The sequence below is a fragment of the Microcaecilia unicolor genome, chromosome 7, assembly GCF_901765095.1.
Source record: "Microcaecilia unicolor chromosome 7, aMicUni1.1, whole genome shotgun sequence".
Lineage (NCBI taxonomy): Eukaryota > Metazoa > Chordata > Amphibia > Gymnophiona > Siphonopidae > Microcaecilia > Microcaecilia unicolor.
Genome location: NC_044037.1, coordinates 268,573,939 through 268,789,718, shown reverse-complemented (window position 1 = coordinate 268,789,718; position 215,780 = coordinate 268,573,939). Strand labels below are relative to the sequence as shown.

Genomic DNA, 215,780 nt, shown 5'->3' with positions numbered 1-215,780 from the left:
TTGTGTGATCTTGCTGCTCAATTTTAGGTCCCCTGGAAAAACATGACTAAGGTATAATATGGTTTAATCCATAAATTAAAATCTCTGATTGATTTTAATTTATGGATTAAACCATATTTGACCTTAGTTATGGTATATTGGTAGATTATTTTTTTCGCTGTGTGTCCTTTTGTATCGGGAAGCACCAATAAAGGTGCTTTGTAAAAAGACACAGTTGACTGGTCTTGTTTTTGGAGTGGAATGGAAAACAATGTGTGTTTTAGTAAGCCAGGCATGAGAGCAGCTACCTCTTCCTACCCACCAGGACCCACCCTTTTCACAAACGTAGCTCTCATTTACTGGCCCCAAACTCCACTTATACAACTGAAGATAACACATAACACATTTTCAATCAATCATAACATTGTGACTGTGACAGATTAAATTTGTCCCCAAATACTGGGAACTGCAAAATGCAGAATCATGTAAAAATTGACTTGATCCCTATACTCCCTTAGAAATACTTTAGGAAGCTAAGGGAGTACTACTACTACTTACTACTACTTAACATTTCTATAGCGCTACTAGGGTTACGCAGCGCTGTACAAGTTAAAACATGGGGAAGGACAGTCCCTGCTCAAGAGTGCTTACAATCTAAAGGTATAGGTATCAAGTCAATTTTTACATGATTCTGCATTGTTTTCCTTTCCACTCCAAAAACAAGACCAGTCAACTGTGTCTTTTTACAAAGCACCTTTATTGGTGCTTCCCGATACAAAAGGACACACAGCGAAAAAAATAATCTCAGCACAAAGGATAAAAAGTTCAGAGTCAAACCGATAAAAGCAGGATCAGTTTAAATATCACAGCCTTTTATACATTAGACCTTCTCTGTGGCAGGATTTTCTTTTCTTTATTAAATTTGGACAAATTCCTTTTTCTACACAAAGGGGCCCTTTTTACTAAGCTGTACTAAAAAGTAGCCTACAGTATCCCCTTATGCTGAATGTTTTTCCCATGTGAGTGACTGTGAGATCCTGTGAAATGTGCTGGCACAGTTTGCAGCTTGGTATATTGCAGGGACGTGTGCCACCTAATTTGAAACACAAATTAGTGAACAGCAAGCTCCCAATACAAGCTCAAAAAGAAGAGGATGGCACACATCCCTGCAATATACCAAGCTAATGTGGTAAAAATGGCCATGCACTAATGGCAACATTTGTGCATGGTCATTAATGCAAAAAATAGAAAAAAGACACGGAGGAATAGCCTAGTGGTTAGTGCAGTGGACTTTGATCCTGGGAAACTGAGTTTGATTCCCACTACAGCTCCTTGGGACTCTGGGCAAGTCACTTAACCCTCCATTGCCCCTGGTACAAAATAAGTACCTGAATATATGTAAACTGCTTTGAATGTAGTTGCAAAAAGCTCAGAAAGGTAGTAAACCAAGTCCCATTTCCCTTTCCCTATTTGAGATTCTACATGGAATGTTAATGTTGCTATTCCACTAACCTGTTTCCCCCAAAATAAGACATCCCCTGAAAATAAGACCTAGTAGAGGTTTTGCTGAATTGCTAAATATAAGGCCTCCCCCAAAGTAAGACCTAGCAAAGTTTTGTTTGGCCCCGATGGGACATGGACACAAAAACCTTAATTTTTTTCTCTGCAACCCAAAGACGAAATAACATTAAAGAAACAAGACTGAGGTGGAAAATCTATTGTCCAGCAGACTCCTACCATCCTCCCTTTACACTATTGTGAAGATCAACTACCGGTAAGTGAGCCCGGAAAGAAAAGAAACATCCCCCTTGCAGAAATAATAAAAGAAAAGAAAATGAGTAACTGAGCCCTTTCGGCGCTGCTCCATCGCCCAAGGGCTAAGTCAGACTAGAAGGATGGAAAGTGTTGCGAATGTACAGGAGGAGCGCATAAAGCGCCACCAACGGGGAACGGAGCTACCGTAGAATTTTTTCTTTTAACGTTTGTAATACCGTAGGGATGATCCTGCACCCTAAGCCCTCTCACAACCTCCCGAGACCCCCAGCCAGAGCAGCCCGGCCCCACATTCCATTACCTTCCCTAGTGCATACCCCTCCTCCATTCCCAGCCTGGCCAGGGCGGCTCTGCTCCGCTCGAGTCCTGCAGTCACTGTGGGCAGATAGGCAAGCCACGGCCTACTCCTGCAGGATACCGCCCCCCACTTCAATACTGTTCCCGACCACCATAGTCCCCCAACTACTCCCGAATAAGACATCCCCTGAAATAAGACCTAGTGCATCTTTGGGAACAAAAATTAATATAAGACACTGTCTTATTTTCGGGGAATCACGGTAGCAACATTCCCAGTAGAAGCCTGCCCTTGCAGATCAGCAACGAAGCTGCGCAGGCTTCTGCTTCTGTGAGTCTGACATCCTTAACGTACGTGCAGGACGTCAGACTCACAGAAACAGAAGCCTGCGCAGCCGCGTTGCTGATCTGCAAGGGCAGGCTTCTACTGGGAATGTCACTAGTGGAGGAGTAGCCTAGTGTTTAGTGCAGTGGACTTTGATCCTGGGGAACTGAGCTCAATTCCCACTGCAGCTCCTTGTGACTCTGGGCAAGTCACTTAACCCTCCATTGCCCCTGGTACAAAATAAGTACCTGAATATATGTAAACTGCTTTGAATGTAATTGCAAAAACCTCAGAAAGGCAGTATACCAAGACCCATTTCCCCTTTATTGCTGTTGTTAAAATGGCCTTAGTGTTGTGGGAAGGACCTGTATAAGGGCATGCGAAAGGCGATTTTTACAGCAGCTTAGTTAAAAGACCCCTTAATTATGTGTTATATATTTTATACTGTATTTATGTAGCTTATGGAGTTCAGGCATTCCTGCAGAAAGATGTGACCCAAACTGAAATTAATGTAGATAGTTACAGTATAAATATTGCTTATTAGACAGTAAAACCAATATTAAGGAATACAAATTATTACACTATATGGAACAGCTTTAGTCTCTAGTCATCTGGCTTCTTACCTTTATAAGTTGCTAAGAAAACTTAAATATCTTTCTACCGCTGTTCTGGACAAGGTATGGCAGGAAGAGTTACATTGTGAGACCATTTCTGTTCAAAAGTTGTTAGGCATCTCTTTCAGCTAATACAACTCAAGCTCTTCATTTCAGTCCAAGTTGGGCAATGTGGACTCCTCTTAGCTTATTCAGAGTCAAGTCGAATGATGCAAAATTATGCTGCTTTTGTCATAATGAGAGTCAAGCCGAATGATGCAAAATGATGCTGCTTTTGTCATAATGACACTGGCTAACTGTTTCATTTACTTTTTTATCGTATAGCACATATCCTTTCCAGACTAAAGCTTATTTTGTCTCCCAGTAATCAAAAATTATTAGAATTGCTTCTCGGGCAGTTCAAATAATTCTGGCTAACCAGAAGTCTTCAGATCACAGAGATTTTTTGCACTGGTGGAATAAGGTACTGTATATTTGATCTGTAATATAAAATGGCCATTGCTGAAAAGCATAATATCCACCTCCATCTCAAGGAATGGAGAACTGTGGATAAGTTCATCACGCTCATATACAAAAATAAAATCACAATGTCACTAAATAGTGCTCCAGAAGCAAAACATCAACACACAGGGGGAGGAGGCGGTGGGAAGCACATCAATGATGGCAGCGTAGGAATTTAGCTACCACGAACTATCTGAACTATCAAGTCAATCACCAAAATTCAAACCTACAACCACTTATTGTTATAGCGATTAAGATAGTCCATCATGTCAACTGAAGAAAGTGGTAAGCATCACAAACCAGAACTGAATTCACCTCTAAAATCATCTTCTGGCAAAGCGGACGAGAATCCCACTCAAGAGACACTTGAAGAATTCAGGGGACCTTTTACTAAGCTGTGGTAAAAGGGGGCCTGTGTAAGCATCAACGCATGTTTTTGACGCATTCTGAGACCCCCTTTTAGTGCAGCGGGTAAAAAGCTGTCTCTTACAGGGGGGAGCACTTACCGCCACCCATTGAGGTGGCAGTAAGGGCTCCTGTGCTAACCCGGTGGTAACTGGGCAGCACACGGCACGGCCTGATTACCACTGGGTAAACACCGACGCTAGAAAAATAAAAAATATTTTTGTAGCGCTGGAAATGGTGCATGCTGGGGGTAGCCCAGCGGTAGTTCCTGTTTGGCACACGGTAATCCCGCAGTGGGCTTACTGCCACTTAGAAAAAGAGCCCTTGAAAGCTTTAAAATTCGTATGTGCAAGACTAAAGAAGATATTGCAGAAATAAAAGAGGAATTAGCAGCATTAATAGTGGAGATTCCCCAATTTAAAACACGTACAGACACATTGGAAACTAAAGTGCTTGTCTCCAAGGAGAATATAAAAGGCCTCCAATACCAAAAGAAGCATGTGGCACAGTTTGAAGAAGATTTGGAGGACGCAATCAAGCCCACAGAAACAACTTCAGGATCCTTGGACTGCCTGAAGGTAGAGAAAGCCAAGACATAATCAAATTTCTGGAATCTTTCATACCTTCTTTCTTGGTTTTGGAATTTTCTAAGGAATTTGAAACAGAACACACCAGGGGCGTAGCCAGACAACAGATGTTGGGTGGGCCTAGGCAAGAAGTGGGTGGCACCAAGTGTTCTCCACACCACCACCAAAAAAAAAAATATCTAAGCTGGCAGGAAAACACTTCTTTCCACCTTGGCAGTCTGCAGAAGGCATGCGCTGAAAACTGAGCATGTACAGGTTCCGGTATCGTTGAGAGTAGCGTTTTTGTTACCATTAGGCGGAAGTCTTCAGCTGATGGAGCTTTGGATCCCCACCAGCTACCGCTAAATGTGTGCTACTGTTGGGTGGGCCTGAGCCCTTAATGGGTGGGCCCTGGCCCACCCAGGCCCACCTGTGGCTACGCCACTGGAACACACACACAGAATTCCCGTCAAACATCTACCAAATGAAAAGTATCCAAGGCCTATTGTTTTAAAGCTTCTTAGATACACGCAAGTAATAGAAATAATGCAAAGAGCAAGGCTTCAAGCACCTATAAAATATGAGGGTAATACTCTCCTGTTTGTTCCCGATCTTAATAATAGCGTTGCTCGCCTTCGCAAACAAAGACCCAGACTTAAAGCTGTTAATGCATACTTTGGCATTTTCTATCCCACCCATATGAGGGCCACGCTTCATAGTCAAACAAAGGCGTCATCCCCCATTAATTTAGTGGCCCTAGGTCAGTGGCTGCAGAGTTATCCTGATCAGTGAGCGGACGAATTGTTGTGGTCGGAGTTTTCTGAGGGATTTCTTATTCCATTTCAAGGCCCGCATTTAGTTCATGGTTCTAGCAATGCTCCTTCGATAGGTCAGCACCGGTCTGTCATGTATCAGAAGCTAAAGAAGGAATTCGATCTTATGCTTCGGGGCACCTGTAAATACCATCCATTTTTGTCAATACAGATGTAGATTCCTGTATTGTAAGCCTTCCCAGACCACTTCCTTTTCCCAGCCTACCTTCACTCCCTTGCCATCTGTACATACTTTGCTTCCCCCCATGTGAATGGCCCCCTGTTCTAAATGTCAAAAATCTGGGCATCTCAAGACAATGAAATGTTGCCATTTATATGTGGGAATACTTCTAAAATAAGGGCCTATAGCAACTGACTCAGTCTTATCCATTTGTAGCAAATCATCAGGATTTCATGATGCATATTTGCCTCATATTTCTGAAGGAATTTAACTGCAGTCCTGCTGGTAATAATCCACAACCTATCTTTCAAATCTACCACAGTACCTGAGGGCTAGTAGATAGTCAATGGAATGGTAATTTCTTAAAAGGGTTCCTTGGTGATCCAGTGAACTATATGTGAGTGGAGGAGTGGCCTAGTGGTTAGAGTGCCAGTCTTGGAATCCAGAGGTGGCCAGTTCAAATCCCACTGCTGCTCCTTGTGATCTTGGGCAAGTCACTTAACCCTCCATTGCCTCAGGTACAAACTTAGATTGTGAACCCTCCTGAGACAGAGAAATATCCAGTGTACCTGAATGTAACTCACCTTGAGCTACTACTGAAAAAGGTGTGAGCAAAATCTAAATAAATAGAAGTGAGCCTAATGTCAATGCAGAAATAAATGGTGGAAGCTATTGTGTAAGAACAAATTTTAAAAATGCAGGTATTTTCATCACTCAGGTCAAGCAAAATATGCCCTCAAGCATGGGACTCACAACCTCCTCCTTCTCCTGTGCTCATAGCTATAGTCCCCAGTTTAATATCTTCCCCCTCCCTGATACATAGCTGGAAAGCATGTTGTTGTTGCAAATGGTGCAATTTGACACCTCTGTCCTAATGACTGGCTTCTCCTCCCCATTAGTTCCTTTTATAAGTTGGCAAGAGGTTTGCTGGAATTACAGTTATGTGCTTTGAATGTGGTTATTGTTCCTTGATCTATGAGTAAGTTCCTTGCTTCTATATTTTCAGGGAAGCAGTCGACCCACACAGTGGCGTAGCCAGACAGCCAGTTTTGGGTGGGCCTGAGCCCAAAGTGGGTGGGCACAAAATTTTCTCTGCTCCGCCCTCCCTCCCTCCACTATACCCACCATTTCTCCCTCCTCTCCACTCCTATGCCTACCATTTCTCCCCCTCTCCACCTATCCCCTCTGTATGCAGCATGTGTCCCTCCCCTCCACCTCATACACAGCCAAGACTTCTCCCTTCCTCACCCCTCCACCCCTTTGCTGCATCTCCCTCACCCACCAACCAAGCCTCATCTTTCCATCTTCCCTCCCCCCTGTGCAGCATCTTTCTTTCCATCTTCCCTTCCCCCTGTGCAGCTGCTGTGTCCCCCCGTCTTCCCTCCCCCATGTGACATCTTCCCCCCCCCCCCCCGTGCAGCTGCAGCATCTCACCCTCCTTGCAGGCCCGCCCAGCAGCAAAGTTCCTGACGGCGATTCCAGTCGCAGCGATTCCCACACGCTGCCTGCCGGCTGCCACTCAACAATCTCCTCTCACTACTAAGCGCTAACCCGGAAGTCTCTCCTGCAGAGGAGAGACTTCTGGGTTAGCGCTTAGTAGCGCGAGGAGATTGAGCGGCAGCCGGCACTGGCAGGCAGCGTGTGGGAATCGCTGCGACTGGAATCGCCATCACTCAGGAACTTTGCTGCTGGGCGGGCCTGACCCGAACTTGGGTGGGCCCAGGCCCACCCGGGCCCGCCCGTGGCTACGCCCACAGATCCCTTAGACTGACTGAGTGGTTGGGGGCACTATCTATGAGGAACAATACCTTACTGATGTGGCTATTCCTGCGTAACAGGATTCAATTTTAGGACAAAAATATGTTATGAACTACTCCTGAAAATTGCTCATAGTCACCCAGACCTTCCTGTTTGATGATTTGGCTTTCCACAGTTATGACCATCTGATTTTCTGAGTGATATACTTCAAGTGGGGCTTTAGTTTAATATCTCCAGCAGCACAGGCTCATAGGAGAAGTGTTAAGCTATCCTTGGCAGTTTTAAACCCCAGAAACAGAATTTTCTTCCTTGCCAATAAAGGATCTGTCTGGTATCTGTAGGCTGCGTTGTCATAATTTCCAAGGTAATGCATTTTCAATGATAAAGGGGATGGGATGACTTCTCTATGAGGAAAGGCTAAAGCGGCTAGGGCACTTCAGCTTGGAGAAAAGACAGCTGAGGGGAGATATGATAGAGGCAGTGGTGTGCTGGAGCGGGCTCTCACGGGCTCGCAAGAGCCGTTTGTTACGTTTTTAAGCATTTTGGGAGCCGGTTGTTAAAGTAGGCCTCCCCATGGCTATTCTAACAACTGACTCCCAAAATGTAGGCTTGGGGCCCCCTCCTGAATTCTCTTTTACTTTGCTGGCAGTGATGCTGGCCCCACCAGCCAAGTAAATAGACTGCTGCTGCTCCCTGCTCCTTGTTTCTGACTCTAAGCATCAGGCTGGGACTTTTCATGCAAGAGCAAGAAGGTTCCATCATGCTGCTGAGAGCCAGAAACAAGCAGCAGAGAATGGTGGCAGTCCATTTATTGGCTGGTGGGGCTCAGCAAAGGTATGCCTAGCGTGCCTGCACAAGGGAGGGGAGAGAGAGGCATGTATCTCCCCCCCCCCCCCCCCCAAGTTTCAGGGCCAGTTATGGCCGGAGAGAGAGCCCGTTGTTAAAATTTTACCAGCACACCCCTGGATAGAGGTCTATAAAATAATGAGTGGAGTGGAACAGGTAGACATGAATCGCTTGCTTACTCTTTCCAAAAATACTAGAACCAGGGGGCACACAATGAAGCTACTAAGTAGTAAATTTAAAACAGTTTGGAGAAAATATTTTTTCACACAACGTGTAATTAAACTCTGGAATTCGTTGTCGGAGAATGTAGTAAAAACAGTTAGCTTAGCGGGGTTTAAAAAAGGTTTGGATGACTTCCTAAAGGAAATGTCTATAGACCATTATTAAAATGGACTTGGGGAAAATCCACTGCTTATTTCTAGAATAAGCAGCATAAAATGTATTGTACTGTTTTGGGATCTTGTCGGGTACTTGTGACCTAGATTGGTCACTGTTAGAAACAGGATGCTGGGCTTGATGGACCTTCGGTCTGTCCCAGTATGGCAATACTTATGTACTTATGTTGTTCCGTCCCCCAAATATTGTTGTGTATGCTTTGTCTATACCTTCTTTTGTTTTTCTTATTTCCCACGTGGTGAGGCATATCTGCCGAAACTGACTATTCTGTCCTTGGAGCTGAAAGCCTGGTTCTGTAGCAGTGTTTGTATTCCAGTCTTTCCATTATAAGGACAGAAAACATCAGTACTGAAATGCACCACAAAGGCCACTTGTAATAGTTTTTAATGACTCTAAACCATAGCATACTTTCTACGTTCATGCACAACAGGAAGCTCTACACAAAGATCTCGGTAGTACGGGACGCGCATCAGGACAAATTCTCTTTTAGAGATTATCTACGTTCCTTGTTCCAATAAATAAATTACTTTATATTGAAACTGTGTTAAGCAAGTTTCTATAAAATGAAAGATTGCTGTATAATGAAACATTTTAAGCTTGTCCTGCTCCAGATTACAGTATATGTTAGCTGCTCATTTCTTTATGCCTGAGCCTCTTTGTCACTTTGCAAAAAAAAAAAAAAAAAAAAAAGTAATTCAGGTGATATTGACCCCTAAGGAAAAGGTTAGAGAAACTTAATTGAGCAAACTCAGGCCATTATGTCAGCATGATTTAATGGCAAGATGCAAAAATGACTCCCCCTGCTTCTTGCTCCACACTGCCTGCTTAGCATATTTTCTGATACACTTATTCACCTCAGATCCCTAGAAATAAATGAAGAAAATCCCAGCATCTGCATACACATAAAAATATGTTTATTATAGTCAGAAAACAGAAATGGTAATGCTTTAAAAAGCTGCAGGTTATAAGAAATGATGTCATAATCTCACAGTCTTGGCGTGGAGAGTAGCCAGGGTTCAAATCCTGCTTCTCTCACAGATGGTCCTTGTGACCTTGGGCAAGTTGCTTAACCTTCCTTTGCCTCAGGAGCAAACTTAGGGACAAAGTTATCAACATGGACTACCTTTAAGCCGTTTATTTTTCTGTTAACCTCAGTTATTAGTAACTAGGGCTCATTGCATAAAATGGGACCTGTGTTAAAATAGCATGAGTTAGTGGTAAATTAACATGTCTTAATGGTAATTCATGTCGATAACTATGCACCACAGACTATAACCTCTCTGGGGATAGGGAAGTACCTGAATGTAGCTTGCCTTAAAACTATCACTGAAAAGGTATAAACTAAAATTGAAATACCACCTTCCACATAGATTAGCATGATTGAATGCTAATTACCGAAGACTTATCTTGTAAGCCGCTCACAGCTATGGGCTGAACTAAACCTGGAGCATGCACGACTCCTGGCATTGAATACCAGAGTATATGTGCTTACCCAGAAGTTAATTGGGCACCGGCTGATATTCAAACCAGTGCCCAGTAAACTCAGGGGCCCTTTTACTAAGCTGCGGTAAAAAGGACCCTGCTCTTACCTAATGGCCATGGGGGGGAGCATGTACTGCCACCCACTGAGGTGGCGGTAAGGGCTCCTGCGCTAACCTGGCAGTTAGTGTCAGGTAACCCTCTGTGGAAATATTTTTTAAATAATGCCACATGCTGGGGGTGGAACTACCACCAGTGCCCACACTGGGCCAGCAGTAGCTCCAGACTGGTGTGCAATAAGTCCACAGTGGACTTATCGCCGCTTAGTAAAAGGGCTCCTCAGCGCATAAAGTTAGGACAGCCTTTTTGCTGTCCTGACTTTATGCACTTACTTAGCCAGTTAGTGGACTGAATATCGCCACTAACCAGATATGTTGTGGCTCCAGCCAAACTCCGCCCCTAGACCATCCCTAACCTAGCCTGCTAGGGAATGGCCAGTTAGTGGAGATATACAGCGGCACTTCCCGGTTAAATACTTCTGTCTGCAGTGGTCTGGCTCAGCAGGGTTTAATTTAACAAGAGCCTCACCTGCCCCTTTGAATATCAGGCACGTGGTTCTTATCACTATATCACTTACCCTGCATCCCAAGCAGTTAGAACAACAGGAGAAGTAGTGAGACAACAAAGAAGGCAGGATTCGATGAATGCACAAGAAGCTTTTAATTCATTCATAAAATCCAAATCAAGGAAGAAATGTGTAGAGGTGACTCGACATGGCCGTGTTTCGGCATATATGCCTGCGTCAGGAGTCCTTCTTTACAAACAGCAAAACAATTTCATAAGTGTATGTGCAGAAAAATCAGAAACAAACATCGACCAAGGGAGCGGCACGAACATGAAGCACTTGAATGGCGTCACTCTTGAGAGCTAGAAATGAGAGACACCATTTGAGTGCTTCATGTTCATGCCGCTCCCTTGGTCGATGTTTGTTTCTGCTTTTTCTGCACATACACTTATGAAATTGTTTTGCTGTTTGTAAAGAAGGACTCCTGATGCAGGCACATATGCCGAAACACGGCCATGTCAAGTCACCTCTACACATTTCTTCCTTGATTTGGATTTTATGAATGAATTAAAAGCTTCTTGTGCATTCATCGAATCCTGTCTTTTTTTTTTTTACATTTGTACCCCGCGCTTTCCCACTCATGGCAGGCTCAATGCGGCTTACATGGGGCAATGGAGGGTTAAGTGACTTGCCCAGAGTCCCACTAGCAACATTCCATGTAGAAGTCGGCCCTTGCAGATCACCAATGTGGCCGCGCAGGCTTCTGCTTCTGTGAGTCTGACGTCCTGCACGTACGTGCAGGACGTCAGACTCACAGAAACAGAAGCCTGCGCAGCCTTCTACATGGAATGTTGCTAGTGGAATAGCAACATTCCATGTAGAATCTCCAATAGTAGCAACATTCCATGTAGAATCTCCAATAGTATCTATTTTATTTTTGTTACATTTGCTCCCTGCGCTTTCCCACTCATGGCAGGCTCAATGCGGCTTACATGGGGCAATGGAGGGTTAAGTGACTTGCCCAGAGTCACAAGGAGCTGCCTGTGCCTGAAGCGGGAATCAAACTCAGTTCCTCAGTTCCCCAGGACCAAAGTCCACCACCCTAACCACTAAGGCCACTCCTCCACCTCTTCTTTGTTGTCCCGCTACTTCGCCTGTTGCTGTTGCGTAACCGTGATGCTTGGACCTCCTTCCGTTGTTTTGCTTGATCCCAAGCAGTTATGCCATAATGTAGTGGGTTCTGCCTTCATTCATCCTACTCCTAAAACCACCCTGCCTCCTTCCGCAACACATCCACCAGATACCATAGCTGATATGGTATCTTCTACGGTTAAAAGGTGCTGTTCTTGTACTGAACAGCAATGCATGTCACTATTTATGGAGGTAACAATGCCGTATACAAATAAACTGACGTATCTGGAGGCCAGAGAGAGGCTATTTCCACTCCCACTTGTTGCTCCTTGCCTAACGTTTTCAATTACTATGAAGCACCTGATATCTCTCAGCTGTGTCAAGGCAGCATAAAAAGTCATGGTTCCCTTAAAGGCTGCTAGAATGCCACCTTAAAACTGGTGTTGGACACAATAACATGTAAATCGCCTTCCTGGTGCTCCATTATGGAGCTCAAATACATCATGAATAATGTTATTCAATTATTAAAGCTGTTATCCACTATATCAGATCTCAGGCGATTCAGTGAGGGCTCTGTTATTAACATCTATCTACTTACATCTGATATACTGCCTTTCCCTGCACACGCTAAGGCAATGTAAGCTTAAAATAGCATCTCATATATTTTTCATAAACATAAAGAACATAAAAATTCAAGAGAAAAAATAAATTTTGCAAATGCTAAATGAAAGCGTATACTCTTATGGAAGCTCATTTATAATAAGGTTTCACTATATGACATGTTTGTTTTCTGTTTTGCTACTGCAGATGGATATCAGACCTTATGGTGCAATGCTTTGAGGGTTCTCTTACCTTGCAGTACTGAAAAGAAAGAAGCACCTCTGCACGTGGACATGTTAATGACCTATAAACTACCCTAAAAACAAAACTCCTATCACCATATATTCAATACAAACCACCACCACCACTACCACCACCCTCCCCTCCATGTCCAGAAACTCACCCCAAACACCACCTGCCCCTTTTCATCCCCCCCTCTCCTCTGAGTTCCAGGCCCCCCCTCTCCTCCGAGTGCCAGTCCCCCCCCCCCTCTCCTCTGAGTGCCAGTCCCAACCGCAGTCCGTCCTTGCCTTCCTGCCGCCCAGAATTTAAAACTCATCTCACCTCGGTCCTGGCAGCAGTGAAAGGCGAGCAGGCTGGTCTTCAGCCTTCCCTTCTCTCTCAGCTCTGGTCCCGTCCTCATTTCCTGTTTCCGCAAACGCGGGACCAAAGCTGAGAGAGAAGGGAAGGCTGAACATGAGCCTGCTCACCTTTCACTGCTGCCACCTGCCGGGACTGAGGTAAGATGAGTTTTAAGTTCTGGGTGGCAGGAAGGCGACGCGGGTTAAAATATTGGGGGTGCTCGCACAGCCACAACACTCATGGAGTCGGCGCCTATGACACACCTAATAAGCATGCATTAGAACATTCAACTAACATAGATCAGGGGCGTAGCTACGGGTGGGCCTTGGTGGGCCCAGGCCCACCCAATCTCGACCCAGGCCCACCCAGTCTTTTGCGACCTTCTCCAAGACGATGACAGTCTTCTTCTTGCCCGCAGCGGCGAGCGGGCGGGCGTAAAAACAGCAGCAAGCAGCCAGGCTCGACTACGTCCTTCGCTTCCTGCTCTCTCTCTCTGCGCCCCGCCCGCCCGAAAGGAAATGACATCAGAGGAAGGCGGGGCGCAGAGAGAGGGCGGCAGGAAGCGAAGGATGGAGTCGAGTTAAGGTTCTCTGTGCCTCCCGGAGGGAAGGGGAAGGGACAGGAGATAGACGGTGTTGGCGCTGGTGGCGGGTCTCCTCCTGATCTGCTCTCGGAGTCAGAGCAGATGATCAGGAGAGGGGGTCCCGCGGCAGTCAGAGAAGAGAATGGAGCCACAGCAAAGTGAAGGATGGAGTCGAGGTAAGGTTCTCTGTGCCTCTCCGCCGTGCTTTTCTTAGAGCGGTAGGATGAGGGAAGGGGAAGGGACAGGAGATAGACGCTCGTCGCTTGACGGTGTTGGCGCTGGTGGTGGGTCTCCTCCTGATCTGCTCTCGGAGTCAGAGCAGATGATCAGGAGAGGGGGTCCCGCGGCCATCAGCGAAGAGGATGGAGCCAGAGCGAACTATGAGCTGCTGCAACCAGTTCACGTCGTGCTTTATTATTTTTATTTAATCTCACTTAGTGCGTGCCCACCCATATTAGCTCTGGGCCCACCCAAAATCTCAGGTCTGGCTACGCCACTGACATAGATATGATGCTAATGATTTTCTACAATACAGCTTACCATATAGCTGAGGGACGAAGAGCAGATATATGATAGGAACAAGATGCATGGTACAGAGACAGTTGGGATAATTTGATGGTTAGCTGAACTCAAGGCAAGTCCTTTGTATTATTAATATTATCTAATTTTACATTTAAAAATAAACTTTCACAGCAGCAAACCTCAAAAATATTATTAAAACCTTCTTTTTTTCCATTAAAATTTACCTTATCTAACAGCCAGGAACACAATCAATATGGCTCTTCTCACCCCTTCCTGCTTCCCTGAAATCCTCTGAGAATTCTCAGTATTATAATAGGTTTCAGGCAAGAGTAACAGATACCAATGTCCTCAGGGCAAACTAAAAACACCATCAATATGACCCCCATATGCCCTTTCTGTTTCTTTGAATTCCTCTGATAACTCTAGTGTCAAGGTTCTAAATATTTGCTTCACTACCTGGTAACATCCATACTGGAGTACTTTAGAGTCAAAAATGGCCGGTATGAAAGTAGAAATGCTTCTAAAGTTGACTCACTAAAAAGATATTTCAGATCTCAAAGAAAGGAAGTATTCAGGTCAATATTCAAATACTTATCCAGATAAAAGCATTTGCTATCCAGAGAAGTGCTACTACCGGGATATTTGCCAGATAATGCCTCTAAAGATTTTTACAGACCACCTTAGTACTATGCAGATAGGGGTAAATTCAAGAAATGGCACCGAAATTTAGATACAGAGACAAGGGAGTAGCATTATCAACAGGACTCTTCCAAGTGAGACCAAGGAGACAAGAGATGAAAAAATAGATCTTTAATGGTAGATAAGACTCAACATGGCACCGTGTTTTGGCAAACAACGCCTGCCTCAGGAGTCTACGGATTAAAATAAAACACGTAATAATAAATACATACAATTGTGTAAAATAAAATCAAACATGTAATCATAAATACAGACTATTTTTTCATCTCTTGTCTCCTTGGTCTCACTTGGAAGTGTTCTGTTGATCACGCTACTCCCTTGTCTCTGCATTCCTCCTCATAGCGGATCCAGTTTCTCCACTTCTGTTGCTGTCCTTTGACTGAAATTTAGATGCCCGAATGAGGTGCAGTAAGTATAAATTTTATAGCAGCAGTTCTGCATAGAACTGCTTTATCGAATACTAGCATAAGACCACATTTTCACGCCTCACTTTTGGTGAAAGCATTTATGCCAGCTCAAAGACCAGTTAGGTGTCAAACCATTCTATTTATTTATTTAGATTTTGCTCACACCTTTTTCAGTAGTAGCCAGTGGCGTAGCTACATGGGGCCTGAGGGGGCCTGGGCCCCCGTAGATTTCCTCCTGGACCCCCCTCCCAACGACCCTCTCGACCCCCCCTCCCGCGAACCCTCCCCCGCTGTCGTCTACCTTTGGTTTTGCTGGCGGGGGACCCCAATCCCCACCAGCCGATGTCCTCTTCGTCCTGCAGTCAAAAAAGTCTTCGTTCTGTTGCATACTGATGTCCTGCACGTTGTATGTGCAGGATGTCAGACTCAGAGAACAGAAGGAAGCTCCATTTTCTCAGTGCACCTGCAAAAAAAGGCCTTTTTTGGGGGTCCAAAAATGGACGGGCGGCAAAATAAAAACCGGCACATGTCAATTTTGGCCCTGAGACCTTATCGCCACCCATTGACTTAGCGGTAAGGTCTCACGCGTTAACCAAGCAGTAATCATCAGTGCGCGTACAATGCTGATTACCAGGAAAATTTCCGGTGCGCCTACTGGACGCACTCAAAAAATGAAATTACTGCCTGGGCCTCGTGGCAGCCGGGCGGTAGTTCAGAATTGGTGCATGTTGGGCACATGTAGGTGCCTAAGTGGATTGTCAGCAGGTCTCCCTTCCACTCTTCAGCCTGGGTTGACCCTGCTTAGGGGATATACTTCAACACCGGCTTCTATCTCTTTAGACACCGGTCAACACCTGTTCTCCTTTCTCCCCCAGCCAGGACCTTCTGGATTCACTGTTCCTTTGACTTGTACTTCAGTGATCACCCAATAAACTGACAGGGACGCCAACATCCTATATAATAAAACGCACCTCCAACATTCTGAAACTGACTGCATGGCTGAGGCATTCCTGCTCTCTGTATCCATCTCCTGAATTGACATCACGTACTTCCGGGTTCGTCACAAGCAGAAGTGACCAACCACACTACTACTACTACTACTTAACATTTCTAGAGCGCTACTAGGGTTACGCAGCGCTGTACAAATCAACAAAGAAGGACGGTCCCTGCTCAAAGGAGCTTACAATCTAAAAGACGAAATGTCAAGTTGGTGCAGTCTAGATTTCTTGAGTAGAGGTGTGGTGGTTAGGTGCCGAAGGCAACATTGAAGAGATGGGCTTTGAGCAATGATTTGAAAATGGGCAGGGAGGGGGCCTGGCGTATGTGCTCACACGAGGTTTCTCGGCTTCAGAATGTTGGAGGTGCATTCTATTAAATAGGATTGGTCAGTTCCTTGAAGCACAGTCAGAGCTCAACGTCCTGCACAGTAACGCTCAGACACCAGAGAGAGGGGGGGGGCCTGACACCAGAGAGAGGGAGGGGGGGCCTGACACCAGAGGGGGGGGAGGTATCTCTGTCACACACACACTCTCTCACACACTCTCCCTCTCTCTCTCACAGTCAATGTCTTTCTCTCTCTCTCACTCTCACACACACTATGTCTCACACTGTATCACATTCACTCTCTATGTGTCACACAGTCACTCACACACTCTCTTGGTCTCATACACTCAGTCTCACAGAGAGTCTGTGTCTCACACACACTCTCTCTCTCGCACACACTGTATCTGTGTGAAACACACTCTCTCTCTCTCTCTCACTGTGTCTCACATACGCACGTGCATACACTCTCATTCTCACACACTCGCACCCAGACTCACTCTCTCTCTCACACACACACACACACTCGCACATTCACTCTCTCTCTCACACACAGTCACTCTCACATACACTCTCTCAAACATACACACTCTGAGGAAAACCGTGCTAGCACCCATTTCATTTGTGTCAGAAACAGGCCTTTTTTACTAGTTCTTATAATAAAGGTTTCTTATTTATTTATACCAGTTCATTTGTAGCAACTTCAACAGCACAGCATACTGCATTATCTCAGGTTCAGTGACATTTGTTCCCATTCACAATGTCACACAGGGTTATATCCACTAGCTTGCTGCTTATAGCTCAGTCCTTTAACATCACTTTCTCTTTTCAGGTAGCCATTAATTATCGTGTTAATCACCAGTTTCTTACAACACACGGTATTTAACTTCCCATATTCTTAACCTTTTGAGTTACCTGCTGCCACAGGTTTCTTCCCAGCTGCATCAATTCTGTCTTTCCAATTCTAGACAGTTTAGTAGAGGAGTGTGGTAGCCGTGTTAGTCCACTCTTAAGGTTATCAGTAGAAATCAAACAAAATAAAACATGGAAAAGAAAATAAGATGATACCTTTTTTTATTGGACATAACTTAATACATTTCTTGATTAGCTTTTGAAGGTTGCCCTTCAGAATGATTGAATATTTTAACACCCAACAGAAAGGACTTAACAAGGATCTGGGGTTCCTAGCCCATTATAAACCATAAAGCTGTATGTCTCTGTTGATCACCCCACCCCTCAATTATCCACACCCATCCTGTTAGAATATCAATGATATGCTTTGATGTCCCCATGCATACCTCTTACCCACCCCCTTCCTCCCACCCTGTCAGACTGTCATAGAATGCTTGAATGTTTTCACTTATATACACTGTCAGCTAGCACATTTGCATATTTCCGATCTGACGAAGAAGGGCAACCTTCGAAAGCTAATCAAGAAATGTATTAAGTTATGTCCAATAAAAAAAAGGTATCATCTTATTTTCTTTTCCATGTTTTATTTTGTTTGATTTCTATTGATAACCTAGACAGTTTAGGAAATACAGCAGCCAGGAAACCTCTCACCTTGGTACCAGCAGTTTGCGTGAATGCAGCCACCTCCATACTCTCCTCCCCACTCTCCTCTATAGCCTCCTTTTTATCCCATTCCATTTCTTCTTCCTCCTCCCAGGGTTCCCCCAGCTGCTCCTCATCTCCCTGATTAGAAGCCATCTCCCAATCCTGCCCCTCCCCCTTCACTTCCTGTGAGTCCTGTATTGGGTCAGGTGCATTGTGGGCCTGGGGGTTCCTGGACTTATTCCTTATTCCAATAAATCTCTTGGCCATCGGAGGGCGCACTCCTCCTCTATAAGAGATTTGTGAATGCCTCTTTATCTCCCTCCGGGAGAATTTGAAAATGCCCAAATCCTTCTTTTATACTGAACAAGCAGCACTTCCTTTCCAGTGAATTCTTAGGCAATAGTCTATTTACAGTACCTTTTTCCCATGCAAAAGGCATTGAGGTCAGATTTTGGAGTGAACTGAAGTTTGCATTGTACTTTGAACTTGAACAGAGGTAAGTCGTAGTATGTTTGCCATTCAGCCCACCCTCAGATTGGTTAGTGTACAATGGGGTGGTTGTGGGTGGATGATCAGAGGAACTAAAATCAAACTCAGTTGTTCAGTTATATAAAACAGTAAACCTCTTGGTCTTCATGTCTGAAGAGGCATCTTATCATTGGAACAGACATTCCAGTGCCATTTTCGGAGATGAAAATTGATATTCACAGTCACATTTTGCCTAAGGACTGGCCTAATCTAAAAGAGGTAATATAAGCTCAGATTTCTGATACGAACACACTGTACTCATGAATCAAATGCTTGAACTTTCCATGTTTACTATTTAGAATGATTTCATGGTTCTGCTCAATTATCATTAATAGACAATTGAAATGCTTTTGGCATTCACAAAATTATAGATATTAACTGTAAAGTACAGCAGGTACTATAGTATTGGTATCAAACAATTCTTGTAATATTGTTGGACTGGGATCTGTGTAAAACATGATAGTATTTCAGTATCAAAAAGCATTAATTTTGATTTTATGTAAACAGAGAAATAACGGTCGGCTTATCTATAGGGTGCTTTTTCTAAGCTATGGTAAAAAAAAAAGTGGCCTTAGTGAGCCCTTTCATGAATTTTTCCCGTGCACTGAGGACATTTTTACCACAACCAGAAAGGGCTAGATTCTATATAGTGCACCTGAAAAATCCACGTGAAAAAGAAATACACCTAGGCAGATTCTCTAAAGTATGCCTAGTTTTAATAGAATCAGCTTAAAGTTCTGCACAGTTTATAGAATATGCTGAGTGGCTCTCCATGCGACCAAATTTAGTTGCACCCATTTATGCAATGTTTTACTGGCGTAAATCCTGGCACCAAAATTAAGTACAGAGCAGGCGCATTCTGTAATAATGCGCATAGATTGTAGAAAAGCCCATGCCCTGCTCATGGCCACACCTCCTTTTCAGCTATGTGACATTAGAATTTAGGTGCACCACGGTGCAGAATACACTTAGAGCTCCTTTTCCAAAGCGTAAGTGCGCTAAATGCTAGAGACGCTATATTCCTATGGGCGTCTCTAGCATTTAGCGCATGTGCTAAAAACACTACTGTGCCTTTGTAAAAGACCCCCCTTAGCGAGTTATGTATGTAAATCTCAATTAATGCCAATTAGTGCTGATAATTGCTTGTTAACATCCAATTAACAGCACTGATTAGCTTGTTAACTAATTAAGTTATGTGCATTGTTATGGAATATGCTTTGATTTCTGCATGGAAATCTTGGCGTGATATATAGAATCTGGAGAAAATAGCTGATTTTTTTTTATTTTTTGTATTAATAGCCATGCACTGATGTTGCCATTTGCATGCAGCCATTTAAAAAATTTTCCATATGAGCATGTACCGTAACCCATTGTATAGGCGGTAAAGGCTCATGTGGTATTCCTGCACTAATCAGTTAGCACGTAGTAATGTAGCTGCACTAACGGGACATTTTACTAAGCTACGGGAAAAAGGGCCATGCGGTAGCAGCGGGGACCATTTTTCCCACACGCCAGGTCTCTTTTTTCTGCAGCCCATAAAAGCCGAAAAAACATGACCACACGGTGAGCTAACTCTTACCCAGTGGTGTACCGAGGGCGGGGCGGTGGGGGCGGTCCGCCCTGGGTGCACGCCACTGGAGGGGTGCAAAAAGCAGCCGTGCGGCTGTTGGCTCCACTGGTTCCCTATATATATATATATAGTTCCAGAGCAGTCTCATTTCCTTGTAAAATATTATCCTGTAGAATTTTTTAAAATAATTCTTTTGTCTCTTGCATCCCATAAATGGGACATTACAAAAAAATGGGAATGGTTCTTCAATTGAGTTTAGAGCCTTAGGACTTATGGTAGAATTAATGAGTAGCTGCTGTACAATCTGTGTCTTATGAACCTGCCTCTGCTGTTTAAATATTAATGATAGAAAAAGGTGACCTTCACCCTAGTGCTGCGTCATGGAAGCTGGATCAATACGCTGTACCTTTCAGCTAACAAATTGAAATTTAACAGAACTCAATCGAATGGCTCATTGCTTACCTCTGATTTTTCACCAAACACACAGGCTTTTATTGTTGCTGTCACAAAATATCAATGCAGTGAAATGAGATTGTAACGAAGCCCAGGGTGGGATACAGTGCACAAGTTATGCCAGTGCCAATCTGAATTATTACAATGGTGGGGCATGAGAGAGTTCCACTCCCTTGCCCTGCTTTTCCTCAACACTTGTTCTGATAGGGTAAGGCAGCAGGAATGTGTTTTAAAAAGACATGACAAAAAAAAAACTAGAAATGTGAAAGCATGTTCTGTTTTCCATCTAAAACAGCACAAAAACCTCCAAACCATCAATTATGTTATTTTAGTGTGTGTAAAACCTTTCAGCATGTGATAAGCTATTTCAGCAAATGTTACATGCAAAATGAAGTACATGTGTGGTAAAAATATAAAATGTGTTGCTATGAAACAAATTATATAAATGGAATACTGAAAAGATAATAAATGACAGAGCAAAATCTTTTCTAGATTAACCCTAGTAAGCAGGTGTAGGACTTACCAGGGGGAAGAACATAGCCTGGGGTTATTTTATTTTGTTACATTTGTACCCCTCGCTTTCCCACTCATGGCAGGCTCAATGCGGCTTACATGAGGCAATGGAGGGTTAAGTGACTTGCCCAGATCACAAGGAACTGTCTGTGCCTGAAGTGGGAATCGAACTCAGTTCCTTATTCAGGGCATGAGGCCCTTTTCACATCTTGGCTGAGGGTGGTATGCAGGGACAATAGGGGGTGGATGAAATCTGCCCTGCTAACCAACACACAGCGAAAGGGTCGGTGAGCATAGGGGATTTCTACATGGAGTTAGCATGAAAGCATAGTTATTGGGGGTTACTATACATAACACCAGGGCTTTTTTTGAGGGGGTACTTGGGGGTACTGGGTAACGACACCTTTTCAATTGTCTAACAAAATTGACCCATGGATCTCAAGTTTTAATGAAAGAGCTCAGGCTCTACACACCAATTCTGCCTTGTCACAGATTCTGTAACTGGTTAAAGGGGGTCTGGCTATTTATTTATTTAGATTTTGCTCACACCTTTTTCAGTAGTAGCTCAAGGTGAGTTACATGCAGGTACCCTGGATATTTCTCTGTCCCAGGAGGGCTCACAATCTAAGTTTGTACCTGAGGCAATGGAGGGTTAAGTGACTTGCCCAAGATCATAAAGAGCAGCAGTGGGACTTGAACTGGCCACCTCTGGATTGCAAGACCAATGCTTTAACCACTAGGCCACTCCTCCATTCCAGTGATTACCCCACCCCTGAAGGGTGGCTTGGCATTTGAGTACCGGCACCTTTTTTGCTAGAAAAAAAGCACTGCATAATACTATCATGGCCATTTTGGTGTGCGAAACATCAAGGTGTCCATTTACTACGCTGCAATAAGCACTAATGCAGCTAAAAATGGCAAACTGCGGGGCACGCTGAGATGTCCTGCAGAAACTTTTGAATGTGTGTGTACAAACCGCATTCTAAAATATTTTAAAAATATTTTCACATAGGGGCGTGTCTGGGGTGGATAGTGGACTAATCAGTTATCGCAGCTACATTGCCGCGTGCTAACTGAACAGCGCATGATTAGCATGTAAGCCCTTACCGCCTTCAAAATAGGTGACGGTAAAGGCTCATGCTCTAATCTTTTTTAATGGCCATATGCTAATGGGAAAGTAAGTGTGTGGCCATTAATACAAAAAAATAGGAAATGTGGCCATTGTACTGCTTTGGTAAAAATGGCCTTAGCCTGTGGGAAAGACCCACAAAGGGGCATGCTAAGCAGCGGTTAGTCCACCACAGGCTTACCATGCGCCAAACACAAACTACCACCGGGCTACCGCAGCAGCCCAGCGGTAGTTCCCAGCCCCAGCATGTGCCATTTCCAGCACCATAAAAATATTTTCTATTTTGTATCGCCGGTATTTACCTGGCAGTAATCGGGCAGTGCTGTGAGCTGCCCGGTTACCGCCAGCTTAGCACAGGAGCCCTTAACCACCACTTCAATGAGTGACAGTAAGTGCTCTCCCCTAAAATGACTGCGTGGTAAGTGGTTCACTTACCGCACAGCCTTTTCAAAAAAAGAGGCAGCATTTTACCCGCTGTGGTATAAGAGGGCTTCAGCACGCGTCAAAAACACGCACCGATGCTAGCTCAGGCACCCTTTTACCGCCACTTAGTAAATGGGACCTATTGGTAAGAAGGCCCCTAGGGGAGTAATTTAGTAAAAGATTTTTCCATGTGTAAAGGCTGTTATACATACAGAAAGGGTCTCTGATATAATTACCCCTCCCCCCCCCCAGTATGCATATACATGTGCTGCTCTTAGGCTTTACCGGGGGGGGGCACAATTTAGATGGAGAAGGGATGGAGTGGTTGCAGTGTGCTCACATATTTAGAATACCTTCATACATTTAGGCCTGTTCTTGAGCAGGTGCTGGTCCCAGGACCCTATTTTATAAAAGCAAGTAAGTGCTTAGGATAAGGTCCCCGTGGAGTCCCCATGAAATTCTATTTCCTTTATAAGGGCATATTTTACTGAAGGAAGGAGTTGGAATGGTCCATTTGTCAAAACACCTCTTTAAGAGGTTGCCAGAATGATTTTTGCTTTAAACAATATAGAGATCCCTAGAGATTTCTAGAAAACAAGCAAAAATGCCCGTTTCGGAACAAACAGGTCCTAGGAAGGCTATCGTCAAAGCGTTTTCTCGTCTCTCTCCCCTGCCCTCCCCTCCATGTCCAGCGATTCTCCACTCCCCTCCCCTCCATGTCTAGCGATTCACCCCTCCCCTCCCCTCTATGTCCAGTGATTCTCCCCTCCCCTCCTCTGCCCTCCCATCCCATCTCATCCATGTCCAGCGATTCTCCCCTCCCCTCCATACCTGAGGTCGCAGCGGCGGCAGGCTCAGCTCGGCTCAGGTCACCTTCAGCCTTCCCTTGCCTTCCCTCTCAGTGTCCCGCCCTCGCGGAAAGATGAAATGATGTCAGAGGAGGGCGGAACACTGAGAGGGAAGGGAATGCTGGAGGCGAGCTGACGTAAGCTCATTTGCATACGGTTACAAACCTAGACAGCCAGTCATCCAGTGACGCAGATGGACAAATTATTATATAGAGAGATGGAATCAATTTGGATACATAAAGGGCCAGATTCTATATATGGTGCCTAAAAAATCTCCACCCATAGCCATGCCTCTTTTGAACCTCACATATTAGAATTTAGGCACAGTTCATTACAGAATATGCTTAGCGAGTTATGCACATAAATTCTAATTATTGCCAATTAGTGCTCATTATTGTTTAAGTGCTGTTATCAATGCTGATTAGCTTGTTAAGCCAATTATGTTATGTGCATTGTTATAGAATAAGCTTGATATATAGAATCCAGGGGAAAATGTTTAGAACTTCAAGGTTCTTGAAATGTTTAGCTATTTTGTTTTACAATTTAAATAAAACCTTGAACCTTCTTACCTGGAGGCTTTTCTGTTAGACTAGCCGTTAAGCCCGTTAAAACGGGCGCGTTTTGGAATGTTTTTTTTCCCCAAGGCCCCCCTCCCGTTGCAGCTGCAAGGCCCCCTGCCATCCTCCTTCCCTGCCAGCTCCAAGGCCCCCTCTGTCCCTCCCTACCAGCTCCAAGACTCCAGTCCTCCCCCCTTCCCAGCTGCAAGGCCCCCTGCCCGCCCTCCCTCCCTCCCAGTTCCAAGGCCCCAGGCCCTCCCCCCCCCACCTCCCAAGGCCCCCTGCCCTCCCTCCCAGTTCCAAGGCCCCCTGCCCCCCCCCCCGTGCCTTCTTCCCAGCCAGCTGGAAGGCCCCCTTCAGTCCAGCCCTCCCAGCTCCAAGGCCCCCCCTCCTTCTGAGACCTCCCATGTCCCCTCCCCCCCAAGGTAGCCGCTACTGCCCCCGCCCCCCCTTCACCCGGCCCGGGCCCTCTCTTCGTTATTCAACTTACAGCAGTGCCAAAACAGCAGCAAGCAGCAGCTCCCATTGGCCTTCCTTCACTGCCTGTGCCTCGCCCTCGTGTGACGTCACGTTGGCGAGGGCGGGGCACAGGCAGGGAAGGAAGGCCGACGGGAGCTGAAGCTGAGCTGCTTGCTGCTGTTTCGGCGCTGCTGTAAGTTGAATAACGAAGAGAGGGCCCGGGCCGGGTGAAGGGGGGGTGGTGGCGACTCCGGGGGGGGAGGCGGTAGCGGCTACCTTGGGGGGGGAGCGGTAGCGACGTCAGCGGTTCCCTCCCTCCCCTTCCGCGTAGTTTCCCTCTCTGTCCCGCCCCTCCCCCCGTCATCACATCTTGACGCGGGGGCGGGACAGAGAGGGAAGTCTCTACTGCGCATTTGCAGGTGAGTCGGTCACTTGCCATTTATAGGTTTGATAAGCAAGTAGTTGAGCATTGGATGATATAAGTTAACTTTATGTATTGGGTTTGGTTTTTCCTTTTTAAAATAATGGTGCTGCAATTGATTTGAATTTTTTTTTTGTGCCTGAATCATGTGTGAGATAGCAATCCTTCATAATGTGGTATATAGATTTTTATCTGATTTCTTAAGGAAATGGAATGGGATTTATATACCACCTTTCTGTGGTTTTTCCAACTACATTCAAAGTGGTTTACATATTATATACAGGTACTTATTTGTCCCTGGGACAATGGAGGGTTAAGTGACTTGCCCAGAGTCACAAGGAGCTGCAGTGGAAATTAAACCCAGTTCCCCAGGATCAGAGTCCGCTGCACTAACCACTAGGCTACTCCTCCACTTCATGAAGATATATGAAGCCTTCCTAAAGATATCAAACAAAAATCTTTATATCACATTTATTTCTTTAAATTACCACTTTTATTGTAAAAGTTATAATTTAAAATTAAGATAAGGGGTTTCTTAACTAATACAATTATTTTATGGAAAAACAGTATTAACAGTCTTTAATATGAACTTCTTCCACTTAACAAGCATCGTACTTAAATATGATTTTTTTTCTCCCACAGAGATATGGTTATGGGGGATGGGTCCAGCTGCAGCACCATTCAAAGGTTTGCAATTTCTAATTCTCTCAGGCATTTGCTACTTACCAGTCATCTGTCTTTTAGGAAGGATACTGCTGATAAGATTAATGATCAACTTCTGATATATGCTCCATTAAGAAACATCACCATACACTATAATGATACTGGGCTTAACAAATGCTTCACCTTCATTTGTTTTGTAGTTCTGTTACAGGATTATTATATTAAGCAGTGTAAAGGGCTATAATTAGTGTGTAACACTAACTGCTTTCAGAAAACAAATATAATCATAAGTACATAAGTATTGCCATACTGGGACAGACCGAAGGTCCATCAAGCCCAGCATCCTGTTTCCAACAGTGGCCAATTCAGGTCACAAGTACCTGGCAAAATCCCAAAACAGTACAATACATTTTATGCTGCTTATTCTAGAAATAAGCAGTGAAATTTCTCCAAGTCCATTTTAATAATGGTCTATGGACTTTTCCTTTAGGAAGCCAGCCAAATCTTTTTTTAAACCCCGCTAAGCTAACCGCTACTTAAGGGAAACACTTACTGACACTCATTTTGTAGGCGTCAAAGGCTCCTGCATTATCCATGTGCTAACCATTTAGCATGCGATAATGCAGATTCGCTAACTGGTTAGTGCAGGAACGCCCACTCTTGGTCCCTGACATGCCCCTTCCAAAAAATACAAAAAATTACTTAGCACATGGTTAGTTCATGCACATTCAAAAACTACCATGTGCAGCTGTAGCATGTTCTGCAGTATTCCATTTTTTGCTGTGTTAGGTGCGTTTTAGGGCCTAACACAGCTTAGTAGAAGGGTTCACTGCAGCTATTTGTGAACTTACTTAGTGTTATTGTGCTAATTCCATCTTGTTGGTACTATCATCTTTTGCCAATGATAGCGGGCATGGGAGCAAGCTCTGCCCCTACAATGACATCAAACACCCTCTGAGATTGAACAGGAACCACAGGAACCCTTTCTTTAACTGGTTTCCTGGCTCACTGTAGCTATTTGTGAACTTACTTAGCGTTATTCTGCTAATTCCATCTTGTTGGTACTGTCATCTCTTGCCAACATTAGTGGGCATGGAAGCAAGATCTACCCCTACAGTGAAGTCAGACACCCTCCGAGATTGAAGAGAAACCGCAGGAACCCTTTCCTGAACTGATTTCCTGGCTCACTGCAGCTACTTGCAAACTTACTTAACGTTATTCTGCTAATTCCATCTTGTTGGTACTGTCATCTCTTGCCAACATTAGTGGGCATGGAAGCAAGATCTACCCCTACAGTGAAGTCAGACACCCTCCGAGATTGAAGAGAAACCGCAGGAACCCTTTCCTGAACTGATTTCCTGGCTCACTGCAGCTACTTGCAAACTTACTTAACGTTATTCTGCTAATTCCATCTTGTTGGTACTGTCATCTCTTGCCAATGATATTAGGTGTGGGAGCAAGCTCTACCTCTACAGCTACGTCAGACGCCCTCCTTATTTAAGTGGCAATATTCACCTTTAAATCGTTACAGCGTCACGAAATACTTATCTGGTCTCATGATCCCCTACTGTCCTGACTGGCCTGTCCGCTCTATTAATGCCCACCACCTCATTTTGCCTAACTCCAAATCAACCCATCTGCAATCTACGAGGCGCTGTGCTTTTTATTTCCTGTTGCCCTGTACTTGGAATAGCGTTCCCTTGACCCTCCGTGGTAATCTGTCTTACAAGAGTTTTAAATCAGACCTCAAAACCTGGCTGTTCAATCAAGCCTACGACGCCCCTGGCTGATGCCTTGGTCCATTTGACATAAATCCTCCTACCACCACTGTTGTTCCCTTCCCTTCCCCTACCTGATTCTTTACCCTGTGTAATTCCCTTTTCTGCTTACCTTACTTTGTGTGATTGAGCCTGTCTTGTCAATATATTGGAGTTCATTTCTTTTCTGTATATTGGTCTGTACACTGCCTAGTTCTTTTTTGTCAGGTTCGAGCAGTAGAGTAAGTTCTCAACTATAAACTATAATCGACAAGTTGCCTAAGGGGCAAGTGGAAGGCACGCTTCTTTGCGCAGTGACTTTTGGTTTTATGAATTTTAAGGATCCTACGTTTACAGTGCTTGTCACTTCCCAGGTAGGATTGATATTAATGTTCTTTATTAGTGATGAGCGTTTAAATATTTGGCAATTCATTTTATATCTGTTTTTATCTTTCGAATGAGTCTAAGTTCTATAGGGAGAGTTATTAGCATTTCTGATAACTTGCGTTTTTCTTTAAGCAAATTTGTGCTTAAAGAGTAGAGGAGTGGCCTAGTGGTTAGGGTGGTGGACTTTGGTCCTGAGGAACTGAGTTCAATTCCCACTTCAGGCACAGGCAGCTCCTTGTGACTCTGGGCAAGTCACTTAACCCTCCATTGCCCCTTGTAAGCCACATTGAGCCTGCCATGAGTGGGAAAGCGCAGGGTACAAATGTAACAAAAATAAATACCTCCTTTAAGAATGGCATGATGGGGCCTTTCTATTATTTTGTTCTTATTTATGGTAAAAGAAAGAAACGTACATACCCCATGCCTATAGATCTATATCTATTCTCTCTAAAAGCTGCTTGCTCTAAGGCTGTTAGCTTTCTCCCCAGCAGAGACACTAGTCACACCCAGGAAGTTTGAAACTGTTTGTGGGGGATGGGAGGAAATAGCAATGTTTGATGGAACAGAGAGAAATCTGATGGCAGATAAGCTATTAAATGTAATGCTGAGAACAACAGATACCAATGCTGAAAACCCACCTTTTCACTGCTGCCTTTAGCTCCTAGCCACAATTGCCCTCCCCTTGTCCCTTCCTTCCTTCCTTCTCACCCATTACTTCCCTCACCCGTAACTGTCTTGTCTGTCCGTATTATTTAGATTGTAAGCTCTTTTGAGCAGGGACTGTCTCTTTGTGTCATGTGTTCAGCGCTGCGTGCGTCTGGTAGCGCTATACAAATGCTAATAATAATAATATTCCAGCTGATCAATGGCAAAGTAATGGCAAACTCTAGCCATAATTCTTATCTATTGGACAGTAATGTTTGTATGAGGAAAGAAATTTCAGTGCATATTTCTACTAGAAAGCATTGTTATAATTACAATTGTTCAAATACTTCTTGTTCTCATAAGTGAACTAATCTTATTAGAATACCTATCACAACTAATGCTGAGGTTTCCAGGACTCTTAGCCCTTGTGCATACATAAATGTCCGTTCTGTGCTTAACAAAACCAAAATATTACATGACTTATGATTTTCTGTTTCTAACTGAAACATAGGTTTCTCTAATGGGTGACCCTAGGTTGAAAAATCTTTGGGGCCCTTTTACTAAAGCATGGCAACCCAGAACTACCGATGCCAGTGGTAGTTCCACCCCCAGCATACAGCATTTCCGGCACTGCCGGAATTTTTGTAAAATTAATAAAACAGGGGGTTACTCAGTGGCACTGCCTGGTTACTGCTGGGTTAACAAGCGAGCCCTTAACACCACCTCAGTGGTTGGTGGTAAGTGCTCCCTCTGAAATGGCTATGCGGCAAGTGTGAACTTACTACATGGCCATTTCTTTTTTGGCCTTTTTACCCACTGCGGTAAAAGGGTCCCTAGCGTGCGGCAAAAACAGCCATGCTGCTAGTGCAGGGCCCCTTTTACCACAGCTTAGTAAAAGGACCCTTTTGCCTACTAGGCTATAAGGTTACACATGCTCCAAGAGTTAGCAAAACATGGTGGTGGATGGAGGGAGGGGGGACGCTGGAACTGGGAATGAGGGGGGATGGACGACGACCCTGGAACTCGGAGGCAGGGAACAAACTTCCGGTGGGTGAATATTATATGCAACCTTCCCTTCCCTCTGAGGGCGGGGCAGTGAGAGCGAGTGCGATTGCCTGTGGTTGGTCCCTTCTCCTTCTGACGTCGCGTTTGTTTCCCTGGCAACTATACAGAGTTCCCTCGAGGGCGGGACGGTTACGAACCCTACAAACACTACACGGCTTCACTGCCACGCTGCCACGGAGTCAGCTTCAGAACATTGGAGGTGCGAATTATTATATTAGATATGGAGAAAAGATCCATCTATTACTAATAAAGTGGCATGGCGAGAACAGATACATATTTATAAATCCTCTTTAACAGCTAAGAAATGACCCTATTATTCTAAACTGGTAGGAACTGAATGGTTGGATATTAAAAAGCTTTTCCTCTAGACTTTCCATCAGATATGGTAGTGAGTGCCTGGGATCTGTGATTAATACCAATAGATCATCTGCAAATGCCGCTGTCTTGAAGTGGTGCTTCCGTATTGTCACTCCTCGAATATCTACATTATTTTTTATCTCTCTCAGTAGGGGATCCAGAGATAGAAAAAATAATAATGGGGACAATGGACATCCCTGCCTCGTACCTCTCCTAATTTGAAACCATTCCGACCATAACCCATTCGCAAAAATCTGTGCCTTGGAATCTGCATATAAGGCTCTTACCGCCTTTAGGAAATTATCAGTTATACCATAAACCTTCAACACTCCGAATAAGAAACTCCAATCCACTCTATCAAACGCTTTTTCAGCGTCGAAGCTTATTAACAAGGTCGGGGTCTGTTGTGTTCGTACCTGTTCCAATGCCGCCCATATTTGTCGCATATTTTTCGCTATTACCCTACCGCATGTGAACCCTACCTGCGAATCCTGGAGCAAGGAGGGTAAGACTTTGGCAAATCGATTTGCCAGTATCTTGGCCAAAAAGTTTAGCTCTGCGTTCAATAGTGAGATTGGCCTATACGAATCCGGCCGATCCGTTGGTTTACCAGGCTTGGGTAAAACACTGATTTGTGCTCTATTAAGATGTAAGGGCATCTGCTTCTGTTGTATGGTTACATTAAACACTGCCGTAAGTAATGGACTTATTTCAGTGTAATATTAAAAGTTATAAAAATTGATGCCTGTTAGTTAGCAATTATTGCACAACCGCATTGAGATCTGATGTTTGATCTGTGCAGAGTTTGTATGAAAACGTTTATTGTGTTGCAGCATCAATAAAAAAATGTTTACAACTAAAAAAAAAAGCTTTTCTTACTTATTGGAGAATTTAACTAATTTAGATTCTACTATAAATACTCCAAATTGTAAAGGGTCATCAGTTATAGAGTTGATTTTTTTATTTTGAGGATAAGATTCAATAGATTAGAAGTCAACTGCCTGTTTGTATTAATTGGTCTCCTGGGTTTTATATATACAGGTGCAGGGTATACATGCCAATAGAGAGATCAATAATCTCAAATTTCTAGTCTACTACATCAAGGCTGTTAGTGAAATTTGCAAAATCTTTCTATTTAGACAGTTGCCCACCTTGTCTATTTAAAACCCCTTCTTCACAATTTTTGAGTTTATTAACTGATTGGGTGAATTTTCATCTGCAGGAAAGGTTATTCCCACCTATAGGAAATGAAATAGTTCTTACTCCCATCTCAAAGAATCCCAAGGCTAGCCTTGCTGAGGTTAAAAATTATAGGCCTGTAGCCTCCATTCCCTTATTTATTAAGGTGATGGAGAGACATGTCTCAGAGTCCTGACGTGTTATATTGACCATCATGAGCTGCTTCACTATACTCAACCTGGATTTACGAGAAACTATAGCATGGAGACAGTGGTTGGTATGCTAGTAGCACATGGTAAACAAGCTAAGCAGGGGCCAATGTGCTGTTGCCTTACAATTCAATTTGCCTAGCGCATTTGACTTGGTTCAACCGCGATTTAATGACTTTGAATAACTTTGTGACATCAGCAAATTTAATTACCTCACTAGTTGGTTGACTGGAAGATCTTAACTTCTATTTGTTATCACCGTGAAATACAAGCCAGAGCTCTTTCTTGGTTCCAAGGTTTTTTTTGACAAGAACATTTAGGATTAAGAAAGATGGAGTGCTGTCTAAAGAATGAGAAGATATTAGTTGAGTCCCTCAAGGATCACAACTTTCCCCACTATTGTTTAATGTGTTGATGAGATCTTTGGATGTGTTACTAGATAAATTCCAATTTGTACACCACATTTATGCAGATGATGTCACCGTCTTTCTTTCATGTTCTTCTACTCAATCTGAAATGTTGTCTCATATAAAATTATGTCTCTCTATAATTGATTCTTGGGTTAACAACCATAGGATGAAATTAAATAAAGAAAAAAACAAAATGTCTTTGGTTAGGCTCAGATCAAGATGAAGATTTACATCTTAGTTTAAAATTGGCAGAAATGAATTTGTATTAGATCTGCATTCTAAAATTTTAGGAGTTGAATTAGATAACTTACTTACAATGCAGCCATATCTCACCATGATTTTGAGAAAAACTTACGATACTCTAAGGAAACTTTGAGCTATTAAGAAATTTTTTGAACCTGATACTTTCGGATTGTTGGTACAATCGCTAGTGCTGGTCAGATTTGCTTACTGTAACTTAGCCCTAACTAATTACTCTATGAAATTATTAGATCGATTGCAAGTAATGCAAAATATGGCAGTTAGATTCACCTATGACCTAACACGTTACGATACAGTGAAAGAATATTATCTGAAATTGCATTTGCTGCCAATTAAAGAATGTATTAAATTTAAAGTATGTATGATGATCTTTAAGATTTTGTCAAGTGCAGCTCTTTCATATATGATGGATCTAGTAGCCCTCCTTCACAGATCCCAGATATGAAATCCATTTCTTTTACGATTTCCAACTGCTGCTGGTTTAAAATCAGTTAGACATTTCTTTGCTTCATTTTCCTATCAGATGGCCTCTTTTTGGAACTCACTACCTCTAGTGTTGTGATGTTGTTCACAATATGCTATGTTTAGAAAGAACCTGAAAACATTTTTGTTTCCGCGAATCAAGTCTTAATTATGGTACTTTCTGGTTCTAGGTTTTATTTGCTTGAAATTGTAATTCCCAGAGGATTGATCTGGGGGGGGGGGGGGGGGGGTTGGCTTTGTAACCCTCCTTGAACTGATGGGCTATAAGATGTGTTATAACATAATATAACATAACATCAACCTATGTTATCATATGTTTTATCTATACTACATATACTGTAAAGGACAAATGATTTACAATTACAATATCTATAAACAACAATTCAAAACTGGAGGTTAAAATAGAAAATGAGGCCTACATTACTCAGTTTTATAGTGTATTGGAGCACAGAAAAAGGTTTCCATGGAAACAGTATGCATCCTTTGTGTAAAATATAAATGAGAAAACTCCAAAGAACAAGAAAGTAAGACTTTGGTTAGGTAACATTATTTTTTTATGACTAATAAAATGCCCAACTGTCCCTTGAATTAGAATGAATGAAAAGATAGTGTATAATTGTCAGTTGGAAGACAAGCAAGGGTTACAGAAGACTGACTGATGATGCGAGGTTGCCACCTCCCTCGACTCCCACTGCCATTGATTAGCGAGGATCCACACTTTCTCTTCTCACCATCTTACAGCTCTCAGTGGTCTCCCTCCCATACACACAAACACATACTGTCTTATAGTCTCTCCTCCTCTTCCCCCCTCCCCCACAGGTCTGAATCAAACAATTCAAAGCAGCGGCATGCAAATGTAAACAAATTTAAAGCTTTTATATCACTTTCTTGTTTAACCAGCATATTAGAAGAGAAATATCTGATTTGGCTGCAAGAAAGAAATCATTAGACCTAGAGGGAGTAGAAACAAATATGCTGCAGTGCACTGAGCTCACATGGTATAACTAGGCCAGATTCAGAGCAGTAATTCAGCAAGTGTACTGCCCTGACTCATAAATAAAAAATTATAAATGACTTCTTCGGCGCCTGCGTAATTTATTCTAATTGTGCAATATCAGAAAATGACAATGGATGACCTTGAAGTAATTTAACATTTTCTTTGAAATTGTGTAACTGTGAAAGCTGCATGCCTCATACTGGTTTATAAGGGAGGAGGGGGGGGGGAGAGGGGGGAGGGAGAGGGGAGGGGGGATTCTTGTTGGGGGGTGGGGGGAAGAAACAGGAAAGTATCACGGAGGTCAATGGGTTGTGAGCGGTGTTGTTACTGTGTGCTTTTACTGTACTGAGGTTGTTTTTGTTGCCTGTACCTGACTCCATGAGACAATAAACATAATATTAAAAAAAAAAGAGTCCATAGTCAACAAGATACTACTGCACTCTGCATTTTTCTCAAGCATTGTTTACTTACACCATTCTCTTTCTGTGCTCTTATGAGCTGCATGCAAAACACAAAACTCAGGTTTAACACAGAGTCATATTCCCAGTCAAACAGTTCACTTACCTTAGATGAACATACAGTAATGCATAGTAACATAGTAACATAGTAGATGACGGCAGAAAAAGACCTGCACGGTCCATCCAGTCTGCCCAACAAGATAAACTCACATGTGCTACTTTTTGTGTATACCTTACCTTGATTCGTACCTGTCCTTTTCAGGGCACAGACAGTATAAATCTGCCCAGCACTGTCCCCGCCTCCCAACCACCAGTCAAGCCTCCCACCACCGGCTCTGGCACAGACCATATAAGTCTGCCCAGCACCATCTCCACCTCCCGCCACCGGCTCTGCCACCCAATCTCGGCTAAGCTCCTTAGGATCCATTCCTTCTGAACAGGAATTCCTTTATATTTATCCCAAGCATGTTTCATTCTGTAATCTGACTAGAATATTTCTTACTATAATTTGTCTTGGATTATACCACTATAAAGGCTTCTAATTTTGTGTAACATTTGATATATTTTTATTTCATTGTCAATATAATAGATTAGGGATTGTCAAACTTTTCATCCAAGTGACACACTGAGGGCCTGGAACAATTGGAGAAGAGAGGGAGCAAATGGGCATAAGTACATAAGTACTGCCATACTGAAAAAGACCAAGGGTCCATCAAGCCCAGCATCCTGTTTCCAACAGTGGCCAATCCAGGTCACAAATACCTGGCAAGATCCCAAAAAAGTACAAAATATTTTATACTGCTTATCCCAGAAATAGTGGATTTTCCCCAAGTCCATTTAATAATGGTCTTTGGACTTTTCCTTTAGGAAGCCGTCCAAACCTTTTTTAATCTCTGCTAAGCTAACCACCTTTACCACATTCTCTGGCAACGAATTCCAGAGTTTAGTTACACGTTAAGAAACATTTTCCCCAATTCTTTTTAAATTTACTACATTGTAGCTTCATCGTATGCCCCCTAGTTCTAGTATTTTTAGAAAGCGTGAACAAACGCTTCACATCTACCCGTTCAACTCCACTCATTATTTTATAGATCTCTATCATATCTCCCCTCAGCTGCCTTTTCTCCAAGCTGAAGAGCCCTAGCCACTTTAGCCTTTCCTCATAGGGAAGTCGTCCCATCCCCTTTATCATTTTCATCGCCCTTCTCTGCTCCTTTTCTAATTCCACTATATCATTTTTGAGATGCAGCGACCAGAATTGAACACAATATTTGAGGTGTGGTCGCACCATGGACCGATACAAAGGCATTATAACATCTTCATTTTTGTTTTCCATTTCTTTCCTAATAATACCTAACATTCTATTTGCTTTCTTAGCCACAGCAGCACACTGAGCAGAAGGTTTCAACGTATCATCAACGACGACATCTAGAGCCCTTTCTTGGTCCGTGACTCCTAACGTGGAACCTTGCATGACGTAGCTATAATTCGGGTTCCTCTTTCTCACATGCATCACTTTGCACTTGCTCACATTAAACGTAATCTGCCATTTAGACACCCAGTCTCCAAGTCTCATAAGGTCCTCTTGTAATTTTTCACAATCCTCCCACGATTTAATGACTTTGAATAACTTTGCGTCATCAGCAAATTTAATTACCTCACTAGTTACTCCCATCTCTAGGTCATTTATACATATGTTAAAAAGCAGCGGTCCCAGCACAGAGCCCTGGGGAACCCCACTAACTACCCTTCTCCATTGAGAATACTGACCATTTAACCCTACTCTCTGTTTTCTATCTTTTAACCAGTTTTTAATCCACAATAGAACACTACCTCCTATCCCATGACTCTCCAATTTCCTCTGGAGTCTCTCATGAGGTACTTTGTCAAACGCCTTCTGAAAATCCAGATACACAATATCAACCGGCTCACCTTTATCCACATGTTTGTTCACTCCTTCAAAGAAATGTAGTAGATTGGTGAGGCAAGATTTCCCTTCACTAAATCCATGTTGTCTTTGTCTCATTAATCCATGCTTTTGAATATGCTCTGTAATTTTGTTCTTAATAATAGTCTCTACCATTTTGCCCGGCACTGACGTCAGACTAACCAGTCTATAATTTCCCGGATCTCCTCTGGAACCTTTTTTAAAAATCGGCGTTATATTAGCCACCCTTCAATCTTCCGGTACCACACTTGATTTTAAGGATAAATTACATATTACTAACAATAGCTCCGCAAGCTCGTTTTTTAGTTCTATCAGTACTCTGGAATGAATACCATCCGGTCCAGGAGATTTGCTACTCTTCAGTTTGTAGAACTGCCCCATTACATCCTCCAGGTTTACAGAGAATTCATTACGTTTCTCCGGCTCGTCAACTTCGAATACCATTTCCGGCACCGGTATCCCACCCAGATCTTCCGAAGATCCACGCTGAGGAGTGGAAATTTGAGAGGAGCCTGGTGGCGAGATCACTTATAGCCCGTGGATGTTACTTCCAAGTGGAAGGAACTTGAGGTTACCAAAATGGGTCTGGAATTACCTTGCCTCCACAGGCCAAGTGAAAATCTCCTGCCGTCAGTAGTATGCCTATCTTTGCAGTGGATGAAAGGGCTATTTCTCTACGCTTGTCAAATTCACAGGTTTTTTTTTTTAAGTGGAGGCCACTTTGAAAAACACGACCAAGTCCATCACCAAAGACAGTGGCCTGCACCCTGGGTAAGGAGGGAGTCCTCATCCAATGGCACAGCTGGCCTGGGAATTTCCCCTTCGATAATGCAGTTGGCCCAGATGCTCAGGCACATTCAAAGTGGCTTGTGTAACTAAAGCAAAGCCTACCATTTCCCTACACCTGTCTCTCCTACTCACACACACACTCTCTCTTCCTGTTCTTGAGCTCATACACCCACACACTGTTCTCTCTCTCTCTGACATTGCCTTCTGACAAATTTTCAAAAGGGCATTCTTTTAACAATCTCATATATTTTGCCCTTTTCATGCTTCATCCAAATTGGAGAGTGGAGATATTAATTTAAGATTATTGAGGGAGGAATAAAAACACTTTTTAGATGAACACTATCCCTTTGGTTTAAACAATTAAGTTTGAAGAAAAAAATTATAATATATTCTTGAGGTTATATAAGTAGTAAGACAGAGAAGGAGTGATCCTGTTATGTGATGCCATGATATAACTAATACTTTGTATTATTGTCTTTTATATATTTGGTTTATGCTTTCACATATCTGCTCTTCAGGTAGATTGTGGGGTTTTTTCTCTCTCCTCCACCTTCCCTCTCCCCTTCTCTCCTCCATCCTTTCTTTCCCCTTCCTCCTTCCTTCTTCTCCCTCCCTTCACCCTCTCCCTTTCCATTCCGTCTTCCACCCATTCTCCTCCTCCCCTTTTTCCCCTTCCTCTATTTCTTTTTCTCCCCTCCCCTAGGAACGCAGAATATCTTTTTGGTTAGGAGGGCCACACAAATCAATTCCTAGCCCACACCAAAGTTCTGTAATTGATGGTGTGTTGGGCAACATATTGGTAGAGCTTTGAAGCCTGTGACCACCCCATTCCACTTCCTAGGCCTTACTCTTTCCCCATCTCCCTTCCTCTCCCCCTCCTTCTCATCTTCTAACCACCATTTATTTCACCTCACCCCTCTCCCATCCTCCTTTCCCCTTTCCCCAATACCTTCCCCTTCTCCTCCCCTCTTCTCCTCTTCCCCTTCATCCTTCCCCCTTCTTCCTTTGGTCCTTTTTTAGTTTTCAGTGTAGCATTCATAATTTTTGGTAAAATTTTACTTTTTCTCCATTTCCTTTATTTTGGTTATGTGTTTTCTTTAATTATATACTTATTTATTTATATATTATAAGCAGTTGCTTGGCAGAATTATACTTTTATAGGGTTTTATCTAATTGGAAGTATAATTTGGACCTAATTAAAGTCTGGTATTTTTCTCCTTTTTAGGGCTATTATTAGAGTTTATTTATTTATTTATTTATTTATTTATTTATTTGTTGCATTTGTATCACACATTTTCCCACCTATTTGCGGGCTCAGTGTGGCTTACAATAAGACTTGAATAATAGAAATACATTTGTTACAAATAAGTTATGGATTACATTGAACAGAGTTGTGCGAGGCATTCGAATATCGTTGGTAGTATAACAATGGGACAAAACATAGAAACATTAGAAGGAAACAATGGGAAAAAAGGGCATTATTAGGCGTTATTAGGCGCCTAGACATATAGTGAACATAGTTCCGTGGACGAATGTATGGATGACTGGATAAAGGGATGATGGAACAGATGCGGATGTGTGTTGCATTGTGGACAATGAGTGGTCTCTATGTGTTTTGGCTCTTTCCATAAGTTTGTTCGAACAGGTGTGTCTTCAGTAGTTTACGGAAGGAGGCTTGTTCGTTGATCATTCTTAGGTTGCGTGGTAATGTATTCCAAGATTTCGTGCTCTTGTAGGAAAAGGTTGACGCGTGTATCGTCTTGTACTTCAAGCCCCTGCAGGTTGGGTAATGAAGGTTGAGGTGAGTTCGGGATGATCTTTTGGCGTTTCTAGGTGGTAGGTTTATTAAATCAGACATGTACGCTGGGGCTTCACCGTAAATGATCTTATGGACTAGTGTGCAAGTTTTAAAAGTAACGCGGTCCTTGAGTGGAAGCCAATGTAGTTTCTCTCGTAGTGGTTTTGCCCTTTCATATTTCGGTTTTCCGAAGATGAGCCTGGCTGCTGTGTTCTGGGCTGTTTGAAGTTTCCTTAGTATTTGCTCTTTGCAGCCAGCGTATAATGAGTTGCAGTAATCCAAGTGGCTAAGGACGAGGGATTGCACTAGGCTGCGGAAGACGAATCTTGGGAAGAATGGTCTAATTCTTTTCAATTTCCACATCCTGAAGAACATCTTCTTGGTTATGTTGTTTGCGTGAGTTTCGAGTGTTAGGTGGCGGTCGATGGTCACTCCAAGGATTTTTAGTGTTTCTGAGATTGGAAGTTTTAGGTTTGGTGTGTTTATCACGTTGAATTCTGTTGTGTTGTATTGGGAGGTGAGTATCAGGCATTGAGTTTTTTCTGCGTTCAGTTTCAGGCGGAACGCATCTGCCCATGTGTTCATGATGTGTAGACTTTTATTGATTTCGCTGGAGATTTCTTTGATGTCTTGTTTGAATGGGATGTATATTGTCACATCATCGGCGTATATGTACGGGTTGAGGTTATGGTTTGATAGGAGTTTTGCTAAAGGGATCATCATTAGGTTGAATATAGTTGGAGAGAGAGGTGATCCCTGTGGGACTCCACATTCAGGTGTCCATGCCTTGGACGTGGTTGAGTTTGATGTGGCTTGATACGAGCGCAGGGTTAGGAACCCCTTGAACCAATTCAAGACATTTCCTCCGATGCCAAAGTATTCAAGTATGTGTATTAGGATTTCATGATCAACCATGTCGAAGGCGCTGGACATGTCGAATTGTAAGAGGAGTATATTGTTGCCGGTTGCAATTCTTTGTTTGAATCTGGTCATTAGGGTGACTAATACTGTTTCTGTGCTGTGATTCGAACGGAATCCTGATTGGGCATCATGCAGTATTGAATGTTTGTCTAGATAGTTTGTGAGCTGTTTGGTTACCATACCTTCGGTTAGCTTGGTTATTAGTGGTATGGATGCAATTGGCCTGTAGTTGGTTATTTTGTTTGTGTTTTTCTTTGTGTCTTTGGGAATTGGTGTGAGTAGGATTTTTCCTTTTTCTTTTGGGAAGAGTCCATTTTGTAGCATGTAGTTTATGTGATTTGTTAGGTTTGTTATGAATTGTTGAGGAGCAGTTTGCATGAGGCTATTTGGACATATGTCAAGTTTGCAGTTGGATTTGGCATATCTTTTGAGAGTTTTAGAGATGAGTTCTTCTGGTAATAGTTCAAATTCGGTCCAGGTTCTGTCTGCTGGGTGTGTTCCTTCTTCTGGATCTAGACAGTCTAGGAGAGTGGTGTATTCTGTAGTGCTGGCGGGTATTTTTTGTCGTAGTTGTACAATCTTCTCCTTGAAGTATTTTGCAAGGTTGTCAACGCTTGGTGTATCTTTGCCGTTGGTTGTAACAGGTGTGGTGTCTAACAGTTTGTTCACGAGGTTGAAGAGTTTATGTGTGTCTTTGTAGTTTGGTCCTATTAATGTTTTATAGTGTAGTCTTTTTGTCTGTTTGATGGTGTATTTGTATTTTCTCCGAAGTTGTTTCCAGTCGTTTAGTGTTTGTTCATCTCTCTTTTTATTCCAGGCTCGTTCAAGTCTCCTGACTTGTGTTTTCAGTTTTTTCAGCTCTTCGTTGAACCATGGATTTGCATTTTTCCTGTGTGATGTTCTGGTTTGGACTGGGGCGATTTTGTCTAATGTTGTTGTGCTTATATCGTCCCATTCTTGGAGGAATTGGATGGTGCCAGCGTTTGCAGTCCATTCACTCTGGTAGATCTGTTGCCAGAATGTTGTGGGGTCTATTTTTCCCCTTGTTGTGTAGGTTGTTCGCTCATGTTTGTTGATTGTGTTTGGTTGTGTTTTTTGCCAGTAAAGTGTGACATTTGCTTTATGGTGGTCTGACCATAGTGTGGGTGTCCATCTTGTGTTGGTGAGTGTGATAGCTGAGTTCGGTTCGAGTCTATTTGTTATGATATCTAGTGTGTGTCCTTTTTCGTGTGTTGGTTGTAAGTCGGGTGTTTGCAGATCCCAGAGTTGTAGGAATTCTTTGAATTCTCGTGTGCTTGGTAGGGTGTCATCTTCTAGGTGTAAGTTGATGTCTCCTAGTATGAGGATGTTTGAGGTTGATACGCAGGTATTCGAGATGAAATCCATGAGTTGTGTTTGGGCGTCTTGCCATTTTCCTGGTTGCCTGTAGAATAGGATTGTGTTAAGGTGTCCTATTAGACTTGGATGGTTGATTCTTGTCGATGCAATTTCAAGTTGTGGTGAGGTAGATTCGCCTGTGATTGTGATGGTGAAGTCAGGTTTGTATATTAAAGCTATTCCGCCTCCTCTTTTTTCTCCATTTCTTGTCCAGTGCGTGATTTTGTATTCTGGTGGGCACGTTAGTAGGATTATGGTTTTCTTTTTAATACCCACTTGCTTCTATAGATGTGTTTTTCCCCTGTCCTTTATATTATCTTTTACTGGATTACTTTTTTACTGGGATATTTTTCCGACAGGCACTCATTTGAGTTTTCTGTGATTACAGCCACACCATTGTTAATAAATAATATGCAATCTATCATTGAAAACCTATACTTCTATGATTGTGAGTCAACTTATTTATATTTTGCTGACACCGTTTCAGTAGTACTCAAGGTACTTCCCTGTTAGGCTCACAATCTAAGTTGATAGCTGAGGCAATGGAGAGTTAAGTGAAATCTAATCACCACTAAGTTTGTTTAGTTCCATTCTTTCCACAAGGATTCCTTTGTGTTTATCCTATGCATTTTTTAATTCCGTTACCATTTTCATCTCCACCATCTCCTGCGGGAAGACATTCCAAGTATATATCACCTTCTCTGTGACAAAGTATTTCCTGACATTATTCCTGAGTTGGCGGCTCCCTTACAACCTAAATTCATGTCCTTTAGTTCTACCACCTTCCCATCTCTGGTAAAGGTTTGTTTATATATTAATACCTTTCAAATATTTGAATGTCTGTATCATATCACTCTTGTCTCTCCTTTCCTCCAGGGTATACATCTTCATGTCATTAAGTCTCTCTTCATACATCTTGTGGCGCAAACCCCATACCATTTTCATTGCTTTTCTGTGAACCGCCTCAAGTCTTTTTACGTCTTCAACAAGATATGGCCTCCAAAACTGAACACAATATTCCAAGTGGGGTTTCACCAACAACTTGTACAGGGGCATCAACACCTCCTTTCTTCTACTGGTTGTGCCCCTCTCTATGCAGCCTAGCATCCTTCTGGCTGTGGCAGGGCCACCGAGAGGAGGGGCAAGGGGGGAAAGATTCCCTGGCTTAGCCTCCAAAGGGGGCCCAGCGCCAGCAGACACTGCTCCCTTGGTCTGTCTCTCTCCTGTTCCTGTATGTCGGGTCCCAGGTGATTGCATTAACGTGATAACCCAGATCCTGGCACACAGGAGCAGGAGAGTGACAGACCGAGGAAGCAGCAAAGGCAGGAAGGTAAGGGGGAAGGGGGACAGCAGCCCAAGTGGAGGGAGCGGCAGCAGCCTGAGTGGGGGAGGCGGAGACCTGGAGGCAGCAGAGGTCTGACTGAGGGGCGGCAGCGGTGGCCCAAATGGAGGGGGCAGTGGTGGCCCAAGTGGGGGGGGGGCAGCGGTAGCCTGAGTGGGGGCCAGTGGTGGTGACGGTCCTGCCCCGGCTCTGTCTCTCTGTGGCCCTGGTCTGTGGGCACCGCGTTGTCACATTTATCTATAACTAGGTGGTTTACAAAAGAACATTCACATTATTTATATCACAGAACATAAAACAAAACAGATCATAATAACAATTGTCTTCAAAATTGTTTCATCACCTTAAGATCCGTAGACACCATCACCCCAAGGTCCCTCTCCTGAACTGTGCTTATCAATATCTCACCTCTCCTTTCATTCCAAGCTTATAGATATCTTTGATCAGATCCTTGTCCAGCTTCTCCATTTGTGCCGGAGGACTGTAGATAACACCCATATAGATACAGGTTCCATCTTCTCTTTCCAGGATGATCCATATTGCTTCTTCTTTTTCCCAGATTCCCTGCATTTCAGCTGCTCTGATATTGCTTTTCACATACAGTGCCACTCCTCTGCCTCTTCGGCAATAATACTTGTATATTGATACTGAAGTTACAGAGAATCCCAAACAAAAATTCAGAGAGGCTGATGTATATACAGAAGCAAACTACAAAACAGTAACTACAACAGAAATATCATCCACTTCATTGTACATATAACCTAACTCTGGTTTTTTTATGAGCAAAATTGTCCATCACGAAGAATCTTTCCCTTCGCAAGCACCCCTATATTCCATAAATGGGAAGCTTTTTTCTCTGTTCTACCTTTTTTTATGGATGTACAGTGCAGAAAAACCTAGCCAAGGAAAAAGTAAGATAATTGGGAGAGCGATGCCTATCTGTCACAGACAATAGAGACATCCTTAGTCTCAAATATTTAATGATCTGAGATGCAAGAAAAGCATCTCACACACAGACCAGTCATGGGTATCTCATTCATTCTGTGTAATTTGACAACTTTGTTCAAGGATACAGTGGGAGCAGTGCCTCATTATCCAATTTTTTTTGCTGCTGCAGTTCTCACAGCTCGAGCTTTTCTAGTTCTTCCTTTAATCTATCATCTTTAGTTCCAACTTTTTTTATCATTTTAAAAAGCATTCCAAAATAGACATTAAAAAAGGATAAGGTTAGGCAGCATCAGCACACCATAAACAAAATATAGAAAGTAAATAAAGAAATAAATTACTGCCTCCAGTTACAAGCCTACATAACGAGAGGAATCAAGAAACCAAAGAGAAGAAAAAAAGTCACCAAATATTCTAAAAGTACAAAACTCCTTACTAATCAAATTGTATTAACAATTAGACCCATCCCACACTTTCTATGTTTATGCTTGTGCATGCACTCCATTGCCTGCATTGTTTGACCCAACAGAGTGGAGGAGTGGCCTAGTGGTTAGAGTGTTGATCTTGCAATCCAGAGATGGCTGGTTCAAATCCCACTACTGCTCCTTGTGATCTTGGGCAAGTCACTTAACCCTCCATTGCCTCAGGTACAAGCTTAGATTGTGAGCCCTCCTGGGACAGAGAAATATCCAGTGTACCTGAATGTAACTCACCTTGAGCTACTACTGAAAAAGGTGTGAGCAAAATCTAAATAAATGCATGCATAAGTATTGCCATGCTGGGACAGAGAGAAGGTCCATCAAGCCCAGCATCCTGTTTCCAACAGTGGCCAATCCAGGTCACAAGTACTTGGCAAGATCCAAAACAGTATAATACATTTCATGTTGTTTATACTAGAAATAAGCAGTGGATTTTCCCCAAGTCATTTTAATAATGGCCTATGGACTTTTCTTTTAAGAAATTATCCAAAACCTTTTTAAACCCGCTAAATTAACTGCTTTTACTACATTTTATGGCAACAAATTCCAGAGTTTAATTACACGTTGAGTGAAGAAATATTTTCTACGACTCATTTTAAATTTACTACTTTGTAGCTTCATTGCTTGCCCACTAGTCCTAGTATTTTTGGAAATATTAAACCAGCGATTCACATATACCCATTCCATTCCACTCATTACTTTATAGATCTCTATCATAGTTCCCTTCAGCCATCTCTTCTCCAAGCTGAAGAGCCCTAGCCGCTTTAGCCTTTTCTCATAGGGAAGTTGTCCCATCCCCTTTATTATTTTCGTCGCCCTTCTCTGTACCTTTTCTAATTCCATTGCTCTAAAAAATATGGGCCAATTTTCCCTAGCGTCAGAAATGTCACACGCCAGGGCTGGAACTATTGCTGGTGCCTGCGTTGGGCTGGCAGTAGCTCCAGATTAGCTTGCCATTAGCCCACATTGGGCTTACCGCTGCTTTGTAAAAGGGCCCCTATATTCCTAATAGCTAGAAAAGATTTTTGATATGCTAAAAGTAGTCCTATAGAAATGAATGGGAGTTGCGTGACTGAGGTAGTGCTCCAACTCAGATATATTCCAGTTGCATCTGAAGACTATCAAGAATGACTATCTACCTTCACATACCTCTGCACAAAATCATGGAATAAACTACCGAATGCTAAAAAAACAACGCATGACTTGACAACTTTCCGGAAGTTATTGAAGACGCACCTGTTCGAAGAGACTTACAATAAAAATCCTCTTTAATGACTTGATTCCATTCTACATCTAAACCAACTAATACTGATCCCTTCTAATTTGATTATGTTAATCACATTGTCACTATTGGTCATTATATCTTACCTGTTTTATTTTGTGTTATGTAAATAATTCTACTGACCTATCTACCTAATTTCTTGCACAGTAATATGTTAAATTAGACCATATCTCTTTCTCTGTTTATGATTATACCTTTTGAAACATAGTGTAAGCCACATTGAGCCTGCAAATAGGTGGGAAAATGTGGGGTACAAATGCAGCAAATAAATAAAAATATGCATATATTTTGCTGAATCAGTGTTTGTAGACAAGTCTGTGTGTACAATGGAGGGCACAATCTGATTATTTGTGATAGCTCTCCTAAGTTGCAACCATTAATCCTCTCGACCCAATTTATTTTGACTAATTTGAGCCTACAGTGAAAGTCATGCTGACTTTTGACTACAGCCTTTATTTCTTAGGGCGAGGCAAAGATGATGATTGATGACAAGGTGTTCCGAATTATCCAAGAGAACTGTTGGGATCCAGAAGTGCGGATTAAAGAGATGAATCAGACAGGTAAAGTCTATTATTTACAAGGGAGAAAATCAAAGGAAAGCTGCGCTGCTTTTTAACGACAGCATCCTGTGACATGACATGGTTTGCCACGGGTCTAAATTACGGGTGCCAGTGTAATAGATAATATGCACAATTAAAGCATTTTTGCCATGGAAGAATTGCAATATCAGGTTGTCCTCTTTGATCATCACAGCAGCATCAGCTTTATCTTATTTTATTTTATTCATTGCATTTGTATCCCACATTTTCCCACCTCTTTGCAGGCTCAATGTGGCTTACAATACATCATGAGAAAATATACATATTAGTATTACAGAAGAATCTTCGGTAGCCTGATAATGATAAAACATGGTAGTAGTTTAAGAAGCAAATATTATAAGACAGTTCCGGACATATGTATAGGAGTTCACATTTGTAGATCTTTGTGATATGCCTTGTTAAAGAGATGGGTCTTCAGTAGTTTACGGAAGTTAGTTCGTTCAAGGATCGTTTTTAAGTTGCGCGGCAGCGCGTTCCAGAATTGTGTGCTCATGTAGGAAAAGGTTGACGCATGCGTTAGTTTGTATTTTAGACCCTCTCAAGCAGTGGTGAGAGATTTGATACTAACCACTGGACAGCTTTTATCTTCTTAGTCCCCATACTTTGGAACAAGCTGTCACCTGAGCCCAGAGCAGAGATCATTGGCCCTGGGTTTAAAGCTGCTTTGAAAACCTCGCTATTCTCTCAGGAATTCTTCACTATGTTGAGTCACAGAGGGTGCGATCTGTCCTTAAGGGAGGTTGTCGCAAATGCCCATTGGCCACCGTTAGAAACAGTATACTGCGCTTGATAGACCTTTGGTCTGTCCCAGTATGGCAACACTTATGTTCTTAATGGTTAGGGATCAGCTCCCCTTCACCGTTCTCTCCCTTCTTTATGTTCTCAGCATTTATTTAAGGGGTCCTTTGAGAAAGCCGTGCTGAAAAATGGCTTGCCTTTTGAGGCGTGCGCCGATCCATTTTTTTAGCGCGCCTGTAAAAAAGGCCTCTTTTTTTTTTGCTGAAAATGGACGTGTGGCAAAATGAAAATTGGCGCGCGTCCATTTTGGGTCTGAGTCCTTACCACCAGCCATTGGCCTAGTGGTAAAGACTCACGTGGTAACTGGGCGGTAATGGCCTATGCACGCCAAATGCCACTTGGCGCGTGTCCGTTACATGTGCCCGAAAAGAAAATATATTGTTCAGACGCGTGTATCGGACGCATGCCAAAAATGAAATTACCGCAAGAGCCACGCGGTAGTTGGGCGGTAACTCCATTTTGGCACATGGGCGTGCATAGACGCTTACGCGGTTTAGTAAATGGACCCCTCAGTGAAGTATTATATTTATTGTGTTATTCTCATGGTGTTTTCTGACCCTGTGGCCTTTCTTTGTCCTTAGTATGTCTGTGTTTCCTTCTCTTTACATTGAACTACTTGTAAATCTCTTTACTGTTAATGATTTGTACTTAATCAAAATCTGTCAAACCTTAAATCATATGCCAGTTTCAGTTTTTCTTTCTCTAAAGGAAGAGGGCAAATATCTTTGTTCAATGGACAGTCCTTATTTTGGTTCTGTAGCTGTCAAAATTGTAAAATTAACATCTGTATTTGACTGTGTTTAGGGGTAAATCATATCAAAGAAAATAGCCTCCCGTAACAACATTATCCCATTTATAATTCATATGTCATTTAACTTAAGTGAATATGTTACAGAAAATTATTCAGATTAGTTTGTTATTTTGTGAATGGTTTAAATCTCCCAGGAGGACAAAAAAAAATTGAGAAGTAAAAACTTGTGCTAAAAAAAGAAAAGCTTCTGGATTTTTTCCTGAACCTCTGGTCCTTGATTGTTTCTAAGCTGAGGTAAACAACGTTACATAGCTTCTTTGAGTAGGTTAAAATAAAGAGAACTTGCAGTACAATGGCTGCTTGCAGCCAGCCAGTGATAAATGGAAAGGCTCACCCTTTAAGGGGAGCCGATTACAACCGGGCTGAAGGCTCAGGAAGAACCTGGGGTGGGGGGGGGGGAGAGGGAGGGAGGAGTGGGAGTGGATAGGAAGGATAAGAGATTGAAGGGTGATGGGAAAAGGGGCGGGTAGGGAGGAGGGGTAAAGAAGGGCTGTGAAGGGAGACACAGCGCCATTTGGATTTCAGCAAGCAGAGGGAGCAGTGTGGGGCAGCCAGCCCTTTCAGTCTGGGCCGGCATCTCAAAGGCAATTTGGGGCGCCGGCAGGAAAGCGAATTTGTAGACAATTCAACAATGGACATTGCGCATGGCACCCCTGTAAATTCAGGCATGTCTGTGCAGTGTGTGGGGGGGGACATTCAGCAGGGCAATGTCGGCAGCAAAGGGACAGGAAGCAGCAGCCAGGGTACTCGACTATGCCGTCGGGATACACTGGTCAGTAGTTGGGGTCAGCTGGCGCCTTCGCCAATTAAGTTAGAGCGTATGCAGGTATGGCTGGCACGTTACTATGATAGGGTAAGTGCGGAGGCCATCACCTCCGGTTTTACTTTGGGTTATGTTATTCCTTATCAGGGCCCTTTATTGCATTCTACACATTACCCCAGAAATGCGGTCTCAATACATGCGCATCATCAGATTGCAGCTGAGAAAATTCAGAAGGAGTTGCTTAAGGGTAGAATAGCTGGGCCGTTTCGTGAGCCACCTTTTGAAGCCATGATAGTTTCGCCAATTGGGATTGTTCCAAAAAAGGAGCCCGGGAAGTTTCGATTAATACATAATCTTTCTTATCCCGTGGGGCAGTCGGTTAATGATTTTATCGATCCTATAACTTGTTCGGTGCACTATGCTTCTGTGGATAAGGCGATAGAAGTAATCAGGGGTCATGGGAGTCAGGCTTCTTTAGCGAAGGCTGACGTGGAGTCGGCTTTTCGCTTGTTACCGGTGCATCCAGATTCTTTTCCGCTGCTGGGGTTCCGTTTCAATGAGCACTTTTACTTTGATAAATGTGTCCCGATGGGCTGCTCTATTTCCTGTGCCTTTTTTGAGCAATTTAGTTCCTTTGTACATTGGGTGGTTGAGCAGGTCACTTCAGTAGGGGCGGTAGTCCATTATTTGGATGATTTCTTGTTAGTGGGTAAGGATGCGGGCGACTGCGCGGTTTTGTTGAGCACTTTCAAGCGAGTGGCGGCTCATTTTGGGATACCGTTGGCTGAGGATAAGACTGTTGGGCCTGTGAATGTGATAACGTTCCTAGGTATAGAGTTGGATGTGCCGGCCCAGTGTTCTCGTCTGCCAGCGGAAAAAATTACACGCTTGCTGGAGGCAGTGCGGGCGATGCAACAAGTTAAAAAAGCTACTCTTAAACAATTTCAGGAGCTCTTAGGTTTGTTATGTTTTGCTACCAGGGTAATGCCAATGGGTCGCATTTTCGCCAGAAAGCTGGCTTTAGCGACAAGGGGGGTACTGAAAGCTCACTATCATATTCGAGTGACACAAAGTATTAGGCAGGATCTAGAGGTCTGGGGTGTATTCTTAGAGCAGTTTAATGGTAGAACTTTTTGGCACGACCTTCCGCAGCCCGCAGATGCATTGGAACTGTTTACAGATGCGGCAGGGGGTGAAGGTTTTGGTATATATTTTCAAGGAGCGTGGTGTGCTGAAAAGTGGCCGGAGGCATGGATTCAGGCAGGGATTGTACGGGATATAACCTTTTTGGAGTTATTCCCCATATTGGTGGCTTTACATATTTGGGGGTCGGGTTTGGCAAATAAAGCTATTGTCTTTAATTCAGATAATATGGCAGTAGTAGAGAGTTTGAACAGATTATCTGCCAATACAGTGCCAGTTATTAATTTGATAAGAGCGATAGTGTTGCAGTGTCTGCGTTGGAATATATCCTTAAAGGCGAAGCATATTCCTGGGAAGCATAATATTATAGCGGATGCTCTTTCTCGCTTTAAGTTTGCAGATTTCAGATCCAAGGCTCCCATGGCAGACAACAGGCCGACAACAGTGCCAGACATCGTTTGGACTTATGGCCCCGTGAAGTGTGGGAGTTAGCTCTTCAGGCATTGTCGCCGGCAACAAGGAAGAAGTATATCTCAGCTTTTCTGTTTTATATGCAGCACATGATGGAGTCTGGTAATGGAGGGTTGTTCACCACGGACGCATTAGTGGGCTTTATATCAGCGGCTCGAAGGGAGGGTCGCAGTAGGGCGCAGGTGGCCATTACAATTGCTAGTATCAATTTTTTCTCCAAATTATTTGGCTGGGAGAATCCCACCAAGGCTTTTGTAGTGTCAAGGATGATGAAAGGGTGGCACAGGGTAGTGGGTTCCTCAGTGGATAAGCGTCAGCCTATTTTACATGGTGATCTGGGTGCCTTGTTTGCAGTTATGGATGAGGTGTGTGATTCGCCATTTGAGGTACGGCTATTCCGCTGTGCCTTCGCATTGGCTTTTCATGGGGCCCTTAGGGTGAGTGAGTTGGTGGCCCAGTCTAAGTCTGCGGGGGCTGACAAGGGTTTGTTAATGCGGGATGTGACTATTACACAGACGGGGATTGATTTACTCATACGAAGCTCAAAAACTGACCAGTTGGCTAGAGGTACACACATGTGGATTACACCACACTCACCGGAAACTACATGTCCTTTATATAATCTGCAGCAGTACCTGCAGATTAGACCAATGGGGGGTGTCTGGCTGCTGCTTCATGCTAATGCGTCCCCATTGACTCGATTTCAATTCATCAAAGTATTGCAGTTGTGTGTTACTCGGGCGGGCTTGGAATCTGCGACATTTAGTTCGCACTCATTCAGGATTGGGGCGGCGACTTCGGCTGCTCTGCATGGGGTTCCATGTGAACAAATTAAACGGTTAGGCCGGTGGGGATCGAATGCGTACAAAAGATACATTCGGCCTCCACGTTAGTACCCCTGTTAGGGTTAGCCCTGTTAGGGTGGGTGGTTCTTTACTTGGGTTGGCTTTCCTGTTGTTGCCATAGTTGATAATATGTTAATTGCATGTGACTTGCCATATTTGATAATATGTTAATTGCATGTGACTTGCAGGTGACGTGGTGGAACAGTACCAGATATGGATCTGTGGTCACTCTTATGTGCATTGGGCACATAAGAGGGCAGCTGTACGGCCTGATGGGGTGAATTTGGGCTTTCCGAGGGGGAAGGTGGCTGTACGATGGTTGGGTAAGAGAGGGATGCTGTGGGCTCAATTGTTGCCAACCATAAAGTGGGAGTTGATGACTTCCAGTGCGCCACAGTTTCTCATCCTGCATTTAGGGGGCAATGATTTAGCGGGGATGAACAGTGTGCTATTAGTGAAAACAATACAGAATGATTTATTAAATTTGGCATGTTTGCTGCCCCGGACCAGACTCGTCTGGTCGGATATTATTCCACGACGAGTTTGGAGGGGCGAGAGGTCGCATACAGCGATCGATGGCACACGCAAAAAAATTAATAGGTGGATGGGTAAATTTATGGGGTCAGTTAAAGGGCAAGTGATTGTGCATGAGTTCCTTAAAGAATCTTGTGCGGGTTTATATAGATCGGATGGGGTCCACCTGTCTGATGTGGGCCTGGATATATTCAACTTTGATTTACATAATTTTATTGAAGCCATTACGCTGGTGGTAGGTCGCAGCCAGGGTTTGGGGGGAGCCCGCGGCGAACGAGGAGTCGTTGCCGTGGGCTGTGGCATAAGCTATGGAACTTAGGTAACATTAGCGACGAGTACACAGCACCTCAGCGGATAATATGGCAAAGTGAGTTACTATGTATATGTTAATGACCTGTTGAAAGTTACAATACTGAGCGAAATGTTATGCCTGCATGCGGGCAGGATTACAGAACAAGATGGACACGGCTAGTCTCCTGGCTTGGACGGCCAGGGGGCCAATAGCTTTGGTGAAAGTGGTAAATGCATCCTTGTACGGGATGCATTTAATTGGACAGCGTGCTATAGCAGACAGCACTGAGGAGGAACAGAGTGCTTGGACGGCACAGCCTGTAGTAATATAAGCAAGAAGGGCTGTGTACTCGGAGGGAGATGTTTATCAATGATGTTTATCAATGATGTTTACCAATGATTGTTTATGTGAAGGTTTACGGTAAATAAATTGTTGCGGACCTGGCTGCGGCCTAAATAAATCCACATTCGTTAAAGAAATTGGCTTCTGGTGTGGTGTTTGGATAGAAGGGGGTGACTGAGTGAATGCCGAATGCCTGTGTTGATGGAAAGGCTCACCCTTTAAGGGGAGCCGATTACAACCGGGCTGAAGGCTCAGGAAGAACCTGGGGTGGGGGGGGGGGGGAGAGGGAGGGAGGAGTGGGAGTGGATAGGAAGGATAAGAGATTGAAGGGTGATGGGAAAAGGGGCGGGTAGGGAGGAGGGGTGAAGAAGGGCTGTGAAGGGAGACACAGCGCCATTTGGATTTCAGCAAGCAGAGGGAGCAGTGTTGACCCGCCCTCCCGCCCATGAGGTACGGGGGAAGGGTCGTTGTCGCAGCAAGGCATAAGCTATGGAACTTAGGTAACATTAGCGACGAGTACACAGCACCTCAGCGGATAATATGGCAAAGTGAGTTACTATGTATATGTTAATGACCTGTTGAAAGTTACAATACTGAGCGAAATGTTATGCCTGCATGCGGGCAGGATTACAGAACAAGATGGACACGGCTAGTCTCCTGGCTTGGACGGCCAGGGGGCCAATAGCTTTGGTGAAAGTGGTAAATGCATCCTTGTACGGGATGCATTTAATTGGACAGCGTGCTATAGCAGACAGCACTGAGGAGGAACAGGGTGCTTGGACGGCACAGCCTGTAGTAATATAAGCAAGAAGGGCTGTGTACTCGGAGGGAGATGTTTATCAATGATGTTTATCAATGATGTTTACCAATGATTGTTTATGTGAAGGTTTACGGTAAATAAATTGTTGCGGACCTGGCTGCGGCCTAAATAAATCCACATTCGTTAAAGAAATTGGCTTCTGGTGTGGTGTTTGGATAGAAGGGGGTGACTGAGTGAATGCCGAATGCCCGTGTTGTAAATCTCTTGGGAAAGCCAGACCCTTCTGTGACAGCATAACGCAATATATTTAACTGTGAATGTTGTAGTGCAGTGTTAGAGCTGTAGCATCAGCTAGCAAAATAATGTTTTATCATGCATGCAGCTATGTTTGTGTGTATCGAGTCAGCAGCTAAAGCTATGGACCTACGCAATTCAAGAATGGTAGTGCCTGCCATGGCAGTCTCCTAGGTAGGCCATCCTCAAAGCACGATGAAGCTCAGTAAGGGTTGCTGATTGTGTCTGTGAGTCCAGTGTATTTAATGAGCTGCTCTTTGGTCACAGACCATAGCCCAGAAGAAAACTCCCATAGGGTGACCACACTGAGGGCAAGATGCATCAACCAAACGTAAAAGAACCTAAAACGTAAAAGAACTTACCGAATTTGAAAAAACGAAGAATGCACTAAAAAAACACCTCAGAAATGTTTGGTGCGGTATTCAAAAGTCGGATGCATGAAAGTTTCGCTAATCTGGTGCAATCCCCCGTAGCACAGTAGGAAACGCATGCGCACAGATTCATTCGGAAAGCACATGGTATCGGCGTGGCTAATGTGCGCATGTGACCTCATAGGCGTGCGTCCAATGATGTACTGCTATGCTCAGTAGCTCCACCCCACCCTCTAGAAAACACCTTTTTTGTACACGCACATAACGAGCGTCCCTATTGGCAGTATAAAGAAAAATGACGAACACTGCTGGCCAGTACACAAATGGTCATTAGTGAAATGTTTTAACACGCACATACAAATGTCACTATACTGCCAATACTTACGGATCTGGGGTATGAGCAACACTTATTAAAGAGCCGTTGCACTATTTTCCACCCACTGTCCATCCTCAGGATGTCGCGTTTTTTCCCTGGACGGGGGAAAAGGCGTTTTTCATTTATGGTGAACAGATGCGCCAGCCACAGCACATCCATATCCGAGAAGTTTGGTTTTCTTCCCCATGCAGCCATTTGTTCGACGTGTGTCATTAGTAGTAGTAGTAGTTGTAGTAGTGTGCACACTGACGTACCAACACATATATAGCACGTCAAAACATTGCACGCACTACATAAACGTGTTATGACGTGCTTTATGACAGCCGGGCAGCCCCAACGAGAGGAACAGACCTCTCGTTAGCTTTCCCGTTGTTTTCCAGCATTAGGGCAAGCGGTAAACTTTGATGCATCTCATTTCAATAGAGTTTCTCCACAATTTGCTCATCTGAATTCCGTTTTCGTTTGCTGCTACCGTCGTCGGAAATTGGGCTTTAATGCATGCCAGGGTAGGAAAACTTCGTTAAAGGCTCGTTAAAGCCTCGTTTAGTTTAGTCAGTGGCGTAGGAAGGGGGGGGCGGTGGGGCGGTCCGCCCCGGGTGCACGCGCTGGGGGGGGTGTCGGCTCGCTGGTTCCCTGCTCTTTCTGCCCCAGAACAGGTTACTTCCTGTTCCGGGGCAGAGAAAGCAGGGAAGCAGCAGAGCCGACGCAGCTCCCAGTGACGTGCACTGGGGGCGGATCGGCCCTCCCGCCTGCCCCCCGCTGAAAGGTAGGGTGCATTTTGGGGGGGGGCTCCGGAGAGGGGGGCGCCGTGCCCTGCACCCGGGGGGTGCGCATCGGTGACCCGCCCCGGGTATCAGGCACCCTCACTACGGCACTGAGTTTAGTGCACCTTGCCCTGAATGAACTAAATCCTTGAAGAGTTATGATAAAGCAAAGTAGTAGTAGTATTTTTTAATAAATATCTTAACTAACTTTGGGGCCTTTTTGCTAAAGGGTGTTAAGCCCTTAACATAGACACATACATTACCGCAGACACACGTTAAAGGGTTTTGCAGTATTTTGCCTGTTTGTGTGCACTAGCCTATGTGTTACCGATCTTTCAAAAATATTTGAGGGGTGTGTCATAGGCAGAGAGTGGGCATTCTTGTGTTATGATTAGTGTGCTGCACTAACTGGATAATGCTGAGTTAACGTGGGAGTACTTAGCACCACGTAAATAGGAGGGGTTAAGTGCTCCCATGTTAACTTTTGCAGGTACTGCACGATGATGGGAACATTAGCACATAACCTGCAAATTAAAAAGACTTTTAAAAAGTGACACATTAAATCTGGGTTTAGCGTGTGGGAAAGTCCCGTTTTAAAATGTGTTAAGCCCACATTTTACTGCATTTTAGAAAAAGGTCCCCTTTGTTTTTTTCCAAAGCTGTTAACTCCCAGTGGGTTCTGAAAAATCTTTATTATAAAAAAAAATAATAATAAAAAGAAAAATAAAAATAAAGAGAACTAGGGCCCTGTTTACTAAGCCGCTCTAAGGGCACGCTAACGTTTTTAGCACACTAAATGCTAAAGACACCCATGGGAACTTATGGGCAACTCTAGCATTTAATGCAAGCTGAAAACGCAAGCGCACCTTAATAAACAGGGCCCCTAGTGAAAAAACAGCTTTTTTAAAAATTTGGTGGTTTGCTTTAAAAATTCATTCTAAGAACTTTCTCTAGAATGGTTGGGAACAGGCTTGTTTCAGATAAAGGATTTTTATGGTCAATGGAACAAATTTCAACTAATGAGAGCTTTTCTAGATAAGAGAACATATGAGGTCACCTAATTTTTGGACTATAAAAGTTTTTAGATAATAGAATATGGCCAAAGCCTTTGAATGTTTTTTTTCAGATGAGTGTTTTTGGGAAAAGGAACTTCAGATGTACAGTGCTCTATTACATTTTTTGTTTTCTTTGACACAGGAGTAACAGTTCAAGCACTTTCTACCGTTCCTGTAATGTTTAGTTACTGGGTAAGTTAAAAGCATGCCTAGTTTATAGTTATTCATGTTAGGTTTAAATAGTTACATAAGCTTTATTTACATATTGTCCCTTGTAGGTAAGCTCTGTACGTTCTATAAGAATTTTAATATTAGCCATTGCTACCACTATGTAGGTAAAATAGAGGGGCATAATCGAACGGCGCCGGCCAAATCGATGGCCAGCCATCTTCGGGGCCAGCGCCGTAAGCGGGCGGAGCCAAGCGTATTTTCAAAATACACTTGGCGCGGCCAAATCGCTCACCAGGTTTAGAGAAGGATCGCCGGGATTATATGAGATGGCCGGCTTTGTCTTTCAGCCATAATGGAAACCGGGCCCAGCCATCTCAAACCCGGCTAAATGCAAGGCATTTGGGCATGGGAGGAGCCAGCATTTGTAGTGCACTTGCCCCCCTCACATGCCAGGATACCAACCGGGCACCCTAGGGGGCACTTAAACAAATTAAAAACAAAAACAAAAATAGCTTCCAGGTGCATAGCACCCTTACCTTGTGTGCTGTGCCCCCCAAATCCCCTCCCCAAAACCCACTCGCCACAACTCTACACCATTACCATAGCCCAAAGGGGTGAAGCGAGGCACCTACATGTGGGTACAGTGGGTTTTGGGGGTTTTGGAGGGCTCTACATTAACCACCATAAGTGAAACAGGTAGGCGGGGTGGGCCTGGCTCCACCTGCCTGAAGTGCACTGCACCCACTAAAAACTGCTCCAGGGACCTACATACTGCTGTCAAGGAGCTGGGTATGACATTTCAGGCTGGCATACAGGCTGGCAAAAAAAGGTTTAGGTTTTTTGTGGGGGGGTGGGGGGGGTGGGAGGGGGTTGGTGACCACTGGGGAGTAAGGGGAGGTGATCCCTGCTTCCCTCCAGTGGTCATCTGGTCAGTTGGGGCACTTTTTCCAAACTTGGTCCTAAAAATAAATGGGCCAAGTCCGGCCGGCGAAATGCTCGTTTGAGCCGGCCTCTTTTTTCCATTATAAGGCGAAGCCGGCCATCTCGTACCCACGCACCCGCCCCGCGCCTCATCCCACCTTCACTACCCTACCAACACGCCACCTTGAAGGTTGGCCGACACCGTGATGAAACAGCAGTTGAAGCCGGCCAAAATCGGCTTTCGATATTACCGATTTGGCCGGGATCAGGAGATCACCGGCGATCTCCCGATTTGTGTCAGAAGATCGCCGGCGATCCCTTTCGAAAATGAGCCTGATAAACTGCAACCCTTAAGAGCACTAGCACAAGCACAAATGATGCACAAGGCAGCTTACAGCATTTAATATTTCTGTTTCAGAAATAGAAGGTATAAGGGAAGGGTTCCTATAAAACTAGCTCTCTGGACCATGAGTGAGCCAGATACTAGTGCATCTATTTTATTAGTTCTAATATAGTTTGTGGTGTGCACCCGATGTGCACTGCTAGCCACATTATAGTATATTCATAGTAATGAGCTGCTTTACATACATTTGCATGTTTTGCATTTCATTGTTATGTAACAATTTAAGTCATTGCAGGATACATAATGTGATTTGCAGTGATAGGGCCAAAAATTCACAGTACAATAACCCCAGCTTTTTGCTAGGGGAATGCTTATGGACCAGCACAACAGGGTCCCCCCCCCCCCAGCTTACCGCCCACCCTTCACCCAGCTCCAGACACCCTCAAGCTGAAGTGCAACCCCCCCGAAAGGACCAATCTCCCCAAACTCCCCCTATCCTCCACTATGCCCTAGACCACCTATAGGGGTTACCTTCTTAGCCATTGGTGGGCCAAGGGGCCTTTGGGCAGGAGCAATGCTCAGACAGTTCTGCCCAGTCTAGCACTGTCTGCAAAATAGCACCCCTAGCAGTAGTTTCACATGACTACCACTAGGGTGTCATGTTTCCTTATACTTGATCAGTACATAAATATTAGCACCCACTTTATAGAATTACCACATAAAGGTACTTCAATCTTCTTGGTTTAAATACAACTGTGGTGTTCAATCAAACAAGACTTCAATGCACAGAGGGGCCAATGCACAAAACTAATGCCAGCACTAAGGTGTGGTTAGCACCTGATTTGCGCTCACATTGGAGCATGGGGGTTTATACACTAAACATTGACACAGATTGTATTGAAATGCATTTAAATGGATGCAGAGAAGGTTGGTTAGTCTTTCCCAATACTTAGAAGGCAGCACTGCAATGCCCAAAGCAAATGATGGTCTATAATGAAGAAACCTTACTGCCAGCTCAGAGGCAGGTTAGAGGAGTTTGGAGAGAGAATTTCTTGTCAATTTCTCTCTTTAAACTGCTGGTTCTGGAAGCAAAAGGACACTTGTGCAGCTTCTAAGCACTAATACTGAGAAAAAAACATGTGTGCAGGTCCAAGCAAAACCGAATGTGAAAGCACACATCGGCTTCTGTTTTTCTGTGCTTAAATATGAGCCTTTCAAAATTTTAGTACAAACAATTTTTGAAGAGTTCATATTTAAAAGCGCAGAAGAATAAGGGTGATGTGTGCTTGCACTTCAAGTTTTTTCTGGACATGCACGTAAGAGCCACGCTTACCATGAAACATTTGTGTGCATGCAGTTGACACATTCCTCAAATTGTTTTCGGTTTAACAGCACAAATTATCTGGGCATAAAATTTAAATGTAATTTGCTTTGAGCATTGGTTAGCAGTTGTCCTACACTGTTGTTGCGCTATAGGGGTTTGCATTGTGGTCTTTAGCACCTGGGCTTTGAGCATCAGCCTCACAGAGTCTTGCCAACATAAAATAAGGGCTTCTTTTACTAAGCAGCAGTAAGCCCAATGTGGGTTTACCACTCGCTATACAGGAAGTACTGCCAGGCTACTGAAGCAGCCCAGCAGTACTTCCCACCCCTATTGCGCCGTCATTTCTGGTACTACAAAAATGTATTTATTTTTGTAGCACCGGAGTGTACCTGGTGGTAATCGGGCAGTGCCACGTGCTGTGTGGTTACTGGCAGGTTAACGCGGTAGCATATGGCGGTAAGGGCCCCCCCCAAAATGGCCATGCGGCAAGTGCTTTACTTACCACACGGCCAATTCCTGTAGGAAAGCAAGACTTCCCTTTTACCAGCTGAGGTAAAAGGGGGCCTCGGCGTTCGTGTAAAACACACGCCAACGCCAGCACCGGCCCCCTTTTGCTGCAGTTTGGTAAAAGGGGCCTTAAATGTTCCCTTCTTGCTTTTATTGGATTAACAATTTGTCTGTTCCAACTTCTTGTACATACCCTTGAGAAAGCTCTTCTCTATATTTGTACCATCTTTTGGTCTACCTTAATAACACAGTTGAACGATAGAGTTATTTGTGAGGACTTGCCCTGCCAAGAGATCACCGGTAAATGTTGATCATTTTAGAATAAGATAATTCCTCAGCTTAGCCACTGTGATGGGCCAGTACTCTCCTTCCTCATATACAGTAATAAGGGTAGGTGAGATTTATGTTAATATATTTCATTTCTTATACTATTCTGTTTTTTATTTTTAAAAATGTGTGTCCCTTTTGCTAAGCCCTTAGTTTTGAGATTATATATGCAAATTTATCAATGTCATAGAAAAGTGAGAGGCAACAATAATATATTCCATCTAAATGTATTTTTAGGCAAAACCTCAGGATACTCTGGACCTGTGCCATATTTTAAACAATGACCTGGCATCTACAGTACAGCGGAACAGTAAAAGGTTTATAGGTCTGGGTACATTGCCTATGCAGGCCCCTGACCTGGCTGTTCAAGAATTGTATCGTTGCGTGAAAGAGCTAGGTTTTCCTGGGGTACAGATAGGATCGCATATTAATGATTGGGACTTGAATTCTCCAGAAATCTATCCTTTCTATAAAGTAAGTAACCATTTTGCTCTTTTATTGAACTACTACAGTATATCTTATTCGATCTCAAAAAGAAACGTTTTGAGCCTTTTTCCATAAAGCTTGTTTTAATAGGTTTTTGCATTAACCCCCCCTCAATTTGGCCCTAATGTACTAACACGTGAAAATATTATGGAATGCAAACGAGGTCCTGGTTCAACTGCATCCCATAGCTGAATTTCACAAGTAATTTTTCACATTTCCACAACTGAGAACTTTGCTTGTTCATAGCTGTGGCAACTGAAAAATGTTAAAAAAAAAAAAAAGACATTTTGCACCACGGTGGTACAGTTTAAAAAGCACTGATAGTCTATGAACCACTCTCCTAGGTGCCCCCAATCCCTGGCGAGCCAGGAGATCCTGATATCCCCCTCCTCACTTCTAAAACAGGGTATAAGTAGATAAGTAATACCCCACCACCAACATCCTATCCCTTTAAATAAAAAAATATCTAAGGGATGGCCCTGCCCCACCCCCCTTCTCACAAAACTCCAACTCACTCAAGGGATCTGGAAGGCAGCAGAAGGGAGAATAATCCCCACTAGCTAGGCTACTGCATTCAAAATGGCACTACCTGAATTGTACATAACAAAAGAGAGGGAACGAAGTACAAACTAAAGTCCAAACAAAAAGAAAACAGCACCACGGGCCTTTAAAAATGGAACACTGTTCTTTAATGAATGAGCCTTGTCAAAAAGACCCAACACGGGCCGTGTTTCGGTGACTGGCACCTGCGTCAGGGGTCACAGTGATGACGTGGAAAACTTGGGGAATAACTCGAATATATTCCTCTACAATATATTATTCCTTACCCCACGTCTCATATAGTAAAAGCTACAAAGCACCAAGGCACTTTCACTTTCTGTATCCAAATGGATGAAAAAAAAGGCTAGGCTACTGCATTCAAAATGGCACTACCTGAATTGTAGCAATAGTATCACAGTACTACTCCTAATGATCAGACTTGCTTACTCATATTTAGCAGGAGTACCACGAAACTACTACTGTGGATCAATTGGTGGCATTTTAGAAGTAATAGCACTGTGACAGGAATAAGTGATAATTGTTGCTGCCTCTATTGCCCTGTTCAGTATCCGGTATGCCTTTAAATCTGAGGTTACTTGGCCTTGAGCGATTTTCCAAGTCCTCCAGGTCCAGTTCCATTTTAGCCTTATCCTCTTTCAGGGATTGAAGTTCTGACTTTAACTCTTGTACCTCGCTCCCCACGTGCTCCAGCTCACCCTCTGCCCGCTCCATTCTGTGTCCGATTTCACGCATATCTTTCTGTAAGTCAGTGACTGCATCCTTAATCGTCTTGCGAACAGCTGACATCTCCGCTTTCAGGGCCTTAAGCCAGCGAGCGACTTCCTTCTTGGTGATCTCCGTGTCGCTTTCACGTTGCTCTATGAGGCCCTCCGTCTCCGACTCGGAGTCCGCGGCAGCCATTTTGGCGCGTGTCATGTGCGATATACAGCTGGAGTTCGCTGCTCCGTCGCGTTTCTCCGCCGTATATTTAAACTTGTCTAGTTTTTTTTCGGGTTGCCATAAGCTTGCGCTGGCCGCTATTTTACTTATCTGGAGGCCGGATTTTCAGGGTTTTTTCACCGTTTTCACCGTCGCTCTAGCGGAGCTCCGGAATCAGGCGTCCATCTCCGACGCTGACGTCACTTTCTCCCCTCTCTATTGCCCTGTTGATGCCTTGGGTAAGATGGGGTCCTGCGAGGTATGAGGATGGTCCTCAGATTTTTTTTTTAAATATAAGAACCTGGGTTTCAGTGGGGAGGGGAGTTCCTTTGGCCAGTTATGTTCTCATTCAAGGCTGAGGAGGTTGTGGTCCACTTTTACCACACTTTTACTGGCACTTTGTTCTTAGTAATGAGCAGATATATATTGTGACGTTTACCTGTCAGGACATAAATTTGTATTCCCTAAATGAAATCAGAAATACAGGTGTATGTTGTAGCCCTGCTCTAGCCCAGCATAGAACCCACCCCAGTCCCACATACACGAGGTAGTGATTTACACATGTTGAAAATCGGTTTACTAAAATTGTATTTTATATATGTTTGCTATATACATATGAAAGTGCCATTTCCTACATGGGCATATCACAAATAGGCTTCTAAAATGTGGGCCAAAGACTCTTTTATGCACCTGTTTCCAAAATAACATCATTTTTTTAGCTGGTTACATACATTTGCTTTGCAGAGCTCATTAATGAGAAATGTATGCAAAAGGAAGGGAGTATGTTAGGTCAATAAAAAGTTAACAACTATAATTTTTTGTTGATCTTTATTTCAATAGTTATGGAATAAGGAAAAGTCCTTTTTGAATGTCCCAATAAACCAACACAGAAAACTCACTCAAGTAGCATGCTAAAAGCTGAAGATAATTTACTTATTTTTATAACTTTTATAAAACTGATTTTACTATGAAAAGTTTTATGAAGGATTTCACACGTTCATTGTTTTTAGTCACTTTCTAGCTTAATTTGCTTTGCAAAATAATTGAATAGCTTTAAAATGTTGAGCATGTACATTTTCTAAATGTTCTAGAGCAACACTGTCATTTATATAAACAGTAACATTTTGAAGCCATTTTGGAATTGGTTGTCAGGTGCAGATAACACTAGTATTTCTTTTTCCTAAAAGGCTGCTGAAGAATTAAACTGTTCCATCTTTGTGCACCCCTGGGACATGCAAACAGACAAAAGGATGTCCAAATACTGGCTTCCCTGGCTAGTAGGTCAGTATGCTACAGTTTCACAACTGGGATTTTATTCTAAATGTTAAACTATAGGCAGTAAAACATTGTACCAACATGATAAATCCAAAGCAAACTGTAAGGATTATAGACCCAGTCTCTCTGAAACATCACTTATTCCAGAGTTCACCAAGCACATTATTTTTGTGCAAAATATAATGTACCTCAGCAGAATATTCTGAAATGGGCTGTGTCGGCATTACCGCACCGGCAGCCAGTAGCGTGGCTTTGAAAACAGGGAGGTATAACTGTTTACCTCTCATAGCTAAAATGTATACATTTGGACATGATTATCACAGTATGAATACCTACAAGTTCATTTCATTGTTATGGAGACTATTATGACAAAATTCTGTCCTCTAACACAGGCCTTTTCAACCCAGTCCTTGGGGCACACCAAGTCCCATTGGGTTTTCTGGATATCCATAATGAATATGAATTCTATCGCTTCTAAATATAGGATCAGTATCTATCAACAATGATTAATCTCAACAATGATTTCTCCTAAATAATTATTCACAACAATACTTTAATTAGCTTTAATAGAAAATCTTACAAAAGACGTACATTTAAAATAAACCCAGCAGATCCCTGAGATGAGTACAAATTTACCCTATGTAGCGCATTACCCCTGTAAATCAACCTTAACCTCTCCGAATCTCCAACTAGTACATATATAAGTACATAAGTAATGCCACACTGGGAAAAGACCACGGGTCCATCGAACCCAGCATCCTGTCCACGACAGCGGCCAATCCAGGCCAAGGGCACCTGGCAAGCTTCCCAAACGTACAAACATTCTATACAATCAAGCCATTGTGACATCACTAATGAGGTTGGCTCTTATTGGTGGAATGAGCCACTATGACATCACAATAGGTTAAATCACTGCTCTATGTAATAAAAGTGAGCCAAGTAGAGGACATAAGTACATAAGTAATGCCACACTGGGAAAAGACCACGGGTCCATCGAACCCAGCATCCTGTCCACGACAGCGGCCAATCCAGGCCAAGGGCACCTGGCGAGCTTCCCATATGTACAAACATTCTATACATGTTATTCCCGGAATTGTGGATTTTTCCAAAGTCCATTTAGTAGCGGTTATGTCTTATTTCTCAGTTGATTGTCCAGTTAAACTTCAATCCTTTAGGAGCATCAGCACCTCAGTCTAACAGTATCATTTTAAATTCTGTGTTGAAATGGCCTTAATCGCTGCTTCTTCACAACATGTTGTTGTTGTTATTCTGCTGCCTGGGAAGCTGTGTGGGCTGGATAGCACTAGGAATTTGGTTTTGTCTCTGTTCGGTTTGAGTTTGAAAGCTGTTGCCCATTCTTCCATGACGTCCAAAATATCAAACAACAGTACACATCAGGCTAGCTCCTATATATGGCACCTGAAAAATAAACACGGAAATAAGCATATTCTATAAAATGTAGGCGTGGTTTATAGAATACACCTTATCAATACTGCAGCACCTAAATCTATGCACGTTCATGCACATCAATAAAAAACTGGTGTAAATCCATGCACGTAGATTTAGGCAAACTGACCCGTATTCTGTAATTACACGTGTACATTTTGGAACACCCACAAAACACCCATAAACATGCCCCTTTTCAGCTACGCATAAATTAGAATTGTTGCCAATTAGCACTCGTTATTGCATGTTATCCGCTGTTAAAAACGCTGATTATCTTGTTCCGCCAATTAAGTTATGCACTTATCTCTGCGTGAATTTAGGTGCCATATATAGAATCCGGGAGATTATGGCATAGTACGCTACTTAATTCAAAAATAGGACTTTACCACTGTTATTCGAAACAAATCAAATTTTACCAACCAAAGTGGCTAAATCATTCAACAGTTGCTATTTATCTTATATAAAAGGAGGGAAAAAAGCCTCTGCACTCCCGCTTCAGAACATACTTGTGTCTGTTATATCGGGATGGAATCTTCATAGGCTAAAAAAACCTCCTCATGACTTTTAATCAACAAACAATCACCTGATGAACACTTATCTTTAGTGTCGCCAATACAGTTGCAGTTTGATTTCACTCTGATACGCCCGACGGGGTCCCGTTTCGCCGTCGCAGGCTTTTTCAAGGGAACAACTTCATACTGCGATGTGAATCTGCTTGCTGAGCTATACGGTGCTGTACGGGTTTTTTAGCCTATGAAGATTCCATCCCGATATAACAGACACAAGTATGTTCTGAAGCGGGAATACAGAGGCTTTTTTTCCTCCTTTTATATAAGATAAATAGCAACTGTTGAATGATTTAGCCACTTTGGTTGGTAAAAAATAGTATGCTACTTACACAACACAATACAATACTTATATTCTGCTGTAAAGCAAGAGGCTCTGCACAGCTTAGCAATAAGAGTGTTCGACATATCTTTCAAAATATATAATCCTACTAATAATTAACATAAAAACTTATAATTAAAAATTGCATATTACACATCTTACAATTACACATTAAAATATCTTAATAGACAGCATAGTGTATAAGCGGTATAAACAGATAAGAAAGAATAACAGAAGTTGAATAAAAGCTCCATCAGGGCAGAGTGAATAGTTATTATAAACCCTACGAAGCACAAAAAAAATAACCCTCATTTCTCTGGGATAAGCTCTGCCACAATAGCAGCAGAAGTCGGAACCACCAAAATGAAGTAGTGGCAGAAAGTTGGGAGAACACAGTGCAGATTTGTGGATTGGAAGCCCAGAGAAAATGGAGGAGGAGCATGCAAGCAAGAGGTTGTCAGCAGCTGGAGTTGTGAGATAAGAAGCAAAGAGAACTTTTGAGAAGGTTGAGGACTTTGAAAATAGGTTATAAAGGTGATAAACTGTACAGAAAGTGGTACAAAATATCTGCGCTGCAGTGCTCTTGTAAGCACAAGGAGAGACAGAGTCACCTGCTGCAGCAACCTTCAGAGAAATAAGGTGCAACCTAGACAATAAACCCTGTGACATAGTTGCATGTCTTCATGATTACATATAAGAACTCACATTGTAACAGGTGTGCAAAGGGGGCGTCCTGCAGTGGAAGGACTGTAAAGCTGAGTTATTCCAAGATCTGGCTCCAAATACATTGTGCAGGCAATGGGAAATGCTGGGGGGATGCAATTTCTGTGGCTGGAAGGCCTGCAGCATTGGCTTTGGAAGCAAATGGCGTTACAAAGAGGATTACAACCCCAGATGAAGAATAGGAGGCCCTTCAAGAGTTAAATGTGGCTAATTTGCAAGAAGCAGCCCAAGAAAAACCAAGGGCACAGCATGAGTTGGTGGGCCAAAATTCTGCTACTAGATCGTAATGGGGCATGGCAAATAAAAGAGTATTGGATACCGGAGAAATTCTCTTATATGGTACAGTGACCCTGCCCAGTGCATCCCATGATGCATCGCACAGGACAGGGCACTACCATTTTGAAAATGGCAGAGCTGGAAGCAGAAGTGAGTGGACATCGCTCCTGCCTCTTTTGAGATATGGACTTAGGGAAGAGTTGGGGGTGCTGCTAGACATCAGGAATTTTTTTTAAATTGAGTATGGGGGTCTAGTCAGGAGGGAGGGGGTCCATTAGACCATCAGGACATTTGTGTTGATGTTGGCGATGAGGCGCCCACTATAACCACCAGGGAGGTATTTTATTTTTTACTGTTGGGGGATTGCACCAGGTCAGGGAAAGGGGAGGGAGAAAGGCTGCTAAACAGGGGCTAGTTCATTGGGCCAGCAGTGGGATTTTTTTACTTCAATGTCAACCTTCCTGACAGTACCTGCATTGTGTTTTTGGGGTCATTTTGCAGTAGAGTGCATGTTCTACCACAAAGCTTTCTGCATGGGCCCCCCAGGGATAGGTCCTCTTAAAGGGAGGGGTTTTAAATTACCTGTAGATTGCCTTTTGCCAACCCTAAAATCTCAGTGCTCTAGGTGACTACCTAGTTCACAATATGGAATCATCAGCCCGGCCAAAAAAAAAAGGGAAGCACATGCATCCCAGTTGCCATTCTCTTTAGTGATGAAGTATCAGTACCCAAGGATTATAACTGTAAGAAGTCCCCAGTGAACCTTTTTGTGGCTGAGCGCATTTTTTCAAATGACATCTAGTATAATACATTGTTTTCTGTTTCTTTTTTTGTCAAAAGGCATGCCTGCTGAAACAACCACTGCCATATGCTCCATGATTATGGGTGGGATTTTTGAAAAATTTCCTAAACTTAAAGTATGCTTTGCACATGGAGGTAAGAAGTAGGTGTTCTCATTTAGAAAAGTTATTTATATGCTTCTATTTGAAACTTAAAAAGAGTTGCGCTGCCAATATTTCTCTTTTATTGTTTTCTGATATGAAATGTTAATTATTTTCTAGTAAAAGACTATTCTGTGAAATAAACACAAATTTGACAGTACACTAAGGGCCCTGTTTACTAAGCTGCGCTAGAGGCGTGCTGGTGCAGATAAGAGAGATTTACCCAGTGAACGGGAACTCCATTCACTGGGTAAATCTCTTATCTGCACCCTTCTCCTCCACCGCTAACTCCAGACTCCGTTCCTTTTATCTTGCTGCACCATATGCCTGGAATAGACTTCCTGAGCCGATAAGTCAAGCTCCATCTCTGGCCGCCTTCAAATCTAAGCTAAAAGCCCACCTTTTTGATGCTGCTTTTAACTCCTAACCTTTATTCACTTGTTCAGAACCCTTATTTCATCATCCTCACTTTAATATTCCCTAATCTCTTGTTTGTCCTGTTTGTCTGTCCTAATTAGATTGTAAGCTCTGTCAAGCAGGGACTGTCAATTCAGGTGTACAGCGCTGCGTGTCTAGTAGCGCTATAGAAATGATGAGTAGTAGTAGTAGAGGCGTGTTAGTGCTTTTAGCACGCGCTAACCATTAGCGCGCGCTGTGTAGGCACCCACAATATTCCTATGGGTGCCTACACAGTTAGCACGCGATAACTTTGTGCACACGCTAAAAACGCTAGCGTACCTTAGTAAATAGGGCCCTAAGCCCCAAATCTAGAAATGGCGCTTTAAATCATATGTGCAAATTTGGGCACACCAAATTTGAATGTGCAATTGAATATTGAGACAATTAAAGATGATAACTGGGCCCTAACATTATTGATGCTAATTGGCATTAATTAAAATCTACGCACGTAAATTTATGTATGTGGATCCGTGCATAACTTTTAGATCATAAAAGGGGTGTGGCCACGGGAGAGCCATGGAAGGATCACGGGCGTTCCTATAATTTAGGTACATTGTTATAGAATAAGGGGGATCCGTGCCTAATTAAGGTGCAGGAATCTATACCAAGGTTTCAATTGGTGTAAATGGTTTTGCCTGTATTTGTGGTTCCTAGTGCTAAGCACTATTCTATAAATGGTGCCTAAATTTGAGGGGCTTTTATAAACTATAGATGAGAAGAGGAAATCTATCTTTTACTGGGTTTTTGTTTTTTTTAGTCTGTGGTTAATGGAGAGGGTGGAACAGGAAGAGCATGAATATTGACTTTTATGTTTTAAATACACACACACACATAGATATATATATATATATATATATATATATATATATATATATATATATATATATATATATATATATATATATATATATATATACTAGTAAAAAAGGCCCGTTTCTGACACAAATGAAACGGGCGCTAGCAAGGTTTTCCTCGGAGTGTGTATGTTTGGGAGAGTGTATGTGAGAGTGACTGTTTGAGAGTCAGAGTGAAAGTGTGAGTCCAATCCATGCTCCTCTGTCACCTGGCCCCTCCATTCATCCCTATCCAGCAATTCCGCTCTCTCCCTGAGGCCTGCCCTGCAATCCACATGCATCCATGGCCATCTGTCCCCTCCATTCATCCCTATCCAGCAATTCCCCTCTCCCTGAGTCCTGTGCTTCCAATCCATGCCCATCCATGCTCCTTTGTCACCTGGCCCCTCCATTCATCCCTATCCAGCAATACCCCTCTCTCCCTGAGGCCTGCCCTGCAATCCATATCCATCCATGGCCATCTGTCCCCTCCATTCATCCCTATCCAGCAATTCCCCTCTCTCCCTGAGTCCTGCCCTCCCAATCCATGCCCATCCATGCTCCTCTGTCCCCTGCCCCCTCCATTCATCCCTTTCCAGCAATTGCCCTCTCTCCCTGAGACCTGCCCTCCCAATCCATGGCCATCCATGCTCCTCTGTCCCCTACCGCCTCCATTCATCCTTTTCCAGCAAGTCCCCTCTCTCCCTTCCATGACCCCCCCTCGCATCCATGCTCCTCTCTCTCCCATGTCCCAGCCTGGGCCGCCCTCTTTCCCCCCCCTTCGCATCCATGCTGTCGTTTCTCCCCTGCCCTCCCGCTCCCATTGTTGTACTTTACTGGCCACCCTCTTCTCTCCCCCCAACATGCGTGGTTTTTTTTTTTTCTTGTTTTTAAATTTACCTCCATGGCAGTTCCGGCAGCGAAGTGTCAGGGAAGGAGGCGGTGCTCCCGACGTCTAGGTTTCCCTTCGCTGTGTTCCGCCTTCTTTTGACGTCATCCTTGACGTCAGAAGAAGGCGGAACACAGCGAAGGGAAGGCTAGATGTCGAGAGCGCCGCCTCCTTCCCTGACGCTTCGCTGCCGAGCGATGCGATTGGTTGTCATTGCTCCGCCCTCGACGTCATCATGTTTGACGCGTGGGCGGGGCAGACACAATGCGATCTCACCCCTTTCACTTTGCTAAGAGAGGCTTCATTAGAACGATGGAGGTGCGTTTTATATAGAGAGATATATATATACTAGTAAAAAAGGCCCGTTTCTGAAACAAATGAAATGGGCGCTAGCAAGTTTTTCCTGGGAGTGTGTATGTTTGAGAGAGTGTGTGAGAGAGTGACTGTGTGAGAGAGTGAGCCAGAGTGAATGTGCGGGTGTGTGACATAGAGTGAGACTGTGTGTGAGCCTCCCCTCCCCCTCCACCTCCCCTGTTGCTTAGGCCGCTCACCCCCTTCCATCCTCCTTCCTCCCCCTTCCCCCCTCCCAGTTCCAGCATGGCCCCCCTCCCTCCATCTTTCAGATTCGTGCCCCTCCCTCTCTCCCACCCATGTTCAGGGTCCCTCCCTGTGTCTGTCGTTCAGGGTCCGAAGTTGAGGGTCCCTGCCTGCCAACTTCAGGGTCCCTCCCTCCTACTACTACTTATCATTTGTGCAATGGCTCCCTCTGACATTCAGTGTGTCTCCGTTGCTCCCTGGACCCCCCCCCCCCCCCCCCCACCGTGCAGGCTTCAGGCGATCAGGTGACGTGAGGCATGCACGAGGCCTCGACAAACGGGATCTGAGTCTGACTCCTGCCTTCCCCGCCCCCAACGTCATCACGTTTTGACGCGAGGGCGGAGCTACAGTTCCCTGTTATCTAGTATAATACTGTTTCTCGCTGTGCGTCGGGGGGGAGCGTCGGGGGGCGGTGGAACTGGCGATTGGCTGAGTGTCATAGCCCCGCCCTCCACATCATCATGTTGTGACGCGAGGGCGGGGCAGACACTCATGGGATCTTGCAAACTTACATTTAGAATGTTGGGGTTGTGAATTATGTGTGGATGGGGCGTGGCTGAGGGCGGGTCTATGAGTGAGAGTGAGAGCGAGTGGTGCTGACAGCCTAGAAGACTACAGGGCTTCAGTGTTTCCCTGCCAAACAGTGAGGTTCAGAACGTTGGAGGTGAGAATTATTTATATAGATATACATACACACACCTATATATATATATATATATATATATATATATATACACACACATACACACACCACACCTATATATATATGTATGTATATATACACACACACATATATATGTTCATTCCATTTTTATTATATTTGGGGGGGGGGGGGGGGGGGGGGTTAGATAGTAAACCACTTAGATCCTCCAGAGTGGAATATGCGGTATAGCAAGTTTTTAATAAACAAACATATGTGCTCTATGAATTGTTAACACTTGTTTTTGTTTCCATTTACACTCCAGCTGCTTCCCTATGTTTTTAAAGAATAAAACCCCAAGTGATACCATTCTACCTTCTTTCTTACCAGTCTCCCTTTTTATACCATTTTTGAAGCCAGCGTTTCTGCTGCACTCTCATGTCAGAGCAGTACCTGCACTTCTATGTCTAATCTCCTCAGATCTACCTCACTAAGCCACGGTAAAAAGCTGACTGCAGTAGTGTAGGTGCATGTCTTGGGCACGCACCAGGTCAGTTTTTGCTGTGTCTGCAAAAAAGGACTTTTTTTTAATGGGATGGGAAAAGGGCTTGCGGTAAAACTGAAACCAGCACGCGCTTAAAACTGGCCTGAGTCTTTATCGCCACCCATTGATCTAGTGGTAAGGGCTACACACTACACGCGCAGTGACCAGTCGGCAAGTGCCGACTGCCAATTACCGCTGCAAACGCAGTGTGTGGGAGGAAATAAGTAAATAAATCAAGCAGGTATTATGGGCACACGGCAAATCTGAAATTACCACCAGGGGGCAGCCTGGTGGTAGTCTCATTTTGGCACACGCTGCACGTGCGTAGAGCCTAACGTGCCTTTGTAAAATGGCCCCTAACTGGCTACTATATGAGGCTCCTCAATAAAAAAAATCCATCCAAATTCCTTTTTAGTGAAAATTCCAACCCCACTGTGCTCTTAGAAGGCCACATGAGTTCAGCTATAACCATGTAATGATCTGACTAGTGGATGCAGTTGTCAAACATATCTTAATAATTCTCTGTTATGTAACATATGAAAAATCATATCAAGGGTCTGACCTCCCTTATACGTAGGAGCTCTCACTGCTCCAGTTATATATTCCACATAGAAGCTAGAAAGCTCTCCTCTTCTTTAGCAATAACATCCCCTTACTGAATATTTGAATCTTTCCTCACTATTGATTCATTACAACTTAGGGGGCATTAATACACATTAAGGGGCAAAACACGTATAATATGACAATAAGGTTTGTTATATTATTGTAATGCACATTAATGTACATTAGCATGGGATATATAATAATGAGATAACGTGAGACTACCACTAGAGGCTGCCAATGCCATTTTGAACCCAGCACCAGCAGAAGCAGGAGTGACTGGGGATCACTCCTGCACCAGAACCCCTAGACAACAGGTAAGCCTGGAGAGGAGCCTACAGGAGGGTGGGGTCTTTGAGTGAAAAGGGGGTTCTTTGATGGATAGGATTTGTGATGGGGGTCTTCGGAAAGGGAGGTAAACTATATGGGGTCTGTTTTGTGACTGGTGGTCTACATGAAATGTAAATGCCTGTGAGTTGTGTCTCCGTACAGTGTAGATATGTGTCTATGTAGATCTCTGGCAAGTGTGTGGGTGTATATCAAATGTTGAGAGGAGTTGCATGGGGTGGAATTATGGAGCTTGTGTGTGTGAAGGTGTTGTGTGAGTGTTTTATGGAGATAATGTCTGTGCAGGGGTCTGTTTTTGATTGATTAGGTGGGCATATGCTTTTGGGATGTTCTTACTCCTCTTACTTCTTCTCACATTCTTTTCTCCTTTAACCAATGTTCATCAAGTCAATAGGCCGCTGCATCCAAACATGAATTCATGCATCTAGGTACCAGAATCTACACTAGCAAGGATCTTAAAAGTTGTCAGCATAGAAGAAATTAGTAATCCCAAAACGAAAGAGAGAAAGAAAGAAACCCTAATGTATTCCACAGGTGACAGCCCTGACAGTGGAGAAAAAAGCATTCCAGTCTACCTGGAATGTCCTCTGATGAAGGAACCACCAGTACTAATCTCATCTACTCGAAATGTCAGAACAGCAAATCTATAGCTCAAATCTATAGAAACCCTAATGGAATCTACTTGCATCAAGATTTATTCTAACAGTATTGATCACAGTTGATTTTATCTAGATAGTCTGCGTTGATAAACCAGATTTTCAAATTTCTTTAGAGATAAACTGAAAAGGAGGGATAATTTTAATGCTCTGTCAGAGAGAAAAGAATCAATCCAGCTGATGAAATTCCCTGTAAGATACTATCAGGGGAATTTTTGAAAGAGAAGGGCACCCATCTTCCGACAAAAATCGGGAGAAGGGCGTCCTTCTCTCAGGGTCACCCAAATCGGCATAATCGAAAGCCGATTTTGGGCGCCCTCAACTGCTTTCTGTCGCGGGGACGACCAAAGTTCACGGGGCGTGTCGGCACAGCACTGAAGGCGGGACTGGGGCGTGATTAAGATATGGGTGTCTTTGGCCAATAATGGAAAAAAGAAGGGCGACCCTGACGAGCATTTGGCCGAGTTTACTTAGTCCATTTTTTTCACAACCAAGCCTCGAAAAGGTGCCTGAACTGACCAGATGACCAGCAGAGGGAATCGGGGATGACCTCCCCTTAGTCCCCCAGTGGTCACTAACCCCCTCCCACCCCCAAAAAAATGTAAAAACATTTTTTGCCAGCCTCTATGCCAGACTCAAATGTCATACCCAGCTCCATCACAGCAGTATGCAGGTCCCTGGAGCAGGCTTTAGTGGGTGCAGTGCACTTCAGGCAGGCAGACCCAGGCCCATACCCCCCTACCTGTTACACTTGTGGTGGTAAATGTGAGTCCTTCACAACCCACCAGAAACCCATTGTACCCACATGTAGGTGCCCCCCTTCAGCCCTAAGGGCTATGGTAGTGGTGTACAGTTGTGGGGAGTGGGTTGGGGGGGCTCAGCACACAAGGTAAGGGAGCTATGTACCTGAAAGCAATTTATGAAGTCCACTGCAGTGCCCCCTAGGGTGCCTGGTTGGTGTCCTTGCATGTCAGGGGGATCAGTGCACTACGAATGCTGGCTCCTCCCACGACCAAATGATTTGGATTTGGTCGTTTTTGAGATGGGCGTCCTCGGATTCCATTATCGCCGAAACTGGGGACGAACATCTCTAAGGTTCAGCGATCTCAACATTTAGGTCAACCATCTCTAAGGTCGACCTAAATGTTGAGATTTAGGCGTCCGACTGTATTATCAAAACTAAAGATGGACGCCTATCTTGTTTCGATAATACGGGTTTTCCCACCCCTTCGCTGCACCAACCTTTCAGATGGGCGCCCTTACAGATGGTCGTCCCCTTTCGAAAATGCCCCTCTATGTTTAACCAAATTAAAATACTTGATAAGTCCAACATCATGATCAAAATCAATGCATCAAGATCTACCCAAAACAAAATGCCATCAAGCAGAGTAGATTTGTGTTGTTAATTGCACAAAAACCTATCTGAATGGAATCTAGGGTATTGGATTTCGACCAAAAGCCAGAGACAGAAGACCGTGCCATAATTTACTTTTTGCTTTTCCATCTATCGAGGGTGTAAAGAGATTTAAAATATTTAATAGACTTTCATTAGTTCCAGCATTTAGGCTTTGGAGCGATTTTTATATTTGTTTTATTGTATAGACATCTTACTCTCAATTTAAGAAAAGTGTGAAAACCCATCTTTTTAAGACATTTGTTTAGAATTAGTTTGATGTCAATTATTTGGGTTTGTATTATTCCTCCCAAGATATCGCCTTAGGGTTCTTGTTTTTAACTTATTGTAAACCGCTAAGAACCTGATGGTTTTAGCAGTATAAAAATACATTGTAATTGTAGTAATTTGGAATGTAAAGGCCTTTTCAAATCAGATTATAAACAAAAGCCAGTATAAACATGAATTGAGATTATATTTAAAACAATGTTCCATCTTTAGACTGGTTATAAAGAGGAAGCAGAGCAGTGTAAGAGCACATATACAAATTTACTAGGGACTTCAAATTTTGCAACAAGAAAAACTTTCCTCAAAAAAAGTATTTCTAATTATAAGATTTTTTTTTTCAAGCAGTCCTCTTAGAAAAGCAAAAATTCCTGATGCTGGTGAAGCAGATGGGAAATGTGAAAAACAGGATCCCTCGAGGTGTCAATCTATTTAAATTGAGCATGTGTTGCAAGTCAGTGGCTATAAAGAACAGAACAGTGAGAAGAAATAATTAGCAATAGACATTTATTTTTAAATTGCACCTATACTCCTTTCCTTTTTGGGAACAGCAAGCTGAAGAGACTATGATCTGGAAATAATCCGGAATAGCTATTTCACTAGAAATCCAACCTGTAGGTTCTTTTTGGTTTGCTTTGCACCAGTACAACATGTTACTAAAAGCCCTTAGGTTCAACTTTTCTGCATATTTTCCTTTTATTTACTTCTCCATTCTCTTCTTCAGTTTATAAAAGACCTGAATGTATTTTAATAGCTGCAGAGTGCCTTGATATAACTTATGAAACTTATTAATATTTCTCTGCTATTTTTGAATTAAATACTATGCAACAGGGCATTTCCACATTCCATATTGTGGATTAAAAACTGGTTGAAGGATAGGAAACAGAGAGTGGGGTTAAATGGGCAGTGTTCACAATGGAGAAGGGTAGTTAGTGGGGTTCCTCAGGGGTCAGTGCTAGGACCGCTGCTTTTTAATCAAACATATAAACGGCGAGTGACCGACTCACTCGCAAATGCGCAGTAGAGACTTCCCTCTCTGTCCCGCCCCCGCGTCAATACGTGATGACGAGGGCGGGACAGAGAGGGAAACTGCGAAGCCGAGGTTGATACCGCTCCACCCCCCGCCCGCCCGAGGTCGCCACTACCGTTCCCCCCACCCCCGGAGTCGCCGCCGCCACCCCTCCACCCGACCCGGGCCCTCTCTCTCCACTACTAAACTTACACATCCATTCGCCGGAACGCAGCACGCACATCAGCTGAGCTGCCGTCGGCCTTCCTTCCCTGCCTGTGTCCCGCCCTCACTGACGTTACGTCACAGGAGGGCGGGACAAAGGCAGAGAAGGAAGGGCCGACGGCAGCTCAGGTGATGTGCGTGCTGCGTTCCGGCGAATGGATGTGTAAGTTTAGTAGCAGAGAGAAGACCCGAGTCGGGTGGAGGGATGGCGGCGGCGGCGGCGGCGACTCCGGGGGGGACAGTAGCGGCGACCTCGCGGGGGGAAGCGGTGGTGACCTCGCGGGGAGGGAGGGGGCGGGGAAGGAAGGAAGGAAAACCCCAAAACCAGCCCGTTTTTATGGGCTCAACGGCTAGTATATTTATAAATTATTTAGACATGGGAGTAACCAGCGAGATAATTAAATTTGCTGATGACACAAAGTTATTCAAAGTCGTTAACTCGCGACAGGATTGTGAAAAATTACAGAAGGACCTTACGAGACTGGGAGACTGGGCAGCTAAATGGCAGATGATGTTTAATGTGAACAAGTGTAAGGTGATGCATGTGGGGAAAAAAGAACCCGAATTATAGCTACGTCATGCAAGGTTCCACGTTAGGAGTTACGGACCAAGAAAGGGATCTGGGTGTCGTCGATAATACACTGAAACCTTCTGCTCAGTGTGCTCCTGCGGCTAGGAAAGTGAATAGAATGTTGGGTATTATTAGGAAAGGTATGGAGAACAGATGTGAGGATGTTATAATGCCGTTGTATCGCTCCATGGTGCAACCGCACCTTGAGTATTGCATTCAATTCTGGTCGCCGCATCTCAAGAAAGATATAGTAGAACTGGAAAAGTGCAGCGAAGGGTGACAAAAATGATAGCGGGGATGGGAGGACTTCCCTATGAAGAAAGACTAAGGAGGCTAGGGCTTTTCAGCTTGGAGAAGAGACGGCTGAGGGGAAACATGATAGAGGTATATAAAATATTGAGTGGAGTGGAACAGGTGGATGTGAAGTGTCTGTTCACGCTTTCCAAAAATAGTAGGACTAGGGGGCATGCGATGAAACTACAGTGTAGTAAATTTAAAACAAATCGGAGAAAATGTTTCTTCACCCAACGCATAATTAAACTCTGGAATTCGTTGCTGAAAAACATAGTGAACGCAGTTAGCTTGGCAGAGTTTTAAAAAGGGTTGGACGGTTTCCTAAAGGACAAGTCCATAGACCGCTACTAAATGGACTTGGGAAAAATCCACAATTTCGGGAATAACTTGTATAAAATGTTTGTACGTTTGGGTAGCTTGCCAGGTGCCCTTGACCTGGATTGGCCGCTGTCAGGGACAGGATGCTGGGCTCGATGGACCTTTGGTCTTTTCCCAGTATGGCATTACTTATGTACTTACGTAAAATTTCAACTGTTTTAGGGGGTCTTTTACTAAAGATTAGCTTGAGTTATCTGCAGCAGGGACCATAGGAATAAAATGAGCACTGCTGGGGGGCATCACATGACCTCATCAAGCATGGACGCATAGAGCTTTCTCTCCCACCAACTTTACTATAAAACGGCAAATAGCAGCCTAATACCTTTTTCTTTTTCAAATATCCAGAAGCAAGACTTCCACCTATATAAAACTTTATTATTTACTTGCTTCCCCTACTCCGGAGGCGAAACCTGAAGGCTCAGTGGCAGCTGAATTATCTTCAGCCAGCTTGAATGTTACAGCATTGTTGGAGAGTTCACAGTAGGATGTGGCTTTTCGAGCCACCCATCTGATCTCATTTGTATTTTTTCAGGACAAGAAAGCTTTACTCAGGGCTCTGTTTACTAAGAGGGGCATAATCAAATGGGGCACCCAAGTTTTCCTGAGGGCATCCTCACAAAGCATCCCCGCGAAGGAGCGGGGAAACCCATATTATCGAAACAAGATGGGCGTCCATCTTTCATTTTGATAATACGGTCTGGGACGCCCAAATTGCAACATTTAGGTCGACCCTAGAGATGTGCACTTCAGGCAAGCGGACCCAGGCCCATCCCCCCCTTCCTGTTACACTTGTGGTGGTAAATGTGAGCCCTTCAAAACCCACCAGAAACCAACTGTACCCATATCTAGGTACCCCCCTTCACCCATAAGGGCTATGGTAGTGGTGTACAGTTGAGGGGAGTAGGTTTGGGGGGCTCAGCACACAAGGTAAGGGAGCTATGTAGCTGGGAGCTTTTTCTGAAGTCCACTGCAGTGCCCCCTAGGGTACCCGGTTGGTATCCTGGCATGTCAGGGGGACCAGTGCACTACGAATGCTGGCTTCTCCCATGACCAAAGGGCTTGCATTTGCTCGTTTCTGAGATGGGCGTCCTTAGTTTCCATTATCGCCAAAAATCACAAACGACCAAGTCTAAGGATGACCATCTCTAGGGACGACCTAAATTTCAAGATTTGGGCATCCCCTTCCTTATTATCAAAATGAAAGATGGACACCCATCTTGTTTCGCCCCTTCGCCGGGACGTCTTGCGAGGACGTCCTCAGGAAAACGTGGGCGCCCCTTTCAATTATGCCCCTCAATGTGTCCCACATACTTCACTTGAGGCAGACAGAACTGGAATTTGTCTAATGACAGCTTGAGCCCTTGTGCTTCCAGCCTGTCAAGGATCTTAATCAGTTTCAGCTCGTGTTCTTCTAGTGTTCTTCCAAACACAATGAGGTCATCAAGATAGACCAACACTTCCAAGAGACTCATGTCTCCACCCATCTTCTCCATAAGTCTGTGGAAGATACTTAGAGCTCCTATGATCCCTTGGGACACCCATTTGAATTGGTAAAACCCCAGTTGGCAGATGAAAGATGTCTTCTCTTTATTACTTTCCTTCATAGGTATCTGGTAGTACCCACTCCTTAAGTCTAAAACTGAGAACCATTTGCTACCCATCAGACAGTCTAACACATCATCATCTGTTCTTGGTAATGTGTACTGGTCTGGTCTGGTTCTTTTGTTCAATGTGTGGTAATTTATACACCTTCGTATGGATCCATTCTTCTTCTTTGCCACCACTATAGCTGAGGCATATGGACTTCGGGACTCTCTGATGATTGCAGCATCCAACATCTCTCACAGGTGCTTTTTAATATTTTCAATGTCCCCTGGTGCCAACCATCTTGATCTCTCCCAGAAGGGGCATGGATCATGCAGAGGTATGGGATGTTCTACTCCTTTGGCCAAACCTACCATGACACTCATGCGTTGAAAGACGTTGCTTTTGTTTAACAGCTGATGTATCAATCTATCCTACCAATAAGGAGGAAGAAATGAATCCGCAAAGTTAAACAATGAAGAATCAATTTTTTGTGTTGATGCCTTTCACTGAGAACTGCCTGCAGTGATGGATTCCTCTCTGTATAGATGGGCTATTTATGATCCTTTTTGTAAAGTGATCTCTTTCTTGAATTCATTTTGTACCCAGACCTGAACTTTATTTGTTTTCAGGTCAGAGATAAGTAAAATGCCTTACTGTACTTATAAATCACTCAAGTACAGTATCTATCATCAATGTCTGCTTTAACATATGTCTCTGAATAGTGGATGGATGGTTAACACATTGACAAAGTCAGGATCCACCATCTCCTGGCACTTTTGGGTTATAAAGACAGTCTTCCTTCTTATTCTCTGCCAGTGAGAATCTCTACAGCTGAAACCAGATGCTGTGTTTCTTAGGAAGATTTCTGTGCATTTCCTTTAGGCTTGAGAAGTTCAACTTGTGTCTTTTTTTCTCTCAGGTCCTATGTGGTTCTTCCAACATGCTCTTCTCCTTTCTCCCTGAAACTCCTGACCGTTTCTCAGGTTGAAAATCTGAATCCTTCAAAATAGCCAATAATACGTAGGTCTCTAATCTTTGCAGTGAGAGAAGGCTTATGTAGTTTACAGATAGCTTCCTTGTTTTCAGAATCCTTATTTTGCGTACATCTAGTAGCACTATAGAAATGGTAAGTAGTAGTAGTGTGCCATCTGAAACCTGCTTGCTGAAATTCCTGTTATTTCCTTTCTGAAAGATTCAGTCAATACAGGAATCCCCCTCCTCACAGCAGGTTTTACCTTGTCCTGTCAGAAAACAAATGTAAACTAACTGTATAATATATGGTACCTCTTTTCTCTCATTTTGGAGACTCACTCTGAGTTCAAACCAGGCCTTCAAAAACTATCAACAATCTTTTCACTCTGGGTCATCATTTTGCTCATATAAACTTTTATAGAAGTGTTTACCAGCATCATGAATGCAATTCACAGAAGCAATAGCATAACGATAAGATTTAAATTTAGCTGCTAATACAGCTACCTATATAACCCTCCACTGTGTCTTCTTTGCAACACTAGCAGACATGTGAGAACAGAACCAGCATGAGATACTTGTGTGATAAGATAATTGCAAATGCATTGTAAAGAAAAATTCTTGTCTCTGCAGGAGGTGCTTTTCCATATACCATCGGTCGCATCTCTCATGGATTCAATGTACGCCCAGACTTGTGTGCAGTGGAAAATAAAGTTGATCCAAGAAAATACCTCGGTTCATTTTATACAGATTCACTTGTTCATGATCCATCTGCACTAAAGTTACTAATAAATATAATAGGAAAGGTAAGTTAATATACTTCCACACTGTGCTATTCTTGGACTGTCCTTCTTTGTTAATTGTACAGTGCTGCGCAACCCTGGTAGCGCTTTAGAAATGTTAAATAGTAGTAGTAGTATTGTTAAGCTTTAAGCTGTGAAACAACTCAGGTACAATTGATTTGCATAAGTTTGTGCATTTGAAACAGTTTTTAAAATGAATGTAAACTAATTTGAGAAAACAGCAATAATGGGTTTTTAAAAAAGCCAAATGAACTGAAAGTTTTGTCTGTGCACATACCTAATTTTAAATGTTATTGAAAATATATGCAACCCTAACATTCTTAATGTTTATCTGTTTAGTCTGTCCCCTTGTAAAATCTCCAAGCACAATGCTCAAATTTCCTCATTCCAATCATTTATCAGTTATTGTATCTTACAATCAGAACATAAGTTTCTTAAATCTCTTTTCAAAGAGGATCCTAAAACTACATAAAGGTCTTCACCATTTGCCCAGACCATGATATATCCCTTACTCCCCCAGTGGTCACTAACCCCCTCCCACCCTTAAAAAAACATTTTATAAATATTTTTTGCCAGCCTCTATGCCAGCCTCAAATGTCATACCCAGCTCCATCACAGCAGTATGCAGGTCCCTGGAGCAGTTTTAGTGGGTGCAGTGCACTTCAGGCAAGCGGATCCAGGCCGATCCCCCCTTACCTGTTACATTTGTGGTGGTAAATGTGAGCCCTCCAAAACCCACCAGAAACCCAATGTACCCACATCTAGGTGCCCCCCTTCACCCATAAGGGCTATGGTAGTGGTGTACAGTTGTGGGGAGTGGGTTTTGGGGGGGGGGATTTGGGGGGGGTGAGCACACAAGGTAAGGGGAGCTATGTACCTGGGAGCAATTTATGAAGTCCACTGCAGTGCCCCCTAGGGTGCCCGGTTGTTGTCCTGGCATGTCAGGGGGACCAGTGCACTACGAATGCTGGCTCCTCCCACGACCAAAGGGCTTGCATTTGGTCGTTTCTGAGATGGGCGTCCTTGGTTTCCATTATCGCCGAAAATCAGAAACGACCAAGTCTAGGGACGACCATCTCTAAGGATGACCTAAATTTCCAGATTTGGGCATCCCCGACCATATTATCGAAACGAAAGATGGATGTCCATCTTGTTTCAATACTACGGGTTTCCCCACCCCTCCACCAGGACATTTTGTGAGGACGTCCTCAGCAAAACATGGGCATCCCTTTCAATTATGCCTCCATATATGAACTACAAAACTTGTGAACGAACTACAGAACAATGCCTGACATGGCCAAAAATGGACTACATCAGTGGCAATAGAACGGTTAAAATAAATTTTTTAAATACATATAAAAATTTCTTACTATCAAAAATCTGATACACAACGTATCAGAATCTAAACTTTAAAACATTTAAATGCATGAAATAAATTTGCAAACACTGCCTCCATTGTATGCAAATCTCTCTCATGCATATTTATGGTTGGTATCCTGAAAACCTGACTGGCTGGGTATGTCTTGAGGATGGGATTAAGAACCCCTGCTCTAGAATAATACTCTTTGCCTGAAGCCCAGAAGCCACTCAACAGTCTTTCTCCAGTATATATGCTCCCTTCTGCTTTCTCTAGAGACTTGTTCCTTAGTGCTGACTTTGCAACAGCTGTTCTGTATTCTGAAGGTGATTTATCTCATGCATTTTCGTTGTGGGCTCCTGAAAACTGACAGGCTAGGTGTCTTCTGCACTGGCATAAACCATTTTCAACTAATGGAAATAGCATATAAAAATGCAGTCTAAAGCTTTAGTTGGGTCATATGCAATTTATTTAAAGTCAATATGCAAGGAGAAGATCAGATCAGCTAATATAACCGCTGAACACGGCTTGGTGAATAAAGCCTCCGTGATTTAATTGGAGAAGGATGCTCCTTTTGTATATCATCAATACACTTGTTGTATTCTGCTTCTGCAGTACCCCTGGTTTTCTGTTTTCGACTTTACATATAAGGCCTTATGGTGACATCTGCTGGTAGCAGTCTGAGCTAAACCCCAAACCAGTATCTTTCCATTTCACTATCTAATAAGCAAAAGGCAAGTTTTACAGTCTGTCATGAGAATCAAATCTACTGACATACTCTGTACATATCCTTGTATCACTGTTTCATATTTCCTTACATATATCCGGGGCAAGATTAAGGTATAAGCAAACTAGGCATGTGAATAGGGCCCATATGTTTAGGAAGATGTATAGTTCAATGGCTCCAAAGGAGGACTTTCCCCCTAGTAAGTCAGCTGCTGACAGACAGAAGAATTGGTGGTGGGGGAGAGGGAATCAAGCACCACCAATGTCCTCAGAGGTCTGTCTGTTCTTCCTAATCCCTGTGCATTATCTTCTAGTAGGCATGAGGAGTCGGTGAGCAGCACTGGTGTAGTTTCTCTGTTTGTTTGTTTATTTATTAGGATTTATTTACCGTCTTTTTGAAGGAATTCAGTAAAGGTGGTGTACAGTAAGAATAAGTCAAACATGAGCAATAGACAATTACAGCAGTAAAAATATTCAAATGACAATACAACGTATGGCATGGAGGGGCATAATCGAACGGCACCACCCATCTATATGGGCGGCCATCTATATGGCCAGCGCCGCAAAGAGCAGTCCCGAACCGTATTATCGACAAAGATGGCCGGCCATCTTTCGTTTCGATAATACGGTTCGGGCCGGCCAAATGTCAGAGATGGCCGGGTTTGAGATGGCCAGCATCTGTTTTCGACATTTGGTCGTGGGTGGGGCCAGCATTTGTAGTGCACTGGTCCCCCTGACATGCCAGGACACCAACCGGGCACCCTAGGGGGCACTGCAGTAGACTTCAAAAATTGCTCCTAGGTGCATACCTCCCTTACCTTGTGTGCTGAGCCCCCCAAATCCCCCCAAAACCCACTCCCCACAACTCTACACCATTACCATAGCCCTTATAGGTGAAGGGGGGCACCTACATGTGGGTACAGTGGGTTTTGGGGGGGGTTGGAGGGCTCCCATTTACCACCACAAGTGTAACAGGTAGGGGGGATGGGCCTGGGCCCACCTGCCTGAAGTGCACTGCACCCGCAAAAAACTGCTTCGTGGACCTGCATAATTCTGTCAGGGAGCTGGGTATGACATTTTAGGCTGGCATAGAGGCTGGCAAAAAAATGTTTTTCTTTTTTTTTTTGGGGGTGGGAGGGGGTTGGTGACCACTGGGGGAGTAAGGGGAGGTGATCCCCGATTCCCTCCGGTGGTCATTTGGGGCACCTTTTTGAAGCTTGGTCCTGATAAAAAAAGGGACCAAGTGAAACCGGCGAAATGCTCGTCAAGGCCGGCTTTCTTTTTTCCATTATTGGGCGAAGCCAGTCATGACCACGCCCCTGTCCCGCCCCACCTTCGCTACCCTACCGACGCGCCCCCTTGACATTTGGGCGGCTCCACGACGGAAAGCAGTTGGCGCTGGCCAAAATCAGCTTTCAATTATACCGATTTGGCCGGGTTCAGGAGATCGTCAGCCATCTCCCAATTTGTGTCGGAAGATGGCCGGCGATCTCCTTCGAAAATAAGCTGGATAGTATACCACTTACAATGTCAACACAATACATAATAGAACATTTAACTGACAGTGTAGGATATAAGCAAAGATGTGTTTCTTGGAGGGCGAACACTAGCAGTGGGGGAGAGCAGCCAATTCAGCTTTCTGGGGGGCACCACCTCTTCCCCCCATGCTCCTCCACAAACTGCACTTGTGGTGAACAGCGTTTCTTAACTGTTGCTTCCTCTTCTGTTGGTATTCCTTTGTAGTCAGATTCACAGGGAGGGGGAAGTGTAAGTGTATGTTGAAGGGGGTGGCCCAACTTGCTTCACTGCCTAGGGCCCACCAAAGGGTTAGACCTGCATTGTTTATACCCAGGTTATAGCCATTGTATTTGGGTGGTATCCCAAATCCTCTTCATAATGAAATTTGATGTGTTTCAGTTCATATCTTATGAAAAAAAGGATTATCCATACTATGAGACAAAGAAAACTACAGTAGGAAAGAACAGAAATTGAAAATATAAACTATAAAAGAAAGGCGTGCTGAATATTGGCAACTGCAGTCAAGGTTTCAGTCTGTGCAACTTATAATTTGTGTAATTCTGCTGCACGACTAATATTCCATCAGTGTCGTTATGCTCATATTAGCCCTCTCCTCAAGTCACTTCACTGGCTTCCTATCCGTTTCCGCATACAGTTCAAACTCCTCTTATTGACCTATAAGTGCATTCACTCTGCAGCTCCTCAGTACCTCTCCACTCTCATCTCTCCCTACATTCCTCCCCGGGAACTCTGTTCACTGGGTAAATCTCTCTTATCTGCTCCCTTCTCCTCCACTGCTAACTCCAGACTCCGTTCCTTTTATCTTACTGCACCTTATGCCTGGAATAGACTTCCTGAGCCGGTACGTCAAGCTCCATCTCTGGTCGTCTTCAAATCTAAGCTAAAAGCCCACCTTTTTGATGCTGCTTTTAACTCCTAACCCTTCTTCACTTGTTCAGAACCCTTATTTTATCATCCTCACTTTAATATTCCCTTATCTCTTGTTTGTCCTGTTTGTCTGTCCTAATTAGATTGTAAGCTCTGTCGGGCAGGGACTGTCTCTTCATGTTCAAGTGTACAGCGCTGCGTACGTCTAGTAGCACTATAGAAATGATATGTAGTAGTAGTAGTAGTTTTAAAGGACTAAAAGAAATCTATGCCACAGATACCCTGAAATCCTTATTCTTCCTGCTCAGAAACAACTATAATTGTATGAACATTAAAAATGGGCAAGATGCAGAAGGGGCGCTGGTGAGCTCTGTGCTGCATGAACGCCTGATACCTTAGCTCCCGAACTCCTTATACAGAATCCTGAGATTATTGCCTTTTTATCTGAATCAGAATTTAATCTTCTGCCTAAGACGTACCTAATAACATAGAGGATATGGCAGGACAAAATTTGAAAATTGATCCAAGCTCCATTCTATTACCAGCATCAAAAAGACCGAAGCAAGACTGCCACTCACCTTCTAAAATGGTGCCGGAGCACGAGTCAGGAATCTCTCTGCATTCGTTAATAGAAGAAATCCTGCTTATAGAAGGTCTCCTACAGGATAATCAAACCTTCCTTTCTGAAATAAAAGAAGATATTACAGAGATTAAATCACAAATTTCTACTATAGAAACTCGCACACAGAAGGCACACTCTGACCTTGAAAAGAGATCTGGAGGACCTAAATAACAGGTCGCACAGAAATAACACCCATTTGGTAGGTCTCACAGAAGGAGCAGAAAGCACAAATATGATGGATTACCTAGTAAAACGTTTACTAAAACTGTTTGATCTTCCTGCTGACCTCTCTATAGAAACTAAGCGCGCCCATTGTGCTCCATCGTTCAGACCTGCTCATCAAACGTTCTCACGCCCAGTGGTCATTAAAACTACGGCACTACCCTCTAACATTACTCCTACTGCAGAAGACGAATTTAATAGCTCCTCTGATGAAGAAATGAAGCTCTCTTTATACCCTGACCTAAACAAGAAGACTAAAGTTCAGAAAAGAAAAGTCTTCCTTGCACACTGCAATCGTCATAACAAGATGGAGGCTCAATTCAAACTTTTTTACCCAGCCCATATGAGGGTTGCCCTCAACAACACTACCCATAATTTTGAAGATCCTGAAGCTTTTATCTCCTTTCTGGACTCCTGTGACCTTTAAGTTGGTTACTTGTCTTATATAACTTCCTGTCTGCCTTACATCAGAGCTGTTTCTGCTTCTCCAGTGCAGACTATAAATGCATGTTGTCTGGTTAATATAAAACATTATACTCAATTTCTGCAACTACCCTTATTAGCTTTATATGTTGAACTTTATGCTAGTATATCTTTGCAAATTTAGATTGACTAGAGATGTTAATATCACTTGTACTTATTGATTCTACATTTCTCAGTAATTTTATTGGTTCCTATCCAATATTACTGGTATTAACTTCTCTTCTCCAAACTACTCTATATGCTCTTTTTTATAGGCATTAATCTCTCTTATGATCCCATGAAAAGGTGGGGGGGGGGGGGGGGGTTGGTGTTCACGTGCTCAGACCTTCTTCTCTCACTGCTTCTCATTTCAGCATGGTGGCAGCTGTGCTGCGGAGTGCTGGTATGCATCCATTTCAAGTTTGATTGCTTTATACTGCATATATGTTACTTATTTCTCACTCTCTATATATGTTTTTTCTGGTAATTTCTGCCTGATCCTAAGTACAATAATAATGCTATTATTTGGATTATATTTATTACCTCTATAAACACACCTCTATTAAAAGGAAAACACTACTACTGTATTGTAAACATTTGAATGCTAAGATAATTTGACTTCAGGAAACACACTTAAATGCAACTGATAGTTCCAAATTGCAAGATAAACATTATCAAATTGTGGGTTTTTCTCCTGCTTCCAAGAAACATAATGGTGTAGCTATCCTGATACGTAGGTCACATCCTATTACAATTCTAAAACAAGCCTGTAATAAACAGGGTAAATGGTTACTACTAGACATTACTATAACTGCCGCCTTTTATTGGTTAACTTACATGCCCCAAACATGGATTCCCCCCAATTTTGCCATGATATCACTACTGAAAATTATTGGTATTGGGCAGTTCTCAGATCATAATAGGCGGGGACTTTAATCAAGTGCAAGGCATCATTTTAGACAGGAAATCTTCTTGCCCCCTAGGAAAACTAACTCCTTAGCCAAAATAAATGACCTGAAATTTACGCTAGGTTTATTTGATCCCTGGCTCCTGTCTCACTCTATGGAACAAGATAATACATTTTACTCCTCCCCCCCCCCCCCCCCCCCCCCACAACAGTTTCTCCCATATTCATTATTTCTTAATATCCTCAAACTTGCTTCAATGTGTACTTAATGCTGATATCCTTGGAAGATCTCTCTCTGACCACTCGAAAAGAAGGCAGTAAAAGCGGCTGATTCAGGTGAAAAGTCGAAACAATCTTAGGTAGGTAGGAAGGGACAGTCCGAACCGTAACCCTAGATTCCAAGAACTGTAAAAATGGATCACGGCAGGAGAGAGCCTGAAGCTCCGATACTCTCCTCGCCAAAGCCATGGCGACTAAAAAGACCGCCTTGAGCGTAAGATCCTTCTCTGAAGATATCTTGAGCGGTTCAAAAGGAGCCCTCTGCAAAGCCTTCAGAACCACCCCCAAGTTCCAAGATGGCCATGGACTGTGCAATGGGGGACGAAGATGTAAGGCTGCCCACAAAAAACGAACAACATCTGGATGAGCAGCAAGGGAAGATCCTGCCACATTCCCCTGGAAACAAGCTAGCGCAGCCACCTGGACCCAGAGGAAACTGTATGCCAGTCCTTTCTGTAAACCCTCCTGCAAAAAATCCAGCATCTGTGACACAGAAGCTTGTAATGGTGACCAAGCCTGTGCAGCGCACCATGACTCAAAAGTATGCCAAACACGAGCATAAGCCATCGAAGTGGACTGTTTGTGGGTCCGCAGCAAAGTAGCAATAACCTTGTCCAAATAACCCTTCTTCCTCAACCTTGCCCTTTCAAGAGCCAGGCTATAAGACTAAAGCAGGAGGGATCCTCCATAGCTACCAGACCCTGATGCAGAAGGTGTGGCAACAGAGGGAGACGAAATGGCTCTGCCACCAACAACCACCTGAGATCCACATACCATGGCTGACGGGGCGAATCCACTAGGATCACCAGTCCATGGTGAAGACGAATCTGGCGCAGAACTCACCCTATCAAGGGCCAAGGAGGAAACACATACAGAAGCTCTGATGGCCACAGTTGAGAAAGGTCCTCCATTCCTGAGGATTCAGGATATCTCCTGCTGAAAAAATGTTTCACTTTGGCATTTGTGTTGGACGCCATCAGATCGATCTCCAGCTTTCCCCACTTGGAACAAATCTGGAGAAAGGCATTCGCTGCAAGCTCCCACTCTGCCGGGTTGATGCGATGCCTGCTGAGGAAATCGTCTTGCAAATTTCTTTGTCCAGCAATATGGGCCGCCGACAAGAGGAACAGATGACGCTCTGCCCAGTCGAGAATGTTGGCCGCCTCAGCGGCTAGGGCTGTGCTCTGAGTGTGTCCCTTACGGTTGATGTAGGTTACTGCCATCGTATTGTCTGAGAGAACTTGGACCGCTTGACCTTCTAGAGTCTTCTGGAAGGCCAGGAAGGCTTGGAAAATCACTCTCAATTCCAGACGATTGATGGACCACCCCACCTCCAGAGCTGTCCACTGACCTTGTGCAAAGCGGTTGAGGCAATGAGCACCCCAACTGGACAGGCTGGCATCCGTGATCACCAGCAACCATTGAGGGGTTGCCAAGGCAATCCCCCATTGTAGATTGCCGTTGGAGAGCCACCAAGCCATGCTGCATTTTGCAACAGGGAACCAAGGCAGCTGCCGCTGGTACTCTAGAGAGACTGGAGTCCAGCAACTTAGCAGGGACAGCTGCAGGGGCCGCATATGTGTCCTTGCCCAAGGTACCACCTCCAAGGTGGCTGTCATTAATCCAAGAAGCTGTACATAATCCCAAGCTCAAGGTCGTGGGGTAAGCAAGAGAAGATGAACCTGAGTCTGGAGTTTCAGGCGCCTGCTGTCAGGAAGAAAGACATACCCTAAGTTTGTGTCGAAGTGCACTCCCAAATATTCAAGAGACTGCGAGGGGGTCAGATGACTTTTGGAAAAGTTGACCACACAACGCAGAGACTGCAGGACTTTGATGACTCTGACAGTCGCCAGGCGACTCTCCTGCTCTGAGTCTACCCGGATGAGCCAATCATCCAAATAAGGATGAACTCTGACACCTTCTCTCCGTAGAAAGGCGGCCACCACCACCATCACTTTGGAAAAAGTGCGAGGTGCCATGGCCAGACCAAACGGCAAGGCACAAAACTGAATATGTTGGTCCAGAATTGTGAAGCGCAGGAACCATTAATGGGGAGGCCAAATCGGAATATGCAAGTAAGCCTCCTTGAGATCCAGAGATGTGAGGAACTCCCAAGGTTGAACAGCTGCTATGACAGACCTCAACGTTTCCATGCGAAAATGAGGCACCCTCAGGGATTCGTTGAGCTTGTGCAAGTTGAGGATCGGCCTATAAGTTCTGCCTCTTCAAGGAACTACAAAATAGATGGAGTACTGACCGGAACAAAGTTCGGCCTGAGGAACGGGAATTACAGCCCCGAGATCTAAAAGAGACTGTAACGTGTCACTTACGGCTGCCCTCTTGACAGCTGTGCAGCAACACGATTCCAAAAAGACGTCTCCAACCGGAGCAGCAAACTCTAACTTGTACCCGTTTCTGACCAGATCCAGTACTCACTGATCTGACGTTACTTTGGTCCACTCTTCGAGAAAAAGGGAGAGTCGACCCCCTATTCAGGGAACTGAAGAGTGGACCAGCGCCCCATCATTGTGATGGACACCCCTGGGTTCCCTGTCTCTGACCAGAACCTGCAGACCATATGTCAGAATGAAAGGAAGACCGCTGCTGAAAATGAGAACATTGCCCAGAACCAGAGGCCTGTCCAGGACGGTAAAGCCAAGCCTCCCGAAACCGAGCCCTCGAACCGGAAGAGCTCCTAGCAGAACCCTTGGGCTTGTCCTCAGGGAGACGCTGGTTCTTGGAATCCCCTAGATCTTTAACAATCTTCTCCAAGTCCTCCCCAAATAAGAGTTTCCCTCGAAAGGGCAACTTTGACAAATGCCGCTTAGAGGCTATATCAGCCGACCAATGTCGAAGCCAGAGCAGACGCCTAGCCATCACTGTCAAGGACATTTGTTTGGCAGATGCCCTTACCAAATCATAAAGGGCATCAGCCAAAAAGGCAAAAAACAACTCCATTCGAGGAACAACATCCGAAAGAGAGCTGGGACCCTCTGAGGACTGCTCAACCGCCTGCTGAAGCCAAGATAAACACGCCTGAGCCGCATAAGAACTGCCAAGAGCAGCTTGCGGCGCCAGGGCTGAAACCTCGAAGGAATGTTTCAAAGAAGTCTCCAAGCGGTGGTCCTGCATATCTTTCAAAGCAACTCCGCCCTCCACAGTGAGGGTAGTCTTCTTAGTAACCGCAGTAACCAGCAAATCCACCTTAGGCAGCTCAAAAAGGTCCAGGTGAGACTCCTCCACAGGATAAAGTCGAGACATAGCTCTAACTACTTTTAAGGTCCCATCTGGGTCCAACCACTGAGCTGAGATAAGCTCCTGAATGGACTCGTGGACCGGGAAAGCCCGAGAAGGCTTCCTAGTATTGACCATCTTGGGATTAACAGAAGAGGTAGTAGAAACTTCAGAATCCTCAATATTAAGAGCCTGTAAGGCATCAGAAATAAGCAAGGGCAGCTTGTCGTGATGAAAAATACGCACAGCTTTAGGGTCATCCTGCTCCTGTGGCTTAATCACCCCTTCCTCTAGATCCTCCAATCTAGAAAGTCTAGAAGATTCCTCTGAACCTGCAACAAGGGACTGAGGGGGGGGAGCGGAATGCAGAGCCATGGAGGCAGCATCAGAAAGGGGAAAAAAACTCTCCTGCACTTAGGATCTGGAGTGTCTGCAAGAGAAGAAGACTCCATGTCCCCCCCCCCCCCCCCCAAATAGGAGCCTGTAAAGCCGAGGAAACATAAGGAGACATTGAGAGATTATGGGAATCCGGGAGAGCCCTCTTCATCAGAAAGGCCCGGTGCACCAACAATACAAATTCAGGAGAGGAGTCTCCCTAGCTGTCTGCCCCAGAAACTGTCAAATTTGAATTCCTTGCCGGCAGAAGAGACTCCTGTAGCAACCCCGGCTTCCCAACGCCCTCACCCTCTAAAGGAACCGAGAGCCGCGCATCACCCGATGCATCAAACATGGCGCAGCCGCTGAGCTCAACTGGCCAAGCTCAGGAGCCTCCCCAAGAAACGAATCCAGGATCTGGAAGGAATCTGTCCACCACCTGCTGGAGATAAGAGATAAACTAAAGAGGGAAGGAGCTGGATGTTCAGAGTCACTACCTTCTTTCAGTGTTCTCTATTTCCACCTGCTGGTAGGCGGATACAACCCACCAGTTCCTGGATTCATCTGCTGTTGATGCTAAGGAAAATGCATTTACAAGACCTAAAATAAAAACTTAATTCTACTCTGACAAAGATGCTTTAGAGATAATCCATATTGAAAATTCCAGGCTTTGTGCAGAGAGCAACACGGCGAGCCACCTTTTGGTGCAATATCTTAAATCTAAATCTAATAAGTCTCGAGTGGCCCATATTGTTGACTCCAATGCGATCCCATATTCCTCAGACAGTGACATCACTCAACAGTTTCAGACATATTATAAGAAGCTATATTCTTCTGAAATCCAATTTACTTTAGATGCTTTTAAACAATTTACCAAAGATTTAATGCATCCATCAGTTTCCCCATCCCAGAACTCCCTTCTTAGACAGAGATATTACTGACCAGAAAATTTTGACAGCGATTAAGCCTCTCACTAAGGGAAAGGCACCTGGAAACAATGGATTCACAGTAGAATTCTATCAGGCCTTTGCTGATTTATTGGTCCCTAAATTATCTTACAGTCGCTACAAGCTGAACCTGAATGTAATAGTTCTTTCCTTCAATCTACTATAATAGTTATCCTGAAACCTGAAAAGAATCATGCCGAAGTAGAAAACTACAGACCCATTTCACTCAACAATATAACAAGATTTATACAAACATTTTAGCAACTAGACTTCAGAAAATTCTCCCTGATCTAATCCATAGAGATCAAAATGGTTTTACCCCCAATAGACTAGGTAGTGACAACTCTAGACTTTTTTTGGAATATATTTTATTTTTATTACATTTGTACCCCGCGCTTTCCCACTCATGGCAGGCTCAATGCGGCTTACATATTATATACAGGTACTTATTTGTACCTGGGGTAATGGAGGGTTAAGTGACTTACCCAGAGTCACAAAGAGCTGCCTGTGCCTGAAGTGGGAATTAAACTCAGTTCCCCAGGACCAAAGTCCACCACCCTAACCACTAGGCCACTCCATATTGATCAAAACTGAAATATCTGAAGAGTCAAATATGGCAATCTCCCTAGATGCCGAAAAGGCTTTTGACAGAATTGATTGGGAATAATTATTTCAGGTATTTCACTGGTTCAGCTTCATCCCTAAATTTATTTGTATGATACAACTTCTATATAATAACCCTATAGCAGCTACTGCAGTCAATGGGATTATCTCTCGATTTTTCCCACTTAAAAGAGGCACTAAACAGGGTTGCCCCTATCTCCCCTGCTTTTTAACTTGGCATTGGACCCACTTGATACTTCTATTAGGGCCCATCCTGATATTGTAGAGGTTCCCTCGGGGGCTGTGTCATATAAACTATTCATATATGCTAATGATATTTTGGTTTACACAATCCTAGAATCCTTACCCACACTGCTTCATGTCATTAACTCTTTTTCTCCTATCTCAAGGTGCAAAGTTAATTGGACAAAATAGCAGTGATGCCTTTAAGTCCCCACATTTTAAAGCATCAGTTAGAACATTTACCTTTTAAGTGGGAGCACCAGAAAATTACATATTTGTGCATTTGGTATGCAAACATCATAGATAAATCTATGAAGTTGATTACTAACTCTATCCTATCCCTTACCAAATCCATCCTGAATTCTTGATCCCCTTTATATCTCACATGGTGGGCAGATCAGAAACAATTAAAATGGTCCTGGCTCCAAATTTAAATTATATCTTCAGTATGACCCCTTTGCCCTTTCCCTTTTCCCTGTAATTTACACAAGAAGTTTGATTCTTTAATTAATGTATTTCTCTGGAAGAACCCCCCCCTCCCGTATGTCACTTAAAAAAACTTGAACCTAGGAAGGAGAAAGGTGGCATTAACCTACCAGATTTTAGACACTACCATTCTGCTTTTAGACTATCCCAATCTTTACTTTGGTTTCAGAGAGACATGGGCTGTGATACTCCTAGACGGCTATCCTTAGAACCCTCTTTGCTGTATCCATGTCCATTACACCTTCTTCCTTTAATGGACAAATTCCACTATCCTAAATCCCTCCAGATATTAAAAGCTTCTGCATGCACAATCCTTGAATTTTGTAGTGATATTAATATGCAAATACACCCATTGGACGGTGTACCACTTTGACATAATATTAATTTTGATTCCACTTGCATAGTGCACTCAGAATCACAATGGAAAACTAAAGGGATATGGTGCTTATCACAATTATTTATTAATGGTAATTTACTTTCCCAAGATGATCTGACATTACTGTTTAAGATACCACTAATGCATTCTATCTCATGGAAGCGGGTTGTCTCTTATACGTCCTCCTTTTGATCTCTATCAAACCTTAAGGTTTCTACATCAGAATTGTCATCCCTATGTCAACAAATAATTATGGGAAAAAGAGAGCTTCTACTTTGTATAATAAAATACATGACTTACCTAATAAATGTATAAATCTTTGGGAATCATTCTGGAAGAAAGAATTAAGCTTTTGCTCATCTGAATTTGATTGGCCTACATTCTGGTCTAAAACTCTAAGACCTGCAAAATCAGCAGCAATATATCAATCATCTTATTTAACTTTTCATAAAGCTTATTGGACCGCATCCCAAATAGCTAAAATTAGAAGTTTATCTAAATTGGATCTTTGCTGATCTTGATTTATTTCTGCAAAAATGTCAAGGCCTACTGGAACTTTATCTGGAATAGAATGGTTTTAATATTTGATTTGCCCAGAGACCTGGATATCTCCTACAAAACCATAATTTTACACGCCTCTAATCTGGACATTATAATACCAGATGATCATCAGAAACTGTTTAACACTATGATAGCAGTTGCTCTTCACCTTATCATACACAACTGGAAAAACAATTTGCATGGTGGAGTCATCTATGTGTAATAAGGAAGTATGAAGCTGCTTTGGCTCTCAAGCAACATATTCTTCAATCTTCATTAAAACCTTGGGCACCATTAGACTCATATTGTGCTACTATCAACACCTGGGCTCAGGTCAATATAACTTAACTGCTCTGATCACCTTTATTGATACCTTTATTATTATCTTTTCACACCAGATACGATGGATGCTTTTCTGTTCTGTTATATTGTTGAATTGCAAGTTGTAAACATTTAAGACAATTTTTTCAATAACATTTTTTTTTTAAATGGACAAGTTGGCTTCACTAAGACAACACTAATATGTCAAGTTCCTGAGCTGCTATTTGGGATAGGGTGCAATAAGCTTTATGAAAAGTAAAATAAGATGATCTGTTTTTTTTTCTTTGTTGAGTATTTATTCTAAGTATGGTGAAGCAGATGGATAGGCTTATCTTTCTCCCACTCCAGGCACTTGTTCTTTGTGATGTCCAAATTTTGTAATTGGTGGAGTTTGTTGCAGATGCAAGCAGTGGAGCATCTACCCAGCTAGATATGATACCATGCTGAGCCCCAACACATGAGTAGGGCCCCATGCCCACAGCTGAGATATGCTTCTGTACATATTACATATGGGTGATGGTGATCTGTAGAAGTATCTCTACAAGCTGATGTGGCAGATATTAATGTCACTATCGCTCCATTATCTCTTACTATCGTTTTATATATAATATATATATATATATATATATATATATATATATATATATATATATATATATATATATATATATATATGTATATCTATAGATATATATATATAGATAGATATATAGATATAGATATCTAGATATAGATATCTATATATATCTATCTATATCTATATATATCTATCTATATCTATATCTAGATATCTATATCTAGATATCTATATCTATATATAAAAACACTTATTCCTTAAAAAGATATATATAGATATAGATAGATAGATATATAGATATATCTTTTTAAGGAATAAGTGTTTCCGAGGAAAAATTCTACAAATGTTTATTTCTGAAAACTGTCTGAAGACATCATATTCTACTTTTAGGATAAAGTACTTTTAGGATCAGACTATCCTTTCCCACTTGGAGAGCATATACCAGGGCAACTGATTGATTCCATAGAAGAGTTTGATGATGAACTCAAGGTATGATTTTCAACATTCTTATTTTAACGTGAAATGTTTTAAATGCAAGACTTGCATTTAAAATATTTCAAATGATATCATGCATCAATTTGTTATAATTTATGCAACATAAACAAGTTATCTTATAAGAATCTGTAAGTCTCCTCAAATATCTACTGTCATTCCCCCCCCCCCCCCCCCCCCCCCCCCCCCCCCCAGGTATCTATCATCTCTCCCCTTCCTTAGCTCCTTCCCAGGTGTCCATAATCTCTCCTTCACTTCCAGGACTGCAGATGTGGCCATTCTACTTCTGCCTGACCTAAAGTTACAGCTGAAAAATAATCAGCACAGGGCCTTTGAACATATGCACACTCAATGCCTGCCATATCTGTGGTATTTGAAACACCATCCATAACGCTAACCAATCACAAACAATGTTACATTTAAAGGGAACTCATATTATCCACTTTAAAAATATGCATTCCATTCCACCCGGCATTTTTTTTAATACTGCGGCCATCTTGGCTCATTTAACACTGAATACCCCATGTTTTTGTAGGCTTCCTGACACAGCAAGATAGTGAAATATGGCACTGTTGTTAAAATTGTTTACTATATAATACTGAGTAGTTTTCCCAACACAATATTAGTTTCAGTGGGCTTTTAGCAAATAATTGTTTGGTATTGTTATAATACAGCAGCAGCCATAGAAGTATGCAAAAGGTTCTGGTCTGAGTAGTGCATGAATGGATTTTGTAAATATGTACATTGATTATAAAATACATTAATCTGCACACATACTTGTGAACTTTATGTGCCTGTGAGCACCTGTATTCAAGGTATGATTTCTGTCACTTATGCTAGCGTTTTATAGAAACACACAGATATCTTTCTGTTTCTTTATAAATAGCTCCTAACTAGATGCCCTGTTGTAAAATTACCCTCCTTATGTTTCTCACCATCTAGTGAATTTTCGAAAGAGAAGGGCGCCCATCTTCCAACACAAATTGGGAGATGGGTGTCCTTCTCGCAAGGTCACCCAAATCGGCATAATCGAAAGCCAATTTTGGGCGCCCTCAATTGCTTTCCGTCACGGGGATGACCAAAGTTCACGAGGGTATGTCAGCAGTGTAGCGAAGGTGGGACTGGAGCGTGCTTAGGAGATGGGCGTCCTTGGACGATAATGGAAAAAAGAAGGGCGTCCCTGACAAACACTTGGGCGACTTTACTTGGTCCATTTTTTTTCACGACCATGCATCAAAAAGGTGCCCGAACTGACCAGATGACCACCGAAGGGAATCGGGGATGACCTCCCCTTATTCCCCCAGTGGTCACTAACGCCCTCCCACCCTCAAAAAAATCTTTAAAAATACTTTTTTGCCAGCCTCAAATGCCATACTCAGGTCCATCGCAGAGTATGCAGGTACCTGGAGCAGTTGTAGTGGGTGCAGTGTACTTCAGGCAGGTGGACCCAGGCCCATCCCCCCCTACCTGTTACACTTGTGGTGCTAAATGTGAGCCCTCCAAAACCCACCACAAACCCACTGTACCCACATGTAGGTGCCCCCTTCAGCCCTAAGGGCTATGGTAGTGGTGTACAGTTGTGGGTTTGGGGGGCTCAGCACCAAAGGTAAGGGAGCTATGCACCTGGGACCTTTTTCTGAAGTCCACTGCAGTGCCCCCTAGGGTGCCCGGTTGGTGTCCTGGCATGTGAGGGGGACCAGTGCACTACGAATGCTGGCTCCTCCCACAACCAAATGGCTTGGATTTGGTCGTTTTTGAGATGGGCGTCCTCGGTTTCCATTATCGCCGAAAATCGGGGATGACCTTCTGAAAAACGACCTAAGGACGACCATCTCTAAGGTCAACCTAAATTTCATGATTTGGGGGTCCCTGCCGTATTATTGAAATGAAAGATGGACGTCCATCTTGTTTTGATAATACGTCCTGCGAGGATGCCCTCATGAAAACTTGGGCACCCTGTTCAATTATGCCCCTCCACATATCAAAACAAATGGGGAAAGCATGCAGAGCATTGCTCATGGAATTCTTTCCAATCCCTCTGTACACTAATGTATGTGTGGTTGTGGCTTTATTTATTGGAGTGGGAATAACTGGGCAGTTTGGGAGCGTTGTTGTTGGTGGAGCAGTTGGAGGGACTGGGGGGTAGTTCTGGTGAGAAGTTTGGGTGTAGGTAATTATAGGGGGTAAGGGTTGCTGTAGAGGTTAGGGTTGGGAAGTAGGGTATAGCTATGGAAGTAGTTTGGGGGTTGTGATATTATGTATCACTGTAAGTTTCTATGCTACAGAAGCTGGAACTGCTTCTCCCACAAATGCATTGGGCCATTTTTTTTGGGGGGGGAGGGCGGGAGGGGTGATTCAGCATACTTCTCTGAAACTCCCAGTTCAATCTAGCACATTTCCAAATGCAATGAATCCTTTCATTAGTTTTTCCATCATGCCATATTTGATCCCATTCTATTCAATTTTTGGAGAGTTATTTTACCTCTACACACTCTTGACCCTTTATTCATAATTCTTTCCAACTTTCATTTGGTTTGAGGGAATAAAAGGAGCATAAAAAGATATATATTACTAAGATTTTAATAAAACCATATTGTGCATAAGTCTGATCTCAGTATTTCATAAAAAGAGAAGAGAAGAAACATTTTATTAATAATAACAGTGGTAATAGAAAAAAAATAGTAATTTGATTACTTAAATTTTGATAAATACAAAAGCAGGAGATTGCAAAGGACTTGCCAGTATAGATAAAGTCATCTAAGTTCAGTTTCAAGTTCTTAAAAAGCAGATGTGGGAATGAGAATAAAGAAAGCATTGAAAATGGTCCGTATATTGGTTTCTGTATGAGAATCTGCATGTCCAGAATAGTGGAATAGTAGAGAACCAGAAAAAAAGGATTAAATATAGAAAAACTGACATGGATAAGAAACAATTTCCTGCATGTGGTCAAATTTGTACTGTTGACAGCTGGAATGTATTTTTGTCATGAGTAGGATAGAAAGGAACCACTAGATAGATCAAATTGATCCATACCTGTCATCTCCTATGTTGCTATGTAAAATCCCTGGGTATGTCCTACCTGCATCAACTAAACATGCTTTTAGCCATCTACTGATCTCCACTGTGCAAATGACAAACAATAAAATAACCACCACTTTCTCCCTCATTCTACTGTATATAGCATACTAAAAGTTGGTGCATTTCAGCACTTAACTTTTTGGGCTAAAACGGAGGTTAGGCACCAAAATGAGAGTAAACAGCAGTTACACAATTCACTGCACTTAAGTGCTATTCTATAAAGGTAGTGCCTAAGTGCTTTAGCATGTAACCGCAAAGGGGAGTGTTCGCGGGCAGGGCAAGGACAGTCACATACATGCAAAACTTACAGAATATTTTAAGTTATGTGCTTAAGTGCCAACATCTAGGCACACATTTACAGCTGCTATTGACATTGCTTAAGTGGCTATGCCTAAATGTTGGTGCATAAACGTGAACTTACACTAGTATTTTATTAACAGATTTGCCAGTAATAGAACACTAGCTTAGTGCTCAGATTTTTTATGCCTAACTTTTAATGCCTTTTATAGAACTGAATCCTTTGTATATAGTGCTCCAGAAGCAAATACTGTATGTTAGATGCTAATTCAATACATTTCAATGCCAGAAGCTTTCAGCTCCAAACACCAATTAGTTTATACCCTGGACAAAGTCCATTGCTAAAGGATTTGGGTGGTGTGGTGGTACCAAGCAATCTTCAAGAGGAGTGTAGTGTGCAAATATCAGAGATTTTATGTGGTGGCAGATCTGTTACTGTTATCCACTTGGCAAAAGTTGAGGGTTAAGAAGTACTTTGTGCTGTTTCAGTATATAAGGTTAAGGGCCCCTTGTACCAAGCTGCGGTAAAAGGGGGCCTGCTGTGGTGTCGGCATGTGAATATGCCATGCACCAAGGCCCCTTTTTACCGCAGCTGGTAAAAGATTGTTTTCGGGTAAAAAAAAATGGTTCTGCGCTAATCACAGGGCTTGGCGCATGGCCATTTCCGGGAGGGGAGGGGAAGCCCTTACTGCCACCTGTTTAGGTGATAGTAAGAGCTCCTGCACTAACTCAGCGGTACAAAAATTTAATTTTTTGTTGCACTAGAAATGGCACACACTGGGGGTGGGAACTACTTTGCGATAGTCCTGATTTGGTGCATGGCAAAGGGGCCCTAAATTTACTAGCTATAATGTAGTACTGGCACCTTTAATATATGCTACAAAACAAACCATCTTCATCTTTTTTTTTTTATTTTATTGTAGGAAAAACTAAAGGCTAACAATGCTCTGTCATTCTTGGATCTTCAGAGGAAACAATTTGAATGAGAAAAGATAAAGATATCAGCATTGATAATTCTAAAATTAAACCTGCCAGCAAGTGACCCGAATGAATAGTGCAATGTCAACAGTTAATGGGAATCTCAATATGTGGGACTATCATGATACCACTCCACTAGGCAGAAGACTGATATGGTTTATGAGAACAGAACATATGGAATGACATATTACACATAAGTGAAGACACTTTTTCAAAACGCACTCAATCCATTTTCGTCAGTTTTGAGTAATGCGATTAATTTTGTTCACATGGCAATATTCATTTACTGTGGCTTATTCCTGTGCCAAAACTCACTCAGTCCAAAAGCCACTACCTATTTTTCTCAAAATTGCTGCTGATGGACTGAGTGAGTTTTGGAAAAGTGCTCTTCAATTTCTCTGCTTGATATTTACAATACAACTCTTTCTATGTGGCTGGCAGAATGAAGCTTTGTTTCATACTATGCAGCCAGCTCAGAAAAAAAATGATTAAGGAGCTAACAAGCTCAGCCACAGCATGTGCAATCCATGACAAGAGGCAAACAGTACATCAGAAGACCCCATTCAGCATATTCCATATTATTAAAAGTAAATAATATCCTCACAATCTGTGATCTTTAAAGTATTGGTCACAAAAGTGCATCACTTGTTTTTCTAGATCAAACAATCTGAGCATGGGACTCAACTTGCCAAGGTGGTATTGACATGGAAAAACTAGCAGCTTAGCAGACTTCCTCTTTTGCTTACCCCACTCTCATTTTTACCCTGCGACAACTTCCCTTGCCACTATATTTCTTTTTATGTTTAATACTGTAACCAAATCTCACAATCTGATCATCTTTCTTATCATATATATTTTCATTCTCATACTTTATTTCTGTCCAGAATGGTTGAGGACCAAAAAGCTTTTAAACTTTTCAGGATAGCTACAATGAGGTCGATGAGATATGTCCATCAAGTACAGCAGTCTTCGATAAATTTTTAAGTTGGGGCCACTTGGATCTGAATGAACTGAATCTTCCTATGTGGGGCCATGACATTGCTAACCAGCGGTGTCAACGACATCCATCCCATCTTCAGGCTTTTCATTGGGGGTATTTCCAAATACATTTTCTTTGTCTATTGAGAAATGCTTTGTCTTGAAGGATATGGCTCTACCCCACAGCAGGGAAAAAAAAAGCATGCACACAGACACACAAAATATAACACAACCAGAATGATGATGAGGGCCACTCCAGAGGTCGCCATTTTGGTTCAATGTGGCTTACATTTAACAGTTGTTAGAGATTACATTGATTCAATTACATTTTCATGGTTGTATGATGCTGTGTTTTACAGTGGTTGGCATGATAACTATTAGTGTGTATGGAATAGTCATTAGGTTTCTTGAGAAGATATGTCTTAGTTCATTTCTTAAATGAAAAGATGTGAAACATTTAGAGGTTATGTTGTGTATTGTTGTTCCAGAATGATTAGTACATACTTTACTGAAGAGGTAGGCCTTTAGGTCTTTTTTGAACTGCAGATAGTTGGTGGTGCTTCTTATGACTATGGGAATTGAGTTCCACCATTTTGAGCTCAGGTAGCTAAATCCCTCCGTGTAGGTGGACTTACTACGTTTTTACAGTTAGGTGGGTAAAGTAATAGATAACCTCCTGGGTTTGCATTTCTTGGTGACAGTTTGATCATCTCTAGCATATAGTCTGGTGAAATGCCAAACAGTATTTTGAAGATGATTGTGATGGTTTTGAAAAATAGTCTGGCCTTGATCAGGTGTCAATGTAGCATTATGAGGGTTGTGTAGGAAATCTGTAAGAGTTATTTGTATTGCAGCTAGGTTTGGTTATTTTTTCTTTGCAATATTATGCAAGTTTGTCTGCTGTTGGTGGTTTTTTTGTTCGATGTTAGCAGAGCTTGTGTGTTCAGTATGTTTTTCATTAGTTCATATTTTTTTTTTCATGTTTTCTCTTCTAGTTGCACATATGTGCTATAGTATTCCGCTTTGGCTCTTTTTGTAGTATGTCTGTACTTTGCTTAGGGTTTTCCTCCATATGGTTTTGTTCATGCCTGATTTCATTTTGGCCTATTTTGCGATATATATATACTCCTAGCTTACTGAGTTCAAAATCACAAAAGTATATATATGTCTATATATAAGGATCTTCTCAGACCGGCGTACCTTCCCTTAATAAGGCTAAAATGAGCCTAGCATATATTTCAGAAGGGGGTAACGCATTCGTCATTGATCCTCAGACATTTTTCTAATCTTTTTATATATACATAGAGTATTTTTCAATTTTTTCTTTAGTACATAGTTTATCTCATTTCTTTAGTACTTAGCTTATCTCATTTTCTTAATCGATATTCAATAATTTTTCAATATTCATAGGTTGAGCTCCCTTCAACATACATAAATAAATATTCTGGTGCGTATTAAGTATTTGATTTCATTTTGGGCCATTTTCTTTCCTGCTTCCTACACAGTTTTTTCATCTCTAATAGTTCCTCATTGAACCAGGGGCATGGTTGTTGTTTTCTCTTAGTTTTCACTTTGAGTGGTGCTATTTCGTTTAGTGTTTCCACGTAGTTCGTCCCAGTTTCTCATGAAGTGAATGTTAGTGGGTATTATGTTTGTTTGTTTGGTCATTCATCACTGTTGACCAGAAGCTATGGTTGTCCACTTTTCCTCTGGTTAGGGCAGTGTGTGGTGTCCTCGATTCTCTGTTTTTGCCGTTCTCTTTCCACTGAAGTGTGAATGAGAGTTTGTTATGGTCTGACCATGGCACTTCTACCCAGTTATGATTCTCTATTATATGGTTGTTATTGGCTAAGAGACTGTAAGCTAGTATGTCTAATTGGTGACCTTTTACATGAGATGAGGTGGCTGGTGCTGTTTTGAAATTACATTGGTTCAGGAAGTTTGTTAGAAGCCTAGTGTTGGCGTCATGTGGCTTGTCTAGGTGTAGACTGATATCACCTAGTAGAAGGTCATTCGAAAAGTTTGTGCATACGTCAATATGAAGTCCATTAAGTTATCTTGGGTGTTGGCCCACCTTCCAGGCGGGCGGTAGAAAAGTATACTGCATAATTGATCAGTTAATGTTGAGTCTGTGATTTTGCATGCCATGATTTCAATCGCAGGGGATATATGTTCAGCGATGGTTTCTGCTGTAAATAAGGATTTGTATATTAAGGTGACCCCGCCTCCTTTCTTTTTAGTTCTGTTGATGTGCATTATTTTATATCCCGATGGGCATAAATAAAGCAGTACTGGGTCATCTCGCATTTGCAGCCAAGTTTCTGTTATGAATAGTATACATAATTGCTCGGCTTCAATCCAGTCTTTAATTATGGTTGACTTGTTAACCACTGATCTTCCATTTATGTAACCTATAGGAATGGGTACATATGTACCAATGTTGATGTTGGTGTACTTAACAGTCTGTAAATGTCTGTGTATACTATCTTTTTTGATGTTGTGGCCATTGCACTTGTTCTTTGTGCTTATATTTTTGGTATTGGTTAGGGTGTTGATCTCTGTTATTTGTGATTATCTTTGGTCTTGGTTAGGGTGTTGGTTTTTATAGCTTGGTCTTTCCAGTTGGTGAGGGGGGGCATCGTCTTCCTGTAATAAGTATGGGGATTTTGTTCCATTCATTGATTGAGGCGGCTTGTAACCCTGTTAGCCATAGTACTATCATTCAGTAAAAAAAACATGATCTAATATTGGCCATAATGGGATATGTTGTGGGACTTCTGATACAGTGGAGGTAGTTAAGGGTTAATTGCCGGAGCCACTAGTGGTCTACCCAAGACGCTTAGTAAACTTGACTTTATTCCACAGGTTATCCCAGATGCACAATGGTGCAAATTGTGTTTTATAAAGACTGAGACAGAACAGGTAGCAAAACATTTGTGACAGGAATCCGATCTATTGTAACTAGGGGGCTCCACAGTCAATCGGAGATGGACACAGAGACCATGAAAAGAAGAGTGTTTGCCTCCTCATGTACATTCAATGTGGTTATTCTGAAACTCAAAGTAGTTAAGTGAAGCTCCAGGATAACATTGAAAAAGCATTGATTTAAACATCACTTTCATCTACTTAGATTGTGCTTTCTTCTTAGCAATAAGTCCCTTACCTACTGCACCTCTGTGGTCTTTGTTAATCTTTGTTTTCATATATTGATTTATCTGTTTATCCTGGTTACAGTAAGCATTACAGAAAAATAAAATAACTTCAACAGAACAACATTTCTTGTTACAAAAAAATAACACTACATTTCTGCTACAGTCACAAAAACTAAGGTTTGATTTAAGAAGAGTAAAAAAAAAAAAGGAGGGGCACAAAACTACAATATGGAACTTTACACGTACCCTAATAAAATAATTAAATCCTTAAGCAAAGCTGCATTATCTGTAATTATAGAAGGAAAACAAATTGCACAAATATTCTGAAAAAAAAAGGAAAGACCAACTTAAGTCATGTTTTAATAAAAATTGGGGATATGAATACACCATTGCCTATGTGTTCTGAACATGAGAAAGAACTTTAGAAACAGATAATTCTGAGATACTATTAAATTTAGACCATGTATGTATAGAAGGAGAAGTTTAAATCTCAGTGAAATTAACAAGAGGCAATCTTTAATCTTTGTAGAAAAATGTTAGGGGTCTACCTTAGGAGTCAGCACTTAGGAAAAAGAGCTAGGTACGCTGAAAACTTCTGTCTAGCGTGCTGTGGCAGCCAAGAAAGCAAACAGGATGCTAGGAATCATTAGGAAAGGGACGCAAAATAAGACCAAGAATATTATAATGCCTCTATATCGCTCCATGGTGTGACCTAACCTTGAGTATTGCATTCAATTCTGATCGCCATATCTCAAAATGATTGCGTGGAATTAGAAAAGGTTCAAAGAAGGGCGCCCAAAATGATAAAGGGAATGGAACACTTCCCATTTGAGGAAAAGCTAAAGACGTTAGGGCTCTTCAGCTTGGAAAACAGATATCTGATAGGGGATATGATTGAGGTCTATAAAATCCTGAGTGGTGTAGAAAAAGTAGAAATGTATTGATTTTTCACTCTTTCCCAAAGTACAAAGAGCAGGGGACACTCAATGAATTTACATGGAAATACTTTTAAAACAAATAGGAGGAAATATTTTTTCACTCAAAGAATAGTTAAGCTCTGGAGCTCGTTGCCAGAGGATGTGGTAATGGTGATTAGTGTATCTGGGTTTAAAAAGGGTTTGGACAAGTTCCTGGAGGAAAAGTCCAAAGTCTATTACTAAGATGGACATGGTCTGGGGGAAGCCACTTATTGTCCCAGGATTGGTAGCATGGAATGTTGCTACTAATTGGGTATCTGTCTGGTACCTGTGACCTGGATTGGCAACTGTTGGAAGAAGATACAGGGCTAGATGGACCTCTATATTTAGGGCCTGATATTGAAAACATTTATGCTTCTTATGCTCCCAAGTGGGCCTCTGAAAATTTATACTGAAACTTTCACTAAACTCCTAAATTTATGAGCATAAAAAATAGGTGGCAACAGGGGCAGATTTAGGGTAGGGAAAAATGATAGGAGGTTAGCACTGATCTTTAGCACTAGGCTCCTAAATGTAGACAAAATGAATGACAGGCTTAAATTTATAAGCATAACTTTTAAGTTACTAACTCTTTAACTAAAGATTAGCCCACGCTAAGTCCATTAAGTGTGTGTTAATTGCATTAGTGCAGCATTTAGCGCATTAGTTTCATTAGCTCATTATGCTTTAGTAAAAGGGCCCCTAAGCTGAAAACTAAGAGTTCCTTTTACAAAGCTGTGCTACCAATTAGCAGAACGCTGAATGCAACAAAGCCCATGGGAATAGAACTGACTTCTTAAAATTCAGCATACCGCTAATCAGTAGTACAGCTTTGCAAAAGGAGGTCTAAAGCTCCTGAATTTCGCTGAAAATAGAGTACAAATTTAGAAGCCTAAATTTAAGAGTTCTCTATATTTTTTTTAACGTCTGGTCTTTAGTTTTTACTCTAATTTGTTTCAATTCTAAAGTGTTGGCTGAGCCCTTTGTATGACACATTTTGTGGAGTAAAATATACTGTTTATGACAGAAAATTTCGACTTCCTCTGTATTTCAGTGCATGGACAAGACCACACATATTTTCAATCAATACTAATTCAGTTCATTTTTACATTTGTACACAAATAGTTCCGAAACTTTTCTATAATCACACATATTTGAAGAATGTACATCTGTGTTCTTGAAACTTCATGCACACCATCTTCACATAAGACTTATATTGATCCAATGAAAGGCACAGGAGTCTGCATAAAATTCAGGAATTAGATAAAATGGGTTTTTTAATGTGATTTCTTACTGATTTTGTTCTATTTACTGTCCAAAAGTAGCACTTAATTCCAACAAATACAGAGATGCTGAAGCACATTCTATGTCCAGTTTACTTAGACATCACCCTTAATCACGGCATAAGGTGATTGCTTAAATTGGTGATGCACTAGAAAATCTGCAGCTGTCATTTGACTCAAATGAGAATAATAATAAGCTTTCCAAGCCCATTTCCTATTTGCAAAAGTGTATGAACCTCACAGTCACATACTTCTGAGAAAACAAAAATGAGGATGTTATAATGCCTTGGTATCACTTCATGGTGCGACCGCACCTCAACTACTGTGTGCAATTCTGGTCACCGCTTCTAAAAAAAGATATAGTGGAATTAGAAAAGGTACAGAGAAGGGCTATGAAAATGATATAAGGGATGGAACAACTTCCTTATGAGGAAAGACTAAAATGGCTAGAGCTCTTCAGCTTGGAGAAAAGACGGCTAGGAGAGATACGATAGAGGTCTATATAATAATGAGTGGAGTGGAACAGCTAGACATGAATCGCTTGTTTTCCAAAAATACTAGGACTAGGAGGCATGCAATGAAGCTAATAAGTAGTAAATTTTAAACAAATCGGAGAAAATATTTCTTCACTCAACGTGTAATTAAACTCTGAAATTTGTTGCAGAGAATGTAGTAAAAGCAGTTAGCTTAGCAGGGTTAAAAAAGGTTTGGATTGCTTTCTAAAAGAAAAGTCCATAAGCCATTATTAAAATGGACTTGGGGAAAATCCACTGCTTATTTCTAGGATAAGCTACATAAAATGTATTCTACTGTTTTGGGATCTTGCCAGGTACTTATAACCTAGCCACTGTTGGAAACAAGACCTTTGATTTGTCCCAGTATGGCAATTCTTATGTTACTATGTAAAATTTTTTTGTGAGACTAGTTCATTGAGGTTGTGGTGCAAAGTTAGCACAGTAGCCACCTGGAGGAAAAGTCCACAGTCTCTTATCGAGATGGACATGGCCTGGGGGAAGCCACTTTTTGTCCCAGGATTGGTAGCATGGAATGTTGCTACTAACTGGGTTTCTGCCGGGTACTTGTGACCTGGATTGGTCACTGTTGGAAGCAGGATACATGCTTTCCATTGTTAAATACACAACTGAGAACCAAATTAATATAAAGGAGCAAAAAGACCCCAGCAGGCTGAGCACCCTGTACTCGCAACCTTGTAACTTATAGTGCTGCTCCTTCTATTTGCCCCTATTGCAATCACTGGACAAAAAACTTCCCAAAGCTTCACACACAAAATATTGCCTCGAACCTCACAAAAAATGTTTTGTGGAACATCCTGATGGTAGGGTCCACCTTAGGAGTCAGCACTCAAGAAAAAGATCCAGGTGTCATTGTAGACAATACGCAGAAATCTTCTGCCCATTGTGCGGCAGTGGACATAAAAGCAAACAGGATGCTAAGAACTATTAGGAAAGGGATGCAAAATAAGACCAAGAATATTATAATGCCTCCGTATCACTCCATGGTGTAACCTCACCTTGAGTATTGTGTTCAATTTCAGTTGCTGTATCTCAAAAAAGATATAGCAGAATTAGAAAAGGTTCAAAGAAGAGCAACCAAAATGATAAAGGGGATGGAACTCCTCCCATGAGGAAAGGCTAAAAAGGTTAGGACTTTTCAGCTTGGAAAAGAGACATCTGAGAGGGGATATGATTGAGATCTATAAAATCCCAAGTGGTGTAGAACTTATAGAAGTGAATCGACTTTTCACACTTTCAAAAAGTACAAAGACCAGGGGACCTCCTATTTGTTTTAAAAGTATTTCCATGTAATTTCATCATTACATGGAAATACTTTTAAAACAAATAGGAGGAAATATTTTTTCACTCAAAGAATAGCTAAGCTCTGGAACTCGCTGCAGGAGGATGTGATAGCAGTTAGCGTATCTGGGTTTAAAAAAGGTTTGGACAAGCTCCTGAAGGAAAAGTCTATAGTCTGCTATTGAGATGGGCATGGTGGAAGCCACTGCTTGCCCTGGGATTGGTAGCATGGAATGTTGCTAATTGGGTTTCTGCCACGTACTTGTGAAGTGGATTGGCCACTGCTGGAAGCAGGATACTGGGCTAGATGGACACTGGTCTGACCCAGTATGGTTATTCTTATGTTCTTATGTTAATATCAAAATTGTAAATAATCACTAAAGGGCCCTTTTACAAAGGGCTTACTGCATGCCAAATCAGAACTAACGTCAGGCTACCGCAGGAGCCCAGCAGTAGTTCCCACCCCCAGCACTGCAAGTATTTTTGTAGCATCGGGGCTTACCCAGCGGTAATCGGGCAGTGCTGCCTGTTTACCACCGGGTTAGTGCAGGAGCCCTTACCATCACCTAAATAGATGACAGTAAGCCCCCCCCCCCCCCCCCCCCCCCCCCGGAAATGGCAGTACACCAATCCCTGTGATTAGCACGGGGCCATTTCCTTAAAAAAAAAACAGCCTATTACCCACTGCTATAAAAGGGGGCCTCGGCGTGCATCAAAAACACAAGCTGACGCTACTGCAGGCCCCCTTTTACCACAGCTTGGTAAAAGGGGCCGTAAATGTTCATGTCCATATCTTGTTTATGATGATTTGATGCTGGTATTTTCACTGAATAGAGAAGTATAGTCATTTAAGAAGTTCTGCTGTAACTCTTGGCGTTTTTTTAATTTATGAAACGCAAGTGTCTTGATGTAAATTGCTTACAAGCTGAGCTCAATATATGAACACGGATATTTAATGATTATTTACAATTTTGATACTGATATTCTACAAAAGTTTTTGGGGGACGTTCGAGGCAATATTTTGTGTATAAAGCTTTGGGAGGTTTTTTGACCAGTAATTACAAAGGGGGCTAATAGAAGCAGCACTGTAAGTTACAAGGTTGCGAGTACAGTGAACTCAGCCTGCTGAGGTCTTTTTCCTCCCTTATATTAATTTGGTTCTCAATTGTGTATGTAACACTGGCAAATAAAATATAATTTAAAAAATTGTGAAGTTTCAGAGCTATTTCATTATTTTTTGAGGTGTGTTCAAACATTCTGATTTTTAGTGGATTTTTTCTTTTTTTTATTAATTATAATTTCACATTATACATCTTATCAAAGAAGCATACAGAAATAGCAAATTCTCAAAACACAATCATTATTTCTCTTGAGGCAAATACTTGTCTCAATTAAAGGAATAACATTAATCATTATCGCCCTCCATGTAGGAAATAATTAGAACCAAAATACAAATTTTCATATATTAGAAATTAATCATCAGACCGTTACACACTCCGGTTACATTCTCAATCTATCATACAGTGTTCATATGAGCACCTAACCTTTCACATTTACATTCTCAACTTCCTTAGAACTTAAAAAATCCTCGAGTTGTTTTGGGTCTAAAAATTGGTAACTATGCTGTTGGTAGAGAAAACGACAAATACAAGGAAATTTGAGGGTGAATGTTGCACCCAAATTTAAAGTTTTTTGACGCAGTGCCAGAAAGGCCTTACGTCTATATTGGGTCTCTCTTGCAAGATCCGGAAAAATTCTAACTTTAGAACCAAAAATCATAGAGTCTAAATGTTTAAAGAATAACTTTAATACCATTTCCCTATCTATCTCAAGTGCAAATGTTACCATTGCTGTTGTCCTTTGAGTAACCACCTCCAAGGAAGACTCTAAAAAGGACGTCAAGTTCATTCCTCCCTCCATAACTCCGTGGTCATTTCCAGATTTAGATGATATTAAAGTCTGCAGATATATTACCCTTGTTATGGGTGGCAGGGTCTCACTTGGCATCCCTAGAACTTCCTTCAAGTATTTTTAAACATGTCAAAATAGCAGAAATAATTGGAGACCTGGGGAAATTGATAAGCCGCAAATTAAGTCTTCTCTGCTGGTTCTCAAGATGTTCCATCCTCCGTTTAACAAAATTACTGTCCTTAATTGTGGCTTTATTCAAATTCTCCAACTTCTGAATTTTATCCTCAAGCAATTGTTTATCAGACAAATGTCGGGCATTAATCTGCTCCTGAGCCAATAAGGCTTCTGATAGAATTTTAATTTCACCAGCATTTTTTATCAACATTGAATGTAGTGAAGAGTGCATCGAAAAAGTTAGGTCCTGGTGAATCCATAGTCACTACGGCTGGTTTTACAACTCCAACATTCAATTCAGGAAGAGGGGCGATGGAGATCTGTTTTAAACCAACTGAAGAAAATTTTTGAAAACTTTGTCCTACCAGACCTCCCTCGTTACCACTACGGTCGGCTGGGCTCTCTTCCTCGGGGGTCCTCACCATGGCAGGAATAGGGCCCTCCAAGTCACAAACCGGTCGTTCACTTCCTGGTTGTGGAGGTGCCGCACGGGCGTCGGGGCTAAGGGAAGCCCCGTCTACACTGCTGACCGAGTTGATGAAAGCCGGTCTGATAGTAGAAGATGTTGCCCGGGGTCCCAGAGTTACTCCGAAGTTTTCGAGTGTTGTCTGCCTCCAGAGGGGGAGTTCAGTTGAGGTAACAGGAGCCTCCCTCACCTTCCCTCTCCAATTCCCCATAGCAAGGGAGTACGGAGTCCTCTCTTGGTTCCGTAGATGAAAATCTCTAAGCGCGTCTGGGGTAACATCTCATTTCAAGTGGATTTTTTTTTCATCCTTTTGTAGTTTAGAGCACCACTTACCCCTCAGCAAGGGTTACCAGATGGCTCCAATGTCAGGAAATCCTGGCTGGGACATAGGCAGCCATGAGAAGGGACCCTTTCTAAGGGAAGTAAAAGGAATGTAAGCTCACAGTATTATTAAGGCAGTTTCATTATCAAAAGCCTCAGGGTTAATGGTAAGTTAACACACAACCCTGGGAGGGGGTTAATTAACCCCCAGCAAGCATTCTAAACAAAGAAAGGGAAATGGGACTTGATATACCGCCTTTCTGGGGTTTTTGCAACTACATTCAAAGCGGTTTACATATATTCAGGTACTTATTTTGTACCAGGGGCAATGGAGGGTTAAGTGACTTGCCCAGAGTCACAAGGAGCTGCAGTGGGAATCAAACTCAGTTCCCCAGGATCAAAGTCCACTGCACTAACCACTAGGCTTCTCCTTCGCTCATATTCAAGAATATCAATGAACCAGAAAATCAAGGCAAGGCAAAATAAAACCCCCAAAAAACAAACAAAACCTGACACAGGATCCAAGGGAGGAAGCACCTGTACAAAAATGAACAGGAACATAAACAATGACTCAGTGCTGAGCCAGCCCAGAGGCAAGATAAGAGGTAGGAGGTGGTTCAGAACACATTGCTATGGCAGATCCTGCATTTCAAAATGGGAACAAAAGGCACACTGGGGCTGGCTATGGAGACCAGATGAATGGGCACCTGTGGGCCATAGACACCCCTCCACTAAATTATTCCAAGTATTACAGAGTACATCACACCCCTATCACCAAGCAGGCCATTACAAAAAATAATTTACTAGGTACTGCAGAAAATATTGCATTCATAATCAAAGCATTGTGATACATCTGGTAAGTTATTAAACCTAATGCATTAAAACTTACTTTAAAATGCAAATAAATATCTTAAACCTTTCCAAAGTTAAAATAAATATATTTTACCGTTATTATCTGTCTGCCACTCTACTACCTTTCACCCTGACAGCTGTAGTCTGTAACTACATCTTATTCTCCCCCATGATGTAGGCCAATGTTTTACAACTTCTTTAAGCCAATTTCAACCAAGTACCCCAAGCTCCGATCAGCACTGGCAACGTATATTCCAAAAAACTGTCATATTCTAATCCAAAATAGAAAATAATATTATTTTCTACCTTTGTTGTCTGATAATTTTATTTTTCTAATTACATTGGTCCTAGTATTTGGTTTATGCTTTCCTCTGTCTTCTCTTAACTCTTTTGCCAGTGTCTCCTGTACATTTGACATTTCTTTTCTCTCCATTGACTGGATATTGAATCTAATTTATACAGAAGACTCGTAGCATCCTTTGGCTTCTCCTTTCTCTACTAGGAGTTTAGTTAGCAGAAAGGAAAGAAAGGCCCTGCACTTTTTAGCAGCAAGCTTTGCAGTGTCCCTACCTCTGCTTCCTCTCCCATGCTCTGATTGGATAATCCTAAGGGGAGGAGGTAGGACATTATACAGTTGTTGTCTCTCAGCTTACTTGCAGACCTCCAGCAGCAGTGGCCCCCTCTCAGTACTGTCTCTTTTACTATGTGTTGGACTGAGAGTACTGCTGAGCTGTAGGAGAGGTTCTACTGCAGCCTCCTCCTCATGATTGTGTACAGTTTGGAGTAACGTTTGGTTGCGACACTTGCTCCTTCTCCCCGCTGTGGCTTGACTCTGAGGCTGGGGATCCTGGAGAATTAGGCTTACTTTTGTCAGGGTGTAAGGCGCTGACGTGCTGGTCACTGTCACACTCCATATACTTGATGGCTGCTTTACAGTCTTTAGCCATATGCTTAGATGAAGAGCAACATTTGTAACAAAATTCTGTATTTTTCAAGTTTTTTATGTACTTTCAAGGGTATCTCCCTAAACCCTCTACATTTCTTGACAAGTTTAGGTTTCTTATACTGTATATAGGGCACCGTCGGTCTGGATCCTCTACTTTCTCTGTAGTAGGACGATCAGATGGTAGGGGATGCTGTGGGCGACACATCTGTCATGTGTACAGCTATAGGCTTCTTGATGTTACCGTACTTCTTGCCTGGTCTTTCATTCAGGAAGTAGCCTGTCTTGCCTGCTTCAGGTTTATCAACTATGAAACCAAGATCATTTCTCCTCTTTGTTAAATCTCAGATAAACTTCACAAAGACTGTGAAGGGAGGAAACGTCTCTTGGTTGTCCTCTTTATACTTTGTGCCTAATGATGACCTTTCTTTCTTATGTCATACGCCAGCTTTCTTTTAATTTTGTTTATGCTCCAAGCTGTATCCAAGTAGCATAGGCCTGGAAGGTTTTGGATCAGCTTTGATGGCTTCCAGTTCCAGGAGGAGATCTCCTAATTCTTGTAACTTGTTATTATCTCTATTTGTAACCTTTGGGTAACTCCTTAGTCTCTTCATCAGTGCCTGTTGGATAGCTTCTGGGCTGCCATAGTGCTAGTCAAGCCTTTCCAACATTTCTTTCAAACGTCTGGCGGGGAGATGTAAATATGCATAATCTCTTCACACAAAATGGAGGAACACTCAGTCCCTATCAGGTTTATTTTCGAAAGAGAAGGGCGCCCATCTTTCCACACAAATTGCAAGATAGGCGTCCTTCTCACAGGGTCGCCCAAATCGGCATAATCGAAAGCCAATTTTGGGCGTCCTCAACTGCTTTCTATCACGGGGACGACCAATGTTCACGGGGGCATGTCGGAAGCGTAGCGAAGGCGGGACTAGGCCGTGCTTAACACATGGGTGTCCTCAACCCATAATGGAAAAAAGAAGGGCATCCCTGACGAACACTTGGATGACTTTACCTAGTCCTTTTTTTCTTACGACCAAGCCACAAAAATGTGCCCTAAATGACCAGATGACCACCGGAGGGAATCAGGGATGACCTCCCCTTACTCCCCCAGTGGTCACTAACCCCCTCTCACCCTCAAAACAAATTTTTAAAATTATTTTTCCAGCCTCAAATATCATACCCAGCTCCATCACAGCAGTATGCAGGTCCCTGTAGCAGTCTTAGTGGGTACAGTGCAGGCGGAGCCAGGCCCATCCCCTCCCCTACCTGTTACACTTGTGGTGGTAAATGTGAGCCCTTCAAAACCCACCCAAAACCCATTGTACCCACATCTAGGTGCCCCCCTTCACCCATAAGGGCTATGGTAGTGGTGTACAGTTGTGGGGAGTGGGTTTTGGGGAGCTCAGCACACAAGGTAAGGGAGCTATGTACCTGGGAGCAATTTATGAAGTCCACTGCAATGCCCCCTAGGGTGCTCGGTTGGTGTCTTGGCATGTCAGGGGAACCAGTGCACTACAAATGCTGGCTCCTCCCACGACCAAAGGGCTTGGATTTGGTCGTTTCTGAGATGGGCGTCCTCGGTTTCCATTATGGCCGAAAATAGGGGACGACCATCTCTAAGGTCAACCTAAATTTTGCGATTTGGGCGTCCCCGACCGTATTATTGAAACGAAAGATGGACACCCATCTTGTTTCGATAATACGGGTTTCCCCGCCCCTTCACCAGGACATCCTGCGAGGACGTCCTCAGGAAAACTTGGGCGCCCCTTTCGATTATGCCCCTCCATATCAGTCCTCAAGAGAGAGTCCAAGGAGTAGGGTAGAAAGGCTCTTCCAAAGGATCACAGGAGACGTTAATTCAAAAAGATGATCTTTATTGGAACAACTTAAAAGACTCAACATAGCTGCTGTGTTTTGGCGTGAGAATGCCTGCTTCAGGATTCTACAACATATACAATACTTATGTAAACATGTATATCATAAAATACAAAACACATATTAAAAAATATATAAAATTTAAATATAAAAATGTAAATAAAAGAATAAATAACAGTGAATACAACAACAAGAGGCATATTTGAAAGGATACAAGAGTATTTTTCATAAAAATAAATAATTTTAAAAAATAAATAATAAATATGTAATTGGTGCTTGCATACTTTAAAACAAGCTGACTGGGGATACAGAAATACAATGGGGGAAAACAAATGATAAATAAAATATATGATGTATATAATAAAGCAAAACTAAGATATATCTAACCTCGTGATGCTCATTGTACAAGCATAGCTGATGTTTCCAAGACAACATACAAATATAATAAGCAAAGTAGATACCTATTTATACAAAAAAGCAAAAGGTAACTAATGATGCAGATACAGGTTCTATAAAATTCACATAAACAACATGATAATGGCAGTTATGGGGATAACAAAGTGGGTCATATATGGATATTTAGTAACTTACAAGGGACAAATATAGGCTCTGCAAAGTTGTTGGAAAGGAGAGAGAGAGAAAAAAAGACACTTCACCTAGGTGTGTTGACAAATGTAATGTATTGGGTTAGGTTATGAAGAACAAGACAAAGGTCAGTAACCATAGCAGAAACCAAGTGGTGACACCATAGAAGGAAATGGGGCAGAACGGAAACCGTGTAGAAGAAAAATATAACTAAAAACGTTAATAGAAAACAAAGGAAAAAAGATGAAAATAAAAAGAACGAGTATATCAATGCAGCAATGTAAACATTCCGCCAAAAAATGTAACTGAAAAAGTGACTAGTGAGAAAAAAAAGGGGGAAAAGACAGTGAAAAAGAATGGAGTCAAAAATGCAAGATGTGGGCATCCGCTTGAGAAGTGCAGTGATGTAAAGGTGTCCATTGGAAATGCAGTAAACCAGAGTCCAGTGAGAGAAAGGATGATGGAAGAGACACACGGCAGCTTTAGTGGGGTGCTGCATTCTGAATCAACTGGAGCTGGTGCAGGCCCTTTATAGTGCATTGCAGTAATCCAGTCTTGATGTTATCATGGCATGTACAACTGGGAGAAGATTTACATTCTCGATGTAAGGAGAGAGGCAGCATAGCAGTCGCAAATAGTAGAAGCAGCTCTTGAAGGTTGCTTGGATTTGGGGATTTGAATCTAACTGTATTCCAAGGTTCCTGACTTGTGATTTGAGGGAGAGTTCGTACTTCCCAAAAGGGATTTTGATGTCAGGTACGTATCCACTTGTGTTAGGGACCCAGAGAAACTCGGTTTTACTTGGGTTCAGGCAAAGTTTGATGTGTTTTGCCCATTCTTGAATTGGTGTTAGACAGGTAATCAGTTTATTCAAGGCTGTAAGTAAGTCAGGTTCAATGGGTATGAGTAGCTGCACATCATCCGCATAGATGTAGAATTGAGTATCTATTGACCAAATCAGCTCGGCAAGTGGCTTGAGGTAGATATTGAACAGAATGGGTGACAGTATCGATTCTTGTGGTAACCTGCAGGTCAGTGTCCATGGTGGTGATGAGTTGCTGCCAAACATTATGGATTGTTGCCTGTCTGATAGATAGGATCTGAACCAAGCAAGTACTGTTCCATTGATATCTGTTTCTGTCAGTCGTGCTAGCATGAATGCATGATATCATGATCCACAGTGTCAAAAGTGCTGAGAAGTACTAACATTGAGGCAAATCCCTTTTAACTATTTTAATTTGAGGAATATCCAACCCCTGGCATTGGTGGTGGTGGTGTATTCTTTTTATCTGTGTCCTGCAATTTGAGATTAGGATTGTTGTTGCATATACTAAAATGTTGCTTCTTTCCCATGTCCTCCAACCAGTCTCCCTGAAGTCTATAATCCAACCGTCTATAGAGGGGTAATTTGGAAGAGAAAGGGAAACAGCAATAGAAGAAAAGATAAATTATGTTGGACATATGCCCACAAGAAAGGCGTTTGTGTGCTAGGAGAATGTATGGTTGTGCAGAGCCTCAGCTGGTGAGGGAGGTACAAACAGCTCCAGGGGGGGTCCCAATCTTGTTTAAAGTTAAAGGAAATAACAGCTTGCTAGTGCAATTTGAGAGCCCCTCTCAAATTTCTGGCCTGAGCCCTTGCGTGATGTTTTAACACCGGCCCCAAGAGAGTCGAAATAACTTTTCTTTTTAATTTAATACATGTAGAAAAGCCCTGTTTCAGAACCTTGATAAAAAGGACTACCGGTCAACAACTGATAACACAGCCCGAAGACGGTATTGAAATGTTGATAACCCTATATTAACATGTTACTAATTCCTTTCTGTATAAAATACCTCCTTCCTCTCTGTCATGCAAATTTTCCCGATCCTGCATATACAAGGAAATGCTTTTTACACAAGTTTGAGAACGACTTCTGCTTTGCCACTTCAAACTTTAAAAGACAAAAAAAAAAATCAGTTGCAGCACCCCCACACGTAGCTCACAAGTCGGGTAAATCAGTCGCCTAGTTTTCCCGCCAGCCGCCACTGTGCCCATTCTCGCATAACAAACTCGTGTCTACCGGATACTGCTGTTTGCTTTCCTGTAGGCCTCGCAGCAGACTGCAACTCCCAGACGGCCCCATGTTGGATTCCGGTCGCCCGGCGACGACTTCCGGTGATTGTGACGCGAAGGGTTCGGCTGGGTTGCTGCTGGCGCTCGCCTGTCCTCTGGCCGCTTCGTGGAAGTGTCATGGCGGCCTGCGGTGGATCGGCTTCTCGATGGTTCTTCACCCGGGAGCAGTTGGAGAGTACACCATCCCGTCGCTGCGGGGTGGAAGCTGATAAGGAGCTCTCGTACAGACAGCAAGCGGCCAATCTCATCCAAGACATGGGGCAGCGCCTTAATGTGTATCCTTTTTTTTTTCCGGGAAGCGTGTGAGAAGGGAACGTTGGGCCGTGGGGTGGAGAGCCGGGTTTGATGATGGCGGAGAGCGCTGATGAGGCTTAGACGATGGTGTGGCCTGTTAAAGTATTATGTTTATTTATTTTGCTTGTTCTGTTCTTATGTTGTTACGATTAGGCAGTAGAATAACATTCTTTGGTGAAGAAAAAGGTTATGGGAGGGGCGACCAGGATGTAAGTTTGGTCTTACGTGTCCTTTGTTTTCAGTTCTTATCTTAACGTGGTGGGGGGGATTTTTTTAATCAGAAGGAGTTGAGAGGTGAGGGCATATTTGTTCAGGTATTAGAGTTGTGACTGCTTTTATGTAGGTAAAAATTTTCTGCCTTATATATATTGTGTGTTGTATTGCGTAGTGCCGGAAGAGCTGAGTTCGTCATGCGCCAGGATTGTGTGTTCATTGTTAAAACTTACAGGTTGGGTCGGCTTGCTCCATTTTCTGGCTTCAAACGTTTAGAATTGTGCTTGTGCCCGTACGTCTTTTCTTTCACTTTGGAGTTTCGTGAAACTTTCCTGAATGATGCTTTTAGATCTCAACTGACAATAAATACGGCAATAGTTTACATGCACAGGTTTTACATGCACCATTCCTTCACAAAATTTCACAGAAATGTAAGTATTTTTTTTTTAATACACAGTACTGGCGAAGTAGGGAACAAATGTTTTCTAGGATGTTAGAGGGACCATGATGTAGGTGTACGTTAATTTATTACCTAATGTCATTATTTCAGACTCAAAATTCTAAAGTAAGTGTATTATTGCTCAGTAGTTGATTCATGCCTGAGAAGTTTGAATGTCTCCGTCATACTTTACCTATGGGTTTAAGTTCCATAGAGGCATATTTTCAAAGCACTTACACTTACTAAGTTCATGAAACTTAGTAATGCTAAGTGCTTTGAAAATGAGCCCCATAGTAGCATATTTTCAAAGCATTTAGACTTCAAAGTTGCATAGGTTACAATCCTGCGTATTTTCGAAGGAGAAGGGCGGCCATTACTACTACTACTACTATTTAGCATTTCTATAGCGCTACAAGGCATACGCAACGCTGCACAAACATAGAAGAAAGACAGTCCCTGCTCAAAGAGCTTACAATCTAATAGACAAAAAATAAATAAAGTAAGCAAGTCAAATCAATTAATGTGAACGGGAAGGAAGAGAGGAGGGTAGGTGGAGGCGAGTGGTTACAAGTTACAATCGGGAGATGGCCGGCCTTCTCCTAAAGCCGGCCAAATTGGTATAATCAAAAGCCGATTTTGGCCGGCTTCAACTGCTTTCCAGTGCAGGGCTGGCCAAAGGTCAAGGGGGCATGTTGGCAGTGTACCAAAGGCGGGGCGTGGTTAAGAGATTGGCTGTCCTCGGCCGATAATTGAAAAAAGAAGGCCGGCCCTGACGAGCATTTGGCCGACTTGGTCCCTTTTTGTTCATGACCAAGGCTCAAAAAGGTGCCCAAACTGACTAGATGACCACCAGAGGGAATCATCTCCCTTTACTCCCCCAGTGGTCACCAACCCCCTCCCACCCAAAAAAATTATTTAAATACATTTTTTTTGCCAGCCTCAAATATCATATCCAGCTCCATGACAGCAGTATGCAGGTCCCTGGAGCAGTTTTTAGTGGGTGCAGTGCACTTCAGGCAGGCGGACCCAGGCCCATCCCCCCCCCCCCCCCCCCCCCCCACCTGTTACACTTGTGGTGGTAATTGGGAGCCCTCCAAAACCCACTGTACCCACATGTAGGTGCCCCCTTCATCCCTAAGGGCTATGGTAGTGGTGTACAGTTATGAGTTTTGGGGGGCTCAGCACCCAAGGTAAGGGAGCTGTGCAGCTGGGAGCAATTTGTGATGTCCACTGCAGTGCCCCCTAGGGTGCCCGGTTGGTGTCCTGGCATGTGAGGGGGACCAGTGCACTACAAATGCTTGCTCCTCCCACGACCAAATGGCTTGGATTTGGCTGGCTTTGAGATGGCCGCCATTAGTTTCCATTATCGGCGAAAACCGATGGAGGCTATCTCTAAGGCCGGTCCAAATGTTGAGATTTGGGCGTCCCCGACCATATTATTGAAACGAAAGATGGCTGGCCATCTTGTTTCGATAATACGGTCGGGTACGCCGCTTTATGGGGCCGTCATTAGAGATGGCCGGCCCCATTCGATTATGCCCCTCCATGTAACTTTGTAAGTTTAAATGCTTTGAAAATATGCCTCCTATGCATTCAGAATTGAAATTACCCTGATGTAAACAATAATAAAATGTTAAACCGGTGTGAACTGATAAAACAGATATAGGGTTGTTGGTCAACATCAATGTATACAAATAAGTCGATCAATTAATAAGATGGTATCTTTTTATTGGACTGACTAAATACATTTTTACTTAATTTTTGAGAGTTGAAATTCCCTAGTTCAGGTCCTTCAGACTATCATTGGAATACTCTTATCATTTACTTGTATATTCTAGTAGTATAGCTGTCTCTTACTTACATTGTCCTGATCTGAGGGAGGAAATTTAAGCTCTCAAAAGCTAATCTAAAATAAAAAATGTTTAATTCATTTCTGTACATGAGAAAATAGAATGACTTAAAATGCCTAGTGTTGTACCCTGAATTGCAGAGAATGTGCACCGAGAGCAAATACATACTTGAAGAGATGTGTTTTATTTTAGAAACTTATGTATGTTATTGTAAGAGAAGAACTGCAGGAGACTGTGGTCCACTATGTGAGACCAGCAAAGCACCTCCAACAACAATAGGAAGACGGAGATACAGTGGAAAAACTTTATTATCCAGTTTTACCCCACTGTATCTCCGTCTTCCTGTTGTCATTGGAGGTGCCTTGCTGGTTTCACTACTCTTTTAAGTGGTATGTTATTGTAAACCACATGGGATGTAATGCTATAGTTTAGAAATATTTCAAACCAGAAAATGGCCTTTTTTGTTTTGAAAATCAGTTTTCTAGATGTTTTTGTGCTTGGTGCCTCTATCTTCTAGTACTGTTTTTGAAAGAAAAGTTCTAGGGAAAAATGCACGAAAATAAGACATTCGGATGACTGGGGGCTGGGATTCTTAGTGGACTAGCCACACTGGTTAGGGTGGTGGACTTTGGTCCTGAGGAACTGAGTTTGATTCCCTTGTGACTCTGGGCAAGTCACTTAACCCTCCATTGCCCCATGTAAGCCGCATTGAGCCTGCCATGAGTGGGAAAGCGCGTGGTACAAATGTAACACAAAAAAAAAAAAAAACTTTCCTTGAACCGCACTACTACGGCCTCACTTCCCCTATCCTTTCCCCTACCCTACCCCTATCTTTCTTTCACCCTTGCTCACCGTTATCCAGAACTATGGTTGCACTCCCTTTAGCTATGCGGACGACATTCAAATTATTTTACCATCTCCAATACCAATTCTATTGCTCAATTTAATTCCGGTTTTTCACAAGTTTCTCTTTGGAGTGGAGGAGTGGCCTAGTGGTTAGGGTGGTGGACTTTGGTCCTGGGGAACTGAGAAACTGAGTTCGATTCCCACTTCAGGCACAGGCAGCTCCTTGTGACTCTGGGCAAGTCACTTAACCCTCCGTTGCCCCATGTAAGCCGCATTGAGCCTGCCATGAGTGGGAAAGCGCGGGGTACAAATGTAACAAACAAAAAAAAACCACAATGGACTTCACATAAAAGGTCCCAGGTACATAGCTCACCATAACCCCCTTATATTGTATGGTGAACCCATCAGGAATCGGAAAAAAATGTGCTGTACCCAACTGTACACCACTACAATAACCTTTAAGCCTGCAGCTGTCACCTATATGTAGGTACAGTAGGTATTTTGTGATTTTTGGAAAGATTACTTTCCTCCACAAGGTGCTATGGCCCTAGATCACCTTCTCTACAGTCCACTGTACTGACCACTAGGCTACTCCAGGGACCTGCTTGCTGTTCTTTTATATCTGCTGCTGTCATAGAGCCTGGTATGTACTGTCAGTTTCACCTCTTAGGGGAGTAGGAGGGGGTGTCATGCCTTTATTCCTCCAATTGTCATCTGGTCAGTTTGGATCCTTTTTAGCACTTGGTCATTATTGAAACAGGTCTAGATAAGTGTCCTTTTTTGGCCTGGACATTTTGACCATATTCCATTATCGCAGAAAAACGTCCAAATCATATGCCTGTTCTAGTCCTGGCCAAAACACATCCCCTTGCGATTTAGACAAAGTACAGAAAAAAAGTCCCAAATATGAGTTTTGAAAATTGCGATTTGGACATTTTTCTGAGAAAGATGGCCATTTGCCAATTTAAGCAATATTTTGGATATTTTTCTGTTTTGAAAATGAGCCCCATAATCACTCTTTATAGGGTAAGCTGGATAAAACTTCTCATGGTAGACCTCTGATACAGATTAGTATTTAAGTTCCTTTTTTTGAAATAAAAGAACAATAAGAATTTGGATCACAATATTGAAATAAAATCAAGTGAGATACTGAGTTATGGTCTGTAAAGAGATGTTGTTACTCCAATGATTAAAAGAGAAAAATACCAGCAAAATTAGAGTGCTTGTAAAATTTCTGAGGCTTTTTCCTCCTGAGAATTTTTATTCAGCTCACCCTATGAGAGTGAATTTTTTTATATATGTTAATGGAGGTTGGAGACCAAATATTTGCCATTTGGTTAAATGATGAGTTGAAAGAAGCAATAAAAATCAAAGCGAGCTTGAAGTGAAACGAGGATACCAATAAGGAAAATAGGAAAGGGCATAATGTGCTGGTATTTAATAAGGCAGACGAAAAAATATGAAAGGAAGCCAGTTGGATCACTAGATCACCTAGGGGGTAAAAAAAGGTACACAAGTTTGTATTCAAAAATACTTAGATGGATATCAATATCTGCTGACCAGGATATTCAGAGGATGGCGCTGAATATCCTTACAGACCACATCTTCATTTTGCAGGTAGTTCTGGAGTGGAGCTGGGGTAGCCCTGGAACTTAGCAGGATCATGTCAATGTTAAGGTGTGTAGTTATCAATGTGGGCAACTCTTAAGGCAGTTGTTCTACCACTTTCTTGTGCTTTTCTGGCACGTTCCATTTTATGCAGTGAGACCTAGTTACTAATAATTGGGGTTAACGATAGTCCATGTTGATACCCTACTAAGGGCCCTGTTTACTAAGCCGCACTAGAGGCACATTAGCGTTTTTAGCGCGCTCTAAAGTAGACGCCCATAATATTCCTGTGGGTATCTACACGGTTCGTGTGCGCTAATTTTTAACACACCTTAGTAAACAAGGCCCCAAGTCTACTTATATGAATAGCTTATCCAGAGCAGATAGAAGGCTGTCCTAACTTATCTAGATGAAAAAATGTAACAATTTTATAAAAGCTGCAAAACATTTTGCCCTGACTCCTAATAATTTTGTTCTGCACGTAAGCCACTCATTGTTTTTTTTTTTTGTTATGGGGAGGTGTACTCCAAGAAACAATTAACTTTAGGCTATCGGTGTATTTGCTAAAAGGAAATAGTGGAATAAAATTATATTAATCTAGGTAATTGGATCTGAAAAGATGAAAAACTAGTTTTAGAAAGAACTTATTTCGCTATCCCAATTATTTTTTGAAACCATTTAGTGAGCTGTAATAACATGTAAAAATGCTGAAATTGCTGCTCAACATGCATTAAAAGCATGTTATTGCGCACTAGTAACACATTTCTACATTACTACTAATATGGCTCTAAATCAGGCCAATGCTTGCAAAATAGCAGAAGAGCCGTGTTACATTCAAATACTTGTAAAGTAGGTCATCAGTAGGTAGGTTGTTTAATGTGAATCACATTTAATGTCAAAATCTGTTAAGTCACGGTTGTTAATTACACTTCAAGAATTGTCGTTAACTTGCCAGTGCTCATTTTGCTTGTGTGATTTGTTGTAAAGGGTTTTTGAGAAGTGCTGTGGGCCAGGCTTGTCCAAATTCAGCACTGAGGGTGGCAAACAGGCCAGATTTTTAGGTTATCCCTTATGAATGTGAGAGATTAGCCTTCTCACTGCCTCTACTATATGCAAATTTCTTGCATGTTCATTAGGAATATCCTGAAAATCTGACCTTTTTGAAACCCTTAGAACTAAACTTGGACAGACCTTCTCTAGTTGGTAGTTGTGTGCCTACTTATGCTCTCACGCCTCACTTCCAAGACACCAGTAAATGCCAAAGTTCTTAACGTTCTGGGGGGCTGTTTTACTAAAGGGTTGCTGTGCGACATCCCAGAACTACCGCTGGCCCAGCGTGCGCCTTTTCTGCAGGGGATTACCCCCCCCCCCCCCCCCCCCAGTAATTGGGCAGCGTTGTCTGCTGCCCGGTTACTGTTGGGTTAGCGCAGGAGCCCTTACTGCCACCTCAGTGACGGTAAGTGCTCCCCCTCCAGAAATGACTGCACGGCAAATACAAGCTTAATGCCTGTACGTTTTACTTTTTGGCCTTTTTACCTGCTGTGGTAAAAGAGGCCTGGGCGCACAGCAAAAATGACTTCCACTGCTAGCTCAGGGCCCCTTTTACCGTAGCTTAGTAAAAGGGCCCCTGAGTTACTACTCCTTTCCCATCAACTTAGTCCTCTTCTGACCCCCAAAAAACCCCAACTGTGGGCTTTTCCTAGACCCCACTGTCTGGCAGATTTCCTGGGTGGAAAAGGAGCAGGAATGATCTTCAGTTACTTCTGCCTTGCCAGTAGCAATGGTGAAAATAGTTGGCCTCTTTAACCTTTACTGGGAGATGGAAACACATGGACATTCATTGCTTGAAGCCATTTTGACCACTGTTCCCAATCACAGGAATAATGCAATATTTACTAACCTGCAGCACTCGGTTACCACAGTTTGAGTAAGGAAGGAAGTAACTTGCATGAAATTAGGGCCTTAACATAAAGCTGCCAGCTGGATCCAGATTTGCAGGACAGGGTTGACCAGTTCTGGGTTTACCCCATTGCATGCAGGGATTTGTAGTTCTAATTTCCCCATTGCATTCCCTAAGAAAAGCAAGAATGAGAAAGCAACAAGGCAAGTCGTCCACCAAATCCAACGTGATGGATAGAAATAAGAGGCAAACCTTATAAAAAGCAAACAGGCTTTATTTATATTCCTAAGCTCCCAGAGATTCAAACATCTGTACCTGACATGGCAATGTTTTGCTTGGAAACAGGATACTGGGCTAGATGGACCATTGGTCTGACCCAGAATGGCTATTCTTATGTACAGACTTCACCATGTGCACACCCAGAAGGAGAAGCATTACTTTTATTGTTTTAGTCTGTTGGACCAGACATGGTGAAGTCTGTACATAAGAATAGCTATACTGGGTCAGACCAATGGGCCATCTAGCCCAGTATCCTGTTTCCAACAGTGGCCAATCCAGGTCACAAGTACCTGGCAGAAACCCAGTTAATAGCAACATTCCTGGGACAAGCAGTGGCTTCCCCCATCTCCATCTCAATAACAGACTATGGACTTTTCTTCCAGGAATTTGTCCAAACCTTTTTTAAACCCAGATATGCTAACTACTGTTACCACATCCTCCTGCAGCAAATTCCAGCGCTTAACTATTCTTTGAGTGAAAAAGTATTTCCTCTGTTTGTTTTTAAGTTATTTCCATGTAATTTAATCGTGTCCCCTGGTCTTTGTACTTTTTGAAAGAGTGAAAAGGCGATTCACTTCTACCCGTTCTATACAACGCAGGATTGTATAGACCTCAGTCATATCCCCCCTCAGTCTTCTCTTTTCCAAACTGAAGAGCCATAACCTCTTTAGCCTTTCTTCGTATGGGAGGAGTTCCATCCCTTTATCATTTTAGTCGCTCGTACAACCGTTTCTAATTCCATCTTTTTTGAGATACAGCATCCAGAATCGAATGCAATGCTCAAGGTGAGGTTGCACCATGGAACAATACAGAGGCATTATAATAATCTTGGTCTTATTTTGCATCCCTTTCCTAGCATCCTGTTTGCTTTTTTGGCCGCCGCCGCACACGGGGCAGAAGATTTCAGCATATTGTCTACAATGACACCTAGATCTTTTCTTGAGTGCCGACTACTAAGGTGGATCCTAGAATCAGGTAACTATGATTCGGATTATTCTTCCCAGTGTGCACCACTTTACATTTGTCCACATTAAATTTCTCTGCCATTTGGATGCCCAATCTTCCAGTTTCCTACGATCTTCCTGCAATTTTTCACATTGCACATGTGTTTTGACAACTTTGAACAGTTTTGTGTCATCTGCAAATTTAATCACCTCGCTCATCGTTCCGATTTCCAGATAATTTATAAATATGTTACATAACACCGGTCCCAATACAGATCTCTGTGGCATTTCACTGTTCACCTTCCTCCATTGAGATTAATGGCCATTTAACCCTACCCTCTGTTTTCTGTCCAATAACCAATTCCTAATCTACACCAGAACCTTGCCTCCTATCCAATGACTTCAATTTTCTCAGGAGCCTCTTATGAGGGACTTTATCAAAAGCTTTTCTGAAAATCTAGATACACTATATCAATCAGCTCACCTTCCTCCACATGTTTATTCACGCCTTCAAAGAAATGAAGCAAATTAGTGAGGCAAGATTTCCCTTGACTGAACCAGTGCTGACTCTGTCCCATTAAACCATGTTTATCTAAGGAGTAAAGCTGGACAAACCACAAGATCAGTTGGATTAAAAATTTATAAGTTTGTATTGCTGAGTGGAAATGATGAAGTGGTCTTTAAAAAGACCGTGAATGCATAACTGAGGCATCATGAGGATTCAATGTCATCCTCGTCGGTACCGAAGAGCCTCGATGACTTGTTTTGTGTGAAGGCCAAGAAACATCAGCATCGATCCCCCCCCCTCTCCCTTTGACTCATGGTGCCGGGAGCTCCGGGGAATTGTTGGCGCTAAGAAGACCTCTCCCCCTCCATACAGGAGGTGCCGATGCCTTGGTCTCCGTGCAGCCAGAACCAGCCTCTCGTCTGAACCCCAGCATCTCCACAGATGGTCTCTGAGCTGACACCCCAGCCTTTCCCAGTGTCAACCCTCGATGAGCACATCTGGGCCTTTCATCCTGAGCTGTTGGTTGCAATCGTACAACAGACTGCATCAGGGTACTTGCGCCTTCCATGCCTCTTGTTGTGGCCCCACTTGGCCCTCACCCTGCGGTGCAACCTCTGGTGCCAGTGTCACGTGCAGTCCCGGTGTCGACCACCACCCATGCTGGCATTCCCTCGATGTCGATGGAGGAAGCTTTGCTGGAGTCAAGGCGGAAGCCGCCGATTCCTCGATGCCCCTCTCAAGTACAAGGCTCCTCCAAGTTGAGGCAGGCTTGATCTTGGCTCTCCCATGCTGTGTTTTTGACTGACACCAATGAGGAGTGCTCATGGGAGTCTGAGGAGGAGGATCCATGTTAGTTCTCGGAGGAGTCTTATGGTATTCGTTCTGACCCCCTCTTCTCCACAGGATAGGAGCAAGTCTCCAAAGCGCCTTTCCTTTCCCTCATTTGTCAAGGAAATGGCGGCTGCCATTCAGTTTCCTTTGGAGGTGGAAGGCGAGCCCAGGGCTATGATTCTTGAGGTCTTGGACTACAAGTTTTCTCCTAGAGAGGCTGTAACTGTCCCATTGCACAAGATCTTGCAGGATGTTCTTGTGTGGACTTGGTAGTCTCATCTGTCTGTCCCAGTACTTTCCAAAAAGATTGACACGGTGTACTAGATTCAGAGTACCCCTGGTTTTGATAAGCCATAGCTGCCTTATCGTTCCCTGGTGGTTGAATCCGCACTAAGAAGGACCAAGAGTTCTACAGACAATGCTTTGGCGCCCCCAGGCAGGGAATCTAGAACCTTGGACTCTTGGGCGGAAGATGTTTCAGGCCTCTATGCCCTTGTCCCGCATTCAATCATACCAGCTCTTCTTGAGCATGTACTTGCGGGACTTGGTGCACAAGCTGCTGGATTTGGCGGACTCGCTTCCATCGGAGCAGGCCACATCACTTCGCCAGTTGGTCAAGCATCAGAAGGCACGTCGTAAGTTCTTGGCCTGGTGCGCCTTAGACACACTTGATGTGGGTTCCAGGATCTCTGCCCAACGTATAACAATGTACAGACTCTCGTGAGTTTGATCCTCTCAACAGGTTACAGCTCGGCATATGTTGAGGTTGTTGGGCCACAGGACTTCCACGGTTTATGTAACGCCCATGACATATCTTCACATGAGAACTGCCCAATGAACCCTGGCTTCTCAGTGGTCCCAAGCCACGGGGAATCTGGAGGATGTTATCCGAGTGTCCCTGGAACTCGCTTCCTGTTGTGGTGGACCATTCGATCCGATTTGACTCGGAGAATTTCATTCCAAATTCCTCAGCCACAAAAAGTGCTGGCTACGGATGCATCTCACCTCAGTTGGGGAGCCCAAGTAGATGGGCTTCACAGCCAAGGTGCTTGGTCCGCACAGGAAACAGATATCCAGATCAATCTCCTGTAGCTTCAAGCTATTTGGAATGCCCTAAAGTCTTTCAGAGATCGGCTGTCTTACTAATTGTTCTAATTCAAACAGACATTCAGGTTGCAATGTGTTGCACTAAAAAGCAGGGCGGGCACCAGATCACACCCTCTGTGTCAGGAGGCCATTTGGTGTGCTCCTTCGTGCCACTTATCTGGCAGGCAAAAACAACAGCCTGGCCAGTACACTGAGCAGGGTTATGCAACCGCACGCGTGGTCTCTCAACATGGGCGTTGCCCAGGAGATCTTCTGAGCATGGGGCACCCCCCCACGGTCAATTTCTTTGCTGCTAATACATTGGTCACAAAGAGGCATATTTTCAAAGCACTTAGCCTTCCAAAGTTCCATAGAAACCTATGGAACTTTGGAAGGCTAAGTGCTTTGAAAATATGCCTCAAAGTCCCTCAGTTTTGCTCCAGGCCTACGACAGACTAGTGTTGGATGCCTTCCTCCTTCAATTGGGGACAGGTCTTCTGTATGTGTATCCTCCCATACATCTTGTGGGGAAGACTTTGTTGAAACTTTGGCAAGACTGCGGGACCATGATTCTGATTGCTCCTTACTGGCCTCAACAGATCTGGTTCCCTCTTCAGGAGTTATCTTCCAAAGAACTTTGGATATAGGAGTGTTTTCCAACCCTCATCACATAGAATGAGGGTCTCATCTATATCCCAGCCTCCAGTCTCTGGCCCTCTCAGCATGAATGTTGAGAGCCTAGAATTTGCTTCTTTGTGTGTTGCTGGCTTCCAGGAAAGATTCCATGAAGAGGTGTTACTCTTTTAAGTGGAGGAGGTTTGCCATCTGGTGTGAGGGCAAGGCCCTAGATCCCCTTTCTTGCCCTACACAGAACCTGCTTGAATACCTTCTACACCTTTCCGAGTCTGGTCTTAAGAGCAACTCTGTAAGGGTTCACCTTTGTGCAATTAGTACTTATGATCAATGTGTAGAGGGTAAGTCCATCTCTGGACAGCTTCTAGTTCGCTTCATGAGAGATTGCTTTTGTCAAAGCCCACAGTCAAACTTCTTCCAGTGTCATGGGACCTCAAATGTCTTTCTCACTCAGCTGATGGAAGCTCCTTTTAAGCCACTGGATTCCTGCCATCTGAAATACTTGACTTGGAAGGTCATTTTATCGGTGGCTGTGACTTTAGCTCGTAGAGTCGGTGAGCTTCAAGCCTTGGAGGTGGATGCACCTTATACTAAATTTCATCATAATAGAGTAGTCCTCCGTATGCACCCTAAGTTCTTATCTAAGTCTAAGGTGGTTTCAGAATTCCATCTGAACCAGTCTTGCCAACATTCTTTCCCCGACCTCATGCCCATCATGCCGAGAGTGCTTTGCACACCTTGGACTGCAAGCGAGCCTTGTCCTATTACATGGAGCGGACTAAGCCCTACAGACAGTGTGCCCAACTTTTTGTTTCTTTTAATCCTAATGGGATGGGGGTCTCCATCGGGAAACACCCTGGACGGTCATGTCAAGGCTTATAATGTCAGAGCCTCGGCTGCATCAGTAGCCCACTTGCAGTCAGCCTCCATTGAGGAGATTTGCAAGGCTGCAACATAGTCTTCTGTCCACACATTCACATCTCAGTACTGCCTAGAGCATGATACCAGATACGACATCTGGTTTGGACAGTGCTGCAGAATCTGTTTGGGGTCTAGAATCCAACTCCATCCCCCTAGGCCCATTTTGTTCTGTTCCAGGCTGCACTTTCACTCAGTTTGTATATAGTTTTCAGGTTAATATGTAGCCCAATTGACCACTGGTGGTGGTTGTTCTCGGTGAGCCTGGTTGCTTGGGATTTCCCATGTGTGAGAATACATAGGTCTGCTTGTCCTTGGAGAAAGTGAAGATACTTAACTGTAGCAGGTATTTTCCAAGGACAACAGGCCTTAAATTCTCACAACCCTTCCACCTCCCCTTGAAGTCTCCTTTTTCTGTGCTGTAGTATTGTACTGCGGTAACCATGCTCTTGTGGCAGATGGGAAGGCACTTGCACATGTGCAGTGGAGTGTGTCTCATGCTCCACTAAGCTCTTACTAGCTTGTTATAAGTTCCATTCCGGTCAGTATGAAATTATGTTACCTATGTGTGAGAATATAAGGCCTGCTGTCCTCGGAGAATACCTGCTACAGGTAAGTATCTTCGCTTTCTCCGAGGACAAGCAGACCTATGTATTAAAAAGGGAGTATAAGTGTGATCAGAGAAAGTATAGACTGGGCAAATGGTTGACGCTATACTTAAAAATAAATAGAATTAGCGTGGTTCCAACAAAGGTGAGTCTTACCTTACTACTACTATTTAACATTTCTAGAGCGCTACAAAGTGTACGCAGTGCTGTACAAACACAGAAGAAAGACAGTCCCTGCTCAAAGAGCTTACAATCTAATAGACAAAAAGTAAAGCATTAAAATTTAAAATATTTAAGCAGTCAAGCACAAGAGAACAGTCACAGAAGGACAGAAGATGTTGAAGGGTGGTCAGTGTGAATAGGTGTAACTCTGGTTGGAGTTGTGGGAGAAGGTGATAGAAGAATAGAAATGGGTGAGGTAAAAGTAAAGAGTGGGTTGATAGGGAGGTTATATAAGACATGTCACTCTAGGGGTGGGTGGGTAGAGGGGTAGGGTGGGCGGGACTAAGTCTAAAGCAGGAGAAGGTATTCTCTGCAGCCTATCTGTGAGATGGAAAATGCTCTCTGAAGCTGCTGCTATAAGTTGTTAGTTTTCTCTCCCTGAAACCAATTTGTGTGTGTGTAATAGGAGGCAATGTGTTTACTTTTCTTTTTTTTTTTTTTTTTTGTGGATTGGAAACTGGCTGAAAGGAAACAGAGTAGGATTAATGTCAGTTATCCACATGGAAACAGGTCAGTAGTGGGTGCCTCAAAAGCCTGTACTGGGACTAACATTCATAAATTATCTCGAGATAGGAGTGACAAGTTAGATGATGAAATTGGCTAATATAAACAAATTCATTAAAATGGCAGAGGACTGTAAGGATTTGTAGAAGTATCTTTTGAGACTAGGAGACCGCATCAAGGGCACAATGATGCACGGGAGGGGGGAGGGACAAATAATCCCAAATGTAGATACAAAATGCTGTGTTTTTTGTTATGCATCGTTGCCCAAGACAATGATCCTTGGAGTTACTGTGGAAAATGTGTTGATATTTTCAGGCCCCTGTGCCAAAAAGGCAAAAATATATTCACAAAGGAAATGGAGAACAAAACGGAGAATATCATTATGCCTTTGTATGGGTTTGCGGTGCAACCAAATGTTGAGTTCTATGCACAGTTCTGGACACCCATTCTCAAAAATGAGACGAACTAGAAAAGGTACCGAGAAGGATGACAAAAAAATAAATGAGAACACTTATGAAAAAGGCTAAATAGCTTGCGGCTCTTCAACTTGAAGAAAAGATGACAGAGGGGAGGTATGATGATCTCATAAAATCACGAGTGGTGTGGAACAGTTAAATAGGGAAGGTTTGTTTAATTTTTTCAACAACACTAAAACAAAAGGATACTCTACAAAACCAATAACCCTGCAAACTGAAAACACTGAAGTACATAATTACGCTGTGGGTCTTTTCTCTGAGGATGTTGTCGAGGCAGTTAACGGTGGTAACCCAAAAAGGTTTTGGACATGTTCCTGGAGGCAAAGTGCATTAAAGAATTATTAGATAGAGAACCATTGCGTTTCCCTATAAATGAGCTGTGAGAAATAGGTTCTACTGTCTGAGATCTGCTAGGTAGTTTTGACCTGGATTGCCCACTGTCGGACAGCTGGGCTCAGTAGACCTTGGTCTGACTTGGTATGGCTTTTCTTTTTGTTTTCCCCCAAGACTCAGGTTATATGTAATGCTACTGCCATCATCGAGTTTTACTCCAGGTGTGGTTTTAGCAGGATGACATGTGTGGCAAAAAACAAAATACATTACTTAGCATTGACACCATGATCTCATCAGACTACAAAAGCACCTCCCATGTGTGCAGTATTCCCTCTGTGTTTCTTTGCAGACACAATGTGACACATTGTATAGGCTTTTCTTTGGCAGTGTCTTCCTTCTTGCCACCCTCCCATAGACCCAGCTTTGTGAAGTTTGACCAATCTTTCATTTTATCAAGTGTCTACTCATCTTGAACACAAGTCAGCTGGACCATCCAAGCACATCTGCACTGCCAGCCTGCCAAGTGGGAGCAATAGCATATAAGTTGACATATTTTAGGTACTTGAGAAGGATGTTAAGACTCTGGTTTACCAAAGACTTGACCCAAACTGTATCCTTTAAAAAAAAAAAAGTTATAGTTTTCACGTAATACAAGTAACAATTTGTACAGAAAAGCTAAGCCACAAAAGAAACATAATAAGGAAAATATCTGTACTTGTCCAGCAATGAAGAAAATCCAATGCTATCAGGGAGAGCTGAGGGGAAAAATTATGTGCGGGTACAAACGGAGATTATTTAATAAACTCCATCTAACAAGCAGACCCAACAACAAAGCCCATCACAGATAGCCCCTTGGTAACAAAAAAGAATGGTCAAATGAGATGGTTCTCAAAATAATCATAGTTTGCAGACTGGTATATTAAGGAAATTTTAAATGATGACATTCCTCAACTGCTGGTACCATTAGATCTTCCCTGGATATATTGGGAAACACTAGCATTTTTACTGTCATAAGTTTTGCTTCCCTCAATTCTTAAACTATAATTTAAACTGCTAGTCCCTAAAGGTCTAACCAAAGTTACATAAGACAGATCTTGTAAGCCAGCAACTCTCTTGGAGAATTCAGTGAATAAGTAGTAGAAAGTGATAGGAGTAAAGTGATACGAAAGTGTCCAACCCCCCCCCCCCCCCCCCCCCCCCACACACATTTCTCCTATTATTGTACATACGTCACTTTAAATGGTTCTGATCTTTAAACAAAATGTAGTATTAGACAAAGGGAACCTAAGCAAATTAATAATATGGTTTTAAATTATTTTAATTTATTTAAGGAGCAAAGTTATCCAACACCCTTATCACCCATGTGAAAAAGTAACTGTCTTCTAAACTTAATAACTGGTTGCACCACCTTTAGCAGTAATAATTACAACCAGAGATGTTTGCTGTAACTTAATATTAGTCTTTCACATTGCTGTTGAGGAATCTTAGCCAATTCTTCTGTGCAAAATGGTTTTAATTCAGACACATTCGTAGGTTTTTGTGCATGAACTCATTTCAGGTCCTGCCACAGCATCTCTATTGGGTTCAAGTTTGTTTATTGTCATGTCAGATCTTTGTTATTCGGAAGAATTGGGACATTTTTCATTTCCACCCTTCGTTTGAGAAACAGAATTTAAGGGTAGCTTTTTCAAGGGGGAAAAATTTGAGAGTACATAAGTCGGGCATACCCATTTCTTAAATGTCATCTTCTGATTTAGGTTATTGGAAGTGTGGCTTATGTAAAGTTTGTGGCATAATGAGAGAATGCCAACAGTTTGAAAATCCCCTTAATGGTGCATTCTTCCAACTTGGACAATATACGGATTGTCAATCAGATTTTGTTATATACGCTTTGCAATGCACATGTAAGAAATTATACATTAGCAAAACCATCAGAAAATTAAGTATAAGACTGAGTGAGCATCGCTCCTGCATTTTGAATCAGCATACAACAGCCCCAATGGTAGCACATTGTATATGTTTTAAACACACTTTTGAGGATTTTCAGTGTTGAGTGATTGAGTAGATGTTACCATCTATACGTGGGAGTGATAGAGAGAAGTCCTTAAAATGGAGTGAACAACATTGGATCGATAGGCTGAGATCAGTGGAACCCTTTGGATTGAATTCTACGATAGAATAGGCTATTTTTCTTTGATTTATTTTTTGTGTGTTTTTTCATCCCATGAGCCGATTCAGTGAAATATTTAGCATAATGTGACGTCATGTCTTGTTTGATTGGTGTGCAGATACATGGTGCCGCCAGAGACGTGCTGAGGTCAGCAGGGAATGAAAATGGCGACAGTTAAAGGTCCGTAAGGAGCGTGCCGGTATCCGATATCAAACCATAATCAAGTTTAGAAGAGTGAAATGGGATTTTATAATTTGTTCTTGTCATTTTGTAGCACTGCATCCCTGGAAGAAGCCTGAGGGTGAAACGGGCCCCGTTGGGAACAGATAAGTGCGTTGCATGCTACACACAAAATTTATGTTGATGATGATAAATATGTTTATATGACTATGAATTAAGTTAATAGTAAAAAATTTTGAAAGAGTTTTTGGCCGATGATCGATTGAGGTCTAGTGGATACAGCCTACGCTGAGCTTTAATTGAGCACTATGTAAGCGTTCCACGGTCCGGTCCATAGGGTGCTGTATTACCATGGACTTCTGAGGCCTTTTCCTTTTCATTCCTTTTTGTAAGATAATGCACTAGGTGGTTTGGTATTAGGTTTAGTATCCACTTTGGTTAGAGGTTTATTTTGTTTTCACACAGCCATTCGGATATAGAATTGCCTTTGTGTTTAGATCATTGCCTTGCTGCATAACCCAATTACACTTCAGCTCACGGCCATAACTCAATTACACTTCAGCTCATGGACATTTGATTGGGCATTCTCCTTAAGAATTTTCTGGTTCCTTCAATAATGGCAAACTTTCCAGGTCCTGAGTCAGCAAAGCATCCTTACACTATCACGCTCCCACTGTTTACTGTGGAATACTGTATTTGCTTTATGCCAAATATAATGGGGCCTGTGTTCTCCATTTTTAGCTGAAACTGAAACATCCAAAGCTGGATTTCAGGCCAAAACTGAAACTCAGTCACCCCTCTATTTCACATACCTTTATGGTGTCCCTGTGTGCATGCATTTTATAGTAAGGGAAGATCTTGCATTGCCTGCTAGCTATGGGAGCTGTCTAGCCAGTGCCACAACAGGAGCTTGGGTGTGGCTGTTCAATTTATTTTGATGTCCCCAAGAAGGGGGCCCAACATTTCTGGATGTAGACTCTTTTCTTGGTGATCTCAGCAGTACATCCTAGAGTTCTCAACTCTGTCTTTTGCAGGAGTACTTCCACATTAACGTTCAGGATACTCACAAACCATTTTTTGTGGTTTTGTGCTCTTAGTTCAAAGCTCTCTCGATGGCTGACAGTAGCCCCTCGGACCTTTACCAATGTAATGGTCGTAACAGTGGCGTTTCTTCACAAGGAAGGGATCAGATTACATCCCTCCTTTTCCGGTTGGCTGAAGCAGGAAGTCGAGGGCAACAGCTTGAATGGTCTTCTTCCTGGAGGGCCTCATCTTGGTGTAAATGTTGCCAGGAGTTACTTGAAACAAGCTCAGGGCCTTGAGTATCTGCAAATTCGATTGATGCCTATTTAGGGACAGTCTTCCTTCTACATGCCTGAGTGTGCAAACTTCAGTCCTGGCTCCAGTCCTGTGCACTGCCTGCTTCAAGAGCTTGGGACTGCCTGCAGTTGATCAGGTCCATGGCTGCGACTGTTGAGGTTGCTCCATGGGTGAGAGCCATATGGTGATATCTGCAGTGGGTTCTTCTGTCCCAGTGGTCCCTGCACACTCACTGGTTCAAAGATCATCTTCCCTAAAGTGGTCAGTTCTTCTGCATTCTTAGTGGGAGGGGGCCCCTCTTGGATCCACCAGATTAGATTGGGGTAATCATAAATGTTAGTCTCAGAGTCTGTGGAACCCGCTACTTGAACAGGGTGGTTCAGGAGCATTGGTCAGCCCAGGAGGCCAAGTGGTCCATAAATTATCTGACCTTACTTCAAGGTTGTTCAGTGCATGTGTTTTCTGACAGTGCCATGGCTGTAGCATATATCAGTAAACTGGTACCAGAAGTGCAAGTGTCTCCCTGGAGATGAAAGAGCTGGGTGCATGGGTGGAGTTACTTCTGCTGGCCAGTGTGGCGGGGATGGACAGTGTCCAGGCAGCTTTTCTTAGCTGACAAACCTGGGCGAGTGGGAGTTGTCTGGTGGGTGGCGTGCTGAGGAGTTTAGTGTTCAGCCTGATGGTGTCTCACCAGAATTCCAAATGCCCTCAGTTCTTCAGCTGGAAGAGAGCCTGAGTTGCAGGGGCTGAATGCTCTAGTACAGCCCTGGCACCTGGTCCGGCCCTGCATATTTTCCCCCATAGCCTCTGGTAGGTCAGGTGTACCATATTGGCTTTGCTGCCCCTAGGTAGTTCCTAGTGGGTCCTTCACTTCCCTTGTCGAGAGGGCCTGGGCTTCTTTTCCAAGGTCTAGTTCTCATGAAAGATACAGATCTCTTCTGTCTTATGAGCGTGGTCTTTGAAAAGCAGTGCCTAAGAAGCAAGGGGTTTTCTCCCATTGCCATGCTACTGAAGGCATGGAAATCTCCACATCTCTGGCCTGCATTGGGGTCTGGAGGGTCTTTTGAGGCATGGTTCGCTGGCCACGACATGTACCCCTGGGAATGTTGGATATTCCAGTCAACTTACCATTCTTACAAAGCAGTCTGGATCATAGATTGGCGCTTAATTCTCTCAAGGTCCAAGTGGCAGTACCTGCTTGCTTCGCAGTCGAAGATGGTGAGGGTCTCTGTCATGGCCCAAATGGATGTACTGCATTATTTGCAGTCAGTTGATTGCTCCCCACCCTCCTCGGGCAGTGATGCCCCAGTGGGATCTCTGATGTCAAAAATTCAAATAAAAAAAAGTCACAGAGCAAAACTAACATCATTTTCCCATGTCTTTCCATAAATTGAAACACAGCTTTAGCGTTCTGTATCAACCCTCTCATACTTAGTAGTGAAACATATTGAGTGCTACAAAACATTATAACCATTTTGAGTAAAGTTTTTCTGATTAGACAAAATGATTTTTAGTGCCAATGCAAGCAGAGTGTTGAATAATTGTTCTGAGATTTTGGAATATCAGTAGTCTGACTGCTGCAAAAGAATAACGTGATAGTGTGCCAGCAACCTTCCTACAAAACCAGCAAATCTAAATAATGGTTGAATCTAAGTAGTCTTATTTGCAAGGAGTCCAGATGGCCCTGTGGGCAACAAATTATGTACCTTTATCTTTCAAATACTAAATGGCACAGCTCCAGACTATATGGTACCATTAATAAACTTACCTCAAAGAAACACTAAATATGAGGCAAGAAACTATCTCAGTCTACACCTCCCAAACAGCAAAAAAGTGATCTACAGAACTGTCCACTCTGCAGACTTCACTTACTTAGGAACCAAATGGTGGAGCTCCTTACCACCCAAAATAAGAAATATGCAGGAATATACTAGATTCCGCAAAATCCTCAAATCGTTCCTTTTCAAACAGACCCTCACAATGAACAACCATAACTCAATTAATTATTACCTGAATTGGTTATTACTCTATTTACCATTAACTTTCTGTTTGCTTCATATACAATTTCTCATTCATAATAGATTTTCAAAATGTTAAACATCCATAGCTATCCCAGTATGTTTATGATATTGTATTGTAAAATTGGATTCTTATAACAAATTACTTTCTTATGCATTATTCATTGTTATGTATCCAATACTGTTTATTGTAAACCACATTGAACTCAAATTTGTTTGGGATAATGTGGGATATAAATGTTACATTTGTACCCCGCGCTTTCCCACTCATGGCAGGCTCAATGCGGCTTACATGGGGCAATGGAGGGTTAAGTGACTTGCACTGAGTCACAAGGAGCTGCCTGTGCCTGAAGTGGGAATCGAACTCAGTTCCCCAGGACCAAAGGCCACCACCCTAACCACTAGGCCACTCCTCCATATGTCTTGCAGTGCAAATCCCATACCATTTTTGTCACCTTTACAATCACCTGTGCTGTAATACTTGTATAATCTTCACAGGACCTTGATTTCTCTTACAAACTATTAATACCTTGAATAATATATTTACATTGTACTGGGGGGAAAATATATGTATTTTATTATACTCTTGATATTCATAAGAGTTATTTGTCTTGTCAGAAACTTACTTCATATTGAATATTATTCATATAATTTTATGAAATCTGAATAAAATCAACTCTAGGCTACAATTTACCACTCAATTAACATTCAATGAGTAACACAATTGGATATCCCTTCTCATGGCTTCTATTCCCTCAAGGGTATCCACTCTATTGGCTATCTTCGTTTCATCCACAAAAAGCCAAACATTTCCTTCTAACCCTTCAGCAGTATTGCTCACAAATATATTACTACTACTACTTATCATTTCTATAGCGCTACTAGACGTACGCAGCGCTAACAGTATCTGCCCCAGCACCGATCCCTGAGGCACTCCACTAATTACCTTCCTTTTCTCAGAGTGGATTCTGTTTACCACCACCCTCTGTTGCATGTCGGTCAACCAGTTTCCTATCCAGTTCACCACTTTGGGTCCAAAGTTCAGCCCTCTCAGCTTATTCACGAGTCTTCTGTGAGGGACAGTATCAAAGGCTTTGCTGAATTCCAAGTAAATTGTCTAGCGCACGTCCTTTATCCAGTTCTTTGGTCATCCAGTCAAAGAAGTCAATGAAATTCATTTGGCAAGATTTTCATATGGTAAAGCTATGTTGCTTCGGATCCTGTAACCTGTTGGCTTCTAGAAAGTTAACTATTCTTTTCATCAACTCCATTATTTTACCACCGATGTGAGACTTTCTGGCCTGTAGTTTCCCACTTGTTCCCCGTCTCCATTTTTGTGAAGAGGGACCACATCCGTTCATCTCCAATCCCATGGAACCTCTCCTGTTTAAATATCTGTTAAATCTTTGAGGTCCCACCAGTACTTCTGTGAGCTCCTTCAATATCCTGGGATGTATCCCATCTGGCCCATCAGATTCTCAAGCTGTTTATAAATGCTTTCCTCCTTGAACTGCACAATATCCATTCCATTGCCGGATATTCCTTCAACAGCCAACCACGGTCCTCCAGGATTTTCTTCTGTGAACACCGAAGAGAAGTAATTGTTAGCGCGTTGGATTTATCCTCATCACTCTCCACAAAGCCATTCTCAGTCTTCCTATCTTTTCTGCTTTCCACAATATATCTGAAAAGTCTTGTCACATCTCGTAACATCTTTAGCCATTTTTTTTCTTCCACCTATGCTAGACTTATTTCCCTCTTCTTTGAGTTTAAAATCTGGTAATCTTTTCTGTGATCCTCTCATTGCGTTCTTCTGTATTTCGTGAACGAAGCCTCTTTTGCCCTTATTTTTTTCAGACACATTTAGAGAACCATATAGGCTTCCTGTTTCTCTTGTTTTTGTTTACTTTCTTTGTGTAACAATAAATTGTGATATTTATAGTAGAGCTTTCAAGTTTTATTTTATTACTGTCCCGCCCATTGGAAGACCTAAGTGGCTTACAATCTACAACAGAATCAGAGGGGGAGAGAAAAAAGACAAATTAAACTCGGTCATGACTTCCAGAGTAGGTGGTAGATCTACAATAATTAATAGTGTCGGGGGGGGGGGGGGGGGGAAACAAATAAGGAACCGCTACAAGTATCTTCAGAGTACTCCCACTGTAACTGCCAAAAAAAGCATAAAGCCATTGGAATGCTGTAATAAAGAGGTGAGTCTTTTTACGTTTTTCCAAGGATGTCTGCAAACAAAGAGAAGTAGGAAGACTGTTCCAGAATTATAACCCCTGCACATCAAAAATAGCATGTCTAGTATACTCATGGATTATATCATGGTAACTAGGAATTACTCGTTGATTGAGTTGTGCAGATCAAAGTGTTCTCATCGGGCATTAAGGAATAAGCAGTATTTTATAAGTAGCATGAAGTGACTGGAAGCTAGTGGGCTTCCTTAACATATGGTGTGATGTGATCATATTTATGTGTATTGGAAATTAAAACGAATAGCAGTGTTTTGGATATTTTGTAAGTATTGAATGTCTTAATCCTAAGGCCATGATAAATGGCGTTACAACAATCTAATTTGAGATAATCAGTGAATGAATCAGTATATTTATCGCTGCAGGAAAAATCAAAGAACGAATAGAGCAAATAAGCCTGAATGTGTAGAAATATCGTTTAACAACCTTGAGGTATTTGTGGAAGAAATGAAAGGTGTGAATCTATAAGTACTCCAACGATACAGTCAGTGTCTGCCCCGGGCACAGGAATATTGGCAATGGATGTTAGTATAGGTAAAGTAGGGCCTAGCTTGTTTTGGAAGAGTACTGCTTTAGACTAGTTTGGGTTGAGTATTTGTGATCCTTAAACCAGTCAGAAATCTGAACTAATTTACAGTTAGTAGTAGTTTCAGCAAGAGAACAGGTATCTAAAGGGATGAGTATGTGAATATCTGTATAAACATATGTGGACTGTGTTAAAGTTAATAGAGGAGGCAGAAGGATATGTCTGAGACAGTATTGACCCTTGTGGGATGTCAGAACCATGACTAAAAGGGACAGAGAGAGTATTATTGTAAAGTGCTATGTAATGATGAACGATATATGTAAGAAGCAACACCTAATAAAGTAGTCTCGGTGCTGTGATATTTTCGAAAGGCTGTTTGATTAGGATGTAGAACTTGTGTTTTAGTGACAAAATCAACTAATTGTGTGTGTACTAAGGATTCTAAAATCTTGGCGGTAAATGGAAGATTAGCTACAGAACGATAGTTGTTGAGGTCCGTAAGTTAGTTAGCGTCTTTAATTGTAGGCTGTAGAATACCTGATTTCCAATAGTCTGGTACCAAACCAGTCGTGAGACTGAGGCAGATCATGGCGTTAATAAAGGGATGCAAGGAACCTAAAGAGCAATTAAAACACCAGTTGGGACTGGGTCATCCAATGAAGTTGTAGTACAGAGCTGCATAATAACTTCGCTAAGCTCTGAAGAAGATGGTTTATAAAACTGAGTCATGGTGCTGCATAAGACAATGAGGGTTGCTGGAAGATGACTGAACAATGGGTGTAAAAATGGTTGAGGTCCGGTTCCTTGGAGAAAACTACAACGTAAAGTAGTAATTTTGTTCACCAAGTGTAACGATAACGATTGAGCAAAGGGTAACTGCTCCAGAGCAGTAGTGGTGTGGAGAAATGTAGTTAACAATTTCAAGGTTTTATAGAGAATAGAGTTATTAGGTGCATTTGTAATTTTAGTGGAGAAATATTTCCTTTTAGCTGTTTGTATAGCCGACTTGTATGAGTGAGCAGTATTTTTGAAGATAGAACGGCTAGTAGTGGATGGATGGCGATGCCATCTCCGTTCTGCTTAGTGGAATTGCCGTGTAAGTGAGTGTAAATCTTTTGTAAATCAATGACTTTGTACCTTACACTGCCCTGGAAGTTGACATATTTGCAGTGGGGCAACAGTGTCAAATGCTGTATGTAGCTAAGTATTCCATATAGAAATTTGTTCAGTAAGGGAATGAGTGGAAAAGGAATTAAGGTCAAGGTTGGAATGCATAAGGAGAGAGTTTGAGGTAATGGTTGATAGATCTCTATAAGAGTTGCTCAGGGCTACAGGTAAACTGTGAGGAATATTAGAGTGGAACACTAGTGGTCAAACCATGATACAGCAAGGACCAAATTTACACAAAATGAATAATAAAAAGCAGGGATGGATAAAACAAGATCCAATTTATGCCCACTACAGAGGGTGGGACCCTTGTGTTGTGTCAGTTCATGGTCTAGTAGAAACATTGAAAAGTCTTTTGAAAAGGAAGAAAAAGGTTCATCAAATTGAACATTAGTCTCCCAAGATTACTGGATTAGAAGAATTCAAGCAAAAGTGGAGGAGTTTGCATGATGACAGTGAATGGGGGAGGGGTGATAGACTAGAAGAAAGTCTAAAGGAGGAGTGCCATGAAGTTGGAATTTAAGTGATTCTAATGTCAGATGTGATAGTCAAGGAGTAAATTACTGCAGTTCCACTACCGTGATGACTGTTGTGGTAACAGACAAAGTATAACCTGGGGGGACTGCCTGATTCAAGTAAGCAGCATCAATGTCAGTGGGCCAGGTCTCTGTGAGAAAAAGAAGTTCAAAAGAGTGGGAGAGAATTAAGTTGTATAGGAGAGCATGCTTATGTGGGACTGACCGGCAATTCAGTAGACCAACTAAAAGACTATGTGGACTAGAATGAGGGATCAGGAGATAAGAAGAAAGAGGAATTGTAGTGAGATAACGTACTTGTCTTTGGAAAGGAGGAGAATAGTTGGACAGATTACTGGGATAGGGTGTGCTAGACACATGACACTTACAAGTATACTCAAAAAGAGGAGCATAATGAAGACAGTGCAGATAGCAAACGCTTCAAAAGATAGTGAATATAGTATGCGTTCTCAGGAGGTGTGCAAAGGAGCATGACGGTGCATGCACACAATGCGGCATGCGCCAATAGTAGATATAGGCAGTAACGTGTGAATGACAACTCCTAATGGACAGAACTTCTGGTGGTGCTTCTGCCACATTCGTTGTGGCAGGGAAACAGACAAAGCAGACAGCAGACTTGAAAGACACAGGAGCACACAGAGACAATTTCAGTATTAAGAGCAAGCAAAGAGAACTATATGCCGATAATAGATATAGGCACTAACATGTGAGTGACAACTCCTAATGGGTGAGACTTCTGGTGGCGCTCCCGCAGCATTCGCAGCAGAAGGGAGGCAGGCAAAGCAGACCTGAAAGCCAAAGGAGCACACAGGTACAATTTCAGTATTAACATGCAAAGAGAACTTTGCGCCGCTAGTAGATAGTAGATGTAGGCTCTAGCGGGCGAGTGACAACTCCTAATGGGCAGGACTTCTGTTGACGCTCCTGCTACATTCGCAGGGAGGAAAGCAAAGCGCCACCAGAAGTCCCGCCCATTAGGAGTTGTCACACGTTAGTGCCTATATCTACTAGCTTTCGGCTTGGACCACTGATTTTTCCACTTCCATCCCATTGGTTCCTTCTTCAGGTATTTCCCCATTTTACCAAAATCAGTACGTCTGAAATCCAGTACTTGAGTTTTGTGTGTCGTCACTCCACCTTTACCCTTTTATCAAACCACATTGTGTGATGATCACTGTTACCTGGGTGGGCACTGGCATGGATATTGGAAACACTCCATTTATGAGCACTAGATCCAGCGTTGACCCTTCTCTAGTGGGTTCCGTCACCATTTGTCTGAGCAAGACATTTTGACAGGTGTCCACAGTCTCCCTACTTTTTTCTAATTCTGCCGACGGGGCGTTCCAGTCCCCATCAGGCAAGTTGAAATCTCCCAAAAGTAGCACCTCTCCTTTCATACAAACTTTTGAATATCTTCTATTAGATCCTTGTGCAGCTTCTCCATTTGTGCCAGAGGTCTGTAGATAACACCCATGTGGATACAGATTCCATCTTCTCTTTCCGGGATAATTCATAAAGCTTGTTCCTTTCCCCAAGTTCCCTGCATTTCAGCCTCTCTGATACTGTTTTTCACAGTGCCACTCCTCCACCTCTTCTGCTCTCCCTATCCTTCCTAAAAAGATTATAGCCTAGTATGGTAACGTCCTATTCATGGAAATCATAGAACCACATCTCTGTAATAGCAATAGTATCCAAGTTTTCTTCAAACATCAGTGTTTGCAGATCTTGAACTTTTTTACTAAAGACTATGATCATTTGTTTTCATTGCTTTCCACGTGCTAAGTGGGTGGTTTTCTATATTGTCCTTTTCCTCGGCCATCATGTTTGTTCTAGGGTGACTTTCTAAATTCCCTTGTATCCTTTTGTCACCCCCACCCTTTAGTTTAAATGTCTAGAAACATACCTTCTGAATTTGTCCCCAAGGATCATTTTACCTGTCACACAAAGATGTAGCCCATCATTACAGTACAGTCTGTTAGTTTTCCATGTATTATCCCATCCTCCTAAGTATCTAAAACCTTCTTCTTTACACCAAGATTCAAGTCACATATTGAATTCTATTGTTTTATGTAGTTTTTCTTCTCCCTTCCCACATGTTGGAATTACTTCAAAAAACGCCGCGGTCCAAACCAAAGACTTCAGTCCCTCCCCAAGCTTCTGGAACGCTCTCTGTTCTGTAAACTTGCTATTGTTGGCCAGGTCATTTGTCCCCAGATAGATTACAACATCAATATTAGAATCCTTGCTCTCTTCTCGGATAACGTTCAATATTTGGTCAATACTAATGGTAGCTGAGGATTCTGGAAGGCATTTCACTAGGTTGGAACCTTTGAACTGTGTTCCTAAATTAATTCATCTGATAATGGAGTCTCCTATTGTGACAAAACAGTGGGTTTTAAGCCTGTAAAACTGTATTATTTCTTGAATTGTATTTCTCTAGTTTTGTCAGCAGGTGGTGCATGTTTGTTTTAAGTTGTTACCAAGAAATGACTGTTCCCTCCTTATTATTAACTCAGATAATAGGTAACCTGCAGTGATGTGGTGACTATTTTTTAAAACTTGTTGTTCTGGGCTCTGATTGTCCCAGGAACTCAAAATTCAGCTAGAATGTACTGGCTTTTTCTCCAGTCTTAGCCAGGGAGAAAAGAGAGAAGGATCTTTTTGCTGAGGCCCTGTGAACAGTTATGTTTGATAAACTGAGCAGCTATAAGCCCTGATCTCCCCAGGTACTGTTTGATCCATATTTCAGTTACCTGTTACTGTTTGCACCTTTGTTGATTCTAATATTTTCATGACAATAAACATTTTTAGTTTGTTCTTGTCTGGACTGACTAAGAATCCTGGTGGTTTGTGTGTTGGGTCTGTGAGTACTTCCTAGGAACTGTGTGTCCACTGGGAGTGTGGCCCCCAGTAACCTAGAAATTACTGGGGATAATTTGAGAGCGGGAGACTAGCCCAGAAGCACTTAGGACCCAGTCGGTGGGAGGAGGGTGCTAGTGTTGAGCACAAGCAGCAGGTGCATGTGGTCCTGAGCTGTTCTGGGGATAGACTCTCTAAGTAGCTGCGGGGTAGCCCCATGTGGGTGGCTAGGCATTTCGTGACACCTATCCTATATAATAATTTGCTCTATGAACGTTCCATGAGGCTGCCTGCGACCATGCCTCGCTTCTGATTGGCTGTGGCAGGCAGCTTCATCGAACGTTCATGGAAAAGGAAAAGAAAGGACTGCCGCCCTCCTGAAATCGCCAACCTCCCTACCCCCCCCCCCCCTTCCTCCTCCTCCTCCTGGGGTCCCGGCGGCAGCAGTGAAGGGCGAACAGGCTCGCCGAGTCTGCTGCCTTCCCTTCTCTTCGCTGTCAGCTCTGACTCTGGTCCCGCCCTTGCGGAAACAGGAAATGAGGGCGGGACCAGAGTCAGAGCTGACAGAGAAGGGAAGGCAGCAGACTCGACAAGCCTGCTCCATCTTCACTGCTGCCGCTGGGACTCTGATAAGAGGGGGGGAGGGGAGGGTAGCAGAGGGGGGTTGGCGATTTTGGAGAGGGGGCGACATGCACGTAGGGGGATGGGCGGGGCCAGTGTTGGGGAGGGGAAGCATCGCAAGGACGTATGTGAGACTGAAGGGGGGTCTGGAACTCGGGGAAGGAAGGAGGGGGGCATGGAACTCAGAGGGGGAAGGGAGGGAGGGGGGTCTGGAACTCTGAGGCGGAAGGGAGGGAGGGGGGTCTGGAACTCGAGGGAGGTAGAGGGGGTCTGGAACTCGGATGGGGAAGGAAAAGAGGGAGGGAGTCTGGAACTCGGAGGGGTGATGGGGGAGGGAGGGGGGACTGGAACTCGCAGGACGGACAGAGGGAAGGAGAGTGATAGAGAGAGGGAGGGGGGCCCTGGAACTCAGAGGAGAGGGGAGGGCCTGGAACTCAGAGGGGGAGGGGAATGCATCACCTGTTAAAAAACAAAGCACAATCAGGCCCATACAGAACACCTGGAAACTTATGCACAAAGTGGTGAGTTGCAGGGGAGTGGGAGAGGGGAGAGGACGGCATGGAAATCGGAGGGGAGGAAAGGGGGCCGTGGGACTTGGAGGGGACAGAGGGAGAGAGCAGGGGGGGGGGGGGGATAACCTTGCTAGCGCCTGTTTCATTCCAGACAGAAACAGGCCTTTTTTACTAGTCAATTAGAATTTTCTGCTTTGCACCAATCTGTCATTGTTTGGGGGATGTTTTTTGGATTGTGCTACTTTCCTTGCCTCTGGTTCCACCTCAGCACTTCTTTTCTCAGCAACATACTGATCTGGTGCAGCAAAGGAATTATGCAGGGGCAAAGACTGGGAGGTTGAATGCTTCTGAGCATAATGTGACCCATCTATTCCTCTGTTGCTTCATTCTCTGTGGCAATGGTGGTGATAAATTGGGAATTGAGTAATCCTGGATTCTTAATTGTAGCCAATTCCTTCTTGAGGTTGTTCATCTCATCTTTCATATCAGATATTTGGAGACAGATAGGGCAAGCTCTGATGTTCCAGATGGTTTGCCTTAGGATTAAAGCAAAACGTGTTTCAATGTGTTTTGGTATGAATCGTATTTAACTATAATAGCTTTGAGCACAGAGTGGTATTCCTGACAACACCGATGCATAAATGCTCCGTTATGTGTGACCCAGATCTTACTTTCTAACCAGCAGTTACTGTGGTCAAAGAAGGAAATTTTTGTAACCTTTTTAAAATGTAATGTGTGAGAATAGCTTTCTTTGAAGGGTAATGGTTAAAATCAAGCTAATGCAATATCAGTAAAGAATAGAAATCTCTCTTAGATTTACCTATGTTATGTGAAATAGAATTTGTTTTGCGAGTCCTCCCCTTTAGCAGTTTGAGGGCCTTCAACAGGTTCAGTTTTATGTTAAATGGTAGTCTACTTTTCTAATCTCTAGATTAATCTTGAATGTTCTACAATGCAGTGGATCAATCTTACAGTAGGAAAATTTTTTGAATCTGTTTATTTTTGTAGCAAAAATCCCCATCCACACACAAATTTTGTAATGTGGTTTTGTTTCGGAAATTCTTATAAGTGTAGTCCATACTATTTGTTTTATCTCAAAAGATATATATTTCCCTGCTAAATAATGTCCTTTTTTCCTACAGATAATTTCTCCAACTGCATTGTTCTTGGCTGCTAAAGTGGAAGAACAACCACGAAAACTTGAACATGTCATCAAAGTGACTCATGCCTGTCTTTATCCTCAAGAGCCACAGCTAGATACAAAGAGCGATGTATGTTAAGTGAGGTTTTTGTGGAGATTTGCTGTTATATTTGAAATTTATAGCATGGAAGCAGTTGTACAAATTTTCATCCATGTTGACTGTGGCATTCTTACATTTGTCTTCAGTCTATGCACTCCAACTTAATTTTAATGCCACCATTAAGATAAAAGTAAAGTCACATGTCAGTGTTCCATCATGGATCTATCTTGTCAGTAGATGCTCTTACAAAGGGCCCCATTTACTAGGCTTCGCTAGAGGCGTGCTAGCGTTTTTAGCACACTCTAACCATGTAGATGCTCATAATATTCCTATGGGTGTCTACATAGTTAGCACACGCTAAAAACGCTAGCGCACCTTAGTAAACAGGGCCTAAAGCTTGTGAAACTGAGTAGAATGTTTGTTTTTAAGAGTTATTTCCCTATTTAGTTTGTAGCATATTCAGGATTAACATAAGGGGGAAACTTTAGGCATAAATTGGGCTTCTGTAAAGTCCATTTCTTTTTGCATTTTATGTTCAAGCTGTGTATTAAATAACTGCTTTACTAATCTGACTGATATTAGTACATGTAGCTTATATTGTAAAACTGTAGCTTACCGCATATTGTAAACTGTTTTAAATTTAAAATCTAGGTAACTTTTAGTTTAACTTAGAGAGTTCATTAGCAAAGGCAGTGTGATATTGTATTTTATTTAAAGTTTGCTTAAATGTGTGCTTTATTTGATATAATATAGTATGCCATTTGTATTTTACATTTTTTTCAACAATTGCTGATTCAGAATGGCTCACGATATGTGTGAAGTTACTGTAGGTCCAGATTTACCCATCTTCCCTCTTAATGTATCAAATATAGCATCAAAATTATAAACAATTAAACACAGGCATCATAAAATACCATAATTGACCAATTTTGTTCACCTACCCCATTCTCTTTATATCTTTTTCTAAACAGTTACATTTTTGGGTAGATATCCTCTCTTTAAGCACCAAAATCTGTAGTGTAACAAATGAGCTACATTTTTTAAGGAGAGGGAAGAAGAGGTAATCACATTGCATTAAGCTGATGAAGAAAAATCCATGATTTTGGTTCTGGAAAGCAAAACTGTGAAACGATCAAAAATATTTTTATTTTCCAGGCATATCTTCAGCAGGCACAAGAACTAGTTATACTTGAAACTATAATGCTACAAACTTTAGGTAAGTGAGTAATTTTCTGAACTTAGGTAGCTGAGTATGAATGCACATTCGTTATCAAGGCAAATTATGAAAAGAACTTGTATTTGGGTTAGGGAGCCAGGTTGTATTACTATAAGAGGCCAAATGAAGGAGGGGAGGGAAAAGTTGCTTTGTTCTTGGCGCACAGGCCGACATTCTATTCCTTGGTAGCGCGGGTGTACCCATGCCCCGTGCCAGAGCCTGGAATCCAGATCCCAGCACTGCCCAAAGGAATATTAAAACATCTTGCAGCATGTCTTGTCTCCCCCTCCCCCAGCAAAAGGGTTCTAGGAGTGGGTCCACTCAATGCTGGAACTACACTAAGTTCAAAATGGCGCCTGTGACCCCTAGCAGTAGTTCTGTGGTAATAGTGTTGGGGGCCATCTTAAGTTCAAACTCCACTGACTACCAGTACATTTTAGGGCTATATTTAAAACTGTGTCTATGATCTAAAAGGCCCTTAATGCAAATAGGCCAGATGGAGTACTTGAACAGGATCTCCCTCTCTGCACCTCCAAGATGGTTAAGATCCTCCCAAGAAATATCTCTAACCATGCCTTCTCCAAATAAAGTCACATGATGTGACACCACTGAGCTGTCTATTAAGACATTTTAATGTGTGTTGTATTGATATTGGAAGTAAAATATTATGTTAGTATGTACTTCTGTTTGAATGTTTTTTTACTGCTGTAATTGCGTATGCCCAGTTTATTCTTGCTGTTCACTCCCTTGGGTGAATCCAAATACTGTAAATAGAATATGGCAGAATGACCCCTAGCAATAATTTTGTGAGACTACATGTAGGGTTCATAGATGCCATTTTGAACCCAGCACAGCTCCCACCCTGGCCTGCTATACAAGGGAAGCCCTGTTCTGAGTCATGGGAGGATGTTAGATAGTGGGGAAATGGTTAGAGGGCATGGTGTTGGGTAGGGGGATCTGATTGTGGGGAGGGGGCCTTGTGTTGGAGGCTGTCGGTGGGGTGGCTGGGGGGCTGCTAATAGCATGACTGCACTTAACGCCACCCATTGCCTGCTTGAATGCTGCCCTTATCTATGCTAAGTGGCAAGTTACCACACTGACTGGTTTTGGCTTGCAGTAGCCATTGGTACAAGTTTGTGTGCTAATGGCTGCTGCATGCTAATACTTTGATGCCTAGCAGGATTTAGTAAACATGCCCCTCAATGCACATTAACTTGTGAATTATTACACATGAAGTTCATTTGCACTCATTAAAACAGTGTGTGAAACACACACTTGTATTTGGAGCACTGCATGCGTAAATGCTAAGCTTTTCTGAATTTATATATTTTCATGTTTGAATCGATTCATAGATTCTAAACTGCTTTCCTAACCTCTGTGTGTGTGTGTCTCTCTCTCTATCTTCCTTGATAATCTCTGACATTACCCCCATCTTTCCTATACAGGAGAGGAAAAAAAACCCTTCCTTTATAAGTTGCTTTATTTCTGTGAAGCACTTTGACACTGTGTTATGGATTATTGGCATCTGTTACTTGACAAGCTGGTCACTCATGATTTGATGGTTATGTGTTATGCCTGTAGTAAACAGCATTGTTTTTGTTGAGCAAGGACTTAAGTGTTTCAGAGAATATTTAAATAAAGCAGAGTTGTGATTGAAATCTGGGCAAGTCTCTTGGGCTACCTTTGTGCTGTTTCCGATGTTGCTAAAGTCAGCAGGGATTCATGTTAGAAAAAAAAAGAGATTCTTGCACTTTGCAGTAAGCCTGATAATGTAATGACGGAGGAGCAGCCAGCCTAAACCCCAGAATAAAGGAGTATGTGTACTGCATTTCTGAGATGAGATGACACTCTTTGGCTACCTTTTTCAAAATATGATACAGATGATGACATTCACCTAATGTATAAGTTTGGGCTCTGATTTTTTCTGTGTGCACAGTGGATGGGAATCAAGTCCTAAATAAAAGTGACTTAAATGAAATGGTTCCATTTGAATTATTTTTTGCTCAAGTGTATAAACCAGGGGTTCTTAACCAGTGGTGGAGGTGTGGAAATAAATCAGATGAAGAGAGAGAGGTCTTGAAATCTGAAGCAATTTATTGAAACTTTTTAGACACTGTGGAGGCAGTTATTAGGACAGTTTTCAAAGGAATTTGCTCAGGTAATTTAATAGCTGGGTAAATTCCTGAGGCTGAATACTTAGTGCATTACTCAACATTAGGTACAATTTATGTGGCATTGTAGCTTTAGCAGTGATGACTTTGGTATAACTGTGCAGTACTGTAATTTTAGCAATATGTGACCATGTCTGGGAAAAACATGACTAAAGTAGCGGATCCAGAATGTTGAGAGTGGCTGATATTTCATGTCATGGGTCCATAATCACTGTGAAAAAGTAACACTTTAACCTCTAACTTCATTTTTTCACACAAAAGGATGGTGTTTGGCTCGTTGTATTACAACTTGTTTGCTCAAACAGAATTTATCAGAACCTCTTTTTGTTTGCTTCTGGTGACTTTAGGAAAGGGGATGGAGTGGGATTTAATATACCGTCTTTCTGTGGTTACAATCAAAGCAGTTTACTTATTATATACAGGTACCTATTTTTTACCTGGGTCAATGGAAGATTAAGTGACTTGCCCAGATTCAGAGAGAGCTGCATTGGGAATTGAACCCAATTCTCCTGGTTCTCAGGCTGCTGCGCTAACCATTAAACTAATCCTCCTCCACTCTGGTCACCTTTTCACAGAGATGGTCACACACGTTAGCAGTTAGTGCTGTTAGTGGCTAACAGTGATCTATGTAGCTGTCAGTTCCTAATGGACGTGGTTTAGGAAGGGAGTATGAGAGTTTCATTGATCAGTTAAATGGGTGTGGGAACCAAAAAAGGTTAAGAACCCCAGATACAAGCAAGCTATGAACAATTAGGCATGAAAATTTTGACAATTATTGAATCAATTATACTAAATTTCATTTGAAAAATATATGCAGCGCACAATGTTTGACTAGTTTAGAAGTAACATCAGGAGACCCTGTGCTTGTATTTCTCAAACACAATGGTTCTTAGCCTAGTCCTTGGTAGCTACCTAGCCAGTCCAGCTTTTAGGCTATTCAGAGTTAATATATATGAGATACGTTTTGAATATAGGAGAGGCTATTCATTTGTTAATTTTAGAACATCAAGAGCTTTCAACAACCCAACACCTTAAGACGTTTCATCTCGGGGTATCCCAATTCAAACCTCAATAGTGACTCCTTTCACACAGGAACCTCACCCTGTGATTCACTGAAATAGTGATCGGTCAATTTTTACACTTTATTCTTACAAACGATTTAAATATTTTTTAATATATATAAAAGTTACTTAGCTTTGCTTCAGATGATTTGCTGAACCCTCTAAGGGTAGTTTCCGATGAAGGGACCCTGTCAGAATAGGAGCCTACTACAGTTAAAAACTGAGGAGGATGTTAAGAACTTTTTAAAATTACAATATTCATCTGTCTTAATGCATAATTGCTTGGTGTTTTCTCAACACCTTCCTGAAGGTACACTTAGTCAATCAGGTTTTCAATATTGTCACATTGAATAGTCATGAGAGAGATTTGTATACAGGGGGTTTCCAATGTATGCCAAATAATATACATATTCATTATGGTAATCTCGAAAACCCAGTGGGCTTAGATGTACCCCGAGGAGAGGATTGGGAGATGCCGACTTAAAAATCAGTGGTTTCTGGACCTCTCCAAGGGGATCCCTAGCTAATTAGTTTTTTGGGGGGATATCCGCAATGAATATACATGAGAGAAATGCACATGCCGTGGGGGCATGTAATCTATCTCAATATTTATTGTTGATATCCTGAAAACCTGACTGGTGGGGATTCCCTTGGACTGGTTTTGGAACTAACAGTTAAACCTTCAGCAGTCCACCGCAGGGTCATCTTTCTTGCAGATTCACTATTAAAAATTGATGAAATGGTATTTGATACAGTGCTTTTTTTTTTTTTTTCAAATGTTTTTTTAGGTTTTGAGATCACCATTGAACATCCTCATACAGATGTGGTGAAATGTACCCAGTTAGTGAGAGGTCAGTGATTATTTTTTTTCCAGTCTGTTGTATTTCCTTCATACTTAGGATGCCTATTCAGTGAGAAAGAACTTAAAGCTTGCCTGAAAAATCCTAGGAGCCAGGTGAATTGGCTGTCTAAAGTTTGGAGATGCAAAAATATTTTAAAAACTAATGATGGTGTAAAATAATGGAAAAAATTGCCAAACAAAATGAAAACAGCAATGAAGAGTAAAAATGTAAGTCTAAGAAAAAAGGAGAGAAGTTTTTTTTTTCTGGCTCCTAAAGATTTTTGACTTACACCTAATTTTTATAAATATATTACCACTTTTGGCTTAGTGGACAATTTTCAAATAGTCCACATAGTTGCAAAGAACATGAGCACGTTTGCCACACTTTGTAGCTAATTTTTTAGGGTAGTTTTCTCTTTGGGGATTATCTAAAGTAGAGGAGTGTGGGATTATCTAAAAAAAAGCTATATACTTTTCATCTGTGAATAAAAGGTTTTGAGAATTTGGGCTCAATAGCTAGGAAGACATATTCTTAGTGCTGACCCTTAAATATGTCAGAAATCTCATAGTCATGCCAGTGATGTACAGAATTTGCTGTTGGTTTCATATACCAAATTTGAAAGGGTTTTTAACTTGAATGACCATATATAGTCATGGGTCTGAAGATAAGGAGAATCACCCAGTCAAATAAGTGAGCACTGAATCATGGAACATGCATCAACACAGAACAGACGGAAGGTTCTAAAAGCAAAAGCCTTTTTCTCCCATGCATGAGTTCTTGTCCACAGTGCCCTTTGGATGGTTTCTTTATGCAGCTGCTCAATACTTGGAAGAAAAATCTTTTTCAGTGAGGACAAGTAGTATATGAGATCCTCATTAATGGGTGGCTTCATTTGGCAGAACCCAGAGTAGTAAGTTTATCAAAGCTCCCTGTTTGAAGAACTTTTTAGTAATCTGACCCATGCATGTGCAGGACATCTTGTGCTGGCATCATTGTATAGGGCTACTTCAGTTTTTGCCATGGAGCCCTTTAGATTTGTATTTTTAATCTCAGTAGGTCATTGTGTTTCAAAAGTAAGCACATTTGTTTTTCAAAACCCATCGGTTTACTTGGATTTGCTCACTTGTAACCTGGGGGGGGGGGGTGCATTTTAATTGGCACATCAAATGGTATTGTGGGGAGATTTTCATTATTGGTATTTTTGAAAATGATGAGCCCCAGCAGTTTCCAGAAGTGCAAACTGCAGTGGGACTTTATTAGTCACAATACACACAATTGGTGCCTGCAGTACCTCAGAACCAAACATGAGATTTCTAGTTGTGAGGTCTTCATGGCTATAAAGAGTAAAAAGAAAGTTTCTTTTGTTTGTCTACGTCCAGTTCAAGTGCATTGGAGGCATCAATTTTGAGGGGCTCAGGAGTTGCACAAAATGCTAGTGATGCATTAGCATCGAGGAGGCATTGATCTCCCATCCCATCATTAACATCAAGATTCCACTGCTTCAACAGTGACAGTGATCAAGATAATCAAGCAAAAGCTAAAGAGACATCAGTCTATAATCCCCCCCCCCCCCCCCAAAAAAAAAAAAAAGAGGTTCATTCTTTTTCATCCACATCTGGTGCACAGTGGCAGTCTCTAAGGGTCTGATATACGGTCACTAATACTTTTCAGTATATATGGCATTGATTCCAGGATATTGAATGGCCTCCGCATTGGTGCTGGTCATTCCACTGCCAATCTCGAGTGCATTGGGGAGGAAGCTTCACCAGAGCACATATCTATATCAGTTTAGACCCCAGAAGACAAGACAAGAGGAACTTTCACAGAACCCTTGTCTGCTAACTTGGCACAAGCTGAGACATCTCGTATTTAAAAAAAAAATTCTGGGGGTTCAGCTCAAAAATTAGAAGCTTTTCCTGAATAGGAGAAATTGACTGGTCTCCTATTTATACCCCTGTCCACCAAAGTACCTCTTCTTTACAGATTATGTCAAGGAAATAGTTGAAACAATTCCATTTACATTGGAGAAGTAGAGCCCAGGGCAGAAATGGTGGACACCCTCCTATTTCTCAACACCCAACTCTCAAGTAAGTTGCAACAATGTCTGTTCACAAAATCCCCACAGATGAGGATGTGGGAGACTCCCCTTTCTTTACAGCCTGTAAAAGGAAGGCAGAGTCCATGTACAGAGACCAGAAGGCTCCTCTATTTGAAAAGCAGTAAGTTGTGGTTGAATCTACTCTCAAGTGGATGAGACCCCCCCTCCCCCATCCTTTACTTGATGAACCCTGGGAGTGACAGTCATACTCTGGACCTTCTCATGAGGAAGATGTTCTGAAATGCTATGCTCAATTCCTGCAAATATCTTACTAGTTCTTCATGAGGTAATATGTCAGTTTCTCCCTTGGGGCAAATGCAACGGCCTTAGGTCACTAGTGAACAGCAGTAAGGAGATCAACTTTTGATGTTTTTGAGATGTCATTGAGAGCTTCTTCTATGCGTGTTGGCACCCATGGATTCCCATGGCTGTAGGTTTGGACGTCTAGGAAAAGTTAGTCAATATGCTGTGCAAGGGGGAACCCTGACTAGCCCTGTTGGAGACAGAATACTGGGCTTAATGGGCCTTAGTCTGACTCATAGTTTTTTGTTTAAATGATTTCAGGGAAGAGGTGGATCAGTTCAAAGACCACTGCACTACTCTTCAGACCCTTTCTGCAGCCACCACTGAACTGGCCTCCACATTTTCTAGGACAGGGGTGGGAAACCTCAGTCCTCAAGGGCCACAATCCAATTGGTTTTTCAGGATTTCCCCGATAAATATACATGGAATCTATTTGCATGCACTTCCTCTGTTGTATGCAAATAGATACCATGTATATTCATTGGGGACATCATGAAAACCTGATTGGATTGTGGCCCTTGGACTGAGGTTACCCACCCCTGATCAAGGAGGAAGTACCTGGCAGGGGTGCTGAGAAAACACTTCTATCCTCTGAATGGGTGATGTGCTGTACCTTCTTGTTTCGATCAACCACCAGAGGTATTTTGTTCTTACTCAAGAAAGCAAAGAGCCACAATACCTCAGCCAGCTTCCCGCCAAAACCTGTGACAGGGCTTTTGACTAGATCAGTCAGATTTCACAGCATTCCAGTGTCCATTCTGGAGAACATCTCAGTTGGTGAAAGGCTAAGATTTTACCTAAGCTGTTAGTCAGTATAACATGGACTTTGATTCTCAGCATAATATTGAATGGATATAATTAGACCTAAAAGAAACCTTACCCGATTAGTCACCAAGAAGATCATGATCAGACTCTCAGCATCCGGATAAATACTTAAAGGAACTCTCTTCCCATTGGGAGACCAGTACAGTAGAACCTATTCCACTGAGAGTGATGATTTTAGACCAGATATTTCATGATCTCAAAGAAAATCAGGATTTAAAGGCCTTGATCAAATTTCTTGTAAACAAACAAAAAAAAGGTCAAGATGGGTTTCTTGGGTACTTTAATCCCTCTAATCTAAAATGGAGACTGGCTATACTCCCTGGATCTACTGGAGGCTTATACTCGCACAGAGATGCATCATAATCATAGGAAGTATCTTCAACTCATAACAGAAATATTTTATCTCCAATATCCTATATTACCTTTCAGCCTAGTGTGCTCTCCATATTGTTCACATAGTTTCTTGCCATGTTAATGATGCATCTTTTCAAACTGGGGATGCATGTGTTTCCCTATCTGGACAACTGGCTAGTCAAGAGCACATCTGAAGAAGGTTTGACAGAATTAATGAACTCAGCCATTTGAGTGCTAAGACACTAGGGTTTGCAGTCAATTACCCCAGATAATCCCATCAACTTGGTTGGAATTCAGAAGAGCTATGTGAAACACAATGCAGGTAAAAACCTCCTTTGCCAGGAGAGGAGTACAGTCTCTAGTGCCCTTAGTGGAAGAAATAAGTCATCAGACATCATGGGATTTAGTGAGGCTATTGGCAGTGCCTTCAAAAGTATGTGTCACTCCCTTAGCACAGGTCAATGTGAGACAAGCCCAGTGGACTTTTGCGCTCAGTGGATTTGAGCCACTCAAAGCTTGTGAAATGCTATGCAAGTAACCTTTCAGGTGGCTGATTGAATTAATACCGCCAGGTGTAGCCTTTCAAATCATTCAAAATCAAATTGTTCTGGCCATAGATGCGCCCAGACAAGGACAGAAAGCTTATATAGAGGAGTTCTGCATTCAGAGCCTAGTCATCATAGGAAAAGCTTCGTCTTGATAAACTTAAGGGTAATATGGAATTTACAGGCTTTCAGAGATAAATTGGCCAACAAAAGTATTCTAGTTTAGATTGACAGTTGAATACCTATGTTCTGCTTGAACAAGTAGGAAGAAATTAGATGATATCTCTTTTGTTGGGAAATTGTCATGATATAGAATTGGGCCCTCATTCAGGGTAACACTCCCAGCCACATACCTGGCAGGAAAGGATAGCATAAGTCTTGTCTTATAAGCATATAAATGGTCGTTGGTTAGAGAACAGTATTTTGCAAGTGGGCGACACCTTTGACCAGTCTGTTTGCTTCTCCTTTGAGCCAAGGGTCCCTGTGATCTGCTGAAAGATAGGAACACATCCAGCCTCAAAGCGTCTTGCATATATAGTCTCTAAATCATTTAGTAGCTAAATCTTGGAAAGACCTGGGAGCTATGGTAGTCATAGCTTCATTGCTGACCAAGATAAATCTGATTCATGCTCCTGTTGGGATTTGTCCATCAGGAAACAAATTAAGCTTCGGTCTTTCCCAACTCTACTCATGCAAAATCAGATCCATTGCTCTCTGACTGGATGTTGAGAGGATTGAATTCACTGGATCTGGCTGTGAATGTATCTCACATCCTTCTGGCTAATAGAGATTTGCCATCTGATATGATAAAGGCCCTAGTTTGCTTTAATTGGACCACACAACTGCTTGAATACCTACTACATCTGTCCGAGTTGCATCTCATAATCAACTCGGAGTTCACCTTAGTGCAGTTGACACCTCACCATTGTGAAAGTAAATCCATGTCTGTATAATCCTTGCTCTTCCATTTTATTTGAAGCTGACTTAAATTGAAGCCTTTCATTGGTGTCTTAGGACCTCGTTGTGGTTCTAAACAAACTGATATAAGCTCTTTGAGTCACTAGACTCATGTGAGCTGAATTGTATGTCTTGATGTTTCCTGTTTTGATGGTGGTCACTTCTACACTTGGTGTTAATGAGCTACATGCTTCAATGACTGATTAACTTTTTAAGGTCCTGCCTAACCAGTCAATTCTCCTTCCAGCATTTTTACCCAAAAGACATGTCCACAGTGGTGAACATGCCTTGCACACCTGTGATATGAGAGAGCCATAGTCACCTACCTGGCATGTTTTAAAACCCATAGAAAGTTCACCCAGCTTTTTGATGCATGTGATTCTAATAAACCTGGGAATGCTGCTGTCAAATTCAGTCCGTTGGCCAGTTAGCTAGCATGTATCATTTTTACTTCTACCCAGGGCCAATGCAAAGATATTGGGCACCCTTGACATACCCTCAGTCTTGTGCCCCATAAGTGAACTTTCTTCCATGTTCATAGTGAATGAGGGCTATAAATTGCCGATACTATGGCTGCAATTATTGTTGAGGTTGCTAATACTCTACGTAAGTATCAGCTGGACCAAGTGAACTGCTATTGCTCATCTGGCCTCCTTGACCCAGTACCACTAGCTTCCCCGATATTTACTCCCCTTATTTTGTCACCTTTAATTATATCCAATTTTACAAACAACTATTTTATTGTCAATTCCACCTCCCTACCAGCCTACAGGCTATATGTACTACATAGTACCCACATTTACCTTCAATCCTACAGCAGGATAGTATTCCTGTCAGCCATTACCCTAAGGTGGTGCTTTAAGAAGTTTTAATTAAACAACTCTATAATACTAAGATGTAGACAGCAGTCCAGCAGCAAGAGGGGTGCTATCCAGTGTGTATTGCAGATTGTTACATGTATGAAATCTTCTGTTGGTGAGAGGTTATATCTGTGTGCTCGATGCAAAGAGCTCCTAGATCTCAGAGAACAAATCTGTTCTCGTCCGGCTAAAGTAGCAGACTGGAGGAGCTGAGGGAGACAGATACATACATATAAGAGGCCTACAGGGAGGTTGTAGAGAAGTCCCACTTCCAGTCTGGCAGCCATATATATATATATATATATATATATACACACACAGTGCGCACTCCATTTAAGTGCATGTCAGATAAGCGCATGCTCTATTTAACTGCATGCCGTATTTCGGTCCCATTTTTGGCGCCATCAATTTCTGTGGGGACAAACTTCGGTTTAGCGCACCACTGATAAGTGCAAGATCCGCTTATGTGCATGGTTTAAGACCGCTCCTCTGCAGGAAAGACTCCACATCAGCGCATGCATGGAATATGGAAGCCTATTGGCACATGACAACCAACGAGATTTCAAATTTACCGCCCTTTTAACTGCCACAGGCAGAATAAGCAAAAGAATGTTGTTAAGAGTGTACACTGGAGTCGTCGTCGTCACGCAACTGTAAGACTTCACTGGCTGAACGAATAGAAGTTCTTAAAAAATTAGAAAACAAAGTCAAGCATCTATTGCTAAAGAATATGGTGTCAATCCCAGTCAAATTTCATGTATCTTATAGCAGACGGAGTAGTAGCTAGGAATAATTTGATGATATTCATTTTGGATCAGTTTAGTTTGGCCTCTAATAAGCTGTGTTCGAATGGGAGGGGGTTAGTTCTGGGTGAGATTTGTTCTTTGAGTTGTTTCCATTAGCTTGCCTCTCCCTTCTCTGGGGTGGCACCGGATCTCACCGCTGGTTGGCTCAGGCTCCGTCCGCTTCTCCTGCCACTCTGTCTCATCCGTTCACGGAGTCGGCGCGGTCCGTACTGTTTTGATTTATTGGTATAATCTTTTAAGGAATTTCTATCATCATTAAATTTATAATTATGCTCTATCAGTATGACTCATATTAAAGGACAGATGCTAGATTTAATTGCATAGTCTAATAATAATAATAATGGTATTGAGTCCTTAGTTGATAATATAACTTGAGAACCCGTGATTTGGACAGATCATTATTTATCTACTTTTTATGTTAGAAATCCTGAAAATCTAAAATTTTTAGAGAGAAATGGGAATATTGACAGGATGATTTTATTCCGGAAGTACCCAAAAGCAGATATTTTCTGGAATGGACTTTTAGAAATTTTAGACTTTAATGTTTTAGATATACATGGAATGCTCTTATCGTGGGATGAAACTGTGGTAGGGATTTTAGATAAATTGGCTGCTTTGCATGAGAAGCTGAATCATAGGAAAGTGGAAACTCTTTGGTATACAAAGACATTACAGAGACTAAAAAGAACTTGCAGAATGTATGAAAGACTGGAAAAAAACTGAGAAAATAGTAGATACCAAACTTGGGGCCCTGTTTACTAAGGTGTGCTAGCGTTTTTAGAGTGCGCTAATGATGTTAGCGCAGCTTAGTAAACGGCCGTTGGAGAGAGAATTTTCGAATTTATAAAAAATATTCAGGAAGCTAAACTTCAATGTTATGATAAGACTAGTGAAAAAGGCCCGTTTCTGACAGAAATGAAACGGGCGCTAGCAAGGTTTTCCTCGGAGTGTGTATGTTTGAGAGAGTGTGTGTGAGATTGACTGTGTGAGAGAGAGTGAATGTGCGAGTGTGTGTGTGTGACAGAGAGAGAGTGAGACTGGGTGCGAGTGTGTCCGTGAGAGAATCAGAGTGTGTGCCAGGGCCCCCCCCCCCCCCCCCGCTCCGTTCCAGTTCCAGGGTCATCCCCCCTCCCTCCCTCCGAGTTCCAGGGTCTTCCCCCCCCTCCGAGTTCCAGGGTCATCCCCCCCTCCCTCCGAGTTCCAGGGTCCCTTCCAGTTTCAGGGTCCCCCCCACCCTCCCTCAGAGTTCCAGGGTCCCCACCCTCCCAGTTTCAGGGTCACCTTCCCTCCCTCCCTTCCAGTTCCATAGTCCCCCTCCCAGTTCAAGGGTCGCTCCCCCTCCCTCCCAGTTCCACGGTCCTGTTCCCTACCTTCCTCCCTCCCTCCGAGGTGCTTGGTGGGGGTGGGGGTTTTGCTATTTGCTGTCAACCTAAGGAGACACTGCTTCTGGCGTCCAGCAGCAAAATCCTGTCGTGACCCACAGGCAGCTGGAGGTCCCTCATACTGTTTCAGTGACACACATTGACAGGCAGCGGCGGGGCTGACGCAGCCATGGGCACCCTGGATAAACTTTGTATTGTTGACAAATGATGTGAAAATACAGAGTTTAAAATTGCTGTTTCTACCAGGTAGAATAATTTTTAAAGCTGTTTTAGTGATATTTAATTTAGATTTCATGATATTCATATGTTCAGATGGGTAGCTTTCAAATAAATTAAAAAGGTGTGCAGTAAGAAAACAAAAACCTTTTGTCTTTTACCTGTTAAGGCGCAGTTTATCCAGTAGAAACAGCTTTAGAGGTGTTTCAGATGTAAGAAGAAAAAAAAACGACAAAGTGGATCAGCAGCTCCTAGGTGTGCTTGATTTTGAGTGTATGAGAATGACAGCTGTGTTGGGGAGTGGAAACAGAGATTAACCAATGGGCTTCCTTGCTTACAGTGTAGTTGATTGGGTCACTTCCACTCGTGTGTAGTAATCGTCCTGCTGCATGGCCAGAGTCGGAGAGGAGAGGGGTTGCGGCGGAACGGTGAGGGAGCGGCTGCGGGAGGGTGGGTGAAGGGGGGACTGTGGGCGGGGGGACAGGGTGCAGCGGCGATTTTGTTTGGTTTTGAGTGTATGGGAATGACAGCTGCGTTGGGGAGTGGAAACAGATTAACCAATGGGCTTCCTTGATTCGTTGAGTGTGCTCCGCCCTAACGTCATCACGTTTGACTTGAGGGCGAGGCAGACACTCATGGGATCTACTCAATCTACAAATTTAGAACGTTGAAATATTGGAGGCTTCATTAGACCGTTGGGGTTGTGAATTATGTCTGGATGGGGTGTGGCTGAGGGAGGGTCTATGAGTGAGAATGAGTGGTGCTGACAGCCTAGCCTACCAACAGTACAGGGCTTCAGTGTTTCCCTGCCACAGAGTAAGCTTCAGAACGTTGGAGGTGAGAATTATTTATATAGATAAGTGAATGAGACTTCTACTAAATCACTTTTTAGAATATATTCTGAATTGACTAATATTGATAGGACTAGGAATATTTCTTAATTATCTCAACTTTCTACAGATCAATTAGCTACATTTTTTTCAATCAAAGGTAAATAATATTTGGCAGATGTTTGTTACAAACAATAAAGATGTTGCTCAAGAACTGATTAGTCATCAGATTAATGTTATGGACGGAATACCTGCGGCTAGAAGCTGGAAATTTATTTACTCCTGTAACGGAAGAATTATTAATAAGGTTACCAAGAAAGGGAGTCCTTTTTATTTATCAATTCCTCCAACAATTCTTCTTTGGCTCACTGCTTTTGTTAATAATGTTTTAACAAAAGAAATTTATCCTAGTGAAATAGCATCGATTATTCTGATCTCTGTACCTAAAAATTTAGATGGTGATCTTAATCAGGTGAAGAATTTTAGACTGGTTGCCAGAATTTCATGGTTAGCAAAACTCTCTATTTAAAACTTTCTATTTAAAAGAATCTACATATTGGTCTCAGCATAGATATCACTTTATGCATAGTACTGAAACTATGCATATAGCACTTACAACTGAGATCAAACATCACTTACAAAATGGGGAAGGAATATACTAGCTGGCATCTGGATTGTGGGGTCCCTCAGGGTTCCCCACATCTCCTCAGCTTTTCAATGTTTATATGAGTCATCTAGGAGGTTATTTACATTCTTTTAAGTATTTTTTCGTTATCCTGTGCTGATGACATATTTGTTTTATGACCAGTTCAGGAAACCTTTGAAAGTATTTTTTTCTATTATTGAAACATTATATAAAGCTAGTGGAAGACTGGGCATTTACAAATTATCTTAAGCTTAATACACAAAAGACCAAAACTGTGTGCTTTGGAGATTATCAGAAAGTTTCATTAGAAGTAATAAACCTATCTTCAGGTATTTCTCTAAGGATTTGTTCTAAGGTCGAGAGTACTTGGAGTAATTTTAGTTTCATGCTTTAGTTAGAAAATTTTTTTTTCATTTGAGGAAACGTCGATCGATTCAAACATCTTTGTCATATAGTATTTTGAATAATTACATAATCCACACTACTACCATTACTTACTGTAATTCTTTATATTGTTGTATTAACAAACAAAAGATGTGTCGTCATCAACTTCTCCAAAACACTGCAGCTCATCTGATTTTTGGCTTAGGAAAATTCATCAAAGCTAGTCCATTATTGAATAATTTACATTGGTTAAGATTGGGAACATTTATTCAATTTAAGATAGCATGCCAAATTTCACAAGTGTATTTATGGTTTGAACTGTATTATGGTGGGATATTTAATATCATACCCAGGATCAAGGAATTACCTAAGGAGTTCAAAAAAATTGAGTCTTGATATTCTGTCTGTGAAGAAGATGAAATTAAAGTCTATCTGGAAATGCTCTTTTGTATTTCATGGTTCAAGAGTTTGGAATAGTCTACCAGCAGCTCTAAGGTTAACACCTGACCATAATTTTTTTTCGTAAAAATCTTATGTTCTTTGTAAACTATTTTATTGTGAGTGTTGTAGTAGAGGAGTAGCCTAATGGTTAATGCAGTGGATTTTGATCCTGGGGAACTGGGTTCAATTCCCACTGCAGCTTCTTGTGACTCTGGGCAAGTCGCTTAATCCTCCATTGCTCCACGTGCAAATAAGTACCTGTATATGCTATGTAAACCGCTTTGAATGTAGTTGCAAAAAAGCCACAGAAAGGCGGAATATCAAGTCCCATTCCCATGATGTGTACATCCTAACCAATTGTGATATTATTCTTGTTGTAAACCGCTTTGAAGTTTTGTTAAAGCAGTATAGAAGATGCAGAGTAGTATAGAATAGAACCTTTTCTAATTCCACTATATCTTTTTTGAGATACAGTGACCAGAATTGAACACACCACGAGCGATACAGAGGCATTATAATATTCTTGGTTTTATTTTGCATCCCTTTCCTAATAATTTCTAGCATCCTGTTTACTTTTTTGGCCACTGCCACACACTTAAAGAAGTTTGAACTGTAAGTGGAAATAGGCAGGGAGCCTAATAAGGCAGCTTGAAGAGGGTTTATATTAGTGTAGCAAGACTCGTGGAAGTTAAGTCATGCAGCAGAAGTTTGAACAGATTGAAGGGGAGAGAGAGGGTTCAGTGAGACACCTGTGGGAAAGGTTACATCAGTTTAAGTAAGAAATGATGATTGTATTTACTAGTGTATTAAGGAAGGAATGAAACGGTTTCGTGGTGATGTAGAGAAAGAAAGAAGAGGTTTCAGAAGTTCATTGGATAGATGCAGAGAAAAGAATCAAAATGTGACCCCAAGGTTACAAGCTGATTGGACCCAGGAGGATTACAGTGTTATCCACAGAAATAGAAAAGGAGAGAAGTGGGTTTAGAGGGATAGATAAGAAACTGTCTTAGCCATGTTATATTTTCACATAGCAGTGGGATAGCTTGTCATTGTATATCAGATCTTAGTGAAAGAGGGCAAGAGGTGTTCCTTTTTATTAATGGAGCCTAAAGAATGACATGCTGTTCTTTTGAAGGTTAGAATGAAGGGTGAAGTCAGCAAATTTAGAAAATGATTCGAAGGGCAAGTATTTGTGCTCGCGTTTGGTATGTGATGTAGTGGCTTGCTGAATTTCGGTTTTGGGGCAAAAATGCCAGTGTGTTTTTGGCTGAAACCACCTCCCCCCCACCCACCCCCTCCGACCACAAGCATGATTATTCTCTGCCCTGCCAACCACAAGCACTGCGCTCCCAGACCCACCTCAGAAACCCTGGTGGTATAGTGGCCTTGTCAGGGCAGGAGCAATTGCCAGCCTCTCCTGCCCCCGCCAACTCTGCAGTCAAAAATGGCTACCATGACTCCCCGCAGTAGCCAGTTTGAGATTAGAACTGCCTTGCGCAGGAGCGATTCCCAGTCACTCCTGCCCATGCTGGTTCCAATCTCAAAATGGCTGCCATGGAAGTTGACTGTGGAGCCAGCGTGGGCAGGATTGACTGGGAATCACTCTTGCCGTGATGAAGCAACTAGACCACCAGGGCTTTAAGGTAGGCTCAGGGAGGGCCTGTTGGTGGTGGAGGGCAGGGAGATCCACTTTCTGCTGGTAGTGTGTTATAGCTGCAGTTTCAGCTGAAACCGAGTGGCAAATTTCAGCCTAAACCAAAAACCCCATTTTCAGTCGCCATCTAATGTGATAATGGTATTCAGTTATAATATTTGGTAAGGCTGGAAAGTTGGGTGGTCGGTATAATTGTATCTGATAAACTTTTGGAATGGATGTGATTTGTGTTGTTTGTGTAATTGCATTGTTATGAAATGATTTTATTATTATTATTATTATTATTATTATTATTGTACTCTGCCTTGCTTAGAGGAAGAATAGAAATAAATACACCCAGGCAGTGTGTCAGACAAGGAGATTGGGATTTGGGCCTGGATTTCTAGAGACATTTCTGCAGTTGAGAGGCAAATCTGCATGTCATCAGCATAAAGATGGTACTGAAAGCCATGGGAAGAGACTAGAGTACCACAGGAACAGGTATAATGAGAGAAGAGAGGAGGTCCCAAGACAGAGCCCTAACATATACCATAAGTACATAAGTACATAAGTAGTGCCATACTGGGAAAGACCAAAGGTCCATCTAGCCCAGCATCCTGTCACCGACAGTGGCCAATCCAGGTCAAGGGCACCTGTCATGGAGGCAAAAAAACATAGTAAAAACTTTCTCAGCTACATTAGAAACAGGAAGTCTGAAGCCTGTGAGGGAGTCAGTTGGACTATTTGATCACAGAGTAAAAGGTGCATTCAGGGAGCACAAGGCCTTAGTGGAGAGACTAAATTAATTCTTTTCGTTGATATTTATTGAAGAAATGGTATTTAAAGGTTACAGGTTGGAGGAACTGAAACAAATCTTGTTGAACTTGGAAGGTATAATAGGCCAAATGAACATCTAAAGAGCAGCAAATCACCTGGACCAGATGGTATACACCGCAGAGTACTAAAAACTCAAAATAAAATTGCAGATCAGCTATTATTATTATTATTTATATCCCACATTATCCCAAACGTTTGAGTTCAGTGTGGCTTACAATAATCAGTATTGGATACATAAGAAAGTAATTTGTTATAAGAATCCAATTTTACAATACAATATCATAAACATACTGGGATAGCAAAGAATGTTTAACATTTTGAAAATCTATTATGAATGAGAAGTTGTACATGAAGCAAAGAGAATGTTAATGGTAAATAGAGTAATAACCCATTCAGGTAATAATTAGTAATCTGTAACCTGTTATTAAAATAGTCTTATGGTACTTGTAGATTGGAGGGTGGCCCATGTAACACCAATTTTTAAAGAAGATTCCAATCATGATATGGGAAACAGACCAGTGAGCCTATCATCGGTGCCAGGCAAAATAGTAGAAACTATAATAAAGAGCTACATTACTGAATATATAGTGGGGAGAATATAAAATAAATTTAGCACAGGGAAATCGTGCCTCACCAATCTGCTACATGTTTTGGAAAATGTGAATAAACGTGGATTAAGATGTGCCAGTTGATATACTAGATTTTCAGAAAACTTATCAAAGTCCTTCTTGAGGGACTCCTGAGAACATAAAAAATCCATGGTCTAGTAGGCAGCGTTCTGTTGTAGATTGCGAACTGGTTAAAAGAAAACAGAGGAGTTAAGTGATCAATTGTCTCAGTAGAGGAAGGTGAATACCACAGTACCACAGGGATCTGTACAGATACCAGTGCTTTTTAGCTAGGGCTGTACCAAATATTCATATTCTACTACTAATCATTTCTATAGCGCTACAAGGCATATGCAGCGCTGTACACCATACAGAAAAACAGTCCCTGCTCAGAGAGCTTACAATCTAGATAAGACAGGCAGGCAGACAGAACAATTAAGGGTAAGGGATAGAGGTGAGGATAAAAGGACAAGGCAAGTGAGCAGTGGTTAGGAGTCAAACGCAGTGGTAAAGAGGTGGGCTAGACGTACAGGCTCGGGAAGTTTATTCCATGTGTGAGGTGCAGCAAGATAAAAGGAACGGAGTCTGGAATTAGCAATAGAGGAGAAGGGGACAGATAAGAGATTTATCAACAGAACAGAGTACCCGAGGGGGGGCGTAGGGAGAGACAAGAGTGAGAGGTACTGAGGAGCGGCAGAGTGAATGCACTTATAGGTCAATAAGAGAAGTTTGAATTGAATGCGGAAACGGATAGGGAGCCAGTGAAGTGACTTAAGAAGAGAGCTAATGTGAGTATAGCGACTTTGGTGGAAAATGAGTCTCGCAGCAGAGTTTTGGACTGATAGAAGAAGAGAGAGATGGCTAAGAGGGAGGCTGGTAAGAAGCAGGTTACAATAATCAAGACGAGAGGTGATAAGAGTGTGGATAAGGGTTCTTGTAGAGTGCTCAGAGATGAAGGGATGGATTTTGCTGATGTTATAGAGAAAGAAACGACAGGTTTTGGCGATCTGCTGAATGTGAGCAGAGAAGGAGAGAGAGGAGTCAAAGATTACCCCAAGGTTACGAGCAGATGAGACAGGGAGAATGAGAGTGCCATCCACAGAAATAGAGAAAGTGGGGGAGAGGAGAGGTAGGTTTAGGGAGAAAGATGAGAAGCTTGGTTTTCGCCATGTTAAGTTTCAGATGACGTTGAGACATCCAGGCAGCGATATCAGATAGGCAGGCTGAAACTTTGGTCTGGATGCTGGTTGAGATTTTGGGGGTGGAGAGAGAGATTTGGGAGTCATCAGCATAGAGATGGTATTGAAAGCCATGGGATGATATCAGAGAGCCAAGAGAAGAAGCGTAGATGGAGAACAGGAGAGGACCGAGAACAGAACCCTGAGGTACACCGATTGGTAGACGGATAGAAGTGGAAGAGGATCCACCAGAGTGTACACTAAAGGTGCGAAGTGAGAGGTAGGAGGAGAACCAGGAAAGAACAGATCCCTGGAATCCAAATGAAGACAGCTTATCAAGGAGTAGGCTGTGATCAATAGTGTCAAAAGCAGCGGATAGATCGAGAAAGATGAGGATAGAATAGAGTCCTTTGGATTTGGCCAGGAGAAGGTCGTTGGAAACTTTGTAAGTGCAGTTTCAGTTGAATGAAGAGGGCGAAAGCCAGATTGGAGTGGGTCAAGAACAGCTTGAGATGAGAGAACGTCAAGACAGCAGCGGTGAACGGCACGTTCCAGTAACTTGGAAAGGAAGGGGAGGAGGGAGATGGGTCGAAAGTTGGAAGGACAGGTAGAGTCAAGTGAAGGCTTTTTCAGGAGCGGTGTGACCACAGCATCTTTGAAGGCATCAGGAACGGTCGCAGTGGAAAGAAAGATTGAGGATATGACAGATAAAAGGGGTGAGAGTAGGCGAGATGGTGTTAAGAAGGTGGGTAGGAATGGGATCAGAAGAACAGTTCGTTTTGAAGAGGAGAGAAGATGTGATGTTTCTTCATCAGTGACTTCACAATGCTTTTCTGACAAACACCCGGGAACGTAAAATTACTTCTGAATCTGCAAAATGAAGTTTCAGCCGATGAGTTCTTATAAATTTGGCCAGATCTATCCGTACCTGGAATGAATCATGACCATACGAAGGAATGAATGTTAAACCTTTAGCTAAAATTTGCAGTTGTATAGAAGTTAATTTGTATACCTGATTAATTATAGGGAGTCGTCCCTCTGTCGACGTCTCCCCCGGGATTTGGTTTGTTCGAACGTTACCGCAGTCCTCCTTTGTTTCTCCCCGGTCCTCTGCTTCTGCCTTTTGTTGCTCCTCGGATCATGATCGACCCCGATTTTTCACTCGTGTTGTCATCCCCACTGGAAGAGCTTGAAGTTAAATCACCATGATTTTTCCCATTGTCACCCCACCATCCCCCCTCCCTTCCCAAACTTCCTACTTCTCCTCCCCAAGCCAGATATCGTTCAACTTCTTATTAATGATAGTAACAAAAGGTATATCTATCAAAGCACTTACAAACATTATATGGAGCACGTACAGTCGAAAAACACAGGAAATTATCAGCAGCCCTATAAATTGATTAAACAACCAAGAAATAATATGCAGGTACCCTATAAAGGCATACAACCCATGAGGCCACTGACTTATACAGACGTCCGACGGGGAGCAACAGAAACCCTAAATTAATATTGTTGCAGCACTACTAATTCAAGGATCTCAACTATCCTCCACCTCACCCCCCTCATCCCACCCCAAGCCAATCTCTTAAAAAAAAAACGCAAAAAGAAAACTGGGTGTGCAGATAAACAATAGTCCATTAACAACCAAACCTTGCTGTGTGCTACATGCATATCCCCAGTGTGTATAGAGTGTATATATGGCCCCCAAATAGAAAGGAAATGTTTCTGCCCTTTAGGAAACAGACGTGCACTCCGACGTTCAAACAACATGAACCCATGAAATTTATTACGCCACTGCCAATAATCTGGTGGGGAGTCACTAGTCCAGAGACTTAAAATAATTTGCTTACCTATCATACATGCCTTTTGAATCAGTTGTTGAGGGGGTCTACTCTGCAATTCAAAAAGTTCATATTTGTAAGAGCTCCAAGGGGGGTAAGGGTAATCCGTGAGCCCATTAAAAGTTCTAAATATTTAAAAATTGCCCTCCAAAAATCCCGCACTAAAAAACAATCTCAGGGGGAATGAAAAAAAGAGCCCTGGGTGCACTGATATTTTCCACACAAAGGTGTATCGATACTTCCTATTTTAAAGATTTGAACCTTTGTGAGAGATTCCCTATGCAAAATACAAAATTTCACTCCCGTAGATCTGCATTGACAGCCAACGTGGGGATCCGGGAGGTCAGGGCATCAAATTCCAAAGAAAGAGTAGGCCTGTCCAGATCTTGTGCCCACAGCAGCCGAATGACCTCCTTGTCCATCAAAGGGACAAGGGTAACCAGAGCCTTATGAAGGCCCGAGACCGAAAGCCTATCACAGACTGGAAAAATTGTGTCAAACGATGGCTGTGCCTAGACCCCAAGGCCTCAGAACTCAAGGATCCAACATAATGTGATATTTAGTTATATGCGTAGGCGTTATTGATCTCTATGCCTATACCCAAAGCCCCTAAGCTCAAAATGAACCTCTATCTGTCAGGACATGCTCCAGCCTGGTGATACCCATAAGCTCCCAAATTCGAAAAGTTCCATTTTCATTACCAGGCGTTAACAGCAGATTCCCCCAGATTGGGAGCACGTCTGACGTGGACGGGTCAACTCCTCACAACCTAGTCATATCTTTCCAAAGTATCCGTAGGAGACTCAACAACAAACTACTCCTAAAGGACACAGGAACTGCGGACTGTGGGGCCTGCAACAGAAAATAAAAATGACAGGGAGCAAAATAATTAAGTTCTAATTGTTGTGGAGTATAATCCTGTGTATCTAAAAAAACAATCTTCCAAAGGGCGAAGGAGACAAGCTTGATTATAACGCCGGAGGTCAGGCAAACCTAGACCACCCTCCCTCCAAGAACCCAACATAGATGGAAGTTTAGATTTTTTACCTCCTTATCAAAAGCGCCCCAACAATCTATAAAGCATTTTAAGAATACGGAGAGGCAAGAGTTGCATCATATAAAGCCATCTCGGAAACTCCACCATACGGAAAAGCTGAATTCTACCATATAATGTGAGTGGCAAAGACATCCATGTCATTAGCCTCTTCGCCGTACCCTTCAACAAACGGGTCACATTTAGGTGGTACAATTCAGATGACTTCATAGAAAGCTGTACACCTAAATAAGAGAGAGAGAGAGCCCCGTGCCCATTGAAGTGGGAATCCAAGCCCCCACTGGTTCTGCAGTTCCTCCGTTGATGCCAAGGCCAGAGACATGGAATAATTAAGTTTGAAACCAGCAAAGTCACCAAATTCTTGAAACATCTCCAACAAAGCAGTCAAAGATCACAAGGGCTTAATAAGATGAACCAACAAGTCGTCTGCGAAAGCCGAAAGAAGAAATTCAGAATTACCCTTTGAGATACCAGTGATTTCCGGATGTTGGGTAATTTCGCGAATAAGGGGATCCAAAGACGACAAACAGAACGGGAGACAAATGGGCACCTCTGCCGAGTGCCTCTGTGAATACAAAACGGCTTAGAAAGCAGTCCATTGACCCACCCACATGCCTGAGGATCAGTGTAAAGGACCAAACTGCATATAAGTGCATAAGTATTGCCATACTGGGAAAGACCAAGTGGACAATCCAGGTCACAAGTACCCGGCAAGATCCCAAAAATGTACAAAACATTTTATACTGCTTATTCCAGAAAAAGTGGATTTTCCCCAAGTCCATTTAATAACGGTCTATGGACTTTTCCTTAAAATCCAGATACACAATATCAACCGGCTCCCCTTTATCCACATGTTTGTTCACCCCTTCAAAGAAATGTAGTAGATTGGTGAGGCAAGATTTCCCTTCGCTAAATCCATGTTGACTTTGTCTCATTAATCCATGCTTTCTTAATAATAGTCTCTACCATTTTTCCCAGCACCGACGTCAGACTCACTGGTCTATAATTTCCCGGATCTCCTCTGGAACCTTTTTTAAAAATCGGCGTTACATTGGCCACCCTCCATCTTCCGGTACCACGCTCGATTTTAAGGATAAATTACATATTTCTAACAATAGCTCCGCAAGCTCATTTTTCAGTTCTATCAGTACTCTGGGATGAATACCATCCGGTCCAGGAGATTTGCTACTCTTCAGTTTGTAGAACTGCCCCATTACATCCTCCAGGTTTACAGAGAATTCATTCAGTTTCTCCGACTCGTCAGCTTTGAATACCATTTCTGGCACCGGTATCCCACTCAAATCTTCCTCGGTGAAGACTTTAATCTCTCCGCTACGTCTTTGTCTTCCCTGATTGCCCCTTTTAATCCTCGGTCATCTAGCGGTCCAACCGATTCTTTTGCCGGCTTCCTGCTTTTAATATACCTAAAAAAAATTTTACTATGTGTTTTTGCCTCCAACGCTATCTTTTTTTCGAAGTCCCTCTTAGCTTTCCTTATCAGCGCTTTTCATTTGACTTGACATTCCTTATGCCGTTTCTTATCCTTCCATGCCATAGTGCCACATTACTTCAAACAAAAAGGGCCACAACACTCTATGGAACGCTTTCTCCGCATCAAAGCTACCTATGAGAGAGGGTAGCCTCCGTGCACTTACCACCTCTAAAGAGGCCAAGGTGGAACACATTTTTAGCCGCCACTTGCCCCTTCACAAAACCCGCCTGGGCCGAATCAACCAGGTCTGGAAGCACCCTTGCCAATCTATTAGCCAAAATCTTTGCGTATAATTTGACATCTGCATTGAGGAGAGAGAGAGGTCTATAAGAGCCCAGATCCTGAGGATCTTTACCCAACTTGGGCAGTACAATTATCTGAGCCATTTTCAGAGTGCCCGGAATAGCCCCATCCACGACCATCGAGTTAAACACATCGAGAAGCGGAGACTTCACCCGATCATAGAATTGTTTGTAAAATTCCATATGATAGCCACCAGGGCCCGGGGCCTTATGCATTGCACTTGCTACAAAGCCAACATTAAGTCCCCCTCCGTAAAAGGCTTATTCAAGGATACAAGTTGTCTAGGTGAAAGCTTGGGTAGATCTACTACTATTTAGCATTTAGCATTTCTATAGCACTACAAGGCGTACGCCTTCTGTAGATATAAGTCACTAGCAAAGACATCCCGCTCAGGAGTCGCATAGAGGGATTCATAAAACTCGTGGAAGCAATCTGCTATATCCACATCTGAGCGGAGCTTCCTGCCAGCCAGGTTGCGCAATTGAAAAACCCGAGTTGGCCCTCTCCTTCCCCTAACCAGGCGGGCCAACAATGGCCCAGCCTTGTTACCATAACGAAACAATTGATATGTATAATAAAGCTTTGATTTTACCACCTGCTGATGTAAAAGTTCATTCAATTCCCTCTGGTATGTCAACAAAGCATCGATAGAAGCACCTCCGTATTTAATCTGCTGACATTGTGTCAATTTTTCCGATTTCTTTGTGTCTCAGCTTCTGGGCTTGAGCTCTGTAGGAAATGATGTCTCCCGCTGTTTCCCAATAAAGGGCAGGTTGATGTTTGTGTATGCCATTATGAAATTCATAAACCTCCCAGCGCTTGAAATTTTTGGTCTCCATAGAACTCCAGCGGATATCGCCAGTGATATCTCCCCACAGCCTCCAGCTTCATGTCCAGCTGAAACCAAATCTCAAAGGGTCCAGTTTCCACCTCAGGAATATAGGGAAACGGGGGGGGGGGAGGGGGCTAGAGACAAAAAAATAATCTATACGAGATTGTGGGAGGCATGGGCCTGAGAAAGATGGGTATAATCTCCATCCATGGGGTGCAAAACGCACCACACATCTATAAGATCCAATGCATTGCAGAGCAGAGACAAGGCTCAAGGATATTTCCCAGAGTACTGACCACTCGAAGTGGACTTGTCCAAACTGGGATCAAATTTAACATTTTATACTTATACGGACTTGTCCTGGATCTAAAGTACTGGTAAAATACAAGTTTTATTTACTAGACTTTAGTTCCAGAACAAAACATTTAAAGCCTAATATGAGTAGGAGTCTGAGTTGGACAATACAAAAAGTCGGAGTCAAAGGTTTGGCGTACCAACTCCGCAGCCCTGCTTACTTGTAATGGGGTTTTCTCCGAGGACAAGCAGGCTGCTTGTTCTCACATGTGGGTCAGCGTGTACGGAGGCCCAGGAAACGGCAAATTTTTTCAGCACAAAAATAAAGTTTTGCCAGAGCCTTCTGGCGCATGGACGACTTCCCGCCCGTCACGTGAGTGTTCCCGCTCAGTTTTTTCTTGTCCATGGCGAAGAGACAGCGTACTTTGGTTCGTCTCTTCGTTTTTTGGCCCAGGAAGAACTTTTGACGATTTGCGTCATTTCTTTTTTTTTTTTTTTTACTTTTACCTTCCCGTAATTTTTCTTTAGCTTTTTAGACATCTTTTGTAGTTTTCTTTCTTGTTCGAAGCGGCCGTGTTTTAGGCCGCTCGGTCGGGTCTTACCCCTTTTTCTTTTGTGCCTTTCTTCTTTCAGAGGCACAATTATGTGTTTTGATTTCGCTGAAGCCGTTTTTTCTTCCATGTCATCGAAGACACCCAGCGGCTTCAAACGTTGTACTCGGTGCAACCGGACCATCTCGGGTACCGATACCCACACTTGGTGTATCCAGTGCCTTGGGCCCAACCATAGCCTAGCCGCTTGCAGTCTGGGTCTTCCCATGAAGAAACGGAACCAAGCATCTCGAGAAGCCTTTTGGGGCTCAGTCCAGTCCTTCGATGTCGACATCAGTACCGAGGTCGGCGGCATCGACGTGGGGAGTGAAGGTAATGGCTGCAGAACAACCAACTCGTGCTGGGAGCAGTGAGGCATCGAGTGGGTCTCCACCTGTCTCAAGGCCTCCTGTTATGCAAGCCCCCCGGGACCGACCTTCAGATCCGGCCCCGAGGAGACGTGAGGATTCCACGTCTTCCTAATCGGTACCAAGGTGTCTCAATGACGGGCGTCGAGCGAAGGCGAAGAAGCACCGTCATCGTTCTCCTTCGACACACGGTACCGGGAACTCCGGGGCGTCAAGGGATTCAGCACCCGAGAAACGTTGGCGCCGAGAGGATCACTCTCCCTCTATTCAGGAGGTGCTGATGCTTCGGTCTAGCAACCCGGTACCTGCTCCCGAGCCTCAACAGATTCTGCCACTGGCTCCTTTACTGACCCCGCAGCCTTGTCCGACGGCAGCTCTCGAGCGCATCAGGGCCCCGCTTCCAGATCTTCTGGAAGGGTTGCTGCGCCAGTCTGCTTCGGTGTCGGGGGTGCTTGCGCCTTCTGTATCGTCTTCTGCAGTGGCATCTGGCCCTTCGCCTGTGGTGAGGTCCCCGATCTCGGTGCCGCCTGCCCCCAGGTCGACTCCCCTTCGACGTCGGTGGAGGAAGCTTCACCGAAGTCCAGGCGGGCGTCAACTTCTGAGCACCACCATCGAGGACATTGTTCCTCAGCTTCGAGGCAGGGTCAGTTTCGGACTGCTCTGAGGGATGTCTTGTCCGATACTGAAGATGAGCATTTGTAGGAGGAAGAGGAGGATCCCAGGTACTTTTCTTCTGACGAGTCCTATGGGATTCCTTCTGAACCTTCTCCTCCACTAGAAAGGAGACTTTCTTCACCTCCTTTGTCCGGGAAATGGCTGCGGCTATTCCCTTCCCTGTGGAGATTGAGGATGAGCCCAGGGCTGAGATGCTCGAGGTCCTGGATTATCCTTCTCTGCCTAGAGAGGCTGCAACGGCCCCTTTGCATAATGTACTCAAGGAAGTTCTTATGTGAAACTGGTCATTCCTTGTCACTTGCAGCAGATGAATCCAGGAACTAGTGGGTTAAGTCCACCTACCAGCAGGTGAAGGTAGAGATAAGCTAAAGGCAGTGATGCCAGATGGCCAGCTCTTTCCTCAGTATGTCTGTCTCAGCAGGTGGTGGACGGCTTTTTCTCCAGCTCCTGGGCCCAAGGCCTCTGAGGGTGCTTCTGGGCCGGTGGCCAGTTTGAGCCAGGGGTGTCAGACTGATGGTGTCCCCTTTGGCAGCATACGCAGTTGCTGGGTCCCTGCTGCACCTCAAATTCCCTCTGAACAGGCTTTTGCTGTTCCTTTCCTTCCCTGTTTGTTTCTGCCTCCTCACAAAAAAAAAAGAAAGAAAGAGAGAACCATAGAATTTATTTAAAAGAGAAACACAGAAGCACAGGGAAGTGTGTTTTTGCTGAGAGCAGGTTTGTGTTACTGTTGTCAGAGTCCTGTTTTCTGTGCTTGTCTGAGCCTGCCTGGAAGTGGAGTCGGTGAGTTTTTTTTTTTTTTTTCTTCGACTCAGCTGTCAGTTCCCGTGCTTTCCAGGTCCGGGGCAAGTCCTGCTGGGTTCCTGTTCGGGGGCGGGCGATGACAGCGGAGGCGGTAAAACACTATTCCCGATGTGGGAAACGGCGTTCAGCAGCAGGCCTTTGCAGCGCGGGGTGTGCTGATTTTGCGGGACTCGACGGAGCAGTGGCCCCCGCAAGAACGTTCTTTCCTGCCCGGAGCCTGGCGATTCTCGCGCCATTTTGCGATCGGTCGCGGAGCCGGCTCCGGTAACGGTTTTGGGCAAAGCTTTCTGATTCCTCCCCTCCACTTGAAAGAATAAAATTTCCAACAGAGAGCCTTTCCTTCCCATCTTTTGTTAAGGAAATGTCTGCCATTTCTATTCCTTTGTAAGTGGAGGATAAGCCCAGGGCTAAGATGTTCAAGGTCCTGAACTACGTATCACCTCATAGAGAGGCTGTGACAGTCCCGCTTCATGATATCTTATGGGACGTTCAGATGAAGAACTGGGAGTCCTATCTGTCAATCCCTGTCCTCCCTAAGAAGATTTGTGCCATGAACCGGATTCCGTCTGCCCCTATTTTTGATAGACCCCAGTTGCCTCATCATTCTCTGGTGGTGGAATCCGCACTAAAAAGAACCAGGATTTCTAGAGACTATGCTTCGGTGCCCCCTTGCAGAGAAGCTAGATCACTGGATTTTTTTTGTGCGGAAGATGTATCGGGCCTCTCTGCTTATCTCTCGTATCCAGTCATACCAGTTCTTCACGACCCTGTAGTTGTGGTCCTTGATGAGCAATGTGTCTGATTTGGCAGACTCTCTCCCATCAGAGCATGCCGAATCACTTCACCAGTTGGTCAAGCAGCAGAAGGTGTATGGTAAGTTCTTGTCCAGGGGTGCCTACGATAGTTTTGATGTGGCATCTAGGATCTCTGCTCAAAGTATAGTGATGCACAGACTCTCATGGCTGTATGTCCCTGACTTGGGCCAGCAGAGGTTGCAGATGTTATGTGCCAGGGCATAACCCTTTGAGAGAAGGCGGAGGAATTTACTGACCTCATCAAGAAGCACACTGATACCATTGATACTGTCTCCTGCAACTGCCTCCTCTTCCATGCAGTTTTTGGGCAAGTCAAAGAGGGGTTCCTACTACTCAGAGGCATAGGGTACGTTCCTTCTTGCCAGACTCTGCAAACTCAGGCCCAGCGCGCTTGTTCTCGCAAACAGCATGCACCTAAGGCCTGGACAACTCCCCAGTCAAAGTCAGGGACAGGCTTTTGACTTCCTCCTGCAGAGCATAGCTGCAGTAAAAGTGACCGACCTTCCGGTCACTTGGAGACTGAAGTTTTTTCAAGAAAGGTAGCCCTTTGTAACCTTTGACTGGTGGGTTCTTCATATAGCCCATCTCTGTTATGCCTACATTGGTGACAGACCACCAGATTGCCCACCAAGAGCGAAACGCTACAGCTCTCAGCATGAGCAGGTACTTAAAGAGGAACTCTCCAGCCTTATAAAGTCTCATGCGGTCAAGCCCGTTCCACCAGGGGAAGAAGGGAAGGTATTCTATTCCAGGTACAAAAGAAGATGGAATGTGTTCCATCCTAGACCTATGGACCCTGAACAAATTCCTGGTCAAAGACATTTTCAAAATGGTTCCCTGGGCACCCTTCCCCCCCATGATTCTGGAAAACAATTGGCTATACTCTCAGAACTTAAAGGATACTTGTACTCACATTCCGATACTTCCAGGTCACAGAAAGTATCTTCGATTTTGGCTGAGGACACATCACTTCCAGTACTACTTGTTGCCTTTTGTCGGCTCCCATGATCTTCACTATGTGTCTTGCAGTAGTTGCAGCATCACTATGCAGACTAGGAGTCAGTCCCTGTGTTCCCCTATCTGGACAATGGGCTGGTGAAAAGCACATCGAACGATTGTGCTCAGGAGTCTATACGGAAAACTACTCTGGTGTTAGAGCTACTAGGGTTTGTTTTAAACTTCCCCAAGTACCATCTGCTCCCTGTCCAGCAATTGGCGTTCATTGGAGCCCTGCTAGATACAGAGCAGGAGCAAGCTTTTCTACCTGTGCCGAGGGCGGATTTTCTTGTTGCTCTTGCCACTCAAGTTCGGGCCCATCAGCAGGTCACAGCTTGGCAGATGTTGAGGTTATTAGGCCATATGGCCTCCACCATCCATGAGACACTCATGGCACATTTTCAAATGAGAACTGCCCAGTGGACCCTGGTTTCCCAGTGGTGTTTGGCCACAGGGAACCTAGCAGGTGTCATCCAAGTGTCACTACAACTGGTTCAGTATCTACTCTGGTGGACAGTTTGATCCAATTTGACTCCGGGACTCCCATTCCAAATTCCTCAGCCTCCGCAAGGTGCTGAGGACAGATGCATCCCACCTGGGTTGGGAAGCTCATTTAGACAAGTTTCACACTCTGGGAGCCTGGTCAGCCCAGGAGACAGATCTCCACATCAACCTTGTGGAGCTTCAGGCAATCTGGAATGTTCTAAGGGCTTTCAGAGGTTGGATGATCAACCAAATTGTACTCATTCAAACAGACAAACCTGGTGCCCCCCCCCCCCCCCCTATAAGCAGGAGGGCACCAGGTCATGCCCTCTGTGTCAGGAGGCCAACCGGATGTGGCTTCCTTGCATCTTCCAGAGGGTGTCACCAGGGTCTTGCTGGCTTCCAGGAAAGATTCCACTAAGAAATTACTCTTTCAAATTGAGACGGTTTCCGTTTGGTGTGAGGGCAAGGCCCTAGATCCCCTTTCCTGCCCTACACATTCCTATTTTAATACCTTCTACACCTCTGAGTCTGGTGTCAAGACCAGCTCTGTAAGGGTTCATCTCTGTGCAATTAGTGCTTATCATGTAAAGGGTAAGCCCATCTCTGGACAGCTTCTAATTCAGTTCATGAGAGGTTTGCTGTTGACAGAGCCGCCTGTCAAACCTCCACCTGTGTCATGGGATCTCGGTCGTCTTCAGCCAGCTGATGAAAGCTCCTTTCAAGCCACTTTTGTCATCTGAAGTACTTGACCTGAAAGGTCTTGTTTTTGGTGGCTGTTACTTCAGTTTGCAGGATCAGTGAGCTTCAGGCCTTAGTAGTGGATCCGCCTTATTCTAAGTTTCATCACAACACAGTAGTTCTCCGCATGCACACACCCTAAGTTCCTGCCTAAGGTTGTGAAGAGTTCCATATGAACCAGTCAGTTGTCCTTCCAGCATTTTTTCCCAGACCTGATACCCATCCTGGTGAGTATGCACTGCATACCTTGGACTGCAATCAAGCATTAGCCTTTTACTTGGAGCGGACTAGGCCCCAAAGACAGTCCACTCAGCGTTTTGTTTCTTTTGATCCCAACATGATGGGGATCACCATTGGGGAAACACTTCATTTCTAATTGGCTGGCAGACTGCACTTCCTGTCGAGACTGGGCTGACTCTTAAGGGTCGTGTCAAGGCTCACACTGTCAGAACCGTGGCTGCGTTGATGGCCCACTTGAGGTCAGCCTTTCTATTGAAGTAATTTGCAAGGCTGCAACGTGGTCTTCAGTTCACTCATTCACATCTCACTACTGCCTTGAGCAGGATACCCAACACAACAGTCTGTTTGGACAGCAGAATTTGTTTAGGGTCTAAAATCCAACTCCACCCCTCTAGACCCATTTTTTTCTGTTCCAGGCTGCATTCTCACACAGTTTGTATATAGTTTCAGGTTAATCTGTTTTTTTGACCTCACTGTTGTGAGGTACAGTTGACTACTTGTTTTCGGTGAGCCTGGTAGCTAAGGATTTCCACATGTGAGAATTATTGGTCTGCTTGTCCTCAGAGAAAACATAGTAGTAGGTATTCTCCGAGGCCTGCAGTCCATATATTGTCACATACCCTCCCTCCTCCCCTTGGAGTTGTCTCTTTGCTATTTCATCGTACTGGTGGTCCCGCTCTCTTGCTGCGGGCAGGAATGCACTCGTGCAGTGGGAGTGCAACTCATGTTCTTAAAGCTATAGAAAGCTTTTTTTTTTTTCCAAACTCCGTACCAAGCAACATGGGACACTTCACCCACATGTGAGAATATATGGCCTGCTGTCCTCTGAGAATACCTGCTACAGGTAAGTATCTTTGGTTTTTTCATCGCAGTAAAAGACTACTTTTTTCTTTTGTACAATGTTTCTTCTAAGTTGTAAAACTTACACCGATATCACTGTTAACACTTTGTGATAATGATACTGTATAATAACTATACTTACATTGCTCAAATATTGCTCTCATGTTTCCTCCTTCATGTTCTCCAGGTCATTCCCCAGTAATATCCAGGGTCCAACTCTTTACAAGTTGCTCTCACTGCCGATGAAACAATTTGATTAGTGAAAATTGCACAGAGTACAAAATGTTTTGTTTTTTAAAGAAAGAATTGGGACATATGATGAACTGCAGAAATTATTTACTTTTCAAGAAAAAAATGACCTACTTAAAGAAATGTTTCCTAAGGAAACTTTGGGGTCAGTTTACTAAGCTGCGGTAAAATCAGGGCTGAACACGGGTTACCACGGGACTTTCCTGTGCAGTAAGCCTTTTCTGTATTAATTGTAGCTTGTGCAGTAATGTTCCCATTAGCACACAGTACCTGTTAAGAATTAAGTATTCAGGAGGTGCTAAGTGTTCTCATGTAAACTCTGTTATCCCGTTAGTGTACACTAGTCATAATGCCATAGCCAGATAGCATGGGAACACCCACCACCTGTCCATGACGCCCCCCCCCCCCCACCAAAAGCCAAAAATCAATAATGCGTAGGTTAGTGTGCAAATAGGCAAAATACTGCACAATGCTTTAACATGTTCTGCAGAAACCTGTTAGCATGCACTCTTCTATGCATCAAAGGCATAAAGCCCTGTAATAAACATACCACTTAGGAAATATTAGTGTTATACACTGTCATCCTAAAATGTTCCAGAGTTTCATAACAGAAAAGAAGAGGCTGTAAAGCTAAAATAAGAAACTAATAGAGGTTTTTGCTGCCTATTTTAGCATTATTTTAAACTTGATGGTCAAGATGCAATTTATAAAATGTTACTTGGTCTTGAGAAGCTTAACACAATTATGGAAAAATTAATCCAGCTGCTACCTTGAAAGTCTTACAGCTATAATGTGAACATCAATGTATTCTTGTATTACGTTTTTAATATTTCGATGCCTAATACATAGTTTGGTAGCTAATTCTTGTTGCCATTTTGTTGTTTTTGTTTTTACAGCAAGCAAGGATTTGGCACAGACATCCTATTTCATGGCTACCAACAGGTGGTTATCCTGACCCTCTTTGTTGCACTGTTGTAGCACACTATAGCTTCCTGTACTGCAGGGCCCCCTCGATGTGTCTAATTACCCTTGTTGCAACGGGAGACTGGGCCATCTGTGGTGGTGGTACCTTCCTGTCTGCAGTGCGGTGTATTGTACAAGGGCTTGTGGGCACAAAGGGGTTAAATGCACATTGAGAAGTGTAGTGATGCTTTCTGGTCTCATTTTCTCGATTGAGTGCATAAGTCTAAAAATTGGTAGCCTGAATAGCAGCTAAAGTTTACAGAGCTAAACTTAACCTAGAAATTCGAGAGTATTGGTAAGTATAATACTATTTTTAGTTTACATGACAACTTTTTGATTAAAGCATATTAACATAATTCAAACCTTTAATAATGTTAGTCCTTAAAAATTGTCTTACGTGTAATTTATTTTAGCTTACATATAGTAATATTAAATGAGCTCTAACTATGATTATACAGAAGCAAATTGTAATTGGATAAACCTCATTTGCTTTATAAAAACTATTCTTGAAAAATAAATAAAATAGTAATCCATAGATGATTTCTTAATGTCAGTTACACTGTAATAAAAAAAAAAGCATTTCAGACTGTAGTTCAGTAGGTTTTTTGTTGTTTTTATTATTGATCTTAGTTTAATATTTAGAAACATTTTAGATTGCATGTTCAGCTTCTAATTGTAGTACATATTTTATTAATTGAAACAATGGCAAACTAATTTGTTGCCTGTATCCTGTCCAGTCCATGTCTTTTTCTGATTAAGTTAATGCTGAAATAGTTTGGAAAGGTGAAAAGTAATAGTAGCTGGCAGGCAGTGCCTCCTATGCTTCAAGACTATGCCTTTCAGTTTTAATGTTTTGTCTTACCACAAAGGTGGGGAACCTCCAGTTCCTAGAAACTGCAAATTACTCAACTTTTTTAGGATCTCTAACTAATATGAGGGATCTACTTATATATATCTTCAGTTGTATACAAATCTTAGATATGCATATTATGATTAATCTGAAAATCCACGCATCTGAGGCCTATGAAGGCAGGAGGTTCTCCACCTCTTTGCATATACTGCATCAGTATCGTCACCTGACACTGAGTTTAGGAAACTTTGTTTAAAGTTGTTATTTCTGTGGCTCAAAACATTTGTGATGTTATGCATATACATAGTTCATATCCGAACTGGGCCTGTCCTGCTAGGATGTGGAACATGAGAAATTGCTGTGTATTATATGCTGTACATATATCCATATGGTACATAATATTCTTTGGAATAACAAATTTAAATTCAGAAAAACACCTCCCCCTCTTCAGATGGCTATATAGAAGTTGTGTAACCAGCAGCTATGTATTATACAAGACAAGCAGCTATGTATTATTTACCACACATAGACACGTTCTAGTAAGTCGGTTTAAATACCACACACTCCCTCCCCCCTCCCAAAAATTAAGCCTCTGCATCCATTGTAAAAGGAGACTGATCTGAACAAATTTTCTGTCACTCAAGTTAATTTGAGTGATACATAGTCAATAAGAAAGGTATCATAAGACCTGCCATACTAATTCAAACCAAAGGTTTAGCAAGCTCAGTATTATTAGGGAGCATTTTGTGACTGGGGAAAAGTCCAGCTTAGGTGCTAAAACCAAGACTGCACTATCTTATGTTCATACTAGCGTTTGTCAGGTTGAAGGAGGAGGGATCTTGCTCACATGGGAAAATCCACTACACTTATGGGAGGCTTTGTGGAGATATAATATACACTCATAGCAGCACAAAACATATCCGTCAATATTAAATATGTGGTATAGCCTTGAATATATCTCAGGGACTGTAAGGAAAGCTCTAACTGACCAAAGTCTACATGAGCTTTAAATCATCATCTGCATAAAAAAAACCTTCCATACAATGTCATTTAATTTCAAATTAAAACAGTTCAGAAAAAAAATACTTACCTTAGAGGCTGAAACTTTATCTCCAGAGCTCTATCCATGTGCAACGAAGGCCAGCATTTCGCCTAGCTGCTTCAGGTTGCCAGTGATGATTTAAAACTCATGTAGACTGCAGTCAGAGTTGGAGCTTTTTGAGGCTTTTTCTTTTCAGTCCATGAGATATATTAAGACTATATACACATTTAATATCATATGGGGAAATTTAGCATAGATATACTTCAGAGTTTCTGTCAGTACAGCTGCTTGAGATCCACATCAAACAGCCTGAGGCCTCTCCCCCCCTCCCCCACACACATAAATAAATATTTCAAAGTAAACAGAAACTAGTCAAATTGTTTTACTTAATGTTAGGTTTCAGACTTTTCAATTTTTTAAAATTTGATCAATATTGTAGAATTATTTTACTGTTATTTCTGTAAAAAAAAGAAATATATATATATATATTCATATTCCTTTGGTTTCAGTACTGCCAAGATCATAAATGTGTAAAATTATATAGTTTATAATTTAAGTGGGCAGCATGTCCTATAATCTGAATATCTATGCATATCTATATGTCTCAGTCCTAATGGAGAGATTTTTCTTTTGTTTTTCATATTTTATCTTCTTACAATTCCTCCTGAAACCTGTTGTACAACAGTCTGCACCTTACTACTTTCTGTCTTCAGTACAAACCAACAGTGATAGCGTGTGTGTGTATTCATTTGGCTTGCAAGTGGTCCAACTGGGAGATTCCTGTATCAACTGATGGAAAACATTGGTGGGAATATGTGGATCCTTCGGTTACTCTGGAATTACTTGACGGTAAGACTGTACCTTTTGTTATATACTTTCATCATTTCTCTTTCCCTTTATAGATTCAGGAGCAATACATTTCAAAAGCTAACAGTATGTGGAAAATGTGATTGCTGAAATCGATAACAATGTTTTAAAACATTTTTCAAAAATACAAAGCAAGCCTTTCTCATTAAGGAAGGACAAAAAATAAAAAGGCAATGATCTGCTTACAATGGTAAATACAAACAATAAAAGCAGACTGATAAAAATATAAATATGTAAATAATGTAACAAGTTTATTAAAACAAAACCCAGAGGTGGTTAAAACAATACCCGAAGTGGCCGCGTTTCGCCCTCAGGCTGCGTCAGGGGTACAACTACAAAATGAAACAAAAACAGAGACATCAAATCATCATATATAAATCATATACATGTATAAGTACAATTTCTCTGAATTTTCATTATGTGATTTTAAAAAACAACATTTAAATTGTATTGAGCAAAAGCACAACAGTTTGCATTATTCATATAACTCAAAATGAGATAAAAAAACAAAAAAATCAAATTTCAAGTATTTAACCAGAAGTAGTTAAAAAAAACAATTATATATATATATATAAACATTACTACATATAAATCTCAAAAATAAAAAATCATTGACAGATAAATATGAGTTCATAACTGTAACACTAGAAAAGGAAAATTAAAACATATACATGGAGAGGTGAGTCTAATATTTACTCAGTGTAGCATGCATATGTGTATCTTAATATAATAAATGCATACCCCAAAAAACGTAAAAACCTCCTGAAATTAAAAATAAATAAATTAAACATTCCACTATAACTACCTGTACCACCATCTGTTCAATAAATACATACTTACAATCTAAACAGAGATCAACCACATCTACAGATCATATGGAGAAGCGAGGTGCTGACCTTTTCTAACCAATACATCAACGTTTGTTATAACCCAAAAAAATGACAGCAATCTCTAAAATACCTTTGTATTCATAGTCTCTCTGTCAATCCTTCTTTAGCAGACCTATGAAAACTATCAGTTTAATCTTGAATGCTTATCTTTGTTTTCAGACATCCCATGGCTACAGCTTTAAATATCTTAGTGTGCATATCACTCTTGAATCAATCGCACGAACGGCCCACATGTCCTCTAATCCTATTTAAAAACCTCTCGGTATTTCAAGGCGGGCGTAGTAGACAGAAAGAAATGCTCCAAGAGAAGTACTTACTGTGCACGATTTGTTATTCTGCATCCAACTCGTCGTGATGCTGTATCTACGGCGTTATTGAGTCTCCTCTTGTTCCGCGTTATAAAGTCTACCCCCGGATCAAAGGTGACCAACCGTTATACATTGTAGGCTTAATTTATACTCCATTTACGTTACAAAAGATCTTTTCTTTAAAAAACTAATATTCATAAACGCTCTATCAGAATATTTTTAAACACAAAAACTTGTAATTTTAAAAGTTATAACGTCATGACGACCAATTAGTGATCGATATTCTTCAAAGTCTAATTGTTAAGTCGATCTCCAATATTTATTACTACAGTGTCTCATACTAATATATAATCCTTTATGAACACTTGTTTTTTGATTTTTTTAAAAACTAAATCTCATGTTTAAAAGTACAATCCAAGTTTTAAAACAACATTAATCATTATCATCTAACTCACACAAGTATTTGGCTACAAAAATAGAAATAAAGTTAAAAATGATAATAAAAGAACTAAAATGTAAAAAAAATATATATTAAGAAAAATATAATAGGTAGAATTTCTATAAAAATACTGCATAATTTTCTTGGTTCAAACCAAAATGCTTGACTGTATTACATTTAAATATCAATCTCTGTTCCATTTGTAATAATTGTTTATTAATATCTCCTCCTCTCCAATATGTTTTAATTTTTAACAGTACTAAAAACTAGAGTTCCTCAAAAGAATGCTTGAAAGTATACATATGTTCCACTAGTGGCTTATCTGATATATTTCTTTTTATTGCACTTTTGTGCTCTGCAATTCGTTTATTAAATGCCCTAATCATTTTTCCAATATAAATCAGTCCACAAGGACAGATTATTGCATAGATTACATGTGAAGTCTTGCAGTTACAGTATTGTTTTAATTCATATTTTTCTCCTGTTTGGGGATGAGTAAAGAATTTTCTCCAAGGACAAGCAGGCTGATATTCTCACATGTGAGTGACGTCACGTCGGCCCTGGAGGATTTTCAAGCAAAATCGCCTAAAGTCTCTTCTAGAGTGTTCGTCGCGCGAGATGATCACACCGTGCATGCGCGCGCACGACTTCCTGCCCGCCACACGGACACGCTCCTCAGTTGTTTTCTTTTCGCCTCTGAGGAGACACGGAGTTTTGCTTCGCGTTTTTTCAGGTCCCACAGAGTGAAAGTTTCTTCGAATTGAATTTCCTTTATTTCCTTAATTTTTCTTCGTTTTAAAGTTTCCTTTCTTTTTCGTTTGCGACCGTTCTTAGGTCGCTCGGTCGGGTTTTTCCCTGTTTTGTGTCCTTTTTTTTTCTGACACCATCGCGTCCTTTGATTTTGCGGAGGCCATTTTTCCCGCGATGTCATCGAAGACGCCCAGCGGCTTCAAGCCCTGCGCCCGCTGCAACCGGAAAATCTCTGGCACTGATCTGCACTCCTGGTGTCTTCAGTGCCTTGGGCCTGACCATCTGCAGGAAAGCTGTAAGTTGTGCCTAAAAATGAAAAAGCGCACTCAGCTTTCTAGAGAGGCCCAAAGAGAGAAGCTTTTTGGGTCCGGTACCTCGGCGTCGACATCAGTACCATTGACATCAAGGGCAGCGTTGGCATCGGGAGACCGGGTACAGGCTGCCAAGAGACCTGCCTCAGCCCCCCCCCCCTCCCCCCCCCCCCGGGACCGACCTCTATCGGACCCGGCCCCGAGGAAGCATGTGGATTCCATGTCTTCCTCACTGGTACCGAGGAGTCTCGATGATGGGCATCGGGTGAAGGCCAAGAAGCACCATCATCGTTCTTCTCGGCACGGTACCGCGAGCTCCGGGTCATCAAAGCATTCGATACCCGAGAAGCGTCGATGCCGAGCGGATCGCTCTCCCTCTGTTATGGAGGTATCGACGCGCAGGTCGTCTGGCAGCCCGGTACCGGCTCCCCAACCTCTGCAGATTCTGCCTCTGAAGCCCACACCGGCACCACAGCCTTCCCCAACAGCTTCTGTAGATGAGCGCATCAAGGCTATTTTTCCTAATTTCATGGAAGCGGTGCTGCAACATTTGCGCCCGGCACCAGAGGTGACGGTGCCGAAGGCTTCTGAGGCATCGTGCCTTTTGCCAGTGGTGAGGTCTCCTTCTCCGGTACCGCTTCCAGTATCGGGGTCAGCAGCCTCCCGGGTCGACTCTCCATTGCCTTCGATGGAGGAAGCTTCACCGGAGTCTCCTGGGGAGTCGACTTCTCAACACCGTCATCGAGGTCACCGCACCTCCATGTCGAGACGGGCACGGATCCGGGCTGCTCTTTCTGAGTTGTTTGCCCCATCCGATGATGGCTCATCTGATGAAGATGGGGGTCATGAAGTTTTCTCTGCCGAGGATTCTTTAGGTCTTCCATCTGATTCGACCCCCTCATCTTTTGTGCGGGAAATGTCTGAGGCCATTTCCTTCCCTGTGAAGACTGTGGATGAGCCCAGGGCCAAGATGCTTGAGGTCCTGGATTATCCATCTCCACCTAAGTCTTCTACCACAACTCCTTTTCATGATACACTCAGGGAAGTGCTGATGAGGAACTGGGAGAAGCCTCTTTCTTGTCCAACTATCCCCAAGAAGGCTGAATCCCAGTATCGGATCCACGGGAAACCCAGTTTCGTCCGGCCTCAGTTGCCTCATGACTCTGCGGTGGTGGATTCCGGTCTCAGAAGAGCTAAGAGTTCTAGTATCTTTGCCTCGGCGCCCCCAGGGAGAGAACATAGACCCTTGGATTCTTTTGGGAGGAAGGCGTATCAGGCTGGCATGCTCGCTTCCAAAATTCAGTCGTACCAGCTCTTCATGAGCATTCATTTGCGGAACTCAGTGCAGCAGCTTGAGAGCTTGGTTGATGCACTCCCACCGGAGCAGGCCGAGCCTTTTCGCCAAGTGGTCAGGCAGCAGAAGGTGTGTCGCAAGTTCCTGTCCAGGGGCATTTACGATACTTGCGATGTGACATCCAGATTTTCTGCTATGGGTATAGTGATGCGCAGACTCTCATGGCTGCGTGCCTCTAACCTGGAGGAACGAACTCAGCAGAAAATTGCGGATATCCGTTGCCGGGGGGGGGGGGGGGGGGATCATCTTTTCGGTGAGAAGGTCGAAGAGTTGATTGATCATCTCTATCAGTGTGATAACGCTATGGACTCTCTCTCCCGCCGGGCGCCTTCTGCATCCGCTTCCTCATCCAGGAAGTTTTTCAAAGGGAAGAGAAGTGCGCCTTACGCCTCTAGGGGCCGTAAGTACACTCCTACTTCTCGACAGCCGGTTCAGGCTGTGCCACAGCATGCTCATTCTCGTCAACAGCGTGCGCCCAAACAGGCCCCTGCAGCTCCCCAGCAAAAACCAGGGGACAGGTTTTTGACTGGCTCCAGTTGAGCATAGCCACCATAAATGTGTCCGTGCCGGACAATCTGCCTGTCGGGGGGAGGTTAAAATTTTTTCACCAAAGGTTGCCTCTGATAACCTCCGACCAGTGGGTTTTTTTAAATAGTCTGGTTAGGCTACACCCTAAATCTGGAAACCAAACCTCCAAATTGCCTACCCAGGAGCTCAGTCTTTCAGCTCCCAACACAAGCAGGTACTTGTAGAGGAACTCTCCGTGCCTTTCTCAGCACCAATGCAGTCGAGCCCGTTCCACCAGGGCAAGAAGGGCTGGGATTCTATTCCAGGTACTTCCTTGTGGAAAAGAAGACGGGGGGATGCGTCCCATCCTAGACCTAAGGGGCCTGAACAAATATCTGGTTCGAGAAAAGTTCAGGATGCTTTCCCTGGGCACCCTTCTTCCCATGATTCAGGAAAATGATTGCCTATGCTCTCTGGACTTAAAGGATGCTTACACTCACATCTCGATACTTCCAGCTCACAGGAAGTATCTGCGGTTTCGGCTGGGAACGCAGCTCCCTTTTGGCTTGGCGTCTGCGCCCAGGGTCTTTACCAAGTGCCTGGCAGTTGTTGCAGCGTCTCTACGCAGACTGGGAGTGCATGTGTTCCCTTATCTGGACGATTAGCTGGTGAAGAGCACCTCCCACGACGGGGCTTTACAGTCCATGCGGATGACTATTCAGGTGCTGGAGCTACTAGGGTTTGTCATCAATTACCCAAAGTCCCATCTCAACCCAGTTCATAAATTGGAATTCATTGGGGCTCTGTTGTGCACAAAGACAGCTTGTGCCTATCTTCCCGAGCCAAGAGCGAACAACCTTCTGTCTGTAGTCTCCAAGGTTCAAGCGTCTTTGCAGATCACAGCTCGGCAGATGTTGAGACTTCTGGGCCACACGGCTTCCACTGTTCATGTAACTCCCATGGCACGTCTTCACATGAGATCGGCTCAGTGGACCCTAGCTTCCCAGTGGTTTCAAGCTGCAGGGAATCTAGAGGATGTGATCCAGCTGTCCATCGACTTTCGGAATTCACTTCACTGGTGGACAGTTCAATCCAATCTGGTTTTGGGGCGCCCATTCCAAATTCCTCAGCCACAGAAAGTGCTGACGACGGATGCATCCCTCGGGTGGGGAGCGCATGTAGATGGGCTTCACACTCAAGGAGCTTGGTCCCTTCGGGAAAAGCGTCTTCAGATCAACCTCCTGCAGTTGCGAGCGATCTGGAACGCTCTAAAGGCTTTCAGAGATCGGTTATCCAACCAAATTATTCTGATTCAAACAGACAATCAGGTTGTGATATACTACACAAACAAGCAAGGGGGCACCGGATCTCGCCCTCTGTGTCAGGAAGACGTACAGATGTGGCTTTGGGCTCGCCAACACGGCATGTTTCTCCAAGCCATTTATCTAGCCGGCGTAAACAGTCTGGCCGACAGGTTGAGCAGGATAATGCAACATCACGAGTGGTCACTGAGCATGGCTGTTGCCAGAAAGATCTTCCGAGCGTGGGGCACCCCCTCGGTGGATCTTTTTGCCACTCAATTCAATCACAAGGTCCCTCAGTTCTGTTCCAGAATACAGGCCCACGGCAGGCTAGCGTCGGATGCCTTTCTCCTTCATTGGGGAACAGGCCTTCTGTACGCGTATCCTCCTATACCTCTGGTGGGGAAGACTTTGCTGAAACTCAAACAAGACCACGGGACCATGATTCTGATTGCGCCTTTCTGGCCGCGTCAGATCTGGTTCCCTCTTCTTCTGGAATTGTCCTCCAAAGAACCGTGGAGATTGGAGTGTTTTCCAACCCTCATTACTCAGAACGACGGGGCACTTCTACATCCCAACCTCCAGTCTCTGGCTCTCACGGCCTGGATGTTGAGAGCTTAGAATTTGCCTCCTTGGGTCTTTCTGAGGGTGTCTCCTGAGTCTTGCTTTCTTCCAGGAAAGATTCCACTAAAAGATGTTACTCTCTTAAATGGAAGAGGTTTGCCGTCTGGTGTGACAGCAGGGCCCTAGATCCCTTTTCTTGTCCTACACAGACCTTGCTTGAGTACCTTCTGCATTTATCAGAGTCTGGTCTCAAGACCAACTCCGTAAGAGTTCACCTTAGTGCGATTATTGCTTACCATCAACGTGTGGAAAGTCAGCCTATCTCTGGACAGCCTTTAGTTGTTCGCTTCATGAGAGGTTTGCTTTTGTCAAAGCCCCCTGTCAAACCTCCTCCTGTGTCATGGGATCTCAGTGTCGTTCTCACCCAGCTGATGAAACCCCCTTTCGAGCCACTGAATTCCTGCCATCTGAAGTACTTGACCTGGAAGGTCATTTTCTTGGTGGCTCTTACTTCAGCTCGTAGGGTCAGTGAGCTTCAGGCTCTAGTGGTTCGTGCTCCTTACCTTAAATTTCATCATAACAGAGTAGTCCTCCGCACGTACCCTAAGTTCCTGCCAAAGGTGGTGTTGGAGTTCCATATGAACCAGTCAGTTGTCTTGCCAACATTTTTTCCCCGCCCTCATACAAGTCCTGGCGAAAGCAAGCTGCACACTTTGGACTGCAAAAGAGCATTGGCCTTTTACGTGGAGCGGACAAGCCCCCACAGACAGTCCGCCCAGTTGTTTATTTCTTTTAATCCCAACAAGAGGGGAGTTGCTGTCTGGAAACGCACCATATCTAATTGGCTAGCAGATTGCATTTCCTTCACTTACGCCCAAGCAGGCTGACTTTAGAGGGCCATTTCACGGCTCATATTGTTAGAGCCATGGCTGCGTCAGTGGCTCATCTGAGGTCAGCCACTATTGAAGAGATCTGCAAGGCTGCAACGTGGTCATCAGTCCACACATTCACATCTCACTACTGCCTTCAGCAGGATAGCCGACGTGACAGTCGGTTTGGGCAGTCGGTGCTGCAGAATCTGTTTGGGGTTTAGAATCCAACTTCAACCCTCCTAGGCCTATTTTTCTTCTGTTTCAGGCTGCAGTCTCAGTTAGATGTTTCTTGTTTCAGGTCAATTTTTGTTACGTCCTCGCCGTTGCGAGGCCCAATTGACCACTGTTTGTTGTGTTGAGTGAGCCTGGGGGCTAGGGATACCACACATGTGAGAATTTCAGCCTGGTTGTCCTCGGAGAACGTGAAGTTTCTTACCTGAAGCAGGTATTCTCCGAGGACAGCAGGCTACATATTCTCACAAACCCTCCCACCTCCCCTCTGGAGTTGTATTTCTTTCATCTTTTGGATTCAACTGAGGACCATGTCCGCGCGGCGGGCGGGAAATCGTGCGCGCGCATGCGCGGTGTGATCATCTCGCGCGACGGAACGTTCTAGAAGAGACTTTTGGCGATTTTGCTTGAAAATCCTCCGGGGCCGATGTGACGTCACCCACATGTGAGAATATGCAGCCTGCTGTCTTCGGAGAATACCTGCTTCAGGTAAGAAACTTCGCTTTGTCTTCAGATTAACAGAACAGAAAAAACAGTTTAAGCATGGGTAATTTCCCCATATTAGGTCATCTTTTGTTAGTACTGGTATAGCTGACGGTGCCAAAAAATCCTTTAAATTTTGTTTCTTTTAAATGCTATAAGTAACTCCTTATTTGAAAAACATGGTATGTTTTGGATCAATGACCAATGTTTCCTAAAAAATCTTAATCAGGTCAGATGACATATGGTCAAAATATAAAGTTCATAAAATTCGATTCTCCTTGTTGGTTTTGCTATCTAAACATTCCTTCTTTGATATATCTTTTTGGATATCCTCTTTGTGTAAATCTATTGGACATTATGTTCATCTGTCGGTTACATTCTTTATTATCTGAACATAATTTTTTTACTCTTAGGAATTGTCTCTAAGGAAGATTTCTCTTAAATGGTTGACTATGACAGCTTTCAAATTGGAGTAATTTATTCCTATCTGTCGGTTTTCAATATAATGTTGTTGTAAATTTGCCATAATTAAATTGGATTTTTGTATATCTAAAAAGGGTATCTCTTTCTTATTAAAGTCCATATGGAACTTTATCTCTTGTGTTCAACCATTTAAACAAATTGTTTAGCCTCACCACCTTCCCATATCATCAAAATATTGTCTATAAATCTCTTCCAAATAATAATATGATCTTTATACGGATTATTCTGTATGTAACATTTCTCAAAATGTGCCATAAACAGGTTAGCTAATGAGGGGGCTACTGTTGCCCCCATAGCTGTCCCTTTCACCTGTCTATAATAATTACCTTCAAAAACAAAAAAGTTCTCTTTTAAAGCAAATCATGATCAGTTGCATGATAAATTCTGTGGGTATTCTTTTCAGCGTTGTTCTATATATCAAAGCTTGCTTAATTACTTCCAGAGCCTCATCTTGCGGAATGCTCGTATATAATGATTCAACATCAAATGTAACCAGAATGATATATTTTTACTGTTAATTCATCTAATATATTAATAACATGAGATGAATCCCTTATATATGAGGGGATTAAGGGAATCAGAGGCCTGAGAAACGTATCAGTGAATTTTGATAGAGGTTCTAAAAGAGATCCTATCCCAGAAACAATAGGTCTACCTGGGGGATCGACTAAAGATTTATGTATCTTGGGTAATATATAAATCACAGGAGTACGTGGATGATCTACTTTTTAAAAAATGCCCTTCTTTCACCATTAAATATCCGGCCTGTAATCCACATGATATCAGGGAGTCAATTTTGGATTTTAAAATGGATGTAGGGTCCTTAGTAGTGAATAGAAGTTCGTATCGCTCAGCTGTTTCTTAATTTCTTTAACATATTGATCTTTATCCATTACCACTATTGCTCCTCCCTTATTGGCTTGTTTTATTACAATGCTATTATCCTTTCTCAATGTTTCAATGGCTTTTCTCTCCTCTCTGGTTATGTTATAGAATGGTTGTCTTTCCACTAAGGTTTCAACATCTTTTAGTATCATTCTCTCGAAAGCTTGAATCATTGGATTCATTTGCATCGGAGGAACCCATGTGCTATTTTTTTCTGATAACTGAGTTCTCTACAGTAGAGAGATTTTTAGTAGAGAAAAAAATTGAGAATACGTAAGTTCCTAATGAATTTAAATAGATCTATTCTTGTGTTGAAAGCATTGTAACATGGTGTTGGAATGAATGACAGCCCTTTGCTCAAAATCGAGGCTTCATATTGATTTAATTTTCTTTTTGATAAATTAATAGTGTTCTGTGATTTATAATCATCCTCTGCTGTAGAAATATATATATATATATATATATATATGTATGTATGTATGTATTTTGTTTGTATGGCCCAAATCAGCTGATGGGTAAGACGAGTTAGTCCCTTATTTCCAATAGTCTTCTATTGGTCTTGTGTGTTGAAACATGTTCCTGTTGTTGGGTTGTCTGTTCAGGGATTGTCTGTTTAAAGAATTTCCCCTTCCTTTCCTTCCTTCTCTCCCCCTTCCTCTCCCTGTATATAGTAGGGTAGTTGCCCCCCCTGTTCTTTATGTATTATGGGTGGGTCTGTAGTTGAACCTTTCTTCCAAATCTTCCCCAATTGAAAAACCTGCTCAGATAGGTTAGGCCTGGGGGGGTGTTGTAAATAAAGGAGCTGATGGGTCAAAGGCCTTCTCTTTGTCGCTCCTTTTTCTTTTTGATTCCGCTCGGTAGTGGGGCTCTTGTGTGCAATAATATTTCTCAATTTGTCATTATTAAAATCAACATTTCTATTTATATTTTTATTTTCATAATATCTTGGTTTATTATTTCTCTGCCATGTATATACTTTGCCATATTTAAAATCTAATTCATCTCTTTTGTATTTATCATATTTAACACTCTTAACATCCTTTTTGAATCTTTCTAACTGTAAGTTAAAATCTTCAAATAAATCTTTAAAACATCATTTTCTTTCAAGAAGATTAATTCATTATCAAGATCTGCGTTAATTTTTTCCATCTTCTTATTTGCTGTTTGAATGGTCAGATTCATTAAGTCCAAAGAACATTTGTTGAAGATTGCTTCCCATTTAAGTTAAAAAGTTAGCGTCTTCATACATTTTTGGTTCTTTGTTAACTCTTAGTCCTCTCGGGATCATTTTGTTCCGACAATACTCTAACAGAGTAAGGGAATGTAGCTCAGTGCGAACCAATCTCTTATTCAATTTTATCGCTTCCTCCCAGTGGTTCATCTGGTCTAGTTCATTAGTGCTTTTTTCAAACAATGGTTCTTTTGGCAACAGATCCTGTAAATGGGCATCAGTGAAGCTGAGAATATTACGCCACGGTGAATGGGACATCCTGCCTCTCAAAATAGAATCCAAAAAATAAAAAGGCAATGATCTGCTTACAATGGTAAATACAAACAATGAAAGCAGACTGATAAAAAAAATATAAATAATAATAAATGTAACAAGTTTATTAAAACAAAACCCAGAGGTGATTAAAACAATACCCAACGTGGCCATGTTTCGCCCTCAGGCTGCGTCAGGGGTACAACTACAAAATGCAGAGACATCAAATCATCATATATAAATCATATACATGTATAAGAACAATTTCTCGTGATTTAAAAAAAAAGTTTTAACATTTAAATTGTATTGAGCAAAAAGCACAACAGTTTGCATTATTCATATAACTCAAAATGAGGTAAAAAAAATCAGATCTCAAGTATTTAACCAGAAGTAGTTAAAAAAAAAAAAACAATTATATATATAAAAATTACTACATATAAATCTCAAAAATAAAAAAGGAATCATTAACAGATAAATAGGAGTTCATAACTATAACACTAGAAAAGGAAAATTAAAACATATACATGGAGAGGCGAGTCTAATATTTACTCAGTGTAGCATGCATGTGTATCTTAATATAATAAATACATACCTAAAAAATGGGGTGGGTTTTTTTTTGTTTGTTTTACCCCAAAACATATTAAAAAACCTCCTGAAATAAAAAATAAAACATTCCACTATATCTAACTATCTGTACCACCATCTGTTCAATAAATACATACTGACAATCTAAACAGAGATCAACCACATCTACAGATCATATGGAGAAACGGGGGGGGGGGGGGGGGGGGCTGACCTTTTCTAACCGATACATCAACGTCAGATGTTTGCCTTCTCAGCCATAGAAGTGCAGGCCTCTGTATTTGAGGGCTATATGGCTAAGGCCTTTTTGCCTTGGGCCCGGGAGTCCCTGGAGGTGGCTTGTCTGGAATACAGTGTAGCTTTTCTCTCTTCACTGCCACAATCAGTGACTTCGGTGGTGGTGGCCTGTAGGTGCAGCATTAAGCAGCCGATGTGGTGTTCAAGTTGCATCTAAGTAAGCTGCCCTGTAGGGGCTGCTTACTGTATGGTGAGAACCTGGATAAGATCATAAAGGACTTGGGAGAAACTAGGCCTCAGCATCTTACAGAGAACCACCCACAATCCTCAACTTGTTTCTCAGGTGGCAAGTCTCAGCCAAAAGACTTGCATTTTTAACCACCTGGGTAGGTGGTCCCCAGCCATATCTTCGTCTGCAAAAGCTCAGAAGGGGATTGCCCTATTGTGACCCCAGAGGGTGAAGACAGAGAGGCTTTGTCATCTACGGGAGTCAGGTGGCCACAGTGAATTCCCACGAGCCCCTTGGAACTACAGGTGGACATCAGGATCTACCTATTTTACCACAGTTGAGCCTTTGTTACCTCCAACTGATGGTTCTGGAGATGGTTCAACAAGAGTATGTCTTGGAATTTGTAGAATAGGTTTCTGAGATCTTTATGATGTCCTCTTTCAGCTCTCACTCCCTTCCCAAAAAAAGGAAATGGTGGAGGTCATCTTGCAGCAGTTGCTTCTCCTTTGAGCTGCAGAGCCAATTCCCTGTCAGAAGTAGGGTCAGGGACACTGTTCAATTTATTTTGCAGACCCCAAGAAGGATGGCACTTTCTGTCCCATTTTGGACCTGAAGGGAGTTAATGCCTCCCTCCAGATTCCAGTTCATGGATGGCGACACTGCAGTCAGTGGTTTTCTCCATCAGACTGGGCAAGTTTCTCACCTCACAAGATCAGGCAGAGGCCTTTCTTCATATAACAATCAGGAAGACTCACAATCACTTCTGTATTTCTATCCCAGACAAGCATTTTCAATGCAGAGCTCTGCCGTTTGACTTACACACAGCACCCGTGCGCTTTTCCAAGGTGGTGGTGGCACATTTCCACAAGCAGGAGATCCAAGTGCACTTGTATGCTCACCTATTAAGAGTGTCTAAGCTGGGTGGTGATTATGCCAGGAGTTAATTGGTGCCTTCTTAGGTGCTGGAGTACCTTAGAGTTCACTTCAGTAGCAAGTGGGGAACTGTGTTATTCACTGAGAGAATGCCAAAAATAATAGAGATCCAGAAACTTGTTGAAATATGCTGTTGCTAATAGAAGAATATCTTAACATTGATGCTCCGCAATAATAAACTGAAAGTAACAACAGAAGTACACTTAGGAGATATGAAGAAAATAAAGATACCAAAATATACCATGTTTCCAGATTTATTTAAAATTTACTATCCCGTGCAATGGAAATCCACCTGAGTGATTTACATTCTAAAAACATAAAGTAGAAAGGTATAGTATCACAAGATGCATAGACATTGTAGAGAGAGGTAAGGAGGTAGAACTACAATAATTTCTAGCATCCTGTTTGCTTTTTGGCCACCGCCACACACTGGGCAGAAGACTCAGCATATTGTCTGCGATGACACCCAGATCTTTTTCTTGGGTGCCGACCCCCAAAGTGGACCCTAGCATCAGATTACTATGATTCAGATTATTCTTCCCAATGTGCATCAGTTTGAATTTGTCCACATTAAATTTTATCTGCCATTTGGATGTCCAGTGTTTCAGTTTCCTAAGGTCTTCCTAGAGTTTTTCACAGTTCGTATATGTTTTAACAACCTTGAGTAGTTTTGTGTCATTGCAGATTTAATCACCTCACTCATCGTTCCAATTCCAGATCATTTATAAGTATGTTAAATAGTACTAGTCCCAGTACAGATCCCTGCAGCACTCCAGTATTCACCCTCCTCTGAGAGAAATGGCCATTTAACCCTCTCCTCTGCTTTCTGTCCTATAACCAGTTCCTAATCCACAACAGAACATTGCCTCCTATCCCATGAATAAAGCTGCCATAATCTGCTGTAAGAAAAATCAAAATCTTAGTGTAGCATATATTGACTATAAACGTTCAATGCCAGTTTATTATCTAAGAGTGTGGGATGTTTTGAAATGTATAGAGTATATTCTGGATTGAACACCTACATCAATTTCATTGTGAAAATGTGGTAGACTGATTACCACCTGATTTATGAAGAGAGACAATTTGTCATTCTTAACATTGAGTCAATGGGGAATTTTTCAGGGAGATTCCCTGTCACCCCTCTGGTTTTTGTTTGGCACTAAATCTGCTCACAGCAGATGGGGGGAGACGTGGGGGGGGTGGAGAGATGGTTATCTCTGCTGTTTGGTATACTTTGGTAGCTAGTGCAGATTTTGAAAACACTGACTCCTACAAAATCATTGCATGACCTGTATTTGTTATCCATTTTGAGAGGGTTAAAGGAGCAAGTTGCTCCAGTATTGACATTTCTTGTGAATCTGTCTCTTGGTGAAGGAAGCTTTTCTGAGTCCCTTAAGCTTGCTACTGTTATTAAGGAAGGTAGGGGTTAGATCCTGCAGTTGTGTCAAACTATAGGCTGATTTCAGTAGTGCCTAGTCTGGCTAAATCGATTGAAAAAGTAGTATTCACTCAGTTGATGTGTTTTGTTAAAGTGAATTAGTTACTGGACCTAAACCATACTGGTTTTAGGCAGATGCACAGTAATGAGATATTATCAACTGTGGATATGCTTTGTCATGATATGGGTGGTAAAAGGCAATATTGTTCTGTGAGTTTGGATGTCTTGGCTGTGGATTATAATGTTCTTCTGTGTCGATTGTATGCTTTTGGTGTTAAAAGGAGTGATTTTTTCCTGGTTCACTTTGTATTTGAGAGGCCAAACCATGCAGGTATGTTTGGGTTCTACTGCTTCTGCCACTGTTCCAATAAACTCTGGTACTTCTCCAAGGTTTTTTGTTTCATCAGCAATGTTGTTTAATTTGTATCTTAGACCGCTGTGCAGTGTGTTACGTGACCTGGATTTCGATTATAGGATTTATGCTGAAGACACAGTTTCTCCTCCCTCCCCCGGATGATGCCATTTGTAATGAATTGGTGAAGCTGAAACCCTGGCTAGAGACTATACAGAGTTGGATGGTTGTGAATAAACTGGCTTTTAATCTTGCAAAGGCTGAATTGATGATAGTTGGTTGGCAAGCTAGTCAATTACAATACAAGTCCATTTTATTTCAGAATGTTTCACGTCTCATAAAAGATTATGTAATGAGTCTTGGGGTTTTCTTAGACTCAATTGACGATGCAAGCCTAGGTGACTTGGGTGATTCAGAGCGTGTTTTTCCAGCTGTCTGTTGTAAGTAAGAAACTCATGTTGCTGTGGGAAGATTTTCTTTTGCTGTTTCAAGGGTCTGATTTTATCTGTGTTGGACTACTTCAACACTTTGTACTTGGGACTATGTAAGGCATTACAGATAATGCAGCAGTACAAATAGTGACAAGTTTGGATTGCTGGGATAATGTGATTCTTGCTTTGCGGAATCTTCATTAGCTCTCTGTGTACTACTGAAGTAAATTCAAGCTGTTAACTCTTGTGCATAAAACCGTTTATGGTTTGACTCCAGCATATATGGCAAAAGACACTACAGCTTTATCACCTTTGTTGTGGAATGGGTTGCCAGGATATTTGAAACGGCTTGCTGATTTCTCCAAGTTTAAAAGATACATAGAAAAATGTAGGCGGATAAAGATCATATGGCCTATCCAGTCTGCCTTTCCATGCCTTCTACTCTCTGTATCACTCCCTTAGAGATCCTGTGTACATGTCCCAAGCTTCTTGAATTCAGATACTGTTTTAGTCTCCACCACTTTCACCTGGAGGCCATTCCATGGATTTCCCACCCTTTCCATAAGAAGTATTTCCTCAGGTTACTTCTGAGTCTATCCCCTTTCATCTTCATCCTTATTCCAGAGCTTCCTTTTAATTGAAAGAGACTCGCCTTTCCATTTATGCCACGTATGTATTTAAATGTCTTTATCATATCCTCTCCTGCCTTTCTTCCAAAGTATACATTTTGAGATCTTTACCCCATACGCTTTACGACAAAGACCACTGATCGTTTTAGTAGCTGCCCTCTGGACCAACTGCATCCTGTTTATCTCTCTTTGAAGGTGCGTTCTCCAGAATTGTACACAATATTCTAAATGAGGTATCACCAGTGTCTTATACAGGGGCATCATCATCTCCTTTTACCTACTGGCTATTCCTCACCCTATGCATCATCCTAGCTTTCGTTGTCACCTTTTCTACCTGTTTGGCCATACGATCACACCCAAGTCCCACTCCTTTTTCGTGTACAAATGGCAGAAGCTATACTAATAGTGGTGTTTCGCTACTTGAAATCATAGATGCTTCTTATGACTGTGATGTCAAGTCCCACCTCAACCCATCCGAGCGATTGGAATTTATTGGAGCCTTCTTAGGCACGACTCAAGCCACTGTTTTTCTCTCAACCCAGTGCATAGAGGCTTTCGCCTCTCTCATTCGGGAAGTGTTGCCAAAGTCAGGTATTAGCTTAGCAGATGTTGAGATTACTGGGACATGTGGCCTCCACTGTACGTCATACTCATGGCACACTTCAATTTGAGACTAGTGCAATGGAGCCTGTCTTCCCAGTGGTCACAGCGAACCTTAGAGTTGTCATCACTGCCACTCATTCTCTGAAGGAATTTGTCTTGGTGGCTAATTTGCAGCAATTTGGACAAGGGATTACCATTACCATTCCCAAATTCCAAGAGTAATATCTGAATATGAGCATTATCCAGAGGATGTTTCTGACAGGTCTTACACCCCCCCCCCCCCCCCCCCCCCCCCCCGATCATTTTAACAGCAAAAGAGCTCTAGACTGGGATCAAACAGCAGAATAGCCTTAGAAGCCTTTCTCCGTCATTGGAGTATGTGTATCCTCCAGCACCTCTCTTAGTGAAAACTCCCCTGAAATTCACTCAGGACCAGGAAATCTTGATTCTCATTGCTCCATATTGGCTGCAACAGATCTGGTTTCCTTTACTTTTGGAGCTAGTCTCAGAAAATCCATGGACATTGGAATGCTTTCTGACGCTAATCACGCAAAACAAGTTGTCTAGCATCCCAGCATCAAGTCCCTAGCCCTCATGGCTTGGATATTGAAGAGCTAGAGGTAGATTCCTTGAACCTTCCAGAGGGTGTCTTCACAAGTCCTGTTGGCTTCCAGGACAGATTCTACTAGGAGGTCATATGGTTTCAAATGGAAGAGGTTTGCCATTAAGTGTGAGGGCAAGGCCTTTAGAATCCTTTTCCTGTCCTACACAAATTGCTTGAATACCTTCAGCACTTATGAATCAGGTCTCAATACCAACTCAGTGAAATTGGAGTTTATCACCCTGTAGAGGGTAAGGCCACCTCTGCACAGCCTTTAGTTGATCACTTCACGAGAAGCTTGCTGGTTTTGAAGCCTCCCATCAATCCCCCCACAGTGTGATAGGATTTCATTGTTGTCCTTGCCAACCTAATGAAAGCTGCTTTTGAGCCACTTGATACCTGCTTCCTGAAGTACCTGATCTGTATAGTCCTATTTCTGTTGGTGCTTACTTCAGCTCATTGGACAGGCCTTAGTAGCTGATCCACCTTACAGTAGGTTGTACAAGATATAGCGGATTGCATTTTATTCACTTAGCCCAGGCTGGGCCAACTCTAGACGGTCATGTCACAGCACACAGTATCAGAGCCATAGCTTCATCAGTAGCCCACTTGAAGTCAGCCCCCATAGAGAAGATTTGCAAAGCTGCAACGCGGTCTTCAGTCCAACCATTCATATCTCTGTACTCCTGATGCCAGAGCGGTTTGGCCAGACAGTCCTTCAGAATTTATTTGGGTCTAGAGTCCACCTAGGTCCATTTGTTTCTGTTCCAGGGTGTCAAAATATATATTTTAAAAAAATGTTTACTTTAGTTGTCCCCTTGATGGGCCTTGCTTGTTGCAGCCCTTCTTTGTTTTTTTTTTTTTTTTAAGTCAGCTTGGTAGCTAAGGATTCCCATCAGTAAGAATATTGTCATCCTGCTTGTTCTTGGAGAAAGCATAGTTACTCAACTTTAGCAGGTGTTCTCTAAGGACAGCAGGATGAATATTTTTACTGCCCCGCCTACCTCGCAATGGAGTTGAATTCTGTCAGCTATTATATCAGACTGAGCTGATACTGTGCAATGATGACAGGTAGAAAGATGTGCACATGTGCAGTAGGCAGCTTCCAAATGCTTCTAGAAGAATGCTGGGAAGCACTTGCCACACTGGGTTTTGTCAGATAACATCATCCATCAGTAAGAGTATTCATACTGCTGTCCTTGGAGAACACCTGCTTCAGGTGAGTAACTTCGCTTTTTCCCTCCTTCCCTCAGTCCTTTGGCAACAAACGATCATACATCAAGAATTTATAATAAACCTTTTATCTGCAGATGTGCTTATATACTGGTATATTAAGAATTAGTTATAAAATACCCAGAGTCATGTGTATATAGTCACCATATAAATCCAAATTAGTAATCTTATAATGCTATGAGATGTAGTATTTACCAGAAATTAGTTTTTCCCTTTTGTCTGTATGTCTTTAATGGCAATAATGTGCAGTATTTGCATATTTTGTATTTCTTCTTCATATTTAGTCTCTGTTGTATCCAAAGAGAAGCTAATGAGATTATGCAGATGTTTTTGTATGTTTCAATTTTGTATGAGAATGTGTGCCCCACCACCATCCCTTTGTACTGGAAACAATTTCAGGTAGGAGTCTAAAATGTTAGGGATGTACACAGGGATGTGATCATTTGTGTTTCAGATATTTCGCACATAACTACTGAGAGTGGTGTGTGCAAAGTATTGTGAAACCAGGATATTTAATGAGGAGCTATATTATAGTAGCATGATGGGTGGGGGAATTGAGAGGGAGCAATTTGGTCATTGGTGGCTAAATATTGGTGCCTATGATGTTGGCACTCGAAGCAAGATAGTGTACAGACTGTGAATAATTTGTGTCTCATTTCCTGCTATATGTGGAGACATACAGCCAAAGCTTTTTAGAACGTTTGTTTTTACTCCTTTATGTTAGAACTGTTTTGCTGGAACATGAGCCATAGCATATACTTTTGGTGAAATATATAGGAAATTTCTAATGCCTCAGAATCTGAAAGAGGTTTTTCTTTCCAGAACTAACACATGAATTTCTGCAGATACTGGAGAAAACACCTAGTAGACTGAAGAGGATTCGAAACTGGAGGGTAAAGAAAATTTGATTTTTATTTATTTATTTATTTATTTATTTATTTATTTATTTATTTATTTATTGCCATATAGCACAGAAGGTTGTATGGATTAATAATTTGATACTTACGGTTTGTTTAAATGAAGAGTCTCTTAGCAAATAGTACACTTAAGGAGCAATTTTCAAAACTATACACGTTGAGGCGAAGGCTGCATGTACTTTTTACCCATAGACTTTGTGCCATTTCTCACAAATCTGCACATAAACCTTTCCTTTGAAGGTTGCCATGGATACATAAGAATAGCTATACTGGGTCAGACCAATGTCCATCTAGCCCAGTTTCCTGCTTCCTGCAGTGGGCAATTCAGGTCACAAGTACCTGACAGAAACCCAAATAGCTAGATCAGAGAGAGCCAGGCTAATGTGGCATAGCCAAAAAAAGATGTGAATGCATCAGATAAAACTTCTAAAGCTAGCTGTTGGATCTCTTATAGCGCTAAGATTTTTCAAATTCCAAGCCTACTTATTGTTATCAATCACTTGCATTCATCATCCAACTCTAGTCCTATATAATAATTCTCACCTCCAACGTTCTGTGCTTGGGACCGTGGCTCCCTGGAGGTGGTGGCCTGCTAGGCAGACACGCACTGATGTCACTGACGTCAGGACAGCTGATTCCAAGGCCTCGGAATCATCTGTCACCCGCCGCGCTACGGCCCCCCCGACCCCCCCCCCCCTCTGTGAACCTGTCCCCCCCCCCCCCCCCCGGACCGCCGAAAACCGCCCCCCGCCGCCGTTGTGTACTACCTGTGCTGACGGGGGACCCAAACCCCCGACAGCCGAAGTGTTGTTGTGCCCTTCGCGTTCCTTCCTCATCTTCTCTGGAAGTTCCTCTGTGTGCGTCTTGCGTGCGTCAGACGTGAGACGCACGCAGAGGAACTTCCAGAGAAGATGAGGAAGGAACGTGAAGGGCACAACAACACTTCGGCTGACGAGGGTTTGGATCCCCCATCAGCACAGGTAGTGCACAACGGCGGGGGTGGGGGGCGGTTTTCGGCGGTCCAGGGGGGGGACGACAGGTTCGTCGAGGGGGGGGGGGGTGAGGGGGCCGTAGCGCGGGGGGGGGGGGGGAGGAATTGCCTGCCTAGGGCCCGTTTCCTTGCCTTCAGAAACGGGCCTTTTTTACTAGTTTATTATAATGTACTCAATACAAATTATAAAATATGTACTAAGCAAAAAGAGACTACTTAACTACACAAGCAGACACAGCACTATGTCGATCTGCAGACAAGACATCCGACACCAAAGTAGATCTAGACGGCGTTTGCCGCAAGTTTAGGTTTTAGCAACTTGCAGAGACTCCTGGAGCAAGTCCGTGGGACCGAAACACAATGCGCTTTAGTAGGCATTTTGTAGACCTCTACCATATCCTCCCTAAGCCATCTCTTTTCCAAGCTGAAGAGACCTAACCTCTTAAGGTTCCTCATATGAAAGGAAAATGTACGTGCATAACTGCTAATACAATCCACTTATAATGTTAATAATTGCTTGTTAGGATGGTAATTATCAGTACTATTTTGGCTTGTTATTCAGTTAAGTTGGGTGTGCTCAATCTGAGGTTTTTTGTTTTGTTTTGTTTTTTTGTACCTGAGGCAGTAGAGGGGTTAAGTAACTTGCTCAGGGTTATGTGGAGTTGCAGTGTGAATTGAACCCAGTTCCTGAGGATATCAGCTCACCACGCTAGCCATATGTTACTCCTCTACAACCCACATTTCCTCTCTCTCAAGAGCATGCTAACATTTGCACCTCGTTTTTTTTTTTTTTTTTTTTACAGTTAGTTTTTTCACTGGAAAAGAATTCCAAAAGATTCCCAAATGGCACCTACACATGTAGCCTGCCTCCCTAAAACAGCTTAGGAGTAATACAATGTGCTAAATCTGTTTCACAATATGTGGACTTCTAGAAGGTAACTTTCAACAGCAAGTTAACAAATAATAAAATCTTACCTAGGTAGATCACTTTGAAAATAGTCCTCCACATGTGTGCAGGCTTTCGTTTCTAGTATTTTTTTAACCCACCCTTTTTTTAAAACAAGGGACGAAGTGAAAATTATGCATATACATGAGTATTAATAGTGCTTTTCAGCCTTATCATATTGTCACCCATCTTTATCAGATTCCAGTCATTTTATACATTACCAGTGTGATTTTGTGAACAAATTGATCTTTCAGATGGATACAGGTTTTTAAAGATTATTATGAAGGGTTGTCCCTTCATAGAGATACATACAGTGGGGGAAATAAGTATTTGATCCCTTGCTGATTTTGTAAGTTTGCCCACTGACAAAGACATGAGCAGCCCATAATTGAAGGGTAGGTTATTGGTAACAGTGAGAGATAGCACATCACAAATTAAATCCGGAAAATCACATTGTGGAAAGTATATGAATTTATTTGCATTCTGCAGAGGGAAATAAGTATTTGATCCCCCACCAACCAGTAAGAGATCTGGCCCCTACAGACCAGGTAGATGCTCCAAATCAACTCGTTACCTGCATGACAGACAGCTGTCGGCAATGGTCACCTGTATGAAAGACACCTGTCCACAGACTCAGTGAATCAGTCAGACTCTAACCTCTACAAAATGGCCAAGAGCAAGGAGCTGTCTAAGGATGTCAGGGACAAGATCATACACCTGCACAAGGCTGGAATGGGCTACAAAACCATCAGTAAGACGCTGGGCGAGAAGGAGACAACTGTTGGTGCCATAGTAAGAAAATGGAAGAAGTACAAAATGACTGTCAATCGACAAAGATCTGGAGCTCCACGCAAAATCTCACCTCGTGGGGTATCCTTGATCATGAGGAAGGTTAGAAATCAGCCTACAACTACAAGGGGGGAACTTGTCAATGATCTCAAGGCAGCTGGGACCACTGTCACCACGAAAACCATTGGTAACACATTACGACATAACGGATTGCAATCCTGCAGTGCCCGCAAGGTCCCCCTGCTCCGGAAGGCACATGTGACGGCCCGTCTGAAGTTTGCTAGTGAACACCTGGATGATGCCGAGAGTGATTGGGAGAAGGTGCTGTGGTCAGATGAGACAAAAATTGAGCTCTTTGGCATGAACTCAACTCGCCGTGTTTGGAGGAAGAGAAATGCTGCCTATGACCCAAAGAACACCGTCCCCACTGTCAAGCATGGAGGTGGAAATGTTATGTTTTGGGGGTGTTTCTCTGCTAAGGGCACAGGACTACTTCACCGCATCAATGGGAGAATGGATGGGGCCATGTACCGTACAATTCTGAGTGACAACCTCCTTCCCTCCGCCAGGGCCTTAAAAATGGGTCGTGGCTGGGTCTTCCAGCACGACAATGACCCAAAACATACAGCCAAGGCAACAAAGGAGTGGCTCAGGAAGAAGCACATTAGGGTCATGGAGTGGCCTAGCCAGTCACCAGACCTTAATCCCATTGAAAACTTATGGAGGGAGCTGAAGATGCGAGTTGCCAAGCGACAGCCCAGAACTCTTAATGATTTAGAGATGATCTGCAAAGAGGAGTGGACCAAAATTCCTCCTGACATGTGTGCAAACCTCATCATCAACTACAGAAGACGTCTGACCGCTGTGCTTGCCAACAAGGGTTTTGCCACCAAGTATTAGGTCTTGTTTGCCAGAGGGATCAAATACTTATTTCCCTCTGCAGAATGCAAATGAATTCATATACTTTCCACAATGTGATTTTCCGGATTTAATTTGTGATGTGCTATCTCTCACTGTTACCAATAACCTACCCTTCAATTATGGGCTGCTCATGTCTTTGTCAGTGGGCAAACTTACAAAATCAGCAAGGGATCAAATACTTATTTCCCCCACTGTACATACACAGATGTGAAATTGTTACAAAGTTTTTGATAGGTAATTGGTATGGTAGGATAACACTATGTTCATTAAATAGGTATTATATGTAAAAAGATTTGTAAATTCTGTAAAACTGTTTGAACATAGACTATTATTGTAAAATCAGTACTGACTTTTCATATAAGGTTATGATTTGGGATACTGCATTCATTTAAAAGTGAATACCTTTAAATTTTAATGTAATACTGTGATAGAAGTTCAGTTTGACATTTAATGTTCTCTGAAGAAAAAAGCAGATCAGTCATTCTTACAAGTGGGTATCCCAACCCCAGAAATAGCAGACTTCAAAGCTTTCTACTACTACTACTACTTAGCATTTCTATAGCGCTGCCAGGGTTACGCAGCACTGTACAAGTTTAACATGGGGAAGGATAGTCCCTGCTCAAGAGAGCTTAGACAACTACCTCTTTTCTGAATGTGTACAGTATGGGGAAAACAAAAAAAGGGGTGGGGAAAATAGACTCTATTCAAACAATGGGGCAGACGTATAAATTAGTTAAAACAATGATTTTTATTGTGAATAGGTGACTCAACACAGCCGTGTTTCGGCACCGTAGCGCCTTCCTCAGGAGTCTTCCGGAAGCGTTTCAATCTTTGGGGTGATTGGCACACTGGGGAAAAAACACTAGGGGATACACAATCCTTTCTTCCAAAGGAGTATTCAATGGTTAGATGGGTAACACTCAGGAAGATAATGGCATAAAGAAATGCACAGTTCCTCCTTGAGAGCGAGTGAATGGCGATGCAAAAATCTCAAGGAGTGGCGATGCAAATATTCTTGAGATTTTTGCATCGCCACTCGCTCGCTCTCAAGGAGGAACTGTGCATTTCTTTATGCCATTATCTTCCTGAATGTTACCCATCTAACCATTGAATACTCCTTTGGAAGAAAGGATTGTGTATCCCCTAGTGTTTTTTCCCCAGTGTGCCAATCACCCCAAAGATTGAAACGCTTCCGGAAGACTCCTGAGGAAGGCGCTACGGTGCCGAAACACGGCTGTGTTGAGTCACCTATTTACAATAAAAATCATTGTTTTAACTAATTTATACGTCTGCCCCATTGTTTGAATAGAGCCTATTTTCCCCACCCCTTTTTTTGTTTTCGCTTTTTTGTCCTGTGGGGATCAAGTGCACCTCCATACTCCGTGTGGGTTTTCTCTGACTGTGTACAGTATGGCCCATAGCTGCCCTTGTTTTTGTCCACTAACAACTATAGGCAAGACTTCTGTAGCTGGGGTTTTTTCCCCTTTTCCTATTCACACAGTTTTTCCTTAACTCTGTTTTCTTCCACTCTAGTTTACAGAAAATGATGAAATCTTTTCTAATTATTTTTTCCCCATCATTCTTGCTTTGGCCAGTTACTACTACTACTATTTAGCATTTCTGTAGCACTACAAGGCATACGCAGCACTGCACAAACATGGAAGAAAGACAGTCCCTCCTCAAAGAGCTTACAATCTAATAGACAAAAAATAAAGTAATCAAATCAATTAATGTGTACAGGAAGGAGGAGAGTACTGTGCCTTTTCTCCAGCCAGACTTCTTTTTCCACAGGCCAATCTCCTGAATGCATGTCAATGATTGATTTTTTTTTTTTTTTTTTTTTTACTGTATTAAGAAATAAGCCAACAGCTTCAGGTTCCACTGTGAGGGCCGATGCACAAAGGCAGCCATAAAATATGGCTGCATCAATAAAATTTAGCGACTCGCTAACAGCTAGCGATGCACAAAGGGGATCGCGTGCAAATGAGCTGCACGGGTCCCCCTTTGTGCATCGCTGGCTATTTGCCAGTCTGAGCTGTCAAATGCACAGGACCCCCACCTGAACCTTTTTTTTTTTTTTTTAACATTCCATTGTGGTCCAGTGGACAGTGGACCACAACCTGTGCCCCCCCCCCCCCCCCCCCAAAAAAAAAAAATCTTTAAAAAAAATTTCCCTGATAGTCCAGTGAACCAGACCCCTTCTCTCACGTATGCATCCTCCCCTCCCCATGCACCCTTCCCTGTACCTTTTCAACAAGGTGGAGGCAGGAGCAACAATGGTGTTCAGCTAAGGTATTCATTTGCAAATGAATGCACTTGGCAGGGCCTGGGTGCTGCCATTTTGTTCCAGGCGGGCCCAAGGAAGGATGTGTTTGCTCCTGCCTCTACTTTGTTGTAAAGGTACAGGGAGGGGTGGGGTTGAGAGGGGGCTGTGCACGCGCGGGAGTTCAGTTCACTGGACCAGCAGGGAAATTTAAAAAAAAAAAAAACGTTCAGGGGGTTGTGAGGAGGGGGGTTCACTGGATCAACCTTTGCAGCTGTCTGCTTGTGCTTCTTTCCTCTCCGACAGCTCCAGAGCAGCTATAAAATTTGCTCATTAAATTACAGCTGCTCTGGAGCTATGTATCCCCTGTAATGAGCTCATTGTAATACATTTGAATGGGGTTCTCCGTGGCTGCTAATGGCACACGTTAGAGCCACGGAAAACCCATTTATGCATTACTAGCCGTTAAGCCCGTTAAAACGGGCGAGATTTCCAGCTACCCTCCTCGCCGCCACTCCCTCCCCCCTCCCCCCTCCGTGCCTTGCCCCCTGCACTGACCTGACAGCGCCTCTCACCTCCATGTGAAAGCACTGCAGGTCAGTGCAGGGGGCCCGATACGGAGGAGGGCGGGAGCAGCAGCGGGGATGGGGGGGGGTGGAGGTTTGTGCGCGTGATGTTCATTTCCAGGCGGCAGCATCCAACAGTGGCTCCGACTCCGTTTCCCTCTCTGTTCCGCCCTCTGACATCATCACGTCTTGACGCGAGGGCGGGACAGAGAGGGAAGTCTACTGCGCATTTGCAGGTGAGCCGTTTATATGTTTGACTAGCTACATAACAGTTTGCTTTAGACTGGCTAGAACCAGTCTAAAGCAAACGTTAATAGCAGGGTAAGCTTTGTGCTTCTGGGCCTGAGTGCACTCAGGAAGTGTGTCTCAGACAAACATAGGACACAGTACAGAATTTGAAATGTACCATAATTTCTTTTTGATTATGAAATCCATGCATGGATGTAGCTTAGAGAAGGTTTGGCCTGAAAGAATTGGTGTGGTCTTGGAGGCGCAAAACAAGTCTTCTTGACAGCCAGGTTTCACCAGAGTAGTCCAGTAGCGGCTAGGGACTTGATGTTGGGATGCTAGAGGGACCACTTGTTCGGAGTGATAAGGGCCAGAAAGCATTCCAATGTCCATGGATCTTTTGAGACTAGCTCCAATAGTAAAGGAAACCAGATCTGCTTCAGTCAGTATGGAGCAATGAAAATCATGGTTTCCCAGCTCTTCTTGAACATTGAGCCAAGTTTCTTTTTGCTCATGACAAGTACTTCAAGGAAGAACCAGAGTCTGTGCTTGGTTCCTGCACAAAGGTTTCGTTTTTTTAGAGTAGGTCTTGATGCATTACTTTGAGAGTGCAGTTATGATAGAGAGTTCATTATTCAAAGTGTATGCACCAGTAAATTCTTCCATTCTGCAGAAGACCAGTAGGAGCATTTCTAGTCTCATTTTGCAAGTTCTTTCTGAGCATTCCAGTCACCTTCATGGCTGTTGCCCAAATAGCTAAATCCAAATAGTCTGAGACAGAGTTGAGCAGCACAATTGTTAAGGTATTCATTTGCTATACAAATGAAACATTTTACAATCAGTTTCCTCAATATCAGTGAGCATATCAGTTAACTTACCACTGGGTGTCACCCCATCAGTATTGATTTGAGGTTTGGCCCCTTAAGCAACTGTTACCTCTATTATTAAATTACTGCTTATCATTTCTATAATGCTACTATAATTCTTCATACCCATTTAATCATTTTTAGCAAGCAAGTTTTGAATTGAGATCTTGATATCTCCTTTTATGAATATACAGACTGTCATAGAATATTTCAGTAATTTAATAGTATCATTGTACCTTATTTTCTATTTTTTTATCATTTTAATAGGCTAATCAGGCTGCTAGGAAACCTAAAGTGGAAGGACAAGTTGAAACCTCTCTTCTTGGCTCATCTTTGGTTCAGAATTCTATTTTAGTAGATGCTGTTACTGGCATATCTACAAATGCAAGTTTTCAGAAGGCATCTACGTCAGCATTTCCTGCTCCAGTCTCTCTGAACTCGGGAAATATTGCTGGTCAAACCACCCACACCCCTGAGCATTTGGCAATATTATCTGGTGGAATGCCAAGTACCTCATGTGGTTCACACCATGAATGGCCTCAGCATCAAGACCAAACCAGGACAGAGCAAGCTTATTCCCAGAAACAGGAGACCACAACTGGTAATCAGTATAATGCTAACTTTCCACAAGGAACAACTGTGCAATTGCATTCTGGGTTGCATCACCGTTCTGACAAAATTTCTGAGCATCCTGCTGTTAAACAAGAATACCCTCACAAGTCAGGAAACAGTAAGCACCATGTGCAGATGTCTGTTTCCTCTTTGGCTGTTCCTCATAGAATGACCTTGGACAAATATAGAGAAAAGCGCAAACTAGAAACAATTGATACAGAAGTAAAGGATCAATATGTATCTGTCCAAGTAGAACAGCAACAAAAAAAGCATGCACAGTCCCACACGAGCAGTAGCAGTTCTGTAACATCACCTATTAAAATGAAAATTCCTCTTCCAAGTACTGAAAAACCTGAAAAGCATATGGCAGATAAGAAAGAAAAGGCTGGATCACTCAAACTACGCATACCAATCCCGCCAACAGAAAAGAACTCTAATAAAGATGAATTAAAAATGAAAATAAAAGTTTCTTCCTCAGACAGACATAGCTCATCAGATGAGGGGAGTGGCAAGAGCAAACACTCGAGTCCTCATATTGGCAAAGAGCTCAAAGAAAAGCACAAAGAACAGTCTTCAAGCCGCCACCACAGTAGCAGCCACAAGCATTCCCATTCATATAGTGGTGGAGGGAGCACCAAACTTAGCACAGATGGAATACCCCCAACTGTATTAAGGAGTCCGGTTGGCCTGAGTAATGATGGTAATTCCTCTAGTTCCAGCTCTTCAAGAAAGAGGTTGCATACCAATGATGCCTCTCACAACCACCACTCCAAAATGAGCAAAAGTTCAGGTAGTTCATCTAGTTCTTCCTCCTCTGTTAAGCAGTATATATCCTCTCACAGCTCTGTTCTTAACCTTCCCTTACCCCCTCCTCCCCCTGTCACATACCAGGTGGGCTACGGACATCTCAGCACCCTCGTGAAACTGGACAAGAAACCAGTGGAGACCAACGGTCCTGATGCCAATCACGAGTACAGTACACACAGTCAGCATATGGACTACAAAGACACATTCGACATGCTGGATTCACTGTTAAGTGCCCAAGGAATGAACATGTAATCATTTATTTAGATTAATTTTTTTCTTTACCTTTTTAATTTAAATATTAGAAAAACTTCCTAATCTGACAGTGGCAGCAGCAACTATTGCTGCCGTTGTTTGTCATACTTAAGTGCTGCTTTATCCTTCACTCTGAAAAGAAGAGGTTATAGTAAACAAGTCACTATCTCCACACATGATGATGGTATACTGTAGTAGCATGGAAGGCACAAAAACAAAACTCAGTATTTCTACAAATGTAGCTAAGGACAGTAGAATGAATGGCTGCTTCTAGATGTATAAGATGCATCAAGCATTGATTATTTATCATTTTTGATAGTGCAGCCACACAATGTTTTGTTAACTTAGCTTTTGGATGAGTGTAATTGTTTTTTGTGTATTTATACTGTATGTATGATTTGCATGTTTTGATGATAAAGGGATTTAAAAAACAGTATACAGACAACTGTTTACAAGAAAGTGGAGAAAAATGTACATACATTTTTGTATGTTTAGATATACCGTAAACTACTCAGGTTTGGAGCTGCTTGTAAGTATCACAATATACAGAATAATTTTATTCTATCTTGTCAGAGTCAACCAATAATCCAAGCAAAGGTGGCTCTGTCATGTTTATCTTAAACTGTAAGCCTTATTGGGAGCTGCGGAAAGGGACACCACTACAGAGAGGATATTCAGGCCCATGTAAGGTCATTAAATGTACAGTGCTCTTTCCAGTGAGGTGATGGAGAACCTCCTGCCCTCAGTTTCACTGTACTGACCGAATGGGCTGTTGAAATGCCTGGAGTGTTCTGAAGGGAAAAAGGAATAAAAATAAAGTTTACATAATCTTTTGCTGTGAAGTGCATTTAAATGTATGTTGGCTTGATGCAGTAATATAGACACAGAGCTATTACTTAATAATGGCTATGTAGATTAATGTGTTTTAAAACATAATTTGTATAAAAACTTACAAGGTTAAAGTAAGTTTGGTTTTTTTTTTTCTTTTCCTTTTTTTTCTTTTTTTTTTTTTTTGTTAGCACCAGTAACTATTTTAATAGTAAACAGAAATCACTGTTTCCATTAGAATTTCAGAATGGCATTAGTGTTCTGAATGTAGGATAAAAACACATATTTGTGTTATGCCATTTTTCTTTTTCAGGTGAATGCAGCCTTCACAATAAGGGTGAACTATCCAAATTTTCCGTTCCAGCAGTACATTAGTTGTCACTAATTCTATGTGCAATGTAGTTGTGATTATAGTTTATAAATTCAGAGGTTTCTTGTTTTGTTTGCAGGAGCTCTGTGAAAAGTCAATTAAACCACTAGTGTACATTTTATCTTTGTCTAGAAGTGTCATAATGCTGATGTAGTGTTTGCATATTCTTTTGTCTCTAACAAATGATTAACTTAAACACTTTACCTCTTGATTTTATATTGAAAGGTAGCACTGCAGCATGACGTAAGCCTAATAAAAATAATTGTCTTAAGATGTATCCTAAATCTGTGAAATAAATGGTTGTGAAAGTAAGAGAAATATCACCCTCTAATCATGTGAGAAATCCATTAATAATTCCAGTAGTATATTGCACTGTAAAGATGTAAAGCAAGTGTAGGTTTTAAACGAAGTAAGCACAGTTTTATTCTGAAGCCTTTTCTTCATGTTCTCTCTTCACAGGGTAGTATACTACTACTAAACTAACATGCAATTCTGCTGTATTTCTGGAATTTTGAGTAAGGCTGAGGTTTTTTTTTGGGGGGGGGGAGGGGTTCTACATACCCAGAGATGGGTTTTATTAGGGTGTTGTTGTTTTTTTACATTTTCTTTAACTTTTCTTTTCTCTTTTTCATGTAAAACTTTATTGTAAAAAAGTATCTTCTTTCATTGCAGTGCATATTTAGAAGGCATTTCTGTGCTTTAAAATTGATGTGCTCTTGCATAATATAAGTTGGACCACGTACACTTTCTGCACTACAGTTGGCTTTGCCTGAACTACACTCAGGAGTTTTGTTTGTACAAAAGATGGTAGATGAGGTTCTACAAATCATGCTGTTCAAAGAATTTGAGCAGTGTTAACTTATGAAACTGAGCAACTGATAAAAATACACAGTAGTTATTTAACCTTTTGTTAATTAAGCCTATTGCGTATAGATTTGTTGTCAAATGGCTACAAGTCATACAAGATCCTTTTCTAAGGTACCATCAACATATCTGTAATTCTTTCGGAGGCACAGATCTCCAGTTTCTTACTGGTGCTTGTTACATAAATCCAAAAGATCCCTATCTAAATCCTATTTAGAATACTAGTTGCTGAACCTTGTCTTCCTGCTGTCATTAGCTCTGAACTTCAGTACTGGATATGAATTTGCATGCTGGTCTCTAGATATTTTTAACACATTTGGTGATTCTCCTTTATCTTAAGTTTTCACACACTTTGGTCCCAGATCATAAATGTTTGTTTTTTCATATTTGTTTTAAACTATATAACCTTGTATTTGTTATTAACCGACTTGGTGAACGCCTTTGACGGTACTATGTAAGCCACATTGAGCCTGCAAATAGGTGGGAAAATGTGGGATACAAATGTAACAAATAAATAAAACAAGTTTTTTTTATTTTGTGATTTTTTTTTTCTGTCCAGTAGTGGTTTCAGTATTTCAGTAATGATTCTGTACTGATGGGGTTGGCAACCTTGGGCACATGTATTCCTACCCCCCACCCACACACACTCACTCAATGTGCTGCTGCTTTCCAAATGATGACACTTTAACCAGTTTCAAAACTTAAAAACTGTGCTAATTTCATAATGAACTCTCAAAACCTTCAGTTAGGAACGTGCTCTTGGGATCAACATTGGAAGCAAAGTGTGGCTCATTTTTCTTGGTTGGAGTTTTCTACCATAGGTATAGCTGATTTCTTTCCAGTGAGATTGGTTCTGTACTAGGGGAAGATTCCTTCCTCCTGCTTTTCTTCTCAGATAATTGATTCTTTTGTGGGGCTTTTCTTGCAACTCATCAACATTGCAATGAGTTATAGTGATCACTGCCCACAAAGGTTACCAACTTGTGTTCTAGTGTCAAATTGAAAAAATTGGTTTTCATATTGTAAAATTTTTGCCTCTTGGATATTTGTTTTCATTTTATATGTATGTATTATGTTTTCAAGGCGGTAGCTTCTTTGAAGTAATATGTACAGATTAATCCAGACACCACTAAACTCTCAAGAGAAATTCTATGCCTGAGACTAAACATTTGTTTCATTTTTGTTCTCTATATAATTGTAACAAATAATAAAATATTGCCACCATTTAGAAGAGTGTAAGAGAGCTGGAGTTAAATGTTATGTTTTTTTTACAGCAACAAAATAGCCCCCTTTTGCTCCAAATCAAGATTGAGGTGAAAACATTTTTATTCTCATTGGCATCAATAGTGAGGTTATGATGTGATTCACAGCCCTGAAAGAAAATGTGATCTTATTGTTTGGTTTTGTGCAGACTTGGATCAAGAAAGAAAATTGTTGGTGAGCGAATTTAATAAAGATAATCCTTTATGTTTAAAGAAGAGTGACGATTTTGTGCATAAAGTAAATTAGCACCATTTTTTTTTTTATTTGCATACTTTGTTGGGACAAAGACCTAGCTCCCACTTTGTGTAGTAAGCAAGTTTAATGCAAAGTGGAGATTTTTATTCAAGAAATGTTCATGAGTGAAATATTTCATGCTAATCAAGACTTTTCTGCAGGTGTTCATTGCCCATTTTGGAGATCTTCTAAACTTAAAATTAGAGGGCAATATAAATTCCATAAGCCGTGGAAAGAAAGTTTTCAGTTATCAGTAGAATAAGGGAAACAGTTCGTGTTATTTCATTTAAAATCTCTGGATTCATATTAAGTATGTAGAAATAAATACACAAAAATGGTGACAGAATTCAAAAAGGTGTCAGATGAGCACAGAGGATCTCTGTTTAGAAAATAGATGGTATTTAAAAAAATAAAATCCTTAAATGGCTGCATGTGCATAGATGTGTGAGTGATGCTTGCATAGCAACTCTGACTGTGAAGAACTACGGCCAGTACCGGGCAGACTTTGAAGGTGTGTGAGCCAGATGCATGAAAACGTAAAGGTCCACATTACAAGATACCGATTATGAAAAAACGATGGATGCTCAAAAAACAATTGAATGCAAATGAGCCATGCAGCAATGCAAAGGTCGATGCATGAAAAACTTGCTAACCTATTGAAATCCACAGTAGCGGTGCAGCAAACACATGCGCACAATAGTCATTTGCTAAGCACACAGCAAGCACTGTAGCTGTTGTACACATGTCTAAAAAGATCGCATCATAGACGTGCGTCCTGGGCGTGTGAGATAGACGTCACTCGTAAGCAGAGCCTTATAGGTCCCTTCACTCTGCAGATGGTTACCGTGTGCTGTGCCACGTTGTATAGATAATGTATATAATATGCAGGCAGCGGTCCAACTGTTTGATAACGGAGGCAAGAGGAGGAAGGGACAAAAAATGGTGAAAATACAGATCTCGGGTACAATGACCACCTGTTGAAGAGGCTCCCAGCCCTCGTCCATTCTTATTATGTTTCTCCTCTTCCCATGTTGGAGGAAGAGGCGCTTCTCATTGACAACAATGAGCTGCACAAGCCAGAGCATGTCCATGACGGAGAAGTTGGGCTTCCTCCCGTGGGGAGCAAGTGCAGCCATGGTTTTTCCAACACGGATACGTGCGCATAACATCAGTGACAGCGCTTATGCACGCACTTTATGAACGTGCTTATGTTGACTGCAAATGACAGCTCCTGGAGTTACCAGCAGCCCCTGAGCACTTGTTAAATATATCATGTTAAAGGTGTGCGGACATTTCTGTGCACTGCCCATAAATGACTGTGCATCATGCGTTGCCTTCATTTAAATGAGAACCACAAAATTACAATACATTTGCATAGCGTTTTTGTTGCGTGTTTGTGAGTGTGGTAAACAGGTTGCTGTAGGCTTTTGTTTTGCGTATTGGTGCTAGATACCATGTTCACTAAGCCGGTTTAAACTTGCTCAACATGATTGCTCCTGGTACAGAGTTTGATGCATCTGGGCCTGTGTTCTGTATATGGCAAATACAGTTTAGGATGGGCTGGAAAGGGTTTCAACGGCAGCTTCAGTAGCTGGAGCCGA

At 42.5% G+C, this 215,780-nt stretch overlaps 2 protein-coding genes across 7 annotated transcripts; both read left to right on the top strand.

The window, feature by feature from the left end:
- The first annotated feature begins 18,489 nt into the window (after positions 1-18,489).
- On the top strand, positions 18,490-99,800 carry ACMSD (aminocarboxymuconate semialdehyde decarboxylase). 2 transcript variants are annotated; one of them, XM_030210381.1, is made up of 10 exons: positions 18,490-18,642; positions 25,439-25,483; positions 45,009-45,105; positions 54,906-54,955; positions 58,594-58,830; positions 61,509-61,602; positions 65,770-65,865; positions 78,781-78,953; positions 94,024-94,122; positions 98,424-99,800. In XM_030210381.1, exons 1-10 carry the CDS (start codon positions 18,586-18,588, stop codon positions 98,484-98,486), a joined length of 1,011 nt encoding a protein of 336 aa, XP_030066241.1. In that variant the 5' UTR covers positions 18,490-18,585; the 3' UTR covers positions 98,487-99,800. The 2 variants fall into 2 exon arrangements, with proteins under 2 accessions (XP_030066241.1, XP_030066242.1); XM_030210382.1 differs by lacking the exon at positions 45,009-45,105 and having other exon boundaries at positions 18,534-18,642.
- A 15,660-nt stretch (positions 99,801-115,460) lies between these two features.
- Positions 115,461-212,349, top strand: CCNT2 (cyclin T2). 5 transcript variants are annotated; one of them, XM_030210906.1, is made up of 10 exons: positions 115,461-116,179; positions 116,761-116,842; positions 145,706-145,834; positions 146,960-147,020; positions 151,041-151,103; positions 179,508-179,553; positions 182,152-182,315; positions 201,285-201,355; positions 209,217-210,351; positions 210,453-210,611. In XM_030210906.1, exons 1-10 carry the CDS (start codon positions 116,022-116,024, stop codon positions 210,518-210,520), a joined length of 1,977 nt encoding a protein of 658 aa, XP_030066766.1. In that variant the 5' UTR covers positions 115,461-116,021; the 3' UTR covers positions 210,521-210,611. The 5 variants fall into 5 exon arrangements, with proteins under 5 accessions (XP_030066766.1, XP_030066765.1, XP_030066767.1 ...); XM_030210907.1 differs by lacking the exon at positions 115,461-116,179 and adding exons at positions 132,685-132,746; positions 132,841-132,896 and having other exon boundaries at positions 209,217-212,349; XM_030210909.1 differs by lacking the exons at positions 115,461-116,179; positions 116,761-116,842 and adding exons at positions 124,274-124,308; positions 132,685-132,746; positions 132,841-132,896 and having other exon boundaries at positions 209,217-212,349.
- Positions 212,350-215,780: the final 3,431 nt, after the last annotated feature.

What these genes read in the sequence shown, in the direction of transcription:
- ACMSD (XM_030210381.1), top strand. Translation starts at nt 18,586, where the DNA reads ATGAAAATTGATATTCACAGTCACATTTTGCCTAAGGACTGGCCTAAT. An exon ending in ACTGGCCTAATCTAAAAGAG is followed by an intron (nt 18,643 to 25,438) that starts GTAATATAAGCT and finishes TTTCTCCCACAG; the next exon opens with AGATATGGTTATGGGGGATG. An exon ending in AAATCTATCCTTTCTATAAA is followed by an intron (nt 58,831 to 61,508) that starts GTAAGTAACCAT and finishes TTTTCCTAAAAG; the next exon opens with GCTGCTGAAGAATTAAACTG.
- CCNT2 (XM_030210905.1), top strand. Translation starts at nt 116,022, where the DNA reads ATGGCGGCCTGCGGTGGATCGGCTTCTCGATGGTTCTTCACCCGGGAG. An exon ending in TCACAAAATTTCACAGAAAT is followed by an intron (nt 116,843 to 145,705) that starts GTAAGTATTTTT and finishes TTTTTCCTACAG; the next exon opens with ATAATTTCTCCAACTGCATT. An exon ending in AGCTAGATACAAAGAGCGAT is followed by an intron (nt 145,835 to 146,959) that starts GTATGTTAAGTG and finishes TTTATTTTCCAG; the next exon opens with GCATATCTTCAGCAGGCACA.